Raw genomic sequence first — 279,028 nt, forward strand, 5'->3', positions numbered from 1 at the left:
GAGTTCACCATCTTGCTGCATTCTCTGGGTCTTGGCTTTCTTGCCTATAACATGACAGGGTTGGGTTACATGGGTGACTTTCAAACTGGATCTCTTAGGGCTCCAGGTTCCTGGGAAATAGCGTAAGACTGTCAGGGTTGGAGACGATATGCCAGGAGTTTATGAGGAAACACTGTCCCTACAGCTTCAGTAGTGTCCTTCAGATTCTAAGGAGGACTTTGGCTTAATAGTGGGGTTTTTTATTTTAATTTTTTCTCTATTATTTTTAATTATTATATATATATACATATATATACACACACACATATATATATTATTGATTTCAGAGAGGAAAGAAGAGGGAGAGAGATAAAAACATCAATGATGAGAGAGAATCATTGATCAGCTGCCTCCTGCACGCCCTCTATTGGGGATTGAGCCTGCAACCCAGGCATGTGCCCTTGACCGGAATTGAACCAGGGATCCTCCTGTCTGCAGGCTGATGCTCTATCCACTGAGCAAACCAGCTAGGGCTAATATTTTATGTTTATTTTGTTAATCCTCATCCGAGGATATTTTTCCATTGAGCTTTTAGAGCGAGTGGTAGAGAGAGGGAAAAACAGAGAGAAAAAAAATCAATGTAAGAGAAACACATAGATTAGTTGCTTCCTGCTCCTGCTGCCCCCACCAGGGCTCCTGGCTCACATGGCCTTGATGAGGGCCATGGGCTCCATCCTGAGGACCCACAAAAAGGTTTTTGGGGTTTTTAAAAATATATTTTTATTGATTTCAGAGAGGAAGGGAGAGAGAGAGAAAGATGGAAATATCAATGATGAGAGAAACATCAACTGGCCGCCTCCTGCATGCCCCCTATTAGGAATCGAGCTCTTGGTTCATAGGTCAACAGCAACCACGGAGCCATACCACTGGCTGGGCACAGAAAAAGGTTTTAAGTTTCCTAACCTCTACAGCTACAGCAGCCCCAGTGTTCTACTCCACTTCCCTTATTTTTGGGTCAATGTGTTTTTTTGTCTGTTCTCTGAGGTGGCCTCAGCATCTGGAACAGTGCCTGGCACATGGTAGATGCTCAATAAATACATGACCAGCCCTAGCTGGTTTGGTTCAGTGGATAGAGCGTCGGCTTGTGGACCGAAGGGTCCCGGGTTCGATTCCGGTCAAGGGCACACACCCAGGTTGTGGGTTTGGTCCCCAGTAGGGGGCATGCAGGAGGCAGCCCATCAATGATTCTCTCTCATCATTGATGTTCTACCCTCTGTCCCTCTCCCTTCCTCTCTGAAATCAATAAAAATCTATATTAAATAAATAAATACATACATGACCAAAACAAGACAGAGGTGGACAGGCTAGATGTGACCTCTGTCCTCATGGAGTTTACAGTCTAAGGGAGGACACAGCGGTTAAACACCAATGTGGCAAAGGGGCGTGGGGAAGTCGGAGCTTGGGCGAGCGCTGTGAGTGAGGGGTGTGGTGCTCATGGGGAGAAGAAGCCCATCAGAGCAGGCTCCTGAGAAACTGAGGTAGGAGAGTGTGTGAGGTCTGCTCAGAGCGGAGATTTCGGGCAGAGGGACCTGCAAAGACCCTGCTGGCTGCCAGCACTGGCCCTCTCCCCTGCCCGCCCCGTCCAGGGCAGGCCCACACTCCTCTGGCATTGACTCTTTTTAAAAAAACATATTTTATTGATTTTTTACAGAGAGAAAGGGAGAGGGATAGAGAGTTAGAAACATGGACGAGAGAGAACCATCTATCAGCTGCCTCCTGCACGCCCTCTACTGGGGATGTGCCTGCAACTAAGGAACATGCCCTTGACCGGAATCGAACCTGGGATCCTTCAGTCTCCAGGCCGATGCTCTATCCACTGAGCCAAACCAGTCAGGGCATGACATTGACTCTTCACAGCTCTGCCGTGGTTCTCCTTTGCCTACGGGGAAACTGGAGCTTGAAGAGGAAGGGCCACTTAGCAGGATCCCAATCAGGCCTGAGCACTCAGGGTCATGGGGAGGCCTGGCACTCCCACCCCTGCCCCTTCCTGGATGACGCTGGATATGGAGGAGGACCCTGCTGCTCTCTGCCTCCGCTTCCTGGGCCCTGCAGCCTGCTCTGGACCATCCATGCCCTCTGGGGTAGGGAATGGCACTGTGTGCCAGCTGTCAGCTCTCTGTCTGGGGCCCCTGGCCTGCTGGGCTGGCCTCTCGCTCTGGCAGCCCTGGCCTAGCTCCTCAGGCATGTGCCTCTGTGGTTGGCCAGCCTGCCAGCTCCTGTACTTTATATGCCTTGTCCCTGTGTCCTTACCTCAGCCAGGGAGGCTGGCACTGTCTTCTGCAGAGAAGGAAACTGCCCAGGGACTTGTGCCCAGGCCTGTGTGACCCAAATCTGGGGTCTGAACTGGTGCCACAGAACTTGGCCCAGGGGCTCTGGCAGCCGGAGTGTAACTGTAATCCCCAATCCCTCGGACAAATGGCTACTCCTTCCCGAGGACCCTGCTGCTGTTGAGAGCATCACAGTTTCCCGGCTACCCAGGGTTGCCAGGACAGACGTAGCTTCCATCTTCTGCCGTATCCACTTCTCTCCCCTCTGGACCAATTCCAATCACCCTCCTTTCTCTGCAGCCTGAAGCACGAGGCCTTGCCTACCTCCCACTATCATCAGTGGCAATATCTATCGTTTGTTCAGTCATTTACTTTATTATCTTAAAAAATATTTTTATTGATTTCAGAGAGGAAGGGAGAGGGAGAGAGAGATAGAAACATCATCGATGAGAGAGAATCATCGATCCTGCACGCCCTGACCAGGAATCGAACCGTGACCTCCTGGTTCCTAGGTTGACGTTCAACCACTGAGCCATGCCGGCCAGGCTGTCCAGTCATTTAGCCGTTGCTATGGGTCAGGGGGACAGTCCTTTATCAACTGTTTGTTGAGTGTCCAACCTGGTCAGGGTGGGGTGGGGCCAGGCATCGAGTTACTTTCTTCATTCTTCAAACACAGAGAACTTCCAATGGGGGTTTGCTGAAGGGAGGAAGGAATGAGGGAGCAAGGAAGATAGGTTAGAACAGAAGGAGGGAGAATGGGAGGGAGAGAGGGAGAGAGGGAGAGAGGGAAGCGGGGAAGGAGAGGGGAGAGTAGGAGGGAAGGAGGGAGCCCGTGGGTCAGTTGAGTCTCCCAGATCTTGGTTTACCACCCCCAGGCCAACTGCAGACTTGGGCTCCAGTCTCTGACCAGCTGGGTGAGTGAGGAAAAGGTGATTGGTCCCTTGAGCTTCAGTTTCTTCCTCTGTAAATGGGACTGATCGCATTCTGAATTCAGAGGGCGGTCGGGGTAGTTGATGCTTATGCGTTTGCACTCAGCCCAGCACACAGCAAGCTGTCAAGTTCCCCCAGTGAGCGCGGTAAGTTGAGTCCTTAAGAACAACTAGCGCTTGACAGATGGGTAAGGGGGTGTTAGGGGGAGGGAATGACAAAGGCATCACAGGCGAGGGAGCAGCATGCTCAGAGGCAGGGGTGCGGTGTGGCTAGAGCACGACTCGTGGGAGGGATGCAGGACATGGCGCTTTGGGCCAGCAGAGGGAGGACAGGACAGAGCCTGACCAATGTGGACCAGATGGGGGTCTACCTCCTGGAACCTCTCTTCCACGCTTGGCGATGCCAGGCAAGCCACTTTCTCAGGGCCTCAGTTTCTCCATCTGGGAAATAGACTATCTTAGCATTGCTCTGTGGGGGGGTGCAAATGTCCAGTGCCCAGTGGCAGGCACACAGTCAAACTTACCGAGGGTGAGTGCCCATGGCCAATTTCCTTTCTTTTTTTCTCTCTTTATATATATTTTTGTTGATTTCAGAGGGGTAGGGAGAGGGAGAGAGAGAGAGAGAGAGAGATATCAATGATGAGAGAGAATCATAGATCATCGATCATCGATCGGCTGCCTCCTGCACGCCCCCCCACTGGCGATCAAGCCCACAACCCGGGCATGTGCCATTGACTGGAATTGAACCTGGGACCCTTCAATCTGCAGGCCAATGCTCTATCCACTGAGCCAAACCAGACAGGGCTCTTTTTTTCTTTTTAAATATATTTTTATTGATTTTTACAGAGAAGAAGGGAGAGGGGTAGAGAGTTAGAAACACGGATCCGTTGCCTCCTGCACGCCTCCTACTAGGGATCGAGCCCACAACCAAGGTCCATGCCCTTGACCAGAATCGAACCCTGGACCCTTCAGTCCACGGGTTGAGGCTCTATCCACTGAGCCAAACCAGTTAGGGCGCCATTTCCTTCTTTACGGAGGCACACTCTCTTTTCCCTGCAGTGTCTCCTGTCCTCTCTTGTGCTGGAAAACTCCTTCATCCCTGGCCCCTCCACCAGCCTGTCAGGCCCCTCCTCTGAGCCTACACAACTCATCAAGCCCTCGAACCTTCTGTCATTTTCTTTGGTGCTGCCAGACCCTTGAGGGAAGGTGCCACCTTGGTATCTCCCTCTCTGAACCTAGCTTGTGAGCACCTAGGACTCTGTGCTGGTTGGAAAAAGGAGCAGCATGTGGTAAGTTTGAGCAGAAGGGCCTGGAATCGCGAAAGAGGAAGAAGAAGCCACTTAAAAATTTTTCTTTTGCCAGGCCAGTGTGGCTCAGTGGCTGAGTGTCGACCTGTAAACCAGGATGTTCCGTTTCAATTTCTGGTCAGGGCACATGCCTGGATTGTGGGCTCAATCCCCAGTGAGGGGTGTGCAGGAGGCAGCCGATCAATTATTCTCTCTCATCATTGATGTTTCTATCTCTCTCTCCCTCTCCCTTCCTCTCTGAAATCAATAAATAAATATATTTTAAAAATGTTTTTTAGTCCTCACCAGAGGCTATGGTTGGGTTTTTTTTTTTTTAAATATATTTTATTGATTTTTTACAGAGAGGAAGGGAGAGAGATAGAGAGTTAGAAACATCGATGGGAGAGAAACATCGATCATCCGCCTCCTGCACATCTCCTACTGAGGATGTGCCTGCAACCGAGGTACATGCCCTTGACCGGAATCGAACCTGGGACCCTTCAGTCTGCAGGCCGATGCTCTATCCACTGAGCCAAACCGGTTAGGGCTCATCGGCTTCTTGGTGCTTCTGTTTCCGACTAATGGGGCTCTGAATGGCAACCAGTGCTAACTATTACTATTTATACTATTGCCTTCCTTCCCAATGAAAAGCAGATCCTCACAGTCACTTTCCTAGCACCCAGTTTTCTTTTCTTCAAAGCGCTTTAGCAGTGCCTGAAATCTCATTACTTAATGGTATTTTGCAACCAGTATTTACTGTGCACCTACTATATGCCAGGCACTGTTTGTAATTGCCATCGGACGGGGCACCCCAGAAAGGCAAGGGCTCTGCCTGCTTCCGCTCATCCAGGCCTCCCCGAGGCCGGCACACAGTAGGCGGTTTGCACATCCGGTGCCCCGCCCCGCCCCGCCCGCCCCTCCCCCGCTCCAGGAAGTGCCCGGGCTCCAGCCGCCCGGCCGGCCGCGATGCACATTGGGAAAGCAGCAGCACCAGATCCAAGATGGCGGCCAGCAGGAGGCTGATGAAGGTAAAAGCCATTCTCCGGCGCCGGCCGGGCGAGGGGCGGCGTCGCGGGCCCGGGGCCCCGGCAGTGGGCCGGGCCTCCTCGGGGCGCCGCCACCGGGCCCCCCACTCTGCGCGGCCTCGCCCCCCCACCCCCGGGCCGTGCGCGGGCTGAAGGAGCTAACGGGGCCGCCTAGGCCTCAGCCTGGGCTCGAGCGCCAGGCCGCGCTCCGAGCCGCCGTCGGCCCCTCAGACCGGCCCGGGGTGTCCGCTCCGCCCGGAGCCCCACCGGGTGCCCCGCCTCGCGGCGGCCGGGGAGCGGCATTGATGTGGGGGATCGGCCGGGAGGCCCCACACCGGGCGCCCGCGGGTCAGGCCCGAGCGCTGGAGCCCGGCCGGGAGCCCGCGCCGCGGAGCCGCCCGCCCCGCCCTTGGTCTCAGCGGTCCGAGCTCGGAGCCCCGCTCCTCTGGGCCGCCGCTCGGGAGGCGGGGGCGCTGGGGCCGGGGAAGGAAGGCGGGAGGATGCCGGGTGCGGAAAGTTAGGTCCGTTCTTGGTGGGGCGTTTGAAACTGCGCCGGGTCCCGGCGAACTGCCGCCCCGGGACTGCAGAGTCACCCGGCGGTTGGTCCCGACCGCGGCGCGGCTCTCCTTCCCCGTCTCCCTCCCTACCCGCCACTTAGTCACCCCGATCTTCTGGGCCCCGAGGAAGCCAAGTGCCATTTTTTGGGGGGGTTGAGGCGGCGGTGGGGGGTTGGCTTCAGTCGTTAGACTCGGAACCAGCCAAAGTTTATAAAAATAACTCGGTACTTTGTATCTCGGACGCAGCGGGGTGCGTCCTTGCTAATTGGCTTCTCGGGCGAGCAGCGCCGGTGCTGCACTGGCTTCGCTCTTGCGCGGGCGTGTTTGCCGGCGCTCGTGAGTCGGCCGCCGGGCGCGTTGTGGAGCTGCACTGGGTCGGAAATAAAATACAAAAAAAAAAAAAAAAAAGAAAGCCCCAGAAGCTGGCTTCCTAGGGAATCGAAAGAGCTGGGGTTCCTCCGGGACAGAGCAGTGCTCGGTGGAGCTGGACATTGAACTTGGAGGCGCAGCCTCTGGGCCCTCCCTCCCTGGGAACGTTTCCTCCCTTTTGTTCCCTGAGGGCTGGAGACGGTATTTAACTTCATAAAACTCGCTTGGAAGTGGCCACAAAAAAGAAGAGCCCTCTTCTCTTCTCTGCCAGTGATCCCACCTTTCACCCCGGCATCCTGCTTCCCTACTCCCCTCCCCAAACGCGGGTCAGCCATGACGCCGTGGGAGCTGGACTGTGTAGGAAGATGTCTTGAGTGCGAGCCTTTCCTGCCTTAGTCTTAATGCAATGGCTTGAATCCATACCCTTATCTGTCCGGTGCTTCCCCCCAGCGCCCTGCTCTGATTCTCCTTCAGGGACACCAGGGTTCTTTTCCTAGAGCAAGGATCGACTCCTTTCGCTCCTACTGAAGACCTCTGTGGTCTCACTGCCTTCAGCAGGCAGTCCTGACTTCTTACTCGGCGTGCAAGGCTCTTAGATTGGCCCCGAAAGTCACCTGTTTAGTCTCCCCTCTAACCCCTTGGCTTCCCACCACCCTCTCACCTTCACAGTAGCTTCTATCTATCTATCGATCGATCGATCTATCTATCTATCATCTATCTGTCTATCTATCTATCTATCTATCTATCTAAACATGTGTTCACTGATTTCAGAAAGGAGGAGGAGAGAGATACAGAAACATCAATGATGAGAGAATCATCGATCAGCTGCCTCCTGCACGTCCCACACTTGGGGATGAGCTGGAAACCAGGGCAAATCAAACCGCGACCACGCCTACCGGGCAGCTACCTTAAAAAAGAAAAAAAGAAAAGCCGAAACCGGTTTGGCTCAGTGGATAAAGCGTCGGCCTGGGGACTCAAGGGTCCCAGGTTCGATTCCGGTCAAGGGCATGTACCTGGGTTGCAGGCACATCCCCAGTGGGGGATGTGCAGGAGGCAACTGATCGATGTTTCTAGCTCTCTATCTCTCCCTTCCTCTCTGTAAAAAATCAATAAAATATATTTAAAAAAATAAAAAAAAGAAAAGAAAAAGCAAGCTTTTACTCTGTGCAGCCCTGTACTTCACATTCATGATCATGTTTAATCCCTCGTTAAATAAACACTGTTATTCCCCTTTTTGTAGGTGAGAAAATGGAAGGCAGAGAGATTCGTTGGCTTGCCCACGTTTTTCTATTAGGGAGAGAGAGTGAGCTGTGATCTCAATTCTGGCCGCAGAGCCCCCTGCTCTCCCTCGCTTGTTATGTGGTCTCCCTTTGCACACCTGTTTGCTCTACCTGAGAAAGGCTACCTTCCTTCGCCTCTCCTCCCTTCCAGGTTAGTCCCAGGTTCAACTCCAGCGCCAGCTCTTCTGTGAAGGGTGTGTGGTCCTCCTTCAGATCAAATTGTTTCCTTCTCTGTGTGACTACCGCATTTTCTTTTTTTTTTTTTAATTTAAAGAATTTTTATGAGTTTATTTGAGCCAAAAGTGACAGTTGCCAGGAAGCAAGATCTCAAATGCTACTGCAGCACTTTATGTTTCTTTTGGAGCACTTGTCACAATCTGATTTGTGTTAGACTTGTCTTTCCTACTGGGTCTGACTTCCTCAAGGGCAGGGATCTTGACCTAATTCATTATGGTATCCCTTAATCTAGCCCAGTTGACCCAATTTGGGGTTCTCAGAGGGGAGTTACTATGGTTTTTGAAAATTTTTTGTGTTTAAACAAATTGGAGCTTAGAAAAAATATGTAACATTGACTGAGTACCTATTAAGTGCCATTTTGTAGGTGAGAAAATGAACTACCGGGAGATTCGTTGGCTTTCTTTTTAGTAACACTTAAAGTTAGTGCATTGTCATCTTTATTCTAGAAATGAGAAAATCGTGAGGCTTAGATATAGGTTGAGTGTTGCTCAAGGTGGAGTAGCAAACCTGAGGGGGGAGAGATGAGATGCTAATCTCCTTGGCTCCAAATTCCATGCTTCTTGTCATACTTTCTTATTCCAAGGATGCATGGAGGGGTATGCAGTTTCTTGAGTTATGGATGGAAATTCTTTCAATTCAGTGGGGGAATGATGGTTTCATAGTGTTGATCATTGGCTCTGAGAGTCAGTATTTAAGCTTGGTTAGTTTAAAAAAAAAAGACGGATTGATGCAGTTTGGTCAATATATGGGTGGAAATAAAAGGGATTTTCCTGGTAAAAGGTAAACATGTTGCATAATCAAGTGGATCACATCCTTAAAAACTTTAGCTTTCCTCAAAAACTATTTTCCAGGACACTCAGATTCAGAGATTTCTTTGTAACAATTATTGTCTGCAGAGAGTGTAAAACAAATTATTAAAGGTAGAGCGATTTGCATATATGGGGCTGAGAAATTATTTTAGGCAAAGTGAGTATAATGAAGTATTAATTAAAAAAAATTTGCTAAAAGCAGCGTTTTTCAACAAGAGGCACACTGGTGTGCTGCAGGAATATTTAAAGCATGTACTCTCTGATTATTTAGTCAGAGACACTGACCTCTTTTCCCTTAGATTGTCAAATAAAAAAATTGACAACAGCCAACACCACAGTAGCTGTTGGTGTGAATGAATAAAAAATATACCTATTTTTTTGTCAGATCGGCAAAAAATGTATTTTCTGCCGTGCCGCAGAATTTTAGTAATTAGTTTTATATGTGTCATGAAATGAAAAAGGTTGAAAATCACTGGCAGAAAGAGTTAGCCTTTTTTTTTTTTTTTGCCTTTTTCAGAACCCTTTTTAGGAATTACAATGTTAATAAGACATTAAATACATTTTAATGTGCAGGCAGTGAGTTCAGCATTGATGGCAACAACCAGATTGTAACTATTGCTGCAATCAGGAGGGAAATAGCTGCAAAAGTGAAACCGAAGGTGTGGCTAAGGAAATTGATTGCTGTTCGCTCATTTATATTCAGCCCTCAATTGCACACATCTCCCCTATGGGCCCTCCAGCTGAGCATTTTCCCAGAAGGACTTTCTCGGTGGGAAAATTTGTGAATTTAAGAGAGGAGTGACATTTTATTAGTTGTGTAACGGTTGAGATGAGTATTTGACATTTGTGGCAGTGTTTTGTTTTTAACGTTTTTATTTATTTTAGAGAGAGATGAAGAATAGAAACATTGACTGTCTCCTGCATGCCTCCTACTGGGGATCGAGCCCACAATCTGTGCATGTACCCTGACTGTGAATTGAACCAGTGATCTCTTGGTTCATGAATTGACTCTCAACAACTGAGCCACACCAGCTGGGCTGTAGCAGTCTTCTTTTTTTTTCTTCTATAATATAATTTATTGATTTCAGAGAGGAAAGGAGAGGGAGAGATAGATAGAAACATCAATGATGAGAGATAATCATTGATTGGCTTCTTCTTGCACACACCCCACCGAGGATCCAGCCCACCACCCGGAAATGTGCCCTGACCTGGAACCAAACTATGGCCTCCTGGTTCATAGGTGGATACTCAGCCACTGAGCACACAGGCCAGGCTGTAGCAGTCTTTTAATGCGGTTTAAATGATGTTTACTCAGGACTCCATATTGATATACTTTCAATCCATAATCATTTGTGAATGAGTAGGAGTCACTAAGTAACAGTTAATTCCTTGGAATTAATTGTACTTAGCAATGAACTAGTTTGCTTTTTAAAAAATACATATATATATATATATATATATTTTAATTTCAGAGAAGAAGGGAGAGAGAAAAATCAATGAGAGAATCATTGATCGGCTGCCTCCTGTACACCTCCCACTGGGGATTGAGCCCACAACTTGGGCATGTGCCCTTAACTGGAATCGAACCCGGGACCCTTCAGTCCACAGGCCAACCCTCAATCCACTGAGCCAAATCGGCTAGGGCAGGGGTGGGCAAACTTTTTGACTCGAGGGCCACAATGGGTTCTTAAACTGGACGGGAGGGCCGGAACAAAAGCATGGATGGAGTGTTTGTGTGAACTAATATAAATTCAAAGTAAACATCATTACATAAAAGGGTACGGTCTTTTTTTTTTTTTTTTTTTTTTTAGTTTTATTCATTTCAAACGGGCTGGATCCGGCCCGCGGGCTGTAGTTTGCCCACGGCTGGGCTAGGGCAAGTTGTGTGTGTGTTTTTTTAAGTTTTTATCTTTTTTTTAAATTTCAATTTTATTTTTTTAATTGATTTCAGAGAAGAAGGGGGAGAGAGAGAGAGAGAGAGAGAGAGAGAAAGAAACATCAAAGATGAGAGAGAACCATTGATCGGCTGCCTCCTGCACGCCCCCCACTGGGGATGTGCCCTTGACCAGAATCAAATCCAGGACCCTTCATTCCACAAGCTGACGCTCTATACACTGAGCCAACCTTGTCAGGGTGAACTAGTTTGCTTTTGAGTACAGGTATTTATATTCTATAAGGTTGGGTAACTAACACAATAGAGCAGTGAGTGTGTCTGGTATTGGTGTTTTATATGTCAGCAGGTGAAGGGAGTTTTACAAATGATGCTTTGCCAGTGTAAGTGTCCTGAATCCACTAGGTTTTGGGGAATGGAGAAAAGCATTGTGTTTTTTATCCTGAATTCAAGCTTCCCAGAAAGTTGGGACAATTTCAGCCTCCTTAACCATATACTTTGTAAATGTTTCTCTACTAAAATATAATTGGCCCGGCCAGCGTGGCTCAGTTGTCGACCTATGAGCCAGGAGGTCATGGTTCGATTCCAGGTCAGGGCACATGCCCAGGTTGCGGGGCTCAATCCCCAGTGTAGGGTGTGCAGGAGGCAGCCAATCAATGATTCTCTCTCGTCATTGATTCTATCTCTTTCTCCCTCTCCCTTCCTCTCTGAAATCAATAAAAATATCCTTTAAAAATATATATATGTATATATAACTAGAGGCCCGATGCATGAAGATTCGTGCAAGAATAGGCCTTCCTTCCCCTGGCTGACAGCACCGGTTTCCCTCCAGCACCCAGGACCCAGGCCTTCACTCTGGCTGCTGCTTCCCGCCTTTGCTCCAGGGCTAGGAGCCACCTCCTGCCTTCGGTCCAGGCCAGCCACCGCCATCGCCATCTTTGTCGTGTTAATTTTCATATTCCCTCCTTATTGGCTGTGGGCACTGCCATCTTTGTTGCAAAGTGATGGTTAATTTGCATATTCCATCTTTATTAGATAGGATTGGGACATTTTCATAGGAAAGTATACTCAGTTATTGCAACATTTGGGACCTTTTCTTAAGGTTTTTACTATAACAAAAACATTTGTCTTAGTGCTTGGACCTTTTCTGATCTTGTTACAACTCTAAAGTTGACTTTGAGTTTTATTTTACCAGCACACATGAAAATATTCTCATTCCATTTGAGAAGTATCACTGAATGCTTAAATATTTGTTTTCTTTGCTGCAGTAGTCAAGCTTATAGAACCATGAAGACATCCCTTCTGAGCACAGACTCTTTATCCCACCATCTTGAGAGTTTCCCTTTGGCCGAAACCGGTTTGGCTTATATAAAAAAATTTTTTTAAAAAAAGAGAGTTTCCCTTTGAATGGCACATAGACCTGGAAGCGGTTAAATCTAAGCTCATCCTGTGCCCTGCACTTTGTCTTGCTTTACTTAGGTATTGATCCACTTGTCTGCTCAGTTGCCAGGGAGATACCTGAGGGAGCCAGGCTCGTCTTTTCTCCCACATCTAGCTATTTGCCAGATTCTGCTGGACTATATATGCCTTTATCCCTGTTCACTGCCTGTCTTTTCTCCATCCCCACTGCCACTCTCACTTGTGGTGGGATACCTGCATCAGATTCCTAGTGGTTTCCTTTTACTCCTCACCAGTCAGTCTGTCCTCAGTCCCACATGATCCCTAATCAGTAGTTCATCCAAGAGAAGTGCACATGTCCAGGCCCTACTCTCAGAGATTGGAACCAAATTGAGTAGGTCAGGACTGTATTTAAAAATCCACATTCCTTAACCATATTTCTTCAAGGTCTGGTCTTTCCAGTCTTTTCTTTTCCCACTGGTCCATGGAATCCCGCTCTACACACCCTGGGTCTCTTGAGGGTGTCCCTTTCTCTTCTCTGCACCAGGGTAACTTCTTGTCTTTTAAGACTCAGCTTCAAGGAACACCTCCTCCTTGAGCTCAGTAAGGGAGAAGGGCATGTACCCAGAACAAAGAAATCCTGGTCTGTCCACTATCTGCTGGATGCATGTGCCCGTTGAATAATGGCCTTCGAGGGAGGGAAAGACCCTCTGACATGGCTGAACTTAGTCTGACTTTTTAGAATGAGCAGGGTTTTGGTAATTAAAGAGAAAAGGAGCCTGGCAGTCAGTGAGGTTGAAAATAGCTTTCATTCCTGAGAATGGATGTGGGCCATGGTGATGAGAGATGCCCTGAGGAACCCTAGTCACAATCTACCTCTCCCCCAACATGGCTGCATGCTTCTGACCTTGTGCTGTCCCTCCTTGGGTTTTAGTTAGGCAAGCCTCTGAGGTGCTCTCCAGAAGCATTGAGGAACTGGCCTGGTTTTACTCTAGGCTGGCATATCCAGCACACTTGGCCCTCCAGAACTAGGGGCCGTCCCTCCCTCTGCCTTGGCAGGGCTAAGTTCTTCAGCCAGCCACTGGAAGAGCTGCCTCTACGTGCAGGGGTATCATGAAGGGAGATGTTGATGGGCTTAAGGACAGGTGGCAGAGAAGCCATAGCTTTTCAGTTGAGGGATCCAGTGTATCCCCTCTGCAGTATCTGTGACAAGCGGCAGGCCTCTCACTTGTGAGGGCTTTTGCCTGTGTGTGTCTCCTCTGGCCAGGCTCCTCATGTCTGTTCTTGAGGACATAGATCAGCCGTGGGCAAACTACGGCCCGCGGGCCAGATCCGGCCCGTTTGAAATGAATAAAACTAAAAAAAAAGACCGTACCCTTTTATGTAATGATGTTTACTTTGAATTTATATTAGTTCACACAAACACTCCATCCATGCTTTTGTTCCGACCCTCCGGTCCAGCTTAAGAACCCATTGTGGCCCTCGAGTCAAAAAGTTTGCCCACCCCTGGCATAGATAATCTTAATCCTCTTCCCAATTAAAAAGGGGGTTGGGGGGAAGAGTCTTTTATTAGGGGGAAAGCTATTGAGGGAGAATACAGCTTAGTGGTTAAGAGCTCAGATTCTGGAGTTTGAGTCCTGGGCCTGCAGTGTCTTAGCTGAGTGAACCTGGGCAAGTTACTTAACCTCTCTGCACATTAGTTACTTCATCTGTGTGTGCAGGTTAGAGTTAATATGCATCAGTGTTTAGAAGAATGCTTGACACATACTAAGTGCGAGTTACATGTAGATATTATTATTGGGAGTGAGGAAGACATATTCAAGGGCAGTGAGAAGAGCAGCCTGGCAAGAGAGGAGGTTTGGAGGGATGATAGGAGTGGTGCTGAGGCCAGGTAGGGGCAGGCTGGCCTACATGACCTCGCCATCGAGGCAGAGCCCATTCTCTTAACCTGCAGTGCTCTCCTACCTCTTGAAGAAACCTGTTCTTAGGTGAGAAGTTTACTGAGACAGCTGTGTGAATGTCTGTTTTTAAGACGTTTACTTTTTCCAACAAAATCAAAAGGCTCTGGAATTCAAAATTTGTCTTCCCAGTATCTCGGAAACTCCCTGTGTATTTGTTCTTCCTGTTCTGAATGTACATACAGTGTAGTGACAATTGCTGTGTCCAAAGGTGAGCCCAGGTGCTATGGAAGGCAGCAAAAGGTGCTGACATGGAAGGGGGGTTTGAAGGCAACTCTTTTTTTTAAAAAAAATTATTTTTATTGATTTCAGAGAGGAAGGGAGAGGGAGAGAGAGATAGGAACTTCAATGATGAGAGAGAATCACTGATTGACTGTCTCCCGCATGCCCCCTACTGGAGATCAAGCCCACAACCCAGGCATGTGCCCTTGACTGGAATCGAACCTGGGACCCCTCAGTCTGCAGGCTGACGCTCTATCCAGAGTCAAACCAGCCAGGGCTGAAGGCAACTCTTTTTTTTTTTTTTTTTAATATATTTTTTATTGATTTTCTACAGAGAAGAAGGGAGAGGGATAGAGAGAAACGTCAATGAGAAAGATCTATCAGCCGCCTCCTGCACGCCCCCCACTGGGGATGTGCCCGCAACCAAGGTACATGCCCTTGACCGGAATCGAACCTGGGACCCTTCAGTCCGCAGGCTGACGCTCTATCCACTGAGCCAAACCGGTTTGGCTGAAGGCAATTCTTGAATGAGTAGTTGCAGTTCCAGAAATAATAGTTTTGTCTTTTCTTTAGCCTTGAAGCAGAAAAGGTGGAATGTTGCTTCTGATATTCCATTTCTCCTCTTGCCACTCCATAGTCTTTCTAGAATTCCAGAGCTTCTAGAGGCCCCTACAGACAGGAGGCTGAGGCTTATAGGGTGCCATCCACAGGTGCACTCACTGACTGCCCAGCTCTTCCTGCTCTCAGGGTCTTACTCCTGCTTTTCACATGGCTGCTTTGGTTTTTAAGGAGGGACAGGGTGGAGTGTCGGATTCATTTTGGATAAGGTGGTGGTTTGGGTTTTGTTCTATTTTAACAGTTCCAGGTCTGTGTTGATTATAGTTTTCTGTGCTTCATTATCTTGTCATATTTTAAAAACATATAAATTTTTATTGATTTTAGTGAGAGAGGAAAGGGAGGGGAGAGATAGAAACATCAATGAGAGAGAAACATCAATTGGCTGCCTCCTACATGCCCCCTACTGGGGATTGAGCCCACAGCCTGGGCAAGTGCCCTGACCAGTGACCTCTTGATTCATGAGTCTATGTTCAACTGCTGAGCCAAACAGGCTGGGCTATCTTGTCAGACTTTGCTTGTACTTCTTACTAGCATAGTTCAGCAGAGAAGTGAAATACTGTTTTGACAAGTCCTAGCCCAGGAGGTACATTTGCCATCAAAGTAGTCACTAATGTTAAAGCCAGTGCTCATGGTGCTACTCTCTGTCTTTCTAAGAGGGGATGCTACCTGACTGTCATGGGGTGAGGGAGAGGTTGTATATAACTCAGAAGTTGAACAGCCTCTGAGCCCTTTCTGAGATGGTTTGTAAATGTCTGCTTCATACTAGTGTACCTGTTAAGAAAAATCAGCACAACTAAACTGACAGAAGGATCCATCACATGGTTTACACAAGCAGTCGCCATTCTCACTTGTCCTGTTGGAGGCTCTGTGTCATTGGCTCTAGTGTGGACAGACTTGAAGAGGTTGTGTCCCAGCCCTGGAAGAGCTCTCAGTCTGGTGAGGGGTGCTGGACTCGAGTGTATGATGTAGGTCAAGAATGCCAGGCACACCCATGTTCAGATGGAGACAAATACATTCCAGGAGTGAGGCTGCTGGCTGGAAGCTGACTGTATGGAGCTGGCATGAGAGCTTGCTCAGCTAGGGCTTGAGCCACACTTGTCCAGAGGTGTGTAAGTAGTGCATTCCTTAAAACCTGTGCTGAGTGTCCTTTTCAGTCATGTCTTCTTAGGATTACTTCTTCTTTTTTTCTTTTTTTGTAACCCTCACCCGAGGATATTTTTTCCATTGATTTTTAGGGAGAGTAGAAGAGAGAGAGAGAGGGAAAGACAGAGAGAAACATGGATGTGAGCGAAACACATCAATTGGTTGCCTCCTGCACGAGCCCCAACCAGGATCTGAGCTGGGGAGAAGCCTGCAACCAAAGTACATGCCCTTGACTGAAATTGAACCTGGGACCCTTTGGTCTGCAGGCTGATGCTCTGTCCACTGAGCCAAACTGGTTAGGGCTAGAATGACTTCTTGACAAGTGGCCCACTTCCCTGGAGTAGTGTGCTGTGGCCAGATAACAGGGACCTGAGGTCAGATCTTGATTTATGCCTTGTACTCGTTTGTAACTTTTTTAAAAAATATATTTTTATTGGTTTCAGAGAGGGAGAGATAGAAACATCAGTGATGAGAGAGAATCATCGATTGGCTGCCTTCTGGTCGCACCACACTGGGGATTGAGCCTGCAACCCAGGCATGTGCCCTGACCGGGAATCGAACTCAAGACCTCCTGGTTCATAGGTTGATGCTCAACCTCTGAGCCATGCTGGCTGGGCTCGTTTGTGTCTTCACCTTGAGCCTCAGAGTCCTGATTTCCCAAAAGGGATAATAGAATCTTCATAGAGTTATGAGAATAGCTAAGTGTTTTAGTTGTAATAATAAGTAAGTGTAAGATAGCTAACATCCTGCTGCCCCATGGAAGGGGTAATGTGGTGGTGTGGGCCCCCCTCCCTTTGCTGAGTATTAATTGAAATAAGAGAATTGTGTTTGGGGCTCTGAAGCCTTATGTTTAGATTTACAGTATTTAATTACATTGAAGTAATGATTTATTGTCATTGCCACTGGTTGCTTTGTGCAGTCTTGGAAAGTGCATTTCTGTCAAAATTAGTTACTTTTCTACTGTCTCATAAAAACAAGGAGTAGGTCTTGCATATTACTAAATCTCCTACCAATTGTGTAACTGGTATTTTGAGAGGGATCCTGTACTTAGATTTAAGGCAGATTTGTGTTATTTTCTCTCAGACACCCGGCTCCATCTGCCAGGTTTCATTTTGCCTGGCCAGGAGGAGCCTAGAAATGTTCCTTGCACAACATAAACATTTAATGATTAGTTGTGAAGGGCTGGTGTAAATACTGTATATGTTCATGCTTTTGTCATTATAAATCGTGGAAAGTGCTATTCCAGAGCAAGCTAAGCCCTCCCAGGATCCTACTCCAAAAATAGGACCCTCTACACTGCCTATTGCCAGTGTAAGTGTTCACCACCCTGACTGCTTTGTGTAGCTGATATTATGAAGGGAATGATTTCTGGCTCCGGCTCTAGTCTGGCCCTGCCCTGTACAAGGTCTGTAACTTGGGCCTTGTCTTTATCATCTATAAAATGAAGCCAATATGTCTGATTTGCTATCTTGGATTTTGTGAACTTTCAGTCATTTCCTATGAGCTATAAACATTGCAGGGTGTTGTTATAACCAACCACTTCTTTTTACCCTTTCTCAGTGTCTTGCTGCTGCTTTTCATGTGGCTGCATTTGGTGCATGCTTCTTGCACCAAAGGCATGCACCTTCCCTAGCATCACTCCATTCTTGTTCTTTGTTAGGATTTTGAAGGTGATGACACCCTAAGCTGATGCCCTCCAGAGGCAATTGTGGTGATGTGCTGTTAGCAAGCCCCTGCCTTTTTGTTTGTTTATTTTAAAATTGAGATATAATCGATCAGGGCATTTCTGAAAGCTTTGTGCTAACACCTAAAAATTTATATCTAATTTAAGACCCCATGAGTTCTGGTCATAGACCGATTTTTTGGGTTGTTTTGTTAATCCTCACCCAAGGATATTTTCTTTTCCCATTGATTTAATATATATATATATATATATATATATATATATATATATATATATTTGTTGATTTCATAGATGAAGGGAGAGGGAAAGAGAGAAACATCAATGATGAGAGAGAATCATTGATTGGCTTCCTCCTTCATGCCCCCTACTGGGGCTCGAGCCTGCAACCCTGGCATGTACCCTGAACCCGGGACCCATCAGTCCGCAGGCCAATGCTCTATCCATTGAGCCAAACCAGCTAGGGCTCCCATTGATTAAAAAAAAAAAACTTTAATGTTAAAAGTATTACATTTGTCTTCCCCCCCCCATTGACCTCTTTTAGCACCATTGCCCCGCCCCCACCGACCCACCCACCCCTGCCTTCACCACCCTATTGTCTGTGTCCTTAGTCTTTTCCCATTGATTTTTTAGAGAGGGTGGAAGGAAGGGAAAGAGACAGAGAGAAAGAAACATCAATGTGAGAGACACATCGATTGGTTGCCTTCCCCAACGTACCCCTACCAGGGCCAGGGATCCAGCCTGTAACTGAGATATGTGCCCTTGACTGGAATCGAATCCGGGACCTTCCAGTTGCAGTCCAATGCTCTATTCACTGAGCCAAACCAGCTAGGGTAAAACTTTATTATTTTAAGAAATACGGTGATACAATTTTGGGAGGGAGTAAAACTACCATTAATTGAGTACTTACAGAGGTGTTGTGTTAGGCACCATATAACATTTTTTGTAATTTTCATTAGGGCCCTGTGAAGTAGGTTTCTTACATTTTTTTCAGGTAAGATGGTAGACTTTTTGGAGCTTCAGGTTGGTGTGGAGGGTGGGGCTGGTAGGGTTGAGGCCAGCCCTGCCTAACCCAGAAGCTTCTGCTCTTTCTAGTCCACTGATTATTTGGCAGCTGTTGAAGCAACTGTCTGCCAGATCAAATAGTATTTCTATGTATAATATGTAAAATAAATGTTGAAGAGCATGCTTGGAGATTGGGATATTCTGATCCTATTACCTATAGGAATCTTCAGAATAGAGAACAGTAAAATAAGCCCTGTAAGCTGCAATCAGCATTCACTCCTTAAAGTTGTTTTTATTGATTTTTTTTTAGAGAGAGAAAGAAACATTAATGTGAGAAGGAGACATTGATTGGCTGCCTCCTGCACACCTCCCACCTGGGATTGAGCCCACAACTCGGGCCTGTGCCCTGACCAGTAATCAAACCAGCAGCCTTTTGGTACACGGGACAACACTCAACCAACTGAGCCACACAATGGCCAGGGCAGCATTCACTTTAAAAAATAAAACAACTGCCGGAACCGGTCTGGCTCAGTGGATAGAGCGTCGGCCTGCGGACTGAAGGGTCCCAGGTTCGATTCCGGTCAAGGGCATGTACCTGGGTTGCGGGCACATCCCCAGTAGGAGATGTGCAGGAGGCAGCTGATCGATGTTCCTCTCTCATCGATGTTTCTAACTCTCTATCTCTCTCCCTTCCTCTCTGTAAAAAAATCAATAAAATATATTTAAAAAAAATAAAAATAAAAAAATAAAACAACTTCAGAACTTTCATAGTTTCCATGCACCTGGCCCTGATAGATGTTAATTCTTGTACGTATGTACGCATTTAAGTATATTTTTATTGATTTCAGAGAGGAAGAGAGATGGGGAGAGAGATAGAAACATCAATGATGAGAGAGAACCATTGATCGGCTACTTCCTGCATGCCCCCTACTGGGGATGAAGCCCACAACTCCGACATGTGCCCTTGGCCAGAATCAAACCTGGGATCCTTCAGTCCATAGGCCAACATTCTATCCACTGAGAAAAACCAGCTGGGGCGATGTTAGCTCTTTTAGAAGCTTATTTCTAACTGGAAATGGCACTAAATCAGGGCCTCGGTGTCTTCCTTGCTAGAAGGCTCCAGGTGGATGAGTGCGGTGGTTCTTAAGCAGGGCGCATATCATTGTCACCTGAGGATCCCCAGGCACAAGTGCTCAGCTGAACTCAGGAGGTTCTGATTCTACAGATCTATAGGGGGCCTGGGCACGAGTCCATCTTTCTTTTCCCTCCTTCTCTACCCCCTCTGCCCCTGACCCACCCCCACCTCTCCATGGGTGTTGAATAACTTCCCAAGGGGCTTGGGCACATACCCTGGAGAAGTCCCCAAAGTTAATACTCTAGCCAAACTCTAAAACTTCCCTAAAACTTCCCCCTGTGATTTCTAATGTTTTTGAGTACATTTCCCACACACAAATGCCTGTTCTCTTCTCTCTAGAAGTTTGGCTTCTCCCATCATTCAAGGCCCATCTCAGAGCTTCTCTTCTATGAAGCTGTTACCCTCTGCTGTTGCCTGCTGTGCCACCCAGGCTCTTACCTGCAGGCTTCTACAGAGCAGCGCTTCTCTCTCAGTCCAGCCTCAACAGCCAAGAAGATGGCATTCAGCTTTACTTCCTGTAGTTCTCTTGGGGCACAGAGCACCTTTTCCTACTTTGCAAATGAAAATTACAGGATGATAAGGAATATGCTTTTGAAAACTACAATCACCCCCTACCTTGAGACCTGCTGGTCCAGAGTAGTGATAAGACATCTGAAGCAGCCCTGACTTGCACAGCTGATTTTTCCTCTGTCTGGATTTCTTAAAGAGGACCGCAGCCACAAACTATACTTTGCCCAAACTTGGTTGCACACATTTGAGTTGTGTGACAGAGTGCTTACTGTGTACAACTGTACCCTGTCTCTCACTGTTTGAGCTGAGCCTTTTGTGCACTTGGAGCAGTGCACTCCTGCTGGGGCCAAGGCCACCTCCCTGTTGGTTCCTGCAGAGCTGTTAGGCAGTGGCTCTTCTCTGCTGCATGCCACACTTTGACCTGGAGTGAGCATCAAGCTCTCTGAGCTGCAGTTTGTGGGGAATGAGCTTTTCCCCTTTGAAGAGCTGATAAGCACACCCAGGCTCTTTTTCACGTCCTGCAATACACACATGTGGGCTCAGAGATGGACCTCATTGTGAGAAGCATTGCTCTTCCTCCCTCATCACTTAACCTGGCTGGGCAGCCTGCTTACCCCCACGGGGAGAAGGAAGGTGTGAGTTGCCTGGTTCTGCTTTCCTTTGAGCTCTTGGTTTGTCAGCCCCGAGCAGCTGACGGGACTGCCTCTTGCTCTGAGCAGAACTGAAACAAACCTTTGTGGGGCATATTTTGTAAAGTTTCTGTCATTCTTGGCTATAGCTTTCCTGACTTTGTTCTTCTGGAGTGCCCTCTCTCACACTTTTTCTTTGTTGGGTCCTTTCATCTATCATTTGAAATTTGAACTCTGAGTTTGCATTGGTTTCATTATATTCCTTCCCCAGTTCTTCATTCTCAGGCTCATTCTCAGTACAGGGGTGCAGCTTTGCTTGAGGCTCTGTCAGTACTCTTGAGTCATCTTGCCTTTTCGAGTTTCATACCTTCAGATGAATCTATCTTTTCTCTGAATGACTTGAATCCATCTTCTCTAAGTTGTTCTCCTCAGTGGAGGTGTTATTGGCATTTTGGGTTGAATAGTTCTTGTCTGCACGATCATCTTGTGCAATGCAGGACTTTTAGCAACCTGGCCCCTGGTAGTGCCAATGGTTCTCAGCAACTGGACTCTTCAGGACATTGGGAAATCAGGGTGGGGTGGTATCACAATGTCTGGCATCTAATGGGCGGGGCTGGGATGCTCAAGTGCTGAGTTCTGCTGGATGCTGGCACCACCCTGGTGAGAAACACTGTCCTAGGGGGCTGCCCAGTGTCCCCTGGAGATTAGGGACGGACTTGCTTGTTTGTTTGTCTTGGTTTCTTTCACTTCTGTCTTATAATTAGTACTTCCTTGTTGGTTAGAATTATGCAAAGGATGTTGCCTCTTCCGTCTTGGTGAGGTTAACTTGAGAGCAAGGTAAGTTGAATGTATTTCTGGTACGTGCACTTTGGATTCCCTGAGCCTCCCAGCCCTGCCACCATTGGGGCTGCCTTTTCGTTGGCCAGGAGGTGTGTGGCCTCCTCCTGCCACAGTATGACTTTAGTCTTTGTTCATGTATCTCTTGCTATCAAAGCACCAATGGGTGCTTTTCCTCACCCCTATGCACAGTGCTCTCTTGTTCCTCCCTTTCTCTTGAACAAGATGCAATTTTTCTTTTGTTGTTGTTTTCCTTTTTTTTATATAAGATTCAGTTTTTCACTGCTATATTGCAGTTGACCCCCATCTTGGCATATTTTTGTAATTCTTTTGAAATTTACATTCTTATATTTATCATCCATACTTCATGTTGTTAGTATATGGATTTCTGAAGTCATAAAATATAGTTTCATATTTTAAAATGTATTTTGTCCCATGGATATTGAATATATTCTCCTGTTGTTTCTTCGGTTTTGATTGTCTAATTTTGAAGTTCTATCTGAAATTTTTTCCTGTCTACATTTTTGATAGCTGGGTAGGACTTGGCCCTTAAGGACATGATATCTTTTGTCTCTAGCCATGCATCTTAACTCTAATATCTTGAGCCAAGTACCAGAAAATCAAAATACATAGAGATCCCTTCCCATTCCAGAGCCCCCTTTTCTTCCCCAAGCCCCAGCTTCCCACCTATTCACTATCCTGAAGTGTTGGGGCTTCTGAGGTTTCCTGATTCCTGTCCTCACACCTGTCCTCACAGAGCTTACGTTCTGTTTAGAGACGAGTGGGCCAAGGTGGTCGTGTGGGTGTGCAATCTTTTCCCCTTCCTTAATCTGCCCAGACTGCATAATTCCCAGGTGAGCATTTCTGATGAGTCCCAGGCATTAGTAGGAGGACTAGTTAGCAAGTGGTCTGTCAGGTTCCATGCTTTCCCTCCTTCAGGCTCAAGAAAAGGGTCCAGGCCACCCCTTCCTCTACTGCAGGGGTCACAGCCATTGCCGCTAGCATCTTCCCTCACTGAAGCTGCACATTGCTTAGACATGGAATTCAGTCTCTCAGTGGCAGTGGCTCTCGTCCACTATAGCTTATTTAAAATCCGTTTCAAACTTCACCACCCTACACTTGCTGGACCAGAATTTTCCAGGCTGGGGCCCAGACCTAGACAGTTGTAGTGGGTAGCTAAGGTTGAACAAGCAGCAGGACCCTGTGGGAAGAAATTTGGGCTTGTCATCTGCCCTGAGGTGCCACTGTGGCCCCCTGTCTCTTGCATGTTCATTCGACATGCTGTCTTTCTCAGCCCACTCCATGCCAGGCATCGCACATCCTCCAACCTAGAACCTGTAGCACTGGCTCAGTTGCCCTTCTTTGGGAATTGTGTCCTTAGGGTGCCTTGTAAACTGTCAGCTGTGTGATCGGAATAGGGGGTATAGGTACCTTTTGGATTTGATGTGGGGACTCATTCAGAGCCTCCATGCCATTGTGAGCCAGAGCACCAAAACAAGGAGGTTCCTTCCAGGTCTGGTGGGGTTCACAGGTTGGACCACCAAGGAGGAAGCCAGACCAGTGAGTAGGCTGTCCTTCCAGTGCAGCAGAGGAGGCGGGCTCAGCTGGGTGGTGCTCCGGGATTGTAGAAGGGAAGGCACTCAAAAGATGTAGAGGAGGCTGTTGTGCCATGGATGAGTGGCCAGATTGGGGAGTTGGGGGGCAGCACATCACTCCAGGTATCTGAGAATGGAGGACGCTGGGCTATAACACCTACTGGATGTTCACTTGAGTTATTGGGAAAACAGCGGGAAATGTCTGGTTGGTGCACAGTTGATAGACAATTCTAGACCAAACACATGTCAGGCAGGGCCTTGAAGTAGTCAGGGTGGTCATTCTTTCCGGATGAGATGGTGTTGGCTGCGATGACTGTATAATAATAATCCCTGATATTTGCAAGGGGTTCTGTTGCTTACAACGTGGTTTCCCCTTCACTGTCTACAGCTCTGGGTCTTGCTATCCCTGTTTTGCAGCTGAGGAAACCGAGGCTCAGTGAAGGTTTTCTGTCCCCCTCCCATCCCAGACTGGATAGTTGTTCTCTTCGCTGTGTGCCCATGCTGAGGTGGAGCCCTGAAATCGCACTTACAGCGTTGGGTAGAAAACTTTGTGGGTATGTGTGTTCTCCTGGTCCCACTTTATTCACCTTTATATCCTCGCCGTCTGACACATAGTCAGTGCTTAATAAATCTCGTTTAGAAATCAGGTCTGTAGTACCTTTCTTGTGCCCCTGTTGTGTGGTGACAGCCCAGAGAGGAGGCAGTGCTTTCGTAGGAGCACAGTCACTTACCCTGTTGAGTACTGTGGGTTTACCAAGGTGGGACTTGTCTTGGTCTGGGGCATGGGTTGAGGGGACCACCATGGCTCTGGGCCTCTTAACCAGACCAGGCATGATCTAGTCCACAGTGAAATGTTATCATTGGTGGTGCTGGCACTCAGTTTTTAATTTGAGGGAGTCATAATATGTGGTGCTTTCCTCTGTTTGACACCCATTTATGCTTTGTCAATCAACAGGAGCTTGAAGAAATCCGCAAATGTGGAATGAAAAACTTCCGTAACATCCAGGTTGATGAAGCTAATTTATTGACTTGGCAAGGGCTTATTGTTCCTGTGAGTATTGAACACTTCACTTCTTATCAGATTCTTCTCCAGGTGATGTGTGTGCTGTTGGGCTTGTCTCTCTAACTCCTAAGGAGACTTAGTATAGGCAACCAACAGATGCACAGCGGCGGGTACTAAGGTAGGGACTATAGCCTTGGGTTCCTGAGTAGAATCCCAACTTTGCGCTGGTTTTGTAACATTCTGGGTGTCCCGAGCTTTCCAGGTCTGTTGTTACCAACCCGGGAAAGAAGTAGAGTGTGCGTGTCTGTGCTCCTATCTTCCCTGGCTTCTCTGGGCCTGACCTCATGTGGCTAGACAGCCACCTTCTCTGACCTCTTTTGGGAGATGGCGGGTGTTCCCATCTAGATCTTCTCTGTGCTTTCCTGCCTGAGCCCTAACCCTCATCTGTGTCTCTAACCCTCTGTACACTTGTGTTCCAGGCTTTATTCCTGGTACCCTCCAGTGTGTGCCTCCCATTTGTCTCAAATCCCTTTGCTTCGAGGCTCACCTGTTCCCCTCACCAGTATCTCTTAGGACAACTAGAAGTGAGGAACCGGGATTGGTGTGAGGAGAGTTTCAAGGACGCAGTTGGCAACTCATTCCCCAGTGTCTGCCCCCATTGATTCCAGCTCCCTGTTTGACTGACTTCTGCCTTCAGATAGGCTCCGACCTCCTCCTAAGAGCAGCTTTCCTGTGACCTTACTACCTTCTTGGTTTAGTGTCTGCTCTTTCTCCATCCTTTCAGCTCCTTACCCGTCAAAGAGACTTGTTCTGTACTAACTCCAGTCTGTGATCCCAGTTTCTTCCACCCTCCTGAAGCTGCTTCACACCAAGCACACAGGCTCCCCTCAGTCCTCACACCTCTGGCTCTGCAGCCCTGGAGCCGTGTACCCCACTTGCCTCCTGAGTGTGCTGTTTGCTTCTGTCCTGCTGCTTCCTCTTCACTCTTAGACATAAACCTAATTTAGTCTCTCGCCTTTCTCTCATTCTGTTTTGTTTCTGGGGATCCGTTTCTTCCAGCATCGTTGGTTACTAGGTTATTTGTAGTGAAGGAGCCCATCTCTGCCTCCATTCCTGCCTTCTCCCCAGAGCCTCACCCTCTGTCCAGGAAGCAGCCTAACTTGACATTGTCAACCTTCTAGTCTCCCTGTTCACAACTGAGACCTTTCAGTGTGCTCCCTTTCCTTCCTGTTCTTCTGCATCCACCCTCCTTCTCTTTTCTTCTCCACTTTCACCATTTAAGCCTCAGGCCCTTTCCTTGTGCCTAGCTCTACCCTGCATTGTTGTATAAAATCTTTCTTTCTGGGCAGATTGGCTACTTTGTTAAAGCGGAACATAAAGCATGCTTACTATAGATGCCTTCTTCTTGATGCTGGTGCAGATCATGACTTCTTTTAAAGTCCCTGGAACTTGAATGGCAAATATTGGATTTGTAATTTATTTTCATAATCATTTGGATAAGTAGGGAAATATATACTTTGTAGTCTTCTAGTACACATTCAGAAATTTTTAATCTGGGAGGTTGCACTCTGATTGGAAAGATGGAGTCTTTTAAATTTCTCCAGGGTTGGAGGTGATGGTGCTCAGGGTACAGGTTATGGTGCTGATGGTATAGGGTACAGGTACAGTGGAGAAGCTCCTGACTGGGGAGGGTCAGCTGGTAACCCCAGCCCTGCCCTGCCATGGGGACCTGGCATGTGCTGAGTGGAAGGATAGCCAGGACCATCTGACCACCTACTAATTTAAGGAGTAAACATGTCGTCTGCATCATTTGAAAACTGATCAGAATGAATGGGATGCCGTTGAGCAGTCAGGCTTAGACTATCTACCCTGTGAGCTCCATGGCCTGAGAGACTGAAGGCTAGCTCCAAGAGTAGGTGGTTGTCAGGCCGACTCTGACCCAGTGTACACCAAAGCCTTCCTCTGGTGTCATGTTAGCAGAGCCTGTGGAATGGGCTATAGTCTCATTAAGCCCAAGGTGGTGACTGGCTGGTAGAATCCCAGTGTGCTTGAGCCAAGGCTCTGGTGAGTGTCCAGGCCAAGCCTCACTTTCCATTTAGGGAAGCTGTGCCCAGAGATAGTAGACCATGACCAGGGCTGCCTTCACCCTTGCTCATGCTACCTCTTCCCATTCCTCCCTCACGTCTTCCTGTAATCATTGCCCAGGGCCCCTGGATTGGTGTGAGGAGAGTTTCAAGGACACAATTTGCAACTCATTACTCCAGGGTCCCCGTTAGTACTTCATACCTGGGCCTCAGATCTTCCTATGGTGAGGTAGGAGCTGGGTCAGTAGGGGGACTCTTCTACTAAACTCACCTGGAGTCTAACCAGCTGGGATGAAAGCAGGCCAGGCTGATAAAGGCATGGTACCCTAGAAATGTTCCAGGCATGTGCCCTTGACTGGAATCAAACCCGGGACCCTTCAGTCTGCAGATTGATGCTTTATCCACTGAGCCAAACAAGCTAGGGCCTTCCAGCTTTTTTATGTACATTCTTTAATGGGCCATTAGATAACTTCATAATTATTTCATACTTTTAAAATAACTGTATCATATCCCATAATATTTATATGATCATTTATTTAATCATTCTTTTCATATTGGCCATTTAGATTATTAATGTTTTTCCATTTTAAAAATAATGTGGGAAACTCAGTGTATCTTTTTTAGATTCTGATCTTAAGAATTATATAATATCCTATATTATATATTTCATTAGGGTCAGGTTTATATATAAGGAAGGGGCCATCTGTAGGGCTGTACAGACAGTCTCTGATTTAAGATTACCACTGAGCCACCCCAGTCCGGATAAGTTTACAATTTTTTCAACTTTACAATGGTGCAAAAGTAACATGCATGCAGCAGAAATGTAGGCAAAGCTGGGATGTTCTGTAGGTTAAACACATTTTCAATTTACAATATTTTCAAATTGTGATGGTTTATTACTAGTAAAAGGTAGCACATGCCCTGGCCGGTTTGGCTCAGTGGATAGCACGTTGGCCTGCGGACCGAAAGGTCCTGGGTTCGGTTCCAGTCAAGGGCACATGTTCGGGTTGCAGGTTCAACCCCCAGTAGGGGGCATGCAAGAAGCAGCCGATCAATGATTCTCTCTCATCATTGGTGTTTCTCTCTCTCCCTCTTCATTCCTCTCTGAAATAAAAAAGAAAAATATATTTTTTAAAAAAAGGTAACACATTATATATAGCCCAGTCAGTTTGGAAAAAAGAAGGTAACCCACTATAAGTTGAGGAGCATTTGTATATATGATCAACTTATTTTCCAGAAAGACTGTGCCAATTTATGTTCCTATGGGCACTGTCTGCACAAGTTCCTATATGTATCCTTGGCTGTCATGGAAGTTGCTAGGCATTTTTTTAAAAATATGTTTTTATTGCCCTAGCCAGTTTGGCTCAGTGGATAGAGTATCGGCCTGAAGGGATCCTGGGTTCGATCCCAGTCAAGGGCACATGCCCAGGTTTCGGGCTTTATCTCCAGTGAGGGGCGTGCAGGAGGTGGCCAATCAAGGATTCTCTTTCATCATTGATGTTTTTCTCTCCCTTCCTCTCTGAAATCAGTAAAAATATATTAAAAAATATATGTGTGCGTGTGTGTGCGCGCGCGCGTGTGTTATTTCAGAGAGAAGGTGGTAAGAGACAGAGACAGAGACAGAGAGAGAGAGACATTGATGAGAGAGAAGCCTGCAGCCTAGGCATATGCCTTGACCAGGATTTGAACCCGTGACCACCTGGTTCATGGGTCGATGCTCAACCACTGAACTACACTGGCTGGGCATAATTGCTGGGTATTTTTTAAGGGGGTTCTGAGTGGCACTGACTTCACCTTCTAGGGGTCCAGTTGACCTAGGTGAGAATCCAGCCCTGCCCCTGGCTGGGTTGATCTTGGACAAGTTAAGCAGTTTGTCCTACTATCCTTACCTCTAGTTGTTAGCCCTGACCGGTTTGGCTCAGTGGATAGAGCGTCAGCCTGCAGAAAGGTTCCAGGTTCGATTCCGGTCAAGGGCATGTACCTTGGCTTCGGCCACATCCCCAGTAGGAGGTGTGCAGGAAGCAACTGATCGATGTTTCTCTCTATCCCTCTCTGTAAAAAAATCAATAAAATATATTTTAAGCCCTGACCGGTTTGGCTCAGTGGATAGAGCATTGGCCTGCAGACTCAAGGGTTCCAGTTCCATTCCAGTCAAGGGCATGTACCTTGTTTGCGGGCACATACCCAGTAGGGAGTTGGCAGGAGGCAGCTGATTGATATTTCTCTCTCATTGATGTTTCTAACTCTCTATCCCTCTCCTTTCCTCTCTGTAAAAAAAATCAATAAAAAACATATTTAAAATATATTTTTAAAAAATAATAAAACAAAAAAATAAAAGTTCGCCCTAACTGGCTTGGCTCAGTGGATAGAGTGTCAGCCTGTGTACTGAAGGGTCCCAGGTTCAATTCTGGTCAAGGGCATGTACCTTGGTTGTGGGCACATTCCAGTGGGGAGTGTGCAGGAGGCAGCTTAATCAATGTTTATAACTCTCTATTTCTTTCCCTTCCTCTCTACAAAAAAAAAATAATAATAAAAGTTCAATAAGTGCATGTGTGAAGTGCCTAGTCTCACTCTTTTTTTTTTTTTTTTAAATATATTTTATTGATTTTTTACAGAGAGGAAGGGAGAGAGATAGAGATTTAGAAACATCGATGAGAGAGAAACATCGATCAGCTGCCTCCTGCACATCTCCTACTGGGGATGTGCCCGCAACCCAGGTACATGCCCTTGACCGGAATCGAACCTGGGACCTTTCAGTCCGCAGGCCGACGCTCTATCCACTGAGCCAAACCGGTTTCGGCCTAGTCTCACTCTTATTAAAACCTGTCCTGTTCTCTGGAAAACTGTCAATATGTAACAGAGAGCCTATGAAACAGACATATAGAAAGAAATTGTTGCCATTTTGATGCAAAAGTTCTCCATTTGATTTGTGTCTTAGTCTCATTCAGGCTGCTATATTACAAAATACTAGACTGGTTACCAAACAACAGACATGTATTTCTCACATTTCTGGAGCCCGGAAGTCTGAGTCAGGGCACAGTCATATGAGGGCCCTCTTTTGGTCACAGACTTCTTCTATCCTAGCTCTCTGTGGCACTAATCTCATTCATGAGGCTCTGTTTTAATGACCTAATCACTACCCAAAGGCCCCCACCTCCTAATGCCATCACCTCGGGCATTAGGTTTCAACATATAATTTTGCGGGAGGTGGCACACAGACATTCAGACCATAGTAATTTCCATTTTTAAAATTTTGCTATTACAATTGAAGTTTCTTTTCACTATTGATTGACTTTATATTTCTGCAGCCTGTTATCTATTAGGTTTTTAGAATGTTTTTGTTGAGTTGTAGGAATTCTGGGTTAATCCCTTGTGTCGGGGACAAATATTTTTCAGCTTACTGTATATTTTTTTAAATTTTTGTTTATTCAAAAATTTCTAATTTAAAGATTTATCTTAAAATTTTTGTTTAGTTTTTTGTTAATCTTCACAAGATATTTTTTCATTGCTTTTTAGAGAGGGTGGAAGGGAAGGGGACAGAGAGAGAAAAACATCGATGTGAGAAAGACGCATCAATTGGTTGCCTCCCGAATGCACCCCAGTGGGTGCCGGGAATCGAACCTGCAACCCAGGTATGTGCCCCTGACGGGAATCTAACCCATGACCCTTCTGTCTATGGAAGGCCAATACTCTAACCACTGAACCAAGCTGGCCAGGGCTTTTTCTTTTTTCTTTTTTTCTCTTAAAATTTTTGATGCCCTGGCCTTTTTATTTTTTTAAATATATTTTTTATTGATTTCAGAGAGAAAGGGAGAGGGAGAGAAAGATAGAAACATCAATGATGAGAGAGAATATTTGATCAGCTGCCTCCTATGCACCCCCCACTGGGGATTGAGCCAGCATCCTGGGCATGTGCTGTGACCAGGAATTGAACCATAACCTCCTGGTTCATAGGTCAACACTCAACCACTGAGCCACACCTGCTGGGCCTGTATGTGGCTTCTTAACATAATATTTTCAAGGTTCATCCATGTCGTAGCACGTATCAATACTCGATTCCTTTTTATTACCAAGTAATATTCTGTTGTAATGGATATAATCATAGTTTTCTTACTCACTCGCCAGTTGATGGATATTTGGATTGTTCCCACTTTTTGGATATTATGAATAATGTTGCTATTAACTTTCATGTACACGTTTTTTAAAAATATTTTTATTGATTTGAGAGAGAGAGAAACATCAATGATGAAATAGAATCATTGATTGGCTGCCTCCTGTATGCCCCCTTCTGGGGATCGAGCCCACAACCCAGGCATGTGCCCTTGACCGGAATCGAACCTGGGACCCTTCAGTCCGCAGGCCGACACTCTTTTCACTGAGCCAAACCGGTGAGGGCAATGTACACATTTCTATGTGGACATGTTTTCATTTCTTTTGGGTAATTTACTGGGTCATATGGTGGGGTTGCTGGGTCATATAGTGACCTTATGTTTATTCATTTGAGGAATTGCTAGACTATGTCCACAGTGGCTATACCATTGACATTCTTACTAGCAGTGTAAGAGGAGTCCACTTTCTACACATACTTGCTGACAGTTGATGTTGTCAGTCTTTTTGATTGCAGCCATCCTAGTAGGTGCAGAGTGGTTTCTCATTGTGGTTTTGATTTCCCTGATGGCTAAGGTGATGAACATCTTTTCTTGTGCTTATTGGCCATTTGTCTCTTTTTTGGAGAAATGTGTATTCAAGTACTTTGCCCATTTTTAAATTGGGTTATTTTTAAAACTATTCAGTTGTAATTAGCTCCTTTTTTTTTTTAATTGATTTCAGAAAGAGGAAGGTGGGGAGTGAGAGAGACAGAAACATGGATGTGAGAGAGAAACATTGATTGGTTGCCTCCTGCACCGGGAATGGAACCCACAAACTGCGTATGTGCCCTAACCAGGAATCGAATCCACTACCTTTTGATGTATGGAATGATGTTCCAACCAACTGAGCCACACCGGCCAGGGCGTATTTATATATATATTTATTTAAGCTTTGATTTTTAAAAGCAGTAAAATCAATTTTTCTTTCCTAACAAGAAATTGTTTTATGTGAATGTCCTGGAACTGAATCCCTATCTCCTAGATTGGTGATGAGGCTCTCAGACCTCCTATTTTATTAGCGGCTGTAAGCTTGTGACTGGTGACTGGGATACAGAGATGTAGAGATAATGTTTTCTATATAACACTGTTCTAGGTGGTAGGATCATTGTGTTTCAGGTATATTAGGCCATTCTGAGAGCCGACATTCTTGGACATGTTCAAAAGAATAACATAAACACTTGTGTTGATGACTTTATCATCATGCAGAGAATCTGATCGGTTAGCAATAAAGTTAGCAAATGTTTGGTTGGTGCTGAGGACACCTCAGGCCCCTACTCTCGGGCATCTCCTGGATTAATGGAGAAGACGGGTAATCAAAATGCAGCCAGGATCCCACCAACTTGGCCACCATCTCATAATATATGTAAATCAAACCATCATGCTGTATTCCTTAAACTTATATAGCAATGTATATTAATTATGTTAGTTATTATATGTTTGTGAATTTCACCTCAATTAAAAAACTTTCCCCCCACTTGTAACAAAACCTAAAAACTTGCTGAAGCTAGTCAGATATTTGGATATCTATGAGGCAGTTTCGGTCATGTCCCCCACCCTTTTTCTGTTGGCTCTGGTAATTGGTGTGGTGGTCTTGACAAAAAGCACTTGGTACAGTCTCGGGCACAATATTAAAGCTCCTTCATTGTTAGAGGTTCTTTTTTGGTCAAGGAAGAAGGAAGATTTCCCTCAACGTTAGCCCTGCCTCCAGCAGTGCATTTGAGGTTTGGTTTCCTTCCTTCACCTTTTGTAGCTACACTTGTAATTCAGTCTCTCACCTTCCTTTCTGTGTTCTTTCGCATTTGTGTAGCCCATTGCACCGGAAATTCTCACCCACCAGATTTCTTCCTTCTTCCTTCTGTATTGCCTCCTGGCCTTAAGGTGGAGCAATGTCTCTCCTCCCTTGGGCCCAACACTGGCCCATGTTTCCTGCTCTTCTCTGCTGATTCTTCTGTAGCTTCTTCTCTCTTTATGTAGCTGTAATGGTTGAGGCAAAACAAGACACAGGGCCACACATAAAAGTAATTTTGCTGCCAACCTTAGGGTACTGGGATTATGCCTTCATGTTGGTGGAAGCTACTGAGCTTAAACAAGCCAGGCACAGGCTTTGTGAACAAATGCCACAAGGCAGTATGACCTAAGAAGCGGAGGACATCTGCCTTGTAGACTGAAAGACAATGGATAGCATCATGAGCAAAGTTATGAAAGAATATAGACAGTATAGGTCGAGTTTTATAACTACACTAGAGGCCCAGCGCATGAACTTCGTGCACGGGTACAGTCCCTAGGCCTGTCCTGCAATCAGGGCCATCTTCCCCGGTAGCCGGCAGCCCGCCCCGCTCCCCGCCACCACCCACCCCCGGTTCCCCATTCGCCATCGGGTGATTGGAGCCTGCTGCCCGGGGGGAGGGACTGGGAGGTTGGCCTTTCCTGCCCACTCACTGGTCTGTCCCTTGATGCTGGTCACCCTCTGTGTGTGGTACAACTGGCGGGGCGGGGGCCTTAGTCTGGTGCCGCCTGCATCTGCCACCACCCACCCCCAGTTCCCCATTCCCCATCAGGCAGTCAGGGGCTATGGGCTGTGGGCAGCTCCTTCGTTGAGCGTCTGCCCCCCTGGTGGTCAGTGCACGTCACAGTGACCAGTTGTTCTGCCATTCGGTCGATTTGCATATTACCCTTTTATTATATAGGACTAGAGGCCTGGTGCATGAAAATTCATGCACTGGAGGGGGGATCCCTTGGCCCAGCCTGCCCCCTTTCACAGTCCGGGAGCCCTCAGGGGATGTCCTATTGATGGCTTAGGCCTGCTCCTGGGCCTTGCAGCCATCGGGCCTCATAGCTACTGTGAGCCCCAGGCCTTGCAGCCGCTGTGGCATTGTCCGGATGGACATCTGGAAGATGTCTGCCCTAATTAGCATATTACTCTTTTATTAGTATAGATATGAGTAATATATATAGATATCTAGAATGAAAAGCCTTTGTGTGCACTGTATGTGCATAGAGAACATACCATGGCCATGTAGCAGGGGGCTAACAGTCATTATCCTGGGCAGTGGAAGGTTTAATACTACTTTTTTGGCGTAGATGGTATATTTTTATGAAAAATAACAATAAGGTTACTTCTGTTCTTGAGGGGAAAGTGAATTAAGCTGTGAGAGGTAAAGTTCCTTGTTGAATTCAATTCATGGAGATTGTAATTTTAAATTTAGATATAATTCAGAGAGTAGTCATAAAAGATTGGTAAACCAGTTCTAGAAATACTTATTTCCACCAATATTTCTTTTCAAAGGGAATATGATGGAATTCATTCATGTTAGAATATTTGTTGACTGTGCTATGAAAAGTCCTACAATGCAAATTGTTGAAAACAGTAGAGAGAGCCCAGCCGATGTGCTCAGTGGTTAGCATCGACATATGAACCAGGAAGGAGGTTGCGGTTCGATCCCCAGTGGGCGGTGTGTAAGAGGCAGCCGATCAACGATTCTCTCTCTTCATTGATGTTTCTGTCTCTCTCCCTCTCCTTCCCTCGCTGAAATCAATAAAAATATATTTTAAAAAATAAAATATGGAGTCTAGGTGATAATGATATGTCACTGTGGGTTGACCAGTGGTAACAAATATACCATATTATTGCAAGATGTTGATTGTGGGGGAAGCTGTGTATGTGCAGACCAAGGCAGTTTTGCTTGCTGCAAAGCTAAAATGACTCTTACATAAAGTCTGTTTAAAGAAAATGAGCCAGAATGTCAATCTCAGACCTTTTCACAGCTTAGCAAACATCTTGCTCTAGAAATACTGATTGATTAATGGTTTCCCTAACGGTGATAAAGCTTCAGTTGATATGCCACTTGAAATAAATTAATTTTCAAGTTAATGGAACATTCCTGTCCCAGCGGCAGATTCGTTTACCATGGTGTGTTCATTTTGATCTCTTTCTCCGCAGGACAACCCTCCATATGATAAGGGGGCCTTCAGAATCGAAATCAACTTTCCAGCAGAATACCCATTCAAACCACCGAAGATTACATTTAAAACAAAGATCTATCACCCCAACATCGATGAAAAGGGACAGGTCTGTCTGCCAGTAATTAGTGCTGAAAACTGGAAGCCAGCAACGAAAACCGACCAAGGTAAAGCATGCTCCTATGTCTTCTGATGGTGCTCTTCTGGGGCTGCTGCTGGGACGGGCTCCGCGGTGCCTTCTAATGCCATGTCACACACATTCCAGAGAAAGCTCACTTACAAAATCCCATGCACACAAGTGCAACTGAGGTCCCACCAGTCCTGTGGGCATGTTGACCTACAGTTGGTGGCAGGTTTTTGAGGAGGCCCTTCCTGTGCTTGCATCCCAGTGAGGGCACATGTAGACAGACCAGCCCAGTACTTGGTGCCAGTGCAGGGAGGGATGTAGGCACTGTTCCTGGGAGGTTCATGAAGGATTGTGGGGCTGCCTCGGGGGAAGGTGGAGTGGTGTTTAAAGTGGCTTCACACAGCAGTTAGCAAGCGTACTCAGACATGAAGGAAGATGGGAGGTTATAGAGGGCCTTCTAGACTAAAAGAAGGGTACAAGCCAAAGCCACCGGGTGGGCAGCAGCAGCAGAAAGCCAGTGGCTCAGAGTGGGTGGGGTGGGGGTGGCGGATATAGTTAGACCTGAGGGCTGTGTGCCCAGATGAAAGCACATAGTTGGCTTTAGCAGGCCTGGAACTCCCTGGAATTGGATGTGGCCGTTTGTGTCCGTGTTCTGGGTGTCTCTGTAAGCATACATACCCCTGGGGGTGGGAGAGTACTTAATTCAGTATTACTGTTGGCCTCCCTCTTGTCCCCTGAAAGTTACTAGATTTTGTTGTGGCCATGTCTGGTTTTTATTTCCTAGCGCCAGAACTTTCTTTTGAAGTCCTTCCTAATTTTATATTTTCTTATAAGTAACCAGCCAATCACTATAAGGTCTTTTTAGATTAAAGAGAGTAGATAAGACTGGCATTTTCTAGACTGCAGGTAGTTTTTCAGTGAATGATATAGTCATTTTTCAGTAGAACCCCTGAAAAATGGAGTTGAAAGCCTTTTACGTGGAAAGTTCAGCCTCAGGCTCAACACAGCTGAGTAGTAGAAAGAAGTGGGTACTAAATGCTGAGTCAGAATAGAAAGATCTCCAGTGGATTTGGCATTTGGTCATTTTGATGTTTTTAAAAGCTTGACAGTTATTTTTTTAAAACAATATATTTGAGAGAGAGAGAGAAACATCAATTTGTTGTTCCACTTATTCATGCATTCATTGGTTGATTTTGTGCCCTGACCAGAGATTGAATCCACAACCGTAGTGTATCAGTATGATGCTCTAACTAACTGAGCTACCCAGCCAGGGCCGACAAAGTTATTCTTTTTTAAAATATATTTTTATTGATTTCAGAGAGGAGTGGAGAGGGAGAGAGAGAGAAACATCAGTGATGAGAGAGAATCACCGATTGGCTGCCTCCTTCACTCCCCCCACTAGGGATCAAGCCCACAATGTGGGCATGTGCTAGGGCCAACAAAGTTATTCTTAAGTGCAGATGCCTGGTATATATATATATAAATATTAGACAAATTCCTAGCTCTGTGTTGGAAGGCTATAGCTGCACTTGTTTAGGAATGCCTTGTCAGCCACTCATGCAACTCCCAGAGCCCTTGCCAAGTTGTGTGTGTTAAACAACATGTCTGAGAAGGGCAAGTCCTTCCAGGCCAGGCTACCCAGGCAGACCCTGCACCTCAGATTGCTAGGTCACAGAGAATTACACATCTCTTCCTTATTGAGAACTGGGGTGGTGAGGGGGTCTACAGGTGGACTGTATAGGACAGGACATGTTGTGACACAGCCAGGGGTAGGGAGAACTGCAGGAGATGAACATAAGTAAAGTGCTTTGCACCTCATATAGTTGCTGGCTGCCCAAGAGGGCTGTGTCAGTATTATCCCTATTTTGGGGTAATGAAAATATTCTGGAGTTGAATGGTAGTGTCCAGATAATTTTTTTAATATACTAAAAACAACTGAATTGTATACTTTTAATCTTACCCAAGGATATAGTTATTGATTTTTGAGAGAAACATCAATCGGTTGTCTCCCATACACACCCCAACTGAGGATCAAACCCGCAGCCTTGTTGGTGTATGGGACAACGCTCCAACCGACTGAGCCACCTGTCTTGTATACTTTCAAAAGAAGTTTTTTTTTTAATATGTGAATTATATCTCAAATTTTTAAAAGAAAGTAAGGAAGCATTAAAAATTGAGCACAAATAGCATGAGAAACGTCAAGAAACAAGGCAAAATTATATCAAACAGGAAGCTGGTAGGAGTTGGCAATAATACCAGGAAATGTGAAAATAAAGTTTTGTTCAGCCACCTGCCTGATTCTGGTAGATATCTTAGTGGCAGAGCAGGAGCTTAGTTGAGTACTTTAATGAGATTTACTATATAAAATACAGCCAGTAACAAAGCCAGCATAATACTGAATCTGTATGTATCAAACAACATAATAAAATTATAGGGAGCCCTGGCTGGTGCACGCAGTGGTTAGAGCATCGGCCTGTCCACTGGAGGGTCTGGATTCCTGGACTGGGGTACGAACCTCGGTTGCAGGTTTGATTTTGGTCCCGGTCAGGGGGCGGGGTATGTGGGAAGCAGCCCGTCAATGTGTCTCTCTCACATCACTCTCTTTCTCTTTCCCTTTCTCTCTCTCCCTCCCTCCCCCCCCTTCCCGCCCTTCCCCCTTCATTCCACTCTCTCTAACAATCAATGGAAAAAATATCCTTGGATGAGAATTAACCAAAACAAAATTTGTATGGAGAAAATTAAAACAATTTAAAATGAAAGTTTCAACCCCCCCATACACTATTATAACAAATCAAGTAGATAAAGTTATAAAAAGGACTCAAGAAATATAACAAAGAGGATATTAGTTAACATTTTTATAAAGCATTCTATGGAAGGTACCATTCACATTTTACTCTGTGAGAATGAAGCACCCTAGATCTCCATAAAAAGGAAGAAATTACAGTGTTAACATCCTCTAATACAAGAAAACTGCCAATAAGAACAAAAATGAGATTTCATAGGCTTTACCCTCTGATCATATATAGGATGGGGCAAAAGTAGGTTTACAGTTCATATGGAAAATAATACAGTAATTAATACATAATAATACAAGAATAAACTTTTGTGTACTCAGCTGTAAACTTACTCTTGCCCTACCTTCTACAGTGAGAGAATAGGAGGTAAATTTTGATTGTTTTTAAAGTCTTTCTTTTGGAAGAAAAAAGTGCTTCTGGGGAGCACCTGGCTCAAGAAAGAGATCAAGAAACCAGAGCCAGACATTTATAAAATAAAATGAGCCTGCTGTTCGATATATAAAAAAAATAATGGGATGGGGCCATAGTTGTAGTTTGACAAGCAGTCATAGATATCAGTGTTCTCACTATCAAAACAAGCTAAGCGCTAAATTGGGTTTATTATAGTTTAGCTGAGGAGCCAGAAATGCACCCAAAGGAAACAGAGAAAGAATGAAATACTCATCAGAACTACTAAATAAATTTGAAAATATTTAGACTAGGTCAAAAAGTAAAAGCAAGTTCTTGGGAAAATAGCAAACTGCAGAGTGAGTATCTTTTGAAAATCATGTCTTAATAATTACCAAATGATTTTATACTAATGCATTGGATATTAAGGTATAATCATAGTAAGAAACCAAGAGCCTGAGTATCCATAACAGAGAGTGGGCAGGGAAACTCATCAATGCTCCCCCACATCCGCCCCAAAGCATTTACTCCTGTGGGGTTCCCGAAATGCTAATGAAGCAGCCATTCTGCTAGGAAACAATTTCTAATTATGAACAAAAGACTAGAAGCCACCTATTTATGCTATCGAACTTAAAAGGAATGAAGAGGCTTTGCGTAGAAGATTCAAGCTTCTTAGAGTTTGTAAACTGGAAAACAGCTGGGCAAAACGTAGAAGTGCTGCAAAGGAGAAAGAAAAGCTGAACCCATACCTTCGCCTGCCCCTGCCCCAGGCATGCTACCATTATCTTCCTCGATCCTAAGTTCCAAGGGCCCAGGACTCGCTTTCCAGCACATCTAGGATTTACTGCTTTTGGGGGGAGCATTGTAGAACCCACCCAAGCCCATCCATGTGACTTCTGCTTCTGAAATAGACAGTATAATGCTACTGGGGGTTAACCTCCCAGTGGTTTTAACCCCTAGTGCAGTGATGGTGAACCTATGACACGCGTGTCAGAGGTGACACACGAACTCATTTTTTTGGTTGATTTTTCTTTGTTAAATGGCATTTAAATATATAAAATAAATATCAAAAATATAAGTCTCTGTTTTACTATGGTTGCAAATATCAAAAAATTTCTATATGTGACTTGGCACCAGAGTTGAGTTAGGGTTTTTCAAAATGCTAAGACGCCGAGCTCAAAAGGTTCGCCATCACTGCCATAGTGGTTAGACAGGGTGGTCCAGTGACCCTTTCTCAGCTGGTTTAAAAGCTCTTCGGGGTCTTCCAGGGTGGACTCATTATGCACTTACATGCTGCATGCCCGTCTTGCACCCTTCATTCTCATACTCACTCATTGAAACTACCCTGAACTGAGTGCAGTTCTGGAACACATCACCCAGTCTCTGCCCTGGAGAAGCTTCAAGCATGCACACATGAGAGAGAGAGAGAGGGGGGGGAGGGGGGGGCGCGAGCGAGCGCGCCAGGCCTGATGTCTCCAGACTGCGGGGAAAGGATGAGAGTAACTAGGGGCTGGGACATTCAGAGGAAGAGGAGGAGGAGGCGGCAGCGGCATCACTCTGAACAGTTATCCACTGTTGACTGTCGTCCATCACTTTATCCTCATTACAGAGGAAAGTTAAGTGCTTGTGGTTAGAATTTTGGATAAATCAGAGGCCGCTTTGTCTTAGAAGCACATAGATATAAATCAGTATTAGAGTCAGAGTTGCATATCTTTCCTGGGCCCTTTCTGAGACTATTGTAACCAGTAATGCCTTCTCCTTTTCTTGGCAGTAATCCAGTCTCTCATAGCACTGGTGAATGACCCCCAGCCTGAGCACCCCCTTCGGGCTGACCTAGCTGAAGAATACTCTAAGGACCGTAAAAAATTCTGTAAGAATGCTGAAGAGTTTACAAAGAAATATGGGGAAAAGCGACCTGTGGACTAAAATCTGCCACGATTGATTCCAGCAAGTGTGAGCAGAGACCCCAAGCAGTGCATTCAGACATCCCGCAAAGCAGGACTCTGTGGAAAATTGACACAGGCCACCACCTGGCGTTTGCTTGTGGCAGTTACTAACTTTCTACAGTTTTCTTAATCAAAAGTGGTCTTAGGTAACCTGTAAAGAAAGGATTAAAAATTTAAGATGTTCTAGTTCTGCTTTCTTTGTTTTAAAAATCACTGCTTCAGTCTACTCTAAAAGAATGGTGTTTCTTTTCTTGTCCAAATTTATCCAAAATCTTCCATTTACATTTAGACCTTAAGGTTTAAAATAAAAGGTTGTGGTTCCCTTTCTTCCCATGCCCTTCCAACGCCACTCTCTTGCATTCAGTTTCTTTTTCATTCATTCACTTTGCCAGACCCAGGCCCCACCTCTGCAAGGAGAAGAGACAGCTCTGTCTGGTCTGGTGACTTCTCTTCTCCCATGTTGCAGTGCGTGTGGGAGTTCATTCAAGTTCTCCTGATTCCAATTTATAACATACTTTAAAAACAATTTTTTTAAAGCAAGCAAACCACCATCCCCCCCAAAAAATAACTATGAAAAGGAGGCCCACTTCTTATGTAAAAATCTTGCCAATGTTATCATCATAACACTGATTAAATGGCAACCCTGATGTCTGTGTGTGTGACTGAACACTAGCTTGGCCTGGCCTGCCTGGGAAGACCCTGCAGTATCAGGTCTGTGGCCACCCAGGGAGGGCCTGCCAGCCAGAGGACTCTGCACTTGTGTGAGGAATTTCTCATCAGAGAGGCTCCTGAGGTCAAAGGTTCACGCTCCTCCCTGCAGCCATTTTAGAAGATGTGCTGGCCTTTACAGACAACGCTAAAGCCAGAATGTCCATTTGAAATTCCACGCTCACCAGTCAGCAAGCTCCATCCGAATGTGCCACGGAGCCCGATCTCCACCTCCTCAGTGCAGCAGCCCCGCCTCAGCCCTCCTTCAGCAGTTTGACCCTTTGCAGGGTTGGAATTGGCAGGACTCAGCTAGAGCCAGAACCAGTCCGGGGTCACCGATGCCCTGCTGGCCTCTCCCTTTGAAGCAGCTGGCCAGGCCAGCCCAGGAACAAGACGGCCTTCCTTCCCTCTGGACTCACAGCCTTTGCAGAGTCAAGCTCCACTTGAAGCCCACTGAGTAATATCCTCTACATGTGTTTTATATTGTTTTGACTGCCTTTTTTTTGTAGAAATAAAATTGACCTTAGAATTTATCCTCAGATGAACTTGTAAGGATTTGAATGTTAATGTCTTTTTCAAAGCAAGTGGGACTGTCCCTGAAATAGTAGAGAAAACATGTCACACCCAGAGGAAGCTGCTGGTCCAAATGCCATGTGTCACCAACTCTGCTTCGGCCACTGGCAGCTTCCCTTCCTGACTCTCCAGGGTATTAGATTCTGTGGAGAAATGACTTAAAGAAACTTTGCTCATTTTAGTTTTAAAACGAGATCCTTCCAGGGCTATAACCTCTAAGACAGCTTGGTCTTACTGCACAGAACTGGGATGATGTGCTGGTTAATGTCGTTTAGTTGTCCGGGCACGTGGTCCCTGCAGTGTGTCACTGATTCAGCTGCTTTAGTCCAAGATACTCAAGGGGCAGGCTCTGGAGACTCCTGCCTGCTCAGGGGAGCTGGGCCAGCATTTCCACATCTGTCTCTTCATTGGCAGAAAGGTGATGATGGACGTTATTTCACTTACATACAGATTTGTAATAAAATGCCAAATTCTGTCGGAAGCTGTCCAAGTAAGCCACCATCGTTGCTTCTCTGAATCCAAAATTATTGCCATTCTTGGAAACCATCCCATTGCTTCGTGTTTCTACCAGCATAGTTCTGCCTGCCTGTTGTCCTTCACTTCTCTGTTCACCACAGGAGGTACCTTTTGTCAATGCCGGCAGCACCTCAGGGGACTCTTAGCCCTGGCATTGCACCCCATGGTTTGTCCAGTCAGGAGAGGCCTGGCCCTGGGAAAACGAGGCCATGAGGGGTCCTTCCCTCATACCTGGGTGGCTTGCTCCATCCAGCCTGCAGCAGTTCCGGGTGGTAGCTGAGCCTTCAGAGCAGGCTTTGAGCACGCTGGTGCCCTGGCAGCTCTGAAATCAAATAAGCTGGGTCCTCTGGGGGAGGGGAGAGCTGTCACCCACTGTCCCGAGCCCACTCAGGAATTCACACCCGCCTGAACTGAACCAAAGTGGGCCAGGTCCTCCCCCTCCTCCCTGCCCCTGCCCACCATGGCAGAGAATAGGCTTTCTAAAGATGCTGCGATCCCATTCTGCTGCCCTTAATAAAAATGCTCTCCAACACTGGTTTGGTTGTATGGGTTTCTTCCTTACTGGCGGTGGGCCTGCACTCAGTGGTGTGGGAGGGGTGGCTGGTGCCCAGGTCGTAGGGCCTCTGGTCTCCTGAAGCTTTTGCCTGCTCCTGTCTTCCCATGACCCAGTCTCCAAAAGAGGCACAGAAAAAGCTGAAGAGTCCAGATTATTGGGTCTCCCTTGGCTGTCTGGGGAGCAGACAGCACCTCTGTGTTTCACTTCAGTCAGATCAGCCCCTAAAGAGTGATACCCACATTCAACAGAAGAGCAAACTGGCTATCTTTTTATTTTTTTTTATTGATTTCAGAGAGGAAGGGAGCAGGAGAGAGAGAGAGAAACATCAATGATCGTCTGCCTCCTGCATGCCCCACACTGGGGATCAAGCCTGCAACCCAAGCATGTGCCCTTAACTGGAATCAAACCTGGGACCCGTCTGTCCGCAGGCCAACACTCCATCCACTGAGCCAAACCAGCCAGGGCCAAACTGGCTATCTTTTGTTGTTAATCCTCACCCGAGGATCTTTTCCCCTCACTGATTTTTAGAGTAGAAGGGAGGGGGAGAGACAGAGAAACGTTGATTGCCTCCTCCCTGACCAGGGCCAGGATCGAGCCTGCAACTGAGGTACGTGTCCTTGACCAGCATCAAACCCAGGACCCCTCACTCCGAGGGCCCATGCTCTAGATGCTGAGCCAAGCCCGCTAGAGCGAGCAAACTGGCTATCTTGATTGAGGTCATGGAATTAGTGAGGATGTACCTGAGGGAGTCCTTAGATCATTTCCTTGAGGGGTTCCCCCCAGAAACCTCCTCCTGAGTCTCCAGGACAGTGGGCAGCTGAGGCATTGACTCAGCCCAGGGCCCTGACCATTTATTTATGCTAATCCTCGCCTGGGGATATTTTTTCCATTGATTTTGTTAAAAATTTGTTTTTATTGCTTTCAGAGAGAGAGAGAGAAACATCAATGATTAGGAAATCGTTGATCGGCTGCCTCCTACACGCCCCACACTGGAGATCAAACCAACAACCCGGGCATGTGCCCTGACTCAGAATCAAACTGAGTCAAACTGACCTCATGGTTCATAGGTCGATGCTCAACCACTGAGCCATGCCAGCCAGGCTCCATTGATTTTTAGAGAGTGGGAGGAGAGACAGAGAAGTATCGATGTGAGAGAGACCATCAATTGGTTGCCTCCCACATGCACCCTGACCAGGGGCCAGGAATCCAGTAAGTGACTTGACCAGAATGGAACTCACAAGCCTTCAGTCTGAGGGCCAGTGCTCTAACCACTGAACAAGCCGGCTAGGGCTTTTTTTTTTTTTTAAATATATTTCTTTATTGATTTCAGAGAGGAAGGGAGAAAGAGAGATAGAAACATCAATGATGAGAGAGGATCATCGATTGGCCGCCTCCTGCACACCCCCCACTGGGGATGGAGCCTGGAACCCAGGCATGTGCCCTTGGCCGGAACCAAACCCGGGACCCCTCAGTCCGCAGGCCAATGCTCTATCCACTGAGCCAAGCCGGCTAGGGCTAGGGCTTATTTTTTTAACTTGATGTTTTTAGAGAAGAAGGGAGAGAGAAGGAGAAACCTTGATTTGTTATTTCACTTATTTGTGGACATATTGGTTGTTTCTTGTATGTGCCCTGGCTGGGGATCAAACCCACAACCTTGGCACATTGGGGCGATGCTCTACTGAGCCAGGACATCTGACACTGTTTTCTATCAGCCTAGCTCCTTGCCTGTAATGACACCAGCTGAGAGCAGGCCTGCATGTTTCTGGGAGCGAACATTTTACCTGGCATTTATTTTACCAGGAAGCAGGAAGCAGTCCTTTCCTTTGATCATTGGCTGGGGTTCTCTGCCATGTCCCAGCACTTTATTCCCTTCCAACCTCAGGACAACCCCATGGGCACCATTATTCCAATTTTTACAGAGGAAGAGACTAGGCGTCTGACAGCCAAGGGCACATGGCCTGTGTTCTTACCCAGTCTAGCTAGCTCCACTACTGGTCTCTGAGCCCAGACGCAGCCACAGTTCCCCCTTCCCCAAAGCCAGAGGCCTGCAAGACCCTCTCTACTTCCTGAACTCTGGAGTTAACATTTTCTTGCCTTCCTTCATTGTTGTTGGGTTGTTGTTTTAATTGATTTTAGAGAGGAGGGGAGAGGGTAAGAGAGAAAAACATTGGTGTGAAAGAGAAACATGGATCAGTTGCCTCCTGAATGCATCCAGACCTGGGATCGAACCTGAAACCTGGGTATGTGCCCTGACCAGGAATCAAACCCAAGACCTTTCGGTGCACAGGATGACACTCCAACCAACTGAGTCACACTAGCCAGGCCCTTCCTTTGGTCTAATTCAGTGATGGCGAACCTATGACATGCGTGTCAGAGGTGACACGCGAACTCATTTTTTTGGTTGATTTTTCTTTGTTAAATGGCATTTAAATATATAAAATAAATGTCAAAAATATAAATCTTTGTTTTACTATGGTTGCAAATATCAAAAAATTTCTATATGTGACACGGCACCAGAGTTAAGTTAGGGTTTTTCAAAATGCTGACACGCCGAGCTCAAAAGGTTTGCCATCATGGTCTAATTGTTCAGTTCAAAATATGGGCCTTACTCACTCCTGTGCCCACAGCAGCCTGACTTCTGCCACCCTCTAGCTCCAAGGTTCCTCTGGCAAGGGCCTCAGGACTTCCTCAAGGCCAAGTCCATAGACTGGTGGCCTCACCCTGCTCTTGTTACTTGGCAGCACCTCAGTGCCCGCCCTGCAGGGCAGCCACCTGACGCAGAAGGCAAAGCCTGAGTTGGTCTGAGTTCTTCCAGCCCCAGCACCAAATTGGCTTCCCTCTTGCAACGTGGAGGAATGTCACCAACCTGAGGACTGGAGCTGAAGTTGGGACTTCAGCATAGTGCCTGGGCCGGGCAGTACTTGTTAATGGCTAATCTGGGTGCTTAGAAATGTTTTTTGGAAAACTTTTTTTTTAAGTAATCTCTAGTCTTCTTTTTAATTGATTTCAGAGAGGAAGGGACACAGAGAGAGAAACATCAATGAGAGAATCATTAATCAGCTGCCTGCTGAATGCCCCCACTGGGGATTGAGCCCACACCGGGGCATGTGCCCTGACCTGGAATAGAATTGTGACTCCTGGTTCATAGTTTGATGCTCAACCACTGAGCTACACTGGCAGGTGACTTCTTTCTCAATAAAAATTGAGATTATAATATACCTCCTAAAAGGTATCCAGGTGGGACATTCTTCTCCTCTCACACCTCCCAAAAGAAAACAAAAGCTAAGCATGAACAAAATGAGAGTGAAACTTGTTTTATGTGTCTTTTCTGGAATAGTGACCGGGTCTGGGCCCTGGGAGTTGCTTTTGCCTGCCCCTGTGTCTGTAACAGTTTTCTGGGCACAGTTTATAAACCATTCAAATTTTACAAGACACATTATTTTATTAATATAGTGATCTCTCCCCACTACACCTAAACAAAGACCATGCTTACATAGAAATGTGAAGAGCAGAAAATGTTTGGCAGGCCCCATGCTGAGATATCACAGGCTGACCCACCTGCAGCCAAGGGCTTGCCAAAGGTCTGGCTATCACACTGAGGCATGAGGATCTGGGCAAAGAGGTGGCATCATTCTGCCCAGGGAAGTCACAGAACCCCCTCTGGGTTTGGTTGTGGGCTGTGCCAAAGCTCAACCCTTGCCTCGTCCCTGAGCACTAAGGCGTTAGTCCTTGGCTGCCAGGGTCATGGTTGGGAGGACTCCAGGAAGGTTGCTAGAGTGGCTTCACCAGGTCTCTTGGACTCTAGGTCATGGAGGGCACAGAGCTGCACGCCATCCTGGGCCAGCCGGGCCTGCAGCGTCGGCTCTGTGAGGACCCGCAGCTCATGCAGCCGTTCCCAAGAGCAGGAAAAGGCGTCGGGGCCCTCACCGCAGCCTCCAGCGGGAGGCACACTGGGGTAGCCTGGGTGGGCCATCAGCTCCGCTGTCAGGGCGTGACCTGTGGGTGTACCTTCCAGGGCCCGAGCCAGTGCTCCTGACACACGATGAGCAGACATGTGCCGGCCACAGGTGCTCAGACCCACGAAGGCATCGGTCCACCTGTGGATACCCAGGCATCAGAGCACAGACGAGCAGGACAGTGATGGGCAGGGCTAGGCCAAGGGCAGATGAGAAAGGTACTCAGCTAGCCAGCTGGACCCACTGGGACCTGAGCCAGGTAGGGAACAGGGCACAGCAGTTTGGGGGTCCTCACCTTAGGCCACTGCGGGAGAAGGGGCCCACAGCAGCCCGGGCATCGCGCTCCACTGCACACGCGAAGGCGCGAGCAGGGGCCTCCAGCCAAGTACAGTCGCCCAATCCTCGCTCCAGCGGCAGACGTGTGAAGCGCACCCCATGGGCCTGCAGCGCCTCTGCGAACACCTGGCACACGCCTGCGGGCGGGCGGGGCGCTGTCAGGGAGGAGCACCTCTCCCCACCTGCGAGCACCCCTCACCGCACCTGGGCACACCGTCCCCTGCCTGGCACCACCAACCTGGGAGCACGTGCACATGCTGGTGCCCGTCCACGTGGGTGGGTTTCCTGCCCAGTAATTCCTGGAAGCGACTCAGCTGGGCCTCCAGCTCTTCCCGCACCTGGAAGGAGAGGACTATGGCACCTTAAACGGCCGGGAGCAGCTACCGATGAGGACCAGCTACCCACCCCCCAACCCCCACCCCCGTGCCTCCGTGTGACTGCTCCAGAGTTGGAACCAGGCAAGCATCCAGAGCCCGCTCCCGTTCCCGCCCCTGATGGCGTCATGGTACCCTCTGGGAGGAGCCTTGGGGGATGTCCTCCTCCTGCAGCCGCACTTCCGCACCTGGGACAAAACTACATCTTTGGCTGCCACCGCCTCCCGGAATCCCATCTTGCCCAGGAAGAAGCCTTCGGGGCTGAGCAGCGACGAGGCGCCGTGGCGGGCCGGGCCCACCGGGCGGCCCTCGGACAGGTTGGCGTGGAGTCCCGTGGGGATTCGGTGCCTGAGGGTGGAACGCGAGCCGGAGCACAGGCGGCCACCGATCGGCGCCGCCCAAACCCCATTCTGACTGGGGCGGGGGGGGGGGGGGTGTCACTCCTCACCTGCGGGCCAGTTCCGCCGCGCTCTCCGCCGTCGCGCCGTTGACCAGCAGGGACACGCTGGTCACAGCTCCGGCCAGGAAGGCCTCCACGATGCCCTCATCCCGCCGCGGGCAGTACCCAAAGTCGTCCGCAGTCACCACCAGCCGCACGCGCGGCCAAGCCATCCCCCAGCCAGAGCGCGCGGCTGGGGACCTGATGGGAGTGAAGCGGCCAGTCCAGGCTCCGCCCTGAAACGCAGCCCCAGGCCCCTCCCCGACGCCCACACCCGGGCGCGTCCCCACTTCGCCTTTGTTCTTGCCACCTAGTGGCCCCGCCGTGGCCCTGCAACGACCTCCCGCCTCCCGGTGGGCTCCAAACCAAGCCGACCACGGCCAGGGCTAGATTTATTGCAACGCGACACTTTCAGCGACTGCAAAAATAACATTTAATATGAAACATGCAGAAGAGAAAGCCTGAAGAAAGAAATCTCTTACCCTTCCCGGAGATTACCACTGTCAATTTTCTGGGGACAGTGTCCTTCCAGTATTTTCCCTAAGCAAATAGACACACCTAATTCCTCTTCTCTCCTTCCCCAACTTTTGAGAAATAATGATCATATCAATGTTATCTCATTTTTGTAATGTTTCATTTTTTTAAAAAAATGTTTTTTATTGATTTCAGAGAGAGGAAAGAGAGATGGAAACATCAATGATGAGAATCATCGACCAGTCAGCCTCCTGCTTGTCTCCTGCTTGGGGCTCGAGCCCGCAACCCAGGCATGCGCCCTGACCAGAAATGGAACAGGACCTCCAGGTTCATAGGTCGAGGCTCAACCACTGAGCCACACCCGTCAGGTTGTATGTTTCATTTTTCATAGTGACTATGAACTTTTCCATGTTTTTATTAGCTCTTTATGTGTCTTCTTTTTCAAACTGCCTGTCTTTTACTGATTTTTTTTTTTAAGGAGTGGCTCGTGTGTGTGTGTGTGTGTGTGATTTGTAAAAGCTCAAACAATAAAATGAAAGAAAACATGTAATACCAATGGCTTCATTTGAGGAAGCATTAGCCCCTACTTCCATCTCTCCAGCTCTGTGCCAGACTACTTTTTACATTCACAGCCTCCTTTTTTTTCTTTTTTTTAAAAAATATATTTTATTGATTTTTCACAGAGGGGAAGGGAGAGGGATAGAGAGTCAGAAATATCAATGAGAGAGAAACATCAATCAGCCGCCTCCTGCACACACACACACCCCCCACTGGGGATGTGCCCACAACCAAGGTACATGCCCTTGACCGGAATCGAACCCGGGACCCTTCAGTCTGCAGGCCGACGCTCTAGCCACCGAGCCAAACTGGCTACGGCTCCTTTTTTTCTTTGTGGTTCAGAGACGTTTTCCTTACCCATGACTGTACAAATAATCACATAGTTGATAACCAGGGTTTTCATTATGATGTCTTGCTTTTCCCAATGGAAGTGCAGTATTTGTGTACCGCCTATGACATTGATGATGTCATTTCCATTTACCAATCTGTTTTATGGATGAAGAAGCTGAGGTTCAGAGAAGGTTAGTTTCTTCCCAAAGTGATCCTGCCAGGAGTAGTGGAGCTGGGACTGCCTCCGGAGCTCGGAGCCTGCATCTGCATCTGCTCTGGTCCCTTAGGCCCTGGCTGCCCCTATTTCAGGGGCCGCGAGGAAAGAGCTGAGCTAGAGAATAACAAATGATACCGATTTCTGTGAGGGCACAGTACGAAGTGGAGGCCTCAAAGAGCTCACTGAGCTCTTGGCGTAAGGACTGACTGTTGTGTTCAAACATGATTATTAAATCATCAGACCGCACCCTAGCCGGTGTTGCTCAGTTGGTTGAGCATTTTCCCGAGCACGGAGAGGTCCCAGTTTGGTTCCAGTCTCGGCACATGCCCGATTTGTGGGTTCAATCCTCAGTAGGGGGCATTCAGAAGGCAGCCAATTGATGTTTCTCTCTCCACCTCCCTGTAAAGTCAATAAAAACATACTTTATTTTTTATTTTTTAAAAATATATTTTATTGATTTTTTTACAGAGAGGAAGGGAGAGGGATAGAGAGTTAGAAACATTGATGAGAGAGAAACATCGATCAGCTGCCTTCTGCACAGCCCCCACTGGGGATGTGCCCGCAACCAAGGCACATGCCCTTGACCGGAATCGAACCTGGGACCCCTCAGTCCACAGGCCGACGCTCTATCCACTGAGCCAAACCGGTTTGGCCATACTTTATTTTTTTTTAAAAATCATCAGACCTCAATCAACCAGCATTCTCCACTAGGAAACTGATCCTGGAAAGGCCAAAGGTCTTTGAGTGTCTAAAGACTGGAAGAAGGAAATTAAAATTCACTGAGCATCTATTCTAATACTATGAGTGGTACTAGAAATATTAGAGATTAGGGGTGAGCACCTCAATCCCTAACTCCAAGGAGTGCCGCCTGGTAAAGTGTGGCAGAATCTGGAATGGGGTTTGCCATCATTCTGTTGGAGAAGGAAGGGTGAGCCTTTTGGGAAGGCTTCTCTGAGAGGTGACACCTGGGAAGGGGGCTGCATGAGGAGGAGTTTATCAGGCAGAGGGGGAGAGGAGGTAAAGATATATGGGGATCTTATGGGTTGTCGGGTGTGTTGTATGAAAATGTAATCTCCAGCCCTAACTAGTTTGGCTCAGTAGATAGAGCGTCGGCCTGCAGACTGAAAGGTCCCAGGTTCGATTCCGGACAAGGGTATGTACCTTGGTGTGCAGGAGGCAGCTGATTGATGTTTCTAACTCTCTATCTCTTTTCATCTCTGTAAAAAATCAATAAAATATATATTTTTAAAAAAGAAACTGTAATCTCCATATTCCCTGGGGAAGGACATTCAATTCCCTTTATAAAGGAGCAGAGATCATAGCGGTTGAGTCCACAGGCAGGAAACGACAGAGCTGGGAATGGAAGCTAAACCTGTGACTTAGAGCAGGAACTCTTTCCTCTGCGCTCAGGGAGACTGCAGAAGGGAGCGGGCTCAAGAGGGACCTTGGGGTTGTCCACAATGGGTGAGGGGAGGACACTGGAAAGAAGAGCCGGAGGCCCAGGGCTACGCAGGGACCCGATTGGAGCCGAAGAATGTGCTTGTGTCACTAGAGACTTTGACTTTGCCCCTTAGGCTCGCCTCCCTCGGGGCAGATAAAGGAGTGGGGGGATCAGAGTGGGGATCAGAGTGGGGATCAGAGCCGCTCACTCCTGGCTCCCTGGCTCCCTGGCTCCCTGGCTCTGAATGTGGGAGTGACAGAACTGGATGAATTAGGGGAGGGGCCATCGCGGGCCCCGCCCACAACCTTTGTGTCGGGGGAGCTGGAGAAAGGGCGCCGGTTGAGAGCCAATCAAGATGCCGCATGTAAATGACCCCGAGGGGCGTTCTCTGAGCGACTCCAGAACAGTGTCGCTGCCCCCCAGCGGGCAGAGATCGCACTGCCTGGCGCCATGCGAGGCGCTAACTTTGGTGAGTCGTGGGGTTCGGCCACGGACAGACGCCCGGGCGCCCGGGGTCTGGGAGGGGCGAGGATTGGAGATGGTCAAAGTCAGGATGAGGACGTCCTTGGGGACCCCAACCCCAACGGTTCCGGACACGGATGTGTATGCCGCAGCCCAGGGGTCTCCAGGAGCAACGGCAGGGCCAGACCCCGGAGGGACTTGGGGTGGCGGGAGCGAGGGACCTGTGGACCCGGGGCCTCTGACGCAGTGTCCTACAGAGGGACGGAGACTCGAACCTATGGAAGCCTGGGGAGAAACTCACGCCTTCTCCCCGCCCGATGCGGAGAGGCAGCCGCGGCCGCACGGCAAAACGGAAGAGAGAGGACGGCTGGCAGCCGACCGGTGCACCCACATCATGAACACCTGCCGCCACCACTCCGGATACCTGGCGGACGATGAGGCCGGCCACATCACGTACCGGGCCCGGGTAGGTGTGCCCGGGAGGGCCTGACTCTGAGGCCCGGCCCCATAGCTCCCTCGCCAGCCCCAGTGCCCCAGATCACAACACCCCTTCCTCATTTCCACTGCGCTGACCCCCTGCTGGGCCCTACTCGCCCTCAATTGCTTTTTCTTTTTAAAGATATATCAGCACATAGGTATTTTGAAACACATTTGTATTGATTTCAGAGAAGAAGGGAGAGGGAGAGAGAGAGATGGAAACATCAATGATGAGAGAGAATCATTGATCGGCTGCCTCCTGCACGCCCCCTACTGGGGATGAGCCCACAAGCAGGCATGTACCCTGGCGGGTAATCAAACCCTGACCTCCTGGTTCATAGGTCGACACTTAATCACTGAGCCATGCTGGCCAGGCACCCTCACTTTCATCCTACCTCCCCCTGACTTCCAGTGGCCTGGGAGGAGCTCAGTAGACTGGGGCCCAGAGTGGGATCATGGGGTTTATTCAAGGCTTAGGACTCAACCTGCAGAAGTAGCCGTGGGGTGTGCAGGGCTCAAGACCACAGGTGGTCTGTACAGCCCAGCAGTGGAGCAGGACAGACAGATGAGGAGCCCAAGTGAGGAGTCAGAGGGGTTTTGTGATCACCCACTCACTCCCTGTGGGAGGGCCAGAGGTGGGCTTTCAGATCCCCTTGTGCCCACAGTCATACAGCCTGAAGGTGGCAGAACCAGGGCCTAAACCCAGGGCTCTAAGCACAGTTCCTTCCGCTGCCCACCCAGCGCCTGGTGCTTTAGAAGGACCCCCAGGGGCCCTCCTGCTCTGGGGCCTTCCTGATCCCTGTGACATGCCTCTCTGCTCAGGTGCAGCCGCCTAAGAAGCCACCGTTCCTGAAAGTGGAGCAGCCCTCCAATCTGGGCCACGTGCCACACCCACCGTCGATGTATGGCCCCTCCGGCAGCTCAGGGCTTCGCAGCCACCGTGGGAGCACGAGGGACCCTCGGCCCTTTGGCAGTTTCCTGGATTTCCTGGTGGAGGGCCAGGTGCTAGAGAGCCTGCAGAGGGTGGTGGAGGAAGCAACTGAGCGCATGGCTACCATGAAGACAGAGGCTGGGGCGCCGCTGGTGGATGTGCAGGACCCAGTGGAGATGCCGAGGGGTGGGCGACGTGTGCGTGCCCGGCCCAGCCTCAGTACTGTGCACCGGCACCAGGTCCAGCCCAGCCTCTGCATCGGGCACCCCAACAACTACCCATCCTGCTCCAGCTCCATGTCTGACTCACATAGCAACGCCACAGGCGGCTACCCGGGTTCCTATGGCCGGGACAGCGACCTGGGCTACCGCGGCCTAGGCCCACTGCCACCCATAAGGGACAAACTGCTGCAGGAGAAGAGCCTTAAACGGCTGCTGCGGCTGGAGAACAGAGGGGTAAGATGTGGGGCCACGGCCTGGGGTGGGGAGGATGGAGCCCAGCCCAGAGCTCAGGGTCAAGCCTGGCTTGGCTGTTCCTGGACACCTCTGAGAATCCCCCTCTCTCTTCAGAAACGCCTGCCCTGCTCCCAGGGGGATTCTCTGCTGTGGGACTCACTGGGCTCAAGCTTGGGTACACCGGAAGCATCAGAGCTGGGGATTGGCGAGAGAGAGCTGAAATTCCTCAAGAGAGAGTTCAACAGGGAGATCAAGTCCTTGCTGAGCCAGTCGGAGGCCTTCAACCTGCCCGGCTACTCTTCGTTCCGTGAGCCCCATCGGACCCTAGACCTCCTGGCCAAGCACCATCTCTTCCCTGCCCTGCAGAGTGTGGTCAACCAGGCTGTGGACAAGCTCAGTGGCGCCCTCCGGCAGAACGGCTGCCCTCTCTTCCCATCAGAATGGGAGCCCATCACAAAGCCCAATTTAGAAATCACACCAGGCTCCAAACTGGCCACACCCAACCCAGAGGAGACCACTGACGATCTCCCCTCCACCGCAGCCTCCAGCTCCAAGATGACTGGAAGAAAAAACAAGCCCAGAACACGGGACAAGCCCAAGGAAGGTGGTTCCACCATGTCTAATGCCCAAGGAGCCACCAGATTTAGGCTCCAGGTGATACCCACTGAAGAGCCCAAGGTCCCCTCACCCCACACCAGGCAGGAAGCACCTGCCCAGTACCCCAAAGAACAGAGATCACCCCTCTTTTCTTCTGGGCCTCTGAGCTCCAGCCAAAGGGCCCAGCCCTGGCGGAGCCTACACATCACCCTGCCTGCCCCCGGGATCAAGGTAGAAGTGCCCAAGCAGACCCACCTGACCCAGGTCACAATTCCGCATACCTTCCACCACCTCCCTGCATTCGTACCACTCTCCTCCTTAGTAAGAAAGCTCACCCCAACACTCGCTTCACTGTATTCTGATGTGACTACCTCTAGGGCAAAGCTGGAAAGTTTAGGGGCAAACTTGGAGGGCAAAGGCCCTGTCAGCCACCATTCCTAAAAGCCGCTGTCACTGGCAGGTACCCATGGTTCAGGTCTCTCGCCCTGTACAGTGGAAACCACCTGAACAGCGGACAAGCTGATGGGGACTAGGAACCCTGGCCTAAATACTGCCAGGTGTTATGAAAGATGAATAAAGGCTATTTTTAATTCTGGGTATTCTTTTAACATTTGCATGTGAAATTGGAGACCGTCCCATGTGGAGAGGGTCCTGTCCCTTGTGGACAGCAGCCTGAGCTTAGAGTGGGGCTCTGCATCCTAGGTCTAATACCCTCTGGTCCTGCTGCCTGGGCCAGGGCTGCCGTGTATCTGCCCGGATAACAGGGATTTGACCAGGAAGGGTGTGGAGAAGATGTAGGTGGCTTCATCCTGGTGGGTCTCCAGCCCAAACCCAGACCCTCTCTCACCCATCAAGGCCCGGGCACACCTCCCTCCTCTGAACCCTGGCCTGGGCAAGAATCTGCTGGAACCTGGGTTGTCCAGGCTCCAGTTTGGCTGACAATGTGACTACGGTCACCTGCCTTGTCCTGTAGCCTGACTGGTGTGGCCAGTGTGATGAGAGTGTGACCAGTGTGACAAGTGGCCGACATGCAGGACCCGTGCTGAGCTGTTGAGCGGGAAGCAGAGCAGATGTGTTGAGGCCATACCCTTAGTGTGACAGGCCTGGTGTCCATGTGGGTGACATGTCGGGTGCTGTGGTGTGAGGGACATCCCAGGACAGCAAGAGTGGCATGACATGTCTCCCTTTCCCTCCCTGGCTGCTGCACAGAGCCCCCATTACAACAGGAAGAAGACGACACTGCCCTCCATCTCCTCCAAGTCCATATCCTACATCTCCAACCCCTGGTCTGAGGAGCTTATCAACGACATGACGGAGCAGGCTGTCTCCTTGCTTGTCTGCAAGTACAAGTTTGAGAGGAACCTCACCAAGCAGCTGGGCCTCATCTCCTTCCCCATCACGGAGACCCTCGTGGACCTCTTGCTGGGCTTCAAGAAAGTGAAAGGCTCCAACATCTGCCTGTCCTCGGAGGTCAACTGGAACGACCTGCTGCGCATGCTGGAGGAGGCCCAGTGGGCCCGGCATGTGTCCCTGGAGGCCTCCCAGCATGACGCCTCCCAGCACACTGCCTCCCTCCCAGGCAGCATAGACACCCCCTCCATATTGTCTATGCCGGCCACTGTCCTGGATCAGGTGGCCGAGGAGCCAGGCCCCCAGTTACCTACCCTTCAGGAGAAAGGTACAGCGGAGGAGCACAAGCCCACGAACCAGTTGGAGCCCAAGCCCTCCGCATCCCAGACCACTGGCACGGGCTTCAAGCAGCCTGAGCAAGTAGTGGACATGGGGGAGAAACAGAATAGGGAGGGGGAGGGGGAGGAGGAGGAAGAGGAGGAGGAGGACGAGGAGGAGGAGGAAGAAGAGGGGGAGGAGGAGGAGGAGGAAGAGGAAGAAGAGGGGGAGGGGAGGAAGAAGAGGGGAGGAGGAGGAGGAGGAGAGGAAGAAGAGGGGGAGGGGGAGGAGGAGGAGGAAGAGGAGGGGGAGGAGAACTATAACATTTTGGGGAGATGAGAATGAGACCCAGAGCACCCCTGAGTGTAGGCAGAGATCAGCCATTTCTCAGACGGCCCTGGAGATTGCCCGAGGCTCCCTAAGCTGAATCCAGTTCTGGATTCCCTACTCTCTCTCCTGCTCTAGGGAAATGTCCACCCAGCTGGCCCCTGATCTGAGCAGAGATCAGAACAGGCTAAATGCCCACAAGACGCTCTGCTCAGCCTCTCAAGAGATCGAACAGGGAGAATAAAGTTTCTGTTGATGGAGCAGTGTTCTCGTCTGGAGATTTCAGCCTCCCTTTCACACACTTGCTCACCTGCCCCTGGATAGCACATCCCAGCGGGCCAGGCCTGGCCGCCGCTGGCTTTCAGGACAGTTGGCAGTGCTCTGACCCCTGTGACCTCACATGCTCTGTTGAACACAAATCGCTGTTCATGGCTTTTCTGTCCTCCAGTCAGCATCGTCCCGGCTCTTCAGGCTTCTAGGGTTCATGGTCCCCTTCCATCACAGCCTCTTGTGCATCATGGCTTCTGCTTCCAGAGGCGGCTCCTCTGCCAAGGCACTTCCCCCCTCCCTTTGGCATGCCACACCCTCATATTCCTACCGAGGAGCCACCCTTTCCTGCTGCTGCTCTCAGGGCCACCTGTTTTCCTAATTTGGACTTCGTACCTCCACCTTCTGAATCTGGAGGTTCTATGCCAAGCCACATGGTGCTGCGGCTTGGTCAAGCTGTGGATTGGCTGCCCCAGGTTGGCCACTTGACTCTCCTTATTTCAGTGGTGCCGGACAGGCTGACTGTCTCCAGAAGGGTCTGTGGGCACGGCAGGTCTCATCTCCAAGGCTCTCTGGGGGCTTCTGGCCTTCCTGTGCCACCAGTGCTGCGCCCTCCTTCCCTCTGCCTTCTCAGGGCAGTCCGTCTGCTCCCCTGTTCAGGCATCTTTGCCCAGGGACCAGCTCCACCTCTCCCCTCACCACCCTTTCCCCATGGCTGAGAGACCACGCGAAGATGCTTCACATTGCCTCAGCACCCAGGGGCAGAGGCCAGGCCTGCGCAACGCAGCCTGGACATGCTCAGTGGCCCCCGGGGAAGGGCCGCTGGAGCCAGGCAGGGAGGACCTTCCGCACAACATCCACACCCTGCGCCTCAGGAGGAAGACTTACTACACTGCGAGTCAGGGGGATCAGAGCGCTAAGGTGGAGGCGGGGGTGGGGGGTGTGTCAGGGACCCACTTTACCACAGAGCTCTTTTGGAAGGATCTTTCAGGGAACATGCTCAGCCCATAAGACCCATTCCCTGAGGCCACCCACTGCCACCACCACCATAGTGTGGAGCCACGATAGCCGTTTTCCTGCACGTGGCCACAGTGCTGGGACCTATTGGCACAACTCTAGCCAAGCTAGGCCACTCCGGTTCTTTCCTAGAGATTCTGGTGCAGTTTGCCCTGACGGCTGAAGGCAAGCGTGGATGGTGAAGAGCAGCCATCTTCCACCCCTCTCCAGAGAGGGCAAGAAACGCTGATGGCAGGAGGGAGCCAAGAAGGGGAGCCCCAGGATTTGAGAGCGAGCAGCTGTTGATACCCGTCAACTTCGCAGGCCCCACTGCCGAGTCCTTAAGGAAGAACTGAACATATCCCCTCCCCAGCCTCCGAAGTACGTGCCCAGGGACTGTCCTGGGAGGGGAGCAGGCCCTTCCCCTTGGAAACTACTGGCACATGGTACTAGAGACACCTGACCTTAGCTCCTGTTCCAGGTGTCTTGCTGTGTGAGAAACCACTCTGAGACTTAAGTGGCTCCAAACCGTTTGTCATGATCCTGGATTTTATTTTATATATATATATTTTTATATATTTTATTGATTTTTTACAGAGAGGAAGGAGAGGAATAGAGAGTTAGAAACATCAATGAGAGAGAAACATTGATCAGCTGCCCTCTGCACACCCCCTACTGGGGTTGTGCCCGCAACCAAGTACATGCCCTTGACCGGAATCGAACCTGGGACCCTTAAGTCCGCAGGCCGACACTCTATCCACTGAGCCAAACCGGTTAGGGCTTATTTTATATTTTTTATCCTTATTCAAGGATATGTGGTGGTGGTGGTGGTGGTGTGTATGTGTGTCTTATTTATTCTTTTTTTAAAAAATATATTTTATTGATTTTTTACAGAGAGGAAGGGAGAGGGATAGAGAGTTAAAAGCATCAATGAGAGAGAAACATTGATCAGCTGCCTCCTGCACACCCCCTACTGGGGATGTGCCCGCAACCAAGGTATGTGCCCTTGACTGGAATCGAACCTGGGACCCTTAAGTCCGCAGGCTGACGCTCTATCCACTGAGCCAAACCAGTCAGGGCATATTCTTAATATTTTTATTGATTTCAGAGAGGAAAGGAGAGGGAGAGATGGAAACATCAATGATGAGAGAGAATCATTGATTGGCTGCCTCCTGCACACTGGGTATCCAGCCTGCAACCCAGGCATGTGCCCTGACCTGGAATGGAACTATGACCAGCTGGGTCATAGGTCAATGCTCAGCCATTGAGCCACCATGGTGAGGCTGTGTGTGTGTTTTTTAAAAAATTTATTAGGGGGGGGGGGATGGAAAGAGAGAGAAACATCTATGTGAGAAAGAAACATCAATTGGTTGTCTCCCATACTCACTTTGGCTGGGGATTGAGCTCACAACCTAGGCATATGCCCTAACCAGGAATGGAACCCGCAACCTTTGGTGTACAGGATGATGCTCCAACCAACTGAGCCACCTGGCCAGCGCTATTTTTTTTATAATCCACTTCTAGAGTAGGGTATTTATTATAAACTTGCTCAGTAGAAGAATAAGAGTCCATTTTGTTTATGAGATTGCAAAACACTCAAGAAGCTTGACTATTCAGACATGTATTGAACCTGGAGCCCACACAACACCAAAGAAATAGTGTTTTGAAACAAGAAGCAATTTTAAAAATAAAACTGACCATATAATAGGTTGATCATTTAGAGTCTAATTGAATTACAAAATATCTCCCCTAAAATGCTTTTTAATCTAACTAGGGGTTTGATTCACTAATAAGTCTAGAAATACAGTCTATTGTAGCCACAGACACCCACAAATATGCCATCGGGGAATGAAAAATTGTGTATTTTGAGGGTTGTGTTATTGGGACCATGACCTTCATTCCAGGGACCCCAAAGTTGCTTGTACTAACTCAGGAGAGGTCACCCGATTCCCAGAGAGAAACAGGAAGAGAACAAAAAGAATGAACACTTCCCTTTCTGACAACGGTCCCTTTCTGCAGGTGCCTGGCATGATCTGATATATAAGGCACAGTCACTTTCCTGTGTAGGGAATGTCTTGGAGGGGCCAGGGTATCAGAAGCAGGGACATCAGTTAGGATGGGGTGGTAGATATCTAGAGGGAAGATGGGGTGACTTGGATCAGGGTGGTGATGAGGGATGCAGGAGAGTTGCCTCCCTATCTTTTTTGGAGTCAGTGTTGGATTAGATGTGAGTGCAGCAAAGAGAGGAATCAGAGATGAATCCCAAGTTTTGGCCTTGAGCAACCGGTGACTGTTGTAAGTTTCCCACCCTTGAAGACCCATGCATGTCAGGAACCTGGATCACACAGTCGCCTACAGTCACTTTCTAACGGGGCTCTGGTTCCCTAAGAGCTTTAGGGCTTTCCGGTGAGAACATGCCATCACACCAAACACCACAGCTCCCTGCTGCCCTCTGCTGCCTGGTGGCAATAGTGTCAGGGAAGGAGTCGGTGAGAGGCATGTGGGTTCAGAAACCCCAGGGTCCAGGGACTGAGGTGACCCAACGTCAGAGAGGGGAGATGACCGAGTGACTGGGGGAGTATTGAATACGGGAGTCCGGGAGCTGAAGGGCCAGGCGATTCATTATCTGACATCTGTCGACTTTGTGACCACAACATTCAGTGGTCGAGCAACCTCAAGACCCTGCAGCTTCGGACCCAGGGGCTGAGGACAGAGGCCACGATTGCGGGCTCGGGGATCCAGGATGAAGAAGCTTCATGACCGGGTTCAGAGGCTGCTGTTGGACCCTTCCCTACAGCCTCCGCCGGCAGCTCTCCCACCGCTGGGAGCCGCACCAGCCTCCCTTGGCTGCTCATTGGTGAGGCGTCGGAAGCGTGGACCAATCAGAACCCTCCTCGTGTCTCCAGCTCCCTCCTCTGGAAAGCTGGCCGCGACGAGCCAATGGTAGGGCCGGCGGAGCGCGGTGCGGATCCGCGATTGGCTGCCGCGGGGGCTCGGTCCCAGCCGGATTGGCCGGCTGCGGAGACGGAAGCGGCTCGGGCCGGAGCTGGCGGAGCCCGGCCGGGGCGATGTGGAGCGCGGGACGCGGCCGCGCTGCGGGTGCGGCGCTGCTGGGGCTGCTGCTGGCGCTCTCGGTGCCGGGCAACGGCGCCGCCAAGACCGGCGCGGGGGTCGTGACCTGCGGGTCGGTGCTGAAGCTGTTCAACACGCAGCACAGGGTGCGGCTGCACTCGCACGACGTCAAATACGGATCCGGTGCGCGGGGCCTAGGACTGGGCATCGCTCGGGGGCGGGGCGGGAGCTGGGAGTTGAAGGCCGAGTGATGGTGGGGGGTCTGCGGCCAAGGGTCTGGGGGTGTCCTGGCTGGAGTTATCGGAGGACCGAGGAGGACAAGGGCCGGCGGTTGGAGGGGGTCGTCGCTGGGTTGGGGGCGAAGAGGGTGGTCTGAGAGTTCATCCGGGGACCAGGGGGGGAGCCGTTAGGGTATCGGGGTGGAGGCCGTCCTGGAAAGTTTATGGCGTTCGGGCTGAGGGTCGCGGGTTCCGGGACTGACGGCGACCCCGTGGGTGGGGTGGGGTGTCGCCCTCAGGCAGCGGCCAACAGTCGGTGACCGGCGTGGAAGCGTCTGACGACGCCAATAGCTACTGGCGGATCCGCAGCGGCTCGGAGGGCGGATGCCCGCGCGGATCCCCGGTGCGTTGCGGACAGGCGGTGAGGCTGACACACGTGCTCACCGGCAAGAACCTGCACACGCACCACTTCCCGTCGCCGCTGTCCAATAACCAGGTGAGCCCCTCCCCCGGCCCCAGACTCCTGGCTGGGGGCGGGTGGGTGAGGGGCCGGGGACAGAGCCTACGCTTCGTCTCACCTTCTCTGAGCCTCAGCTTCCCCTGGGAAATAGGAATTTACATTCAGAAATGTTTACCGAGCGCCCCCTCTCGGGGACACTCGGGACTCCTCCGAGGTCCCGCTCAGCCCAGCGGAAAGATGGACAAGGAAGCGTGTGATCTGAACCTGCTGGTAGCTCCGCTTCTGGGGGGCGAGTTGGACCCTGGAGGGGATCCACGTGGCCTTTGGGGTGGGGAACCCGAAAGGGAGGAGGAGCTCTCAGGCTTGGTCTGGAAGGATGAGCAGGAGTCCTCCAGGCCACGGAGAGGAGCAGAGCATCTTTCCAGGTCCCCGGAAGAGCTTGTGCATGGAGTTCACTGGAACTGGGTAGGGGGGAGGCAGGGAGGAAGTGGGGGTGGAACAGAGCGTTCTTGGGGCGGGGGGCTTGTTAGAAGAAAAAATACGAGCTAAGTAAAGACCTTGACTGTCAGCCTGAGGGATGGGACTTTATGTTGAGTTAGAGGGGTTAGGATGGAGGTAGGGGGACATAGAGGAGGAGAGAGGAGGCCTTGGCTCTGTGGGAGACAGTGGTCACCACCCAGACAGCTGGGGTGGGGTTAGCATGTGTTTGAAGAACCTGTGTTGTGAAGGCCCTACTGGGTATTGGGGCTGGGGTTGTGTTGTCCCATTTTGCAGCTGTGGAAACTGAGGCTCAGAGAGACAGGGAAGAACCTGAGGCCCAGTGGCCTAGGTGTGAGTGCTGCTGCCAGGCGAGTGACCACAGGGGACTGACTCAGTGTGCCCTCTGTGGTGACTACTGTCCTCCCCGCCCCCGAACCCATAGGAGGTGAGCGCCTTTGGGGAAGACGGTGAGGGTGACGACCTTGACCTGTGGATTGTGCGCTGCTCGGGGAAGCACTGGGAGCGGGAGGCCGCCGTGCGCTTCCAGCACGTGGGCACCTCTGTGTTCCTGTCCGTCACTGGCGAGCAGTACGGGAGCCCCATCCGTGGACAGCATGAGGTGCACGGCATGCCCAGCGCCAACACACACAATACGTGGAAGGCCATGGAAGGCATCTTCATCAAGCCCAGCGTGGATCCCTCTGCAGGTCATGATGAACTCTGAGTGCCGTGGATGGGTGGATGGAGGGTGGCAGGATTGAGGCGTCTGTAGGGCCACTCTTGGTGAAGACTTTGGGTTTGTAGGGGTTCTTAAGTGCCTTTGTTAATTAAAGAATGTTGGTCTGTGATTGTTTTGGAGTGAGCCTGGATGTGACCAGGAGGTCCCAGCTCTTTCCGGCCCAGTTCACCATCTCTTCCTCAGCACAAAACTGCACTCTCCCACACAGCTGAACAATTGAACCTGTCCAAACCCTTCTGGTGCCTTTCCATGCATTCCAGCACTGCTCTGCCACCCTTAGACTGTCTGATGGCAAGTGACCCTTCAACCCCGGAGCTTCACGAACCTTCCTGTTAAGAGCTGTGGCCAGGGCCTCAGCAGGATAAGTGGAAGCCCCACTCTTTTCAGCAGGGGTGAGATACAAGCTCTCCAGACCCCTCCTCATTCCTTGAGGTGAGGACCCCCACTCTCCTGACACCCCTCCCCTGGCAATTGTGAAAGTCTTTGACATTTGTTTTAATTTACTTTATATATATATATATATATATATATATATATATATATATATATGATTTCAAAGAGGAAGGGAGAGGGAGAGAGGGATGGATAGAAACATCATGATAAGAGAGAATCATTGATCAGCTGCCTCCTGCAGGCCCCATACTGGGGATCGAGCCCGCAACCCGGGCATGTGCCCTTGACCGGAATCAAACCCAGGACCCTTCAGTTCGAAGGCTGGTGCTCTATCCACTGAACCAAATCAGCCAGGGCTTTGACATTTGTTTTTAAGCAAGCACCAGGCCAGGATTCTGCCTGTCTGCTGGATATTAGCATCACAGGTTCTCTCACCCCATGCACTTCAGCCTGTCCAGGCATGTGAAATCTCAGGTTCCCACTACAACCTTCCAAGGTCCTAAGGAGATAACAAAACGTCAAAAGATATCGCATGGAAAGAGAACCTCAAAGAACTGCTACCTGCATAGATCTGAGAAAACTTCCTGGAAGAAGAGGCACAATTTAGTCAGGCAAAGCGTTACAACTTGAAAGCAGGAACAGTAAATAGGAGGGCACTAATAAAGGAAGGTAACAGTTAGCTCTGCTGGTGTGTGGGTGACCTCTAGAGGTTGTGGTGGAGATTACAGGCTCACTGGACTTGCTAAACACTCAGATGGGGTTGTGTGGGGAGGGTAGGGGCTTAGGGTTGCTGCTGGGGGAAGAGGGAGCCATATTCCTGAATGAATGTAAAAGAGTCCCAGGAGAGGCTGGGGGTAGAAACTGGCTGGAAGGGGGCTTGGAGGAGCGTGGGCATAACACCTTACATTTGAGAAATCAATTAACCTTATAGGGGTGGGAGAAGCTGTAGCTAATTTTGAGGCCTGAGGGGAGGGGCGTCCTGGGTAGGCCCGTCACCCCCACCCTCTCCCCTATGAGCTCCGGCTTCGCTCAAACACAGACCCCTTCCTGGCTGACCTCTCCACTGCCAAACCTCTCCAGCACTGTCTACAAGTCTACATTCCTCTCCCATCTCTCAACTGACGGGATTGGAGTCCAAGCAAATTCCAGTGGGCTGTGAGAGGAGAAGGAAAGGCAGCTGGAGAAGGTTGCATTGTTGAGCAAGTTACCCTTGTGGGCAACTGGAGCTTAATTCCATGGGGAGTTCTGGGACTCTGTGTGGGAAAAGCATCAACGTTATCCAATCCAAGTATCTGCCCTCACTGGCTGAGGCTGCTGGTGGGTGGGGGGATTATTCTGCAGTGCTTCCCACTTGCCCCGGACATTGGGAAGTTTACCTGAGGGCTCTATTACAGCCAGAATAAAGAATCTGGCAGGGAGCATCCTTTCTGTGGTGTTAATTGCCAAGGGGCTGTTTGCCAGGCACCAATAGTGTGGAACACACTTTGCCCATCCAAGGGGGCACTCTGGTCCATCCCTGTCCCCTCCTGGTCCTAAGAGTCCCCTTCTGCTTCTGCTTATTGCCTCCTTACCACCACAGAGACATAAGTGCAGAGAATTTTTTAAAAATATATATTTTATCGATTTTTTTACAGAGAGGAAGGGAGAAGGAGAAGGATAGAGAGTTAGAAACATCAATGAGAGAGAAACAGCTGCTTCCTGCACACTCCCTACTGGGGATGTGCCCGCAACTAAGGTACATGCCCCTGACCAGAATTGAACCTGGGACCCTTCAGTCCGCAGGCTGACGCTCTATCCACTGAGCCAACCTGGTCAGGGCATTTGCAGAATATTAAGAGCAGAATCAAACAGTGCACACAACATATAGTAATCCTTGGAAAACCAAGGTGGGAGCAGGTAAGATGGCTCCGGGCAGAATTCAGGACAAGACCCAAAATTAACACCGCAGCGGCAGCAGCAGCAGAGTTCTCACTTATTGAACACTAAATGCCAGACCCAGGGCCAACGATTATTAATTTTGCAGAGGAGGCAACCGAGGTTTGCAAAAATTCACACCTAGCTCTGCCTGCCTCTAAAACATTTGCTCTCAGCCACTGGGTTGGGAAAATAAAACGGGGGGTGGGGGGGGGGGAATCTGAGCACCCTGCCTCCTACCTGCTGCCCCCTTCCCTCCCTCTGCAGCTATGCGAGGCGGTTGGTGTAGTATGTCTTTCCAGGCCATCAGCCCAGGGCGGCACTTAATGGATGTTTATTCACGAAGCGGATCGCAATCACGCAGGGATCCCAGCCGACACCCCCTTCCCGGACCTCCCACAGACCCGCAAGGCCCCACGGGCTCCAGGACCCGGTCTCCGCAGCCTAGGCCTACCCGGGTGGCTTGGGGCAAATTCCACCTGGGTCAAACCGGGCGGTGGGAGGGGGCTGTCCCAGGAGAAGGGCCTCGGCAGCCGAGTATCCCGCCTGCGAGGTACAGAGAGCAACGTCGGCGCGCAGGACCGAGCAGACCCGCAGGCATTTTCCGAGGGTCGCAGCCCCCTCCCCCGTGGGCTCAGCCGCGCGGCCGGCGCCCCCCACCGACTTCCAAGCGCTCCTGTCCTCGCAGCTGGAAATCTCGCCGACGCCGGAGCCGAGAAAAGGCGGGCAGAGCGCCTTTCGGTAAGTTATGAATGGGTCGGAAGTGTTGGCGGAACTCATTGTTAAAACCCCGGAGCCCTCGGCTGGCCGCCGCACCGCCAATCCGGGCCCGGAGGCTATTTTGAAATCGCTCCCGCATCAGCCAATAGGTGTGCGGGAGGCGAGGCGCCGGCGCCGGCCAATGGGCGCGGCGTGACGCTCAGGAGCCGGGGGCTCGGCCGCGACGACTGTCAGCGGGTTAAAGATGGAGCTGGTGGGCGAGAGGGCGCCACGAGGTGCGGGGTCGGCCTGGTGCAGACGACGGGGACGGACGACCACCGGGACGTCTCTCCCGCTCACCCTCCGCGTCCTGCCCCGGGCCAGGGGCGGAAGGGGGTCCGGTCGCGTGAGTAGCAGGGTCCCCCTACCCGGCGAAACGACGCGGAGGGGCGCAGCCCCGACTGCAGGCGCTCTCTCCGGGCAGGGACTCCAGAGGGCGGGAACCCCCCCACCTACCCCCGTTCCTCTGCGCGCTCGGGCCTCGGGGCAGCGAATCTTTTAGGACAGAACGCGGAGCCCAAAGTTGGGGACCAGGGGCCAGGGATGGGGGCCTGAGCTGGCAGGGGCGTGTCGGCCCTAAGTGGGGCCACCCTTATCCCGGGGCCGCGGGCCGGGGAGGGCGCAGGGTCGTCGGGCTGAACCACCCTCGCTTCGGGCGCCAGTGGGCTTCGGACTGTGGTGGAGCACGGGCCCCTCTTCTTTGTGTGTGAGCCCCCCCGCCCCCCCCTCCCCCCGTGCGCTCCCGCTCCGGATTTGGAGCTACCCCATAGTTTGGGGGTCTCTCGTCCACCGCTATCTGGAGCGGGCTGAGTAAGGTCCGGGTGCCCTGCGATCCTGAGGACCCCGAGGACTGCAGTCCCGCTGAAATACCCCCTCCCGGCCCTGAGGTCCAGGACAGGCCTCTGACCCCACCCTCCTAGGATTGAGCTTCCACCCTACTCATATTGGGGGAGGGGGTCCCCCCTGCTGGCCACAGGTGCTCTGACGAGGTTGCACTACTGTGCTCTGAGAAGCAGTGCAATGATATTGTCAAAGCATCTGGGACCAACCATGGGGGCCCCCATCCCCCACACCTCCACCTCCTCCTCCCAGGCGGGGCCCCTTGGGCCTGCAGGTTCTCCCCTCCCCCCTGCCCTGCTGGCTCCCTTCTCCATGGAAACTTGAGATCCTGGCCAGGCCTGGGCCTCTGGGGTCAGAGGGCACCCTTCCCCCAGGCAGAGGCCCCGCCCCAGTGGGCCTGCATTCCTGGTCTGAGATCCCCACCGACAGACCACCGGGAGCGGCTAGGCAGGCGCTGGCAGGCCTGCCTGACACTCTTTCCCTGTTGCACTACTGTGGGCTGCTGGGAAGCAGTGCAATGATGAAAGGGCATCAGTCAGGTCTAGTCCACCACACGCAGCACCTGGGGGGAGGGAGTTTTGCTGCCTCAGTCCACTTCCCAGTATTAGGTAGTGGTTCGGGGCTGGGCCGGCCCCTCCATCAGAGGATTAGGTGAGTGCAGAGCTGGGGAATTGCTCCATAAACTCTCCCTCTGTTATGGCTGGACAGGTGCAGAGTCAGAGGCCCTGGATTAAGAAAAGCTCTGGTTTGAAAAAGATCTTTCAGACTAGCACCCTGGGTAAGACTCGGAACTCCAGGTTTGCTCAGGGTCTTGTAGGAGAATAGAGGCCACTGCTTTGCATGGAAGGTCTTTCTGGGCCTGGCTCAGACCCAGCTCACCCTTGACCACGTGGAGGTGAACTGGAACAAGCCCTCCTTGAAGGCTTGGGGAGGACCAGACTCTGGAGAGAATGCTCTCCTGGGTTCTAGGCAGGAAAAGCGCTATTTGGGGTGGGTGGGTATCCTTGGGATATGAAGCCCACAGGTGATGCCACCAACTGCACCATCTTGTTCTCTTACAGGGAAATATGCTGCCTGGAGCCTGCAGGAGGGACTTATGAGGTGCCTGGCATGCCCACCCTCACAGCTGGAATTGGGGGGATTGGAGCTGAACTGCCAAGGAGCCTGGCCCAGGCATGCTGGCAGGGCCATCTCCACCATCAGGACCTGACACAATGCACAATGACAGTTATGTGCCCTATGACAGTTATTTGAGCCCATCTCCTTAAGAGGAAGCCCAGGTTCCAGATGGGTGTTTGGGAGTTCCTCTCAACCCTAGCTGAGCACATTGGGGAGCCGGTTTCATCCTCATCCTGTGGGTAGAAGCCCTTGCATCCATGGGGAGGTTGAGGGGCAATAACACATGGAAGAAACAAGTCGTGGAAGAAGTGAGCCAGCTGGGCTGCATGGACTCAGGAAACAGGTTGCAGAGACAAAAGAAGGACCCTTGGAGCTTGGGAGAAAGAGAGGCAAAGAAAATGCCCCTGGGGGGAGGGAGGGGGAAAAGCAAGGTGTGCTCTAGAGAGAAAGCTTGAGCTGGGTCCTTCATCATATATATATATTTCAGAGAGGAAGGGAGAGAGAGAAATATCAATGATGTGCCCTGGCTTGGAATTGGTTCATAGGTCAATGTTCAACCACTGAGCCACACTAGCTTGGTGGGTCCTTCTTCTTAAGGGCTTTTATTTGGAGGTTTCAGGGAAGGATCTCAATAGAATATCAGGAGTGTCCTTACTGTCCTGGTCTCCACTGATTGGTTGACCCCCACCAGTCCTCAGCCATGGTGTTTGGTTTGGCTGCTTTTCTGGGCCTGGAACTGAAACACAACTGAGGCCTAGATTTTTCTCTCCAGTTTGATGGCAACTCTGTCTCTGGTCAACAGACCCCAGGCTTTGTTCCTAAGATTATTTGATTCAGGTCTTCTCATTGTCTTGAGGGATTAATGCTTCAGGAAGTGGTCATGCAAGGTCTTGTATGGGAGTCTACTCTCCACCCCCTTTTCCTCCTCGAAGGGAGTCTACCACATGACTAGCCACATGCCAGGGGAGCTGCGTGACCAACGATATGCTAGGAGAAGAAAGGTCACCTGGGGGTGAGGTTCCACCCTACAACTGCCTTTTCCAGGCACCTGGGACTTTCCACCCTGGTGACCTTGTGTACCTGGCCTATCCTTCCTACTCTGCTCATGTCTAACTGCCTACCATATGGGGGACAGGACAAGCGGGAGAAGGGTGGATTTCATGCTGGAGAGGAAGAGGAAGCGGTGAAAAGTGTGGGGCTGGAGTCGGGGCAGAGTGAAGTCCCCCGGAAGTTGTCTGCGGAAGAAGTAAGGCTCTGGCTGGAGGCCTGGGAGGCTACACACTATGAGGAGGGGGCGCAGCTGAGATGGGTCGGGGCTGGAAGCTGGCGTGGGGGGGGGGGTGGACGGGGAGGGGGGACGTGGGCCTTGAAGAAGCTGGAGGGTTCCTGCGCCTACCATGTTCTTGCTGTGGCCCTCGGCCAGCCCTGACCAAAGTCCTGCCGCCCGCGTCGGAATTAGGGTCTAGTCCTGCCCTGTGGTGTTCGCCCCCTCGAAAGTGCAAGAGCGCACGCCCAGAGCTGCGGGCATTGTCACGTGCGGCCCTCTCGCGCGAGTTGGCCCGTCAGCGATCTCGGAGGGGATTGGCTGGAGCCAGGGTGGGCGCGGCGCTGAGGCTGTCGGGAAGAGAGCGGGTGTGTGCCGAGGCCCCCACCGCCCACCGAGACCTGAGCCAGACCTGAGCCGGGGCGTAGGGAGCGGCCCTTCTCGCCCAGCCTGCAGCGGGTGGGGTCGGCGTGCCTGGACCCTCGGTGATCCCGCCCCGACGGCCGCCGCCAGCCCGCAGCCCCACCGAATGGAGATCCTGGACGAGTTCGACAGCGAGTTCCCCCAGAGTGTGACCTTCTGCCGGCGCATATCCGAGGAGGCCTTCGAGAGGCAGGCGGCCACTTACACGGAGCGCGCACTGCGCCGCCTCTTCCGCAGCCTCGACCGCAACCCGGCGCTGGCCGAGAGGGTGGTGCGGAAGGACAAGCAGGCCGAGTGCGAGCGGCGCGGGCTCCTCTCCTTCCTCTGGGTGCGGGGTGCAGGGGGAGCTGCGGGAGGCTGGGGGCGGGGGGAAGTCCTGCTGCCCACCAGGGCGGAACTCTGGGCATGGGGGGCAGGGAAGGAGGGAGGGCTTGGGCCCAGCTGGGTTTGCAGAGTTGGGGCTTTGAGAAGCCTGAGGGAACCCAGCTTGGGGAGTGCGGCAGGCAGGCAGGCAGGCGGCTCACGGGTCCAGCTTCCTTCCTCTTGCCCCACCTCTCCCGCTGCCGTCGCAGGCGAAGTTCTTCTGTGCAGTCCAGGGGGACCTGAACTTCTGCAACAGCATGGGCGCCGTGGAGATGCACCAGCGCCTGGAGCACCTGAAGAGGAGCATGCACCGAGTGCACCTCTACTCCCAGAGTGAGGCTCAACCTCTGTCTGCCCCGAGTAACCCAGCAAATCTGACCCAGGACCCGTTGTCCCTGAAGTCTTCATTATGAAAGTGAACATAACGCAGAACTAGAGACCACAGTGAACACAAGTACCCGTCACCTAGCTTCAGCAGCTACCCCCGTCTTGCCATGCTTGTTTCACTCTCTCTACCCCCCTTTAAGGGAAATCTCAGACATCACTGTATTCCTGAATACCTTTTAACGTCTCTTAATTAAAAAAAAAGTCAGCTTCTGACATAATCACAACGTCAAACCTGATACAATTAACAACAGTTCCCTAATATTCACTGATACTTAGTCCATATACGATCTCCCAGAAGGTCCATAACAGTCTTTCTACACTCGCTCTGTCATTTCAGGACCCAAGAAGACCCACCCATTGGTTTGGTTGGTAGCCCTCCTAGGTTCCTTTTCACTAGGGTGACCATAGAATTTGTGTCCACATTGGGGCACTTGTGAGGGTAAAATGAAAGGGTACTAGTACCATATTACTGACCGCACAGGGATGGCAAACGAGGGTCCGAGGCCACTGCTGCTGAAGTCCCCTTTGAGGTGGAAGGGAAGCCCGACTTCCTCCCCTCCCGGCTATGGACTTGAAGAACAGTGTTGTCTTTCAAGGACCACAGGGTTATCCCACATCATGGATTTGTCTCTGTTGTCTTGGTCATCAGTGATGTTTGTCCCCCTCTGCCTGTGTTTCTTGGACAGGCACTCTCCTGCCTTGATTAGATTTGGGTTCAGTTCTTTTGGTGTGTTTGTGTTCAGCAATAGATTATGCTGGTGGTGGGGCTACCTTCTTCCGCATCACACCGGGAGGCCCAGCTCACCCGGGTGTTTCACTCTCCGTGATGCCGAATGTGAGTGCCCCACGACACCATTTCATCTGACGGCAGGATGTCCAGCATGTGTACCTTTTACCACCGCCTCCTGAGGTAGCGTTGATGTTATTTTATCCTTGTTTTATGGAAGAGGAAACAGTCCAGGGAGGCTAGGTCACATAGTAAGTCATGGAGTCTGGACTTGAACTCAGGTCTGGATTGTTCCGGGTTGCAATGTCTTAACCTCCAGGACAGTGCTCCCTGGTATTAGTTATCCTCATTCTGGATGAGCTGATCTGATGGGCGGTATGAGGAGCCTGTTAACACCCACTTTGTTGGTAGTCTTCAACTTTGAACAGTAAATATAGCGAGACTTGTTGAAGTAGGAAGACCTAACATGGAGAGAGGAGAGGAATCAGACCCCAGTGTCCTTCCCCTCAAAGATTCCCTCCCTGAGCCCCTTCTGCTAGACCTCCTCCCTGAGGGTTTGCTTTCTCATAGAAGGGCCTTTTGCACACCCCAGGACAGCCCTGGGGCTGGGCATAGTGGTGGGCTCATTGTCCAGGGCCTGGATCCCCAAGAGTACTGGCGGATTCAAGAACTTTCCTCTTGCCCTACCTGTTGGGGGTGGGGGAAGCAGCAGACCAACCTGCCCAGGTCAAACCCAGCCCTCCTTGGCACTTCCTATGAAAATCTGCCCTTGAAGTCAGGCAGCCTGGTCGTGGATCCTGCCTGTGCCGTGTACAGTTGGAGTTTCTGGTTCCACTTGAAGATAGGGACAAAAGTACCTTTTCCACGTGAGGCAGTTGTGGTGTCAGTGAGATGGTGCATTGCTATGTGGTGCCCTTTGGGGGGCCCACCTCCCCTCTTTGTTGGAGAAGCTGAAAACACCATCGTGTTTGGCCCCACTCCACCCTGTTCTGGCTGAGGGATAGGCACCCACTGGCACCTTTTTGTCACAGAAGCCAGGAAGAAGAGAAGGAAGCCAAAAGTAAAGAAACTAGAACCCGTCCTCTTGCGGAACCGGTCAACCTCCCCATGCCTGCCGCCAACACTGCTGCCACCTCCACCACTGCCACCACCTGCCACCACCATGTCCTCTGTGGTGGTCCGGTCGTCACCCTCTGTCTACACTATGCCCAGGGTCTTTGGCCCCTTTCCTCCGCTGCCTAGCAAGTCGGTCAGTGGGTGTTTTGCGCCCCCCCCCCCCCCCCGCCCTTACAATCCTGGGAGGGGCAGCCACTCCCACAGCTCTCTTGGGCCCACAGCAGTGATTCTCAGAATGTTGTTTTTAAGCAGCAGAGACCTTTTTAAGACTATAGGCAAAGTCTTGGGTGGAACAGCAGTGGATAAAGCAATAAAAGGGGGGCTACTCTGATTGAATAATTGGGGTAGGGGTCGAAGGCTATCTGCTTGGCCTCAGCTGAGCAAGGCAACCCCAAATGGCACTGGGCAGAATCCTAGGGCTGCCAGAGGACAAGTGGAGGACCACAGCACCCCCCCTCCCCCCACCCCAGCCATCATGACTCTCTCTGACGCTGTCATTCTCCTGTAGTGCCCTTCCTCACCTCCTACCCCTCCTGACTCCCGCTTATCTTACACACTCCCTCCAGCCAGCCCCTCCTCCCCAGGCTGGATTAGGACCTTCTCAGTTGAGCACAGAGGAGGAGCCTGACGTATTTACTGATTAAAATGAAAGCCACATAGTTCTCATATAGGTAATTCCCCCCCTCCCCCCCACGGTGAGGCCCTCAAACTTGTCCTGACATTACCTTTGTTTCCAGCAGACAGAGAAATTGGAAGTTTCAAGTTCTGAAGTGAAATTAAACTGGCCTGGCCTGTCATTGAACCCAAAGAGGTAAAAGGAATTTACTTTGGGCTCGAGGTAAGTGAAAGGGAGCATGCTTTGTGCCAGGCTCAGCTATTATTTCCTCCCCACCTCCTAGTTAACCCTCGCCACAGTCCTGAGTGGTTATTCTCATTGTTCAAGGAAGGAGTCTGGGCTCAGCAATCTCTGTCCCCATGTCAGAGTGGTGCCCACCAAGACTGGAGACGCCCGCCTAGGAGGATCCCAGAGCTGACAGTGCCTCTCTGCCCTGTCTTGCAGCCACATGATTAATCTGACCCCCTTGGTCCTCAGACCTGGAGGCTTCCATTTCTCGTACCTGCCCAGAAACGGTGTGCACAAGCTCCACTACCCTGGCTTCCCCTGGTAAGTGTGCTTCTGAGCATCCCTGGGGCCAGGTACCATTCTGGCTCAGCCTCTGCTTTGCTTCTGACCAGCGTTGTGGTGGCGTGGACAAGGGCTAGGCAGATGGTCTTTATGATGATGCCTTCCACTTCCAGGAAGGACCCTTATGTAATCAGGAGTGAAAAGCTCCCTACTGTTTGTCACGGTGAGAAATTAGAAACAGCCCAGACGCCAACAGAAAGGGAATGATTCCATCAACGTGGGCAGCCCTATCTGGGATTTATATACATGCTTGTTTTGCAAAGCAGGGATTTACTGAATATGGGGTTTTAAAAATCACCCGTGTGTTTTCACTTACGGATATTAAGTATTTACTGTATCATTGAGTGTTATTCTAAAATATGATTTAGACTGGCTGTTTCATTGCATCAGCTAACTTTAAAAAATATTTCTTCGTTGATTTTAGAGCAGAAGGAAGAGGGAGAGAGAGAGATAGAAACATCAATGATGAGAGTGAACCATTGATTGGCTGCCTCCTGCACGCCCCCCACTGGGGATCAAGCCTGCAACCTAGGCATGTGCCCTTGGCCAGAATCGAACCTGGGACCCTTCAGTCCGCAGGCCGACACTCCATCCACTGAGCAAAACCGGCTAGGGCCAGATAACTTTTTGAATAGCCTTATTGATATATTATTACTTACATATTACATAATTAACTTACATTAAAGTATACAATTCAGCTCTACCCGGTTTGGCTCAGTGGATAGAACATCGGCCCTTGGACTGAAGGGTCCCAGGTTTGTTTCTGATCAAGAACACGTACCTGGGTGGCAGGATTCATCCCGACCCTGGTTGGGGCACATGCGGGAGGCAACCGATTGATGTGTCTCTCTCACATCCTTGTTTCTCTCTCTCTGTCTTTCCCCCTCCCTTCCACACTCTCCCTAAAGATCAGTGGAAAAAATACACTTTGGCAAGGATGAAAAAAAAAACAAAAACACCCACCTTTAATTTCACCAATAATAATAGATGCAAATACTCCATTGTATGGATGGAACATCATTTACTGAACCATTCTTTAAAAAAAAAAGATTTTTAGCCGAAACCGGTTTGGCTCAGTGGATAGAGCGTCGGCCTGCGGACTGAAAGGTCCCAGGTTCGATTCCGGTCAAGGGCATGTACCTTGGTTGCGGGCACATCCCCAGTAGGAGATGTGCAGAAGGCGGCTGATCGATGTTTCTCTCTCATCGATGTTTCTAACTCTCTATCTCTCTCCCTTCCTCTCTGTAAAAAATCAATAAAATATATTAAAAAAAAAAGATTTTTATTGATTTTTAGAGAGAGAAGGAGGAAGAGGGAGAGAGAAATATCTATCTGCTACCTCCTCCACACACCTACTGGGCATAGAGTCTGAAACCCAGGCATGTGCCCTGAGAGGGGAATCCAACCAGCAACCTTCCAGTACATGGGGCAGTGCCCAACCAGCTGAGCCACACTGGCCAGGGCTCAACCATTCTTGCCTGTTGAAGTATTTCACTAATGGGGACAATTTTTAGGTTCTTGTTACATTGATTTCTGAGAGCTGTGCTCTCATGATGCCACCTGCAAAAATAGGTTATTTTTAATTGGTTTAAAAAATTTTACAAAAGCAGAACACATTCCATGGGGAAAAGTTCACAATACAGAAATGCATACATAAAATATGAGTCCCCTTGTTGCTAAAAGTCCTGCTGCTAAGAGTTTCATGTGTACTCCTCCAACACACACATACACTCACAGGTTAATTTTTCAACCAAAGCAGGATCACATTGTATGTATTTCTCAGCAACTTGCTTTTTCCCATTACTGTAGCATTGGGGTGTCTTTACTTGTTGGGATATACAGACCTACCTCATTCCTTTAACGGCCCCAGAATAGTCCACTGCATGGCTGTACCTGGTTCCCTAATGGATGTTTAGATTGTTTCCAGGTTTTCACAGTCACATTGCTGCAGAGAGCAGCCTTGAACACACATTGTTGGGAGAGATTTTTGGAAGTATAAATGTGTCTAGAGTCATCCCACCGCCTGGGAAGGGGGTTGTCATGTGTACTCCAGGTGGTGTTGATGTCCCATCTCATGGACATATCTTGGCTGTCTCCTGCGCAGGACCTCAGCCTGTAATGACTCCCCCAGCACCGAGGAGACACCAGCCCCTCCTGTGGAGACCCCCGTTTTCACTCCACCTGTCCTGCTCAAGTTCCAGCCTGTGCCCAGACCTAGAGATGACTCAGAGACTGACCATGGCAGTACACAGTCTGTGCCCCACAAGCGGGGCCCATAACCTCTTCCCTGCAGACTGTGGCGGAGGAATGAATAAAGTTCTCATGGAGGTGCCTTTGCATGCTGGGCTTCTTAGGGGCTGTGCAATCTCCATGGGCTCCCTGAACCCTGAAGAGCTTGTCAGGGTAGTGCTGTCCTGAGGTCTTGAGGCCTGAGCTTACATACATTAGGTGGTCAGGTCAGTGCTACTGTGAACTCCCCTCGCTTGCCATCTAACATGGGAATTCAGCCACGTGCATCTTGAAAGAGAAATGAGTGAGGAGAGAGCGATGCCTTTCCCTGCAGTGACTCTGTGGCCTCTCACTTGACCCCACTGACTTGCAAGTCTACCTTTTTTCTTCCTACACCTGGCCCCTGAACACAAGCCTCATCTGGGTACAAGTTTAGAAACAGCGATCTGTTCCCTCCCTAGAGTAAAATGAGCTGGTGTGTCAGTTTCCGACTTGGCACCTTCCTAGGGAATTTCAAAGATAGTGACTCTAATGGTTGCTTCACACCCTGACCTTAGAAACAAACCTGCATGTGAGATGTGAGCCTTCACAAAACAATACTGATGGACATTAGCAGATATTCACTGAGCCTCTGTGTATGTCCCACAACTTGCTTGGGACTGGAGATAATAAACCAAGCAGTTGGGGCCCCTTCCCTTAAGGAACTTACATCCATCCCATCCTCGTGTGTGTGTGTGTGTGTGTGTGTGTGTGTGTGAGAAACCAGTATATAGATCAAATTAATACTGATTATAAGTTGTGATAAGCCCTATGGGAGCTGAGACGGAGATGTATGGGGTGTGTGGGTGGGCGAGGAAGGTCTCTTTGAGGAGGTGACACATGTTGAAACCTATAAATGAGAAGGGGCCAGCCATGAGGTGAGATGAGAAGGGCAGGACAACTGGGTTTGTGTAAGTAGGCGGAGAGTGGTATGGTGGGGGAGGGTGGAGACAGGGGAGGGGGGGGGATTCCGCGCTCTCAGGAGACATTACATTGGGAATCAGTGGGTGCCCGAGTAGAGGTCAGGAGTCTGGAGCACTGGCAATTTAGTGTTGGGGTCAGGGGTTACCAGTGGACTTAAACCCAACCGCGAGACTGGGCAAGGTCACCAGTACTTGAGTGCAGACAGACGTCTGGGGCTCTGGCCAAGGGAAGGGTGGGTCAGAAGATACTCAAGGGATCAGTGAGGGCTTTGGACCTTCTGGCTTGGGCCACTCAGGAGAAGGCCCTGGAGGCTGCGGAAACCCAGTGGGTGGGGAGAATGGAAGGTGAGCGGGTACATAGTGATTGTGGACGTCGCTTGGAGACATCTGTCATTGAGGGGAGCAAAAATGGAGCGGAGGCTGGTGGGACTTCAGGCTCCAGGCGGGCTGCTTAAAAGACCTGAGGCCTGGCTGGGTGGTTCAGTGGTTGAGTGTCCACCTACGAACCAGGTGGTCACAGTTCCATTCCCTGCAGGGGCACATGCCTGGATTGCTGGCTCGATCCCCAGTGGGCGGCGTGTGCGGCCAATTGGTGGTTAGCTCTCACGGTTGATGTTTCTGTCTCTCCTCCCTTTCTGAAATCAATAAAAATACATAAAAAAAAAAAAAAGACCTGAGGGCCCAGGTCAAACCAAGACGGGTTTGAGTGGGGAGGGCACTGAGTAGGGCTGGGAGGGAAGGCGAGGCGCTTGGCAGAAGACGGGCTTCGAGTCAGAGGCAGTTCAGCTCTGACCGAACAAAAGCCCAATTGGGAAACTCGGCTCAGGGACCGGCTGCGACAGCGACTGGCGCGCTGGCCTCCAGGGACCACAATTCCCAGCATGCTCAGCGCCCACTTCCGGGAGGGACCCGGAAGTACTTAAGGATCTCGGCTGGAAGGCGGCGGGACGCGGCTGGCTGGGTTGTATGTTGACCATTTTCCGCGTTCGCTGGTCCTGCTGCCGCCGACGCCGCCGCCGCCGCCAACATGGGGAAGCGACAGCACCAGAAAGACAAGATGTAAGTTGAGCCGCAGCCAGGCGCTCCTGGCTCTGCCTTAGTCTCGCTCGGCCTCCGTCTCTCCCGTTCTGCGCTCTCCGGTGTCTTCGGCTCCCGCTTTCAGAGTGGACCCCAGGACCCCCTCAGGTGTCGCTTCCTCCCGAAGCTTCCGTCACCTCAGGTGGAGCAATACCTTCCCCTCCCCCCCAGCCGCCCAAATCTCCCGCTTGGAGGCGTCTGCTCTCCTTCTAGATTCAGAATTTAGACCGTAAGTGCTCTCACCTGGGCGCGGCCTTCCCACCTGGGCGCTCCTCGGACACGGCCCCCGACTTCGCTTTTGGCCTGTCCGCTCGCGCCTGAGCCAGCCCCTCCCGGGGCGCTGGTCCCTGCGCAGCAGCTCACACACACGTGCAGAGCCTTCGGGTGTCAAACACCCGCCTCTCCCACAGTCCCCTCCAGCTGCCACCTGCTTCCAGCGTGCAGGCTTGTCCACTGGCTCTTTTCTGCTGTCTCTAGAAACGACTTCGGTCAGGCTCTCGTGCCCAGCACTACTCTTTTTACTTTTTCTTTTAATTTTTTTGTTGGTTAAGTTATTACATCTGTGTCCTTATCCCACGTTACCCCCTATCCGCCCCCCCCCCCCATGCCCTCACCCCCCTGTTGTCTGTGTCCATTGGTTAGGCCTATATGCTGTATACAAGTCCTTATCCCCACCCTCCCCCACCTTCCCTCTGAGGTTTGACGGTCTGATCGATGCTTCTCTGTCTCTGGATCTGTGTTTGTTCATCAGTTTATATTGTTCATTACATTCCACAAATGAGTGAGATCATGTGGTATTTACCTTTCCCTGACCGGCTTATTTCACTTATCATAATGCTCTCCAGTTCCATCCATGCTGTTGCAAATGGTAAGAACTCCTTTTTCACTGCAGCGTAGTATTCCATTGTGTACATGTACCACAGTTTTCTAATCCACTCTTTTTATTTTTATTTATTTTTTTAATATATTTTTATTGATTTCAGAGAGGGAGAGAGAGAGGTAGAAACATCAGTGATGAGAGAGAATCATGGATCGGCTGCCTCCTGCACATCCCCTACTGGGGATGGAGCCCCCAACCCTGGGCGTGTGCCCTAGGCTGGAATCGAATCCGGGACCCTTCAGTTCGCAGGCCGACACTGTATCCACTGAGCCAAACCAGCGAGGGCCCCAGCACTGCCTGGGTCAGGATCCCAGTGACGTCCATGTTGCTCCGTCTGGTGGTCAGTTCTCAGTCCTCATTTGGTCGTGCTCCTCAGCAGCATGTGACACGACTGGCCACCTCTCTCCTTCCGAGCCCTTCTTGGGGGTCCTCCTCCCCATCCCCCAGTGGGTGATCGGTCTGGTCTTGCAGTAGTCAGCTGCTTACTCACATCTTCACCTGAAAGTCTAATGGAAATCGCAAATGTAACATGCCTCAAAGGGAACCTTGTTTTTCAGAGCCCGAGCCTCTCCTCCCTCATTTTCCCCGCCGCAGTTGGCTCGGGTCAGAAGTCTGGGAGCTCGCCTTGGCACCTCTTTCCCTCAGCAGTCTTTTTCTCCAGCCCATTGGCAAGTCCTGCTGGCAGTTTCAGGAACTGACCACTCTCTCACCCACCAGCTCCCACAAAGGGGAGTTGATGTCAACTCCTTGGACCTTGGTAGTTATCTCCCGATTGGGTTTCTGCTGCCTCTCTTGCTTGTCCCTCCATAGGAAGCAACCAGAGGGATGCTTTGAGGACGAACGTTAGATCGTGTCAGAGCTCAAACCCGCCAACAGCTTTCCGTTCTGTCTACAGCAAACCCAGGGCCCTCACATGGCCTGCAGGCCCCTTGTGATCGGGTCACTGTCGGTGTCTCCTGCACCTGCTGCCACGTGGCCCCACACGCAGTCAGTGGCTTCACCCCTTTATGGGGACACAACAACTTTTCCTGCTTCGCGGCTCTTATAGGTGATACACCTGCTTGGTCCTTCTGCCTGGAAAGCTCTTTCCCCAGATCTTCACGTGGCTGGCTCCTTCTCACCATCCAGCCTCTGTTAAGTTCAGTTCATTTTCTTCAGAGCAAAGCAGGACTGTTTGCATTTGTTCCTCGTTTGTGTATCCCCATGTCTATTGTGATTATCAGTATCTGACTTTTGCATCGTAGGTGTTTAGGAAACATTTGCTGACTCAGTAAAATGATTCAGTCATCCATTACTTCGGGAGACTGTCCTCTTTACAAAGGGGGTGGAAGTAAGATTTCTCTTTCTCTCCTTCAGGTACATTACCTGTGCTGAATACACTAACTTCTATGGTGGCAAGAAACCAGGTAAGGCACGAAATCCTTCTCTTCCCCTTGGTATGTGTGGGGGTGTAATTAAGGAATCATGTCTTCACAACAGTGAGCCTGTCAAAAATAACAATGGCCCTGGCTGGTTTGGTTCAGCGGATAGAGAGTCGGCCTGCAGACAAAAGCGTCCCAGGTTGGATTCAGGTCAAGGGCACATGCCAGTTTGCAGGCTTGATTCCCAGTAGGGGGCGTGCAGGAGGCAGCCGATCAGTGATTCTCATCGATGTTTTTCTCTCTCTCTCCCTCTCCCTTCCTCTCTAAAATCAATAAAAATATATTTAAAAAATAATACTAACAATGAACAAGAACATGGAAACTATAGTAGACAAATGGGCTGAGGACACAGACAAGTCAGAAAAGAGGAAGATATATGAGAAAATGTCTAATCTTGGTGTGATTTTTAAATATGTTTTTATTGCCTGACTGGTATAGCTCAGTGGATTGAGCATCATCCCATGGAACAAGAGGTCCTGGGTTGGATTCCCGATCAGGGCACACTTCTCAAAGAGGACATACAGATGGCCAAGAGACATATGAAAAAATAAAATATATTTTATTAATTAATTTATTTTTAACTCTTTATTGTTGACAGTATTACATATGTCACCCTTTTTCCCCCATTGACCCCCCTCCAGCCCACCCTTGCCCCAGGCCCTCTCACCCCACTATCTGCATCCATGGGTTATGCGTATATACATAGGGCGATTTTAGTTGATTACCTTCCACCCACCCACCCTACCCCGCCTTCCCTCTGAGATTCCGCACTCTGTTCCATGCTTCCATGTCTCTGGATCCACTCTGTTCATCAGTTTATTCTGTTAATTAGATTCCACATATGAGTGAGATCATGTGATTCTTGTCTTTCTCTGACTGACTTATTTCACTTAGCATGATGCTCTCTATGGGAGAACATATTTGGCAATGATATATCTGATAAAAGGTTAATATCCAAATAAATAAGGAACTCATACAACTTAACAAAAGGAAGACAAACAATCCAATTAAAAAATGGGCAAAGAACCTTATAGACACTTCTCAAAGAGGACATACAGATGGCCACGAGACATATGAAAAAATGCTCAAAGTCACTGATCATCAGAGAGATACAAATTAAAACAACAATGAGGTATCATCTCACACCTGTCAAAATGGCTGCCATCAACAAATCCACAAATGACAAGTGCTGGCCAGCATGTGGAGAAAAGGGAATTCCTAGTACACTGCTGGTGGGAATGCAGACTGATGCAGCCATTATGGAAAACAGCTGACAGTCGTATGGGTACTCCCTTGTAGATAACTGATTTTCTTTCTCTTGCTGCTTTTAGGATTCTCTCTTTGTCTTTTGCTCTTGGCATTTTAATTATGATGTGTCTTGGTGTGGTCCTCTTTGGATTCCTTTTGTTTGGGGTTCTCTGCGCTTCCTGGACTTGTAAGTCTATTTCTTTCACCAGGTAGGGGAAGTTTTCTGTCATTATTTCTTCAAATAGGTTTTCAATATCTTGCTCTCTCTCATCTTCTGGCACCCCTATAATTCTGATGTTGGTACGCTTGAAGCTGTCCCAGAGGCTCCTTACACTATCTTCGTATTTTTGGATTCTTTTCATTTTGCTTTTCCGGTTGGGTGTTTTTTGCTTCTTCGTATTTCAAATCTTTGACTTGATTCTTGCAACCCTCTAGTCTGCTGTTCGGAGTCTGTATAATATTCTTTATTTCAGTCAGTGTATGCTTAATTTCTAGTTGATTCTTTATCACAATATCGAGGGTCTCATTAGATTTCTTGAGGGTCTCACTACATTTATCGGCGGTCTCACCAGTCTTCTTGAAGATCTCACTACATTTATCGGCGGTCTCACCAGTCTTTTCGAGGGCCTTATTAAATTTATCGGCAGCTTCTAGACAGTTCTTTAAAGACCTTAAAAGTGTGGTTTTGAACTCTATATCCAACAGTTTGCTTTCCTCCAATTCTGTCATTTGTGTCCTGTTTCTTTGTCTCGGCATTTTTTATGCTTCGCTGTGTCGATAGAGTGCCTTTCTGTGCTAAGTGTCCCAATTACCTGAGGTAGACACTCTTTGGTGCACCCCCTTGTGGGCTTTGTGGACAGTCTTGTTGTAGTTAAGCCTTGATTGTTGTAGTTATCACTGTGAGGAATTGACCTCCAGGCCAATTGGCTGTGAGAATCAGCTGTGTCTGCAGTGGGAGAACTTCTGTGCTGGAGACACCCCTCTGGGGCTAGACTTGCTTCGATGGGGCTTTGGTGGTCACTGAGTCTGCCCCCTGAGTGTGTCTTTTATGGTTCCAGGGAGCTGCAAACTGGATGGTCCCACTCCGACCTCTGGGCTTCCTGGCTCCTGGATCTCTAGGGAGGTGCTAATCTAGCCTTTGCCTGAGGCTATCCAGCAAAAGTCTCCCTGCAGGGCTTGGGCGGGGCAGGGCAGGTCCCACGGGATCAACAGGGCGGGGTTAGCAATTATGGCTGCTCTCAGTCTTGCCCTCAGAGGCTCTGCTTCTCAGTGTCCCAGTAATCGCTGCAAGCCCCACGGAGAGAAAGCTGCCCTAGGGTTCTGAGCGATGCCAGACATTCCTCTTCTCCCGTATGAGTCTGGGTCCCTAGAGATTGGCCGGGAACTGGAGCTCAGAGCCTGAGACTCCCTCCTGATTGAAAACGACAACAGTGCCCTCAGCTGCCAGCCCGCTCCGCATGCACTCCGCACCTTAGTATTTTACTTCAGCACTGCGCCTCCTCTGAGTCTCGGTATGCTTTTGTTTTTCCTCCTAGTTGTAGAACTTCCACTCAGCCAGCCTTCCTGTGGTTCTGGATGATGTCCGTTCTGTCTTTTAGTTGTATTTAAAAAAAAAAAAAAAATATATATATTTTAAATATATTTTATTGATTTTTTACAGAGAGGAAGGGAGAGAGATAGAGAGTTAGAAACATTGATGAGAGAGAAACATCCATCAGCTGCCTCCTGCACATCCCCCACTGGGGAAGTGCCTGCAACCCAGGTACATGCCCTTGACCGGAATCGAACCCGGGACCCTTCAGTCTACAGGCCGACACTCTATCCGCTGAGCCAAATCGGCTTTGGCTTTAGTTGTATTTTTGAAGTGGTTGTTTGAGGCAGCAAACTCCAGTGTTTACCTATGCCGCCATCTTGGTTTCTTCAGATAAAGTATTTTTTAAAAAATATGTTTTTATCGATTTTTAGAGAGAAAGGAAGGGAGAAGGATAGAGAGATAGAGACATCATTGATTGGTTGTCTCCTGCATGCCCCCTACTGGGAATTGAACCAGCAACGTTTTGGTTGTTAGGTTGACACTAAATCACACTGGCTGGGCAATCGTGGTGTGTTTTTATTAATGTAGGTTAAAATAACATTTTTTCTCTATCAAGATAATAAGGTCAGGCATATCTCATTTTATTGCTCTTCACTTTATTGCACTTTGCAGACATTATTTTTGAGCAAGTCTGGGGGTGAGTTTTCCAACAGCATTTGTTCACTTTGTATCTCTGTGTCACATTTTGGTAATTCTTGCAATATTTCAGACTTTTTTTATTATATTTGTTATGGTGACTTGGGCTTTTGTTTGTTTGCCCCCCCCCCCCCCCATAGATTGTTTTAATACATTAGCCCATGTTTCCTTTGAGAAAAATCGTTGTCTTGGTTTCTATAATTGAAAATAACAATAATATCATCTGTTGGGTCAGTAATGTCTTTTGAAGGCTAAGTGTACTAAGGTCTCTGAAACTTTAATGTGAGTATGAATCATCTGTAAATCTTGTTAAAATGATGCAGACTATAATTCAGAAGGTCTGGGACTGCATGTCCAACCAGCTTTCAGGTGATGGCAGTGCTACTACTTGACTTACATTGGAAAAAAATGCCATCTAGAACTTTAATAGGCAGAGACGAAAAGTCAATGTCTGACTTCAAAGCTTCAAAGGACAGGCTGATTCTGTTTCTAGGGACTAATGCAGCTGTTGACTTGAAATTGAAGCTAATGTTCATTTACCATTCTGAAAGTCCAAGGGTCCTTAAGAATTATTCCACATCTACTCTGCTTGTGCTCTGTGAATGGAATGACAAAGCCTGGATGACAGCACATCTGCTTACAACATGGCATACTAAATATTTAAAGTCTACTGTTGAGTCCTTCTGCTCAGAAAATAAGGTCCCTTTCAAAATATCACTACTTATTGATAATGCACCTTGTTACCCAAGAGGTCTGATGGAGATGTACAATGGAATTAATGTTTTAATGCCTGCAAACAGAACATTCATTCTGCAGCCCATGGATCAAAGGAGTAATTTTGACTTGCAAGTCATTATTTAAGAAATTCATTTCATAAGGTTATAGTTGCAGTAAATAGTGATTCCTCTGATGGATTTGGGCAAAGTAAACTGAAAACCTTCTGGGAAAAATTCACCATTCCAGATGCTATTACACACATTCATGATTCATGGGAAGAAGTCAAAATATCAACATTAACAGGCGTTTGGAAGAGTTGATTCCAGCCCTCCTGGATGACTTTGAGGGCTTGAGGTCTTCAGTGGAGGAAGTACCTGCACATGTGGTAGAGATAGCAAGAGAACTAGAACTAGAAGTGGAGCCTGAAAATGTGACTGAATTGCTGCAATCTCATAATAATACTTTATGGGGGAAGAATTGCTTCTTATGGATGAGTAAAGAAAGTGGTTTTTGAAGTGACAACACAGGACTTAGAATATTAACATACCTTTAAAAATATATTTTATTGATTTTTTACAGAGAGGAAGGGAGAGGGACAGAGAGTTAGAAACAACGATGAGAGAGAAACATCAACCAGCTGCCTCCTGCACATCTCCCACTGGGGATGTGCCCACAACCAAGGTACATGCCCTTGACGGGAATCGAACCTGGGACCTTTCAGTCCACAGGCCGATGCTCTATCCACTGAGCCAAACCGGTTTGGCAACATACCTTTAGTTGATAAAATGGTGGCAGGGTTTACGAGGATTAATTTCAATTTTGAGAGAAATTCTGTGGGTAAACGCTGTCAAATAGCATTGCAAGTTACAGAAATCGTCATGAAAGGAAGAGTCAGTCCATGCGGCACACTTCACTGTTGTTTTATTTTAAGAAATTGTTACTGCCACCTCAACCTTCAGCTACCACCACCCTTATCAGTCAGCAGCCATCAACGTCAAGGCAAGACCCTCCACCCAGTAAAAGATTATGACACACTGAAGGCTCAGATGATCGTTAATAATTTTAGCAATAAAGCATGTTTTATTAAGGTATATATCTACAGTACATTTTGCTATTACACACTTGACTATAGTGTAGTAAAAACATAACTCTTATAAGCACTGGGAAACCAAAAACTTTGAATCCCTTTATTACAATATTCGCTTTATTGTGGTGGTCTGGAATCGAACTCGCTGTATCTCTCGGGTATGTGGTGTGTACTTTTTTTTCTTAAGTTCTTTCCTTATGTATCCCATGTGCTTTGGTTCTATCGAAAGTTTTTAATCCAAAGCAATTGCTGCACTAAGTTATTAACATGAGCTTTTTTTTTTCTCTTTTTAAAAAAATATATTTTTATTGATTTCAGAGAGGAAGGGAGGAGAGATAGAAACATCAATGATGAGAAAGAATCATTGATCGGCTGCCTCCTGCACCACCCCCAACTGGGATTGAGTCCGCAACCCGGGCATGTGCCCTGACTGGGACTTGAACCGTGACCACCTGATTCATAGGTCGACACCCAACCACTGAGCCACACAGGCTGGGCTCCATGAACTTTTTCTTAAAATGTAATTGAATTGTTGATAGGGATATATAGGTGAAATTTTTTACAGAATAAATTTTCTGTCTCTTATTTTTGTTTTAAACAGATATCCCACAAACAAATTTTCGTCGTTTACCTTTTGACCACTGCAGGTAAGGGTTTTGAGAGTTTAATCTTTCCCTTGTAATAGTTCTCTGATACTCAGTTATTTGACAGTGAATCTGATCCTTGGAGATGCAGCTGTGGGTTTTGTCTGTGTCCCCCCCACCTCTCCCTCCAGACCTTCCCTGAACTGGGAGAAGGTGACTCAACAATGATAAGAAGTAATGATTCTTTTCTGCTTATTCTGTGTCTGTGTTTACAAGTACATTGTCTTTTTAACCTCAGTCTTACCTTCTAAGGTAGGTAGGCTCTGTTGTTAAGCCTGTTTTACAGTTGAGATAATCAGTGCTTAGAAGAGTGAAGTCCCTTGCCCAGTGGCAGTGGTGCCACTGAAGCGTGAACCCACCGGTCTCCTGTGGGCCTGTGCCTTTCACACTTTACCTTTGTCCAGAGTCCAAGTGGTAACAACTGCTGCAATAGTCATGATACTATGAGCTCCTTTTCCCTTCCCTGGGGAATGCAGGTCACTGGTGGGAGTGGGGAGGGGTCCAGCTTTAGAGTCACTCAAATGCTTCTTCCCACACCAGTTGGTATGTGTACTAGTATGAACAGAAGCTGGGTGTGCTGAAAAAATGGGACTAGGATTGTTGAACCCCAGCACATTGGGGGCTGTGGGGTGGGCAGATCTGGCGGTCCCCTTGGGCCTACATTTCCTAAATTTGAGCCATGGTCATCTCCGCTCTGTACACATGCATGTCTGCACAGCATTCCTCCTCATCCCCCGAGTTCTGATTCCATAGGACAGAGTGATCCTTGAGAGCTGATAAAGCTCTCCTGGTGATCCCAGTGCCCAGTTGAGGCAGGTCAGCCAGACACCACAGGGTGCTGAGGGTGCCAGGAAGGTCCGGAGATGCAGCCGCTGGGTGTGCCCAGGGCCCCCCGGGAGGCTCCCATGCAGTGGTGAGTGAGGGCTTTTCCCGCTCATAGCACTTACTCAGGAGGGTGAACGAATGAGACTCAGATGCCTTTGGCTGCATTTCTCTCCCAACCCACCAGATTTTGTCATCAGCCCTATGAGAATGTCTTATTCAGATTGGATATGAATTGGTTTTATGGAAATGCTTTTATCCTTGGTTCCCAATTCCTGCAAGGGGTCTCTGATCTGTGTCTCGCTCATTTTTTTAACTACATTGGGTTCTGGGTAAAAAATGTGCTTTGAGAATGTGCCTTTAGGTTGTGTCTGGGAGAAGATGTATGTACATTTCTTGCTGCTTGGAGCATGATTCTGTGTCAGGTCCTGCTCTGGTCAGCCCCCAGCAGCACTAGCAGCACCAGGGCTCAAATTTAGAAAACTCAGGCCCCAGGGGACCGACCACCAGACCTGCCCACCCCACAGACCCCCGTGTGCTGGGGTTCAACAATCCTAGTCCCACAAGGTTAGAGTAGACTTTTGAGCCAGAGAGAAAGGGGTGAGATTACCCCATGAGGGTTTCTGGGGCAATATCCAGGGAGGTAGCCTAGCCCCAAGCTGCCAGGCTGTCTAGGTCCTGGGGACTGACCTGTGCTGACCAAACTTACAGGTGACTGATGTATAAACAGGCCAGGGCTTTTGATGGCTAGTGACAGAAATCCCATGCAGGAAAAAGGGTATTGGGCCAAGGAAGTCCACCAGGTATGGTCTCCCCTCATCTGTGGGCTCTGCTTTTCTTAAGGAGACCCTTCAGGAGGTGGCGGATGCCCTGTGGTAGTCTGGGCCTCTGCAGGCCCCTCTACCCCACACCCACATATCAGAACTTACCCTGGGCTCCTGGGGCCTCCGGTCTTGCCTGAGTCATGTGAACGCCCCTAGGAAATATGGGGAGAACTGTCTGCACAGTCTGTAGTCAGGAGCAGGCAGGGCACCCCCAAATCATGAGAGCCCACCAGAGCCTCTTGGGATGGGAGAGGCAGTTCTCAGTAGAAAAGTGTGGCCTGCCTATGCCTGTTATGTGAGGTTTTGGAGAGCGAATTCCAGTCCTGCCTCTCCCAGGCCACCTCCAGTGCGCTCCTTTGGGCTTGAACATGATCACATGTGTGTTACATATTACAGCACAGGGTGTGGAGAGGACTAGGCTGCAGTTGTCCCTAAAGCCTCTCCTCAACTCCTGAAATCCTTGTTTTGTACTTACTGGTTTGTGCTGGGAGCTTCTGAGGGGCAGAGATGTGGGGGTCCCGTCGGTGCTGGCACCTATCGCAGGCTGTGCAGAGGAGCACCCGAGTTGTTGGAGGAATGACCGAAGGAGGGAGGCAAAGGGAGAAGTCGTAGGAGCCATGTGGGAGTGGCCCGGCCAGTCCATTGCATGACCAGGAGTGACCATGTCCTTTCTCAGTCTCTCTCTGCAGCCCTTCAGCTACCCGGTCTGCACCCCTGAAGGCGTCGTCTTTGACTTGCTGTGAGTTCTCCCTTGACTTTTGAGCTAACAAACGGGGTGAGGTTGTTGATATCTGCTCAGGTAGGGGGTGTGGGGCCAACTGGAGGGTTAATGGTTCCAGGCGGTACAAGCCAGGCCACGCTGAGGTCCTGGGGCTTCGGGGGTCCTGGGCAGATCTCTTGGGGACCCAGGAGGAACTGCCAGGGCCTCAGAGATGAAGCAGCAATGCTGCTGTGACCCCTGGCAGGCAGCTTTGTTGGCAGGTGCTACTGTCTTCCTGGAGTGGCATTGACACCCCTCCCACCCCCCAAGTGAGGTCCCAGTGTTCTAGTTGCCACTCATGTACTTGTTTTGGAATGTTAACGAACTAAACTTTTTCACTTTATGAAAGTCATAATTAGGGTGCATACTTTTCAGTGCTGTGTTTTGAAGCATTATGCTCAGTCTTATGTTCCAACATAAGCCAGCTTATATACTTTTCTCACATTTCAGACTTATTTTAGAAAAATTGTAAAACATTTCAAAGGAAAAATTTACCATAATCACACTATCTGGGGTAACCACTGTCAGTATTTATACTCATCTTATTTAAAAAAAAAAAAAAATTATATATATATATGTATATATATACATTTTTTTTTTAATTGATTTTTTACAGAGGGGAAGGGAGAGGGATAGAGAGTTAGAAACATCCATCAGCTGCCTCCTGAACACCCCCCCACTGGGGATGTGCCTGCAACCAAGGCACATGACCCTGACCAGAATCGAACCCGGGACCCTTCAGTCCACAGGCCGACGCTCTAGCCACTGAGCCAAACTGGTCAGGGCTATACTCATCTTTTTCTGTACGTTTATTTGTGGTAACATGGTTGAGATAATTCCATGAAGGTAGTTCTAGATCCATTCTTTACTCAGTCATTTTCCCCCATGTCATTAAGAATTCTCTGGAAATTATAATTTTGATGATGGTCCAGTATCTCATTTTATGGATGTATCAGCATTTGTGTACATCTTTGTTTGCTAGTTTGTGTTGTTTATATATAACTGCAGTAAAAACCCTGAATATACTCTGAACCACGTTTCCAGAAATAGCCCCTGCGTCCTTTGGTGAGGCAAGGCGCCCCTCTCCTTGGCTTCTGCCCCAGAAGTGAACGGAGCAAAGCCCCTTCGCAGCGGTCCCAGAAGCAGCCTCCTGGCTGTGCCGTACCTGCCCATCACGCTGATGCTCTCTGTTCTCTTCCCTTCAGGAACATCCTTCCTTGGCTTAAGAAGTACGGGACCAACCCCAGCAACGGCGAGGTAAGGGTCGTGCAGGAGTTTAAGTGATGCCCGTGAACACTGTCCTATCGCCTGTCCTTTGATTCTGTGGTTTTCATATACACGCAGGCGCAGTAGAGGACGACTGGTGGGGCACAGGGAGGGACCGTGCTTCTCTCTGTACACACGTTCCTTTCCAGAAATGTTTCCTACATGCACACACGTGTGTACAGGGCCATGGGTGCGCTCTCAGGCGTGAACTCCTCTGTACCTTGCTTTCGCATCCCGCAGTGTGTTGGGGATCCGAGTTTGCCAGTGCATAAAGCCCTGCCGTGTTCTGTGGTGGCTGTGTGTGCCCTTGTGCGGGGTACTGCAGGGATTTGAAGTCACCTGCTGTTGCAAACAGTGGTCAGGGCCGCCCTGGGGCATGCTTCTTTGGGCATACACATGACTGTCGTCCTGGGACTGCTGGGTCATGGGGTGGAAGCATTTTCTGTTTTGGTAGCTACTGGCAAATTTCTTTCCAGAATTTTACCATTTTATTTTTTGTGTTTTAATGTTTTTAAAAATATATTTTTATTAATTTCAGAGAAGAAGTGAGAGGGGAGAGAGAGAGAGAGAAACATCAATGATGAGAGAGAATCATTGATTGGCTGCCTGCTGCATGCCCTCTACTGGAAATCGAGCCTGTAACCCTGGCATGTGCCCTTGACCAGAATCGAACCTGGGACCCTTCAGTGCGCAGGCTGACACTATCCACTGAGCCAAAGCAGCTAGGGCTGTTTTTATTGATTTTTATAGAGAGAGGAAGGGGGAGCGATAGACAGGTAGAAACATCGATGAGAGAGGAACATCATCGCATGGCTGCCTCCAGCATGCCCCCTACTGGGGGATAGAGCCCACAACCCAGGCATGTGCCCTGACCAGGAATTGAACCAGCAACTTCTTGATTCCTGGGTCGGCACTCAACCACTGAGCCATGCTGGCCAAGTGAGAAGGGCTATCTTATCTGGTGGGAGCAGCCTTGCAGCAAGCACCCCATCATCTGTCCTGGAGTCTAATACTCACCTGCACAGGTGTGTAGGAGTAGTTGAATAGAAGAGGAAAGCATGAAGCCAGGTGTGTGGCTGGTGGACTGGCCACTGTAGGAGAGGGAGGACACAGGGTTGGAGGTTGGCTCAGAGGCCCAGTCCTGGAACACCCACCAGTGTCTTCTTCGGGCCCTGGGTAGCAGGGCTGGGCCCACCCCACCTGGGTGGCAGTGGCTACAGGGACATGAGCCCTGAGTCAGGTGCTCCCAAGGGGCAGCTTTACCTGTCTGTTCCAAGGTCTGTCCGCAGCCCCCTTCAGTACCCCAGCTGAGGCCCACCCCCCCAGGGCTGCTGCTTTCCTCTGGCTGCCTGGACTTTGTTTTATTGTGACGTTTCCTGTAGAAGGGGCAAACTGTAGACACACAGAGATGCTAAAAGTGGAGCGTCCCACCGGGCCTGGGTGGTTGAGTTGGTTGGAGTGCCGTCCCACACACCAGGAAGGTTTGGGGTTTGGTCCCTGATCAGGGCATGTGTGGGAGGCAACTGGTGGATGTTTCTCTCTCTCTGTAGAATCAATAGACATATCCTGGGTGAGGATTAAACAAAAATAGAGGATCCCATCACAACTGCTCTTAGCATTTGAGTATATTTATTCCTTTTCCCCTACTTTTAAAAATATTTTATCTTTCTTAGATAGTTACACAACAGAAGAATAAGGTGAACACCATCCAGCTGGAAAAAAAATACATTTGTGTTTTTTTAATCCTCACCCAAGGCTATTTTTTTCTCCATTGATTATTAGAGAGACTGGCAGGGAAGAAGAGAGGAAGGGGGAGACAGAAAGAAACATCGATGTGAGAGAGACACATAGATTGGTTGCCTCCTGCCCACGCCCCAATCAGGGCCGGGGATCACACCTGCAACCCAGGTACGTGCTCTTGACTGGGACCGAACCCGTGACCCTTTGGTGCAGGGGCCAACGCTCTAACCACTGAGAACACTGGCCAAGACAAAATAATTCAATTTCAGAAATAACCTGTGCTTGCCATGAAACTGGGTAAACATCACAGAGTATAAACAAACCTGTCCCTCAGGCCCGGCCTCCAGGCTGGATGTCAGCTCCTTTGCTGGGGCCGGTTTGCTGGCTCAGAGGCTGGGCTTCCACTATGCAGCCCCTTATCTAAGTTAATCCCTTTGTCCTGGGGCCCTAGGTCAGCACCTGTGCCTTTTCCTTGTCTGAAGGCTCGGATGGTCAGATGCTTACAGTCTGTCTGTGTCCTCTAGCCTCAGCAGTTCTTCACATCAGCCACTTATTAATTATGAATTCTACTTCTTCCAGAAACTGGACGGGCGGTCCCTGATTAAACTGAACTTTGCAAAGAACAGTGAAGGTAAGAGGGTCTCTTACAGCCAACTCAGGGACTGGCCTGCAGAACCTGGCCGCAGCCTCACGCCAAGGTCTCTGCACAACCAGTCATTCCCTTCTGATCAGGCTGGACACTTGCTTTTAATTTCTCAAAGAGGCAACATAATTTTTTCCTTTTTATCATTTTTTTTTTTATCCTCACCTGAGGATATTTTTCTGTTGATTTTTAGAGAGTGAGGAGAGGAGGGGAGGGGGGCAAGAGAGAGAGGGAGAGAGCAACATAGATGTGAGAGAGACACATAGATTGGTTGCCTCCTGCACATACCCCAACCGGGGCCAGAGATTGAACCTGCAACCAAGGTACATGCCCTTGACTGGGAATCGAACCCTCAACCCTTCAGTGCACAGGCCAATGCTCTAACCACTGAGAAAAACCAGCCGGGGCTAACATTTTTTTTTTCTTTTCTTTTTTTTTAAAAATATATTTTTATTGATTTCAGAGAGGAAGAGGGAGGGAAAGAGAGATAAAAACATCAATAATGAGAGAGCATCATTGATTGGCTGCCTCCTGCACACACCACAATGGGGATTGAGCCCACAACCTGGGCATGTGCCCTGACTGGGAATCGAAGCTCAACCACTGAGCTTCGCCAGCTGGGCTAACACAATTTTTTCTTAAAGGTCCAGGTAGTTTTTAAAGCTGAGGGTGGAGGAGTGAAACCTTGGGTTTTGGGTATTTCTTTCCACGAAGGCAGTTGGGCCATGGGGGCCTCTGGAGGCCTTGTGGGCACAGATGGGCCCCGTGTCTCTGGTCTGCTCATGGCTGGAGGCAGAAGCTGCGCAGGCTGAGAGGCCCGGGCAGGCAGCTGGGCAGGGGTGTGTGGATCTGACAGATTTGTTGGGTGGCTCTTAGGCTGAGTTCCTCGCCACTGGTCATAAAGCCCAGCCCAGCCAGGACCCTCCTGCTTTATATTGCTACACTCCCTCTCACTGGCCAGATGCCCTCGCTGAGGCAACCCCTGAGGGCACTGATCTTGCTCTGGGTTCTCGGTTGGCCTGGCATGGTTCTCTTGGCCTGTGCAGATGCCATGGTCAAGGCTGGTGTCCATGCTCACTGGGTGTATACATTCTAGGGAGACGCTGAAGTAGCTGAGGCCCGTCTGACACTCTCTCTGACCCCAGAGCCTGGCCCATAGTAGTTGCTGGTTCATAGTGATGAGTGAACAGGCCTTGGGAAAACAGAAGCTTAGCGATTCAGGAACAGTCCCTGGGGTTAGGGAGCTCCGCCCTGAGTGTTGTGGGCCTCCTTGCTCAGAAATCAGCTGATGTGGGGAGGTCTACAGTGTATCTCATTCAGCAACTATTTACTGAGTGCCTGCTTAGGTGATATTTATTTATTTATTTAAATTATATGTATATGTATATTCTTAATCACCCAAGGATATTTCTCCTTTGATATTTATTATTATTTAAAAATATATTTTTATTGATTTCAGAGAGGAAGGGAGAGGGAGATAGAAACATCAATGATGAGAGAGAATCATCGATAGCTGCCTCCTGCACACCCCCTACTGGGGATCAAGCCTGCAACCTGGGCCCTGATTAGTAATCAAATCAGTGACCTTTTGGTTCCTGGGTTGATGCTCAACTGCTGAGCCACACCCGCTGGGCTCCATTGAGTTTTAGAAAGATTGGAAGAGAGAGGGAAAGACAGAAATTATAAATGTGAGAGAAACACATTGGTTGCCTCCTGCATGAGCCCCAACCAGAGCCTGGGCCAGGGAGGAGCCTGCAACCGAGGTATGTGTCCTTGACCGGAATCGAACCTGGGACCCTTCAGTCCGCAGGCCAACATCCACTGAGCCAAACCACCTAGGGCTAAAATATACTTTTGTTGATTTCAGAGAAGAAGGGAGAGGGGGAGAGAGAGAGAAATACAGTGATGAGAGAGAATCATTGATTGGCTGCCTCCTGCACACCCCACACTGAGGATCTGGCCTGCAACCCAGGCAAGCACCTCTACAGGGAATCAAACCATGACTTTCTAGTTCATAGGACAATGCTCAACCACTGAGCCATGCTGGCCAGGCTGCTTAGGTGATTTTAAAACAAATTTGAGACATTGTATCATTTCATGCTTAAATACTTAAGTTTGAAAAATAAGGGCTTAAAAAATAGTTATCACAGTACTATTCTAACTACTCTAACATCTAAAAAATTAACAAGAATTCCTTAATATTATTGACTGTCCAGCCAGTGATCAAATTTCCAGAACGCTGTCATAATTATTTTTGTATAGTTTTCAAATCAAGATTTTTAAAAAGTCCACACAAATAGGTAGTTGATAATCTAACTCTTTTAATCTAGAAGTCATCCTCCTCGCCTTTTTGCAGTTTATTTGTTGTGACTTATTTGGACAGGCTCCTGGCTACCTGTAGGGAGTTGGTGGGATAGGGGAGTAGCAGGAGTTTGTTGCAATATCCCAGGCGACAGTGTCAGGGACGTGGCAGTGTCTGCAGTGGAGGAGGAGGCCAGGGCAATGTTGCCAGTGGTGGCCTGGGGCTGATGAGGCAGATACCTCTGAGGAAGGCCATGTGGGGATTGGAGGAGGGGGGTTAAGCAGCTGGCCGGCTCACTGGGCCCCACTCTGGGCATACTGAGGCAGGCTTCTGCCTTCTCCCGTTCTCTGACCTTGGGCCTTTCTCTGGTCTCTCTGCATGCCTCCTCCCTAGAGAAGTACCACTGTCCAGTGCTGTACACCGTGTTCACCAACAACACCCACATCGTGGCCATCAGGACCACCGGCAACGTCTATGCCTACGAGGTAGGTTCTCGGGAACTGTGTCCCCTGCCGGCTCTTTAGGGGTCTGCTCCTGGGAACCCTGGCCTTTCCCTGTGGGGCTGACACTCTGAGAGCCATCAGCACAGCCTAGAAAAGGCAGGCCTTCCTGTGGCCACTGGACCTGACCTCTGGGAAGTTCTTTTGTACCCAGGGGTCTTCCCCACAGTCGTCTTCAGCAGACTCCTACTGGTCAGGCCCTGGGAGGGACCCTGTGCTCTGAGGGCTCTCCGGGGCTTCGAGGGGGTCTTGAGCCCCCCAGTTCCTGGCGGAGTCCCCAAGAGGAGCAGATGTGGCTGGTGGGCAGGTGTGGGGAGAAGGAGGCCCTGGTTTTCCCACCTGTCCTCCAGGTGTGCCAGCAGAGTACAGACGGCAGGGCTGTGGGCTCCACGTAGCAGGGAGGCCTCTCAGCTGTTTTCATGCCTGTCCCTGGCCGCTGGCAGGGTTCAGGTGGCCAGCGTGGCTCTAGAGGCTCTGGGGTGACACCTTGCCCGAGTGCATGGATTTGAGGGGCTTGATACAGATGGGCAGCCTCGCTGAACCTGTTTGCTGATGTGTAAGACGTGTCACGAGAGAGTCCTGTGAGGAACCTTGCTCAGAGGGTAGTCTTCAAGTTTCTGGGGCTCAACAAGCTTCCCCCTCAGGGGCAGGGCCATGGCTCTGAGCCCGTGGGGGGTGCCTGGTAGTTCTGTCCTTTTCCTCACGCTGGATGGTGCCGTCGTCTGGGCGGGCTGGGACAGGCACGGTAACAGCCGCTTCCTCCTGGCCACAGGCAGTGGAGCAGCTCAATATCAAGGCCAAGAACTTCCGAGATCTGCTGACGGACGAGCCCTTCTCCCGGCAGGACATCATCACCCTCCAGGTGCGGTCCCTTCCCCTGTGCTCTCGGGAGGGGCCACGAGAACCTTGGCACAGCTGCCTCTGCCAGCCCCACCTCTCCACCCGGGGTCAGTGGCTTCCTCCTTGCTCCCTGTCTGGCTGAGGTTCCCCAGCTGCCACTGACAGTGCCCCCACCTCCTGCCCTCCTTACACTCGGTCACATGGGCCTTCGCACACACCGCTTCCTCAGTCTGGTTCCCACATCTCCTCTGATGCCTCTCCCTGCTGTCAGGGCCCCCCGAGCCATCTCGGTACAGAGTGGCCTCTTTGCAGGCCTGGCTCTCCACCCGCCCTCTTGAGAGTGGGGGCAGGTGTGTGCTCAGCATTGGGCACAGGGCACCCCTGTGGTGTCAGAGAATCCTGGGTGAGTTCATGAAAAACACGGACTTAGAAAGTGTTTTAGGAGTGACTTAGAGGGGGGCGATCTCTTCTGTGGCTTGTCCCATTCTAATTGGAGGTCAGTACACATTCCTTCCAAGGGAGTGGTCTCACTGTCCCCAGGGCCCGAGCTCTGTGGAGTCTGTGTTTGGCAGCCAAGCTGAAGGGATTACGGGGCAGCATGTGGGAGGCCTGGAGGTGGGCTCGGCATATCTGCCCACCTTCCTTCGAGAAGACCCATCCGTCTTGTGGCTGCCTCACAGCAAGGGATGCTTGTCGGCCTTGTGCCAGAGAGATGCAGATGCAGTTTGGGGAGCAGCCAGCCATTTGTTCCAGTTTCCACCCCACCTCTGCTCATGGCCCTGCCCGGGGCAGAGCCCTCTCCCTGGCTCCCTGTTCTCTGTTCGACCCCCAGGCTTCTGTGCAGCCACAGGCCTCTCCCCTCCTGGCCCCAGGACCCTCATGCCACTCACCTATCCTTTGCTGCCTGTGGCAGCCACATGGCCACAGTCCGGGACCCGGCTGGACTCATTTCACGTGTTCTTTTTGCCCTAGGACCCTACAAATTTGGACAAATTCAACGTCTCCAACTTCTTTCATGTTAAGAATAACATGAAAATAACTGACCCAGGTATGAACATCCAGGGGTGGTCTGGGTGCCAGGGGTTGGGGGAAATAGGTCCATGCTCCCTGGCCAAAGCCTCCGCCCTCCTGGGATCAGAGTCTTGATTGAGCTGAGGCAAGTTTGGAATTTCTCAAGCTGGCGTTCAGCTTCTCCTGCGCTGAGATTGGCAGAACCACCCTGGCCCGGGCCTGCCCACAGGACCTGATGTGGTGGGTGTCAGCTAGGCCTTAGGCCTGAGAGCCCACAGCCTTCTTGAGGAGAGGCCCATACACCTGGTCCTCCCCTCTCAAGACTCAGCTCCAGGGCCTTCGGACTGCTTTCTCGGCCAGGCGCTCAGGTGCCTGGATGGGGCCGTCTTTGCTCCTTAGAAGTTGTCTCTGTTCTCACTACAGGGACAGGAGGTTAGGCAGGTAGGTGGGTACTGCTCAGCTAGCTGGTCAGCACCACTGTGGTGCTGTGGTTTGGGCTGTGTCTGAACTCTGTTGGGACCAAGGCTGGGCCAGGGACAGACCATAGCCGACTCCAGCAGAAGCCGTGGCGGGTGGCGCTGCCCTTCTGGGCTGTTCCTTCACTCTCTCCCTACACGCCCTCCCTGGGTTTGCAGCGACTACTAGGATGTCACTGTGATGGAGGCTTGGCCTGTGTTCTGGTCCGGGACCTGCTGGGGTAGCCAGCTCTGGCCTTTTTCCCATCACGCACATCTGGGGACATTCCTGGGGCCCAGCTGCTCAGGCCACCATGCTGTTTTGTAGATGAAGAAAAGGCGAAACAGGACCCATCTTATTATTTGAAAAATACCAATGCCGAGACCCGAGAAACACTGCAGGAGCTCTATAAGGAGTTCAAGGGGGACGAGGTCCTGGCGGCCACCATGAAAGTCCCAGAGAAGAAGAAGGTGGACAAGCTGAATGCGGTGAGTAGGTGGCGGGGCGCGCAGCTGCCAGCTCAAGCCACCCGTCCATCGGAGCGCCTAGGAGTGGTCCTGGGATACAGTCGGAGGGGAAGCAGCTGGGACCCCAGGGCCAAGGCGCCCCTGGGGGCCTAGAGGACAGCGGCACTGAGGAGCTGGGGCTGACAGATGTGTTGGGAGCCGTGCAGGGAAGGTGGCCCCCAGCCATGTAGGGTCTATTTCTTTTTTTATATATATTTTTATTGATTTCAGCAAGGAAGGGAGAGAGAGAGAAACATCAGTGATGAGAATCATTGGTCAGCTGCCTCCTGCATGCCCCCTCCTGGGGACAGACCCCACAACCTGGGCACGTGCCCTTGACCGGAATCGAACCCAGGACCCTTCAGTCTGCAGGCTGACACTCCATCCACTGAGCCAAACCAGCTAGGGCAGCCGTGGGCAAACTACGGCCCGCGGGCCGGATCCGGCCCGTTTGAAATGAATAAAACTAAAAAAAAAAACACAAAACCCGTACCCTTTTATGTAATGATGTTTACTTTGAATTTATATTAGTTCACACAAACACTCCATCCATGCTTTTGTTCCGGCCCTCCGGTCCAGTTTAAGAACCCATTGTGGCCCTCGAGTCAAAAAGTTTGCCCACCCCTGAGCTAGGGCCATGTAGGATCTATTTCATGCTCTGGCCCAAGCTGGGAAGCCTGGGACAGACATGCTCGGTGGACAGTGCCTGGGGGCTTTGTTGCTACCACGTGACACAGTAGCCTCAGGCATGCAGGTCTGTGGGAGCGGATGTCCCGTGGGGTGCCCAGAGCAAACCCAGGGAGAGAAGGCGGGGTGCTTCAGGGGTCCCGTAGTGCTGAGGTAGGGACAAGTGGTGCGGTGCCCGTCCCTCCTGGGCAGTCAGGTTTCCTTCTTACAATACCCAGGGGTTGGCACTGAGGCCCTCTCTTGGCAGTGATGGCACCAGGATTTGTGCCCTGGTCTGTCAGGCCCCAAAGCTGCCCCTTCCCCTCTTCATTTTGGAGAGCTGGGGCTGTGGCGGTGGGGAGCTGGGGCTCTGAGGCTCTCTCCTTAAAGAAGTATTCAGGAAAATTTGCAAAAGAAAAGTTTGTTGTTCATAATTCCCCCTCTCACACAAGCTCTTAGCATTTGGTGTGCTTCCTTCTGATGGGGAGAAGTCCCTCTTTGTTTTCCCTTCTACCTAGGATGAAAAATATTTATTGGGGCTTATGTTTTCCTGATTAAAAATGTGTTTATTGTAGACACTGAAAACTTTTAAAACATTTTTTAATTGATTTTAGATAAGAAGGGAGAGGGAGAGAAACATCAGTGATGAGAGAGAATCATCGATCAGCTGCCTCCTGCACGCCCCCTACTGGGGATCAAGCCACACAACCCGGGCATGTGCCCTTGATCAGAATTGAACCTGGGACCCTTCAGTCCGCAGGCTGACGCTCTATCCACTGAGCCAAACCGGCTTGGGCGACACTGAAAACTTTTAAAAGGAAAATAGAGTCCCTCGTTCCTTGAGGCCTTAGGGAAAGGCCAATTCGGGCTGGGCCACCCTGTCCCCAGGAGGTTCCTGGTGTATCTTTGGGTGGTGGCCACGGACGCCTTCCTGGAGGAGAGGCACGAGCAGGGGCCTAAGCTGCTCCCATGTCCTCAGCCTCCGGGCCTCCCAGGCGCTGCTGACGCGCCCACATGGTTTTCTCCGCAGGCCCACTATTCCACTGGGAAGGTTAGCGCCTCCTTCACCTCCACCGCCATGGTTCCAGAGACCACCCACGAAGCAGGTAGCTGCCTCCCCTCCTCTGTCACCAGTGTTGCCACATGATGGCTGAGGCGGGTGCCCTGCCTCCCTGTCCTCAGCATCGCTCTGTGGCGTCTGGGTTTTGTGGGCTCTTAGCTCAGGAATGGTCAGGGGATGGCCCTTTTGAAGGTGTGTTTGCGTCTGCAATGGGGGTGCTGTAGTCAGGGCTAGGCCTGCAGCAGGAACCCTCCCCATGCCGTGTCCTGCCTGTGAGGGAGCCCCCCACCTTTTCCTCTTCCCAGGCTGCCCGTGGGCATCTTAGCCCTCCAACCAAGCTCTCTTCCTCTTATATGTTCAGCGGGTCAGGTCCCCAGCCCTCTCATCTCCACCCCCCTCCTGCCCTGGGTCCAGGCCTTCCCAGCGTCCCCGCCGTAACTGCTGAGCCTCCCCGTGCTCAGCCAGGGCACAACCTTGAGCTTTCCTTGGAACTTGGAATTTTCCAGGCCTCGTGCCTGGTGTGGGGTGCGGGTCTTCAGGGCGAGGGAAGGCACAGAGCTTGGGCCTCTGCTTGATTGCAGCTGCCATTGACGAGGACGTGCTGCGCTACCAGTTTGTGAAGAAGAAGGGCTACGTGCGGCTGCACACCAACAGGGGCGACCTCAACCTGGAGCTGCACTGCGACATGGTGGGTGTGGCAGCCGTCCCCCCTGCCCAGGGTCGTCCCAGGTCTGAAGCATGGAGCTGCACTCTGGGTGTGCTTGTAGTGGAAAATTCTGTCCTCTAGGGCTGTGCCCACTGCCCTCCCCAGAAGGGACCCTGTCAGCGTGTGCTGCGTTTCCTCGGCCCACCTGGGCGGTGGACACACACCTGACACACACACACACATATACACACACACAACCACGCACAGCACACACACAGACCACCCCCTCACCCCCACCCCTGCTGCTCTGCTGGCATCTCCCTGTGGCCCTCGCGCTCAGGCTGGGCGGCTTGGACCTTACTGTGTTCACGCTGGGCGCTAACCCTCTTCCACTGCGTGGTCAGGGCTTGGGTAGCATTGGTGACCCCCCCATTGGCTGCTTCATGCCTCACGGAAGTACCTGGCTTATTTTGCAGACACCAAAAACCTGCGAAAACTTCATCAAGCTCTGCAAGAAGCAGTATTACGATGGCACCATCTTCCACAGGTCCATCCGGAATTTCGTGGTGAGTGACCTGGGTCAATGCTGGCCTCCGGGGCCAGATGCCTCCTAGAGGTGACTTCTGCCATATGTGGGAGCCCCCTTCTCAGGGGCAGGGAAACAGCAGACTCACCCCTTGAGCACCCAGCCTGGCCACACTGGGCTTGCGCAGAGACGGGCCCTGGGAGGGCCTCTGTCCTCACCAAGAGCTCAGACCCCTCTATGTCCATCTGGCCAGTGGGGAGTTGCTTCTGAGTGGGGGCTGTGGAAGGGCCGGCAGGGCCGCAGGCATGGCTTGCTCACTGGCTTTTGTTCTTGCAGATCCAGGGAGGTGACCCCACTGGCACAGGCACGGGTAGGTACTGGTGCTGGGGTTCCCTGGGCAGCTTTGGCCGCCCCATCGGCCGTGAGGGGGTAGGTGGGTGGGACATGCTGAGTTCCAGATGTGGCGTTAGGTGATCTTGGGCACGTCCCTATTTTCTCATTTTGAGATGGAGGGGAACATGTTGCCTCCTCCACAGGCCTCTGAGCACCCATCTTTTTTTAAAAAAAATATTTTTTACAGAGAAGAAGGGAGAGGGATAGAGAGTTAGAAACATCGATTCAGCTGCCTCCTACAAATCCCCCTACTGGGGATGTGCCCGCAACCAAGGTACATGCCCTTAACTGGAATCGAACCCAGGACCCTTTGGTCCGAAGGCCAACACTCTATCCACCGAGCCAAACCGGTCAGGGCTGGGCACCCATCTTTGTCAGTGGACAAGGGGTGCTCAGGGCCCACAGCATAGAGAGGTTATCCCCCCAGTCCCAGATGTCTGGCTGCCCTCCCAAAGCTCCCACCCCCCAGCTTGTCAGCTGCCGGGGCCCAGGCCCACTCCCTCGCCCGCGTGGATAAGCAGTAACAGCATGTGGCCTTCACCCTTTACTTCATTCTCAGGGCCGGACCCCACGTAGGGGCTTCAAGGGCCCTAGGGGCTGGTGATGAGGGGCCCTCAGGGCCAGGGCTGCCCTCCAAGGTGCCCTGCCCCAGACCAGTCCCAGCAGTGCCCAGTGCCCCTGAGACTCAGCATAGGTTTCTGGAGCTGGGCTGCGTCCTGCTGGCTGCATCAGCTAGGCCCCCGCCGTTCTTGCTGCCAGCCGTGCTCCTCTCTCTTCCAGGTGGGGAGTCTTACTGGGGAAAACCCTTCAAAGATGAGTTCCGGCCCAACCTCTCGCACACCGGCCGGGGCATCCTCAGCATGGCCAACTCGGGGCCCAACACCAACAAGTCTCAGTTGTGAGTTGCTGGGTGGCTAGCGGAGGGGCCGGGGAAGGGCTCGGCTCCCCGCAGGTTCCCCCTCAGCCCTGCCCTGAATCCAACCAGGAAGGTGTGCAGCACCCCCACTGGGGAGATGGTGGCCTGCTCACGGGCACCTTAGCCTCCCACCAAGTCTGCCGTTAGCGTCCACAAGCCTCTGAGTGGCTCCGTGCACTGTAACCAGCCTTGGAACACTTTTTGCCTTCATGTCTTGTCTGATCTCTTCTTCCATCTTTTAACCTTTCAGCTTGTTGAAGTTTTAGGGCTTTTTAAGGCACATACCTAGATACTGGTTTAATTCAGCCTGAGAATCTTCAGTACGTACTTTACTTTCCAGTTCTGATGAACCTTTTAAAATATTTTTATTTCTTCCTCTCCCCTTTCTCCTGGTTTGGAAGTTAGATGTTTTACTTCTAGCCTTAAATCAGGTATATCTAAAGTTACTAGTTCATATCTACCTCAATCCCAGACAAGACCCTTCCAGCCACCCCCCCTCCCCCACCATCCAGTTAGTGTAGTTGGGAATTTAATTCCACCCATTAAAAACATTTTTTTAACCCATTTGTTGATTTTAGAGAGAGGAAGGGAGGGGGGAAGAGAGAAACATAGATTTGTTCCATTTGTCTATGCATTCATTGGTTGATTCTTGTAAGTATCCTGAAATTGAACTGGCAACCCTGATTATATCAGGATGATGCTCTAACCAACTAGCAACCCAGCCAGGGCCTAATTCTGCCCATTTTTAAAAAATTATCTTTATTATTAACAGTGTTACAGATGTCCCCTTTTTAATTCCACCCATTTTTATGCCACATTGGAAGTGAGCTGATCTAGGTCAGTGTTGCTGTACATGCCCCTGCGTCTCTGTCTTGACTTCCTGTCCTGCTCGTTGCCCCTTCCTGCTGGTTCAGAGTCCTTGGTCCTTTAGTCTCTCAGTGGATGGGCTCTGGTCTTCTACTTGCGCTGTCTCCAGGGCAGCCTCTGCCTCTGGGCTCTGGACATAGTGTCCGGTGGGAGGTTGGCAGTGGCCGGGCCTGAACCTCCACTGCCCCTTCCTGGCGGCTGTGCACCGGGATTCCTCCCGAGTGGCCAGAGGCCCCAGTCACCTGGTGGCACCTTGGTTGACAGCCTGCCCTAGGCAGGCAGGCAAGGGACCGTACTGTGCATACAGTGAGCAGGCGCGGGGCAGGGTGTGTGTGGCCTGGTTTGTGCCCAGCGGCCGTGGGGAAGCTCACTCCTCCTGACCTCCCTGTTCTCCTTCCCAGCTTCATCACCTTCCGCTCCTGCGCTTACCTCGACAAGAAGCACACCATCTTCGGGCGGTAAGAGAAGTTGCTGCGTGAGGTCGGGGCTGTTGGGAGGGCGGGCTCCTTCCCCAGCTGGAGCCTCTTGCTGCCTTTCCCGCGGCCTGGCCCTGCCGAGGTCACAGCCGTGCAGGACGGGGACTTGGGGCTTCTGTGTTGGGCAGGGGACCTTGGCTAGGAAGAGCGCAGCTGCAGCCCTGCCTGGTGGCTGTCCTGCCCGGTCAGCCCCTCGGGTTCTCCTTTGGAGACCCCAAATCACAGGTCTGGGCACCCCCTTTCTCTCCATCCTGGGAAGGCCCAGGTGGAATTTCCAGCTTTGTGGCCTTACGGTCTCTGTCTCACTCCTCAGCTTTGTGGTGGTAGCAGAGCAGCCACAGACAGTGTGGAAGCAGCGGGCCTGTGTCCTAATAAAGCCTCACCTCTCAGGCCCCTCCTGTCCTGGCCCACAGTCCTGTGCTGGCCCGCGGGTCTTCCTCAATCTGTCTGCGCCCTCGCCTGTGAGGCCAGCATGGGCCTGCAGCCCCTCTTCCTGGCATGCTGTGGGGACTTGGCCTTTGGGGGTGCCCTGAGCAGGCCATATTCAGAGGCACCCTTCCCTCTGCTCTAGGGTTGTCGGGGGCTTTGACACACTAACAGCCATGGAGAATGTGGAGAGTGATCCCAAAACTGACCGCCCTAAGGTATGTGCCCCGGGAGAACAGAGGGGCTGCTCCTCAGGCTCAGCGGGCAGTTGTGGGGTCCTGTCTCCTGCCAGCCCTGCTCACGGGCTCCCTCTGCTATAGGAGGAGATCCGCATCGACTCCACCACGGTGTTTGTGGACCCCTACGAGGAGGCTGATGTTCAGGTGAGGAGTGTCTGGCCACAGGGGGAGGGCTTCGGGGAGTCCTATCCAGCCCGAGGGGCTCCGGGTCAGCCACATCCCTGCTCCACCACAGATCGCTGAGGAGCGGAAGAAGACACAGCTCGCGGAGGCAGCCCCCGAGAGCACAGTGAAGAAAAGCCAGTCCAAGTCAGGGAACCAGGGCCCCCCAACCTACCGCCAGGGGGTGGGCAAGTACATCAACCCTGCAGCCACGTGAGTGGGGTGGGAGCTGGTGTCCATTCCCAGGGTGCGTCCATGAGCTTACCGATCTGGGATTGAGCCATGAGCGGGAGCTGGGAGGCTTGGTGTAGCTGAAGCGATCAGATGCGGGTGGGGGTGATGTGGAACGCCTGGCCCCCACAGCAGCTGGCGCCCGGCTCTTCTCTCCCCAGGAAACGTGTGGCTGATGAGGAACCATCCACCAGCGCAGCTGTCCCCGTGGCCAAGAAGAAGCCCAGTGGAGGTTTCAAGGACTTCAGCGCATGGTAGCAGCAGGCCTGCTGCTCGGACCCAGGTAGGGATGCGGTGCTGGTTTCCACACCCCGAGGTTTCTGCCCGCCTAGGCCAGCCCTTGCCTGTTGCTTGGGTTCCCTTTCCTGTCCCAGGAGCCCAGTGTCCTGGCCCCAGCCAGAGCCCACGTCTGGGACCTCTGGGTCTGGGTTTGGGAAGAAGGGCTGTTGTCTCCTGTCCCAGTTTTCTTACCATCACCTCCCACTTCCGTCATCTTCTTGGGACTATTTTTACTCCATGTGGCCTCCCGACCAGCGGCCTCACCCCGAACCTTGTTAGAGTCTGACCTGGAGGCGGGGCTCTGAGGTCTGTGTCCACGGGGGCTTCTGATGCCAGTGATTTGAGGACCCTGGACTAGAACCTAGATGTTACTTCCAAAAACCTTTCTGCCCCCTCTTGCTTGGGTTTGCTGGGTCCAGCTCAGCAAGGACCACGGGCAGTCACAGCCATGCCCAAGGCACGCCTGTTCTGGGTTCTACCCCAGGTCTGCCCACCTTCTGTCTCAGGCTGGTGACAAGACCATACCTGGGTGAGGGCAGCTGGCTCCTGTTGGACGTGCAGAAGGCCCCATCCAGCTAGTGTGCGCATGCCCCCACCTCCTTCCACCCTCAGGGCCCATCCTTGTACTCAAACCTGGCCGCCAGTCCCAGCTCTTAGGATTCTCGGGCAGCCACACCAGCATTTCCTAACTTAAGAGTCCCTTCCCTGACCCTGTTTTTCCAAAAAGCTTCCTCTTGCCCACCCACCCTTGTTTTCTGTTCCTTCTGCAGCCTGTGCCCACCCGGCTTCCCTTCTCCTGACCTTGACACTACCTCAGCTCTCCTGAAGTGCCTGCTTCAGAAGCCAGGGACAGCTGCCTCCTCCCGGGAGCCGTCTCCTCTACCCTGGGGCTCTAAAAGATCCCTGTTCCCCTCACACCTCTTCTCAATGCTAAGGTCCTTGGGTCGGCACAGCCCACCACCTCCTCCCGCTCAGCACGCTGAAGTTCTAACTCCGTTTCATCCTTGGTTTCTCACCCCAAACCTCAATTCCGTCAGTAAGTCTTGACAGTTCTTCCAGAATGCACCTGGCTCTTCTCCCAGCTCTGATGCTAAAGACCAGGCGCAAACCCGGTGTCTCACCTGCCTCCTCCTCTGGCCCTCGTGCACGGCCACACCGACGCTGAGTCACCTTCCCACAGCTGCTGACCTGACAGTGGTTCTCCGCTGTGCCCGTCCCTCTGTGGTCTCCCTGCCCGTCAGCTGTCTAGCTCCTCTGCACCTTCAGTCACAGTGGTCCCTCGCTTCTTCACGACCCCTTCACACCACCCTCCAAGCTACAGATGCCTGCGCACTCACTCGGGAAAGGCTGTTTGCACCCGCCCGGTCTCCGAGAGCCTGGCAGACCCAGGAGGCGGCAGGCAGGTGGGTGTGTGACAGCACAGGGCCCGTCCCTCAGCAGCAGAGCCAAGCACCTGCTACTGCAAAGGAGACGCTGGACATGGAAGCTTTATTTCTGAACCTCACACTGACACACAGGCGGGGGAGGCTGTGTGCTCGCGCTGGCAGTCCAGCTCCGAGGGGGGCCTCCGGGCTAGGCCAGGCTGCAGCCCCACGGAGCGGCCCCCAGGTCGGCCCAGAGCCTTTGACAAATGAGGTTTACATTCTGTAGGTTACTTTGGAGCTTACATTGTAGTTTTCCAGAAATTAAAAGCACTTGGATTTTTTAAGTACCTGGTGAGGTCATCAGGTAAATTAAAGGACTTTTGAAAAATTCCCATTTCTGATCCTTGCTAATATCTGACAGATGCCATCAAGAATAAGTGTTAAGGTATAAAAATACTATATATGTATATACAAAACGGCAACAAGACTAAACCACATTTCTAAAGCAAATGTACTGAGCCAGAGGACACAGCACAGTTTTAAGTTAAATGCATTTGTAATCCTGGCATCACCTCCCACTCAGGGAAAAAATAGTTTAAATAACTTAAAAGTCGGGATGACATTTGCTGTTTCGGAATTTGAGAGGGTGGAACATACCAGCACAGAGTTGTGGCTCGTGCATGTCCTTCCCTGAAGCCAGCTCAGTTCATTTGGTTTCAAAAGGAGCTTGGGTTTTGCAGACCAACAAAAAAGTGGTGAGAATATTTGTATCAATTATATAAAAAACAAAAAAAAGGCATAAGACCAAGAAAAAGGTTTTGATGCCATCAAATATACGATACAAAACCAAAGTGCTCAAATTGAAGGAGCAGTAAAATTGCCCAGAACATATAAAAGCTTTAAATATAAGTTTAGTATGTACAAAACCAGTCGGGAGAATTTTAGATTCAGTTGCAGCAAAGACCTGGAGACACGCAGGAGCCGCTGCCCTGGCCCAGCGGTAGGGGCACAGCGCCGCCCACGTTCCTGGTCCGCAGAGCCTCAGGTGCAGCGGAGGCTTGTAGAGGAACGAGAAGGGCGTGTCCATCTCGGCCAGGTTTGCACCACGAGGACTCACTCAGGGAAGGCTCCCTCAGTCCCTCAGTCCCTCCACATTTCCCCTAAGGACCGAGCTGCAGGTGTTTGCGGTTTCACGTGCCAGCGTGAGCACGAAGCGTCTTCAGGTTTCCCACTGCTCGCTGCACAGCGAACCCTACCTTGGCTACGCGGCCGGGCCGGTCAGCCTAGATCTTTGGACGCCAGCTGGAGCACTGCGAGTGCAGAGGCTGCCACAGCGGCACCAGGACCTTCCTTCAACCCAAGATGCGCGACAGAGGCTCCTCGGCCCTAACCCGCCCTGCTCTCCGGCTGCCACGCTCCCCGCGTCCCAAGGCTTCGAGACTCGGGCAGAGATGGTGCCAAAAGGGAAGCTCCAGGTGAGCAGCCGAACCAGAACCGGGCAGGGAGCCCAGTGCTTGCACGGCCACGGCTCTGGGCTCAGGGGAGGCTGGGGTCAGGGCAGGGGCTCATGCTCGCTGCCACTGGACTAACCTCGCCTACAGGCTGAGAAGCACCTGGGCACATGGCTCTCTCCCTGCTCCCCTGGGCCCTTTTCCTGCCCTTGGCACCGGGATCCAGTGAGCCTCACGCCACGGCGACCACACAGGCCTCCCCGCACACCTGGAGCAGCAGGCTGGCCCACAGGCTGGAGTCGGGTTAGAACATTGAAACAAAACTTATTTGGGAACATTTTTGATCTAAATTCTTTACAAATTGGCCAAAACCCGTGCAGTGCCCACTCCCTGCAGAAGCAGGGCTGGGTCAAAACTTAAAACATGTGGCGGCTACTCAGGACCTAGGACACTGCGCAGGCCCTTCTGTGACAGCCCGTGGGACAGCCCAGCAAGGCAGCCAAACATCTCATTTACAAAGTTTAAACCTGTCTTGCAACTTTAACCTTTTCTGAAAACATTAAAAACAATCTACCAAATCTCAAGTTTGAAAGTTTATCCTGTTAGTTCCGGCCTCTTTCATATGCAAAAATAATTATTTTTCTTCAAGTACATCAGAGTAGAAAAGGAAGTTGGATTTACTCAGTCCAGTGTGTTAAACTAGTGCTCCATGGCCCAGCCGCTCAATGCCTGCCTCACGTCAGCCCCACCTCCGGAGCCTGGTCCGGGCCCTGGCCCTGGCACAGCTGCGCCCGCAGGCCCTGGGTCAGTCTTTGCTAACAACTGGTTCACTTGATTCCTAGATAAGGAGGCTATTGGCTTAAATAAACAGGATGTTCCATTGAACACATTTCTCTATTTCTAGCTCACCTAAAATGTGATCAATGGTATCTTCTGGTTTTGAACAAGGCTAAGAAAAACACCCTTCGTGTACAGATTTGACTGCTTCTGGAATATTCTGAAATGAGCACTGTGACTTAACAGCTCATTTGCAAGAGAAATAACCAATTTGTAATTTTGCAAATTAGGAAAAAGTGGGCTATAACACTGTCCTAAACGACAGGGGTGAACCTGCTCTAAAGACCCTGTCCCCATGGTCTGTAGATTCGGCTCGTTTCTGTCAGCTATGAAAGCAGCCAAACTTGATCTTAAAGTCACAGGTTCTAGAAGGTATCAACTAGACAGGTAAGCCACCAGCTGGTTAATTCTTCCTCTAGAGTTGGAGACACTAGAAAAGGGTCACTGGAACGTTTCTGAAACGACCACATACCGGAAGAGGACATAGACCACATGGAGCCTTACCCATGGGAACGGCCGGCAGGGGCAGGCTTGCAAGGTTCAAGTTCAAGAAACAGTCATCCAGGGCGCTCCTGTGTTTCCATTCCAATAAAGTCTCTCGCCAAACAGGATTCGGAAGAGAACAGGAAGCCTTCGCTTTACTCCCAGCCATTGTCTTTGATCATGTGGGCAAGCTCAATGATGAATTTCCCTTCCTTATATTTCTGACTGCTTTCAAAGGCGTGTTCCTTGGGGAGAAAGTAGAAACAGAAGGTTTCAGGAAAGACTGTTTCATTCTCAACTTCGCTGCACTCTGAGCAGAGAAAGTGAGTGAGTGTACGGTAGCACGTCTCCCCAGACGTCCCCTGCACGGGCTCATGGCGGGGGTCTGTCTCAGGTGACAAGCCCATTGAGGGCAGCGCACGGCTGCTGTGCCTGTGGCATCAGGTTACAGTTAAACTTGTAGGGAAACAGGAATTCCGATTTGTTAACTGAGCACCTGCCATGTGCAGGGCAATTTGGGAGGAGGAAGAGGAGCGAGATGCTCCTTCCAGGGACTCCAGGCGAGAGGAGGGTGCAGGTGACTGCACTGGGAGCCCGGGCATAGTTCAGAGATGCTGTAGGGAGTGAAGGCCCTTTGTTGGGGGCCGGGGTGGTCAGGGATGGAATGGGCCAAGCAGGGGGACGGACGGGGGAATGTGCAGGCCTCACTAAGCTCGCCTCTGTGCTGGGCACTGTGTCTCATATCTGATGGGGACGTGGGACACAGCAACGATCGAGAATTCCAGGAGGGAGGGCCGTGCCCTGACGAAGAAAACCAGGATGGCATGCAGGAGGCAGCCGATCAAGCATTCTCATCATTGATGCTTCTACCTCTCTCTTCCTCTCCCCTTCTCTCTGAAAGCAATAAAAACATTCTAAAAAATCAACTCTTGCCGAAACCGGTTTGGCTCAGTGGATAGAGCGTCGGCCTGCGGACTGAAAAGTCCCAGGTTCGATTCCGGTCAAGGGCATGTACCTGGGTTGCGGGCACATCCCCAGTAGGGAGTGTGCAGGAGGCAGCTGATTGATGTTTCTTCTCCCATCGATGTTTCTAACTCTCTCTCTCTCCCTTCCTCTCTGTAAAAAATCAATAAAATATATTAAAAAAAAAAAAAAATCAACTCTTGCCCGGCCAGCATGGCTCAGTGGTTGAGCATCGACCTATGAACCAGGAGGTCATGGTTCGATTCCGGGTCAGGGCACATGCCTGGGTTGCGGGCTTGATCCCCAATCCAGGGGGCATATGCAGGAGGCAGCCGATCAATGATTCTCATCATTGATGTTTCTCTCTCCCCCTCTCTTTCTCTCTGAAATCAATAAAAATATATATTTAAAAGAAAAATGAACTCTGATAGGATTACACTTCCGGGGGAGATATACGTATTCGCAGATTTTGTTCCCATCTGTAAATGTTTTATTTATCGTAGAACATCCGTGTGTTCTCTGGACGTCAGAACAAGGTGGTCACTCACGTATTTCCACCCGAGCGTGGTTTTGCAGTTCTCACAGTAGATGTCTGCGACGGCGTGCAGGCCGGTGAGAAGGACCCTCTCCTCGGCGGGGCCGCAGCCCACGTTCACCCTGCAGGAGGGAGCAGCCGGTGCTGGAGACCTGCCCCCTGAGGCCTCCCCGACCCCCCAAAGAGGGGCCACCCCCTTGGTGGTGATTTCTTGAGGCAGTTGGTTACCAGACAGGCAGCAGTGTTTGTAACTGCCCGCCTCCCCCAGCCCTGCCCACCACCACCTCTCAGGAGAAGGCACCACCTTTTATCTCCCCAGGACGGGCCAGGCTCTGGGAGGTAGCACAGTGCTGCTGTAGCAAAACTCAACCCCCCCACCCCCAAACGGGAAGGAAACCACAGCATGTGTGCAGACTAATCCCTCAGAACCGCATGCCTTCCTGAAACTCTCAAGACGAGAGAGAATTCTTTAAGATCATGTAAGAGACACCGGTCATTCTAGACCAGGGGTGGGCAAACGTTTTGACTCAAGGGCCACAATGGGTTCTTAAACTGGACCGGAGGGCCGGAACAAAAGCATGGATGGAGTGTTTGTGTGAACTAATATAAATTCAAAGTAAACATCATTATATAAAAGGGTACGGTCTTTTTTTTTTTTTTTTAGTTTTGTTCATTTCAAACGGGCCGGATCTGGCCCACGGGCCGTAGTTTGCCCACGGCTGTTCTAGATACTGGGGAGCACTGAACTCCAGCACCGAGTGCTTCAATGGGCACAGACACGACCTCTGGGATCTGACACCGAGCACAGCAGTGCTGGTGTCACTCCCCCGGGCCGAGTGACCGTGATACTCACACAGAATTGAAGAGGTAGGCGCGCCCCTGGCTTCCCTGAAAGGACTGAAAGAAGAGCGAAGTGTTAAAGGTGATTGTGACGAGGCAAAGGTGACAGGAGTCTCGAGTTTTGGAATGAAAGTGGAGGAGCTGTGTTTCAGGTCACGGATCGGCACACGAGCTGAAGGGCTGCCTGGCAGAGCATGAGGGGCTGAGCTCAGGGCCTGGAGCAGGACAAGATCTTCCCAAAAGCAGGGGGTTGGGGGGGAGTCATGGCTTCCCAGAGCCCCACAGGGGCTGCCAGGGGTCCTCACTCACTCAGATGCACCACATCTGTCAGATATTAGGGGCAAGGGGGCGTTTTCATGCTTTCCCACTGAAATGAACAGTCACAAGGTGGCCCCTCCTGGGAGGAAAGGACAGCTCACCCGGGACTATTACAAGCTAAGAAGCAGCTCATAGCATATTGATCATCCCAAGATGACTTAGGAGGCGGGATGGGGTGTTAGTGCCTCCTGGATAGATCAGGTCAGTCCCAGACTCAGCTTGAGGTTCGTCTGTCTGGTGCCAGGCTCAAATGACCCACCAGAACAGATGGACCACAAAAATAATCAGCGAAATGCAAACCCCTGCAAGAACACTGTCTTGGTTTCTTTGCCTGTCACTTGGCACTAATTCAAAAGACCGTGAGGAAGGTTGACTGGAGCACAAGGTGACCATACCAAGATGTGGAAGGCACAGACCGAATGGCCAGCAACCCACTCTCAGAACTGACTGTAAAGAACCGATCAGCTTGAGTGCGCAAGGATATGTGACAAGAACGGTCACCGTCAGAGTGTAATCGGAAAAAAAAAAAAGAAGAAAAACCCACCAATAAGCGAGCAAACAAATGAATTCCCTTCCCACCCGGGCTCAGGCACTTCCAAAGGGACAGGAACAGATCGGTGCGAGTGGGCTGGGAAGGGCATAAAACACTGCTAAGCGAAGGGAGAGCTGTGAGATGACGTGTCGTGAGCTCTATTTTAAAGTGAAAATGTGTTGTCATGGACACACACAACAAACAGAACCCCCCCCCCAAACACACACACACACACAAAACAGACACACATACACACACACACACACACACACACACACACACACACAAAACAGACACACATACACACACACACACACAAAACAGACACACATACACACACACACACACACACACACAAAACAGACAACACACACAAAACAGACACACACACACACACACACACAAAACAGACACACACACACACACACACACACACAAAACAGACACACACACACACACAAAACAGACACACACACACACACACACACACACAAAACAGACACACACACACACACACACACAAAACAGACACACATACACACACACACACACACAAAACAGACAACACACACACACACACACAAAACAGACACACACACACACACACAACAGACAACACACACCAAATTACTAAGTGATTACTCTAAGGAATGGAGTTGGGATAGGAACTCCCTTATACATACGCATCACTTTAATGTGTAATTACAGAGCCCTGGCCGCCTCATGGTGAACACCTTACCTGAGCAAGAAACAAACCCTCCTTTAGCCCTGGCTGGGTGGCTCAGCTGGTTGGAGCGTCCCATTCACCAAAAGATGGTGGGTTCAATTCCCATACCCAGGTTGTGGGTTCGATCTCCGTGTGCATAGGGGAGGCAACCGATCAATGTTTCTCCCTCTCTCCCTTCCTCTCTAAAATCAACAGAAAACATATCCTCAGGTGAGGATTAAAAAATAAATAAATAAATAAATAAACCTCCATTTTAAGCCACAGATTTGGGGTTGTTACTGAAGCAAAACCCAGCCTGAGACTAGCAGTGTTTTGATTTAAATATACAGCTTTCAGACTTAAAAAGGGGTCTTCCCTTAAGTAGCTTCTTAGAATGAGGAATATTATTTATGTCCAATTAAAGATTCATCATAAAAACTTTTCACACAGCCCTATCGTTTCTAGACTGATTTTCCAAATTTTCACATATTTTGTGAATTCTTGGTTTGTTTTTTTTAAATACTATCCTCTTGGGTTTTCAAAAAAATTGTGTAAATATAAATATATATATATATATATATATATATATATATATATATACATACATATATATATATATATATATATATATATATATATATTGACTTCAGAGAGGAAGGGAAAAGGGGAGAGATAAAACATCAATGATGAGTGAGAATCATCGATCAGCTACCTCCCACACACACACACACACCCCCCCCCACACTGGGGATTGAGCCCCCAACCCAGGCATGTGCCCTTGACCGGAATCAAACCTGGGACCCTTCCGTCCGCAGGCGATGCTCTATCCACTGAGCCAAACCAGCTGGGGCTGGATCCTCATTTTTGACACAGGATTTGGATCAAAGGTGTGATCAGATCTGTGGTTCAAATTAAAGCCACAGTCTGACCACAGCTGTGCTCTGCAAACTGCTGTAAGTTAGAGCCAGATGAATGTTTTAGGCTGTGGGGCCATTTACACTCGGTGGTGGCACCAAAGTAGCCGCAGATGATACATAAAACTTGACGAAAACAGCGCTCTGCCCGATGTGGCTGCAGACGGGGTTGCCTCTGACAACGAGACCTGCCTCACCGGTGGGCTTCCTGGGCCGGGGTTGCTTGTCAGCGCACAGATGGACCCAGATGCCCTGACCGGTTTGGCTCAGTGGATAGAGCGTTGGCCTGCGGAATGAAGGGTCCCAGGTTCAATCCCGGTCAAGGGCATGTACCTTGGTTGCGGGCACATCCCCAGTGGGGGGTGTGCAGGAGGCAGCTGATGGATGTTTCTCTCTCATCAATGCTTCTAGCTCTCTATCCCTCTCCCTTCCTCTCTGTAAAAAATCAATAAAATATAAAAAACAAAACAAAACAGATGGACCCAGAGACTGTGAGCCTGTCAGGACGGCCTCCGCCTCGCGTGGATTCGGTTCTGCTCTCCGCGACGGGCGCTGCGGAACAACGGGAGACGGTGCCGCGAGGGTTCTGAAGGCACGCGTGCCTGGCTGCTCCGCCGGGGGCACTGGCCTCTGCTCCTCAGACCATCACGTTAGGCAATGACAACCGCCAACACCACGGCGGTCCAGTGTGAATGCATCAAAATTATTTCTATTTTTGTCAGATCGGCAAAACCATTCTTGGCGTGCCGCCGCCGCGCTTTGGTCATGAGCTGACGTGTGCCAGGAGACGGAAAAGGCTGAAAATCGCGGAGGTGAGGGGAGAACGCGGCATTCGCTTTCCCGTCAGCGGGGACACGAGTCTGACACCTCTGGGCAGCCTGCAAGCTGGGGGAGTTCAGCTTCTCCGCAGCCCTTCCTCCTAAAAGGCTCCTTCAGTGTCCTGACTGCTCCCCGCCCCCCAGGCCTCTGCCCTGGCCACCTCACAACCCGCCCGATGCTTCAGGGCGGACGCCATCGTGGGCCACGGAGGACGCCTGCTCGGGGCCAGGCGCTCGGCAGGGACACGGCCCGACCGGGAGGCCCCGAGCGGCTCTGCGACCGGACACCTCTGCCTGGGCGAAGGGGCCGCAGAAGCAGAGAAACTGCCCTGTGTAACCGTCACCTCCGATCATGGACGGAAAGGAGACCTCCTCTCATCATTACCTAAAGCACAGGACACATGCTCTTCTAACCGAGCGAGACAAGAAGCCTAGGAGGGGATTCCTGAAAGGACAACGTCCTGACGGACTGTTTTCAGGAGAGCGTGAGGTTCCTGTGGCCCAGGAAGCAGATCTGTGAGGGTGGGCGGGGTCATGACCTATGAGGGTGGGAGGGGTCATGACCTGGGAGGGTGGGAGGGGTCATGACCTGTGAGGGTGGGAGGAGGGGTCATGACCTGTGAGGGTGGATGGAGGGGTCATGACCTGTGAGGGTGGATGGAGGGGTCATGACCTGTGAGGGTGGATGGAGGGGTCATGACCTGTGCGGGTGGGAGGGGTCATGGCCTGTGAGGGTGGGAGGAGTCATGACCTGTGAGGGTGGATGGAGGGGTCATGACCTGTGAGGGTGGATGGAGGGGTCATGACCTGTGAGGGTGGGAGGGGTCATGGCCTGTGAGGGTGGATGGAGGGGTCATGACCTGTGAGGGTGGATGGAGGGGTCATGACCTGTGAGGGTGGGCGGGGTCATGACCTGTGAGGGTGGATGGAGGGGTCATGACCTGTGTAGGTGGATGGAGGGGTCATGACCTGTGAGGGTGGGAGGGGTCATGACCTGTGAGGGTGGGAGGGGTCATGACCCGGGCGGGGGGGGGGGGGGCCTCACTGCTTCTGGAGGGAACACGCCCTCCCCCTCCGTGCGGACAGCTCTGCCTGTGCCCAGGGGTTGACTGCAGCTCAAGCTGCTCAGAGTGACCCAGTGAGAGCGACGGCCGACCCGTCACGGCACCGGCGCCGGCCTCTCGGGTCCTGTGAGGCCCAGAGCCTCCCTCCCCGCTCCGGGCCTCCCTCCCTCCGGGCCTCCCTCCCCGCTCCGGGCCTCCCTCCCCGCTCCGGGCCTCCCTCCCTCCGGGCCTCCCTCCCCGCTCCGGGCCTCCCTCCCTCCCGGGCCTCCCTCCCCGCTCCGGGCCTCCCTCCCTCCCGGGCCTCCCTCCCTCCCTCCCGGGCCTCCCTCCCCGCTCCGGGCCTCCCTCCCTCCCGGGCCTCCCTCCCTCCCAGGCCTCCCTCCCTCCTCCCGGGCCTCCCTCCCTCCCCGGCCTCCCTCCCCGCTCTGGGCCTCCTCCCTCCCGGGCCTCCCTCCCCCCTCCGGGCCTCCCTCCCCGCTCCGGGCCTCCCTCCCTCCCGGGCCTCCCTCCCTCCCTCCCGGGCCTCCCTCCCTCCCAGGCCTCCCTCCCTCCTCCCGGGCCTCCCTCCCTCCCAGGCCTCCCTCCCCGCTCTGGGCCTCCTCCCTCCCGGGCCTCCCCCGCCCGGAGCCTCCCTCTTCCCAGCCGCCCAGTTTAAAGGGCCCCACGCATTCAGCCGTTTCCCCAGGTTCCTGGGCTCCCTGGTGCCCTCGCCGTGTCCGGTTTCACACTCATCTTACTGCTCTGGCCAGTGACCCCTCTGGTCGTGGTGACCCCGGAGTCCCCGCCGCCGCCTGCCCCGCCCGCCCACGGTGTGGAGATCGCGAGCCCGTGGCGGCCACACAATCTCGCACAGGCCTCAGCCACGCCGCCCGGAGGCTCGGACGGAGGGCCCAGCGCAGCCAGGAGGCAGGAGCCCCGCCCGGCGCCGGACAGCACTTGCCTTGGAGATGAGCTCGTCGTGATTGGCCAGGTGGGCTCTGCAGTGGACACAGCTGTACGTGCGGTGGCAGTTTGGCAGATAAGCTTGGAAGGTTTTGGACTTGGTCATCTTCACCATGTCTGCGGGGCAGTCCTCGCTCGGCGCGGGCCTCTCACAGAAGCAGCACTGGAATATGCACGCAAGCGCCGTGGTGGGTCAGGGGGCGTGTGGCCCTGTCCACACAGCTGGGGCCAGAGGAAAACGTCTCGACCTGGCAGTAAGTCAGGACAAACAGTGCGTTACGGAGAATGAAATTCAGCAGCAAGGTGTGTGTAGGATGCGTGCATTCTGAAGAAAGGGGAGTGGGCCCTAGCCAGTTTTCTCAGTGGTTAGAGCATCGGCCTATAGACTGAAGGGTCCCAGGTTCAATTCCGGACAAGGGCACATGCCCGGGTCGCGGGCTAGATTCCCAGTAGCGGGTGTGCAGGAGGCAGCCAATCAATGATTCTCTCTTATCATTGATCTTTCTCTTTCTCTCTCTCTCTCTCTCTCCCCCTTCCTCTCTGTAATCAATAAAAATATATTTTAAAAAAAGAACGGGGGATGGGCGGACTGGAAGTTGAGGATCCAGTCCTGCCGTATTGATTGTACATGAAAAGAATACTAAGCCCGCCGGCCGGGCTCAGTGGGTGAGTGCTGATCTATGAACCAAGTGGTCACGGTTCAATTCCTGGTCGGGCCACGTTTCCGGGTTGCGGGCTCAATCACCCGTGTGGGGCATTCAGGAGGCAGCTGATCCATGCTTCTCTCTCATCACTGATGTTTCTGTCTCTCTCTCCCTCTCCCTTCCCCTCTGAAATCATCGGCCTGCGGACTGAAGGGTCCCGGGTTCGATTCTGGTCAAGGGCATGTACCTTGGTTGCGGGCACATCCCCAGTAGGGAGTGTGCAGGAGGCAGCTGATCGATGTTTCTAGCTCTCTATCCCTTCTCCCTTCCTCTCTGTAAAAAATCAATAAAATATATATATATTTAAAAAAAAAAGTTTGAGAAACATTTGATCAGCCACATGTCTACTGTGTGTGGCTTCAGGAAAAGTGAAAGAAAACAGCAGCCACCTGGGTTCCCGTCCGAGTGAGGGGACAGCAGCACGGGAAACATCCTGCCCCAAATCACGGGATGAATGACTCCAAGCACCACGACATATATGAATACATGACCCACTATTTTTTTAAATATCTTGAAAATTAATTTTTAGAGAGAGAGGAAAGGAGAGAGGGAGGGAGAGAGAAACATCAATGTGAGAGTGAGACACCGACCGGCTGCCTCCGGCACCACCCCTGCCGGGGATCGAACCTGCAACCAAGATACCTGCCCTGACTGGGAATCAAACCAGCACCTTGCAGCGCACGGGAGGACGCCCAACCAACTGAGCCACGCTGGCCAGGGCGGAGCCACAGTCATTAGTCGGTATCAGTCCAGAAGGAAACCCTTGTATGTGGTAAATGATTCGACAAGGACACCAAGGCCATTCAGTGGGGAAGGACAGTCTTTTCAACAAATGGCGCTGGGAAAACTGGACACCACATACAACAGGATGACGTTAAACCCTTGCCTTACACCGTATACAAAAATGAACTCAAAGCCCACCAAAGACATAAATGCAAGAAATAAAACTGTGAAACTCTTAGAATAACATATAGCAAGAATTTTTATGACACTGGATTTGGCACTGACTTCCTGGATGACACCAAAAGCACAGACACGCCTGTAGATTTGCAGAAAGTAAAGTGAGGAGAACATGGGACAGAGGCGTCATCTGTGAAGAAAGGAAGACTGAGGATTTTTCAGAATTGAAGAAAGACACCAAACCACAGACAAGAAGTCCAATAGTTCCAAGTGGAATAAATAAAGTCACACCTGGCCACATAATAAAACTGCAGAAACCAAAGAAAAAGGGGGGGGGGCCTTATTCGTATCCAGGAGAGGGAAAATTACTTTTCAACACACACCTTCCCAAGGAAACCTATGGAGCCAGAAGGCAGTAGGGAAAGGGGCCTTTCAGGGTCTGAAAGATAACTGCAATCCCGGAATTCCAGACTCAGCGAAAACATCTTGACCTCAGCAAAACATCACTAAAAAAGTTCAAGGATGTGCTTCATACAGAAGAAAAACAACTCTGAAAGAAGGAATGCCAAACTTCAGAGGGAAGGTGGGGAGGTGGGGGAGTGGAGGGGGGTAAGAGATCAACCAAAGGACTTGTGTGCATGCATATATGCGTAACCAATGGACACAGGCAGTAGGGGGTGAGGGCATGTGCTGGGGGCCAGGAGCCATGGGGAGAGGTCAATGGGGGAAAAAGGAGACATATGTAATACTTTCAACAATAAAGAATTTAAATAAAAAAAAAACTAAAAAAAAAAATTCTGTTGTTTAAGCCACTCCCCCCCCGCCCCCCCCCCCCCCCCCCCCCCGCCAAAAAAAAAAGAAAGAAAAAGAAAATGGTCCTGAAACCGGTTTGGCTCAGTGGATAGAGCGTCGGCCTGCGGACTGAGAGGTCCCCGGTTCGATTCCGGTCAAGGGCATGTACCAGGGTTGCGGGCACATCCCCAGTGGGAGATGTGCAGGAGGCAGCTGATTGATGTTTCTCTCTCATCGATGTTTCTAACTATCTCTCTCCCTTCCTCTCTGTAAAAAATCAATAAAATGTATTTGGAAAAAAAAAAAGAAAGAAAAAGAAAATGGTAAATCTGTGGGTAAACAGAACAATGACTTGTGAAGCTTTAAAAAGATAGGATTATGATACATGACAACAGTCAGGGTGAAAAGTCAAAGGAAAATGTCCGAGCCCTTGTATTGCCCCCAAAATACTTTAGATTCTAGTAAATTAAGGAGAAATGTAATTTCTGATGAAACGTCTCTAAGAACAAAAGTGTATAAACTTCCAAACCTGTGAAGGAAATACCCGGGAACGATAACAGGTGATCCTCAAGGGAGGCAGGAACGGAGAGGAAAAGACACGGCAGAAGGAGCAGGAAGCACCGGGGAGGGAGCAAGAGTCCAGCGAGTCCCTCAGTGCCCGCAGGGAACGCACGCGCACCCGGGTCAGGTGGTCCGGTTCCAGGCTGAGCAGAACACAAGACTCATCTCGAGCTCCTCATCGTGCAAGAGACACACCTTAGACATAAGGACACGGGAAGGGCGCTGGCGACACAGATGCATGGTTTGTAGTTCTTTGCCAACTGTATACACTGTTCTATGTATTTCTCGTATCGATGCGATTCACAATAAAGAAGTTATAGAGTAGTCGCTCCGGCCAGGCAGCTCAGCTGGTCAGAGCGGCGTACCGATTGCCAAGGTTGCAGGTACGATCCCCGGTCAGGGCACATACAAGATGTAACCAATGAACGGCTGAGTGGAACAAATCCATGTTTCTCTCTCTCTCATCAGCCAGGAAAAAAAAGTTAAAGTAGTAAAAGCAGAGAAAAAGATACACAGGGTGGGGCAAAAGTAGGTTTACAGTTGTGAGTACACAAAAGTTTATTTAAAAAAATATATATATTATTGATTTTTTACAGAAAGGAAGGGAGAGGGATAGACAGTTAGAAACATCGATGAGAGAGAAACATCGATCAGCTGCCTCCTGCACACCCCCCACTGGGGATGTGCCCACATCCAAGGTACATGCCCTTGACCGGAATCGAACCTGGGGCCCTTCAGTCTGCAGGCCGACGCTCTAGCCACTGAGCCAAACCGGCCAGGGCTCAGTTTATTCTTATGCCATTTATTGATTATTATATTATTTGTCCTGCAACCCGTCACATCAAAAGGCCCAAACTGGTGAAGAGCAAGATGGATGGGAGCATGTTCTCTACCAGAGTCGGCCAGAGAGCCAAGCCTGTCATTGTCTCCCAGAGTCAGCAAGAGTGTGGTCCCAGCCCTGGCCGGGCGGCTCAGGCAGTTGCAATGTCTCGTCTTGTCCACCAAAAGGTGTGGATTCAGTTCCTGGTCAGGGCACATACCTAGGTTACAGGTTTGATCCCAGTCAATTCCCAGTGGAGACGTGTACAGGGGGCAACTGATCAATGTTTGCTTTTCCCTCTCTCTTCCCTTCTCTCTCTCTAAAAATCAATAAAGAACATATCCTCGGGTGAGTGTTAAAAAAAAGAACAGTGTGATACTGGCTTGGGTTAAAGCATTGTCCCAATACGCCAAGGTTGTGGGTTCAATCCCTAGTCAGGGCACATACAAGAAGCACCCAGTGAATGCACAAAAAAGTGGAGCAAATCCATGTTTCTCTCTTTGCCTCTCCCGTTCCCTCTTCCGCTCTAAAATTAAAAAAAAAAAATTTTTTTAAATAAAGTATGTGATACTAGAGGCCTGGTGCACGACATTCGTGAACTGGGGGGGCGGGGACCCTCAGTCCGGCCTGCGCCCTCTCACAGTCCGGGACCCCCGAGGGGTCCTTAGTGCTGCTGAGGAGGTGGGAGAGGCTCCCACCACCTCCACTGCGCTCACCAGCCACCAGCCCGGCTTCTGACTGAGCGGTGCTCCCCCTGTGGGAGCGCACTGACCACCAGGGGGCAGCTCCTGCGTTGAGCGTCTGCCCCCTGGTGGCCAGTGTGTGTCACAGCGACTGGTCGCTCTTCTGTTTGGTCGATTTGCATATTAGGGTTTTATTATATAGGACTGGCTCGGGACAAAACCAGGTCATGTGACATAAAAGAAAGCTCAGGAGACCTATGTAGATCCTCGAAGGACACCAGCTGTAGCAGAAGGGACACTGTGGCTCACTGGGAAAGAACAGACATAAAAAATGGTGGGCAACTGTGTATCCAGGAAAAGAAAAAGGCAGATCCCACTTCATGCCATGATAGAAAGTTAACAGCTTATCGCACTTCCCAACAGAGAAAGCCAGCCGACAAGACGGCAGCGGAGGAAATTTCCACACAAGGGCCACGCGCCCACACCCACACCCACACCTACCCTCTAAAATGAAGCCTGTTACACCGGGCCGGTGTGGCCAGTGTGGCTCAATGTCATCACCTGGGAGCCAGCAGGCTACCACTCGATTCCTGGTCAGGGCACATGCCCGGGTTGTGGGCTCGATACCATGCAGAAGGCAGCCGATCAATGATGCTTCTCTCTCTCTCTCCCCCTCTCTCTTCCTCTCTGAAATCAATAAAAATATATTAAAATATAAAATAAAATGAAGCCTGTTTCCTTCTCCAATAAATGGGCTTCACAACCAAGTGTTAAGGTATTTCTGAACAAGCCTAATTGTATTAGATATTCCCAATTAGTAATTCCAGAAAAAACCCACTCCCCATCCTCCCACCCCCACTAGCTGCCATTGAATCATGTGCCCATCCTGAATTTTTCCCCTTGGGTTTCTTAAGAATCAAGGACTTCACCAATCAAGTGTTACCAAACTCAAGGGGTTCACCACTTGGGGTGTCCTATTGAAGAAGAAAACCTGGCCCGGCTGGTGTGCTCAGTGGTTGAGCATCAACCTATGAACCAGGAGATCACGGTTCTAATCCTGGTCAGGGCACATGCCTGGGTTGCTGTCTTGATCCTCCTGAGGCGTGCAGGAGGCAGCCAATCAATGGTTCTCTCTCATCATTGATGTTTCTCTCTCTCCTTCTCCCTTTCTCTCTGAAATCAATAAAAAAATATTTTTAAAAGAGGTGATCTGGTTGTCACCAGGTAGTTTTATTACTGTCCTTGCAGCAAATGAAGGTCGAAGGACTCATATCCAAACCTGTCCCACTGAGGGAGGCTGAGCTATCGCTTATTCGTACTATTTGGTTAATTACACACTGATTTCTTCTTTGCCGTTGGCTACATTAATCTGTTGGGTTCCTGTCAAGCTCATCCTGTTTATAGCTGCTCTGCAAAATACTGTGCTACGTTAAAATACTGTTACATTTTAACATTTCGCAAGAATAACATTGAGTAATAACATTTAGAACTGCCCAGACCTTGAGATCTTGTTCTCACAAAAACATCACATAGGCCCCAATACCTCTCATCAGATTTTACCTGCTGCTCCAGCCTCCTGGGCCAGTTAGGAATTCTCTGACCAGCTCCCCGAGTGCCCCAGGGAGGGCGCAAAGGTAAGCCTCACCTCGGACACCACCTGCACCAGCCCCGCTGGCAAAGCCCCGGCTGCTCCCCTCCCACCCCGTGCCCACTGTCCACGCGGACACATCAGCCCACCCCCGCTCCCGCGCCAGGGCTGCCCAGCGAGGAAGGAGCAGACTTGTTCTGACTTCCCTTCTTTTTTAAAAATACATTTTTATTGATTTCAGAGAGGAAGGGAGAGGGAGAGATAGAAACATCAACGATGAGAGAGAATCACTGATCATCTGCCTCCTGCACGCCCCCCACTGGGGATCGAGCCCGCAACCTGGGCACATGCCCTCAACTGGAATCGAACCCGGGACCCTTCAGTCTGCAGGCCGACGCTCTATCCACTGAGCCAAACCAGCCAGGGCTGACCACTTTTTTAAAAAATATATATTTTATTGATTTTTTTTACAGAGAGGAAGGGAGAGGGATAGAGAGTTAGAAATATTGATGAGAGAGAAACATCGATCAGCTGCCTCCCGCACACCCCCTATTGGGGATGTGCCCACAACCGAGGTACATGCCCCTGACCAGGAGCCTTAAATTAACAAACTTCTGTTTTATCCCCTCTCCTTCCTCGACCTCCTTCGACAGCATAACGTGAAGGGGCGAGAGGCAGGAATCTTGGATCAGCCAGAGGCTTGTCACTCAGGTCTAGGACCCTTTAGTGGCAAAACACTGCTCATGGCTTTTGAACCAGTGGCTCCCTCCTGGGCTCGGGAACCACCTGTGAGTAACCGACGGCAATGCATCGAGTGCCGCGTCCAGCCCAGGGCATCACGCCCCCCCCCCAACCCCCGTGCAGGGAGGGCAGCCACCCTCCCCCCAAAGATATTGGTGTGGGGTCAGTTTTTAGAGCCAAAACAATATTCTGATTCCAGAAGTTTCTCTCCTACAACAAGCACGTGTAAGTATTTTAAGAGAACGTGAATCAGGCCTGTGTCCATACGGTGCCATCACCACAATTCTAAAGACAAAACATTGAGAAATGAACCCCCAAGCCAAAGAGCTCTGACAATTACAGGACAGAATGGAAGCTGCCCAAGGGCCGAGGGCTCCCTTCCCTCTCTCCACCTGCTGGTCCTCACGCCATAGGACACAGGCCCCGAGACCCCCTAGCTCTCTATTCCCCCCCATTTACTCTTCCTCCCAGCACAGCGTCACCGTGCCGGCGGGTGAGCTCGTCCCAGGCCTCCACCTCCCCGTGAGCAGGAAGGAGGCGGCCGGCAAGGAAGCGGGCTGTCGGTATCAGAGGGAACCGGCCCCCGTCACGTGCTGTGCACAGAGCTCCGGGGAGCTGAGACACGGTGCTGTCCGCCCGGCTGCTGTGTCCGGCAGAGTCCGGGAAGCACAGAACGCCAGGCAGGTGCATGCGTGGAGGTCACACCCTTCACAGAAAAGGAAACGCAGACGCCCCCAAAGCGCCTCAGAGCCCAGGCCGGCCCATCCGAAGCGGATGACTTCACGAAAATCAAATGAATTACCAGCAGCCCTGAGAGATGAGTGTTCTCGGTCCCACTCTGCAGACAGGGAAACTGAGGCCCAGAAAGGTCAATCAATCCGCCAACATTGCACAGTAAGTAAGCTGGGGGGCTGGATTCAACGCCAGTCCATCCCCTGGACCAGGGGTCCTCAAACTACGGCCCTCGGGCCACATGCAAATACAAATATTGTATTTGTTCCCGTTTTGTTTTTTTACTTCAAAATAAGATATGTGCAGTGTGCATAGGAATTTGTTCATAGTTTTTTTTTAAAAACTATAGTTCGGCCCTCCAACGGTCTGAGGGACAGTGAACTGGCCCCCCGTTTAAAAAGTTTGAGGACCCCCGCCCTGGACCATGGTGCCTGCAGACAGGTGTGAGCGATACTCATCGTTGCAAATCAAAGGCACCTGACATCTGCCTTCAACCTGCGAGAACAGGCTGCGTGCAGCCGGCTGGGTGCTCCCGGGCACACCCCCTGGACCCAGTGGCCACCCAGGCATTCACCTCCGGGCTTGCACGCGTGCAATGTAACTGGTAACGGTGGTTACAATGTTGCCTGTAGTAACAAGATTAGAAACCACCTCAAGTCTAACCCAGAGACTGGCCAAAGGTGCTGATAAACGTGAACCAGAAATAGATGCAAAGTGGGACTCCGGCTGGGACGGGGGACAGGGAAGGCACTTCCTTTTCACTGTCTTCCTTTGTTAACTAATGATTTTAAAAATATATATTTTTATTGATTTCAGAGAGGAAGGGAGACAGAGAGACATAGAAACATCAATGATGAGAATCATTGGCTGCCTCCTGCACACCCCACACTGGGGATGGAGCCCGCAACCCGGGCACGTGCCCTGACCGGGAATCGAACTGTGACCTCCTGGTTCACAGGTCGACGCTCAACCACTGAGCCACGCCGGCCGGGCTGGTTAACTTCTGATTTTGATACCAAGTGTATATACTGAACATTCAAACTCACTCGTGGCACCTGCACACACAGGCAGGGGAAGGCCTGGAAGGATTTACATCAACAGGTGCGACAGCACAGGTACCGTTTGCCTGCGGCGCACACGGCCTTCCCTCCTCCTCGTTAGGGGATAAAAAGCTTTTCTCCACATTTCAGGAGCCGCAGCCTTGGACCCTGGGTCCCGGGAGGGAGAGGAGACTCCCCCTTCAGTCCTCCCACCTCCGCGCTGTCCTCGGATACAGCCCCTCGGCCCCTGTGCACCGCGCTGCCCCTGCCTCCCCCGGGGCCGAGGGGCTGGGTTCCTGCACCGCCCACGAGACTATGATTCCTGAGTTTGCACTGAGCCTTTCCTTTCCAAGAACCTTCAATACATTCCCTTCAATCCTCCCACTAGTAACAAAGTTTCCCGTCGTGGCCTCGGGACATTCCAGCAAAGGTCGCTTGCTTCCTGGCTAAGAAGGGGAGATGCAGGACCAGGGACTCGGCCCCGAAGACTGGATTGAAGCAAGAGGAAAGAGGCTGGTAACCTTGAACTATTAGTCACCAAAATGCTAACTAAAACAGTCAAAGCCCTGTGTTGTGCAAGGGACGGGAAAAACCCCAAATGCAGAGAGGGATGGGAAGGGGCTGGTGCCTGGGGGGAGAGAGTGTTGGCGCTGGGAAGCCGGTGGCACCTGGGAGCCAGCAGGTGAGCTTTGGCACCCCGGCATGGGGGGGGGGGGCAAGGCTGAAAGGAGGCCCCAGCACACCGTGGCGCGAGTGTGGTGGCCGCGCCGCCTCCCCTGTAAAATGGGGTTACTCCGCAATTCACTAGGTGGTCCAGGGACTCACAAGCTTGGCTCAGTCGGCAAGCTCGGCCCAACACCTCCGCCCCCCGCGACAGGGAAGCCTGGCTCCGGGGTCCCTTCCCCGGGGCAGCGGGTGGGTTGGCCCAGGATCCCTATTTTATTCTCAGCCGTGGCCAGGTTTTCCCGCAGGGCTCCCCCCTCTTCACCCCCCGCACCCCCCTCCGTCTTTGTCACCATGTCTCCCAGCCGCCCCCGAGTCCATGTCATCCTCTTGACTCCTTTCCAGAAAGGAGCTCAGGCTGCCTCCCCAGAAGCCGTGGCCCCCCAGTGACTTGGCTGTTCAGAACGTGCTCCAACCTCGGCTGGCATCTCTTGTCAAAATCCCCCCTCTAGAGGTTTTGCCGATTCACAGACCTAACCACTTTCTTAAAATTCAAAACCCAATGAACCTGGGCTGGAGATCCGGTTTGAAAGCAGGCAGACGCCTCCTGTCCGTCTCCCAGGGAGGGGGAGACATGAAAGCCAGTGGCGGCCCCTCGCCCCCTGCACTCCTGCCCCTTGACCCACGGTCCCCAGGGAACCGCGCGAAGACAGACATCACCGGAGCAGGGCTCTCAAGGTAAAGAGCCCAGCAAACCTTCGTGCTTCAGAAACAGAAAGACTTAACGTCTGGACTTGACTTAATGTACCCGCGTCAGCTGCTAATTCTGGCAAATGTACCACGCATTGGAGGATGGTAGCACGGGGTGTGGGGCGCCTTGGGACGGCCTGTACTATTTTTGCAACTTTTATGTAAATCTAACATTATTCCAAAATAAGAAGTTCATTTAAAAAGCAGAAAGACCTTTGCTCAGATTCCTAATGAAGATCATTCAGTTATTATTATTATTTTTTTAAAGTGCCCAACACAGGCCAGACCCTGGGCTACACGGTCGTTTGAAGACACGAGTTTGCCCGGGTCCTCGCTCCGAGGGTTCCCACAAGTGGAGCCCCCTTACCCTGTGACGCCAGGGGACCGCGCGTGAAGGTCCAGGATGCGGCGGTAAGAGCATCCTTCCCAGGTGCGCTGCTGTCGCCCCAGAGGCCACAGCCAGGCGAGGGGAGCCCGGCGCGGGGTAAGGAAGCCCATCCCCCTGGGAGCGTGCACAGCACCTGCTCCGCGAACACCCACTGGCGCAGAGGCGGGAGGGCGCACAGGTGAGGGCGGAGAGGCAGCCGGGGCAGGTGAAGCTCGGGGAAGGTTCCCCCGGGGAGGCAAGCCTTGTTTGCAGGCTTTGGGGACTGTAGGCGCGGGGCCTGGTTGGTGGAAAAAATAACATTCTTGGCAAAGGCATCGCAGGGTAAGGGGTGTGTGTGTGTTTTGGATACAAAGAAATGCAACGGAACGGAAAAGGCTTGGGGGGTGGCGAAATGGATGTCTCCTGGGGCCACCGTCCATCTAAAACGGAGTTTCGCCTTCTTCCCACCCTAAAACTTGGCACGTATGTGGACACCAGAAGATGCCCCTCTCAGGGGGGCGGGGGAAGGGGGCCCCGCAGAGCGGGTTTCCAACGCAAAGGCGTCTGCGGCCGCTTTCACCGAGCCTCGTGCCACAAGTGGTGAACCAACGCGGAGGGCTTCCTGCGAGTCACGAGCTCTGCGTGGGCAACTTGAAAACGCCCCCTTTTCGGAGCCAACCTCGGAGACCTCTTTGTCCTCCCTCTCCTCCCCAATGGCGACTTATTTATTTTAAAGAGGGAAAAGCCTATTATTATGTGGTCCATTCCCTCTGTACATATTTTCATGGCTGGGGTGGGGGTGGGGGAGAAAGCGGGGGCCAAACCAAAGATGAGGCTTTGGGGTCTGCCCCCAAACGGAGCGAACCCAACGCCAACAAACCGAACCATCAAATCAGAAGGAAAACACCGACAGGTGCGGCCGTCCGCGCCCCGCCTGCCCGCCTGGACGCCCAACAGGTGCTCCGGCCCTGCCCGCAGCCGCCGGCGCCTCGGGTCGCCACGAAGTAGCCGCCCGCGCCACAGAGTCCAGGCCCGCCCGTACTCACGGCCGCTCGGCGGTCCGCGCCCCAGCCCGCAGTGCCATCCGGCCCGGGCCTCGGTCAGCGCGGGCTCGGTTCTCACGCGGCCCCGGCGCGGCCCGGGGCGCGCTGCGGCCGTTGGCACCTCCGCCGGGCGCGAGGCATCCTCCCGCCGCCGCCCCGCGGGCCGCCAGCCCTTTGTTTTGGAGCCCCGGCCCCGCCGCGCCGCCGTTAACGGCCTCGGAACGCGGTGCGGGCCAATCAGCACGTAGCGCCGCCCGCGCCCCGCCCGCACACCGCCCGCGCCCCGCCCCGCCAGCGCGCCCCCGCCCTGCGCGCTCCGCACCCGGGAGCTCGGCGGCTCGCGCTCGGCCCCAGCTGGGCAGGGGCGCACGTGCTGCGGGGCGCGCCGCGCTTCCATTGGCCGGTCCTGCGAGCGCGGCCTCGGAGCCCGTCCGTGAAGGCGGGGGCGCAGGGGCGGGCCGTGCGGGGCGGGGCGGGACTCGGGGCGAGCTCAGCGGAGAGCGCCGCGCGCAGGCGCCTGCGGGCCCGGGCTGGGCGCCTACCCGCAGGGTCCTGTGGCCGCGTGGAGCTGCGCCCCAGGAAGCCTACCTTCTCCGCGCGCGTGGACCGGCCGTGGACGTGATGGGCTCACAGCTCCCGGGTCGACGTGGGGCGTGCGGGCCGGTGCGTGGCGCCGGGTTTTCCTGGCCAGACCTTCCTGAGCCCTGTCCGCAGGGGACGGCGTCTTGCGCGCTCCCCCATCCTCCTAGGACTCTCCAAGCCATTCTACCTCTGGATCTGCACCTGGCCCCTAACGCTGCTCTGGAACCCCCAAATCGGACCCGATAGCGCTCTCGGCCCCCCAGGCAGCCCGCCCTCTCTCGCTGTGCACACTTTGTTCCCCAACTCCTGTCATGTCATTAGTTTATTGGTCCCATAACCTTTCTCTATAGATTGGTTTGTAAATTACATAATACCTTTAAGAAACCCACGCTGTTGCGGTCACAATGTGTATAACATTTTCATATATGTTAGCACCTTTAGATCTTGTTTCTTTTGTGCAATGCACTGTACAGATCTGTGTCTTTGGGCGTCACGGGTTGATTGCGTAGAAGGCAGTGGATATTGCCTCTTAAACATTTGTGGGAGCGTAGCCATTCTTCCAGCGAGGTCCTCCGCAAACCTGGCCGCAAAGTGGGAACTCATGACCTGTTAAGATGCGTTTTCCAGAGATGTGTTAGCATCTCCATTAACAAGTCCTTCAGGTCTTCAATTTCCAACTAGGTTTCCTTTTTCTTGGGAATTGTCAGGATTACTTTGTCTTAAATATTAAGCTTTCCTTGTTTTTGCTATTGCAAACACCTTTTCTCAGCTTGTTCTTTGTGTGTGTGTGTTTTAATTTTAATTTTTATTGATTTCAGAGAGAGGAAGGGGAGAGGGATAGAAACATCAATGAGAGAATGATCGGTCAGCTGCCTCCTGCACGCCCCCTACTGGGGATGAGCCTGCAACCCTGCCTTGTGCCCGGACCGGGAATCCAACTGTGACCTCCTGGTTCATAGGTCTGCACTCAACCACTGGACCACATGGGCTGGGCTCAGCTAGTTCTTTGTTAAAAGCAAATTATAATTCTGATATGAGCCAAAAATTTACATACTTTTGTAGTCTGCTTTTTGAAGGGGAATTTTTCTGTTATTGCAGTTTTTTATAAACATTTTTAGTGGCTGCACAATATTAAACTTACCATATGCCTACCTACAGATCTGTGTGCGGTGGTTGGGCACTTCAATTATTTCTGCAGACCCCTTCATTCTCTGAAAATGTTAGCACCATGTTCTTTGCATATGGTTCCTAGCTTCATTCTTGGAGACTTGGCTTTCCTTTACAATGTCAGTGATTGCAATATGTATGTAAATTGTAGGTGACCTTCCAGCATCCTGGCCTGTCAGCTCCCTGGCCCCTGTCCTGCCAGGGTCTTGTCCCCTGCATGGCCACCGATACGAACCCCCTCCTGACCACTGACCAGCGCCTTTCAAATGTTTTTAACTGTGACGACAGTAAAAGAATCATTTTGTGGGTATGAAATTTCTGTGTGGGATAATGGTAATTTTGGGACTAGATAGTGGTGATGGCTGCACAGCAATGTGAATGCAGTTAATGCTGCTTTGTTATTCGCTTAAAAATGGATAAAAGGGCCCCGAGGGGCAGAGCTCGGTTGCTTGGAGTCATCCCGTGCCCTGAAGGGTTGCCTGTTCAGTTCCCCCGGTTAGGGCACATACCTAGGTTGCTGGTTAGATCCCCGGTCCTTTGGGGAGCTTATGGAAGGCAGCTAATCAATGTTCCTCTTTCCCTCTCTCTCCCTCTCCCCCTCTCTAAAATCAATAAAATATATTTGTTAAATGGCTTAAATGACAAATTTTATGTTGCCGAAACCGGTTTGGCTCAGTGGATAGAGCGTCGGCCTGCGGACTGAAAGGTCCCAGGTTCGATTCCGGTCAAGGGCATGTACCTGGGTTGCGGGCACATCCCCAGTAGGAGATGTGCAGGAGGCAGCTGATCGATGTTTCTCTCTCATCGATGTTTCTGACTCTCTATCTCTCTCCCTTCTTCTCTGTAAAAAATCAATAAAATATATTTTAAAAAAATAAAAAAAAATGACAAATTTTATGTTGTGTTTTACCACAATAAAAAACAGTAAAAAAATAAAGGCCCTAGCCAGTTTGGCTCAGTGGATAGAGCATCGGCCTGTGGACCGAAGGGCCCCCAGTTCAATTCCAGTCAGGGCACATGCCCGGTTGCAGGCTCGATCCCCAGTAGGGGGCGTGCAGGAGGCGGCCGATCAATGATTCTCATCATTGATGCTTTAATCTCTCTCTCCCTTTCCCTTTCTCTCTGAAATCAATAAAAATATATTTTATAAAAGCCCTGGACCGTGTCACTCAGTTGGTTGAGCGTCATCCCATGCACCAACAGGTTGCTGGTTTGATTGCCAGTCAGGGCACATGCCCGGTTGCAGGCTCGATCCCCTGTGGGGGGTGTGCAGGAGGCAGCTGATGTTTCTCCCTATCCCTCTCCCTTCCTCTCTCTAAAATCAATAAAGATGTTATTTTTAAAAAAACTAAAAAATATTTTTTTCATTATGATCTAGTATAGTTTCATTATTTAAAACATACTTATTTTATGTAATGCCCTAGTGTTTTCTATACATGTTTTATTTTTTTTTAAATATATTTTATTGATTTTTTTACAGAGAGGAAGGGAGAGGGATAGAGAGTTAGAAACATCGATGAGAGATATACATCGATCAGCTGCCTCCCGCACCCCCCCCCCCCCCCCGGGGATGTGCCTGCAACCAAGGCACATGCCCCTGACCGGAATCGAACCCGGGACCCTTCAGTCCTCAAGCCAATGCTCCATCCACTGAGCCAAACTGGCTAGGGCTATACATGTTTTATTTTTATTAACTACTCTTTGTGGTTTCACCAGGCACCCAGCCGCCACAGCCTGTAGTCTGCCAGCCTCCCTGTCCTCACCTCAAAGCCTCAGGGCTGGGCAGCCCCTTTCTCCCACCGCGTCCTTGCCCGGCAGCCCCCCCCTCCCCCCAGTCCTGGGTGAGCAGTCTGCGTGGCTAGAGAAGTGCTTCACTCCTGGAGGCTAGTTTCTAGGGCAGCGCAGTCCCCGTGGCAACCCTGCACCTGCTCCACCTCCTGTGCATTCAGTTTCCCACTTTCCTGGAAGACGATCCTACGCCTCCTCCCCCGCTGGCTCTGTGTCCTACTTTACTGCAAACTTCCACACCAACAGGAAGTCTGATGGCTCCTCTCCCACCACCGACCTCCCTCCTGCCCCCCGCCACCCCCCCACCCACATGATTACGTCACTCTGTCCTCTCCAAGGCCAGAGAGCCACTAGTCCTGTGCACGCTGAAGGGCCACCTCAGTCACGACATCCTCGTTCTTCTGCATCCGCAGGCCCCTGGTACTGGCTGTTCCATCGGACGAGGCCGCTGTCATCTCAGGACGCCCTGTGCACTGGACGCAGCACTGAGGTGTCGGCTGGGGACTCAAGCCAACATGGGTGAATGCAACAGGTCACACATTTCAAAAGTGGATCAGAATATGGAACCCATGGCCTTGCAGGCGGTGCTGTGGGGCCGAGACTCCAGCCCATGCAGCGCCATGGTGCGTGCTGGCTCACCACACAGGTGGATGCTGAGGGCTCGGCCAGTCATTTCCCCAAGGACTAGCCGGGTGGGTGGTACAGGCTGAACTGTGTCCCCCCCATATGTGTCTACATTTGGAGATGGGGGTCTTTGAAGAGATGATTACATTAAAGTGAGGCTGTTAGGGTGGGCCCTGATCCGGTCTGACCTGTGTCCTTGTGAGAAAGGACACAGAGAGAGGACACAGGGAGGTGGCTGCTGCAAGCCTGGGAGAGAGGCCGCAGGAGAAGCCAGCCCTGCTGACACCTTGCTCCCGAACTCCCACCCAGCCTGCAGAGCTGTCAAGAAAAAATTCTGCCGAGCTCCCCAGCCTGTGGGACTTTGTTTTTTGATTTCAGAAAAGAAGAGAGGGAGAGAGAGACACACACACATATCAATGATGAGAGAGAATGATTGATCGGCTGCCTCCTGCACATCCCCAACTGGGGATCAAGCCTGAAACTCAGACATGCCCTGACCGGGCATCGAACCCTGGTTCATAGGTCAATGCTCAACCACTGAGCCACGCCGGCTGGGTGCCTGTGTTATGGCAGGCCCAGCAAGCGAATACACTGGGGTTTAGTGTAGGTGTCACCTAAAGCCGGTCTCCTAAAGGGTCTGCCAGTCTGCCTCTGTCCACATGTTCTCCCTAAAGCCCTCTAGGGGGGAGACCAAGCAGCCTGCGTCGGTGTGACTCAGTGCAGGCTGCCAGGCTGCCACGCAGCTGCAGGACTCTCGCCTGGGCTGGGGGCTCTGCTTGGCCAAGTCAGGGGTGAAGGCTCTTGGTGGCCCCTGGAGGTCTGAGTTTCTGTGAGTTGCTGACAGTTTCCTTTATGACAGTCAGGCCCATTAGGAAGTGTGCCGTTACTGTAGGCATAGCAACCACAAGCTATTTTATGTTTTTTCCAAATTAAAGCATTTCCAGCTTCAGGATTAAGGAGAGAAAAATGGAAAAGCAGAGATGAAATTAAGTTACTGATGGAAGCGGTTGCCATGGCATCATGCTCTCCTTGGAGTCTGCCAGCTGCCACTGTGATTTCTCCCTTCATCCCACAAATGAAAGATTCCGGGAAAGGAAATAGAAAAATAAAATACGTCTTAATTAGAATTAGTAACTAAAGACGGGAATGCCTATTTTAATAGTAACTATATACCAACATATGGGGTTTCTCAAAATTTAAACAAGTCACCTGGCATCTTATTAAAATGTTGATGTTGAAATGCATGTACGAGGTGGGGCCCGAGATTCTGCACTTTAATTTTTAATTGTAACAAAATGTACATAACATTTGCCATCTTAAACCCCAGTCGCTGCATTTCCAAGGGGCTCCGGGTGATGCTGACACAGGGGCCCGTGGCCCACATTCTGTGGTCAGGCTGTAGCATAACCTTTCTTTGTGCTGGAGCCGAGGTAGGTGGTGGGCACGTCACACGGCGTGCTTTCCGGGAAGTTCCTGGCAGGGGGACCAGAGAAGGGGCAACGTCGCTTCAGAGGAGTGAACAGGACTTGGCCTGGCTCGGAAGTGTGGCTGGGATCTGCGCGTGGGGATCAAAGCTGGAGGAGGTAACAGTAAAACACTTAAAACTCTGCCACTGCTGTACTGACCACTCCCCAGTGCTGGGCCCGGAGCCTGCTCTCCCTCGTTCTTGCCATTACAAAGGATGCTGGTGCAAACGCTTTTGTACACGTGGCTGTTTTCCCTACAATTCTTGTCTAGGGGGGAAAAAACCCCAGTAACGGAATTACTGAGTCAAAACACATCTTCTGATGGGCTCCAGTCCCTCTAGATTCCACTGTATTAATTTACAGCACTACTGGCAATGCCTAAGGCTACATACTTCCTTGTAATTTCACATTGGGCTTTTATAATTTTGCTTTTGCAGAAAAAAACAGAAAGTAGGGTATGCACAAAATGGCATCTTTTTAATCTTCATCTTCTACACACACATATATCTGTGTGTGTGTGTGTGTATGTGTGTGTGTGTATAAATTTTAGAGAGGAAGAGAGAGAGAAACATCAATCGGTTGCCTCCCACATATGCACCCTGAAGGGGATCAAGCCTGCAACCTAGGTATGTGACAAATGGAACCTGTCACCTTGGGTGTCTGGGACAACGCTCCAACCCACTGAGCCACACTGCTCAGGGCACATCTTCATTTTAATCTGCATTTCCTTCTTTACTAATGGCCCTGAAGGTTTTCTCTCATGTAAGCAGACAGTATTTATTTGATTGGCTATCAGTTGGGAATGAGGCAAAGTGTTTGTGCTTTTGTGATTCATTTTTTTAAAAATAGACTTAAAAATGTATTTTTGATTTCAGAGAGGAAGGGAGAGGGAGAGAGAGAGAGAAACATCAATGATGAATCATTGATAGGCTGCCTCCAGCACACCCCACACTGGGGATCGAGCCCACAACCCGGGCATGTGCCCTGACCGGGAATTGAACGGTGACCTCCTTGTTCATAGGTGGACGGTCAACCATTGAGCTGTACAGACTGGGCCAAAATAGGCTTTTATTATTGGTCACCCATGGCAGAGTGCCCCCACCCCCCTGTTGTTCGTATTGGCCTGTGCTGAAAGTAGATGAGAAGATATTTCTCTCCAGTCCTCCAGTTTGTCCAAGTCACTGGATTTAACTAGTTCTCTCCAACCACAACTGCCCTTCTAGATGCATTTGTTAGAAACGGCATAGGTAGGCAGCAAGCATAAAAACAGGGGAGACTCATTTCATCCTCAAGATGAAAAGAGCTTGAAGTTATCACTCAAGAAAAGAGATGACTAAACTAGAAATCAATGACTTCCTGGATCCATCAGAGAACTGAGGTCACAGGACACCCCACACCTACAATTTCATGGGTTTTATCTCCAGCGAGCCCCAGTAGCTTCTCACAGTGAAGATGGGAGCAAAATTCCCTTGGTTTACCAGGGGTGGGCAAACTTTTTGACTCGAGGGCCACAATGGGTTCTTAAACTGGACCGGAGGGCCGGAACAAAAGCATGGATGGAGTGTTTGTGTGAACTAATATAAATTCAAAGTAAACATCATTACATAAAAGTGTACGGTCTTTTTTTTTTTTAGTTTTATTCATTTCAAACGGGCCGGATCCGGCCCACGGGCCATAGTTTGCCCACGGCTGGTTTAGACTATGGGGAGAGCAAAAGCAAGCATCTGAAATATGCCCAGATTGTTCATTCCCCATAACGAAGGCCGGCCAGCAAGGGAGATGACCTCCTCAGAGCTCAGCCAACAGGGGAAAGAGATCACCGAACTCCAGCTCCTCTAGCCTGTCTGTCTTACCTAAGAGGGCAGAGTCCCTGAGGAGCACTTATGGAGGCCACAGCCCAGCGCCATAGGCCCACTAGGATGCTGAGACCTATTCGTCAGTAAACAGAGGCATCAATGGGAACAGGTAAAATGAAGACTTTTGTGGACACAAGGTCCTGGAATTCTCAGGCCTGTATGCAGCCTCCCCACTTTGTGATATGGCATCTTCCACAAAATGCTTGTTGGTTCTAATGATTCCTTTACCATAGTAATACCAAATTTTAAACCTCTTGACATCCCCTTCTGTCAACTGCATTCATAGAAGCTCCCGTGTACCAGGATGTACCTGACTCTGGGGACTCTGGGACCGTCTCCCCCAGATCCCCCCTCCATCCTCGTTTGTCCCGCCCCGGAGCCTGAACACCAGTGGCAAACCCACCCCCAGGATGGGTGCGAAGGGCCGAGCCCAGACAGACATGGGGTGAGTGGACTGTAGCCGCGGGTGGGGAGCGAGGCAGGGCCACCCACAGGGAGATCACTGTGACCTGACCTGGCGATTTGATTCTGTGACTGCTGTCCGGGAGGGGCACAGGTGGGGACGGGGCGCAAGGACCAGAGAGTGGTGGTGGAGTGGGGGCTCCCTTAGGGGCCTGACATGACCTCCAGAACCAGAAATGTCCATCTGTTACCTCCAAGGAAAAACAAAATGCAAAGCCAAACAACAAAAAGCAAATGGACTATTTGCACACCGCAGGCAAGTAGCTACTTATCTCTCCAGGGAATGAACTTTGCCAGCCCAGCCCCTCCTGCAACTCATCCTTGCCCTGTGCGCCCCTGGCCACAGGCCACCGTTCTGGCCGTCCAGGGTCGGAACCTGCAAACACTGTCCCTGTGGTTTTATTCCCGTGTCTCCTTGTCAGGGGAGACCATCACTGAGGTCCACCCTCCTTTCTGAAACCTGGGGTGGCCCTGGCCTCGCTAGCAGGGACAGTACCTTTTCCTTTTTTAAGAAAATATATTTTTTATTGATTTCAGAGAGGAAGGAAGAGGGAGAGAAATATCAATGATGAGAATCATTGATTGGCTGCCTCCTGTACGCCCCCGACTGGGGATCGAGCCCGCAACCTGGGCATGTGCCCCAGACTGGAATCGAACCTGGGACCCTTCAGTCCGCAGGCCAACGCTCTATCCACTGAGCCAAACCGGCTAGGGCTAGGGACAGTGCCTTTTCTAACGCTGCAGCAGTGGTGCCTGCGTTTTCTCCTTTAAGCACTTGGCACATCGCACGTCTGTATAACGAATCACTGAACGCACCACCCCTTCCAGGTCACCAGCACCCTGCGGGCAGTCCTGTTTGGTTTAGGGCGACGCTCACAGCATGCAGGGGAGCCTGATGCTCGCCCCGCACTTCGCTCTCTATTGCCTTGAAATTCATCTTTGTTGTTGTTAATCCTCACCGGAGAGTATTTTTCCATTGAGTTTTAGAGAAAGTGGAAGGGAGGGGGGAGACAGAGAAACATCCACGTGAGAGAAACACATTGACTGATTGCCTCCCACACGTCCCCGGACCAGGGCTGGGATCAAGCCTGCAACTGAGGTGCGTGCCCTTGACCAGAATCAAACCCAGGACCCTTCAGTCCGCAGGCCGACGGGCATAGTTCATCTTCCTTAATGACCATCTATCGCCCACCCCGACCTCTACTTGCACGACGTCTCCATTGGGTTTTTCCTGGACTTTACTGGTAAAACCAGGAGGACCACCCTACCTAATGCACCCTCAGGCCCTCTGGCTGACCCATGCTGCTGGCCCCCTCCCTGGGCCACCCCGAGGTGTTAGCAGTCACCTGTTCTTTGTGGCAGGCATCTGCTCTGCTGTGGTTGCTACGCCCACTTTTGGGATCTTCTGGGGCAGAAGCTTTGTGTTCTGTGGGAGGCGGCGGGCGGGGTGCTGGGCTGCCCCACCCTTGCTTACTCAGAGCAGGAGAACTTTCACTGATTTCATTTCTGAAAAGGGCACTGGTGATAAATATTTGAGAAATTGGAAACTACTGCTGTGTGGGATGTGTACAAGTGGTAAAGACTTCCCAAGGCGATCTTTAGAAACCGTAATTCTTTAAAGAAACCGGCGAGGCTCTTGGGTGCTGCACGGCCCCGTCGCGGGTCCCTTCCTGTGGCCTTGCACCAGTGCCCTCCCCCCCCCCCCCCCCCCCGCACTGGGTAGCTGGTCAACCCTCAGGAAACCCTCATTCCCTCGCCCAGAGAGCCAGCCCGTGGCTCCTGCTCAGATGGGAGTAGGTGATGTGGAAGCCGTGGCGGCTCCATGGGGCTTCAGAGCAAACACGAAGGGGGAATGGCCCTGTGGCCACTGGTCCTAGCCTGACTCTCCACACGGGCCTCAGCCGTCAGCTGCGGTGGCCCCTGCGAGGGGACACCCATCTCGCATCTGCAGCAGAGCCCCCTCCGGTGCTGGGGCCTGGAAGCTCTGGCCCTGCTGCCCCAGGTCACTGCACACCGTCTTCCCACCACACACGTGCCTCCCTGGCCTCCCCAGCTAAGAGTGGCTTCTGGTACCTGTTGGTCTTACTAAAAAAGGGGGCATCGGCTCCCCTGCTCCTCTGGCCAAGAAATTCAAGAATAATCCTCTCCAACTCCCACCCAATTAGGTACTTCCCTTCCCGGACACTCTAACCCCGGTCCTTTCCCAAGCCAGTGGCCACAGCGTGGCTGTCCGGGTTATGGAGCGTAACCAGCCGGGCTTTCTGCCCTGGGACGCACCCAGCACATCACAGGCGGCCGCTCTGAACCAGCCGGTGTCAGTCCCCTGGTCCAGCCGGTGAGTGGAAAGCATCTCGACACCAGTGTGAGCACAGGACGTTACTATAGAGACTTCTTCACTCTCAAGCTTAGGAATCAGGACACGGAAGATGAAGGGGCAGAAGGGAACAGGAAGTAACTCTTCCAGGCGTGAGCCAAATGCCTTTCTTTCACAGTAAGGAGGCCCAGCTGTCCCCTCCGAGGCTCTCCAGCCCAGGGGAGGGAGTGGCGAGGTCCCACAGGCTCTTCCTGATCCCCTCATGAGACAGAACTTTGCTCCTGGATCTGAACAGCTTTCCTGTTCCTGCTGTGATCATTCAGCCTTTGAATCCACACGCTTGTGGACCCACGGAAATGCTATGGCCAAGCCCCTGCACATCGTTCCCTCCCTTCCTTCACAGATCGCAGCAGGAGGGGTTGCCTTCAGGAGCCCAGGGCTGGCTTGGCAGCAGGTACTCAGTCTGCAGATCTGACCGGAGGGCGATTGGTACATCAGCATCAGTGGAGCAAAAAGAAACGCACACAACTGGTTTCCTCCACTGGGTGGTTTGCAACTGAAAGGGGACAGGGTTTCTTCCTCCCGTGCTGGCTGCTGGCGACTGACTTCAAAACCCCCAGCAGGACAATGCCCACTGTGGGCCGTCTGATGACACTCTGCTCCCCACAGGCACACCCCAGGCTCTAGTGCTGGGAGAGTGCCTGTGAGCGAGCCTCTGCCCCGAATTCCCGACACAGGGCTCTTAAAACCCATGCAATTTCCTGGGTGATCAGAAGGCTAGGAGCATCTTCAGCTCTAACATTTGGTCTCTGACCCCGGTTCCTGGCACAGGGCTTCTGCCAACCTTGCCAGTTTCTGGGTGCTGGGCGTGCCTTTGGTTCTGAGGAGGCCACTCCGGCTGGGCTCCTGGATGAGGGCTGGTCCCTGGGAACACCGGGCCATGACTAGAAGCTTGGAATCGTCAGTGCCATTCCCATTCTTTGAGGAAGGAGAAGAGCTGGAAGTGGAGTTAATGATGGATCATGCCTATGTGAATCCTCCATAAACCCCAAAGGATGGGGTTCGAGGAACTTCCACACATTGGGAGCTGACACCCCCACCTCTATAAAGCTCCTGCGCTTGGGACCCTCCCAAACCTCGCCCTACAGATCTCATCTGGCTGTTCTGGGCATCATGTCCTTTAATAATCTGGTAGTTAAACGTCTGCCTGAGTTCTGTGACTCTAGCAAATTAACTGGACCCGAGAAGGGGTGTGGGAACCCCTGATCTATATACATAACCTGTTGGTCAGAAGTCCAGTGACAACCTGGGCTTGTGACTGGCATCTTAAGTGGGGGAGCGGAAGGCAGTCCCATGGGACTGAGCCCCGAACCTGTGGGATCTGACACCATCCCGGTGTAGACAGCATCATAATGAAGTTGAATTCTTGGACATCCAGTTGTTGTCCCAAGAATTGCTTGGTGCTTGTTGTATGGAAAACTACCCAACATTGGAAACTTGGGTACCGGAACCCATACATTTTCAAAGAGCATGACGGGTTCTGACCTCTGCCTCCTGCTTTTCAACATCTCCCACCACATGCTCTGCATCCTAGGGCTCCCCTCCACACTGCACGCCAGCCCTGGTGGTCCGCCACCTTGCCCTCTCTCCCCAGCCACGCCACTCTCCGCCGCCCCACCCCCCGCCTGTTTGATCCAGCCAATGACATCATTCAAGAGGAAACACTGCAGCTCCCCAGATCTGCTCCATCACACACAGGCCCCACAGTGCCGGGCATTCCCACTTCTGCTTCTCTTGGTGGCTCTCCCTCATTCTCCGCAGACTCAGTTTCCCACCTAACCTGAAAAAGACATGCCATGGGGTACCTCACTCCACTGTTTCCTCTCCACCTAGAAAATGACCTGTCTTCAGCCCCCCTTGGCCCTAGATTCAGAAAGAGCCTTCACATCCCAAGTCCACCTAGACCCCCCCTTACCTGCTCTCAGCCGTGCAAGGCCCAGTTCCATCATCCCCTTCCACTGCCCCTCCCTCCTTACTTAGATTCAAACAGTCACGCCTGTCCCCCAAGAAAACCCATTTCTTTATTGTTCCTCAGTGGACCACCCACTCTCCTCCCTCCACACTGGGCCCAGCGGGTCTGTGTCTCGCCTCCGCCTGCTCTGGGTTTGGTTTCTGCTCTTCTCAGAGGACCGGTCTGTAGTCACTAGTCAGCCCCGAACACTCCTGTTCTGATGAAATGCAGCAAACTGCGCCACCCAGGGGGCCGGTGTGTAGCACCAGCTGGAATGGCCGCATTACGGCTAAGGCAAGGAACTCACCGGAATTAAAGGGGAAAAGAATGATTCCTAGAGTCCTTGCTGAATAAGGAAGATGATTTTAATTGCTTTCTATAGGATTTGGACAACAAAGAGTGTTACCCTCAAAGGTAAGGCGAATGCTTTCTCCTGTGAGCGTTCCCAATCTCGCCATAAACTCTGGGTTCGGTGGATGAGTCCACTTCCCTGGAGCGGCTGTGGACGGGTTTTCCTCTCAGATGAACAGGAAGCATTTAGGAACATTTGCTACTTACTGAGCACCTTTCTTTTGAAGCCCTTTACTGGACAGTTGAGAAATACTTTCATAATCCTTACCGCACGCAAGAGAGGGATATGGTTCCACTTTACAGAGAGGGACAGAAGCACAGAGCAGCGGTGACCCGCCGAAAGCCAGCGCAGCTACAAGCACAGGCCCAGTTATGGGCCTAAAACCTGTGGTCTTTCCACACGAAACCAGAGACATTTCCAATACTTTGTCTTGCAAGTATCCTCCTGCATGATGCCCGGTGTCGGCAAGAACCGCAGGTCCCAGAGTCCCTGAAGGAGTCAGGTTTCTTGGTCTGAAAACAGGCCGCCCATGACACCTGCCCGGGGCCCAGGTGGGAAGAGACACGTGGGCACTGTGCCAGGACGCCCCGCACGGCCTTCTTCCCCCACAGTCTGAAGACCAATCGCAGAACCCGATGGAGCACTGAAATACCACTGACCCAGGGCTCCAGCCTGTGCTTCTATCACCAATTACTACCAGCAAAGTCGATTAGGAAGATACACTTATCTGGGAAACGTTCTAATAAAGGACCAGACGAATTCATATTTTCACACATAAAATTCCAATTAAACTATACATGCACAGTACTATGTTATTTTGGTAACACAGGGAAACAATTTAATGATTCTAATTTTTTTGTAGTTTTTTTTTTTTACAAGTCAGGTGCCATAACATTCAAATAATCCATCTTTTAAAAAGTACGTTTACAACATCAAAAGAATTAAGATGAAATATAAACCTTTCTACTTACAATTTTTATACAGATTAACCAAATCACAGATACCACAAATAAATGTTAAATTGTAACAATATAATGAATAAACATTCAGATTCTTAATAAAATCTTCCTTTAACTTTTTTTTAAAACTTACCATTATACTAAATAATCTATGCAGAGTTTTGGGGTACAATACCAAGAAGGCACCAACAGTACAAAGCAGATACAAAGCAGTTTCAGAACTTTCTTGAGTGCTCTAAACGGATAAACAGCACAAAAAAGGCAACGAGCTTTAGGGTAAACCTGGTGCAACCCTAGAGAATTCGCTCTGGATTCCCAGTCGTTTCTGATCCACCTGCCGCGCTGGGTTACGGCGAGAGAAACCACAGATTCACTCTACTGCTCCATGCTTCTCATCTGCACTATGGGAATATCATATTTCAAACACCAGCATCACAATTTTAAAGCACAAATGCTTTAAAAATGTATAAGCAAAAGAATTGCTCTGATTTTCAAAACCACTACATTTACAAAAATATTTCCCTTAAACTTGGGATTGCTCCAAAACATTGATTTACAAATATAAAAGTATTATGGAAGGACCCAAAGCATGTGTGCATATGTATGTTGTTACCATACTATATAAAAGTTACCAATTTAAAAACTGTATTAACATCTAAGCAAATAAAGGTAAAACAGTCTCCTCTGAATGGTCTGAATGTTACGTGGCACGCGGCGTGGGCAGTATCCCTGTGACTCCTTAGAGACAACCACTGATGAGCCGTGTGTGGGTCCTGAAAGCTAGCAGCTGCCTCCACACCCATCACCTATGCCTGCAGCAGATGGAATCGCTGTGAACACACCAAGCACTGTGTACTGCACACAAACGCAAAGATGTTCTTCACCCCATGCATCAAAATGGTCTGCGTGTCTCTACCAGCTCTGAAGACCTGAGTCAGCAGAGTCGTCATAAGTTCTCTCAAATCCACCCCACTGGCCTATTAGGTATTTTATTTCACACTAAATGAAAGAATTGGAATGTTTCAATAGGAATTTTTTGCTTACATTTTAGACACCAAAAAAGCCATTAGTTTGAAAGCTTATGTGAGCATACCAATAATGAAAGTGTTCATTCTCACCAATATAAATTTATGACCTAATCTGTACATTTTTAGAGATGCAAGAAGATCCAAATGTTGAGTCTATCGCACATAACAGCTAGTACTTTTCACAGGTACCTTGGTTATGATAATTCTCTGAACTATTAAACCAAGTTGGCATGACTGATTAAAAGCACACCACATATGGCTACAGTGATTCTAGAATGCAGTTAGTGGTTTCATGCCAATCTGACTCCAGGTACCAGCAAAGATGGGAAGAGCCCAGTTCCCAGGCATTAGTAACCAAGACTATGGCTTTCCATTTAGAGGACTGAAGATTAACCTCATAATACTACTAACATTCCACTTAAAGAGTCCACAGAAACAAGAGTAATAAAACTGTCAATGCTCCTTTTAAAATGAAAACTGACTTATCAATGTATCAAGTAACAGTCCGATCTATATCCTGTCAATGTTGTGTGGACCTTGACATGCAGCTCTGAGCGTGGAGCTGAGGATCATGTATTTTAGGGCAAGAATCGAGATGCAGCTTCAATGACTGAGGATGAGTCAGCCATCCTTCTTTAGCCCGTGAGGTCTGAGCCTCAGGACTCTGGGCCGGGTGGGGGGGGCAAGGGATGCTGGGCAGCCCTTCCCAGCGCTCAGCTGTGCCTAGCAGCAGCTCTGGGCACACAGGCAGGCCCTCTTTAGAAAGAACCAGAGAATCCAGCCTGAGACGTTTGGGCTTCTTCGTCAGAGTTTTGAGATATTTTGGACCTATGATTTGAATAAAGAAACAGGTCAGAATTTATTTCTCTGCTGTGCAAGTAGGAAAAATAGGAAACAAATGCTTTCTAAGTCATTTCATGTAAACCAAAGTGTTGGGCAGTGCCCAGTGGGAAGGTGAGGCTGGAAGCATTTCTGTTCTAAGCACAAACTGAACCTGACTGTCCCTTCGGACATGCTGATCCAGAGGAAATCAACACTGAATCTTAACATGAATATGAAGATAGAAGATGTACATTTATTTCCATGAATTACAAGTGCATTTCTTTTCATATTAGCAGGCAATCTTCATAAAACCCATTTTCCATTGCTGTCAAAAATCAAACAAGAAATAAAGGACAGCTGAGAAACGAAAAGCTAAAAATAGAATTATTCCTAAGTGATCTGCTGAATAGCATTTTCCGTGGAACACAACTCAGAGGTAACAATAGATTTTTCATTTCAATCATAGGCATGTGGCACTTGGACAGTCATCTCTGCACAGAAAGCTGTAACAGTCATGCGAGGGTACAGTAATTATTGAACAAGGCAAATATCTCACCACAGAGAGCAGTGGGGGAGTCAAGAGGAGGCACCGCACGGGGATAGAACACCGGGTCAATGCCACAGTGTACAGTGGCAGGAACAATACTTAGAGAGATCAGGAAAACATGGGATTGCGCTCCAAACGTGACTTAGTGCTAGCTTTTTCTGATGGTCTTAGCTCGGCATTATCAGAAACAGTTGAGAGTACTTGGTACTTGAGACAGAACAGTGCTTCATGTCATGAGCTCATGAAGGCTCTATTACAAACTGTTATATTGTAGGCTGAAAATGAACTTGAAATGCTGACATGCTGTAGGAGGAAAAAACTGTACACTTTCTCATTTAAAGACGCAGTGTTTACCCTCTGCTAAACCCTCAGGCATCGAATGTGGCACACCATGTGAAGTAGCTTGGGGTATGCGTACCTGGGGCGGCCCCAGGGACATCGGGCAGCCTACTGGCTACTTCTCCAGGTACTTTCCTCAGCACCCTGCTGTGACCTTTGTACATCTCTCACTAAATCCAGAGTGAAGCTGCCACTTTAAAGGTTTTTGCATAAGTCTTGCCAACACTCTGTTCTGCATATAACACATTTTGGCAAGTGTTATACCTCTATAAATTGTACAAGTAACCACAGTAAATCTACAGAGTGAAATTGCTGAGTGCAGTACATTATTCTTTTATTTAGAAAAATGTACTGAGTTTTCTAAAAGCTGGGCAAATAGCACATACCTTAAATGTTAGTGACTAACATGATATGAGAAAAGATGCTGACAAGGGCCCCCAAAGATTCCCGGGATAGGAGCACTTGCTGCAGGCGGCAACGTCATCCCAGGTGTTTCCACGAGTTCCTGCTCTGGGGAAACAATTACGGTGAAAAGGTGAAGTGCAAATAAGGGGCTGTCACTGACTTAAAGTGCCCTAGGTCGTAGCCTTCCCTATCATAAAGTGAGACGCCAGTGACGAGAGCCAACCTGGAAAAAACTGTCTCTGGTGTGACTGCATGGGTCAGCAGGGCGTCGTGTAAGAAAGGATTCAGGAGAGGGAAGAAAGGATTCAGGAGAGGGAGGAACCACTGCATCTTTCAAACCAGAAAGTGATTAGTGACTAAAGCAACGGTAAGCAGTAGGTGCACTGAAAGTACATACTGCCACAGGTCACCGGTGGGTGACACACACAGGGGTGCCAGGAACAGTTCTCTGGACTGAAGGAATTCTTTGAAAGCATAAAAGCCACAACTACCAGAAACCGCTCCTCCGAATGGCTCAAAGGAGTCAAGGTGGGTAAGCCGAGACGGGCTGAAGACAGGACCAGGGCCAGGAACTGGGAAGAACACCGATGTCTGGGCACATCCAGTCCTCTGATCCCTTGTCCTATCGGAAACAAACAAACAGACCCGAGTTAAAAATGCCCTGGCTGGTGAGGCTCAGTAGTGAGAGCACCAGCCCAGACACAGAAGGGTTCAGGTTCAATTCCCGGTCAAGAGCATGTGCCTTGGTGGCAGTCTGATCTCCGGCCCCGGTCTGGGCACATTTGGGAGGCAACCAATTGATGTGTCTCTCTCACATTGATGTTTCTCTCTCCCACTTCCTCCACCCCTTCATCCCTCCCACTCTCTCTAAAAATCAATGAAAAAAATACCTCTTCAGGTAAGGATTAAAAAAAATAAAAAAGAATCACATTAAAACATCAGCAGTAGCATTAGAAAAGTGTTAAAATGAAAAGAATGAACCATAATAAAACATTACCAACAGCAACATCATGAAAAGCAAAAAGTGAAAAAGGGAAAAGAACCTGCAAAAAGGTCATTTCACTTGGAACACTTGGGCATGTGAAACAGGGCAGCTTTGAAGGGCGGGGCTGTCTTCGAAGGCACCTCTCTTCAGATGTCTCCATACACTTGTGGGGGACACACGGACACACACACACTTGCTCACAGGCTAGCTGGCTGGCTTCAGTAGACTCAAGATTAACCCACCACGATAATGATCAAAACCAGAGTCTGAGGGTCTTTATAAAGTAATACGAAGTAAAAATCTCTTCCCCCTCCCCCTCTTCTCAGTAAGTCTCTTTTTCTCTGGATGATCAGGTAGGACAAAATCAACTACACAGGCAGCAGGACGTGTGCTGTTACTAATGCTCTGGCTGTGGTGCAGAAGAACAGCAAAACAAAGTGCTGGTTGGAAGAGGATGGCGGCCCGATTCTGGAGATAGGGAACTGTGGCCTAGTTCCCACAGGCAGGGGTGGGTCTCATCATCCAGGTCGAGGGGAGCTGGCCTCTGAGAGCACCCTGAAAGGCAGCTGGTGGCAACTTGCTGACAGCTTTCACTCATTTTCCGTACGTGACAGGGTTCACTTGGCTCTCCAGATGTTTGCAAATGGGTCTCCTCCAAAAGTACAAGGAGCACATTTCCCCTCCATTATCCCCATTCTCTATTCCACTTGGAGAAATTATATTTCTCAAAGTGCATTTCCTATGAGCACTTAATAAACAAACAAGGAGCAACTGAATTCATTACGAGTATGCATCTGAACTTAACCAGAATAATTTTCAAATGTTTTAAGGCACTGAAAGTTAAGAATCACAAATGGTCAACTTTACTCTAACCACTTACAGGCTAGTGTTTCTCAACTGAGTGTCAGAATCCTCTGAAGGACATGTTAAAACACAGGTTGCTGAGTGGGGGAGGGACGGGGAGGACGGACATAGACCACACTTCTGAGAAACACTGCTTAAAGCAGCCCCTGTATGTAATGAATTAATTTTACCTCTAGGTTTCTCTTAGTTTTGTACCTTCCTTGGGAGAAGTGAAAACACTGCCACTGAAATCCTCGGCCTGAGCCATTGTCCTCAGACCTCAACATCTATAATAATCTATAATAATAAAAGCATAATATGCTAATTAGACCAGACATCCTTCCGGACAAAGCCAGGGTGGCGAGGGAAGCCCAGGTCCCAGGTGCCACAGAGGGAAGCCAATGCAGGCAGCCGGGGGAAGGAAGGCCTACTTTTGCTCAAACTTCGAGCATCGGGCCTCTAGTATGAAAATAAAAAGGCATGAGAGAATGAAATACAGACCCAGGTAAGAAACCCCCAAATGTCTACCACTTGCAGAATCTGCTCTTCCATAATGCCACCAGGTGGCTTCCTATTCTAATACAAGCATAGCACCCCTTGGGCCACTTGTGTGCACACTGTACATGATACTGCTGCTTGCCAAAGGACACCTCCAGCCCCTCCATGCCAGTCTGTCCGAAGCATTTCCACAGCAAATGCTTTAACCCTTGGTTGCAATTCTTTATTTCACCATTCACTTCTATAGGGTTCTAATACAAGCCCTATTCTCCCTCTTCCATACATTCTCTAAAATCATGATTTGCATTTCCTTTTTTTGAGCACGTGCTTTTTAAAAATCTACCAATATCACTGTATTGTCCACCATATCTTATAATCTAAATTCATGAAGCTTCCATGCAGGTCTACAGAGATCCCACTTTCTTTCAGGTAACTTAATTTATATTCTCTTTCCCTCTCTAGGTCTTATTGTATGGTCAAAGCTCCAGGTACCTGACAAATTTAAGATCTATATCCAGGCTGGAATCTAGCGGTCTCTTCAAAAATGAGTTCTTTGAGCTTCTCCTTAGGCAAGTCATCCAATTCCATGTCAAACTTGAATGGTGCTTCAGCAATGGGCTTTAAGAGAAAACAAAATATTTAGTAGACAATTGTTATGGTTAGGAGTCTCTGAAACGTATACAAGACTGACATCTACTAAAGACCAAGAGCTATGGTAGCTATGGTAAGTATCTATGTACTTGTGCCCCACATGCCTCAAAGTGTAATTCCTGTGAGCACTTAACAAACCGGGAGCAATTGAATTCATTACGAGTATCCATCTGAACTTATCCCAGAATAATTTTCAAATGTTTTAAGGCACTGAAAGTTAAGAATCACAGAAACTTGTAGGGGTGATGGTGATGGTATGTTTATACAATCAAAATCCAAAATACTCAAATAGATGCATTTGATTAAATACATTATAATATCTTTATATGAAGAAATATTTTGGAGTGTTAAAAATGAAGCTACAGCCCTAGCCAGTTTGGCTCAGTGGATAGAGCATCGGCCTGCGGACTGAAAGGTCCCAGGTTCGATTCTGGTCAAGGGCACATGCCCAGGTTGTGGGCTCGATCCTCAGTAGGGGGCTTGCAAGAGGCAGCCGATCAATGATTCTCAAACATCATTGATGTTTCTATCTCTCTCTCCCTCTCCCATCCTCTCTGAAATCAATTAAAATATATATAAAATGAAGCTGCAAGAAAGATTAGTACAGCAAACCCTCGATTTTTCAGACCTCGATATAATGAACTTTGGATTTACCGGGAAAAGTTTCTGGTCTGTATGTCATATGTGAAAATTAATGCCCTGTTAATTTTAAAATGCTTTTAACCAATATTTGCTCATAATTAAATTAATAGGCTATTTTTTAATTAACTCAGTTATTTTTAACAAATTTTAGCAAATGGGCCATATGTTGGAAAAAAAACACTGCAATAATATCACCCACGTAAATAAACATTACATATCTAAATCGGAGAGTCATCGGTCATAAACAATGCTCAGCGAATGACTAGCATGTGATCACACTGCATCTCACAGGGTAATTGGTTCTGCTGTCGAGTGGGGTGACTTTGCAGCAGTTTCAACGCCTGTCTGCCAATGTCCCACAGTGTGCTCAGCCAGGCTCCAGCTGTGGGCCTCTGTTTACTCTCAGTGACTGGTGAATGCACGCATTTACTAGACCGAGTCAGTATAAATTTAAAATTACTGTAATAGACATAGAAAACTTTTCTGTGAAATGAAACTTTTCATACATACTTAATTTTAATTACACAAATGTGTCTATATAAGTAAAAACAGGTAAACTATTTTGTCAATTTTTAACATATGCATTCGGAAAACCTACTTTATTACATAACGGACTATCGGTTTTAACTGACATACCCTCTCCCAAATTAATCCTTTATATCGAGGTTTTACTGTATCATGGGAAAATACCCACGTTTATGTTAAACAGAATGAACCCTACTTTATTTTTAAAATTTAGATACAGAAATGTAAGCTGGGCAGGAAATACTCCAAAGCTTTAATAATAATACTGCAAAAAGACTACAAAGTGATCTTTCTTGTATTTTTCCTGCAAATTTTCTTTTATCACTCTCTTTAACTAGACAGCTATTTCAGTATAGATGAAAACTATCTATGTAAAAAAACAACTCCATACATTATCAATGACAAAAACAAAACAAAATTAGTCAATTAATATTATTTATATTTTGATTTTTAAGTACCCCCAACTCACTATGTTATAGAACTAATCTAACGATGATACCAGTTGTCAATCATTGGATGCCTAGTCACATATTCCTCCCACCAGACCTCACAGAAAGCAAGTATGGGCCCCAAAGTCTACACTAAAGCGTTGGCCTCTTGAAAGAGGGGAATGAATGCGTGTCCATGAGAGAAGTCAACAAGCAGCTAGCCTGCCCTGAAGGACGGCTCTGTGTGAGACAGACCACACTGGGTGTCCTACCTACGCCGTCCGAATCCTCCCAACCCCCTGCTGGGTATGGGTGGCAACCAGTTTGAGATGAGGACACAGGGGCACTGAGGGCTCCATAAGGTACGCTCCCTCACCTAGTTCCTTGTTGTTTACTCTACTGGAGGTATCTTTGCAAGATGTCTTGTTTCTGGAGGAGGGGATAAAGGTAGAAGGGGAAGCTGCTTAATAAATGATTTCTTTCATTTATCAGCTTTTAGCTGTTGTAGCTTTTCCTCTCCTCTTCTATTTTCCCCTTTAATTTTAATACACCCTCCTTGGCTCTCCCTCTTTCAAAAATAGGAGTGTGAAGGCTTACTTTCTATACATATGAACCTCAACTAGAAAGGTCCCAACGTGGTTCATATTGCATTTTTCTCTGCTATCTTTAGTTGGATCTCCAGAATGCTTGGAGACCTGCCAACACTGACCTGTGGACTCATCATCTCTTACCACAATAGGCTCTTGTGTTCCCATCTTCAGGGAGGTACACCATACTTGAAGTCACCAAGCTATAGGGGAACTGTCCAGGCTGACCTGCCTGCCTCCTTAGTCTACATGACACCCATCCCCAAACAGGCAACCTCCTCTCTATCCTCAGGACAGGCACTTTGGTTCAGGCGTCTCTACCTGCCATAGACCATGACAATGGTCTCCACTCCTGGAACCCTTCCTTATCTGTGCTCCCCTTTATCCAACTATTTCCCAGCCTCACCCCTGCTAGAAGTTTTCTAAGGTAAAAGGGTCTGAAGAAGGGTTTCAAGCTGTGCTGACAGAATTAGGCCTCCAGGCGGAGGAGGTAGGCATAGTGGGAGGACCAGGTACAGCACCAAGTATCTCTCAGAACAATCTCCAAAGGCCATCTGGGCCCCTCCTGGCTGGGCCTGCTGCTGGCTCACATATATCCCTGCAGAAGCAGCAAGGAGCACAGACTCTTACCTCATCACTTGGGTCATAATACTGCTCCAGATACGGGTGGGCTAGCGCCTGTTCTACCTCAATCCTCTTGTGAGGGTTGAAGGTCAACATTTTGTCCAGTAAATCCAGAGCTACAAAGAGAAAGTTTTGCAGTGGTGAGAAATAAAGGAATAATCACTGAAATACTTTCCATTTCCTGTTTAAGTAAAGGGACTCAAAAACAAACAGCTAAGCATCGCCTTGGGGAGAAGAGTCAGCACACGGGTGGCTATGATGTCTCCGAGCTTCTTGAGACTGTGACCATCTGACACTTGCTGACCCAGGCTTACAGGTGACGCTCAGCCAAAGGCTGAAAGTGGAAGACGACAATTCAAACCCAACTCTGCCTGCCACACCTGGACTTTTCCTAAATCACTACTCTGCTTTGTAGATGTCAAAAGCAAGTTTTATGTATGTACTTCTCTTAAGTCAACTCCAAAGTGATTTCTGCAATGGTCAATTTATCTTTCAACACACAGGATAGACCTCTAAGGTAATAGAAGAAAATGGTCATTTGCCCTCCTATGTGGTTTTAGTCCCCTTCTTCCAGGTCCTGGCCAAGGTTCATGTGTGAAGCAAAGGTGCCCGGTCTATTCTGCAGCCTGGCATCTTTCTCCAAGGCCCCAAACTAAAAGTATCCTCTCAATCTGACCATAGTTAGCAGCTGAACATTTCTTTCACGTTAACAGTAGGAAGCAAGTGTGGAATCAATAGGAATGAGATGGGGGAGAGGGGGTTGATGGACAGTTTATCCTGATGGACTTCCTCCATACCTAGTATCCAGGGAACAGCTCAAATCACGAGAATAGCCAAAGGGCATGGCTAACTCCAGCTGGGACAAGGGTTAAGGGAAGTGTGACAGAACACTTCCTGGATTTAGTATCAGAAGTAGATGTCAATGAGAAACAATAAATGTCAGAAAATACATTATTGTTCTAATAAAGAGGTAGCAAGGGGGGCTTCTTTTCTGAAAGATCTAAAATTTTAAAAAAATTTTTGAGAGAGAGGAAGGGAGAGACAGACAGACATAGATATGAGATGTGAGAGATATACACTGATCAGTTGCCTCCCATACACATCCCCAACTGGGGATAGAACAAAAACCTTGGGTATGTGCCCTTACTGGGAATCAAACCCATCACCCCTTGGTGTACTGGACAGTGCTTCTACCAACTGAGCAACACCAGCTGGGCAGTAGAGGCTTCTTTTAAAACTGTCTCTTTAATGACACTCAAACCAGCGGTTTTCAATTTATTTTTATTTTTTTAAATATTATTTTATTAATTTTTTTACAGAGAGGAAGGGAGAGGGATAGAGAGTTAGAAACACCAATGAGAGAGAAACATCGATCAGCTGCCTCCTGCACACTCCCTACTGGGGATGTGCCTGCAACCAAGGTACATGCCCTTGACCGGAATTGAACCTGGGACCCTTCAGTCCGCAGGCCGATGCTCTATCCACTAAGCCAAACCGGTTAGGGCTCGGTTTTCAATTTAAGTGGCAGGTCCTTTCTTTAAATCCTAAGGGGAGCCGAAAAGCTATTCAAGCCTCTGCTAAGTCCTAGAGAATATAGTGACACTTAAACAAAAACCCCACAGTGGCATCTACTTAATGAAGCAGTGATAACTGATCAGGCATCAACCTCAGCCACATGCCATTAAGCTCTACGTGTAGAATGGTAGAGGAAACTAATTTTACTCATTCATTTAATCCTTGAGAGCAACAGGCCAATGCAGCTTCTGAAGTGACTGCTTATGTGCTAGGAAGTCAAACTCCAGAGAGCAGGTGGAGGGCTGAAGAGGCACCTAACTGCCTGAGGTCACTATAAGGGCGTGCGCTTGTCAGTGTGTGCACATGCTCTTTGCATGCTCATCTAATGCCAACTAGTGACTCCCTAGTTGCATGTCACCCATCTTGATCTTCAAGACAATTAAGAGAAAATAAGTGTGGTAAACCACAAGTTGGGCATAATGAGAAATTCCACATAGCACAGAATTTTCCTCATGTCCATAAGGGTGGCTGTAAAAGGTTTTTAAAACACATGTAATGGCCGAAGCCGGTTTGGCTCAGTGGATAGAGCGTCGGCCTGTGGACTGAGGGGTCCCAGGTTCGATTCTGGTCAGGGGCGTGTGCCTGGGTTGCGGGCGCATCCCCAGTGGGAGATGTGCAGGAGGCAGCTGATCGATGTTTCTCTCTCATCGATGTTTCTGACTCTCTGTCCCTCTCCCTTCCTCTCTGTGAAAAATCAATAAAATGTATTTAAAAAACAAACAAACAAACAAAAAAACACATGTAATGACTGTGTGCCTCTATCAGTCGTTCTAACACAACGCGTTTACCTGAGGATATCAGGGAACAGTGACATTTTGCTCTACAGGTTAGGAGACTTTTCAGAGCAGAGGAGGCTCTTGGGAATCTAGACATGTTAGGCTTTGACTGAAGCAGTCTGGGCAGCAGAAGAGCTGTCATTTCTGCAGCTGTGACATGGGGTCTCACGGGGCCTACATCTGGCTTGGTTTCAGAGGAGGCTCACTCTAAGGTCAGGACAGTGCAGCATGATGGTCAAGAACTGAGGCACCTCCTGCTCACATCTGAGTCCCATGGAATACCAGACAGATGTATGTGCACATGACACAACCCTTGTCGAGTAAGTTTTAGAGTCTTACCTATAACACAGGTAATAAAATCTATCTTTCCTACTCCCAACCACCCCTCCCTCAGAAGAGCTCACAGACATTTCCCGAAGAACTTGGCTGAGATTAGAAGTCATTTGTCCTTTTGCCCAGTTAGACACCATTGGTGTCAGAAAATATCCAGGTCAGCCTAGCAACAGTCTCATTCTAAAGCAGTATTTCTAAATAGTTGAGGGGTGGGGTACGTTCCCACTTCAAGGCACCTGGTAGTTTAAGCATTTCTAAAACAGATCTCTTAGTTCCTTCAAGTTAAAAAAATTCTAGGCCCTTAATCTTCCAGGTAACAATTTCAAAGGAAGGTAACTTCTTATTTTGCTACTTGAAAAATAACTGGATCTCTAGCCTCCTTTTACTGCAAGTGATATTTGTTGCGTTAATCACAACTACAGAAGGGGAAAAGGAGAGAAATGGGGAGCAGCTGGCAGGTGCTGATCTCACAGTTAGAGTGCCCAGCCTCCCCCTCCCACACCACACAGCAATCCGCTGGCACCACTCAGATGGCATGAATCACGCTACCTGTGCGTATGTTTCCTTGGATTCAGGTCTTATTTCTCCTAAGAGACTGAAGTCCCTCCGGGGCTGACCGTGATCTCTGACTCTCCCTGGTGCCCTCTCAGAACCCACACCTTCTCTTTAGTTTCAGTGGGTGCTTAGCAATATAACCCCACCCTTCTGGCCCCCACCCCAGGCCTAGACCCCATGGAGGGTCATCAGACTGGCTCTCCATCGCATGGCTTTGGGTCCATCTCACCTACCCAGCAAAACTGATCCTGGATCAAGGCTGCAACCTGTCACTTCCATCCTCAACCTGAGTTTCTTAACGGGGACCAAGAAAATGACCTAGCTGTGCAAACTGTGCTACCATAACTTTCTGACCACAGAATCCTGCCCTTAAAAACTATTGAGGATCACCCTGGCCAGTGTCTAAGTGGTTAGAGCGTTGGCCCATGCACCAAAGGGTCATAGGTTTTATTACCTATCAAGGGCACATACCTGGGTTGCAGGTTGGATCTCCAGCCCTGGTCGGGGCGTGTGCAGGAGGCAACCAATAGATGTGTCTTTCTCACATGGATGTTTCTCTCTCTCTCTCCCCCTCTCTCCCTTCTACTCTCTCTCTAAAAAAATAAACAAATAAATGAAGTGAAAAAATATCCTCAGGTAAGAATTAAGAAAAACAAACAAACAAAACCCCCCAAAACTTTTGAGGATCAATTTCAAAAAGCAGCTAAGTCAGCTCATAATTCAAACAAGTGCTTTTCCTTGAGAAAACCAGGGCAATCATATGTGGCAGACATGTTCTATGTGTACTTCCCATTTTGCCACATAAAACATTAAAAAGACATATGAAGGGTGCGTTTTAATAAAGAGTATTGCCGAAACCGGTTTGGGTCAGTGGATAGAGCGTCGGCCTATGGACTGAAGGGCCCGGGTTTGATTCCGGTCAAGGGCATGTACCTGGGTTGCAGGCACGTCCCCAGTGGGGGATGTGCAGGAGGCAGCTGATCGATGTTTCTCTCTCATCGATGTTTCTGGCTCTCTATCTCTCTCCCTTTCTCTCTGTAAAAAATCAATAAAATATATTAAAAAAAACAAAAAAACATTCTGACTGCAGTTGGCATTGGTTTTTAGCTGTGAGGGCATGGCATTGTCTTGTGTTGAGGTGCTGGCAGTCTTGCTCACCACTGCTTAAGAACCAAGAGTGCAGATGGCAACAGAGAAAAGGGTAAACAATGCCTTATAATATAAAAATAGTTTTATCCTCACAGATACCCTGGAAGGACTTTGGGACCTCAGAGGTGTAAGGACTATGCTATTGAGAACTCCTACGATACAAAATTGCAAGCTTTTTTTAAAATCTCATGAAGGCCCCCCAACTGCTCTGGAAAATCCCTGGTCTGCCCCTTCTCTATTCTAAGAGTTTTCTCAACTCCTACCACTTGAAGCATAACCTTCCTATCAACTGGACCTCATTATTCTCAGCAGATCTCACTGAGGGTGCTACTGAGATGCCCAGGAGTGACATTCCTGGATGTCCCTCCACCCAAATGCACACATATCCTCATTGTGGAAAGAGGAGAGCCTCTCCCTAATTAAAGCCAAATCTCTGCGACATGTGGCCTGATCACAACCAGCTCTCCCTCATCTGAACCACTAAATTGTCTCCACTTTCCATTTCAAACTTCTCACACAAATGCTTTAACTGCTCTTATGAGGTCACCAATGACCCCTTCATTAGAAGCTTCTCTGCTGCAAGGAGATTGCTGAACATGTCTTCTTTCTTATAATGCCATCGTCTGCTTCTGTAAAATACTGAGCTAGTTATTTTCTTTGTCCATTCTTTCTAGTTTTCAAGCGTTCCTATTTCATTTATTCCATTGCCCACTGAAGGTTCATGTTATCCAGCTTCTTATACATCTCATTCTTCTATCCTCTGAACCTCTTGCATGATTTCAAATGCCATGTGTAAAATAAGTCCCAGACCTATCTTTAGCCTAGAACTCTCACCCAAGCTTCAGATGAATAAATATAACTCTCTGTCGGTAATAAAAAAGGATACAGCTTATGGTCACATTTACAACATATATATATATATATATATATATATATATATATATATATATATATATATATATAGACAATAACAAAGTCTAGAAGCTTTTCAAACAGTACGTTATCTGAGAAATGGAGAGACTCATTACATAAACTACATTTTTTAAATTAAAAAAATAAAAGTGGGGAAGAACAGAATTCCTCAACTTTTTTAAAAAAAATATATTTTATTGATTTTTTTACAGAGAGGAAGGAGAGGGATAGAGAACTAGAAACATCGATGAGAGAGAAACATCAATCAGCTGTCTCCTGCACACCCCCTACTGGGGATGTGCCCGCAACCAAGGTACATGCCCTTGACTGGAATCGACCTGGGACCCTTCAGTTCACAGGCCGACGCTCTATCCACTGAGCCAAACTTGGTTAGGGCTCCTCTACTTTTTTTTCATGCAGAATTCCTCATCTTTTTTTGTCTGTTGGTTTTGCTTACCAGTGTTGACTCCCTCTAACCACATGAGCTGCTCTTGCCATGGGGGAGCGCCCAGGCTTGCCCACCCACCCTGGCTGTGCTGTGACCTGGGTGGGTTCCCTTGGCCACAATGACTAGTCTGGGGTGGGTCCAAAGAGACAATGAGTACCAGCCCTAAGCTGAAACTATCAGGAGACCTGTCAGTGTGTGCCTGGAGCTGCTAGTGGCTATCCTGTCACCAAAACAAAGAGACTAAAAATAAAGATAGCACAAGAGGAAGGCCATGCTGGAAGAAATAAAGCCCAGGTTCCAGTCAAAGTGACTGTCTGGGAATCTCAACACTACTGGGCTTATCTTTTGTGAGAACCAGTGAAGTCCTTCTTCAGGCTGAAGTCAGTTGACAGGTTCTGTGGAAGTGAGAAGGCCTCCAATAGCTGACCCTCTAATCTGTGTGAATGACTTACCCAAGATCTTTCAACTCTGGCACCCACAGCCCCATCATTCAAAGGTAACCACTGCTAATGTTTTTTTCTTTTTAAGATATAGGGAACACGATAGGTAACTGGGGCAGATGATATAGGACCCTGGGCCTTAGGTTTAGTATTGTGTGATGGAAAGCCACTTAATGGTTTCTATAAGTAATATAATTCCACCTGGACTCTAAATATACATAAATCATATGGAGACAAGAGTAGAAGCCATAGGACCAGTTAGGAAGCTATCCTAGTAATCCAAGCAAGAAATGAAAGATGCTTGATAAGGCAGAGGTAGGTCTGATGAGACATGATTAGATGCTGGTTATAATTTGAAGATGGAGCTAACAGCATTTGCTGATGGACTAAAAAAGAACTCAAATTTTGTTTCTTTTTAAAAATATATATATATATTTATTGATTTCAGAGAGGAAGGGAAGGAAGAGAGAGAAGCATCAATGATGAGAGAGAATCAATGATTGGCTGCCTCCTGCACACCCACGCTGGGGATTGAGCCCGAAACCCGGGCATGTGCCCTTGACTGGAATCAAACCTGGGACCCTTCAGTCCGCAGGCAGACACTCTATCCACTGAGCCAAACCGGCTAGGGCAAGTTTTGTTTCTTTATGTGTTTGTTTTACAGAGTAATTGCAGACCCCTGGTTTCATTTACTAGTACTATGGCACAAAACACCACAGAAAGAGCAGATTTAGGGGAAAAATAAAGAGTATCATTTGCCATATTAAGTTTGTGATGCCTATTAAACATGCTACTTGAGGTATATAAGTCTGGAGTTCAGAGGAGAGGTAGGGCAGGAGATGCGAATATGGGAGTCACTAATTTATAGTTATTTAAAGTCAAGTGATTGCAATTGACCACCTAGGAAGCAGGAGACAGAAGCAAACAGAAGAGGCTGAAGAACAGTCTGGCTTACTCCAGCAGTTACAGAATGGGAAGAGAAGTGCCTATATATGGAAATTGAGACGATGTATCCAATGATTCCTGAAAGCCAAATAAAGAAAATGTCTCAGCCCAGCCGGAGTGGGTAAATTGGTTGAGCATTGAGCATTGTCTTGTGCACCGAAAGGTTGCCGGTTGCATTCCCTGGTCAGGGCACATACCTGGGCTGTGGGTTCGATCCCCAGTAGGGGTGCATATGGAAGGCAACTGATCTCACATTGATGTTTCTCTCTCCCTTCCTTTCTCTCACCACTGCTAATGTTTTGATATATTTTGTAGAATTTTTGTATGCATTTCCTTGCACATAAATGAGATCATACTATATGTAATAAATGCTATATTATTTCCCTAGTATATATTGCTAAGTATATTTTCCCATGCTGTAAACGTTTTACAAAAAAGACCCCCACAAAAACTTTTAATGACTTTCAATATTCCTTTAAGCAGATGTATCATAAGTTACTCAACCATTCAATAAACATTTGGCATTTAGTTTGTTTCTACTGCCTAACAGGTGTCTTAAATTCAACATGGCACAAACTAGATTCTCACATGCTAACCGCCAAACAGTTGCTCCTAATCTCAAAATTTCTTAATTATGATTCTGTAAATTTCTTAATTGTGTAATCTTTATAGATTATGTTCTTTTTCTTTGCTCATTTATTTATCTACTGATTTCTCTCTGCATTTTACACACTAATATTAATGATGAGCCTAACATTAAAAACTAATAATTTACTTAACCTTCCTAAATTACCCTGTGAGGGGGGAAATGCAATTTTCCCTAATTTGAGATGAAGAAATTGTGAAATAGAGGTTAAATAACTTGCCCAAAGTGAAAGACCTGAGGTGGTGGAGCTTGTTTGAACTCAGGAGCCTGACTCCAGAGCACACAGTTTAACTACTATGCTGTGCTGCCTTCAAAATGACAGAACAGGGCTCCTTTAAAGCTTATTCAGTTTAGAACATTTTATTCCTATTGTCCACACCTGTTCCATCTAATCTATTTTAAGTTTTAAAACTTTCATGTGATCAAATCTACTATTTTTCCTTTATGTTTGCTTTTTTTTAGGAAGATAGTCATTCTCCATGCAGAGATCAGAAAAAAATATTGACTACTCTAAATACTTGTTAGTTTCAAATGGTATGACTTTTAGAAAAAAGTATTTAATCATTAATTTTTTGGATTTATTTTGATGTGTGAGTAATAATTTAAACTGATTTTCTTCCAAGTAGCTATTCAGCTAGCCCAGTACCATCTGCTGAATAATAATTATTTCTTCCCCCTCAAGACTTGAGAGAATCTGAAGCTCAATCCCTTTGAAGAAAAATCTGTATTACTGCTGGTTCAAGGGATTCAGCCATCAGAAATTTCTAACAAACGTGAAAAAATATTCATTCTCACTCTTAATTAAAGAAAAAACAAATGAAAATGCCACTTCTCCCCCATTTGGTTGGCAGACCCAAAAGTTCAATACCCAGCCAGAATTGCTGGAACAAGAGACATGTGACAGAATTGCCAAATTGTCCTCCGGGAGAATCAACCAATTTACACCCCACCAGCTGTCTCTGAGAACACGTTTCCCCACAGCCATGACCACACAGTGGGCTAGCAAACTTATTGATGCTTATTACTGTGATGAGTGGGGGGGAAATGGAATTAATGACTTTTCTTTCTTTTAATTTTGCCAGACTCGATTTTTTTTTAAATCCAAGTAAACGTTGTTTATAAGAACACAAACACTGAAAGTAAAATCATGAGAATAAAATATGCCAAGCAAATACAAACTAGAAGAAAGATGGTGTGTCCATACTAATTCAAACTAAATAGTGAAGAAAACATTAACTAGACAGAAAAAGGGTTAATTACTACACAGTGATAGTTTCAAATCATGGGAAAGACACAAGACTTCTAAATGTGTATACATGTACAGCTTTAACATCTAAATACCATCTAGGGCAGTGGTTCTCAATCTTCTGGCCCTTTAAATACAGTTCCTCATTTTGTGACCCAACCATAAAATTATTTTCGTCACTACTTCATAACTGTAATGTTGCTACTGTTATGAATCGTAATGTAAATATCTGATATGCAGGATGGTCTTAGGCGATCCCTGTGAAAGGGTCGTTCGACTGCCAAAGGGGTTGTGACCCACAGGTTGAGAACCGCTGATCTAGGGCAACCACTAAAAGAATAAACACATAAGACAATTTTCAAACAAGTAAAGGGAAAAATGAAAGAATGTATAAAAAAAGTACTTCTATCTAATGATGGATACATGTCATTATACATTTGACCAAATCCATGGAATGTACAACACTGAGAGTAGTAAAACATAATGTAAACCATGGACTTTGTATGCTTAAGATGTGCCAGTGTAGGTTCACCAATTGTAATAAATGTACTGTCCTGGTAGGGGATGTGGATAATAGGGACTTGGGGGAAAGGTATGTGGAAAATCTCTCTCTCTCCCTCAATTTTGCTGTGAACTTTAAACAGCTCTAAAAAAAGATAAACGTTTAATCTAAAACAATAAACCAGAGATAAAAGACAAAAAAATAGCAAATATACCTAAATAATGAGTGTAAAAAAACAAAACCCACAAGAATAGCAGGGGAAAAATAGCACTAAAATCAATCCAAAAGATGGCAAGAAAGGAGACATGAATGAGAAATAGAAAAATAGAAAGTACAAAATACAATTTATTTAGAAATAAATCTAAATACTTAGTAAACACAGTAAATACAAAGCCTGAAGGAACTGCTAGAAGATACTGATAAATCCATCATCAGGTAGGAGATTTTGACATACTTGTCTAAGCTATTGATATATCCAGCAGACAAAATTATTAGAAAGGCTTGAAAAACACAATTAAAGGTTGATTTAGCCCTAGCTGGTTTGGCTCAGTGGATAGAGCATTGGCACTTGTATGTAAGGGTTCCAGGTTCAATTCCGGTCAAGGGCACATACCTTGGTTGCAGGTTCCCCCAGTCCTGTCGGGGTGCATGCAGGAGGCAACCAACTGATGTGTGTCTCACATTGATGTCTCTGTCTCTCACTCTCCCTTCCAAGCTCTAAAACAATGAAAAAATATCCTTGAGTAAGGATTAACAACAAAACAAAAAATAAAGAAAAAGACTGAGCTAATGGACACACATAGAATAGTGCATCCCCTGAATGGAGAATATACTCTTTTCAGACACCCATGGAATATTTACAAAAAACTGATTAGCTGCTAGGCTGTAAAGCAAGTCTCAAGAAACAGTAGTTTTGTATGATCACTTTTTCTGACAATTATGCAAAAGGAAATTAGTAACAAAAATGGAACCGGTAAAAAAGCACATGTTTGGAAAATGAAAACACATTTCTAAACAATTCATGGATCAAATAAAAATAACAATGAAAATAAAAATTTAGAAATGATGGATAACAAAAAAATACTACATATCCACACTTGTGGGATGCAGCTAACATAGTTAGAATGAAAGTTCTGGTTTTGAATTAGCTATGTCTCCAACTTAAGAAGTGAGAAAATAGCCGAAACCGGTTTGGCTCAGTGGATAGAGCGTCGACCTGCAGACTGAAAGGTCCCAGGTTCGATTCCGGTCAAGGGCATGTACCTGGGTTGCGGGCACATCCCCAGTAGGAGATGTGCAGGAGGCAGCTGATCGATGTTTCTCTCTCATCGATGTTTCTAACTCTCTATCCCTCTCCCTTCCCCTCTGTAAAAAATCAATAAAATATATTAAAAAAAAAAAGAAATGAGAAAATAATAGAAAACACACACACACACTAGAAGGAAAAGCATGATTTCCAGGGTGACTCTGTACTAGGGAATTGACATCTGATGGGTATCTTAAAGTCACCTATTTCCTCTCCTAGAGTAGGTCTTGGGAGTCCCACACCAAGGCACTAAGGGTTGTATGGCTCTTGCAGGTTGCAGAGTGGACATCAGAAGTATTGACCCTGCAGTGGGTGGATTTAAGGGCTTAAAAAGCAAGGTGCCTGGTGCACTCCCAGGTCTTTCTGACCCTGGCAGGTAAAGCAGTTACAGGTGTGACAGCTGCATAAGCTGGCTGATCCTCTGGCCCAGGAATATCTAATGTACCCTCTGCAAATTGGGCCAAAGCAAGAAAAGAACAGCATTTCTTGAGTCTCTTTACCTTCTGCTTTTTTCTTTTCCTTTCTGCTTTTCCTTTTCTTTAAGTTCCGTCTCAAGACAGGCAAGAAGAATAAGGAGAAAGTCACCAACCAAAGTGGGTGAGTGTGCACATGAAGCAGAGCACCTCTTTGGGGGCCCAGGGTCAATGATGACCCATCTGAACTCTGTGGAGACCATTTGTCAGGGAAAGGGAATTCCCCGCAAAACAAAAAGAACATGGGAACTCAGGTCCCCAGGCCAAGAGCTCTGCAGTTTCTATGGACCAGAGAGAAGACAATTATTCTTGCAGAGGCAGACCCAGCAGGAACCAAAGGTACCCGTCTCCTCCATCTGCAGGGGAGTAGTACCCACTCTTGCGCTCATTCTCTAACAAGCCTCTGCAGAATTCATTGAAGTATTTTAAAACCAGTGGAGAAAAATCAGTCCATATGTTTAGACTAACCATGCATGCAAACCAAGAAATAAATATAAAGGAGGAAGAGGTAGAGAACAAAACAACGAAATTAAGCTTTGAGTGTCTAATAAACTTGACATTTTAAATAGGCACCTTGAAATTTCCATGTGCTGGTGACAATGATAATAATTGAATGCATAAGAGATAAGTCTATTAAAAATAGTAACTAAAGCTGTTGAGAGCTTTAAAATTCAGATTTTTGTTTTAAATTCAAGGTTTGTGGCCCCTCCTCACTGCAGCCCTGCATCTGGTGAGGCTATGGAGGGACCTAGCTGGGAAGCCCACCAAACCCCCCGCTGGGGCCTGGGCCACAGGTATCAGGATCCCTAGGGGCAGGCCCTTTTGGTTTTAGGGAGCTCTTCTGTAAGAGAGTCCCCCTGTTTGTGAGGCCCAGAAGCAGTCACATAGAGCTCCCTTTTCCAGTCCAGGGCCAGAAGGAAATATAAAGTCCTTTTCTTTTGTTAGAGGTTTCATTTACATAACATAAAATTTGCCATTTTAAAGCATACATTTCATTGGCATTCAGTGCAATCACAATGTTGTGCAATTACCTGATATATCAAGTTCCAAACTGTGTTGTTGTTTTTTTAAAAATTATTTTATTATTTATCAATTTGTTTTTCAACGTTTTTTTTTAATCCTTACCCGAGGCTATTTTCCATTGATTTTTAGAGAGAGTGGAAGAGAGAGGGAAAGACAGAGAGAAATATCGGTATGAGAGAAACATCGATTGGTTGCACTTGCCCTGGAGCCTGCAACTGAGGTAAGTGGCCTTAACCGGAATTGAACCCGGGACCCTTCAGTCTGCAGCTGACGCTCTATCCACTGAGCCGAACTGGCTAGGGCCCAAACTGTGTTTTATCATCCCCAAAAGAACACCCTGTGCCCAGTCAACAGCCACTCCCACTCTCCCCGCCCCCCAGTCCCTGGCAACCACCATTCTGCATCCTATTTCTATGGATTGACTTATTTTGGATATTTCGTATAAACTGAATCATGTAATATGTGATCTTTCATGCTTGGCTTCTTTCACATAACATGTTTTCAAGGTTAATCCACGCTATCACATGTATCAGTACTTCATTCTTTTTTTATGCCTGAGTAGTATTATACTGTAGGTGTATACTACATTTTGTTTATCCATTCATCCTTTGATGGGTCAAAGGTGCTTTGGGGAGGTGCCCTGTGCTCATATTCTTTAAGTGGCTAGGAGATTATGAACATAATTCTGTGCCAGCTATATAATAACAACCATCCAATCAGAAATCCTGGTTCAGAATGCTTTAGAACTCTAGCTTTTTAAAAAAAATTATTTATTGTTGAAAGGATTACATATGTCTGTCTCCTTTTTACCCCATTGATCTCTCTCAGCCCGCTCCCGCCCCCCAGCACAGAATTCTAGCTTTTTTTTTTTTTTAATTAATATATTTTATTGATTTTTTACAGAGAAGAAGGGAGAGAAATAGAGAGTTAAAAACATCGATGAGAGAGAAACATCGATCAGCTGCCTCCTGCACATCTCCCACTGGGGATATGCCCGCAACCCAGGTACATGCCCTTGACCGGAATCGAACCTGGGACCTTTCAGTCCTCAAGCCGATGCTCTATCCACTGAGCCAAACCGGTTTCGGCAGAATTCTAGCTTTTTAAGTTTAGAAAAGGACTGTTGAATGGATGGATGGAAAGATGGGTGGGTAAATGGCTCAGAAGATAAAAAAGTTGAGAGGTTACATTTATTAAAGGGAAGAGCACTAAACTTAAAAGACTCCAGCTCCATGTTTGCCACAGAATAGCTCCCTTGCATATAATTACTTCACCTCTGTGTGCCTTCATTTTCTCACATGGAAAGCTAGGCTCTTAGACCAGATGGTTTTTTGTGATCCCAGGAGACCCCCCCCTCTGCAATAACCTCCTGGGATAGAGGGAATCCTGGCTGGCTGGGCTGAAGTATAGGTAGGTTACACAGAGGCAGAAAAATAGACCAGCTCATTTCGAGACAGATTCGTCTGACCTGGGTATTCTATCATTGCTTCCCAATTTGAGTTGGGTTCATCAAAGGCTTTCTTTTTGACCTCATAGAGCCCCTTATCTTCCCATACCTAATTCCTACTACACCCCAGTCCTGCCTCATTGTCATACAATGTCCTTTAGATATTCTGCTCCAGTTGTGCCTATTAAAAGCTTTATTTTCACAAATTTATGACTTTCTTTCTCTGGTAAAGCAATTGGACTCCCAAGGCCAGACTCTGGAGCTGGGAAGCTGAGAGGCTGACTTGCTTCACCGCCCAAGTTCTCCACAGGCCAGCACAGGTGCCTGAGCTGACTGTTAGTGGAGGCCATTTCCCCACCCAATTACCACCAACTTGTGGGTTATTTTCTCCACAAACATGTGTGCAGCAAGTTGCCACAGAAATTAAAGCGATTTGTTGGCACTGGGATCCAGAAAATAAAGCATGAGCCAAGCTTAAAAATACTAGAGCAGCCGTGGGCAAACTAGGGCCCGCAGGATGGATCCGGCCCGTTAAATGAATAAAACAACAACAAAAAAGACCGTACCCTTTTATGTAATGATGTTTACTTTGAATTTATTATTAGTTCACACAAACACTCCATCCATGCTTTTGTTCCGGCCCTCCGGTCCAGTTTAAGAACCCATTGTGGCCCTCGAGTCAAAAAGTTTGCCCACCCCTGTATTAGAGGTAAGGGAGGGATAGGGCAATCAAGAGACATATAAAAGATTTTTTTCATGAAAGGTTGAGGAGGAAGCTTCTTGCATTATGGAGAAGCATCTCCATGATGGAGATGGTGCTGGAGAGAGAGGACAAGGCCTCTAGATACTGGACTTGACCCCACCGAGGCTGGCATTCATTGTCTGGTACGGGCACAAGAAACTCTTGAGGTTCTCTGTCCACTATTTCCTCCCCACTAATGAAGACTAACAAAAATTTAGTTAGGCCATGTAATCTGACCCATTAGTATGCATCTTCCCTACATCAGAGGGCGGTTATGTTGGGCCATGAGTTGGCCTCATAGAACACCGTAATAGTAACAAGCTAGGGGTGGCAATTGCTTTGACTGCAAATAATTTTTTTTCCTTTTTGTGCCTAAGCTAGTCCTGAAGGACTGATCCTATTTCTGGAGAGCCTAGCCTAGTCCCAAAGGGCCCAGCCCAGGCTGCAGGGTGGAGCCTAGCCCCAAAGAGCCCAGCCTAGCTCCAAAGAGAAGAGCCGAACCTAGTCCTGAATAGCCAAACTCAGTCTCGAAGGGCAGAGCCTAGCCCTCAACAGCTGAAGCCAGTTCAGAAGGGCAGAGTGTAGCCCAAAAGAGCAGAGCCCAGACCCGAAGGGCAGAGCCTAGCCTGGAAAGGTGGAGTTTAGCCCATAAGAGCCCAGCCAAGGCCTAAGAGCCGAATCTAGTCCCAAAGGGCGGAGCCTAGCACTCCCCTCAACCCCCCGAATTAATGACTTTTAATGTTCATATCTCATATAATAAAAATGAGTACCTTCCATTTCCCTATATTTATGAGACAATTACATTTCCTTTTGGTGAACTATCATTAACTAGACTTAAAAGTGCTTATGTTTCAGCTGGAAAAGTTTTAATTTCTTGAGTTCCTGGAGAGCTTCCATTCATTTCTTTATGTCATTTTCATATAAATCTAGGCTCTTAATCTGTCTTACTGCTGTTTTATGTCCAAGGTCTTAGAACCCTTGATGGCACAGATAGACACTTAGATCTATTTATTAGATAAACAAGTGTATGTATGTTACAGTAAAAAACTAGAAACAATCTGTAGGCAGATTAAATATGGCCACAAATTATTTATAGCTCCTCCCATGTACAGGTAGATTAATTTCCCCACCCCTTGAATCTGTGGTAACCTTGTGATTTGCTCTGACCATTACACTGTGCAGAAGTGTCTGCTGTTCTGAGACCTGACCTTGAGAGACATTGCAGCTTCTGCTCTGGCTCCTTTAGAATATTTCCACCATCATGAAGAGCCCAGCCTGGTCTACTATAGGATGAGAGGCAAACCAAATGCAAGAAGTTATAAGGCCACCTTAGACTATGCAAGTTGAGGTGAATAGAGCAGACCCATCCACCTGTGTACACCCAGCCTAATGGTCTCATAAACATATATGTGGTGGTTGTCTTAAGGCCCCAAGTTGTGGTGTGGTGTTTGTTATGCAGCAATAGATACTGATGTAAACTTCAATGTTCAATATGTGACTAGCTAAAGACATTATGGGTCATCCCTACCAGGGAACATTCTGTAGTTACAACTTCAGATCTGGAAAGATGTTCAAGATACATAAATTAAAAAGTTTCAGTCTTGAGATCTCAAAATTTAGACCTACAAATGCCAGTGGTATAGACATTCGCACAACCCTATTACTACTATAATACAGGTACTATTACTAACCCTATTTTATAAATGGGAAAACTGAGTCCCAGAGAGGTTAAGTAGTTGTGCAAAGTTCAGATAGCTAGTTAAGTTGCTGAGCTATGGACTGAACCTAAAGGCTGCAAAGCCTGTGCTCTTAACACATGATGCTGTACTGTTGACTCTAGCACTGCCAACTCCATATCTCCACTTTATTCTATTTATAGTCTTTCCCTGCTTCATTGTATTAATCCAAAACCTGCATTTCAACAATTAATTTTCTGAATTTTAGTGGTGTCAATTATTATCTGAGTAGACCAATCTCAGAAGTTTATAACCTTAACATAAGGAAAATCAGCTAAAAAAAAAAAAAAGGCCTTACACATATTCTTATATAAAACATGTCTATAGGAAAGAGTAAGAAAACAAACAGGAGTAAAGCCTGAGAGCAATAAACAGGCATTATCCAATAGGCTAACTTTACAGGCTAGTGACCTAATGATTTAACAAATAAAACAAACACAAAAACAAGAAGCTAACCCTAAGAAAAATAATCAACAAAATAATATTTACCTTTGGAATCAGCATTTGGGAACAGCCTGTTCCATGGCACCTTATTTTTGTGTGGGAGAGAAAGCAAATAGTTTCTAGCTTTTAGGTTGATTATGCAGTTCAGGTCTTCCTGTGATGGGGATCCAAGAATACCTATTAGATAAAATAAATACCTGTTAATTATCAAGACCAAAGTAAACTGACCACACACCATCAGCTGTAGGGCAGAATGGACTTTGATAATTAAGGTCTTCTCACACCACCTTGCCAATACTTACCTTTCTTATTAACAAGTTTTTTTTTTACAAGGGTCTTATCATTTTGAATCAAGGACCATTAAAAACTCATGTCTGTCGTAGGTGAGAGAGCTGTTAAAACTCTTAATTTAATGACTCTATAAACTGATGAAATAAATAAATCTAGTCCCCAATGAGCTCTTACCCAGAATGTGGTTCAGCTGGTCAAGGTAATGCTTCCCTGGGAAGATGGGCCTGTTGGAGAGCATCTCTGCCAGAATGCAGCCTACAGACCAAATATCAATGGACTTGGTATAGCCCTGCAATAGGAAGGGAGAAAAGATGGAAAATGATATCTGGTGTTACAAGACAAAATGAGATCTTCCTACATGACAGGCACATGATTGTCAGGAGTTTTAGCCTCTCCTTTGGCTCTATAATTCAAAAATAAATGAAAAAGATAGAGAAACCAATAATAATTTTGTTTTCTTAAAGGATGTTGAACAACCAAGACTACTTAATCTTATTGATCTTCAAAGTTGATCATGTTATTATGAAATAAGAATTTCCAAAGTATACTTCATTCTTTTCAAATAATTTGAGAGAAAAAAATCAGCATCCTTAGAAATTGAAGCTAGAAACAAGAAAAAGCAATCACACCTATTAGTTTAGAACATTCGTAGCCTATTAACTCATTTTGGAAACTTAGAAACTAACTCAAAAGGGGCACTGTTACACTTATAGAATATTTTTATCCATTTTGCAAATCATTTTTTAAAAAGTCAAGCTGAGGCCCGGCCAGTGCGGCTCAGTGGTTGAGCATTACCATGAACCAGGCGTTCAACGGTTCAATTACTAGTCAGGGCACATGCCCAGGTTGTGGGCTCAATCCCCAATAGGGGGCATGCAGGAGACAGCCAATCAATGATTCTCTCATCATTGGTGTTTCTATCCCTCTCTCCCTCTCCCTTCCTTTCTCTGAAATCAATAAAAAAAACAAACAAACCCCAAAACACCCCCCATGAATCTCAATCTCCACAGAAGCTCTCAATGCTTTCCAACTGTTTCCTAAGCCTAACAAAGATATCATACTTTGCTTTTTCTTGCTTTTATATATTTATTCAATCAATTATTTTTTCTGACCAAGATTCAGACTTGTAAGAAGAGTTTGCCTGTTTACTGGATGCACTCTTCCACAGCCACTTGGAGATCAGAGGAACACATGTCATTTGGAAACAGGATTATATCATTTTAAAGAATCCACAGCAGTTCTTATCCTTTCCACACCTATGTTTTCTCCAAATTATATTGTAATTTTGCTGAAGAGTCATTCTTTTTTATCAGCTAAATCTGATAACCTCTAACACCAACCCAGCCTACACTCAGCAGTGGCAGCAGCAGGTGTAAAAGCTGTCACAGCCCTAGCCCATTTGGTACAGTGGATAGAGCATCGGCCTGTGGACTGAAGGGCCCTGAGTTCGATTCCAGTCAAGGGGACATACCTTGATTGCAGGCTCCTCCCGGCCTGGGCCCTGGTCGGGGCTCAGGCAGGAGGCAACCAATCAATGTGTTTCTCTCACATCGATGTTTCTGTCTTTCCCTCTCTCTTCCACTCTCCCTAAAAGTCAATGAAAAAAATCCTCAGGTGAGGATTAACAACAACAACAAAAAAGCTGCCACGGGTGGAACATCCGTAGAGCTGACCAAAGACAAAGACCAATTATTGTAACAGTGACCAGAGAGGCACACTCTCCAACTCTTACACGTCAGCACTACTCCAGCTGAGGCCAAAATCCAGGGCCCAGAGTTCAATGCTAAACAGAAGATTATGACAGCACCTTGGTTCTGCCCAAACAGGCCAAGACTGAACCCAAGTGGAAACAGGTTTACTGAGAGGGAGGCTTATTCTCTTTATATGCAAACTTGCTCCTTACCTTGGAATTCAACATAATTTCTGGAGCCCTGTACCAACGTGTGGCTACATACTCTGTCAGGAACCCTGTGTGATCATGGTCTGGATCTGCAACGCGGGCCAAGCCAAAATCACAGATCTAAGAGAGAAAAAAATGGACACCTTAGAGATTCTAACCAATTTAATATTAAAATATCATAAAATAAAAAAGATAATAGCAATAATATCAGTAATAAGTAGTTACTACTATTACTATGTGGCAGGTACTTTGCTGGGAATTCTACATACTCATTCTTATTTTATTCTCACAACCTGAAGGCAGTGATGACAACCCACGTTAGAGACAAGGAACAGGCTGAAGGAGTCTGTAATAGGACACATTTTAAGAAGCATCCCACCTTTCATTATCTGCTTACCCCACAACAATCTCATTTAGGTTGTTTGAAAAAAACTGTCCTGAGGAAAAATAAAGTCACCAAAAACCACCCAGGATCCTTTCTAGGTCCCCCACCTGCTGGCACTCCCAGGATCATCATTGCTAAATTCAGCTCCTCAACCTGCACTTCTACTTCTCAGACTTCACTTCCTGCTATTCTTCCACCTATTCCGTAAATGTAGGCATTTCCAAAGATTCTTTCCACTTTCCTCGCAGACAGATTCACTCCCAAAGCTTTAAAGAGGCTTCATATACTGAAGTCAAACCATTTTCCCCTTAATATCCAGCTTCTCATTTCTCCTGACTCACAAAAAGTACTGCTGATCCTCCATCACCTGGCCATTTCATATCTGATGCTATTCCAGACTCCAATGTACATAAAATATAACTGTAATATACTTAGTCCAATACAACTGCATGATAAATAACCCAAGAAAGAGAGAAGCGTGTTAACAACGACAGGTCAAAGTATAGAAGGCAGCCTGGAAGACAGAGACTAATTTGGAGGGTTGATGCTTTAATTCAGCTAAGAAGTGATAAGGGCCTGCACTCAGGCCATAAAATGGAGACAAGGGGAAGAGACATTAAAAAAACAAAACAAAAAAAAAAGGAGGAGGAAGGGGCATGCCTAAGAGATATACATAGGGCTTAAATGAACATTAATCTCTGTTTAGATATTACATGTAGAGTGCCTCAATAATTCAGAAAAATACAGAAAGCTCCCATCCACCTCACAAATGTCTTCCCATAGCCTTGGACAATAGCATTGTCTTGTAGCACCCCTGATCCCACAGGCCCTGCTGCTTGCTTCAACTGTAGCATTCAAGGAGAGTTAGCTATCTGTGTTTCATAATTTCCATCTTTTGACATATTGTCACTGTATCTTCAAAAAGAGCAAATAGCACATCTGCTCCAGTTACTCTTCCCAAGGCCACTTTCTTTCTTTTTAAAAAAAATATATTTTATTGATTTTTTTACAGAGAGGAAGGGAGAGGGATATAGAGTTAGAAACACTAATGAGAGAGAAACATGGATCAGCTGCCTCCAGCACACCCCCTACTGGGCATGTGCCCGCAACCAAGGTACATGCCCTCGACCGGAATCGAACCTGGGACCCTTGAGTCTGCAGGCCGACGCTGTATCCACTGAGCCAAACCGGTTAGGGCAAGGCTACTTTCTATGTGTGCTCTCACAGAGTTGCATGGTGATGAAGTCCTGGGTCCTGCTCCAAAGCTCTGACAGCTAACTCCAGTCACTGTACTCACCGTTCTCACCTTTCAAAATTGAGTTGCTTGCCAATGCCAATACACCCCTGACACCCATGGGCCTGTTAGAGGATCTAGTTGATAAATGGCCATAAGTGTTTTAGGGGGATCATAAGTTTTAACTTTGGCTTGACTTGAGACTTTCATGTACCTGCACCCTAATTGTAGAGCCTTTGCTACCAATACCTGTGAAACAAACTGCAGGAAGCCACCTTAGTATTTGTACCCACAAGGTTCACTAGCAACATGATCCCATTTGGCACGATTTCCAACTTAGAGTAGCAATGAATGATGGATGTCTTCTTACATATGAAGGAGAATCCTCTATGCTATTCAGAGCCTCACCTACCATGCTGGACTACCACCGACCCATTTCAATTGTGTGTGGCTCGAACTTTTTTTTTTTTATTAGTTAAGGTATTACAAATGTGTCCTCATCCCCCCCATTAACCCCAACCTCCCCCCCCACACACACACAAACTCATGCTCCCATCCCCCTGTTGTCCATGTCCATTGGTTTGGCTTATATACATGTATACAAGTCCTTCGGTTGAATACATCTGTGACTCATCGTTTCTCTCTTTTTTAGAGCTAACACTCTATCTTCTAACTCAGCCTGCTTTCTGTAGTGTAAATGGATACCTGAAGCCACATTCTGAATTGTGCAGAGAAGAAATACTGCATCCTGTCAACAGCAAAAAACTAGCATAAGTCTGAGATCATGACCACAAATACTACACTAGCATCACACAGACTGGATGGACCTAGACTTGATACACAGCTTTCCGTGGGTCTGTTGAATCACAAAACAAATCCCAGATAGATTTTTTTAAAACCAGAAAAGAAATTCACAGACCAATGAGGTTATAAGTGTCACCACACTCCTCTGGACTTAGCAAAAGCTAGTCTCCCTGCCTGCAATCTAATTCATTCTCTAAATCTTACCTAAGTGTCATTTCTAAAATGTAAGTCACCTCTCTGGCTCAAAAACCTTTTAACCTTTACATACTGAAGCCCATATTCTTTAAGCATGACTTTCAAGGCCATTCACTGTCCGTATCTCGTCTCTCCCATTGCCATCTTTGTCTCAGACCTGCTCCTATTTACTCCAGACCATATTGACCATGCAATGCCCTTTCAACTGTGTGCCCTACCTATGCCATTCCAACTTAAATACCCAGCTTGAAAGTTACTCTTCTGAGAAGTTTCCCAGGAGTCAGCACCACTTCCAAGAACTGCTCACTTTTCTGAACTCTTTTATTATCTTGTTAGAAGTTTATTATATGTAAGTACACAACCATAATCCATGATAGTTGTGCATATCCTTGTCTCCCAAGCAAGAATGTAAGTTGCGCCCTAACCGGTTTGGTTCAGTGGATAGAGCGTCAGCCTGTGGACTGGAGGGTCCCAGGTTCGATTCTGGTCAAGGGCATGTACCTTGGTTGCGGGCACATCCCCAGTAGGAGGTGTGCAGGAAGCAGCTGATCAATGTTTCTCTCATCGATGTTTCTAATTCTCTATCCCTCTCCCTTTCTCTCTGTAAAAAAATCAACAAAATATATTTAAAAAAAAAAAAAAAAAAGAATGTAAGTTGCCAGAAAAAGGCAATACTTGACTTACTTTTTTTTAATTTTATTGATTTTTTTACAGAGAGGGAGAAGAATAGAGACTTAGAAACATCAATGAGAGAGAAACATTGATCAACTGCCTCCTGCACACCCCTTACTGGGGATGTGCCCGCAACCAAGGTACATGTCCTTGACCGGAATCGAACCTGGGACCTTTCAGTCCACAGGCTGACGCTCTATCCACTGAGCCACACCGGTTAGGGCTTGACTTACTTTTTTTTTTTTTTTTTAAATGGTAGAGGCCAGATAATTTTTTTTTTTAATATATTTTATTGATTTTTTACAGAGAGGAAGGGAGAGAGATAGAGAGTCAGAAACATCGATGAGAGAGGAACATCGATCAGCTGCCTCCTGCACATCTCCTACTGGGGATGTGCCCGCAACCCAGGTACATGCCCTTGACCGGAATCGAACCTGGGACCTTTCAGTCCGCAGGCCGACGCTCTATCCACTGAGCCAAACCGGTTTTGGCAAGCTTGACTTACTTTTTATTCCCAAGTGTCCTATACATAGTGAGCTCTCAACATTTGATGAACAAATTCCTTACTTTAAATGTCGTAAGAAGCATAACAACTGGGGTGAATTAACTGGCAGACATTCTAGATCAGCAGGTCCTTGAATAACATCATTTTGTTATAATGTTGATAAAAAATTTAACTTTTGCTTATATCAATTAGACTATGGTAAAACCGGTTTCATTACATGTCATTTTGCATAAATTTGAAGAAACCATCAATGACATTAAGCGAGGATTTACTGTATTTTCACAATAATGAATTAACAAGCTCTTAAAAATCAGTGTAAAGGTTACCAGGCTAAAATATTAAATAATCTTGTTAATAAAATTACAGTGTTCAAAGTGGCAATATTAAGGAAGAAAAATTAAAAATTGGAATGAGCAGCACTCCTTCACTAGGAAAGACAACTGAACATATCACTATGCTGCAATACATGTTTCTTAAAGTTCAAACAAGGGTACAGGTGCTCCTCCTTGTCCTTTCCTTCCAGGAACTCCAGTCCAAAAGCTATTAGGTGGGATCAGGTGACCTAATGCTCTCTGTGGGGTGGGGAGAACTACAGCAGCCCAGGGGGATATGTAGCATCCAAGTGGAGTTAAGAGTGGGCTCCAGACTGAGACATGGTCTAGGTGTGAGATGAAGAGGGAATCCATGTGGGTAGGTAGTGGTAGCCCAGGGGATTAGTCTGAGGAGGGTTAACAATGGATCCATGGATTATAGTGCACAAATCAACATTAGAGGTTGCAAAACGTAATTTTTCTAATTTTATTATTCCTTCTGCATTTATTGACTGGCATTCTTTTTAAAAAATGTATATATATTTATTAATTTCAGAAAGAAAGGGAGAAGGAGCGATAGAAACATCAATGATGAGAGAGAATCCTTAATGAGCTGCCTCCTGCACGCCCCCTACTGGGGATCGAACCTGCAACCTGGGTATATGCCCTGACCAGGAATCACATGGGTGACCTCCTGGTTCCTGGGTCGAGACTCTCAACTGTTGAGCAACACCCAGCTGGGCCAATTTTAGAACATTTTTATAACTGCAAAAAGAAAGCTTGAACCCATTAGCAGTCTCTTCCCTATCCCACTGGTCCTCGGCAACCACTAATCTGTCTAGATTTTTCTGTTCTAGATATTTCATATAAATGGAACTATACAATATGTGGCCTTTTATGATTGGCTTTCACTTACAAAATAATGTTCATCCATGTTGTAGCATGTATCTGTGCTTCACTCCCTTGTATTCCATGTATGAATCTACCTCATTTTATTTTATCCATCATTTGGACATTTGAACTGTTTCTATATTTAGGCTATTTTGCTATGAATCTTCGTGTACATTTTGTGTCGTCATGTTTCATTTCACTTAGGCATATACACAGGAGTGAAATCCTCACACTTACCTGACTTATTATTTATTTATTTTAAAAATATACTTTATTGATTTTTTTTTAAGAGAGAGGAACGGAGAGGATAGAGTTAGAAACATCTATGAGAGAGAAACATCGATCAGCTGCCTTCTGCACACCCCTTACTGTAAATATGCCCGAAACCGAGGTACAGGCCCTTGACCGGAATCGACCCTGGGACCCTTCAGTCCGCCACTCTATCCACTGAGCCAAACTGGTTAGGGCTTAACTGACTTTAATTACAGCTATCCTACTTTGTATGAAGTGATATCTTATTGTGGTTCTGATTTGCATTTCCCTACTGACTAATGTATTTATTGGACATTTGTGTATTTTCTTTAGAGAAATGTCTATTCAGATCCTTTGCCCGTTTTTAAACTTGGTTATTTATCTTTTGGGCTTTTTTTTTTTTTTTTTGGTTATCTTTTAATTTTTGAATTGTAAGAGTTTATCATGTAGTCCAGGTATATCTTATTGAAATACATGATTTACAAACATTTTTTCTCATTTTGTGTGTTGTCTTTTCACTTTTTTGATGGCTTACTTTGTAGCACACGTTCCTAATCTTTTTTTTTTTTTTATGGCTTTATTAATTTTAGAAAGAGAAGGAAAGAGAGAGAAACATCGATTGGTTGCCTCCTGTACGCATCCCAACCGGGGACTGAACCCACAACAGGGGCATGTGCCCTAACTGGGAATGGAACCGGCACCCTTACTGTGCATGGGACAACACTTAGTCAACTGAGACACACCAGCCAGGGCACAAATTCCTAATCTTGATGAAACCCATTGTTTTTCTTTTGTTGCTTGTGCTTTTGGTGCCAATGTCTAAGAGGCTCTGCCTAATGCAAAATTGCAAAGATTTACTTCTATGTTTTCTAAATGGATTCTAGTTGTAGCTCTTAAATTTAGGTCTTTCATCCATTTTGAATTAATTTTTGCACATGATGTGAGGCGTGGCCCAATCTAATTCTTTTGCATATGGCTATCCAATTGCTCCAGGACCATTTGTTGAATAGAGTATTCTTTCCCCAATGAATGATCTTAGCATCCTTATCGAAAATCAGTTGATCATAAACCTATAGGTTTATTTATTGACTCTCAATTCTATTCCACTGATGAATATGACTACTCTTACGCCAACATCACACTTTTTTTTTATTATTACTCTATATTTTTAGTAAAGCTTGAAATTAGGAAGTGTCTTTCAACTTTATTCTTTTGTAAGGTTGTTTTCGTTATTCTGGGTCTCTTGAATTTCCACATGCATTTCAGGAACAACCTGTTCATTTCTGCAAAAAAGCCAACTGGGGCTTTGATAGGCACTGCATTAAATCTATAGATCACTTTGGGGAATATTAATACCTTAAAAGTATTAAGTCTTCCAATCTATGAATATGGTATATCTTTCCATTTATCGTCTTTTAATTTTTTTTGCAGGTAGGAAACACCTTTATTAGTAGCCTTAATTCATTCATCATGTAGTGTACAACATGGATCCCATGTCCAGAGGAGCTGTATCAATCTTTCCTGGCTGTGGCTTGCCCCTCCAGTCCAGATGCGAGGCTTCTGTCCATCATACCAGGGAAGCAAACCCTACCTTCCCAGGAGTTCCTGGAGTGCTGAGGGTCAAGACTGTCCCAGGATTGTGTAAGACTGTCCTAGGATTAGAACTTCAGTCTCTCCCATCTTGGCTAGGGTTCTGAATAAGACAAGGCAGGAGCCTGAATGATCAGTCATTGGTTTTATGATCATTCAAAAAAAAAAAAAGGAGTCTGAGAAGAGAAGCTGGGGTCCTTGGTCTGGGGAATCTCCTTGAGGTCCAAGCAGCTGTGTTTCCTTGAATTCTGCAGACCAGGCCATGGTGCCCCAGTGTCCTGTCCAGTCACTGGCTGGAGCTATAGGGTCAACTGAAGGTACATTCTTCCAAACAGCAGCGTGTTTCAGATCAGAGTTTTACCCACCAGATGTATGAAGGACAGAGGAAGTTGAGGGAGACGGTGACAGTGCAAGGTGGGAAGTCAGAGCAACAGGTGCCGATAGTACTGTGGCTGGGACAGGTACTGGGCCTGATGTACTCGGTAAGGGCCACCTGAGCCTTCTCCTTAAGATTTTCCATGTGCACTGGGTCTGAGAGGCCCAAGGCACTGGGTGTGAACAGCGTGATGGCCTTGAGGCAGAGGTACTCGACTGAATCGACCAGCAGGTAGTACAGCTTGTTTACCTTTCCTGGAAGGTGCATATCCAGTCCATGAAGGCTACAGGGCAATGGGCATGGCATGCAGACCAGTGATGGCCAGCAGTGGCGCTGTGTGCAAGGGCAGTACAGCCTGTGATGCATCCACTGTAGCTCAGGTGCAGCAGTGCCACCTGGTGGGCCACCAGCAGGTCAGGGAAGAAGGCCTATGGCACACCCAACTCCACCTTGCTGAAAGCAGCTCTGTTGCCTGCTCACACACTTGTCCATGTCCAGTACCACATCCACCCCTGCTGCTGCCAGCACAGAGCCCAGAGCCCAGGAGTCTACCTGAGGATATCTAGGTCTTCTTCTTCTTTTTAAAATATATTTTTATTGATTTCAGAGAGGAAGGGAGAGAGAGAAACAGAAACATCAACAATGACAGAGAACCACCGAAGGCTGCCTCCTGCACAGGATTGAGTCCGCAATCTTGGCATCTGTCCTGACCGGGAATCAAACTATGACCTCCTGGTTCATAGGTTGACACTCAACCACTGAGCCACGCCAACCAGGCTCTAGGTTTTCTTGAATGCACATTAATTCTTGTCAGACTGAATCCACATTCCTTTTTCTTACCTAAAACATCTGTAGATTTCCCTACTTATTTAGCTTTGCTACCTATTAAAATAGAAGTATATATATAGACTAGAGGCCTGGTGAACGAAATTCGTGCACTGGGGTGGGAGGGTTCCCTCAGCCCTGCCTGTGCCCTCTCACAGTCCAGGATCCCTCTCACAGTCCAGGAGCCCTTGGGAGGATGTCTATCCACCTACTCACTGCTCTTTACCACTCAGCTCACTACTCCTTAGCATTGCTGTGGAGGCAGGAGAGGCTCCCCGCACCGCCGCTGCGCTCACCAGCCGTGAGCCCAGCTTCTGGCTAAGCAGCACTCTCCCTGTGGGAACGCACTGACCACCAGGGGGCAGCCTGTGTTGAGCATCTGCCCCCTGGTAGTCAGTGCACGTCATAGCAACTGGTCGTTCTGCTGTTTGGTCATTTTGCATATTAGCCTTTTATTATATAGGATACGCTGCTCATATTCAAGGGAATTCTCAGGACTGTAAAGGATCTAGAGTTTTCCTGCTTACTGAAAATGCCTTATTTGGGTATTAAAGTCATTGAGGTTTCCTGACTATTCTTCTTATAAAATTTATTTAAGAAAACAGTCACCAATGAAACAGATGATTATGTTAACTTACACATAATGCACATGATCCTACTTTTATATCCTTCCTATATAATAAAAGTCTAATATGCAAATTAACCAAATGGTGGAACAACCGGGAACAACTGGTTGCTATGACACACACTGACCACTAGGGGGCAGATGCTCAACGCAGGAGCTGCCCCCAGTGGTCAGTGCACTCCCACAGGGGGAGCACCGCTCAACCAGAAGCCGGGCTCACAGCTGGCGAGCACAGTGGCGGTAGCCTCTTCTGCTTCCATGGCAGTCGGACATCCCCTGAGGGCTCCTGGACTGTGCAGGCTGGGCTGAGAGACGACCCCCCCCCCCCCGTGCACGAATTTCGTGCACCAGGCCTCTAGTATAAGCATAAAAGTACACATTATGGTCCAGCCCTTGTGGCTCAGTGGTTCAACGTCAACCTAGAAACCAAGGGGTCACGGTTTGATTCCCTGTCAGGGCACATGCCCAGGCTGCGGGCTGGATCCTCAGTAGGGGGCGTGCAGGAGGCAGCTAATTATGTTTTTCTCTCATTGATGTTTCTATCTCTCTATCTCCCTTCCTCTCTCTCTAAAAACCAAGAAACGTATATATTTTTAAAAGTATACATTATGTAAGAGCATAGAAAAAACACTGTAAGAAAATACACTAATCTGTTATAGTGGTTACCTCTGGAGAGGAAAGAACAATGGGATGGAAAAGAGAACTAGCACTCTTGAATTTTTTCTTTTTTGCCATAAAAATATTTTCACATATTTCTGGTATAATTTTAAATATGAGTAAGAATAAATAAAAACATGCCCAGTAAAAGTTTTTTCAATATGTATCATCCTAAAAGTAAAGAAACCTGGCTGACCTTGAGATCACAGGTGGTGTTGAGCAGCAGGTTAGAAGGTTTGAGGTCACGGTGCAGTACATTAGCTGAATGGATATATTTTAACCCTCTGAGGATCTGGTAAAGAAAATAGCAGATATGGTCGTTGCTGAGGTGTTGTGTCTTCAAGAGCTTGTAGAGATCTGTTTCCATGAGGTCCTGTACTATATATCTGTTTGGACAGGTTAAGGTAACACACCAAACAGCTGGTCACACTTAGCAAAGCACTGAAAACAAATGAACCCTTTCCTCAAGCAGTTCATTATTACATCATGAGGACCATAAGGGAAATGAGAAACTGATGAAAACTTAGTATTTTTTTATGTAAGGAATCTGAAGTAGTTAACTCTTTTTTAGATCTCGTGAGACAAACGGCATTATATTTGCTTGATAACGACCTATTATTTGCCTACATTAAGACCTGAAACAGGCTGTTATGGAAATATTCACCAATCTTGAAATCCTAACCTTGGTCTCCGAGTTGTCCAACATCAAAAAGCCCCTCCAACGCTTGTTGGAAAGAGCTGGGTGAAGGTGGTGACCAGCAAGCATCATACACTCCTTTCTTTGGCCCAGCAACAACTTGTAATGTCCCTGTTCTTCTACCTCCCTTCTTGTTCCCTTCTCCTCAAAAATCAACCATAAAACTTTTGGAAATACAGGCCTAAAACACACTGCTATTAAATTCAACCCTCAATCTATCTACTTGACTTTTTAATTAATGTTAAGATCCTAAATAAGACTATGAGAAAGGTGCTCGTGCTAGTTTTGCTTCTCTTGCTTTCTTTTCATGTATCTAAGCATCTATAACTTTAGTTATGGCTAAATTATTTACAGAAATTAAGTTATAAGCCTTTAGCTTTTTGTTGTTGTTGTTTGTTAATCCTCACCTGAGGATATTTTTCCCATTGCTTTTAGAGTAGAAAGGAGAGGTGGATGGGGAGGGAGAGAAAGAGAGAAAAAAAGAGAAACATCGATGTGAGAGATACATCCGTTGGTTACCTCTTGCACATGCCCCAACTAGGGCAGGGGATCGAACCCAAGATCCTTCATTGCACAGGCTGACACCCTAACCAGTGAGAAACACTGACCAAGGCAAGCCTTTAGCTTTTAACTTCACCATAATAGCATTTCATTAGTAATTATTTTGCATTTCTTTTATTTTTTATTAATCCTCACACAAGACTATTTTTCCATTGATTTTTAGGGAGAGTCAAAGAGAAAGGGAAAGACAGAGAAACGCCGATGTGAGAGAAACACATTGACTAGTTGCCTTCTGCATGAGCCCTTGACCAGGGCCTATGTTGGAAGTATGTGCCCTTGACCGAATCGAACCCGGGACCCTTTGGTCTGCAGGCTGACGCTCTATCCACTGAGCCAAATCGGCTAGGGCTATTTTGCCTTTCCTTTATTCATTTCTGTGTTCATATTAATGTATGTCTCCTACAGATTCATGCTAGATGAGACATGACATGGGATTCAAATGAAACCTTATTTGCAAACTTGTTATCAGAAAGAGATTTGATTTTTATGGCAAAAGGTAAAACAAGACAACAGCTGGTAGGAGCAGAAGGTATTTCACTTAAAATATGTTACAACTTAGTAACAGAGCTATTTAAAAATGGAAAGGGCTGCCTAGAGATAGTGAGCTACCTCTCCCTGGAGGCGCAGAATGCAAATTAGGCAAGCTGGTAGGAATCCTGCACTAGCTGAAACTGTAACTTTTCTGGCAGATCCTCTTCAGTATATTTAATGCCTTTATCTTCCAAATATAGTCTTTGCCCAGGTAGCATCCCCTGGACCTCCTTAGTCCAGATTTCTAAATGTTGGTCCTAGTTAATTACATAATTTCAGAGGAGAGTCACCTTAAAGATCATGAGGGGCTAGTACAGCCGTGGGCAAACTACGGCCCACGGGCCGTATCCGGCCTGTTTGAAATGAATAAAACTAAAAAAAAAAAAAGACCGTACCCTTTTATGTAATGATGTTTACTTTGAATTTATATTAGTTCACACAAACACTCCATCCATGCTTTTGTTCCGGCCCTCCGGGTCCAGTTTAAGAACCCATTGTGGCCCTCGAGTCAAAAAGTTTGCCCACCCCTGGGCTAGTACCTTAATTTTAAAGATGAGAAAACGGAGACCTAAAGGTAAAATGACTTTGTCTAAGATTAGGACTGTCTGGATTTGACCAGGTGATATCCAGAGTACCCTCTCTCTCTTTGTCTACAACTTATTCTTTTCTGTTTCATCGTCATAACAACTATATCTTGAATGAAGAAAGCATGACTAGAAATGGTATTATCCAAGACTTCCCATAACTACACGTAAAGGAAATCTTTACTGAAATTGACAAGAGAAAACTGAATTTGTCCAAAGACACTAAAAACAGAACTGATAAAAAGCATCAGAGCCGAAACCGGTTTGGTTCAGTGGATAGAGCGTCGGCTTGCGGACTGAAAGGTCCCAGGTTCGATTCCGGTCAAGGGCATGTACCTGGGTTGCGGGCACATCCCCAGTAGGAGGTGTGCAGGAGGCAGCTGATCGATGTTTCTCTCTCATCGATGTTTCTAACTCTCTATCCCTCTCCCTTCCTCTCTGTAAAAAATCAATAAAATATATTTTTTAAAAAAAAAGCATCAGAGAAAAATTTTATATAATGCAAGTGTTATAGTAAATGGCAAACATATTACAATTTCCCTTTAAATGTGCTCTATATACTTTTTCTTTAATCTGGTAAGTCCAAGACATTTCAAATTACATTTACTCAACAAGGTACCAAGTACTAGAGCCCGATGTCCGCAAAGGATACACATCTTTCATTTGCTCGATGGTTGGCGCTCGAATAATATCATTGATTCCAATGATGTTCTCGTGTCTGAAGCGCAGTAGGATTTTTATCTCCCTCAGGGTTCTCTGGCAGTAGGTCTGGTGCTCAAAAGGACTGATTTTCTTGATAGCTACTCGAACTTTGTTGACATTATCATAAGCAGAGCTAAAAAAAAGGAAAAGGAAGGGGTAAGAGATAGCATTAAAACAACTCAGAATATCCTGGTAGAAAGAATGCAAACTGGTAAAGTATTAAATGTTTAACACTCTGGTTAAATATTTGTTTAAAACATGTGAAGGCAGCATGTATTTATCCACAAAAAGGCCCCAAACTATGGGAGATGCAGCTGAAAAAAGGGAGCAGAGGGCCTGGCCCTGGTAATTGTGGATGCCCATTTTTATAAACCTGGCAACATGGGTTTATGACACACACACAAACATTTCCCACTGTTTTTTTGTTTTGTTAATCCTCACCTGAAGATATTTTTCCATTGATTTTTAGATCCTGGGAGGGAGGGAGGGAGGGAGGGAGGAGGGAGGGAGGGAGGGAGGGAAGAAGGGATGAGGAGGAAGAAGAGGTGGAGGAGGAGGAAGAGGAGAAAAGAGATTGATTGTGGCTGCCTATCACACCTGCAACCCTTCAATGCGCAGGTATGTGCCCTTGAAGAGGAATCAAACCTGTGACCCTTCAATGCGCAGGCCAAATGTTCTAACCACTGAAATACCAGCCAGGGTTTTCTCACTGATTTTAACAGCAATTGCATTCTGGTGAGAGTAATCATTTCTGCCTCCAAAACAATTTCCTACTGCTGTTTCAAATTCCTCTGACTCAGCCAAAACATTCACATGACCATCAACTACATCTTCATCCATAACAAAATGGACCCAAGGGGACACACTTTGAATGTTTATCAAAATGACATGACTTTCTCTCCCCCTGGAAGAAATTTAACCAAGACATTTGGGTAGTCTTATAACAAAACCTATAAAGTATTTTTCAAAAAATACTTTCATAGCCCAGTTCAAAAAGGCCCAATTCTTTCCAAGTTGTCATTAAGGTCTGACCTAATAGAAATCCAAGCAGAAGCAATTACAACTATATCTTTAATTTTATGGTAAATTTGAATCTGTACAATCAGTATTCTTTTTTGCAAGAACGTTTCATATTAATAAATATCAACATCTGGCCCATCAAATGAAGCAATGAAATAACACTGACAGGCAATAAGACATTACTTCTTGTTTACTCAGGGTAAGTGCTAGAAATATAAAACAGTAAAATAAGTTTATTTCAAGTCTGTGCTTTAATAATGATATTTATCAGTCTACTTATTCAGAGAATTATTTGATGCATTTGTCTGACTCTATCACAAAACTATGCTATAGGGCAGTGATGGTGAACCTATGACACGCCTGTCAGAGGTGACACACGAACTCATTTTTTTGGTTGATTTTTCTTTGTTAAATGGCATTTAAATATATAAAATAAATATCAAAAATATAAGTCTTTGTTTTACTATGGTTGCAATTATCAAAAAATTTCTATATGTGACACGGCACCAAAGTTAAGTTAGGGTTTTTCAAAATGCTGACACGTCGAGCTCAAAAGGTTCGCCATCACTGCTATAGGGGGACTTTATCTTATCCAGCTTCAATTCTCCCACAATACCATTAATATAGTGCGCACAGGTGCCCCCAATACTTTGAAATCTATTTCCTTAAATACAAGAATCATTGCTTAAATCTTATTTTGCCTTGGTTTGCTGAATGAAGACCCAAACCACTGATTTGAAGGTAGGCAGGCAAAAGGATATATTAAGCAAACTTAATCAATATTGAGAATAAATTTTATTTTACTATTTTTTTATTTTATTTTCTAATCCTTAAGAAAGAGGGGAAGGCAGAGAGATAATATCGATGTAAGAGAAACACATCAACTGATTGCCTCCTGTATGAGCCCCGACCAGGGCCCTGGCCGGGGAAGGTACATGCAACCAAGGTACATGACATTGACCAGAATTGAATCCAGGACCTTTCAGTCTGCAGGCTGATGCTCTATCCACTGAGCCAAACTGGCTAGGGCAAGGGAATAAATATTTTTTTAAAATATATTTTTATTGATTTCAGAGAGAAAGGGAGAGAGAGAAAGATAGAAACATCAATGATTCATCACTGATCAGCTGCCTCCTGCACATCCCCCACCGGAGACCAAGCCTGTGACCCAGGCAAGTGCCCTTGACTGGAACCCTTCAGTCCACAGTCTGACACTCTATCCACTGAGCCAAACCAGCTAGGCAAGGGAATAAATATTTTTAGAAATTAAAACTCTTTTAGGGAAATTCAAATCATAGAGCTTAAGTTCAACAAAAGGGAATACAGGTTAAAATAGTTGCAAATTATTGGTTTAAACTCAACATGTAAAATTCTAGTTTTCCTGAAACATGGTAGTCAAAGATGACCATGGCCATAAACTTGCTTTCAAGAACAAGACTGTTAGGGGGAGGGGTTTATGGTTAGTGTGCCCCTCCAATTACATCAACACTTTCTGTTTTAAGCGAGAAGCATGAGATCATTCTCATTTAGTTCCCACTTGAAAAGAAGGTGTGACCTTATCTATGGAATTGGGTCTGTTCTTGTCTGCTCTACTCCATTCTGCTGTCTTTTTGGATTACACAATCTGTTGTAGAACCAATCACAAACAGTTTACACTCTTCCCCAATACTCTGTATTTGCTCATTTCTCCTTGGATTTCTCAGTTTTGTTTTTTATATTTATTGTTCTGATACTTGACAAATATATTTTATCAGTATACCTTTTACCATGGATTATTTGGTGTCTCTTAATATGTGTTAATTTTTTGTTGTTAATCCTCACCCAAGAACATTTTCCATTGATTTTTGGAGAGAGTGGGAGGGAGGGGAAGAGAGAGAGAGAGAGAGAGAAAGAAACACTGATGTGAGAGAGACACATTAATTAGTTGCTTCCAGAATGCACCCTGACTGGGGCCAGGGATTGAGCCTACAACCGAGGTATGTGCCCTTGACTGGAATCAAATCTGAGACCCTTTAGTCCTTGGGGTGACGCCCTATCCATTGAGCCAAACTGATGAGGGCAATAGTGTTAGTTTTAAAATAACGTTGGTATTATCAACCCCATTTTCTTTTTTTCCCCTCTAAGAACTTAATCCTTGCTCCTTCTCCCAACTATTGCTATATATGCTACAGCTTTTGCTTTAAACAGTTAACTGCCACAAGTCCAAAACGGAAACCATCCCCACACGCCACAATATTTTGAATTTAATTTAAAAAATCAACTTGCAATGAATATTATAAAAATAAATATATTACTCACAATTCGGGTGTTCTTGAATATTTTCAGCTGAAAATTCTCACGAAAAATGATTTTAAAGTTGGTCAGGGCCACTTAGGGAAAACAGTTTAATAGATGCACGTGTGGGAGGGTCCACAGTTTGCGTCTACAGATGCTTATGGCGTACAATGGGTTAAATGTGAGTTCTGTAAACAATTTAATTGGGATCTTAATCCAATCTGTGACTACACAGTCTTTGGGTAGATTAATTTTAGATATTCATATTTCTCTTTTAGCTGATAAATTTGCTATTTTCAAAAATAAAAATTCAAGGTTAAATTGCTCAAGATTAGGAGAATAAAGAGTTCCTAACTCATCCCTCTAAGGTGAATGGGAAGGGGTCAAGGTGAATATACTAACACTAGAGGCCCCGTGCGGTGGGGGTGGGGGTATCCGTCAGCCCGCCTATACCATCTGCAATCCGGGACCCCTCAGGGTATGTCCGACTGCTGGTCCCTCTCGCAATCCAGGACCACTGGCTCCTAACCACTCACCTGCCTGCCCGCCTAATGCCCCCAACTGCCCTCCCCTGCCGGCCTGATCTCGACCCTAACTGCTCTCCCCTACAGGCCTGATCGCCCCTAACTGCCTCTGCCTCAGCCTCCACCACCATGGCTTTGTCTGGAAGGATGTCAGATGTCCGGAAGATGGCCAGTCGAACCAGTCCAATTAGTAATTACCCTTTTATTAGTATAAACAATATAGATGAATCTTAAAATAATTATACTGAAGGGAAGCCAGACCAAAAGAAAATTTCTTGCATTTATATAAAATGCAAAATAATCTATGGGGATAGAAAATAGATCAACAGAGTTGCCTGGGGCTGGTGGGAGGAACACATGAATTGAAACTAGATAACTTTTGGAGGTGATGAGTATGTTTATTATTTTTATCGTGTTGATAATTTCATGGGAATGTCAAACTTATCAAACTGTACACTTTATGTGCAGTATATACAGTATTCTATATCAATTACTTCATCACGGAGCACTCATAAAAGGAACCACGGTTCTTTGGATGTGTGGTTTATTCCCAGGCCTGTGTGGGTGGGAACAGACAGATTCCAGAAATGTATTTGACCAGTAAATGTGAAAGTAGAAGCCCACAAAATTCTGGAGATTATTTAACATGTTTTGTGATCACTTAGGGAAGAAAGGGGAACCAGAATGAGTCAATTATGAACAAATCATCCTAAACTAACTTCATTTCCTGTTTTGATAGGGTTACCACAACAACACGAGAGTGATGCCAGAGTTGTGGTAGATTCAAACCTCACTTGTTAAGCACTTCCTATTTGTGAGACTTCGTGTTAGGACTGGTGGCAAAAACAAATAATGATCCCAACTCTTAAGAAGCTTGCAATTTAATGAGGGAAGGAGGCAGGAACAGACAACATACATACATACTGCCTTTATCATAGTAAAACACATCTGAAACACCGGAAAAGCTGGGTAGATTAAGTCCAAATAAGGGTTTTAAGGAGAGGATTACAAGATGAAAGGCGAGCAGGCTTTCAAAAGAGGAGCAAGGTTATAAATATAAAGAAAGGCAAGGGCCACCACATGGAGAGGAAAATGAGCAGAACATACATGGGAATGACTGGCCCTCACCCAGCCATGCCCCTCCTCATGAGGTAGTTTATGGGATCCAGGGAACATGCCCATCAGTAGCTCAAGAATCCACCTGTCTCCCAAATTGGCTTCCAAGGCTGTGTGTATCTCCTGCACAATGGCTCTGTTGAGCAGAATGATCCTCCAGTGTGTGCACAAGGGGTAACCAAGGGGCAGCATTTGCAGGGTGTGCACTACACCTGGGATATCGTGTCATGTGCCCACGCACACAAGCTCAAGCTCACGATGGAGACTGCTAGGGCTGAGAATAGAAGAGGGCTATGCTGGAGATCTGCTTGGTTTGAACCGTTGGCACCAAACTCTAAATAGGCCCCCAAATATCAATTAAAATTTGACCTTCCAGGTCTTTAAGGTTTATTGGTGATGGTAAGGAGGGAGAATATATTCAATGTTTCTTAGTTTGATTTATATGGTATGTAGGGCTCCATTGTAGTCTTGATCCAGGCTAGCTTATATTGCAAACTTTTAATACTCTCTACTCTTGATCACATCTCCACCTTTCAAGATCTTATTTACTACCTTGTAAAAAGCAACAACAGTTAACATAGTTGATGTCATACTTTAAGTTTTGTTTCCCTCATGTCAAGACTTCTGTTTTTGGTATATATTATATATGAGGCAGATGAGTACTCAGCAGCAAAGTACATTAAAATACTTAAAAAACTTAGAATTCTTAGGAGCTTGAGGGTTTTGTTTTGTAATAAATGATTGACAGCACTCTAAATCTATCATATCTATAAGGATTATTGGTGTTTTTTGTGATGACTAAGTTAGGATCAGAAATATCCAGGTTTATTAAATAACTTTCTCATTGTGCAGATGTAAATTGAATAAGCATTCAAACTGAGATCACACAATCCTAAATAGTATTTATTTATGTATTCACTGTATATTATTGATACATTGCTTTGCCTTGTTTCCTGTATGTGCATCACTCAAAATGTTTATAATTATTATTTGGAACTAAATGGTGGTAATAATGAAAAGAAGTTTTGTTAGCAATTCTCATTTTAAAATAGCTGCAATTTATTGAACATAAGCACTGCTCTATGTTAACATCTGTGGACATCTTTCAGAGGGTGGTATTTTAATGGTCACTTCAAAAGCAGGTAAGGTTTAAATATAGGCCGTCAATGAGAAAGACCTGTAGAAAGGAGAGCTGCAGGTGCTAAAGCATGGAAGGTAGAGTACAAGTGCTAGGTCATTCAATATGGCTGGAGTTTAGAACCCGCCCAGGGGAAAAGCAAAAAAGGTGATGCCAGACTGAGAAAGCCGAGAAATCTATACTTTTATTTAAAAAAATTATTTTTATTGATTTCAGAGAGGAAGAGGGGAGAGAGGGAAGGAGGGAGAGAAACATCAATGATGAGAGCGAATCACTGATTGGCTGCCTCCTGCATGCCCCCCATAACACGGGCATATGCCCTTGACCAGAATCGAACCCAGGACCCTTCAGTCTGCAGGCCAATGCTCTATCCACTGAGTCAAACCAGCCAGGGCAAGAAATCTATACTTTATTCTGATAATAGAAAGAATCCTTGGACCATGAGAATGACACTATCAGAACACAGGTATTTCTATAGACTGAAGGAGGCTAAAACTAGAAATAGTTAAGACTAGTGAGAAGACTACAGTTGTAATTCTCAAAATATTTATACTCCTTACTACTCTGAAATTACAACAGTTCTTAGATCTGCTGCTTGAGCTTGCTATTGAAGGCATTAATAAAGAAGCACATACATTAAAGATGTATTTTATCAATATTTAAAAGGCAGTATTTGAAGAAAACTGATTTCCTTGGTAGTCATAAATAATTTATCTTATTCATTTAAAAACAATCTGAAGAGCCACAGGTTTCAATGACTGCCTAAAGCAGCGGTCACCAACCTTTCAGGCCTCACGGACCACAAGTTGGCGACCGCTGGTAAAAAGGATCCATGGCAGAATAAAGATTAAGAACTCTCATTAGTCAGTTTACAGACTCAGTGGAAATGTCAGACAGAAAACTAGTAAAGAAGTTTGTATTCAAGAGGAAGAAATGTCAGTCTGGGACCTTGAAGGAAGCATATTGAATAACTTAAAAAATTTTAAATATTAAAGTCAATTATATTTATCAATCATCTACATTGTATTGAGTGCTATGAATATAGCAGTGTAAAAATAGAAAGCTTCCTGTTGTCATGAACTTTATATAATATGGCAGGGGATAAAAAACATTTGTATTATAAATATATAAATTAGAATGGAAGCCAACAAACAATATATAAATTATATAATTAATGTCATCATGGATAACTAGAGAGCTTATTTTAATTAGGGGCTTAAGGAAGGCTCTTCCTCTCTAAGGAAGTGGCATTTAAAACAGAGACCTGAAGAATGAGCAGGAATTAGCCAGGTTGAGGGGTGGCAGAGAAGGTTAAGTATTCTATCGAGCAGGGAGGGGTTAGGCCTGAGTCTTTGTGGATCCAAAAGAAGGCCATGTGGCTGAAGTGTACCAAGCAGAGAGGGAATGGCTCAGGATAAGGGCAAAGAAATAGGCAGTAACCTGGCAGTTGTGCTAAGGATTTAAGATTTATCTTACATGCACTTCCACTTAAAGCTGGGGACTAAGAATACCCAATTTATTGATATATATGTATTTTTTTATGTATTTTTATTGATTTCAGAGAGGAAGAGGGAGATAGAAACATCAGTGATGAGAGAATCGATGAGGGACTCTTCGATCCAGCTGCCTCCTGCACTGGGGATAGAGCCAGCGACCCCGACATGTGCCCTGACTTGGAATTGAATTGTGACCTCCTGGTTCAACACTCAACCACTGAACCAAGCCAGCTGGCGCCCAATTTATATTTTTAAATGATCTTTCCAGCTGTGATATTAAGAATGAATCGTATAAAAGGAAAACAAAACACAACAAGGAAACCATTTGAAGCATTGCAATAGTGAGAAATGATAGCAGCTTGCACTAAACAAAGCAGGTTCATTGTGTTAAACCATACCACCCATTGCAAAGACATTTAACATCTCAGGCCCAAGGGCACTATAAACCAGTAGCACTCTTAAGTCAGTAAAATAATTGAACAAAGAAGAACAACCACACCTTTGAGGGGAGTAGTAAAACCCCTGAAGTCTACAAGAATGATGACAGTGGAGAAAGGAGGAATTAGGAAGACTGGAAAAGAAAGGTGCTGAGTGGGATCTTGTGAATGAAATGGGAGAACAAGTCCAGTAATACCATTAAGGCTGAAAATGAGCTGTGCAGACAGGAGAAAAAAATTTGCAATATGTATTTAGAATATAAAGAATTCTTACAAACTTCAAGATAAGATGACAACACAATATTTATTTATTTATTTATTTTTAATATATTTTATTGATTTTTTACAGAGAGGAAGGGAGAGAGATAGTTAGAAACATCGATGAAGGAGAAACACCAATCAGCTGCCTTCTGCACATCTCCTACTGAGGATGTGCCCACAACCCAGGCACATGCCCTTGACCGGAATCGAACCCGGGACCCTTCAGTCCGCAGGCCAACGCTCTATCCACTGAGCCAAACCAGTTTCGGCTACAACACTATATTTAAAAATAGGCAAAAGATTATAGACACTGAAGTGAGATAATAAACACATGACAAGATGACTGGTGAGTCATAGGGAAATGCAAACTAAAACCATATACTCATTAAAGAACAGCTAAATAAAGAGAACTGACCACATCAAATGCTGATGAGGATGTAGAAAAGCTTGAACTCTCCTAGAGTCTGCAGGTGGAACTGCAAAATAGTACAACCACTATGGAAAAGTTTGGCAGTTTCTGAAAAGGTATACATACAGTTACCATATAACCCAGCAATTCCATTCCCAAGTATTTATTCAAGAAATGAAAATAGCCGAAACCGGTTTGGCTCAGTGGATAGAGCGTCGGCCTGCGGACTGAAGGGTCCCAGGTTCGATTCCGGTCGAGGGCATGTACCTGGGTTGCGGGCACATCCCCAGTGGGAGATGTGCAGGAGGCAGCTGATCCATGTTTCTCTCTCATCGATGTTTCTAACTTTCTATCTCTCTCCCTTCCTCTCTGTGAAAAATCAATAAAATATATTAAAAAAAAAAAAAAGAAAGAAATGAAAATAGAGAGAACCAAAATGGCGGCATAGGTAAACACCGGAGAATGCTGCCTCGCACAACCACTTCAAAAATACAACTAAAAGACGGAATGGACATCACCCAGAACCACGGGAAAGCTGGCTGAGGGGAAATTCTTCAACTAGAAGGAAAGAGAACAGCATACGAGACTCAGAGGCGGCGCAGTGCGGAAAATACAAAGGTGTAGAGGTGCACGCGGAGCGGGCTGGTGGCTGAGGGCACGGTTGTCATTTTCAATCGGGAGGGAGGCTCAGGCCCTGAGCTCCAGTTCTGGGCAAGTCTCTAGGGACCCAGACTCAAACGGGAGAAGCAGGACTGTCGGGCATTGGTCGGAACGCGAGGGCAGCTTTCTCTCCGAGGTTTGCAGCGGTCGCTGGGACTCTGAGAGGCAGAGCCTCTGGGGATGGGACCGAGAGCAGCCATAACTGCTCCCTCCACCCGCCCTGTAGATCCCCTGGGACCTGCCCCGCCCAAGCCCTGCACAGAGCCATTTGCTGGATAGCCTCAGGCAAACGCTAGATTAACACCTCCCCAGAGGACAGAAGTTTTCCCACTGCAGACACAGCTGACTCTCACAGCCAGTTGGCCTGGAGGTCAAATCCCCCCAGTATTACCTACAACAATCAAGGCTTAACTACAACAAGACTGCGCACAAAGACCACTAGGGGGTGCACCAAGGAAGCATAAAAAAAATGCGGAGACAAAGAAACAGGACAAAATTGTCAATGGAAGATATAGAGTTCAGAACCACACTTTTAAGGTCTCTCAAGAACTGTCTAGAAGCCGCCGATAAACTTAATGAGATCCTCAAGAAATCTAATGAGACCCTCGATGTTATGATAAAGAACCAACTAGAAATTAAGCATACACTGACTGAAATAAAGAATACTATACAGACTCCCAACAGCAGACCAGAGGAGCGCAAGAATCAAGTCAAAGATTTGAAATGCGAAGAAGCAAAAAACACCCAACCGGAAAAGCAAAATGAAAAAAGAATCCGAAAATACGAAGATAGTGTAAGGGCCTCTGGGACAGCTTCAAGCGTACCAACATCAGAATTATAGGGGTGCCAGAAGAAGAGCGAGAGCAAGATATTGAAAACCTGTTTGAAGTCGAAACCGATTTTGCTCAGTGGATAGAGCGTCGGCCTGCGGACTGAAGGGTCCCGGGTTCGATTCCGGTCAAGGGCATGTGCCTGGGTTGCGGGCATATCCCCAGTGGGAGGTGTGCAGGAGGCAGCTGATTGATGTTTCTCTCTCGTCGATGTTTCTAACTATCTATCTCTCTCCCTTCCTCTCTGTAAAAAATCAATAAAATATATTAAAAAAAAAAAAAAGAAAACCTCTTTGAAGAAATAATGACAGAAAACTTCCCCTACCTGGTGAAAGAAATAGACTTACAACTCCAGGAAGCGCAGAGAACCCCAAACAAAAGGAATCCAAAGAGGACCACACCAAGACACATCATAATTAAAATGCCAAGAGCAAAACACAAAGAGAGAATCTTAAAAGCAGCAAGAGAAAGAAACTCAGTTACCTACAAGGGAATACCCATACGACTGTCAGCTGATTTCTCAACAGAAACTTTGCAGGCCAGAAGGGAGTGGCAAGAAATATTCAAAGTGATGAATGCCAAGAACCTACAACCAAGATTACTTTATCCAGCAAAGCTATCATTCAGAATTGAAGGTCAGATAAAGAGCTTCACAGATAAGGAAAAGCTAAAGGAGTTCATCACCACCAAACCAGTATTATATGAAATGCTGAAAGGTATCCTTTAAGAACAGGAAAAAGAAGAAAAAGGTAAAGATACTAATTATGAACAACAAATATGCATCTATCAACAAGTGAATCTAAGAATCAAGTGAATAAATAATCTGATGAACAGAATGAACTGGTGATCATAATAGAATCAAGGACATAGAAAGGGAATGGACTCACTATTCTTGGTGGGGAAAGGGGTGTGGGAGATGCGGGAAGAGACTGGACAAAAATCGTGCACCTATGGATGAGGACAGTGGGTGGGGAGTGAGGGCGGAGGGTGGGGTGGGAACTGGGAGGAGGGGAGTTATGGGGGGGAAAAAAGAGGAACAAATGTAATAATCTGAACAATAAATATTTAATAAAAAATAAATTAAAAAAAGAAAAAGAAAAGAAACCCCTAACCTTTTGAATAGAATGGATAGGATTAAGACCAAATAGTATAAATACAGATGTTAGATGACAATAAAGGGAGGAACCTGGCTAGGGGGAACCTGGCTATGATGATCACCTGAAAAAAAAAAAAAAGAAATGAAATGAAAATATATGTCCACAGAGACTTGTATATAAATATTTGTAGGGGATTTATAACTAGAGGCCCAGTGCACAAAATTCATGCACAGGTAGGGTCCCTAGGCCTGACCAGGGATCAGGGCCGATCAGGTTCCCCGCCTCCCACTTCCCTTGCTTCCTCAGCACCCTGCCGCCGCCACCAGTCCCCTACCATGTTCTGTGCCGCTCCCTGGTGTTCAGCACACGTCATAGCGAGCGACTGAACTCCCAGTCTCCCGGCTGAACTCCCAAGGGGACACTTTGAATATTAGCTTTTTATACATATAGAAGATAGCCACAAACTTGGAACAACACAAATATTCATCCACAATGGCAGGATAAACAAACTGTGCCATCAATACAATGGAAAAGTACTCAGCAATGAAAAGGAGACAACTACTGATATATGTAATAAGGATGAATCTGAAAAACTAAGTAAAAGAAGCCAGACACACAAAGAATACAGACTTTTAAAATTCCATTTATATAGAATTCTAGAAAGGTTGAAGCTGATCTACAGTGTCAGCTGATCTCTGGTTTTCTGAGGTGAAGACTGACTGAAAAGGGGCACAAGGGAGCTTTCTGTTATGTAATGTTCGTATCTTCATTGTGATAGTGGTTACACAAGTACATATACATTTGCCAAGATTCATATAACTCTGAACATAGAAAAGTTGTTAGTTTATTGTACATAAATTATATCTCAAAAGGTGATTTTAAAAAACGGAGCTGTTCTATAAAATTATGGGTTGATTTTCTTTCATTATTACAGTATTATTTATTAATTATTGTATTTTCCATTCAACTGCAACTGTAAACCTACTTTTACCCCACCCTGTATACTCACATTAAAGGCAACTGCAAGGGAAATATTCTAAACCAGTTCTGAACAATGGCAGTATCATTAAAATAAGTGCCCAGCCGAAGCCGGTTTGGCTCAGTGGATATAGAGCGTCAGCCTGCGGACTGAGGGGTCCCGGGTTCGATTCCGGTCGGGGGCATGTACCTGGGTTGCGGGCACTTCCCCGGTGGGGGATGTGCAGGAGGCAGCTGATCGATGTTTCTCTCTCATCGATGTTTCTAACTCTCTATCTCTCTCCCTTCCTCTCTGTAAAAAATCAATAAATTAATAAAATAAAATAAGTGTCCAGCCTTCCATAGTCATTTTCTAAAGCTTTGATATAAATATAAAATTTCTGGTATGTTCAGATTTTCTCCCTATCCTCCCCAGCCCCCCTGTCATTATAGTCATTTCACAGCAGAGACTCAATATTTATGGAAAATAGCTTGTTTAAATAAAATAGATGTCTTTTCTTTTTTTTTTAGTTAGCTGTAGAGTCACAGCTTTCATGCACAGACTTGAATTATATTGCATTACTTATCACTAAGTAACAAAAAGTGCTCTCATACAGCACACAATGGTAATCCATTTCCCCACTGAAAGATAGCAGCACTCTTGAACACACTAGAAATTTGGGCTATAACTGTGGAATTGCTATAAACTCTAAAATAATTGGGAATTATTAACTAAAATTTCCTAGTTTAATATTAAATGTAAAATTAATTTAAGAGTGGTAGATAACTTACTTTTAAAACTTTTGCGGAAAATCATAAAATAATTGACAAGAAATCAAGTAATTATTTTAAAATCCTTAATGTTTTATAATGTATTATAAAAATAAAAGATGATATCCATATACTTCATAAAAATTCTAAGTTTTAGAAGTTCAAACCGGTTAGGTTCCCAAATGCATTTTTCTTTGATGAAAATTAGATCTTTTAATAAATTATAAATGCTCCCATTATTCCATAATCAAGGTTATGTGAGTGTACAAAGCACTAATTTTCCCAATTGGGCTTAATAACTTAGAGAATCTGACTTGTCAAGTCATTCTATGTGGAGTTCATGACTACTCCGCCTTATGATTTGGGAGAAAGTTTAAGGTCGTATTTCTCTAGGGTTCATTTCCTTCACATACTAGGACTTTATACATTAAAATAGATATCTTATCATGCACAAGCACCACATATTATACCCAGTGTTAAGCAAGTAAAATGCTACCTATCAGCCGTGAATGGGTTATTTTTAAAGAAAGCTATTAAGCTGTTCTCTAAGCTATCCATTTTGGTGAACTTTAATTATCTGAACACAAAACTACAGTATTTCGTTTCACAGATAAAAATTAACTTGTCTTCAGAGGTAAGTAAGTTAGACTGATCTAAATTAATGTTCTAAAAATAAGTAGGTAGATAATAATATATTTCTTACTTTAAGCTTGATTCTCTCATAATTTACTAACCAAGAAAGCCAGTGCAAAGTTTTCTTTAAGAGGGTGCAAATGATTAAGTGAGCAAATAAAAGCTAGTCAAAAGTCATTTTAGCTATAAAATCATCATAATTTTACATTATTTTAAAAATCAATGCTTCAACATAGTATAGATCAGTGGTTCTCAACCTTCTGGCCCTTTAAATACAGTTCCTCATGTTGTGACCCAACCATAAAATTATTTTTGTTGCTACTTCATAACTGTAATGTTGCTCCTGTTATGAATCGTCATGTAAATATCTGATATGCAGGATGGTCTTAGGCGACCCCTGTGAAAGGGTCGTTCGACCGCCAAAGGGTCGGGACCCACAGGTTGAGAACTGCTGGTACAGATAATCACAGCTTAAAACTGATGTCATTAACATGTATGCAACCTGACTAGAAAAGGTGCACAGCCCAGAGCTTGAACAAATTTGTCTATAAATGTGTTTTTTAATCTCTTCAAGTAATAAAACAGGGCCAAATAGTCAGATACTAGTAAATTGCAACTCTGGCCCTTATCCCTTACTAGTTGAGACATATCTTAGCAACCATTTGCTTGGCTCAAAAATTAGGAAAGCTAAAAAAAGAGGATAAGCTCAAGGATTGTGAAGAGTGTAGAATAGCAGATGCAAAACTAAAAGAATATTAGTTAGGCCTTCTCCCCCAACGTGGTATAGTCATTTTTATTACTTTATTTATTATTACTATTAATTATATTTATCACATGAGACCCTAAAAAGAAAGAAATATCAGACCTCAAATCAGGAGGTCTGAGTTTTAGACCCAACTTGGCTCTACCCTATATGTCTGCTCTGATAGCACTGGTCAAGTTACAAAAAGGAGAAGGTTCCATTACTCTGTCAGGCTTCTTCCAGACATTGGGAAATATAAAACAAACGAACAAAACATAATATATACAAGAGAATGGGGGGGGGGGGGACCCTTTCCCCCTCCCCACGTGGGAGTCTATAATGTGGGACTCTTTCCCTCTCCCCATGTGGGAGTCTGTACTTGTTCTTCAATAAATTTTCACCTTTGCTATACTAAAAAAAAAGAGAGAGAGAGAGAGAGAGAGAGAGAGAGAGAGAGAGAGAGAGAGAGAGAATGGGGAAAATACCCTCATACCCAGTTATGTGGTTGAATGTATATACATATGCATGCCTAGATATAAACATAGAAAGATGAAGACTTGTAGTGACTCAAAGTTCCACAAATTTTAGGTGGACTGAAGTACACAAATTATTGTTTTTTTAAGTGTAAAAAACTTAATATCTTTCTCCACACGAATAGGAAAAATTAGTCTATGTTACTAGACCTAAGATTGCTTATCAGAATTTAGCACTGTGACTATCAACATCCTAAAACCCACAACCAAGAAATTTTGTTTTGCCCTAGCTGGTTTGGCTCAGTGGATGGAGCGTCGGCCTGTGGACTCAAGGGTCCCAGGTTTGGTTCCGGTCAAGGGCATGTACCTTGGTTGGGGGCACATCCCCAGTAGGGAGTGTGCAGGAGGCAGCTGATCGATGTTTCTCTCTCATCGGTGTTTCTAACTCTCTATCCTTATCCCTTCCTCTCTGTAAAAAAATCAATAAAATATATTTTTAAAAAAAAGAAATTTTGTTTTATTTGAAGCATACTAGGGTAGCACAAAGTCAGTTATTATTCTTTGCAACATATAAACTCATCCAAAGCAGTGCTACTTAGAAGTGACCTTTGTAATTTGTGCTCTGAACTTGTCAGGAGAGAGAGACTCTGATGAAGGAGATGGGTTACTCACTTTTTTATCATTCCCCTACATTTCTTTCCTCTTCAGTTATTCCCTCCCACGCTCACTGGGCAAGAATTTTGGAATGGTCCGGGTCAGGCTGGCTACAGTTAGCTATGATAACAGCTAGAGGTAATCAACAAAGACTAAGAGCATCAAGTCTCCCCCAATGCCAAGCATTCAAGGGTAGCAGCACAGGCAGTTCCATGTGCCTCTGGACCTGAAGTAGATAGAGTAAGAAATGAGAAGGGACCTCATTAATCATAATGATCATAGTTTATTGAGCACTTAGCAGTGTTAAGAGCTTTAGAAAAATCCTTGCCCTAACCGGTTTGGCTCAGTGGATAGAGCGTCAGCCTGAGGACTGAAGGGTCCCAGGTTCGATTCCGGTCAAGGGCATGTACCTTGGTTGCGGGCACATCCCCAGTGGGGGGCGTGCAGGAGGCGGCTGATAGATCTTTCTCATCGACGTTTCTCTCTATCCCTCTCCCTTCCTCTCTGTAAAAAATCAATAAAAATATATATATAAAAAAAAATCAATAAAATATATTTTAAAAAAAGAGAAATCCTCATATACTGTCTTTACCAGAATGCTTTGAAGCATAAAACTTCTATTTTATAGATGAACAAACCTAGGTAAAAGGGAGGAATCAATTAACCTGTCTGTGATTGCATAACTAATAGCTAACAGAACTAGGACTCAAGACTAAGTGTGCTGATCTCTAAAACCCTCGTTCTTAGCCACTACACCATACAAAGGCCAATAGTACTTCCTGGCCATGCTCATCTCTGGGTGGTGATGAGCCACCATTAGGTTCATAATTGAGCTGGCTGACAGGTCAACTGAAAAGATGTTGAAGAAGGCAGACAGTGATGACAAAAATAAAAATAATCATAATGATCATGCTACAGAATATGTTCTGCTTCCCAAAGTAGCCTACGCATTTCAAAGGCTCTAGCTATTTAGACCTTCTTTCTCAGGATGAGCCAAAAGCTGTCGTCTCTGAAACAAGAGGCAAATATATGCTGTGAGTTGTCCAAGAGCAGATTTTAAGGCAGAAAATGTAAAGGCAAACAAGACATAAGGGCATGAGAAAGGGGCCTGAATGAGAACAAGTAAAAATATCATGTTGAGCTTGGCCGGCATGGCTCAGCGGTTGAGCATCGACCTATGAACCAGGAGGTCACGGTTTGATTCCCAGTCAGGGCACATGCCCAAGGTTGTGGGCTCGATCCCCAGTGTGGGGAGTGTGGGAATTCTCTCTCATCATTGACGTTTCTCTCTCTTTCTCCCCCTTCCTCTCTGAAATCAATAAAAAGATATTTTAAAAAAAAATCATGTTGAACACCAGTGGAAATCAGTATTCAGAGATTATTTAGTGATGTCAATCATGACAATAAAGTTATTTCCTCTAGTATATATAATCAGGCTGTAAGCAAGATCAGACAAAATAAGGTTTGGTTCTTGTAGAATGGGAGGAAAGAGATCAAGAGAGAGTGAGATTCTGTCAGTCAGCAGACAGAATCCATATCAAGGCCAGACAAGAGCAGTAGACTAGGAAAACCATTAAGGTGAAGGTCTCAAGTCAGGGGGTTCAGGGGAGAGAGGACATGAGGGTAGGGAGTTACAGTCTGAAAAGAGAATGATCTACTTCATATAAGGCTGGACCCTTGCACACCTTTGTAAGCTGTACCCAAACAGGTCAAGGGGAAGAGGCTCAGATGACTGTCCACATTACTAAAACGTAGAGGAATCAAGAAATGCAAGTCTCTTATGAACTGCCTCATTGTCAGAAATATTAAACACCTGCCTCTGACATGTGGAAAATGACTAAGATGAGGAAAATGGTTAAACTCGCCTGCACAATTAAGCAGGCAGTGAGGTATTATGCAACAGATGATAAACTAGGTGAGGTAGAAAAATGTGACATAATTATATAATTCTAAATGCCAGAAAGAAAATCTCTAGGCAGCTCTGAAAAACTATTTTTTACTTCTTTCCATTAAAAACGTTTCTGCAGTTAAAAAAAAAATTTTTTTTTGCAAACCATCATCATAGAAGAAAGGAAACAAGGAAAGAAAGACCCTGAACAAAATTTGATAATCATTCACATGTATGTGAAGTTACAAAATATATGCAATAACTCTCACATATTGCTGGTGGGAATACAAATTATACAATCCTTCTCAAGGGTAATTTGGCAATACCTAACAAAATTATATATCTGTGCATCTATCTTTTGATCCAGCAATCCCAACTCTAGGAATCTACTTTGAAGAAAAACTCCACTAACATGAAAATACATATGCACAAGGCATTATCTATAATTGCAAAACAAAACACTGTAAACAACCTAAATGGCCATACATTAGAGGGAGGTTGAATAAGCTATGGTACACATCTATATGATGGAGTACTATGCAGCTGTAAAAATGAATGAGAAAAATCCCTAAGAACTGCTATGGAGTGGTTTCCAAGATATACTGTTAAGTGAGGGGAAAAAGGGAAAAGTATAAAAGATTTATGTTATTCTTTAAAAAATAATAATATATATATTTATTGATTTCAGAGAAGAAGGGAGAGGGAGAAAGGGACTGAAACATTAATGATGACAGAGAATCATTGATTGGCTGCCTCCTGCACACCCGCTACTGGGGATCCGAGGCCCTTGACCGGAATCAAACCTGGTACCCTTCAGTCCGCTGGCCAACGCTCTATCCACTGAGCCAAACCAGCTATGGCTATGTTATTCTTCATATCCTATATAATAAAATGCTAATATACAAATAGACGAAACGGCAGAATAACCGGAACCACCAACCAACCAGTCGCTATGTGTGCTGACCACCAGGGGGCGTTCATGGAACATGGCGGGTGTTGGCTACAGCAGGATGGTGGAGGTCAGCTTGGGGGCGGGGGGGGGGTGGCGCCCGACCAAGGTGGGGCGCCGGTCACTGTCATCAGGGCGAGCCTCGGGTGATTACCGAAAATTCTTTGCTCCTGTGCACCGTGGTCCCCACTGCCGGCTCTGGAGCCACCGCTCGCACCCACTGCCAGGGCCGGCCCCACTCACACTCACAGCCAGTGCCGGAGCCACTGCTCGCACCCACTGCCAGTGTCCGGCACCGATCCCAATCGTCCCTCAGGGCTTCTCCACCTCCCCCTGCTCCTGAGGGGCAATTGGGGCAGCAGCTGCCCCACTTGCACCGGCTGCTGGCCCTGGCCCCAATTGCTCTGTGCCGTCAGTGGGTGTGAGCAGGGCTGGCACTGTCAGTGCATGGGACCGGCGCGAGTGGGGCTGCCGGCAGAGAGGGGACTGGGGGCCGCAGCAGGAGGAGCCAGGTGGGGGCGTGGAGGATGGGCCAAGACCCATCCCTGTGCCCACCACAGCCTCGTGGCCCACAGTTCCTTTCAAGGTACTTGAATTCATGCACTGGGCCCCTAGTAAGAAAATATACATGTATATGCTTATATACATGTATATACAACAAAAGTATAGAAAGGATAAGCTGGAAACTAAAGAGACTGACTACCTACAAGGGGGTGGGGTAGTGAAGGGTAGAATGGGAACAGCTGGTAGGGATGAACAGGAATGATATTTCTGAGTATCGCCTGTGTGTAGCTCTTACCCTTAGAATCATAGTAATGTATCACATACTCAAAAAATTAAATGAAGACTTAAAACCAACCTAATGTGGAAAGAATACAAAATGCAACACAAACAGTAACAAATGAACTTAACTACAAGAATAACAGAACCACACACTGGAGGGCATGAGGAAGAAACCAGCCTAAGGAACTTTAGAAAACAGTATTTTAACTGGACACTATATAAAGCTAACATCACAAAGAACTATAGATAAATCCTACAATGCAGTTCGTAAATTTGTTTCTCAGAAGGATATTAGTTAGCAATTCTGAAACTACTTTATGTATAGAATGGGATTGAACAAATATGTACACAAATGGAAGATGAGAGCCAGGCTGGTGAAAGAATTACAAACAAGAAGGAAGGCTAAAATAAACCACATGCTGTTGGATTAGAATCAGAGATTATCAGTATGAACTCATATATAGTACATAAATAGATACAGAAATAAATATAGATGTGTGAATAAGCGTGGGCAGATATACATACAACTATTTTCCTAGAGTTATTTGGTGAGAAGACCTAGAAGCAACAATATCCCAGTAGCAATGAGCACACTTTGCACCTCAAAAGATACTAAAAAAAAGGGTGGGATTTGTTGAAAGGACCTAAGAGTCTATCTGGAGGAGAAAGGTCAAAGCTGCAACACTTTGAATAAGATAAACAATGGCAACACTGGATTGTAACCTACAGAATAAAACAAATAGCCATGAGTTCATACTGATATAAATGAGTAAATAAATGGAGAAAAAACAGTTCTTTCTTTTTTTAATCCTCACCTGAGGGTATGTTTTTATTGATTTTAGAGAGAAAGGGGGGGCGGGGGAGGGGAGGGTGGAGACAGACAGAGAAACATCGATCCATTGCCTCTGCACACACCCTGACCAGAAATCAAACTCTCAACCTTTTGGGGACGATGCTCCAACCTAGTCACCCAGCCAGGGTGGGACAGTTCTTTCTTACAGAAGCACTCCAATTAATAATTATGGAAGGAATGAGGGAAATAAAAAATTATCATTAAGCAAATACCACAATAATCATTTTTTCAAACAAGATCCATAGATGGCTGCTTATATTAGTAAGTGAAAAATCTAAGAAGAAACAGGATATCTGCAGTCTTAAAGTACATTCCCAAATATAGTTATTATCTATAATAATAAAAGCGTAATATGCAAATGAACCAAACGGGAGAACAGCAGAACAACCATCCGGATGACCATATTATGACACCCACAGGCGCAAGGCCAGCCATGGTGGGTGTGATGCGATTGGTCGGGGGCCCAGCCATTGCCCCATGATCGCCCTGCAGAGGGAGGCCCAGGCCACCAACTGGTGGGCTGTGGTGGGTGGGCGGGGCCTCCCTCTATGGGGGGCAATTGATCACAGGGCTCTGGACTGTGAGTGGGCACTGGCTGGGTTGAGGGACCCCTCCCCCCCAGCGCAAGAATTTCATGCACCAGGCCTCTAGTGAAGGAATAAATAGGCAGACACCATCTTAACCAAGTGACTGAAGTTAACATCTCCAGGAATAAGACATACTGACATCATGAATTTTGATATAAAAATTGAGAAGGGTACAAACATCAATGATGAGAGAGAATCACTGCTCGGCTGCCTCTTGCATGCCCCCCACTGGGGATCAAGACTGCAACCCGGTCATGTGCCCTTGACCAGAATTGAACCTGGGACCCTTAAGTCTGCAGGCCTACCCTGTATCCACTGAGCCAAACCAGCTAGGGCCAATATCACTTCAAATATATATATATTTTTATTGATTTAAGAGAGAAAGGGAGAGGGAGAGATAGGTAGAAACACTCAATGATGAGCCTTAGCTGGTTTGGCTCAGTGGATAGAGCATTGGCCTGCAGACTGAAGAGTCCCGGGTAAGATTCTGGTCAAGGACACATACCTCAGCTGCAGGCTCCTCCCTGGCCTGGACCCTGGTCGGGGCTTGTGCCAGAGGCAATCAATCGACATGTTTGTCTCACATCGATATTTCTGTCTTTCCCTCTCTAAAAATAAATGGAAAAATATCCCCAGGTGAGGATTAAAAAAAGACAAACATAAAAACCATCTATGATGAGAGAGAATCATTGATCAACTGCCTCCTGCACGCCCCCTTCTGGGGACTGACCCGGCAACCTGGGGATGTGCCCTTACCAGGAATCAATCAGTGACCTCCTGATTCATATGTCAATGTTCAACCACTGGCCAGGCTACAATATCACTTTTATAGCTTCTGTGTAAAAAATTCATCATCTCACTCTGGCTGGTTTGGCTAAGTGGATAGAGCGTCGGCCTGTGGTTCCATTTGGTCAAGGGCACATGCCCCGGTTGTGGGCTTGATCCTCAGTTGGGGGCATGCAGGAGGCAGCCAATCAATGATTCTCTCTCATCCTTGATGTTTCTATCTCTCTCTCCCTCTCCCTTCTTCTCTGAAATCAATAAAAATATATTTTTTAAAAAATCCATCATCTCATTCCACTCATGAGAAAACATCAGACAAATGCAAGTTGAGAGACAGTCTACAAAATCAATCCAATGCTCTTCAAAAGTGTCACAGTTATGCCGAAACCGGTTTGGCTCAGTGGATAGAGCGTCGGCCTTTGGACTGAAGGGTCCCAGGTTCGATTCCGGTCAAGGGCATGTACCTGGGTTGCGGGCACATCCCCAGTAGGAGATGTGCAGGAGGCAGCTGATCGATGTTTTTCTCTCATCGATGTTTCTAACTCTCTATCCCTCTACCTTCATCTCTGTAAAAAATCAATAAAATATATATTTTTTTTAAAAAAGTGTCACAGTTATGAAAGACAGGAAAAAACTGAAAAAATGTCACATTTGGGGGAAACGAAGGAGATACAACAATTCAATGCAACATGGGATCCTAGAAGAAAAAAAATGACATTAGTGGGAAAATAGGGAAGTCCAAATAAGGTCTGCATCTACTTAATAGTACTGTACCAGTTTTAATTTCCTAGTTTTGATAATTTTATATATATAAAATGTTAACATTAGGAAAAGGTGGATATATGGGACTCTGAAGACTATTTTCACAACTTTTTGTAAGTCTAAAATGATCTCAAAATAAAAACTTTAAAAATTATATGCTTGTTAAAAATGATGTGTGTGTGTACAAGTGTATAACAAAAATTTTAAAAAGAAAAGAGCCGAAACCGGTTTGGCTCAGTGGATAGAGCGTCAGCCTGCGGACTGAAAGGTCCCGGGTTCGGTTCCGGTCAAGGGCATGTACCTGGGTTGCGGGCACATCCCCAGTGGGAGATGTGCAGGAGGCAGCTGGTCGATGTTTCTCTCTCATCGATGTTTCTAACTCTCTATCTCTCTCTCTTCCTCTCTGTGAAAAATCAATAAAATATATTTAAAAAAAAAAAAAGAAAAGAAAAGAATGAGAAGGACGAGAAAAGAGGAAAAATAGATTAGACTTAAAAGGAACAAAGTTAACTAGTGATAAAAGGAAGTAACAATGAGACAAAATGTGAAGGAATAAAATAAATGGCAAGATATTCAATAGTATATGGCACAAAGTAAATGTTCAATACATATTTTATTCATACATGAAAAATTTAAAAGAAATAAAAAAGGAAAACAAGGCCATGATGTTGTCTTTTGTTGCTCTAGCCCAGTGGCTCTCAATCTTGGCTACCACACACTGGAATGATACGTGGAGCTATTTAAAAATGCATGGTTTCACACCCAGAAATTGATTGAATTGGTCTAGGGTGCAGTCTGAGCATTGGGGTCTATTTTTTTTAAAAGGACCTCAGGCATATAAAAATAAATAAACAAACAAACAAATGAATAAATAGAGCCCCAGGTGATTCTAATGTATAACCAATGAGAATTATTGTTCCAATCCTTCTCAGCCCACTTTGTCTTAGGCCTCTATCTCATGGTTTTAGGTCTGTGGAAGAACTCTCCCTACAGAACAGAGCTAGGCAACAGAACGCAAATTTTTCACTTTCCCTTTGTAGTTTATCCCCTTCTCCTGCCGGCAAGCATTGACTTCTATAGATTTATGCTGATGAGGGAAAATTAATTACATTCAAACAATACCAGAAATACCAGAAACAGGGTGACACCTCGGTATCCTCAATTTTTTAAAATGAGGGCTTTGGCCCCGGTGGAGTGGCTCAATTGTTTGGAGCGTTGTCCTGTACACTAAAAAGATTGTGGGTTCAATCCCCAGTTGGGGTGAGTACTGGAGGCAACCGATCCATGTTTTTCTCTCTCCCCTTCCTCTCCCTAAAATATATGCTCAGGTGAGGATTAAAAAAATAATAATAATGAGGGTTTTGCTTTCTAATTGTTAGGCTGAAGATTTCTTTAAAATTTTAAATAAAATTTTTTGAAAGAGAGATATCTTGCTCCCATCCTTGTCTTCATCCATCCCTACCCCATAAGCATTTTATTAGTTTCTTATTTATCCTTCTATTAATTCTTTATGTGAGTACATATTGATTTATGTGCATTGGAGTAAAGTGATTTCCAAATCTGAGTAGGTATCAGAATCATTGTGGGAGCTTTTTAAAAGTGTGGACACCCAGTTGAAGCTGGTTTGGCTCAGTGAATAGAGTGTTGGCCTGCGGACTAAAAAGTCCCAGGTTCAATTTCAGTCAAGGGCACATGCCCAGGTTGTGGGCTCAATCCCCAGTGGGGGGCGTGCAGGGGGCAGCCAATCAATGATTCTCTCTCATCCTTGATGTTTCTATCTCTCTCTCCCTCTCACTTCCTTTCTGAAATTAATAAAAATATATTAAAGTGGGCACCCAGTTTCTATTCCATACCTATTGACTGAATAAAACTTCTGAGGAACAATGACTGGAACTCTTTTTACAAAGTTCCCCAGGAGACTTTCTGTGACAAACACTCACCCTTACTCACAGAGATTTGCTCCATCACCTTGTCTGTGTCCCTTGAGAGTACTGCTTCTGACCATGGCTCATGAGTTATCACCCAGCACAGGGAGCACCCATACAAAGGCTAAGCTGGGCCAACTAGCTTCTCTTCCCAGAGAACACAGAGCAGAGACACAGAGAATCTAAGACACCTGCAGGGCCAACCTGGTACAGGAATGTTTGGGGGACTGAGAATGCTGGAATGGGCCACATATCCAGTTAATTCTGCACGAGAATATGAAACAGAGAATGAAAGAGGCACTACCTTCATTCTTGATGACTTCCCAACTCCTCCATACCTCAGGTTATAGCCTGAGTTCCTGTGTTTCAATAATCCAACAGTGTACATAAAGAATACCCAAAGGACTTCAGAGACCTACAAGAATTCCGTAGAATACTGGTCAGCAGAATTATGATTTTTTGTAAAGTTACTCAAAATTTTCTTGGCACAAGTTACTTTGGGAATTTTAGCTCTGAAATCAATTTCTTTTCTTTTCCCCCTCACTTCCATCCTTGAGCAATAAATACATCTGTTTTCAAATACAATCAAACACCTAGACTGAGAAGTACTGCCAGAAATGGTGGCTGCCCCACATAACCCACAACACTGGCTAGTGAATGGCACATTCAGAATAACTGATGATTTCCAGGGAAACTGCTGAAACTCATGCCTTTTATTCACTCCAGAAAACCTACTGAAGTGATAGAGTGTCATATACTGAAGAAATAACCTTAAAACGACTCAACCTTTATTTTGGGTCATGCTACAAAGTCCTAATCTTGAAGTCCCTGAAATCTGAATTCAAGTTTTTGCATTGTCACAACTCTGTGTTTATAACCTTGGGCAATTCTCAACCTTGCTAAACCTCAATATCTTTCCCTGTAAAATGGAAAGATTACTTATCTCTCACATAAAGGGTTATTTGGAAAAATAAGTATGTGCAAATTCATATCTTATATACAATACAAATGCAAACAATATTATTGCCACATAGAAGAAAACAATTTTACCAGGGTCTCAGCCCCAACGTCATTTTTTATCTTATCACTTAAAAGTAATCATAAAATCATTTAAAATAATAATTACATAAATTTTCTATTGGTCATTGTAAATGCTGCATTATTTTAATGTTCCTTATATTTTCATTACATATAGAAATTATGCTAATTTTAAAGAACATCATCTAATTTAATAAAAGACAAACATGCAAATTGACCACACCTACACTGCACCTTAAGCCATGCCCACCAGCCAATCAGAGCGGCTATATGCAAATTAACCCAACCAAGATGGCGGCCGGCAGCCAGGGAGCTGGAGCAAGCAGGAGGCCTGGTTGCTCCAGTGATGGAGGAAGCTAAGCTTCCCGCCTGCCACGGCCAGCTCTGAGTTCCACTGAAGGCAACCAAGTTTCAATTATAGAAGATAATAAATCCCAGAATAAAAAAAAGAAAAAAGAAAAAAAGGAGAGGCTGGGAGCTTCGGTCGCCAGGGGGCTTGGCCAGCCTGAAAATGGCCCTCAGCCCCTCACCCAGACTGGCCAGGCACCCCAGTGGGGACCCCCCACCCTAAAGGGGGTATGGCCAGCCTGAAAACAGCCATCAGCCCCTCAGCCAGGCTGGCCAAACCTCCATGGGGTGAGGGTACCCACTAGGGGGGCTTGACCAGCCTACAAACAGCCATCAGCTCCTCACCCAGGCTGGCCAGGCACCCCAGTGGGGACCCCCACCCTGAAGGGGGTGTGACCAGCCTGCAAACAGCCATCAGCCCCTCACCCAGGCTGGCCAGGCACCCCAGTGGGGACCCCCACCCTGAAGGGGGTGTGACCAGCCTGCAAACATCCATCAGCCCCTCACCCAGGCTGGCCAGGGACCCCAGCGGGACCCCCACCCTGATCCGGCACACCGTTCAGGGCAAACCAGCCAGCCCCCACCCATGCACCAGGCCTCTATCCTATATAATAAAAGGGTAATATGCAAACTGACCCTAACAGCAGAACAACTGGGAATGACTGGTCACTATGACACACACTGACCACCAGGGGGCAGACGCTCAATGCAGGAGCTGCCCCCTGGTGGTCAGTGCGCTCCCACAGGAGGAGCTCTGCTCAGCCACAAGCCAGGCTGATGGCTGCCAGTACAGCGGTGGTGGTGGGAGCCTCTCCCGCCTCCTCAGCAGCACTAAGGATATTAGACTGCAGCTTAAACCTGCTCCCCACTGGCGAGTGGACATCCCCCGAGGGCTCCCGGGCTGCCAGAGGGATGTCTGATTGCCAGGTTAGGCCCAATCTCCCGGGGAGCGGGCCTAAGCCAGCAGGTGGTCATCCCCTAAGGGGTCCCAGACTGTGAGAGGGCACAGGCCAGGCTGAGGGACCCTCCTCCCTGAATGCACAAATTTTTGTGCACCAGGCCTCTAGTAACTATATAAAACTTTAAAAGAGTTGAAGTCCTGCCATAGAGTCTAAGTGCCTTAGCCAGCCAAAGGGGTCCAATGAGAGGGCTAGAATCAACTCTTGGTCTTTCTTCTGAAATCTGTGTTCTTTCCATTATACAAGAATGTGTTCAGAAAGTCTTACACAAAAGAATTTTGAGAAACTTTAAGTGAGAAATGACACAGAATGCCTCTTCCTTTAAAACCAAACAAAATAAAGAAACATTTATAAACAAAGAACAAAGATAAACTCAACTGAAGGAACACAGCAAGCAAATTTTAAAGGGCAACCCAGGAGCTGGGAGTGGTTAACTAGAGCCCACGAGGAAAAAAAAGCAGGCTTGGCAAAAAGAGTCAAGTCTATTAACAATGGAGATAAAGACAGCATGGAGCTCATTAACAACATTTACAGTGTTATATATAAAAAGAATGCTAAATAAGTACAGACCAGAATATATACTGCAAAACCATGACATATTACAAAATAATTTAAAACAAAAAAGATGTCTCTGAACAGCAAAAACAGGATTTTTAAAAAAATGAGCCAAACAAAATGTAAATTGTAAGATGATAATTTATAATACTGACAGAAATCAGGCAGTTAAATAGAAGACAATGCAGGTGAAACCATCAGAGCTGGAAAACAGATTTAAAAAGAAAGAATTAATCTACAATAATAGAGGCTCGCAGAAAGAGTTAAGATTAACTATTTAGAAATTCCTAAGAATCAAATAATATTTTGTGAATTTGAAATAAAACAGAAAAAAAGGGCATCATTGGCAAGAATGAAAAAAACAAAGTATGCCCACTAATCAGTTAAACCTAATAGACTCAGAAAAGGGAAGAATAACAAAGCTAAATAGTGGGGAGGATAAAAAAGATCTGAGAATACAGAAATAGAACAAGAAGATGACACACATTTGGGCCCAACTGAGAAAATTAAAAATAAGTAAAGATGATTATTCTCTAAATTGATTTTATGAGTCAATGCCAAATAAAAAACAATGTCTCTGAGAAGTAAATCCTGACAGTTTAAAACAGTAAAATGCATGTGGAAAGATAAAGAAGAAAGAATGCAAAAGGATACAATGTGGAGCTCAGACAAAGAGCTCCACACTGGCAGGGGTTAAGGAGACAGGGGTTGGTTACTAGGGGAGAAAATAGGAGTGACCTGTAATGGGTGCAGGGTTTCTTTTTAGGGTGAAGATGTCGTGGAATTAGATATCTTAAAAAAATTTTTTTAAAAAGCAAGCAAGCATGGTCTCATTTTTTTTTTTTTTTTTAATCTTTCTTTTTACAGATCACTGTATCTGAAGAGCTAATAAAACCAATACAAGGCACAGGAAACAAGAGCCTGGAGCAAGAAGACAAACTGGCTCTGAGTTTTTGGGGTAGGGAAGAGGGAGAAAAAGGCATCTTGATATTTTTTTATCTTAGCCAACCCACTTCACCAGAGTATGGGATTTAACAAGGACTCAAGGTAGATGCCCTGCTAAGAAATTAAAAAGTAAATTTCTGGGGAAAATGAACAAGTAAAAAGCTTATAATGCCAGGTATAGTTAAAAATAATAGCTAAATCAATGAACAACTAGGTTCCAGAAGGACCTAAGTAAATATCTATATGTTTAATATGAAAACTCATGTGAAATTAGACGAAGTGGAAAGCAATTTATAAATACTGATAAAACCTAAACTATTGATATGGAATAAGATAAATAAAATTAAGCGTTTAAATGTAGCACTCTCTGCCCTAGCTGGTTTGGCTCAGTGGCTAGAGCGTCGGCCAGCGGACTGAAGGGTGCCAGGTTCAATTCCACTCAAGGGCACATGCCCGGGTTGTGGGCTCCACCCCCAGTAGGGGGCATGCAGGAGGCAGCCAATCAATGATTCTCTCTCATCACTGATGTTTGTATCTCTCTCTCCCTCTCCCTTCTTCTTTGAAATCAATAAACATATAGTAAATGTAGTACTCTTCTTCCACAATAATTTCCACACAGGTTAAAGGCTAAATTTAAAGGTTAAAAGTCTTAGTGTATTTTACCAATCCTGATGCAATAAAATAACATAGCAAAGAATTAGTTAATGAATTTGATCGCATATGTTTAAAGCTTTCAGAAAGTACACATTAATACCCAGGTTCTAGTACATAAATGGCCCAATAATTTAAATACAGCTCAAACATTAGATAAATAGGTAAAACTTAGAAAAAAGTTAGCCTTACATATTAAAACAAAAACAAGGCACCTATAAAGTTCTACATTACTTCTACTCAATTATAAATAAAAGAATAATGCCATATTGTCACAGAAAAAGGGAACAGGTGGAACAAAGAGGGACTTTTAAAGATTAATAGTAAGAAAAGAAAAAAAAATTAACAGTAGCAGCAGAAATTCAAATGCTGTTTCTGAAGAACAATCTGGCTACACGCTACATTTGTCCTAGTCATCTCATTTTTGAGAAATAGATTCCAAGAAAATTACTCACAGGGGGTGGGGAGCCTGTTTGTACTAAAACTGTTTATAGCTATATCACTTTAAAAGTTAAAAACTGAAGCAATTCAAATGCCCAACAAATGGGGAACTGCTATATAAACTACCTGTTTTGAATAAAACTTAATATTATGTTGACATTCCATGTTGGAGTCACAGGTACATGGAAAAGGGGGAAATAAGACTCAATAGTTTATAGTATAAGTCAGGGGTCCTCAAACTTTTTAAACAGGGGGCCAGTTCACTGTCCCTCAGACCGTTGGAGGGCCGGACCATAGTTTAAAAAAAAACTATGAACAAATTCCGATGCACACAGTGGCGGCAAAAACACCGGGCGGGCCAGATAAATGTTTTCAGCGGGCCGCATGTGGCCCGTGGGCTGTAGTTTGAGGACCCCTGGTATAAGTATTTAGATTTAAGGGGGGGAGGGGGGAGAAGCTTGCTGAGAACAAGTCCAACAGAGCAGATGAAGCTGAAGGGCAGAGCAGTGGGTAGGAACTGGCGGAGACAACTATGTCAGCACCTGGGTGGGCTGGCCTTTTTGTTTGTTTAGGAGAGAAGTTTTCAGGAGGTAAGAATTCAGATGAGGTCACCCAGAGAAACTGCACTGAACCTGAGAGCCCAAGAACTAAGAACAAAGCGTCAAAGACTTGGAAAACCAGGTGTGTTTCAGCAAAGTGGATGAAACGTTTAAAAAAGAAAATGGTATATAACATCAAATCTCCGAAACGATCAAAATCATTTCTTTCTTTTTTTTGGGGGGGGGGGTGGGGGGGGTGGGGGGTGGGGGGTGATAGGGGAGGATGTGAGGTCCTCTTCAGAAAAAAGCCACCAGTCCAGAAGGACCAAAATTGAGAAAGACACAAAAAATGATGAGAGCATCAGTTCTGAGTGAAGTGCTGGGTCTGCAGTCTGGCTGCAGAGTACAGAAGGCAAGCTCAGGAGTAAAGGGAGCAGATCAAATCATTCCTGAGAGAATATGCCTGTAGGGAGAGAAGTGAAAGGTTCTCTTTCTCCCTCTTTCACATTCAGGAGCAAAGCACAGGAAAGTTCAGGACTAAATTAAATACTGAAAAAATATTGGCTAGAATTACAAAAACTGGTATTTTCAACAAGAGTTTTACAGCAAAAGGCTTGTTTTGTTGATTAAAAAAAATTTTCACTATAGACCTACGTGGGTGGCTCAGTTGGTTGGAGCGTTGACACATCAGTGATGAGAGAGAATCATTGATCGGCTGCCTCCTGCACACCCGCAACTGGGGATCGAGCCCAGAACCCAGGCATGTGCCCTGACCAGGAATCGAACTGTGACCTCCTAGTTCATAGGTTGATGCTCAACCACAGGACCACACTGGCCAGGCTGACCTTATCATTTTTGAAGAGCACAGGCTAGTTCTTTTGTAGAATATCCCTAAACTCAGGTTTGTCTGGTGCTGTCTCATGATTAGATTTAAATTATGCTTCAAATTCTTGGCTATCCTTATTCTAAAGAAAAACCTGGAGAATGCTAAACTATATATATCAAAATTGAATCAGTTTTAAATGGACAGAGAATATGAATAGACACATCACCAAACAAAATATACAATTGGTTAACAAGCTCATAAAGAGATGCTCGTCATCATTAGTCAAGAAGGAAATGCAAAGTGAAACTCACTAGATGGGATATAATTAAAAAGACTGACTAAACCAAGTGTTGGTAAGAATGTGAAATACTGGAATGCCCAATACATTGATGATGGAAATGTAAAATTGTACAGCTACTTTTGAAAATAGTTTGCTGGTTTCTGAAACAGTTAAAACAGACCAATTTTCAAGTGTCGAAGCATTTAATGCACAAGAAAATCTGAGGAACTGCTCCAGCATGAAGGAGACCAAAGAGAAAGGACAACTAAATGCAACATGTGATTACTGAACAGGTTCTAAAGAGTAGGAATTAGGAAAGTGTCAGTGTTAACTTCCTGATGGTGACAACTGCAATATTATGTAGGAGACAGTCCTTGTTTGGTGAAATAACATTTCACCAATGTGTTGTGTTGAGGTGGTGCATTTTTATCAGCAAGTTACTCTCAAAAGATTCGTGGTAAAAATTTGCACTTGTCCTTGTAATAGTTCCTTATGTTTAAAAAATGTTAAATGTGTAGCATTAAAAATGTTACAAAATTACAGGAAAAAGCCCTCCCCTTTCCACTCTCTACCTTTACCCCATTTTAATTTTCTTCATAGCACTTATCAGCAAGCAAAATGTTAAGTACCTGTGGTAGTTTATCTTCACTGAAAATTAAGCTTCTCTAGGGCTGGTACTATATTCACCTCTCTATTCTCAGTGCCTAAAACAGTGGCCAGTACATAGGGTATTTCTATTTGTTCAATAATCTAGTTTTACTACAGTTTAAAATAAAATCACTTTACCATCTCCTCCCCTGCCAAACACACATAAATCATTTATGACCCAGCAACTCCAACTCCTAAGTACCCAAAAGAAATGAAAACATATGTCCACACAACAACTTACAAATGAATGTCCCCAGCACCACTATTTATAACAGACAAAAACTGGAAACATTTCAAATGTCCATGATGTGATAACACCATCCAAATGAATCACTATTTGATGACAAAAAGATACAAGCTACTGATCCTGGCAACAACATGGATGAATCTCAAAACACTATAAGTGAAGAAAACACCAGAGACAAAAAACTATTACCTTGCATGATTGCATTTACATGAAAGTTCTAGAGCAGGCAAATCAGAGAGCAGATCAGAGTTGCCTGGGATGGAAACTGACTATAAATGACAAGAGAAAACTTTTTGGAATGATGGAAATGTCCTAAAACTGGAATTGTGGTGATGGTTGCACAATGTTGTAAATTTGCCCTGACCAGTTTGGCTCAGTGAACAGAGCATCGGCCTGTGGACTAAAGGGTCTGGGTTCGATTCCAGTCAAAGGCACATATCTTAGTTGCAGGCTCGACCCCCAGCCCTGGTCCGGGCACGTGTTGGAAGGCAACTGATTGATTTCTCTCTCTCACATCGATGTATCACTCTCTATCTTTCCCACTCCCTTCCACTCTCTCTAAAAATCAATAGAAAATATCCTCAGGTGAAGATTAACAAAACAAACAATAATTTTATGGCATGCCCATAGAGCTATTTTAAAATAGGTAGAAAATAGAGACAGCTTGCCACTTGGTTAATTTTTTGAAAAATTACTATAGTATAAAGGGGTGAATGAGACTTCAACGCCGTAAGGAGAATGAGCATTTGAAAATAGCTTGTTGTCCGGGTCTGTGTGCTCAATGGTTAGAGCATCGGCCCAAGCACCAAAGGGTCAAGGGTTCACTTCCCAGACAAGGGCATATACCTGGAATGCAGGTTTTATCCCCGGCCCAGTCAGAGCGTGTATGGGAGGCAACCAATCGATCTCTCTCTCTCTCTCTCTCTCATATCGATGAGAGATGTTTCTCTCTCTTTTCCCCTCCCTCCGTCCTTCCCTTTCACTCTCTAAAAATCAATGGGGAGCCGAAACCGTTTTGGCTCAGTGGATAGAGCGTCGGCCTGCGGACTGAAAGGTCCCAGGTTCGATTCCGGTCAAGGGCATGTGCCTGGGTTGTGGGCACATCCCCAGTAGGAGATGTGCAGGAGGCAGCTGATCGATGTTTCTCTCTCATCGATGTTTCTGACTCTCTATCTCTCTCCCTTCCTCTCTGTAAAAAAATCAATAAAATATATTTTAAAAAAATAAAATAAAATAAAAATAAAAATAAAAATAAAAATCAATGGGGAAAAATTAACAACAACAACAACAAAAAGCTTGTTAACCCAAATTATGGTTCAATCTGCAAAATGTGGGACCCTGATAATTGGTAGGAGCTGCTGTCTTCATATTCTCTCCATTTGGCCTTAAAGGGAATTCTCAGAATCTGCATTAGACTCATACATCAGTTATGCCTCTAACACTTAGGCCAAAGGCTGAGGGTACCTGAGCTAGGAAACACAAGCCCATCAATGCTAGTTATTAAAACAGTATTGCAAATTAGAGCAACGATGTTTGAATTTGTGTAGAGGATCGTGACTGGCTGAGAAAGAAACTACTAATTTCCTTGGTTAGGCTGTCCCACTAACTTTTTATTTGTAAAACATAGTTTTATTTCTTACAATAAAATATGAATCTTGAGTTGGGGCAATTATGACATGGTTTGAAATTCTCAACATTTTAGGAGACATATATAAGAAAAAGGAAAACAAATATCATCTGCTTACTATAGAAACTGCTCAGAAGTGCTTTATGTTCATTTAGTAAATATAGAAATAACCCACTTAAAAACACTTTTGTTCACCCTTTGCCTATGGCTCAGTTGGTAGGAGCTTCTTCCTGTATACCAAAAGGTCTTGGGATCCATTCCTGGTCAGGGCACAAATCTACTAGTAGATTTCGGGTTTGATTCCAGGCCTAGTCACACATTGATATTTCTCTCTTTCCCCTCCCCGCCCTCTAAAAATCAATGAAAATGTCCTCGAGTTAGGATTTAAAGAGAAAAAAAGAAAAAGAGTTTTGTGCATAAGCCACCTTTTTCAGTTTTCCAAATGCAGAAACAAGGAGGGACATTTAAAATTAAATGACATATCAACAGACTTTGAAAAAAAGTATTTAAGACCCATGTTTGTGATAAGTGCTATAAAGAGAAATAAAAGGAAACACATTAGAAGGAACTTAAAGGCAGGGCCCTGATCAAGCCTTTCTAACCCTCTCTTCAAGCCTCTCCCATTGGCCAAGCATCTGACAGTAAGCTCTCTGAGATGGTTTGTTCACTGATTATCTGCACAACTATAATGTGTCCAGTACATACACAATTTGTTGAATTAATTTATAACTAGAAAGCCCAGGTGGAGTTAGTTGCTCTGTCCAGAATGATCTCATAAGTGTTTTTACCATGTTACACAGTGATTTATTTCCTTATCAGCCTGTCCCTAACACTACACTACAACATTCTTGAGGGAGGACAGGAACATGGCCCAGGGCCTGGCACAGAAGATTCTCTAACTGTTAAACAGAGAGTGAGATCACAAGATCACATAATTGGAACTCAACACACAGCCTGTGTGACCCCAAGTCTAATATTTTTATTTCTGCGCTTTCCCCTTTACACTCCAAGATAGTATTCTGAGAAACTGAGGTAAGGGAGGTAAGGGAGGTAAGGGAGGATGGGGTCTTGCCAAACCCATTTACTTTGAGGAAATAACAACAATTAGAGCATTAACCAGAGATTGTGTACCCAGCACTTCACCTACATATCTCACTTAATCCTCACAACCCTTGAGCCTACATTAACAAGGCTCAAGTCCCATATACATAGTCGAAGCTCACACTCATACCCACTCCAGAAAGTAGATAAAACGCTGGGGTGTGGACTGTGGCCAGGTTTCAGAATGATGGCCTCAGTCAATCTGATTAAGAAGTCACCCAGTGGGGGTGAGGTCTTAGGTGTTTATTGTTAGGTTGCATAACTCACATGTATGTCACATGTTTTATATATAATACTAGAGTCCCGGTGCACAAATTCATGCACGGGTGGGGTCCGGCCAGCCTGCCCCAATCGGGCTGACGGGGGCGAGGCGGGCCCTGCAGGTGGTTGGCTGGCCAGACCTGGCCCCTGGTTGAATTCCCAGTTGAGGGGACAATTTGCATATTAGCCTTTTATTATATAGGATATGTATATATTATATATAAAAGATGCCACCCCCACACTGCCAGAGACAGGAAGACAGAAGAGCAGTCCAAAGCCCTTCTCCTGCCTCAATTACTCCCTCTCCTCTCCTCCCCTTCCTTAGGCTCCAACAGCAAGGACCAATTCCAGCCTAGAGAAGAGCAGGGGAAACAGCACCAGAACTTTTACCTGTCAAGCCAGTAATCAATGGGAAACATCTTTTGACTACCCCCAACCCCACCGCTCATACTTTAGAGATATCCAACCTTATCAAATGACCCCACCTTGAGCCTCAGCTGACTGGACCAGAGGTGGACACTATTCCGAGCTGGATCAGGTCCCCCCCATCCCACCCCCCCCAGAAATCAGAGAATTAAAAACACATACCTTGAGGAAGTGTGGGTCAGCTCTCTTATGCTAAGTGCATCGGGAAGTGGTAAAAAAGGAAAAGAGAAACAAAAACAGTGGTGCAGGGATGCAGGGTGCAAGATTTTGTAAATGTAAAGGAGAAGGGAGGTAGATGCCTTCATCTATTTTCTAGTTCCTAGTTGCAACCGTACCTGAAGCTTTAACTGTACTTCCTTTCCTGTTGGTAGCATGAGAAAGACCCTGGATCTCAATCATAAACTCATATCTACAAGGTAGTGCCTGAAACACTCCAGCACTCTACCTTTCACTTAGCTAGCTCCTAGTCATTCTCCAGGTCCCAGCTTAACATCACTTCCTCCAGGAAATCCTCCCAGGCTTCTCATTAAACTTAGTCCATCTTTTATACCCTCCAGTAGCACTATGCACCTCATAATCCTCAGTAAATGTTATTACTTTCCTGTTGGACTGTAAATACCAGTGTAAAAACCACTTTTGTTCACTTTGATCCTACCACCTAAATCAGATAATACTTAATATTAGTAAATAAAAATCAAGAAACTAGTAGAGATGAGTAGGAGGAGTGAGAAGAAATCAACACTACCTTCCTGATAAAAACTAAGTTGCTTTGACCCTATCGCCCTCATTCCTTCCAGGTATCCAGTTTCTCCCTCTTCACCCTCCTCAACAGGCTCAAGTCAACTATGACAACCATCATTTTATACTTCAGTGCCAATAAAGGAACACAGGTTATATACAAGGAGCATGTTTCCAGGTAGCTTGGAATAACAGAGGAAAACCTACAGTAGTTAAAAAAAAACAACACAAATCAGTGGGAGTGGCTGGGGAGAGGTCAATGGGGAAAAAAGGAGACATATGTAATACTTTAAACAATAAAGATTTAAATTTAAAGAAAAAAATCACAGGGTTGGAGATCTAGACAAATCTCAGTTCTGCTATGTATTCACTGGCTGTGAACCTTGCTCCTACAGGCCATAGGTTTAGAATCCAGAGCCTCCCCTAAGACTGAGAATCTGAGAGGGACCTTGGAAGACTTCTATACTGTTGGTTTTCTAATGTGTAGGAGCCCCAAGAAGTAACTGAGAAAAGAGAAGCAAAAAGGGATAAACAGCACCTCAGGTTTAGGCACGTAGGTGGGTGAAGTAGACTTGATGTAAGGTAGAGTAGCTCTGGATATTTATTGGCAAATCAGTTGTTGTTTTTTTAACTTAGTAGGTGCATTAATGTAAGTAAGGTGAGGAATAAGTTTTATATATGGTTCCCGGGAAAACCCAACTTGGTTACTTCTCATAAAAATATTTTTATAAATACTTGAGAACTGAGAACATTTACAAATTAAATTTATGGGAATGGTGTATCAGTTATAGCTAACCACTAGGAGCACATTAGGGATGTTATAAATATCAAATTTAATTTTGTTCTGAGTTTTATTTGCACTCAAAACTCTGCTAGAAACACTGAATTTTCTGTTGCTCATGTAAGTTGGTCTCCTCACATCTTTGAGCTCCAAAAAGCATACAAGAGACTACTTTATTTATATTTAAATTTAAGAGTTAACAAGCAAAACTAAGAATCTGAATCCAGATCTATTTCCAAGTCTTGAGCTTTTATAGATACTACTACTACTACTACTGCTGGCCCTGCCTTTCAAACAGGTGATGTAAATACCCAGTTCCAGGGAGGGAGGAAGGGAGTGGTATAGCAGGGAGTAATATAGGCAAGTTTACAGAACAGATGAGCCTTAAAGGACGATTCTCTAGCGGAGGGACTGTACCATGCATTGCAAGTTGTTTAGTATGCCCACCTCCACCACCAAAGGCCAATAACAATCCCCCAACCAATGTAACAACAACAACAAAAAGTCCACAATGCCCACATGTTTCAAAATACTCCCAGACAGGGGGGGTAAAGACACACCCAGAATACTCTTAGATAAGCAGAAAGAAAAGAGTAGCACAATGGACAGAGAGACAAAGGGGAACACAATTCACAAAATTTGACGAGATAAAGAGCCATGCTTTAATGACTCTCACCCATAAAATCAAGTCCAAACTCAGCAAGTACACAATATCCTTCAGGATTTGGCCCTGCCCATCCCAGCTGTCTCAACTCCAGCTTTCTGCCTAAGGCACCCTATACTCCTGCCCTCCCAACTTGTGGTTTTCTTGACCTGATGTGCTGTTTTCAAATTTCTGTGCCTTTGCACGTACATTTTCCTCCACCTAGAATGCACTTCTCAAAGCAAACTCCTAGTCATACATTAATATCCAGCTCAGAAGTATGTGAAGCCATACAAAGACAGCCCCATGCCATGCAGGCCTTCTAAGGAAAGGGATCATGTAAATCCTGGCACATAAAAAGGTGCTCAATAAATATTTTCTGAGTGAATGGCCTTGCATTAGTTTTTAGAAAGACTAAAACGTGATACAAGCAAAAGCAAACAACAGCTATTTTCTATTACTGAAAGCATGTATTTTTCAACTCTGATCTTTGGTTGAGTGTCACTTAGGAACCAGACAGATTGGGATGCTCTATTTCTTCCTAATTGTGTGTCCTTGGGCAAGTTAACTAATCTTTGTCTCATTTCCTCACTTACAAAGTAACTATCTTTGCAGTGTGGATATGAGGATTAATTAATATTATGTTAAAAAAAAGTGGTGACTACATGGTAGGTCTACTAGTTTGTCATAATCACAAAAAGCTTAATAGATCAGGATACTGTACCATTGGGAATGTGATCACAATGAAATTTTGGTTGGAAACATCTGTTTCCGGGGGAAGGGAGAGTTGAAAGTCAACAAATCCTATTCCTATTCTGATCCAATATTAATCCCTTAATGACCACTATCTCCCTTGGCTCCTCTGATAATGCCCACTCAGGGTTCTCTGGTCTCTCAGATCACACTTTCTCTGTCCTCTTCTGTAACTTGCCCTCTATTGACACCTAAAGTCAGGCATTCATTCCTTTAGCTAAGTTCTTACATTTTTCCTCATCTTGTCCACTCCCAAGGCTTCAATTAGTATCTCTATGGAGATAACCCTATAATCTTTCTATCATATTCAGAAAGTGTTTCAAATTTAACTTATTCAAAATAGATTTCTTAATTAGATGATCAAACATACAGCTTCAATTTCTCCTCTCATACCCTTTCTTTTTTTCATGACTCTTATGCATCTCACCAGCATTACCTTTTTAATCTTTCTATTCTACCTCAGTGGCTCTTAATCTTTCTGGGATAATGGACCCTTTGGAAATCTATTGAATGCTATGGATTGCTCACTAAACAGATGAACATACCCAACATCTATTTGCAATTTTACCTAACCAATGACCTCAAATGAGAATCTGTGCCCATCCACGCAATACTAAAACTTTCACAAGTTTTCACCTCCAGGTTCTACCTTCCCTGTTACAAATTTCAAGATGCCCCTGGATATAGCCTAAATGGCCAACAGGCACCACAAACTTAATCTGAACCAGACCTCACTATTTCTCCCTAACAAACCTGCTCTACCTCTGGTATTTCTCCTTAAATAATGGCACCACCATCCTCCAAGGGTTCCATGCTAGAAGCAGTGGAATTACAACTATGCCCATACTTAGTTAATCACCAAGCCTTGTCTCAGAAATCGCTCTCCAATCCAAATCCTACCTCTCTCAGCCTCTTACTTTTAAGATCTCATCATTTGCTTCTTCCCACACTTGCCATGATTAAGTCTTTCTATCACTCTTCTGACAAGAGCCGGATACTAATTCTATCTTTATAAGGTCTTATAAAGTCTCTCACCTCCATCTGCTATCTTCCACTGCCACTAGAGTTACAATTAGCCCTAATAGATTCCCCCACCTCAGTTTTTTTTTCTTATTTCCACCTGTGTTGACCTACCTTCCCCTAAAATTTTAAATTGATCACATGACTGCTTCTTTACAAAAACACTGATGCTTCTTCATTGCACAAATATACAAATTCAGTTTTGCCTTTACAGTCCTCTACAATGTGGCATCTAATCCAGGATCAGATTCCACTGTTTACACTATCTCTTATGCCTACTATCTACCAAAATCACACCCACTCTTCAAGGCCCAATTCAAACTCCACTCTTCATCTTTATATCCTCCACACAATGATTAGCAAAGAGCTCTGCACAGAAAAGGCAAATTCCTAATGAACTGATTCAGGAAATGAAAAAAGCAAAACAAAACACAAAAAGCTTGAAAATCCTCAAAGCCTTCTGGAAGCATGATGTTTTTAAAAATATTACTATTCAAATATTAACATTTCAAGTAAGAAGCCTTCCACACAACCATCACTGCTAATCAACATTTATTAAATGCTAATAATATGCAACATAATTAAAGTCTTGCTAGGGTCTATCATCAACCTGAAGATAAAAAGCTATAATATAGATCCAGAGTTTTAATTCCAATTATATTTGTATTTTATTTAAGAAAGAAAAATTAAAGTAAGAGGATTTGGCATTTCACCTAATACTTAGGTCAAATAAGTCTACAGCAGTGATAGAAAGTTACCAGATCTAAATTATTTTCAGACTAGTAAAAATCCTATCAAATAGGAAAAAGAAAAAAACTTTCTCTTTTTTTTTTTTAATATATTTTATTGACTTTTTACAGAGAGGAAGGGAGAGAGATAGAGAGTTAGAAACATCGATGAGAGAGAAACATCGATCAGCTGCCTCCTGCACATCTCCCACTGGGGATGTGCCCGCAACCCAGGTACATGCCCTTCACCGGAATCGAACCTGGAACCTTTCAGTCCGCAGGCCGACGCTCTATCCACTGAGCCAAACCGGTTTCGGCAAAAAACTTTCAATCAAAATATCCTAAACCTAGCCCTGGCGCATGGAGGTTAGTGGTTAGTGTGTCAGCCCACGCACCGGTGGGTCACCGGTTTAATTTCCAGTCAAGGGCACATACAATGGTTGCAGGTTTGAACCCTGGTCTAGTCCACGCGTGTTTGGGAGGCAATCGGTGGTTGTCTCTCTCACATCGATTTTTCTCTCTCCCCCCACCCTTCCACTCTCTCTAAAAATCAATGGAAAAAATATCCTCAGGTAAGGATAAACAACAATAACAACAAAAACTGTCTTAAACCTAAAGATTATTTCAGTACCTATTTTAGATGCTAATTTCTTTTAAAGGGGATGAAGGGCTTGATGAGCAAATCTGAGCCTCTCGTAGTGGAACACTTACTGGCATACTTACCAGCAGGTACAACAGCATCAGATATGACAGAGAAGTGGCGCTGCAGGCAGTACTTTCTCTTCATTACTTTCTAGTGCAGCGGTTCTCAACCTTGGCTGCACATTAGAATCACCTGGGAATCTTTTTAAAATCCTGGTTTCTGGACCTCATCCTCCGGAAATCCTGTTTCTTTGTGATGGGGTGGAGCCACAACATTAGTAACAAAGAAACAGAATTTCTGGAGGATGAGGCCCAGAAATCAGGATTTTAAAAAGATTCCCAGGTAATTCTAATGTGCAGCCAAGGTTGAGAACCACTGTTCCAGTGCCTTATTTCTTTTAGGCCTGACCTAATTTAATTTCTCTTTTGGCTCCTAAGCCTCTGAGTTCATGTTAATTTCCATAGTTGAATACTGTGAACCATTGTGAACCATTTTGCTCCCGACGAGGATGAGAATACTCAATGTTGAATTAAAGTGGGTTTTTAAAAAATAGAATTTAAACTTGTCTTTCTATCTAGCTAACATACTTGGCAAAATAGGACCTCTATGACATTTCTAAAATTACGATCACTCAAATTTGAATGTTCCTGAAATACATTTGCTTTACAACAGTAAAATATGCTAAAACTGTAAAATTATTAGTAACACTATTTAAGGGTGATGGCAGGGTGTCATGGAAAGAACTGCAGCATTTGAAACAGGATCTTAGTCTACAATCTCATGTCTGACTCCTTAGTTGTGACCTTCGGAATTGGCTTCACACTGAAATACCTTCTCACCTGAAAGAGATGGTATCACCACCTTCCCCTCCCTCGAGGTGGAAGTTCAGATAAAATGAGGGAATAATGTACCTAAGCACAGTACTTGCCACGAAGTGTTCAATGAATATTAGTTTGTTCTTTCGTTCAACAAAAAAGACACAGTCACAGGAGTTAGACGTAAAGGAGCCTAGGCTTCCACAAGTCTTCATCAGCATAAGACACCACAGATAGTTGGTGCTAATAAAAACAAGGCTGTCGCCAAACCTTCCTGAGGAATCTGGGTTAAGATGAGGCAGCCCGCATGCGTCTGCAAGAACTCCATTAAGGCGGCATAGCTATACACTGGCCATTAAAACACGAACACTAAAAGTCCACGGTAATTGTGCTATGACGTCTGGATGCCTTTTTGCTGGTAAGAGAGTTCACTCGGGGTAAAGAAAAAAAGAAGAAAGGCAAATTAGGACCAACTCCAAACGACTTTTTTAATAAATGGAAAGAGCGATGCTGACTTAATCCTTCCTGAAACGTCGACGGTACGATATGAAAATCCATTTAAGAACTTCAGGATTGAAATATTCCACAACTAATGCTTTTTAGAAAGCCTGCGCAGGAGAGCACTCAGCACCAGGGAAGGTATTTAATGAAAGCCGTCCGCGGAAGACACAGGCGAGGGGAGGAAAAGAGAGGATCGTTTCTGCACACAAACCGGGGCGAACCGCTTTCAGGACCCAGGCCCCCGCAGCCCCGACAAGCATCTGGAGGAATTCCGGGCTTTCTACCCGGACGTCAAAAAGACCACCTCACTCGCAAACTGGGGGTGGGGTTCCGTTCCCCTCCTGGGGGTGCTGGGTCGCCCGGGTCCTGGCCTCCGCCCCGCCCCCCCCACCCCCCCGCGCGCCACCCCTCTACGCCGCGCGGGCCGGCCAGCCAAGTGCCGCGACCAACACCCCGAACCTCGATGGGCCCAGGGCATGCCCCGGTGCGCGGACCGCGGCGAAGCCCGGGGTCGGGGGCGCGGAAGGCCCGAGGCGCGGACGAGGCCGCGGCTGCGTCCCCGAGAGGTGGGCGGGCGCGGCCAGGCCTGCGGGCGGACGTGGACACTCACCACACCATGCCGTAGGCGCCCTCGCCAATGTATGAGAGGTTGGTGTAGCGCGGCCCCACGTCGAACACCTGCCCGCGGACCATCTCCGGGCCCGCGCCCGCCGCCGCCGCCGCCATGTTGGTTGCCGGGCCGCCGCCGCCTCCGCCGCGCTGGGCTTGACGCTCTGTGGCCGTGTCTCGGCCCACGCCGCACCTCCCGTAGGGACCGCGCCGCTGCCGGTGCAGCCGCCGCCGTTGAGCGGGAAGGAGCAAGGAGGGCGCCGCTCAGGAAAGCGTGAGAGCCCAGAGCAACTAGGACCGACTGCCTGTCCGACTGACTGACTGACTGACGGGCGGGCCGGCGGGCGGGGCTTACGCTGAGGAGGGCGCAGGGGCGGGGCCAAGAAGCGTGCGCGTGGATTGGCTCTCCGAGGCCTGGGGGCGGGGTTATTCGGTCCGGCGGAAGTAGCGAACTCGGGGCGGAACTCGGCGGCGGCACCGCCCTACGCGGTCACGTGCGCTAGCCCGGGGGTGGCTCTTGAGACGTAGGAGGTCTCCACGGCGTCGGGGAAGAACCCGTTGGACTGATCCTGACAGAGAGTCAGGGACAGGGAAAGCTGTGGAGTGTGGTCCTGACTCAGCCATAGAGTGACCCCGGTCTGCGTGTGAGGGACAACGACGCGCCGCACAGGGGCTTCGGGCCTGGGCCAGGCCTATGAGAGTCCGTGGTCGCCACACCAACTTAGAAACATTGAGACCAGGGCAGAAACCGAAAAGGCATGACCGAGACCGAGACAGGTATTTGCATACTGAGAAAGTGTGAAACACAAAAGGTGGGAGGATCCTCTAATCCGACCAGAGGTTCCTTCAACAAGTGCGTGTTGAGCACCTACCAAGTTCCTGGACATCTTCCGTGACAGAAACTGGAGGAGATGGACAAATCAATATATGCTAGAGGCCCGGTGCATGAAATTCGTGCAGGGGAGAGGTCCCTCCGCCCTGCCCCTGTCCAATCTGGAACATCCCTCTCGAAATCTGGGACAGCTGGTTCCTAACTGCTCGTCTGCCTGCCTGATCGCCCCTAACCACCTCTGCCTGCCAGCCTGATGCCCCTAACTGCTCCCCTGACGGCCTGATTGCCCTTAACTGCCTCTGCCTTGGCTTCCGCCACAGTCGGACAAAGATATGCTAATCTGGTCTAATTAGCATATTACCCTTTTATTAGTATAGATAATGCTCAAGTTGTGATAAGTACTGTGAACTTATCACAGTACTTAAAAGGATTAGAGAGTACAGTAGTAAGTCTTCACTTAACAATGTAGAAAGATTCTGAGCCCTCAAGTGAAAGAAGGTATAAGGAAACCAATTTTACCACAGGCTAAGTTGATAGAAACAAGAATTATGTTCCTACAGCATCTCATCAATCCCTATAACCAATCCACCATATTTGAAGACCTACTGAAGTAGGTTCAGACATTAGAGAAAGACATTAAGATTAAGAGACTTATGCCTGTGGACCAAAGCATCCCGGGTTTGATTCTGGTGAAGGGCATGTACTTGGCTTCCCCCTGCCCTGGCCCTGGTCAGGGGGCATGCAGGAGGCAACCAATTGATGTGTTTCTCTCACATCAATGTGTCTCCCTGTCTTTCCCTCTCTCTTCCACTCTCCCTACAAATCAGTGGAAAAATATCCTCGGGTGAGGATTAACAAAAAAAAGAAAAATTCAGAGACTGAGACCTAGATGGATATAAAGGGATAGAAACTTAGAGGACATACTGATATGTAACACCAAAATGGAAATGCTAAATAAAAGCATCAAGATCTAGAGAATATGTGACATACACACGCTGAGGCTAAAAATAGTCATCAACAACAAAGGTTGAAAAAGAAAAACTGGAATCCTGAAGCAGGTGAATGCCAAGAATAGCTAAGACAAGAGAAATGATTCAGCCACTGCTTCTGAACCATTTCACAGGCCATGTTTAAAGGAGAGTAAGAGTGGAAAACCCTGCATCCTGATTGTCCAGCGCTGTGATCTTGAAAGCAGTCAACTCTGGATTTGCAGACAACCAAAATGATCAACTAGTTAATCTCAACTAGTTAATCTATTAAAGAGCCCTGAAGGAAAAACATATGTGGCACATGAGAAAAGAAGTGCTACAGCCAAAAATTACTCCTTGGAAATATATTTAGTCCATGAAGCAGAATCCAGTTTTAGAAAACACCTAATTCTTATTCTTGGCTATAAGAGGACATTGCACCTTTTAAAAACAGGCCAAGATAAATGGAGAGTACTGTGAAATTAACACCACAATAATCAAAGTAAAATTCATTGGTCGAAGCAGTAAAAAACAGATTTGACAATGTGGAAGAGCAAATCAGCAATATGGAAGATAAACAATTAAGTGATGGAATTCTTTAAGAGAGAAGAAAATGGATAGAACATCATGGAGATTTAAACTATAGGCATCTCCCAAAAGGAGACAACAAATCAATTAGAGGCAATAATTAAAATTATAATAAAAGAAAACTATAATAATAGGTCTAAAAATATCTGAGGTAGAGGTGGAAAATGGAGTGAGTTAATTGGGATCCAGAAACATTAATAAGCACAAACCAACTTCAAGATGTAAGCGGGGAAAATTCTTAAAGTTCAGGGATAAAGAACTAACAATATCCAATCAGAAAAAAAATGATTTACAAAAAAAGCTAAAATTTTTTTTCCAGATTCCTCCTCTGTAATAATTAAATGCCCAAAGGAATATGGAACAAGATAGACAGAACTCTGAGGGGTCAAGCTGTAATCCATAGATGGCTTCATTCCCTCCAGTGCCTTAATTTCTCCCTCATCTGAGAGCATGCTTAGAGAGATGGAGAGAGAGAGAGAGAGAGAGGGAGAGAGAGAGAGAGAGAGAGAGAGAGAGAGAGAGAGAGAGAGAAACATCGATGTGAGAAACATCAATCCATTGCCTTCTGTATGTGCCCAGCTTGACATTTCCAGACTGCACATATTCTACAGTCACACTGCCAGAGGGTTTGAATCTTGACTGCTCCTGTATGACCTTGTTCCTCAGTTTCTTCCTCTTCAAATCGTAAGTTTGTTGTACAGAAAAATAAGAGAACTTATGTAAAGAGCCTGGCGCACAGTAAGTACCCAATACATGTTATCTGTTGTTGTTATCTACCCCACCCAAACCTGTTCTTCATCTTGTATCTGTGGATAGCATCACCTTCACTCAGATACTCAAAATGGAAGTTTGGGTATGATCCTCAACAACTTATTTTACCTCCCTACCAACCACTTCCCTGCCCAACCCATCACAAACTCTTGTAAATTCTATTTCTTTACTTTCCGAAATCATTGCTATTGAAAACATGGTCTCCAGACCAGCAGCAGCAGCATCATGTGGGAGTTTGTTAGGAATACAGCACCTCAGGCCCCACCTCAGACCTACCGAATCAAGATCTGCATTGTAACAAGATCTAAATGGTCCTTAGTAAACTTTGAAAGCACTATTTTAAGTTTATTCACTTCATTTCCACTGCCATTCTGTTGCTTAAAGTCTGCTGCATCAATTTTTACCTAGACTGTCACAGTAGCCTTAACTGTTCTATCTTCATGTTACCCATCTCCAATGGCTTCTCTTTATTTATACCCAATCTTTCCGTAATAAAATTTACCACGTCATTCCACTTCTTAAAGCAAGTCAGTGGCTCCCAATGCTCTCAGAGTGAGGCCATGACTGACCATCCCTCCACTCCAATTCCTTTTACTCTGCCCTTCCATGGTCCAGCCAGACTAACCTACTCTCAGTTTCCTCTTGTCTTTCAGTCGTAGTGCATACCAGTATTTGTGGACATTTTAGAGCTACCACACTATCATGGCATGATGCACCTGACAGCTGATTGTCTCCAGAGAACTTCTCTTGCCTTGTTCCATGGGCAGTCAGCAACCTTATACTTAGAGATTGGCTTCACTTTGGTGTCCTGACAGAGAAAGTACACTTACCAGAAGACAGTCTTCTTCAGGTCCTGTGGCAATTATAGTTCATTCAAAGATGGGTTTTAGTTATATATCAGTCTCTACTGAGTCAGGTTAGCATGATCCAGTCCAGAGGGGAAAATTATCTAGCCACAGTGACAACAACAAATTTCTGGAAGCACAAAGGTGAGAACTAGGCTCTGGACCACTGAAACCAAACCACTGAAACCAAGCACCATCAAAGCATAAGACCCTACTTGGATGACTAGCTGGCCACCTGAATATCTTCCTTATTGTCTTTCTAGGGTGGTGACAATTCACAGATCTGTAGAAACTTGGAAAACAATGGACATCTGTGATTTTTACCTGCACAGCATCGATTCTTGCTCTCCCTGGTAGCACAACCCAATTTTCCATTGGTGAATGGTTTCTTCTGCACTCTCAAGAATAAGCATATGATCAGGGCTCCCCAATCAGAGTCAGAGACATTCCTTCAAAGGATGGGCATGTGACCTGTTCCAGGACAATGACACTCAGCCCAGACTTTGAAAGAAACAATTGGGGCCGAAGCCGGTTTGGCTCAGTGGATAGAGCGTCGGCCTGCGGACTGAAGGGTCCCAGGTTCGATTCCGGTCAAGGGCATGTGCCTTGGTTGCGGGCACATCCCCAGTGGGAGGTGTGCAGGAGGCAGCTGATCGATGTTTCTTTCTCATCGATGTTTCTAACTCTCTCTCTCTCTCCCTTCCTCTCTGTAAAAAATCAATAAAATATATTTAAAAAAAAAAAAAAAAAAGAAACAATTGGGGGAGGAAGTGTTCTCTTTCTGCTGGGGTGCTAAGGCAGTGAGTATGAGTCTGGGGCCAAATATGCCATGTTGTGAGAAATGCTCTCTTAGAATGACGGTGATACAGGAAAAACAGAGTCCATTTTCTGATGACATAGTTTGATACTATATTCAGCTGAGCCTGGACTTTACAGGCTCAGCTGAATAGATTCTCTTTTTTTACTGAAGTCACCTTGACTTAGGTTTCTGACCAATTAACTCCCTTTTCTGCAAAAAACTGTTCAGAATTGTACAATAAATCACCAAGACATGAATCAGAACCTCATGAATGATGAAATGAGAGAAAAGAACTGGCTATGAGCCATGAAACGAGCTAAAGATAGGGAGATAATTGAATAAAAACACCCCTCGGTATACACTGTTTGATGCTGATAGGTTGAAATAATTGTTGCTATGGTAACAAACAAAACACAAAAGAAAAAAAAGAGGATTTTTTTAAATAGCAGGGTTTTAACCTCAGATTAATGCAATGAAAACCAGAGAGGGAGAAAGGTGGTAGGAAAAGCAAGGCACACTAGGTCTTGTTTTACATAAAATAAAGATAAAATTTATTTTAAAAGTACAATTTTATATGTTTTTTTTTCAGTGTAAAAAGCTTTTTTTGTGGCATAGTTTTATGTCTACCTTATAAATTATGACAAAAGATAAAAGGGGAAATGTAATTCATATAGCAAATCAAGATATGTACTGGTCACTTTCCTCACATTATAAGTGGAAAAGAAATGGTGCCCTGGCCAGTTGCTCAGTGGTTAGAGTGTCAGACCTTGGACTGAAGGGTTGCAGGTGTGATTCCGGTCAGGGGCAAGTACCTCGGTTGCAGGCTCGATCCCTGGCCCCAACTGGGGCACACGCGAACGGCAACCAATCAATGTGTCTCTCTCACATTGATGTTTCTCTCTTTCTGTCTCTCCCCCTCCTTTCCACTCTCTCTGAAAATCAATGGGGAAAAAAAATAACGTTGGGTGAGGATTAACAAAGAAAAAAGAAAAGGAAAAAAGGAAATGACAAAGAATCATTAAAACGGTATCAAAACACCAGAAAATTAGATGGTGGAAAGTTAGACTAGGTGTAACAAACAAGTGTAAATAACTAAAATTCCTATATGAAAATCTCAGATCAGACCAACGGGCAAACTCTGAAGATATACTGTTGTTAAAAAAAAAAAAAAAAAAGGGTGAGCCCAAAACACATATAATAAAAAGGCATTGTGAAATCAAATGCATCAAATGACATAACAACAAAAAACAAAAATCTTTAGAAATAAAATAAAACTAATAAAAACACAGTTATAGTAAAATATTTTACCACTATCAGACTGTGATATATAAAGTAAGCAAAAATATAAGTTAAGCAACAGGATTAATAAGACAAAAATACATGCTGAGTTTTACACCTATACAAAATACAAAAAGTCTCCTATACTGAACCACAAGTTTTAACAAAATAAGCAAGTATTACTCAAGTCAAATCCTCTAATCACAGCTCAATTTAGCAAATAATCACACAAACTTAAATTTTAAAATCCCCAGCCACTGGGAAATTAACAAACATTCTAACTAATGCTTTAGACAGGGAGGAAATAGGAATGCAGTAACACCCTAGAAAATCAAGAAAGCTTAGAAGGCAGTTTCTTTAGTATTCGGTTGAAGGCTGGGCTGGTTGCTGGCACCAGCTGTTTTTCATCTCCTTTTCTAGATTCCTTTTATCTGTCCATTCCTTGAATTTCCGTGTCTTCTACTCGCCAGTTAGAAGTTTTCAAACAGGGCCAGGACTATGATAAGGCAAGTAAGGGAGGCGCCTAGGGTGCAACATCTAAGGAAACATTCACCCTCAGGGTTATGTAAGCACAGCCTTAACATCCGAGAGCAAGTGCCTCCTGAGATATTGCATTCTAGGCTCCTCAGTTGCCTCACCCTAATCCTGACCTTGCCAAACCAAGCCTCATGCATTAGCTCCAAGCTCAAGTGCACAACGCTTCATTACAAATCTCCACTGAACTCCTCAGCTGACCACTGTTTATCTTACCCAGGAGCCCCTCCATCTTCCCTGCTCCCCAAGCCAAAAAGTAAACGTATTCCTCAACCTCATTCTTTACTGACCCCAAAATCTAATTCATGCCTAAATCCTGCTCACTGAACTGCATAAATATTTTTTATTTATTTTAAATATATTTTTATTGATTTCAGTTAGAGAGAGGGAGAGAGTGATAGGAACATCAATGATGAGAGAGGACCATGGATCGGATTGGCTGCCTCCTGCACGCCCCCTACAGGGGATTGAGCCCACAACCCAAGCATGTGTCCTTGGTTGGAATCAAACCTGGGGCCCTTTAGTCCACAGGCCGAAGCTCTATTCACCTAGCCAAACTTGCTAGGGCTGCATAAATATTTTTTAGATTTACAGAAAAAATTGCAAAGATAGTACAGAGTCCGAAATACCCCACATTAGGTTTCTCCTATTATTCATATCTCACATTAGTATAGTACATTTGTGTGTTTTTTAATTTTTTAAAAAATATATTTTATTGATTTTTTACAGAGAGGAAGAGAGAGGGATAGAGAGTTAGAAACATCGATGAGAGAGAAACATCAATCAGCTGCTTCCTGCACACCTCCTACTGGGGATGTGCCCGCAACCCAGGTACATGCCCTTGACCGGAATCGAACCTGGGACCTTTCAGTCCGCAGGCCGACGCTCTATCCACTGAGCCAAACCAGTTAGGGCACATTTGTATTTTTAATTAACCAGTATTGATACATTATAATTAACTCAAGTTCATATTTTAATCAAATTTCCTTAGTATTTTTTAATTCATATTTATTGAAGAGAGGGGGGGGGGGGGAGAAAGATCAATCCATTGCTCCACTTACTTCTGCATCCATTGGTTGCTTCTTGTATTTGCCCGGGCCGGGGATGGCATTTCAGGACAATGTGCCATCTGAGCTACCTGGCCAGGGCCAGGTTTCCTTAGTCCTCACCTCGGGTCCTTTTTCTGTCCCAGGGTTCCGCATTACATTTAGTCATCCCTAGGCTCCTCTTAGTTTTGCCGGTTTCTCAGACGTTCCGTTTTTGGTGACCTTGACAGTTTCGGGGGAAACTGGACAAATATTTTGTAGAATGCCCCTCGTTTGATTTTCTCATAATACATCTGGGTATGTGGATTTGGGGGAGGAAGACCATAAAGTACTATTTTTATCACAATATGTCAAGGCTACTATTTTTTTTAAATATATTTTTATTGATTTCAGAGAGGAAGAGAGAAAGATAGAAACTTCGATGAAAATCATTGATAGGCTGCCTCCTGCACGCCCCCTACTGGGGATTGAGCCCACAACCCCGGCATGTGCCCTTGACTGGTATTGAACCCAGGCCCCTTCAGACCGCAGGCCGACGCTCTATCCACTGAGCCAAACTGGCTAGGACAAGGCTACTTACTATTAATGTGACATCACTGTTGATGTTGATCTTGATCATCTGGCTGAGGTAGTGTCTGTCAGATTTCTCCCCTGTAGGGTTACTCTTTTCCCCCCCTTTCCATACTGTACTCATTGGGAGGAAGTCACTATGCAATACTCATTCTTTTTTTTTTTTTTAACATATCTTATTGATTTTTTACAGACAGGAAGGGAGAGAGATAGAGAGTTAGAAACATCAATGAGAGAGAAACATCGATCAGCTGCCTCCTGCACACCTCCCCACTGAGGATGTGCCCGCAACCAAGGCACATGCCCTTGACCGGAATCGAACCTGGGACCCTTCAGTCCGCAGGCCGACGCCCTATCCACTGAGCCAAACCGGTTTTGGCAATACTCATTCTTAAGGAGTGGGGAGTTATGCTTCACCTCCTTGAGAGTATTTCTACAGAAATTATTGGGAATTTTTCTGCATGGGAGATTTAGGTCTAATATATTTTTTAAAAAAATATGTTTTTATTGGTTGCAGAGAGAGGAAGGAAGAGGGAGAGAGGGTAGAAACATCAATGATGAAAGAATCATTGATCGGCTGCCTCCTGCACGCCCCCTACTAGAGGTTGAGCCTGCAACCTGGGCATGTGCCCTGACTGGGAATTGAACCGTGACCTCCTGGTTTCATAGGTCGATGCTCAACCACTGAGCCCCGGTGGCCGGGCAAGGGGCCCGTGTTTTGATTTGCACTTGGCCTTGTAAATTTCATGGCCAGTCTGTCCCAGCAGTTTCACTCCTTGGTATGCCCAAGAAATTCTTGTATTATGGGTGTTGGGAGACCTGTTGAAAATGTTCATAGCAGCTGTTTCTGCAAAAAGCCAGAAACCCACTCAGCACAGATGAATCTGAGAAACAGAATACTGAGTAATGAAAAACATGATATAGCACACATACAGCAAAATTTTTTTTAAGTCTTTTCATGTTTTTTATTTTCATTATTTTCCTACTTTTCATAAAAAGATAAGCAAAATGAGCATTATTTACAATAGCCAAGATACAGAAGCAACCCAGTGCCTATCAATAGACGAGTGGATTAAAAAAAGTGGTGGTACATATATACAATGAAATATTACTTGGCCATAAAAAAGAATGAAACCTTACCATTTGTAACAGCATGATGGACCTAGTCCTAGAGGGTATTATGCTAAGTGAAATAAGTCAGTCAGAGAAAGAAAAATACCATATGATCTCACTTATATTGTGGAATGTAAACAACAAAAAGAACAAAATTGCAATAGATTCATAGAGAGCAAACTGGTGGTTGCCAGAGGAGAGGAGGGTTTGGAGGACTGGGTGAAAGCGTGAAGGGATTAAGAAGTAAAAATTGGTAGTTACAGAACAGTCATGGGGATTAGGTAAAGCACAGAGAATATAGTCAATAATATTGCAATAACTATGTATGGCATCAGTTCGGATCCTGGGAATACCAAGATATATGAATGTCTAACCACTATGCATACACCTGAAACCAATACAAAATAAAATTTTAAAAAAGACAAGCAAAATGTATAGGGAGATATACGTATGTGGCAAATCTATAGAGAAGTCATCTCTCAAGATGATGCAGATGGCGGGCTCTCAAAGGCGAACGCTATTGGCAAGACGATGTTTTGAGTTGGCTGGTGGGTCTGTAATTATTATGCTTCATATCTGATCTCTGACATTGATGCTCAATGTATTTATGTCAAATACTATACTTCATATTTTAAAAATGGAAGACCCCGCCCAGGTGTGCTATATTGTGGGGATCAGAAATGGATGGCATGAGGCAGGAGTGGGCAGCCTGCGCCTGTCAGCTTGGCTGAGCCTGAAGGCCAGGAGAGGCCACTGAGAACCAGCTTCGTGAAGTGAGGCTTCGATTCTCAAACATGATGCCACAGACATTGAATGTACCAAACTGCAGCCAGTGAAACACATCCATACAGTTCTGACTCTAAAACACATAGCTCTTATATTTACTCTGTCTCCTCTCCACTGACTGACTATACATTGTTTTAGTTGCTCTGGGCAAAAGGTGCCTTTCATTTCAAGAAGTTTTATTTTTAAATGATATTGCTAAACACTTACCTTGCTTATTTTGTTATTTTGCTCCATACTCAAAACCAAATCTTCATTTTCTCTCTTTTCCAAATTTTGTCATGTTGTCGTATTGCTTTTATAATTTAAGGAAGGAGGTAGGGGGCAGGGAGGAGAAGAGGAAGGAGGTAAAACAGGAGGAGGAGGTCTCCCCGGCCAGGATGACTAAGACAGTGGCCTAAGGAGGGGCCTGCCTGTGGTGGGCAGTGGCACCCCTAGGGGCCCCTGTGCTGTGCCTGGCAGACCCCAGTCCAGGGTCTTGACCTCTGGTGCAGACTTGCCTCCTTGCTGGCAGAGAACCCAGCTGATGTCCTGGCCCCCCAGGGGCCACTCAGTCCCTGCTTGCACAGTGTGCCCAGTCCTTCAGGCTTCCCCCTGCCCCCATCCAGTGGCTTCAGAGAGAATGCTCTTCTGGGCTCCTAGCTCTGTGGCAGTGGTGGGGGGTGGGGGGTGCGGAACCACCATCTGGCTCTAGTGATGAGGTTCAGACACATGAGGCGACTCATTAGCGAACAATCAAGACAGCATATACTTAAGACCAAGGATCTGCCCGGCAGATTCTGCGGGAGCTTTGAAGGAGGCAGAGGGGGCGAGGGAGGCAGAAGGCAGATGGGTGAGTAGGTGGGTTGGGGGAGGGGCATGTCTAGTTGGAAGCCCCAGCCCCCCCACCCCCCCAAATGATAGGATGGAGAGATCATGCCGCCTCCCTGGCAGTGTGGCCTGGAGGGTGGGAGACTGATGCCCAGGCTGCCTGGAGCAGGAGGGGGTGCTAAAAGCCCTCAGGGGTGATTTGGGAAGGACTATGAGAAATGAGGCTAACCAGCCTGAAAGTGGGCAAGAGGGTCCCACGGGCAAGGAGAGGGAGGGAGCGACACAGCAACACCCGGCTAGCTGGCCCCAACCAACCTGAAAGCCCAGGCCACCCCACCCTATGTTTTGGGGAGAAGTTCAGGTAGCATCCGGGGCCCTGGCTCGGCAGCTTCTGTGTGGAGTATTTTGGATGCTGTCCAAGTTCCCTCGGGGTCTGTATTCAGCCAGGAGCTCAAGGAAGAACTTCCCATTGGGCCACGGACCTGCTCTCTCCCGGGTGAGGGTTGTGCAGGCAGGGTCTCCATCCTCAGTGCCCAGGGACACCAAGGACTCCTGCGGGCTCCCCAGAGGCCTGGCCTCTCTCCTGCCACCCCTGCCCATGCCCACAGTGAATGTGACTTCCTGCTGCTGGGGGGTGGGGGGGTGGGCTGGGAGCCCCGGGATGCGAACCAGGCTGGGCAGGATAGCTAGCTGGGGAGGCAGGGCTCCCTCCAGAATTCAACTGCTCCCCTTCCAAGGAGATTTGTCGATGGTCCCCATTCACCCCAGGAGCTTCCAAACACCCTGGACACCCAGGGGAACCAGGAATCCGGAGGTGAGAGAAGGCAGAATTCAGGACTCGACACAGGTTTCAGACTCATGGTTTATTGACACTTGAGCACAACAGCCCTGGGAGGGGACTGCCTTTCTGGCCTCCCACCTGGCACTTGTCCCTATAGTCAGGTCAGGGCAAACAGACATCCTGTCTTGGAACCGCCCCCACTCCCCATCCGCCCCCCCCTCCCTCCACAGAACCTCACTGAAATGTGCACAGATAAATCCTTGGCAAGGCTGGCACAGCACGTGAATGGCAAAGCTCAGCGAATTTGGCAAAGTTGTGGAGCCTTGGAAAAGGCCCCCAGGCAGCTGCCCCTTTGGGCTACAGGCAGAATCAAACCAAATGGCTCATTTTGCACAAACCCACCTAGTTTCCGGTTAGCTGGCACGGGAGCCAGGCCTAGGAGCTGTCAGAACTGTGCCCCTGGCCCTGGGAATACTGCTGAGGTAGCTGGGGAAGGGGCAAGGCCAGGGACTACGTGTGGGCCAGGGAGGACAGGACGGGAGACAGGGCTATGGCCAAAGGCAGGGGGCAGCCAAAAGCTGACCCAGGACCTCAGTGAGCGCCCTGTTGTTCTCTCCCTAAAACACGCCCACTTCCTGGCCCTGGATGCTGAGCATAGGCTGGGCCAGGGAGGCTATGCAATCACCTTAGGGTTGGGAGTTTGACCAGCCGCCCTGGGAGCCCAGCTGTGCTGCCTCTCTCCCAGGCCCTCCCACTCAGCTGCCTGCCTCTCCCACCCCTGCTGGCTCTGGATCAGCTCTACCTGTAAAAGCAAGGCTGCAATTCTCCAGCTTTTGTATTCCTTATAAGGCGCTGGCATCAGTAGTTCAATTCTTTTCCAACCCACTTAATTTTAAGAATAGACACTAGTAAAACTTATTCACCCCCTCCCTGCTGGCGGTGGGGGAAGGGCCCTCAGCCCTGGCAGCATCTCCCGGGGATGTGCTGGGTTCCCCCAAGTGCCCCCTGCACCTCCAGAATTCCTGGAGCTGCTGCAGACTCAGTGCAACCCTGTGCCCTACAAAGGGGAAACTGAGTCCCAGGGAAATGCAACGACTTACTCAGCTTGCACAGTAAGCTAGTGGCAAAGCTGGGACTTGAGAAGGGGACCAAGGTTTTCAGACCAGGGTCTCAGCCAGGGGCCCTCTTGGGACTGTGTCCTGAAGAGGAAGTGGGCCAGGATGCCCGGTGCTTGAAGATGCCCAGTGGCTCTCAGTGCAGCCCAGTCCAGATGGAAAAGACCTGCTCTGTGCCCAGGCGCTTGCATAGGCCAGTCCCCGAGCAGCGGGATAACGAGGACTCCCTGGGCTGACAGCCACACCAGACAGCAATGCCTTGCTCAGGGCCTGCTGGGGGTGAAGGGCTGACTCCAGCAGCCCGGCTCGGGGCTGGAGAGGTGTCAGGACGAGCCTGGAGAAATGTCCTGGTGGAGCCTCAGATCAGGGCACAGATCAGGCCACCAAGTGGTGGAATCCAGACTCCACGCTCTCAAGCTCCTCTCCTGGCAGCAATCAACGGAGTACGATGAGAAAGGAGAGAAAAACAAGCCCATTGCTCCCTCCCTCCCTCCCTCCCTCCCTCCCTCCCTCCATTAAGGTCATGCCCTCAGGATGCCAGGCTGGTAGTGGAGGGTGGGGCCACATCCAGCCTGCTGCCAGCCTTGTGCTGGGAGGGGCTGACGAGGAGGCTTCTGGCCCCCAGAAGACAGCGGGCCTTCAAGTTAAATGGGGTAACACATGGTCATGCTGGCTGCCAAACATTCTCCGGATTGCAGTGACCATGTTTAAGATGCTTTTTACCATGAGGCCCTGAGAGAGGCATTGGCTGCATGGCCTTAGCGTCTTCATCCTGCTGCGGGGGTGGGATAAGCTCAGAACCTGCGGGTGGCCCCATGGCTCCTTCCCTAAAACATCCTCTCATCCCCGCCACTTCCCCGGGACTCCCCTCAATGCCCCTGGGGTCAGGGGGCTCCCCAGGCAGATCTTCCTGGGGCTCTGCAGCTGTGGGTGGACTCAGAAGGCCTCTACAGGACTCCTGGCCTTGGGGACCCGGCACCAAGCTTCCTCCCACTGCCCCAGCCCCCAGGCAACCTTCTGTTGAAGCCTCAGTTAAGCGACTCACTGCCCCTCCCAGACTTGCCAGCCTCTGCCTGCAGCAGCCCTGCCCACCCCTGCAAGCCCAGGTCCTCCCACCGGACACCCATCTCCCCCTTGCCTGACCTCTGCCTGGAGCCCTCACCCAGCCCTGCCACCTTCAATCCACACAGCAGTTGTAGCGCCCACTTGATGTGGGCAAACGAAGTCCCCTGAGCTTCACCTTCCCAGGGCAGTCGGGGACCCGGGCGAGCTCTCTCACAGGCAGTCAAGGCAGCAGAGGCTGCCAGCTATTGGCAGGAAGAGGGGCATCAGTTGGGCGGGTGGGACAGACTCCCAGCCACATCCCTGCTGCCTCCAAACAGACCCACAGACTTGCCAGAGCCTCCAAGAATGTGTTACCGAATGAAACCCATCCAACTACCAACACACAAGACATTCTGGAACATTCCAAACAGCAGCAAGGGCGTGCCTGCTCACGGAGCTCGGGCCCCCAGCTTAGGGTCCAGCCAGATACCAAGTGGCAGGGCCAAGGAAGGTGGGGATCAGGGCCCCACGGAACAGCCCATGCTCTTAGGAACCACCTTGCTGACTGTCGGCGGCACATCTCAGAGAGGCAGAAAGAAGTCTGCAGGGAGGATTCTAGCCTAAACCACCCTGTGTAACAAAATAAATCCTGCTCTTGTGGAAACTTAACCATGCCTATTGGAACTCATCATAGGCCCGGCAGATCTAGCCTTCCCTAAAACCGTTTAAGGCACTTGAATGGCTTATTAACACTACCTGGAATGGTTTTTATTTCAATCTTGATTTAAGAAAAAAATTCAGTAATACTGCAAAAGAAGGTTCCCCTAAAAAACCAACAACAACCAATACGTAAGTTTCTAAGGATTAAAATAAATGCTAAGCTCTGCTTAAGTTATTTGACACAACAGGTCACTTTGGCACTGACAGAACAAAGACAAAACCGCAAATACTGCTTCAGAATTAGACTTTTCCCTGGAAAACAACAACAACACAAAAGACGAGTGCAGCATCTCTGAGCTTCCCCTGCCCCTTTGGGGGACGAGAGGGACCAGTGAGGCCAGGGCCACACATGTCCCGGCTGCCTTGGCGCAGGCGGGCGACCACTGCAGATGCAATCCTAGATCCTCTCCCGTCTGGGAAGCGAGCTTGGCCAGCTGAGCCCAGCCAGGTGCGTCTGCCGACGCGAGCCCTCCCAGCTGTGGCCTATGAGGAATGGAGAAAAAAACCTGCGCTGGGCGCCCAGGACGTGTTTGCAAAGACCCACGGCTCTGGGTCTGCCCAAGAGCCCCCCGCAGCGCGCCACTGCCCCGCACACACGCCGGTGTCTTTGGTCGGGCTGCAGCCAGTGACTGCGGCCTCTGGTTCCACCCCCACCTCCTGGGGATCAAGAGCCAGTCCAGTTCCCAGGTCATCTTCTCTCTGGCAAGGCTTCCTCTGTCCCACTGCCTGTCACGAGCAAGGTGTGAGACCCACGCCCCATGCGGTGCCACAGCCACCAGGAGGGACTGATGCAAGCAGCACAGGGGCTCAGGGATCCCAGGGAAAAGCACTGCTTGGGTGGTGCCGCCTGCCCACCCCTGCCTATTGGGTCCTTAGGCACCTGAGGGGAAGGGTCATAGGGTCATAGGGTGGGGACCCCGGGGCCCTGGGCCTCCTAGCTTCTCCATGGCGTGTTGTTCTCTGGCTCTGAGAGGGCAGAGGGCAAGTCCTGGCTTCTCCTGTCGGCCTGGGATTCCCCGGCCCCCTGGGCCCACCCCTCCAGCAGGTCTCGGGGGTCCCTGAGGAAGACCACCATGACCGTGATGTTGTCACGGGAGCCCCGCTCCCTGGCTGCGGCCACCAGCTCCTCGGCGACGTGCAGCCCGCTGCCCCGCTGCCTGGCCAGGTGGCTTTGCACAAGGCCGGCCACCTCCTGGTGGGAGACGACATCAAAGAAGCCATCACAGGCCAGCAGCAGGTAGTCCTCCGAGCCGGTAAGCTCCCGGGAGGCCACGTCTGCCTCTCCAGACACGTAGGGCTTCTGGAAGACATCCCCTGGGCATGGGAGAGAAGTGCCTGGAGTCAGAGGGCTGGCTGTCCATCTTGCCAGGCCTGGCCGCTATAGCTACCCCACGCTCACAGGCAAGGACACGGGGTGAAAAGACCACGTCCCATGGTGGGGATGTACCAGGTTTATTCTGGTGTTCCTCGGGGAAGAACCAGAACCCAGCAGGGCCAGAGTTCAGCTCCAACACACAGCTTTCTCACTCTCACTCCCCGGGCAGCGGGGCCCAGAGCGGGTGGCCCAGGACATCGCCTGGGCTACGGCCCTGGCCCTCCTGAGCTCCCGACAGCTCCCCTCAGACACCGGACAGGCACTCAACTGAGCTCGCTCCTCCTCCCCCACACCTGCTCCTCCAGTCTCCTCAGCTTGGAAGACAGCACCAGAACCTGAGGGTTCCCTCTGATTCTCACACCCCACATCTAAGCTGTTAGCAGGTCCTACTGGCTTTACCTTCAAAATGCAGCTCCACACCCCTCCTCTCCCCTCCCCTCTCTTCCCCTCCCCTCCCCTCCCCTCCCTTCTCTTCCCCTCCCCTCCCCTCTCTTCCCCTCCCCTCCCCTCCCTTCTCTTCCCCTCCCCTCCTCTCCCCTCCCCTCCCTTCCCCTTCTCTGGCCTCCTGGTTTGGACAGATCACACCTCACCCAGCCCCCTCAGAGCTTCCTGCCGCCCCCTTCTTCTGCTCTTGGCCTGACAGTCACTTGCCCAAGGAGCGTGAACTAAACCCCATCGTCCCTTATGCCCAGCTTCCCAGAGGTCCCCTCTCCTTGCAAGGGAGGCCTGCCCCACCTCCCTGCCCTGGTATGTCCAGAGACGCAAGGGCAGAAGCCACAAGGAGAAGGACTATAAAGAAGGCAACACATTTGGCAAGAGGGGGACGTTTCAGGAGGCTGGAGGGACAGAGGTCCCATCACAGGGCTTAGCAGGAAGGAGGTGACTCCTAAGTATCTGAAGAAGAGACATGGCTGTCGAGCCCCAGAGTGAGGCCTGGCAGCGACAGGCTGCTGAGAAAATAGAATGAGGTGGGTGGGGGAAGCTTATACTTCTGATTTTAAAAGACAGAAAAAAGAATCATCAGCATGAATAGGTGGGGGGGGGGGGGTAAATCTCACTTATGGACTATTTAAAACTTATCTCCCAGCTAACCAAGGGGAGCAGGGCCTAGATTTTTCTGAGGAAGTGTTTTAACGAAGAGATAATGACACATAACTCGAACCGCAGTTCTCTGTGCAACATGTCTGACAGTGACTTTCCCATCTCCCTTCAATCTGATTGACAGCACAGCCTTATCAATGGCAGGCACCTCTCCAGCACATGACACTGCCGCCCCAACAGCTGGGCCCAGAGGCCTAGCCCTGGGCGGCCTTTCTCTCGCCCCTCGCCTCCTTACCGATGGCTCTGGAGACGGCCAGGGTCCCGTTGACTCTCCAGCAGTCCATGTAAGACACGAAGCCGCCCAGCGCTTCGATGCGCTCCTTCTCGTCCTGCGGAAGACAGCCAGAGTGGGGGCCTCGGCGCTCCACGGGCCGGGCACCCGGCACTGCCAGCCGGGAGGAGGGGAGCTGGTTTCTAAGACAGCACTGGGAGCCACAGCTCTTGAAAGATGCCCAAATGAGGCATTAGTAACACAGTGAGAAATTATAAATAACCTCATCGTCCTCCAGATGCAGGAGCAGGAATGGCTAACCAGGTTATGGTGCGAATACCCACAGGCCACTCACAGCCACCGACCAACAGCCTGTCCCTGAGCAGCGTTTCGGGGCCCGGGAGATGCTCACGAGGCAACAGAAAGAGCGCGAGCCCAGGGTCAGACGGCGGGCCCCACGGCTGTCTCACTTTTCAGGCAGGACACTGTCCCTTCTCTGTAAGCTGCTGGGAGGACACCAAGCGTGTGTGACATGCGGCCACTTGGCAGGGCTGGATGAAACCTGAACCAGGCCCTGGAAAGCCCTGTGGCCCTGGGTCCTCATCCTTCTCCTCCACCCACAGACCCTGTCCGGCTCCCCAAAAGGCCGTGGTGCTCCAGGCCAAAGAGGACAGACAGGACAGAGGCCCAGTCCAGCTGTGAGTCCTGAAACTTCTTTGGTTCCATGAATTCCCCTGGAAGGAGGTTTTCAGACCTGAGCCTATTGCCCGGAGGTGGTAACAATAGTGTCTGCTGTTGGATGAGCCTGAGGCTTGGAAGGGGTGGAGCCAGGCCCAAGCATGGACATCTGTCCTTGCTCTTCGCCATGCTCCACTCTGCTGAGCTCAGGCAGTGTTTGGGAAATGCTGCCTGCAGAAAGCGCCCAGCGGGCCTCAGAGGAGGTGCTCAACTCCGAGCTTACGTGGGTGCAGCCGGTGGGTGCAGAACCGAGACCTCAAGCATAGGTTTGTATGTAGACCTAACCTGGGCCACATGTCATCGGGCTGCTTGTCTTGGGGTGGGAGGGTCCACCGGAGAGCAGACACTGGAGGACCTGGAGTGACAGAGAATACCTGCCCTTTCCTGGCTGTGTGCTTTGGACCAGTTACTTAACCTCTCTGGGCTTCAGTTCCCTCCTCTATACAATGGGGAGAGCATATGCAGGATGCTGAGCACAGGCTGTGAGGCTAAGGAACGCTGTCATTCCTGGCTGTTACGCAGTGCTCTCTACAAGCCACAAAAGAAAAGACAGTTCCACACAATTACATAAAATCAACACTTCACACGGAAAAGCCCATAAAGAAAGACAAAAGCATTTGCCAATTGCTGCACAGATAGGGAGCCAACCTCCCTAAAGTATATAAGATGCCTACCGATCAATAAGAAAAGAGCAACAGTTCAGGACAAAAATGGGCAAAAGTCAGGAAAGGTGACGGAAATGATCTCCAGCCTTGAAAAGATGCTATAGCTGGTTCCGTAACAGAAATGCAAAGTAAAGGAAGGCCTCTCACCTCTCAGACCGCAGGGCCCCGCACAGCCTGAGGGGGCAGCTTGCATATCTGTACACTCTGACCCAGCTATTGCACTTCTGGGGACGTGCCCTCTAGACGTCCCTGACCCTCAACAAGGAAATGCTGTCCTAAGCTATCTATGGCTGCCTTGCTTCTAGAACCAAAAGACTGAAAAAAACCCATGTCCATCGAGGAGGGATGGAAATGAATGGGACTCCACCAGCCCTGGGAGAGGGTGGGAGCACTTCATGTGTATGTACTGACGTGGAACACCCTCCAGGCGCATGAGTAGGTGAAAAAGCCAGAGCAGAGCAGCATGTGGGGCCTAGAGGCACCCCGAGATGTGCAAACTCTCGCTCTCCCGCCTCAGGAGACAGAACGGACACTTCGGTGAGACATGGTCTGAGTAGGAATAGTCATCCTTGCTTCCAGGGTGAGTGACCTCAGGGTCTCAGCGTAGCTTCTGCCTAAGGAAGCCCAGCATCACCTCCTCCTGCCCTCATTCCCAGAGCCCAGGTGGGCCACTCCTTGTCTGCAGGCATGACAAGACCCTGCACATGGACCCCACTTCTGGCTGCCTGCTGGGCACATAGCCCAGCTCTCCCCTGCAGCCCTGGGCTCCGTGTCGCTGTGACACTGGCTGTCCATGTGCCGAGCTTTAGGGGACCCCTGGCCACCAGAGTCAGACAGGGGAGCTCTCCCTGTGGAGGGGTGCCAAGGGTTTCCTGGGAAGACGGCCCAAGGTCCCGTTTACTTCCTCCTCTGTCCCAGCAACGCCTGGCCAGGGCTCCCTGACCATCTGCTTCCCGGGGTGTGGGTGGAAGGAGCCCCTCACCTGTCGCTCGGGTTTATGCGGCTCCATCATCTTCACCACCTGTCCCTGCTGCACCAGGACGACCTGGGAGTCCCCCAGCCAGGCGATGTGCAGGGTCTTTCCCGCGATGAGTGCACACACGCCTGTGGTTCCACTTTGCAGCCGCTGTGGGAGGAGAAGGCCGAGTGGGTGAGGGCGGGCCAGGCACCTGCCCCGCGGGCACACGCAGTCCGACGAAGAACTGTTGGAGGCGCGCTCAGAGAGAGGGAAGGGCTGCCGATGCACGGCGGCACCGTGATCACTTCCGTTCTGTGCGCAGAGCGTCTGATGATGGTGCAGCCCCCACCCCAAATCTCCTCACCAGCTGTGTCAACCGGGCCCCAGCTTCCCCACGTCTAAAGTGGACAGATCTCTGTACCGACCCCACAGGCTGCGGGAGAACCCACTGAAGAGAACACAGGTGAGGCGCGGCGTCGGGTTGAGGGGAGGACGGGCTCTTCCTTCGTTCACAAACAGATGCCTCGTCCCTGTGTGGCTCTAACTCCCGAGGAAGGAGCACTCCCAGCGGACACCAGCTCCTGCTGGGACCCTGCCCAGGAGAGCAAGGGCAAGTGTGGCTGCATATGAATCATGAGTTTTGTTTTCTTTTTTTTTTTTTCTTCTTTTTTTTAAAAAGTATATCTTATTGATTTTTTACAGAGAGGAAGGGAGAGGGATAGAGTTAGAAACATCGATGAGAGAGAAACATCGATCAGCTGCCTCCTGCACACCCCCTACTGGGTATGTGTCCGCAACCAAGGTACATGCCCTTGACCGGAATCGAACCTGGGACCCTTGAGTTCGCAGGCCGATGCTCTATCCACTGAGCCAAACCGGTTAGGGCTTGTTTTCTGTATTTTACTTTTCTTAAATATATTTTTATTGATTTCAGAGAGGAAGGGAGAGGGAGAGAGAGAAGCATCAATGATGAGAACCACTGATTGGCTGCCTCCTGCACGCCCCGCACTGGGGATCAAGCCCACAACCCAGGCATGTGCCCTGACTGGGCATCGAACCCTGACCTCCTGGTTCAGAGGTCAACACTCAACCCCTGAGCCACGCTGGCCGGGTTGTTTTCTGTATTTTATGATGATTTATACTTTATGATGATTGTGTTTTCTGTATTTTATGATCATTTGTATTGGCCTTGCTAAACCTGGAGAGAATGCCCCACTCCCCACCCCCTGGACCAGCTAATTCCCAAAGATATCAAACGTCTCCCCCAAGAGACCCTTTCATGCACAAGCCAGTGGGTCAGGAGCCCACGTCTTCAACCACTTGCTCTGCCTCTCACGCTGGGCCAGTGTTTCGCTGGCTCCGCTAGCTGGGGGCTGCCCCTGCGGCCCAGGGCCTGTAGAGGTGATTCCAACTATCCAATCCTGGGCTTGCTGTGACTTGCTGGCCCTGCCTCACCCATGCTTCCTGCAGAGGCCACAGTGGAGACCCTGGCCAGGCTCTCCTCTCTCCCTCTGCTTCCTGACCCACGTGGTGCTTCCCTTGTGGCACTGTGTGGCACAGTGCATCCTCGTGGGAACTGTAAGTAACGAACTCCTCTAAGTAATAAACTCTTCTTTCAGGACATGGTCTGTCATTCCACCATGCTTGAGTAAAACAAAATCCTGGGCCCGAGCCGGTTTGGTTCAGTGATTAGAGCATTGGCCCATGGACTGAAGGATCCCAGGTTAGATTCCGATCAAGGGCACAGTCAAGGTCAAGTACCTCAGTTGAAGGTTCAATCCCTGGTCCCGGTTGCTTGGGGCGTGTGTGGGAGGCAACCAATCAAAGTGTCTCTCTCACATCGATGTTTCTCTTTCCCCCTTTCTTTCACTCTCTGTAAAAAAATCTTTGGCCCTAACCAGTTTGGCTCAGCGGATAGAGCGTCGGCCTGCGGACTGAAGGGTCCCAGGTTCGATCCCGGTCAAGGGCATGTACCTTGGCTGCGGGCACATCCCCAGTAGTGGGTGAGCAGAAGGCAGCTGATGGATGTTTCTAACTCTCTATCCCTCTCCCTTCCTCTCTGTAAAAAAATCAATAAAATATATATTTAAAATCTATATTTTTTAAATCTTTGGAAAAAATATCCTCAGGTGAGGATTATAAAATAATAATAATAATAAGTAAATTAAACAAAACAAACCCCGAGCACAGCTTAACACTGCCGGCCTGTCTTCCCCACGAGGCTGCACGCCCTCCGCAGCGGGGCAGGTCCGCACGGCAGCAGGGCCAGGCTGCACCAGCGGCAAGCTTCATGTTGCTTCTATTCAAATTAAAAACAAGCCCCGTTGGCTGTAAGAACAAAGTGAGGTGACTGCCAGCAGCGTTTAGTGAGGACTCTCCAGCACCACTGAGCTTCTATCCCTCCGCAGGGCCGGGCCTCTCCGCAGCCAATGGCTCCTAGCCCCCCACCGCACAGGACCGGCCACCTGTCCTCACCTCCCGCTTGGCTTTCCAGAGGAACATCTCATCGGTGCGCCGGAAAGCTTCTCTGAGGGCTCCCTCGGGGCGTGTGGGCAGCTCCGGCTGGCGAGCAGCATTGGCGTGTACGTGCACAGCGGCATACCTCGCGGCATCCACTCCTCCGTGGCCGTCAAACACTGCAAAGTAGGCGCGATCCACGGGGTCCTGGTTGGGAAAGCAGCGGGAGTTACCGCCCTGCTGGCCTCATGCCTGGCCGAGGCTGTGACCCAGCCAAAGGCTCTCATCAGAGCTGGCTGGAGGGGTCAGGCGCTGTCTGGAGGGGTCAGGCGCTGGCTGGAGGGGTCAGGCGCTGGCTGGAGGGGTCAGGCGCTGGCTGGAGGGGTCAGGCGCTGGCTGGAGGGGTCAGGCGCTGGCTGGAGGGGTCAGGCGCTGACTGGAGGGGTCAGGCGCTGTCTGGAGGGGTCAGGCGCTGTCTGGAGGGGTCAGGCGCTGTCTGGAGGGGTCAGGCGCTGGCTGGAGGGGTCAGGCGCTAACTGGAGGGGTCAGGCGCTGTCTGGAGGGGTCAGGCGCTGTCTGGAGGGGTCAGGCGCTGTCTGGAGGGGTCAGGCGCTGGCTGGAGGGGTCAGGCGCTGGCTGGAGGGGTCAGGCGCTGGCTGGAGGGGTCAGGCGCTGGCTGGAGGGGTCAGGCGCTGACTGGAGGGGTCAGGCGCTGTCTGGAGGGGTCAGGCGCTGTCTGGAGGGGTCAGGCGCTGTCTGGAGGGGTCAGGCGCTGGCTGGAGGGGTCAGGCGCTAACTGGAGGGGTCAGGCGCTGTCTGGAGGGGTCAGGCGCTGTCTGGAGGGGTCAGGCGCTGACTACAAGGGTCAGGCGCTGGCTGGAAGGGCTTTGAGAGATGTCCAGCACCTCGGCCTGCAGACGGAAGCTGTAGGCATCACTCCTGCCTTGGTTCTGGTGGGAAGCTCTGCACGGCACCCAGAGTGGTTTCCCACCCCCACGCCCCTGTGCGAGCCCTCCTAGGCTGTCCTGGTTGGGGACGCTGGCCTCCCGAGCTGCCCTGGGGCCCGGGAGGTGGAGCCCTGGCGGTGGAGCACTCACGGACAGGCCAAAGAGCTGGTTGAAGGCAGGAAGGCACACATGCCGGTCCTCCATCCTGCGGCGAGTGTTCCGGATGGCGTGAATGGAGACCAGCCACTGCCGCTGTGGAGCCCGGGCAGTCGAGGGCACCTGCTTCTGCCACTGGCTGCAGACGTCCCAGAACCGGTTGAAGAAGCTCAGCGCCAGGCCCTTGGCATCCAGCACTGATGGGTAAGGTGGAGGGCTGTTAGGAAGCACCGGCGCAGGCCAGCCGACACTCTGCTCGCTCTCCCTGCCCCCCCTCCTGTGGCCTCTGCAGCTCTCCAGACAGCCCCGTCACAGGCCTGCACAGGCCTGTCCAGCCCAGCACCTCCGGGCACACAGGTGTGACAACCTGTGTCATCGGCAGCGAGAAGTGTCTGGGTCGGCCCCGTGGTGGAACACTTCCACTCATGGAGCCCCCCACCCAAGCAAATAGCCAGAAATGCAGGTGATTTAAGGGCAAAGGACAGAGTCACTTATAATTGCGCACTAATTAGAAACAATATATATTCACGGCGGAGTAAATTATGGTCTGTTCTCTTGGTGAGTTAAGCTGCTATTAAAAATGATTTTTGCAAATTAACATGTAATTGCCATTGACCCAGCGACTGCACCCCTGGGCATTGATCCCAGAGACATTAAGACGATGTTCACACACAACTTGTGCCTGACCGCTCACTGCTCATAGCCGCTTTACACGTGACAGGTGAAAACCGATTCGGCCCCGGTGTCCTTCCATGTGTGACCAGCTGAACAAACGTGGGTACCTCATGCCATGGAACACCGCCTGGCAGGAGGAAGGAAGGAGCTACCGACACGCACACAGAAGCCTGGGTGAATCGCCAGGGAGTTAAGCTGAATGAGAAGAGCCAATCCTCAAAAGGTACATACTGTGTGATTCCATTTATGTGCATTCTTGAGATGATAAAATTACAGAAATAGAGAAGATGAGTGGTTGTCAGGGGTTGTGCGGGGGGAGGGGTGTCAGGTCGGCATACATGGGAACAGGGATACAGGGAGTCTGGAGGGATGACATTTCAGTCGTTTGGTAAAGACGTTACCATTGGGAGGAACTGGGTAAAGGATGCCTGGGACCCTGATGTGTTATTTTTTATAACTGCATGTGAGGCTATGGTTCTCGCAAATAAAATTTAATTAAAAAAAACAAACACACACACACCAAAAAACTAAAGGGTAAAACAAAAATGGACTTTTACAGAGTTTGTAAAGCATGTAAAATGCTTATGTCATGATACTCAGAAAAAAAACACTGACATTAAGGAAAATGTTGTGAAAAAAGGAGGATAGAAAATTCCATATCGTGAGTACGTGAAAAAGTCTTCGACCACCTGAACCCAGAAATAAAAGGCAGGGAAGGCACACAGCCAACGCCAGCAGAGGCCGACTATGGGGGGTGGTTTATGGGTGATGCGTTTTCTTAAGTACATCTTTTTAGTGCTTTCCCAATTATCATTGCAAGTGTTAGTCCCAGGTGATGGCTTTCAAATACATCTATAAATGCTTCGAAACTACTCCCTGCAAGAGTGGGCAGAGCTCAGTTCCCCCCCTGAGTGTGTAACTCAGTGACCTGCTTCTGACGAAGATGATAAAACCCAAGTGACCATGAGTGGCTTCAGACCCTAGGTCCTGAGGGGCACTGCAGCTTCCACCCTGTGTGCCCTGTCTCCTCACTGTCACTCTCTCGGCCTCTCTCTGTTTCCCTTGTGAAGCACTGGCTCGGAGGGAAGCCAGCTGCCAGGGCACGAGGATGCTCAAGCAGCCCGGTGGCGAGTCCACATGGCGTGGAACTGAGACCTCCTGCCAACAGCCGTGAGACTGAACCACCCTGGAAGCACAGCCTCTGCCCGCACTGGCCTCCGTCTGACCTCGTGAGAGACCCTGGGCAGGAACCACCAGCTCAGTTACTCCCAAATGCCAGGCCCACAGAGACGATGGGATAATAAATGCCTATTGCTGGAAGTCACTCATTTTGGAGCAATGTTATGCAGCAACAGGTAACAGCACCTCCAACATAGATTTTAAAACAAAAATTCTAATCCTACCTGAGCCTGGCTCCAAAGAAAAAATGAACAAGGAGCAGGTCCCAAAGAGAACCTGAGGTGCTTCACCTCCGAGACTCAGTTCCTTCTGCTACACAAATCCCTCCTGAGACCCCTGCTGGCCCAGGGGCCGGGGGCAGGCACAGCTAAGAGGGTGGCCCCAGGGCCAGTAACGGGAAACAGGGCAGACTCAGGAGTGTCACAGGCCACACTCGAAGGATGTGGGGAGCTGGGGTAGAAACAGCTCGTGCCTCAAGGCAGTGGCTACTGAAGAAAAGAAGGGCTGAGGCCAGGGGACGATATGGCCGAGGAAATCCACACACTGGGGGTGCCTAGAACTGGCCACTGCCACCCCCTCCAGAACGTGGTGGCCACTCAGGCGTTTGTCAAGAACTGGGCTGTATCAGGTCTGAAACACCCAGGGAGACACAGAGCACCGTTTACCCTCTGGCCTTAGGTCACGCTAGTGTTTTCATCAACGTGTTTAAACTTGGATCTTGGCTCCAACAAAGGGCAGTTACCAGTAAGACTGATAAGCTGTGGGGAGGTCGCCTGGCCCCCACACTCGGGCTGCTCACGGGGCTGCCTGCTGTCCTGGCACCCACGGGGGCTGCTCACGGGGGGGCGCAGCTCACTGGGGTGCTCCGCCTGACCCTGTCGCACAGAGGTCTTGGTCACATCTCTGCCCTTGGGAGATGATTCTCATAACACCCACAGAGAGACCCTAACCCACAGGGACACCAGGCCTGCATGGGGGCAGGAGCCCCCAAGTGGAGGTCTCTGGAGCTGCCAGCCACTGTACTGCTCCTTCCCCGCCAACAGGTGGCGCTGACTTCCCGCCAGGACTCGGGCAAGGCGGGGCCTGCAGGCTTTGCAGAGGACAATGGCCGCCTGTCTCCCGTCCCTGGTGGGGACCAGCGGCGTTTGTGCTGGGATGGCTGAGGGCAGGGAACCTGGGAGAAGAGCAGGGGACCAGGACAGAAGGGCCCGGCGCCTACTGCAGGGACAGGCTGTCTGCTTTCCTCTCTTTTCCTGGCCCGTTCCTGGCTCTGCCCTCAGTGCTCCCACTGACGCTGAGACGGCCGGACACTACAGGCGTACCTGGTTTTATTATGCTTCGCTTTACTGTGTGCTTGACAAATGTTGCATTTTTTATAAACCGAAGGCAAGATCGCTCCCCAACCCCAGAAAAAGATTATGACTTGCTTTACAGCGGTGGCCTGGAACCGAATCCCCAGTATCTCGGAGGTATGCCTGTAATTAAGTGATGTGAGGGAGGTGCTAGTGAAAACACTAAATAAATGAACCAAATCAACACACTGTGCACCTTGAACTTACACCGTGTGACATGTCAATTATATCTCAATTAAAAATTAATAAAATAACACAGTCAGATAGGAAATGGCAAAGGAGGAAGAATCTGCTGGGGCTCCTGCTACGCCGACGGCCAGGCCCGGCCCCAGAACCCACTCCGTCTTCTGCATCCCGACCGGCCTTCAGCTCTGCCTGGGGCCGGAGCCGCACCTTTCACCAGAAAGCGTGGAGCCACCGAGAGCTGGCACCCAGCCTGGCCCCACCGCACAGCCGGCCACAGGCCACGGCCGAGCCACCCCTGCTTGCTGTAGTCCTGGTCTGACGCGAACGGATACTTTGGTGAAATGTGATAGGAAGGAATGATGGGAAAATGAAAGGAAGACATGCAAAACTGGAGCCCGCCTCTCCAGGAGAAGGCTCACTCTGTTTCTGGGTGGCTCTCACCGCATGGCTTGGGCCGCCCCGCTGACCGCCGTCCAGGAGCAGGCTGCCTCCCAAGCTCTCACCGGAACCCACTGCGTCTCCACTTGACAGGGTCGAGTCAGCCCAGGCCAGGGCCAAGCTCTGGCATTTTCTCTCTGCCGGACATCAAGGCTGCCTCTGGGAACCACTCCCACGTCACCACAGGGCGACTGACGTTGGTGAGGCAGAACAGAAGCGGGACCGAGAAGGGGGACCTTGGTGTCCTCCCCTGTAACACGGCCACACATCGTCCACCCTGGCTGTTTCGAAGCCCGGCGATGGCCGCTGTGCTCCCGGTGCTGCCGTCAGGCTGCGAGTGCTTTCTCTGCATCCTGATGCCCCTGCCCCGTCCGCGCACACCCACACGGCTGCCCCTTCGAGGCTCTCAGCCACGCGCTGCCACACTGCCTTCCCGCGAGCAAACGGGAAGTGCCGGAGGCCAGGTGAGCCCTGCCTTCTCCCACTCTGGTGCTCGCCGGCAGCCTGTCTCTCGTCTGGCTGGCAAGCCAGTTGCCTGCTAAGCCTGGGGTCCCCATAAGGAAGAGAACTCACAGGTCACGGGGGCCTTCTCCTCCTCCACTTCCTCGCTGTCCTCCTCCTCCTGCCTGGGCAGCTTCCTGAATTCGGAAAGGTCTGTCTGCAGCAGCTGGGAAACGGCTTCGTGGGCCAGAGATGCAGCAAGTGGCGGCGGAGCGTTCCTGGGACGGGAAAGAAGTGAACTGGGCTGGCTCCTCGGCGGAAGCCAACATCAGAAGGAGCCCTCGGGCCCCTTCCACGCAGGGAAACCCCTCTGGAGGTAGCAATGACTACTTGCACCCCAACCCGGGGCCACACAAGCAGGTCAAGCTCTTGTCCTTGGGGAGCCGACATCCACATGATGCCGCCAGTTCCTGGGGCCTGTGCTGCTCCAGACGTGGGCTGGGCCTGGGGGGGCGGGGGTGTCACAGACTTGTGGGCAGGGTCCACTGGCCTCCATGGCCAGGCCAGACAAACTGTTCAACATCCAGCCTGATGACAGGTGTCTGGTCACCAATACCAGCTGGGGACCTCTGGGAGTTGGGGAGCTTATGGGTTGAATTGTGGCCTTCAAAATTCACATATCGAGTTCTTATCACCAGTGCCTCAGAATGTGATCTTGTTTGGAAATAAGCTGGTTGCAGGTATAATTAGTTAAGATGAGGTCACCCTGGTGTAGGATAGGCCCCTAATCCAATAACATTGGTGTCCTTATCGAAAGGGGAAATTCGGACATAGACACACACGCACGCACGCACACACACAGAATGCTGTGAGGATGAAAGCAGGGACTGGAGTGATGAACCTACAAGCCAAGGGCGGCCAACAACCACCAGAAGGAACCAGCCTTGCTGGCACCTTGATCTTGGACTTCCAGCCTCCAGAACTGAGACAATACATTTCTGTTGGTGAAGGTGCCACGCCTGTGGTCCTTCATCACGGCCACCCGAGAACACAAATCTAGGGAGCGTGGGACCCTTGGGCTGTGCTTGGAAGGCTGGGCTTTGCATGGCCCAAGGGGTCCCTGGACCATCAGAGGAGCTGGTACAAGGGGAGTCTGGGGTAGGGAGGCAGGTGTCAGAAAATGGGGAGCTATGACCAGTGGGCTTTGAAGAGGGACGTGACATGATGGGACAGGCTTCTTTCTGGCCTCCCCCTTCAGGGTGGACTGAAGGGTAAATGCTGCAAGGAGGCCAAGGCCCTCGCTGAACAGCACCTGGCGGTGGACGGGAGGGGACAGAGCAGGCACTGAACAGGGGACTGGACAGGTTCCTTGTCCACAGTGAGTCTCCAGTTTGGCTGGGGTCAAGAGGCCTGGGGCCGGTGGGCATGAGGTCTGAACTGGAGATGGGGCCTCTAACTGAATGGGGGGAGGGCTCGAGCCTGAAGGAGCGCGCCTGGGCAGACAGCCGCTGGAGGGCCGGGATAGCTGGAGAGGTGGCTGCCAGGGCCGTGGAGGAAAAATTCTGGGAAGCAAGACTTGTTGAGTGCTCCGAAGATCCCAGCCAGGCCACCCAGAACAGAACTGCGGGGTCGGCGTGGGCAGGAGTGGGAAAGCAAGTGGAGGGAGGAGACGGGAGGTCGAGCTCAGGAGAAGAGGGACAGTAAGTGGCAGCTCCTAGGAAGCCGTGGGGATGAAGAGACGAGGCCACAAGTACACTCTCCCATGCCTCGCTCGCCTGCCCGCCCAGCCTCCAGCCTTGGGGCCAGCTTCCACACCATGTTCCTGGGAAGCCCTTCCTGGCTCCCCCAGGCACAGGGGTCACTACCCCTCGTACCCCACAGCCTTAAGAATACATCTTGTCCTAGCCAGTGCTCAGTGGTTAGAGCATCAGCCCAGGGACTGAAGGGTCCTGGGTTTGATTCCAGTCAAGGGCATGTACCTTGGTTGCAGGTTCGATCCCCTGGCCCCATTTGGGGCACATGCGGGAGGCAACCAATCGATGTTTCTCTCTCATATCAGTGTCTCTTTCTCTCTCTTCCCCCCAGCCTTCCACTGTCTCTAAAAATCAATGGGAAAAACAATCCTCGGGTGAGGATTAACGAAACAAAGTAAAGAATATATGCTGACCCCAGAATCTGCCTCCTCACCAGTGGGAGCCCCTTGCAGGCTGGAGGACGTGTGTTCACCGCCCCCCCACCCCACCCCACCCTGTGCCTTTCCCTGAGGACTGGGGACCCCGGTCCAGGGTGGACGGCCTGTGGTTCTCTGCTGGGCTGACAACACTGGGCTTCACCAGAGGGCAAGGACCTCCCACAGCCTGGGGACAGGTCATGTCCCTTTGGGGCTAGGCATCTGTGGTGTCTACAGATGACCTTAGGAATCTACTGGGATGAATGAGAGGGTGGCTCAGGGGGAGAAGCCTCTGGCACTGCCTTTGAAAAACAACCAGTCAAGACATGAGAAATGAGTTCCTCTGCTATTTGGGGATTTCCTGCCCACCACTGGGTTTTCCTTTTTCACAGCAGGGAGAGGGGCGGCTGTTCTCCTGTAGGTCGAGCTGTGTCTTCCTGCAGGCCCTCTGAAGTCCCAGTGCTGAGGCCACCGTGCTTCCGGCCATGGGGACCCAGACAATGCCTGGCTTCGGGCCACAGGCCTGCTTCCTGGATGCCTCTCCCGCCTCATCCAGGGGTCCCCGCCCACCACACTCTCAAGGCACTCAGGCCCCACGTCAGTCAGTTGGGGCTGCTGAAGGGGCCACAAGATGCAGTGAAGGGACCGGTGTGTGTGCAAGGCCCAGGGACCCGGCAAACGCTCTAGTCCCGCCCACCTCGGGATTTTCAGGGAGTTTCTAGTTTAGCAACAGAGACGAAAAGGCACATAAATAACACAGTGTAAGGTACACGCTGCTTGCGGACCTGAGATGCAACATGGAACTGCTAACAACGGGGGAAAGACAGGATATAAATGGTCACACCCTTGAACTCGGTCATCTGACTTCCAGTCAGTGTCGTGAAAGATACCACTTACAATCTGAACAAACTCCATGGACCAATATGCTCCGGCCCCGTTCTCCCAAGAGCCCGCCCGCTTGAGCTCCAGGAACGGGAGCCCCGGTGGGATGCTCCTGACAGTCACACGCAGTGTAGACAACGTGTAAACATCTGCATCTACACGGGAAAGAACAACTAGAAAAAGACAGAGACAACTAAAATAAACCCATTAAGATGGCTGGGAAATATAAGCTCTGTGGGACCGTGGGGGATGCTGGGATGGACATGGCCCAGAAGCCGGCCCACAACAGGGGCCTTTGTGCTCAGCGACCCAGGCTCCCACACAGCAGAGCGGGTTATTCTGCTGGGGGGCCGGGCGGGCGGGCGGAAATGGAGCCGACCTGTCACAGAGGAAGCACACAGAGGCCAGGGCCGGGTCCTGATTCTAGGAGTGATGCAGTGACTAGGGATGCTAGGTGTGGTCCCTCAAGGAAGGATGAGGGGTCACAGGCCATGAGCCTCCCCCTCTCCCCGCTGAGATCTGCTAACCTGGCTGTGCTCCCTTTCTGTGGCTCAGCTTCCTCGTCTGTGAAACGGGGGGAAGCGCCACCACACTGCTCTGTGGGGCAGCGTGGCCTGCATGCTGGGCACATGGCCAGGCCCTGCCTCAACATGGAGGCCCTGGCCAGTCTCCTAGCCCATCCGGCCTCTGTCTCCCCCTCTGTAAAACAGGACAGAAATAGGGCCTACTGCCTGGCACCGTCATGAGTTGAGTTGTGCCCTCCAAAGTGATATGCTGAAGTCCCAACCTGCAGTGGTTCACAGTGTGACCTTACTTGGAATCAGGGTCTTTGCAGGTCAGACCGGAGCAGGGTGGGCCCCACATCCAGTAGGACTGGCATCCTTACAAGAAGAGGATGTCCAGAAAGACAGGGAGAGGCGCCACGTGAAGACAGACATGTGGGAAGACGCCATGTGACAACGAAAGCCAGATTGGAGTGGTGTGTCTCCAGGCCAAGGCACACGAAGGAATGGATGACACCAGGAGCCAAGAGGAGGGTCTGGAGCAGATTCTTCCAGACGGCCTTTGCCTGAGAACATTCCCTCCTGACACACTCATCTCTGACTTCCAGCCTCCAGAGCCGAGACAATGCATTTGTGCTGCTCTAAGCCGCGCAGCCCGTGGTGCTTTGTCATGGCTGCCCTCGGAGACAACACCGCGTTGTCGCCGGGATTCGCACAGGGAACATGATCTGCACAGGGAAGGATGTGTGGGGTAAATGCCAGGCTCCAGGCTGGCCTGTGGCACACGCCGTGCCCCTTCCTCCTGTCCCATGCTGTCCCCTCCCGGTGGGTGCACGGCCTACCTGCTGCTCAGGAAGCCCACTGCCAACTCGGCCAGCTCGCCCTCCACCTCCTCCTGGCTCAGCACCGTCCCTGGGATCTTCCATGGCAAAGGGCTCTCTGCGCTCAGTGGGGCTGGGAAGTTGCGGAGAAACTCGTCCAGGAAGCTGGGGGTCTCCTCTGCCATCTGGCTGCTCTGCTCTGGGGCTCCAGAGGCCATGCCCAGATCATCCCGGGGGGCCTGCCGCCAGGGTTCCAGGCAGGCTGCACTCTAGGGAGAGACATAAGGGTCAGCAAAGACAGGAAGCATTTGGTGCCCTGCTGTGGGGTCTTCGGGCCCTGCAGTGCTGACTGCCAGGTCTCGGGCACCTCCGAGCATCATACAGCAGGTGCCACACCAAGCCCGGGGCTCACGGCAGAAGGGCAAGGCCACCCAGTTTCACACACAGCTCAGGGGGCCCAAGTAAGTGGAAGGCACAACCCTGGCTGGTCTGACCTCAGAGGGATGCGGGAAGCGGCTTCAGGAGACGGAGCCAGGAGCAGCAGCTGCATGGATGTCGGGGAGGAGGCTGCGTTACTGGCAGAGATGGCCAGCACGGCCAGTGGTGGGCAGGAGAGGGCACTAGGGCCAGGCCACTGAGGCAGGTGAATGTGGCAGGTGAGGGAGTTCAACTTGACCCAGGACCTGGGCACCCAGGAGGTGAGGAAGTGATGGCAGCAGGTCTGTGAGCCTAAAAGTGGTACCCAGAGGGGTGGGTGAAGGGTCACCTGTTGGGGAAGGAAGAAAAGGGCCTGGATAGGATGGTGGCAGAGCCCACATGCAGGGGAGAGCTGGCCCTGGGCTATTTCAGAAGGCACCAGGCTGTGGGGTGCCCGAGGGTGTGGGCAGGGGGGGAAGCAGAGGGTTAACCCAGGACCATCAGGGGAGTTTGGGATGCGGTCAAGCCATCAGGAGGAGTCCAGGCGTCCTGAGGCCCAGCTGGAAGACGGGCACAGGCCACGGACCCGACTGTCCCGGGCACAGCTCCAGCCTCAAGGGCTCTTCCTCCCGGCAACTTAGGAAGGCAGAGGGCTTACTAGCTGCCAGCCCCTGTGCGTTACCTGAACCACTCCTGGGAGCCAGGATGAGCCCCCATTTGAGCCCCCACTGAAGCTTGGGGAGGGGCAGCCCCCACTGAAGCTTGGGGAGGGGCAGACCTTTGCCCGAGAATAGATGATGGGGTCATGGGGGGATTCTGGAGCCCAAGCTCATCATCCCTCCCGTCCCTCACCCCACTTCTCTCACATCTGGAAGGTGTCACACACACCCATCTTTTATCCCAATGAGGGACTCCAGCCCCTCTCCCCCAGCTGAGAACCACCCTCTCCACCTCAAACCCAGCCCCTCTCTCCCCAGCCTGTCTGGCTCAGTTTGTATGCCAGCAAAGGCCCTGTCTGTCAGACAACCCAGGGCCCCAAGGGTCCACTGGACTCCCGCCTCCTACTCACAGCCCTCCAGGACCAAACAACCCCATAGTCTTCCATCCATTGCCCCTCGGGGTTAGCCTCTGCCCCCTCCCTTCATCATACACACACCTGGGTCGTCACCTCCCATGGCCACCTGCTCCCAACAGGCTCCTCACTCTTGCCCCTTCCTCTCCTCCTCTCCACAGCATCCAGGCTGGGAAACTTTCTTTGGGAGTGAATTCCACAAATTTATCCCCCAGAAAAATAGTATTTCTTTTTTCTTAATGTATTAATTTTGAGAGAGAGAGAGAGAGAGACATTGATGTGAGAAAGAAACACCGATTGGTTGCCTCCTGCACACGCCCAACCGGGGATTGAACCCACACCTGGTATGTGCCCTGGCCGGTATTTGAACCTGCTATCTTTCAGTGCACGGGGCGACACTCACACCAGCTGAGTCACACCAGCCTGGGCAAAAGTGAATTTTTAAAAGTAGACACACAGAAATTACGTAGGAATGGGGCCACGTGCGACAGGACACGGGGATGGACTCAAGTTCATTGTTATCCTTCCATTTGCTCATAAGTAGACGTGAATACAACGCAACCCCAGATTACAAAGGCAAAGGGTTAAAAGCTCAAGAATGTGAAATAGAGAAGGGAGACCACTGCATTACAGCCACCAGGGTAAGAAAGTTGGGGAGCCCTGTGGGCTGGCGAGGGTCAGCTTGGGAGGACAGCCAGCCAGGCCCCACCATGGCCACAGACACAAGAATCAAGCTGATGACAAGAGGACAGCAAGAATTTCCCAGCAGGCTTGGACACCCCTGGGCCGAAAAAGAGGCCTCCTCTGCATTCGAAGTTCTTGGCTCCTGCCTCTTAGAGAAGAGAACTGTAATGCAAAGCTGCCCCAAGCAACCCTGAGTGCCCCAGGTCGGGCTGGGAAAGGCTGAGCCCAGAAACAAATACTCCACAGGCGCTGAAATCTCAGGGTCCAAACAAAAAGGCAGCGTCCTCACTGACCTCCCCAGAAGGCACGGAGGGCCCCAGCTTGAGAACCCTGGCCCACGGGGTTCAAGGACAGAGTTCAAGGCCCTTCGCCTTCGACCTCACTGGCTGGTGGTGGTGCCGCTGGACATGTTGTAACGCGGGAGCCTCCTGGCCTTGGGGTGCTGTTTGCTATGCCAGGAACCCCCTCCTCTCCCAAGAGAGCCAGTTTCCCTTGGGGTTCGGGGGCCCTCCTCTCTGCACTGCAGCCCTGGTCTCTGCCATGGCCCTGCTCACCACGCAGGGGGCTGTGGTCGTGTGCCCTGTGCCCAGTGCCCCACTTCCAGGGTCCAGTGTGGGCCTGGGCAGCAGCCTGAGTGGGACAAGCGTGCCTTGGGGGGTCCGGAGGGCGAGGCAGCACAGGTATGACGGGGTTGGCCTGCAGCCTGGGGTGCGGGCTGGCTCACTCTCAAGGCTTCTTCGCTACACAGGTGGGTGGCGCAGAGCCACCCTGCCTGCTGCTTCTGCATCACCTAGAGGAGGTGAGATGCAAGGAGAGGAACCAGGACATGGCTTCCGTTCTCTGGGGCCCAGCTGGTTTATGACATACGAGTAACTTCCTTCCCTGCCCTTCCTTTTTTCAACAGACTCCCGACTCTGTGATGGAGTCACATGGATATGAGCAAAACAATCCCAGCCCTTGGGAGCCTGGGGCCTAGAGATAAAGGATGAAGAGGGGAGGGCAGAGGGAGGGGCTGGGTGTCAAGGAATTCCTAACCCAAAGGGGGACCCAGAGGTGGCCCTGGGAATGCCAGGAGGACAATGCTGTGGCCCTGAGCTCTCCCGGGACCAACTGGGGAGACAGTCTCAGGAACCATGCAGATGCAGGCCCAGGCCCAGGCCCAGGCCCAGGCCCAGGCCCAGGCCCTGGCCGCACAGGATGAGGTGGCGCTGAGCCCGGTGCAGGGATGTGCCAACGGGGCATGCTCAGGAGGGACCTGGGCATGGGTTTGTGCACGTCACTAAAGACCTGGGGTGAGTATGGGAGGATACTGAGCCTCCAGCCCCCAAAGCCACCTGCCTGCAACAGTCTGCCTGGCTCCTGGAATGATGCCCCCTCTGCACAGTTCACCAGTGGGCAGCCAGAGTGGCCGGAATGACAGTGCTGCCAGCTAACATCTGCCAGGGGCCCACAGGTGCCATCACTTCTTTGAGTACTCTTCCTGGATCACCTCTTTTCACCTCCCAACACCCTGTTGTCCCTGCTTTATACAGGTGGGGGCTGCAGCACAAGGGCCAACTAACTTGGCCAATGTCCCTCGACGGGGCTCATGACTACTGGCCCCTAAGTGCAACGGAAACCCCACCCATCCTGCATCTGCCAGCGGCCCGATTCAGCCTCTCTCGTGGCCCTGTTTATTTCTGTGCCCCCTGCGCTGGCACAGCCCTCACCTCCGTGCTCCTGGGCCTTGCTGGAGGGTGGCATTCCATTTTGCCCCGAGACCTCTCTAATCCAAGCCCCACAACACCATTGAGGTCTAGCCCTCTGTCTTTTGTGGTTCTAGAACACTTTTGCTGGCACCTGGCTTGTAAAAAGTCCATCCCCCCCCCCCCCCCCCATTTAAAATACTGACTTTCCTCTAGTTTACTAGTTTTAACTCATAAACTCAACTAACGCTTATTTATACGATTGCATTTTTCTAGGTCTGGACAAAATACTTGTTGAGTCCTGCTTGACTTCAGAAACCTCGTGGGAAAAAAAAAAGACAGCAAATCGCATCACTATTACAAAACTAAAGTGCATCACTGTTACAGAACTATTGTATTCATTGTTTAAAAATTTTCTACAAAGGAGAATCTGCTTTCTTTACTTCTGAAAAACTACTGGAATTTGTAAATGCATCCAGATCTTTTCATATAGATTACACACACACACACACACACACACACACTCACACACATGTATATATACACAAATATATATAATTTGTGTATATATACATATACAGTGGGGCCTTGACTTACGAGTTTGATTCGTTCCGTGACGGAGCTCGTAACTCAAATTACTCGTATGTCAAATCATAAAGTGAACGAGTGAGACACGTGATGCTGGGCTGATGTTGTGGCGTTCACTGTGACGTTCGCTGCGCCAACTAGCCGTGGGGTATCTGAAGCTGGCTCGTAACCCGAATTTTAGCTCCCAACTCAAAGCAAAAAAAATGGGCCGAGAGACGGCTCGTACTCGAAAAACTCGTTAGTCGGGACACTCGTAAGTCAAGGCCCCACTGTATAAATTTTATGGTAAAATGTACACAACATACAATTGACCATTCTACCCATGTTTAAGGGCACAGTTTTGTGGCATTGTTGAGCAACCACCACTTTCACAGGCTTGACTTTCTCACCAGATTGCAAGCTCCCTGAGGTCAGGAAGCCCACCCCTGCCCTCTCCGGTGTTGACACTGCCTCTGTGCACTGCCCAGCGGGCGGGCCGGCAAGTGTGATGGCAGAGGGAGGGGCTGGCTTCCTTCCGCCACCAGTGGGTGGTGCGGGCTGGGATGTGCGGCCTGAGGTCGGGAACCTTGGAAGAGGAAGCTAAAACACTCGGTGGAACACAGTGGGCAGCAGAGAAAGGCTGTAAAGGCAGGGGTGGCATCAGGCAATATCTCAAAGGAATTCTCAAAAGAGCTTGTGTGGAGGTTGATTGCTTTCAAAGTGGCATCTCTGTCTGTTTACCTCTTACAACTAAGCAGAAAGCACACGCTGTTGGGCCGTGTGGCCGAGGAAGAAACAGGCTCAGGGCCAGTGAGCAGCCCACCGCGGGTCACTAAGGACCAGACAGGGTCTGCCAATGCCCTTGTTATTCCAGTTCCATCTCGGGCGCAGGAAAAAGAGTGAGATCTGACAACAGGCCGGACATAAGCCTAAGGGCCAGGAGTGAGCTGGTGATGACCTCAGAGTGCCGGCTGGCCCTCGGGGCCTCCCCCGCCAAGTGGGAGCACAGCTCCACCCAAAGACCTGGCCCCAGGGAATGCCGTGAGGACTCGTGTCACTCAGGACGTGTGCCCGGCTGGGGCGGGGGGTGGGGGGGCTCTGGGGGGAGGAGTCCATCGCCATCCCTGGGCCCCACCCCGCCAGGCCCTGTACTAAAGCCTCTCCCTACTGCACAGAGAGGCTGAGGGCTCGCCTGAGGTCGCACAGCTGCAGGGGTGGGTCCCCTGTCCCGCACGTGTCCCGCCAAAGCTGCTGCGGCCCCGGCACTGCTTTCAGCAAAACCCCCGAAATGCACCTGGGGGAGGGCCGAGGGCGGCAGCAGGCATGGGTGTGGGCACTCGGGCAGAGACGCAGTCCTGCAAAGGTGCAGGGGCGGGGGTGGGGCGGGGATGGGGGGGTGTTAGGGGTCTGGGCAGGGGCCCGGCCCCAATGCTCTCCAGAGGGGAGCGGTGAGGTGGGGAGGGGCGCACTCCGGGCAAACGGGGGCGGCTCACCCCTCGGCACCCCAGTCCGCTTTGGCCCTCAGTCCCCACCTGGCCCTGGCTCGGCCACACCCCCGCCAGGCCGTCCTGCACCCTTGGCTCCCCAGCGCCCCCAGATCCCCCGCCTCAGGTTCCCCCGCAGCTCCTCCCGCTCTCCAGCCCCCCACTCGGCCCCCCGACCCTTCGAGTCTCTCTCTCTCGGCCTCCCCGCCTCCGCAGCACCCCGTCCCGCCCCTCCTGGTCCTCGGCGCCCCATTTCACCCCTGCGCCACGAGAGCCCCCACCCGAGCCTCGCCCCAGCGCCGCCAGCCCCGCGGCCCCGCGCCCCCGGCTCCCGCTCCCCCAGGGTCCCCGCGGGCCTCACCTGCCACTCAGCCGCTCGGCGTCCCGCGAGCCGCTCCGGCCGGCCCCGCCCACTTCCCGTCCCCCGGCGCCGCGGGCGTCGCGCAGGCGCAGTCGGGCCGGGGCGGGCGGGCGGGGGCGCGCTCTACTGCCCCCTGGCGGCCTCCAGACTCGTGACCGCGGCCCTTTCATTTCAGGGGAAGAGCGGCCCCTCCTGGGTTCTGGCCGCACTTCTCTGGCCTCCGATGGGGACAAGCAGCCCCTAGTTCACGCGCCCGGAGATTAAGCGGGTTGTGCGGTCAACAGCCGTTCAGTGGCAGAGCAGGGACGCGCGCCCAGACGGTCCAGGGCCCGCCATCCATCAGGGGAGGAGGCCCAGGCCACCATGCTTTTGGGGGCGATGTAAGTCTCTGCTGCTACGGCCATCACCACACACTTGCACAACTCTAGTAACAGTTCTGGAGGTCAGAAGTCCGCAAGGTCTCAACGGGCCGAGTTCCAGGTGTCAGCAGGTGCGTTCCTCCCTGGGGGCTCTAGTGGGCCTCGGTTTGCTCACCTTTCCAGCTTCTAAAGACTGCCCCTTACCGGCACCGGGCACCGGGCCAAGGACATGCCTGTGAGATGACTTGTGCCCCGTGGCTTCTGTCAACCGCTCCCTGTCTGCATTCCATCGCACCTCATCCCCTGGCTCCCGACTTTCATGCCGCCAAAGGAACCTCTCCGTGACGCCCACCCCACCCCACCCAGCCAGAGCCTCTTTGTTCTCACAAAGCTGTGCCCCTGGCCAGGTGGAGCAGCCCTGGGGGCCCCCACAGAGCTCAGCCTGGGTTTTCCTCCTGTCTCTGCCCCGACACCCTGACTGAACTCTCTCCTGGTCTCCAAATGTCTCCTGTTCTGGAACCCCCACCTTGAGCCTTCTGCTCCCCCCTCCTCCATCCGCAGGTGGTTATAACACCTCCTTCCCCCGGCTCTTCCACTCCCTGTGCCCACACGCATTGCCAGACTCACTGTAGGGATGGGATCATATTGGTCCTGGGCTTTCAAACCAGCACTGAGCTGTGACCTTGGGAAGGAAGTGCAAACCCTCGCCCCTATACTCCAGGCCACTTGCAATGGGGTGTCCACCTGATGTCCTGTCTACCTGGCCTACACCCCCATGTAAAATGTACTGCCCCACGGATCCCCTTTACCAACCAGATGAACCAGAATGCCCTAATGTAGCTGCATGTGTTTGTGTTACCAAAGGCCACACTTACCAGAAAGAGTGTTTCTTTTGTATTGCTCGGTGGGGCCTTGGTCCTCATGTTAAATGTGATAAATGTTGTGAACATGATTAATGGGTAACAGAGTATTACATTTGCTTATTCCTTTTTTTTTTTTTAAAAGAGTCATTTTTTAAAAATATATATTTTTATTGATTTCAAGAGAGGACGTGAGAGGGAGAGATAGAAACATTGATGATGAATCATTGATATGGGGATCGAGCGCTCAACCCGGGCATGTGCCCTTGCCTGGAATCGAACCTGAGACCCTTCAGTCCGCAGGCCGATGCTCTATCCGCTGAGCCAAACCAGCTAGGGCCATTTGCTTATTCTTTTCATTACTTAATTCTGAAAATCATTTCTCTTGGCATTTGAAGATGTATAATAAATAACATGCCTGTCTACGCTGCACCCAAATTTGTAATGAAATTGGGGGGAAAAAACTAATGGAGAATCAAATATTGCATTTATTAGAAATAAACATAATAATCATCATAGTAAGTTTCTGTCCTTTGAGTAAGCTTAAGACTGGACGCAGCTTTCTTCCCTGGCACCCCAGATATAAAAAGCTCCTGTGATCCATGAGCCCAACTGAGCTTTTTTTTTTTTTTTTTTTATTTTATTGATTTTTTACAGAGAGGAAAGGAGAGAGACAGAGAGTTAGAAACATCGATGAGAGAGAAACATCGATCAGCTGCCTCCTGCACATCTCCCACTGGGGATGTGCCCGCAACCCAGGCACATGCCCTTGACCGGAATCGAACCCGGGACCCCCCAGTCCGCAGGCCGACGCTCTATCCACTGAGCCAAACCGGTTTCGGCTGAGCTTTTTTTTTATAATATATTTTTGTTGATTTCAGAGAGGAGGGGAGCGGTAGAGAGAGACAGAAACAACAATGACGAGAGAATCACTGATCGGCTGCCTCCTGCATGCCCCTCATAGGGATCGAGCCTGCAACCCGGGCATGTGCCTTTGACGGGAACCAAAGCCGGGACCCTTCAGTCCGCAGCCCGACGCTCTATCCACTGATCCAAACCAGCCAGGGCCCGGCTGAGCTTTGTCTTGCCTAGACATATGATCAGTTCTGATGATGTTCAGGGACGGGTCTCCCCAGTTTGCCTACCTTTAAACAGGAGCGTGTTCAAGCTCTGTGGGCTTCAGGGTGCCTGTGGAGAACAGGCTGGTGGGAGGTAACACGAGTTCAGCATTTCCGAGGGAGATCAGGAGGAAACCAATGAATCTGAACCAGTTCCAAGAGCAGATTCCAAGAAGGAAACCCTAGAATTTCAAGGAGGAAGGACCTTGAACTACTGACACTCACCTCTCCGCTCCATTCTGGATGTCATTTCCTTTTCTATCCCAGCCTAGACCCCGTGGCCAAGCCAACCAGCCACTCACGGGTCAAGGTCTCCATCGTTCTTACCCATTTGTTTGCACAGCCTATTCAGTCTTGGACCATCCAGGGCCCTTTTTGTTGCGAGTGACAGGGACCAGATTCAATCTAGTTTAACCCAAAACAAGGAGGACATGATGACCCACAAGGGTCCGTGGGTGCTAACATCAGGCACAGCTGGCTCTAGCGGTCCCCACGATGCCCGCAGCTGTGTCGGCGTACCACCCCTCAAGCACCCCTCTGCTTGCTCCTGGTTCTGGGAACTGGCTGAGCAGTGTTTCTGGTCTGGACTGGCTCACCTGAAACTGAAGCTCTGCAAACATTTTCACTCGCATGCCTGGCAATTGGCTCAGCATCAGCTGGAAAATCAAATGCCTTAGCCATGTCTTTCTCCTGCTCCCACAGGCTAGTCTGAGCTGGTGCACCTGGTTACTGGGTTCTAAAAGCAGCAAGACAAAGGGCACGTCCCAGGAGGCACACCGTCTTTACCTTTGCTCACATCACGCTTGCCAATGTCTCCTTGGTCAAAGCAAGGCGTGCGCCTGCTTCGAGGGATGGAAAAATAGGACCCTCCTCTCAATGGAAGGAACTGTGAAGTCAGCCTTGCAGGGGGGAGTGGGGTGTCCGCGTACCAGGATGGGAAAAACTCCAGAGTACTGTTTCAGGTTTTATTGGGTGATCTCTGCACCCGGCAGGGAAAACAGCCCTGCTCTCCACCAGGGTCCTCCCTGCTGCCCCCTGGGAAACGTCTGCGGGCCCCACTTAGCCTTTACATACATATGTGGGCAAACAGGGATGTCCCACAGCCCACAGGCCTAGAGTTACCACCCCCTGGAGCAACCCCTGACCAGTGGAAAGACAGGAGCTAGTGAACGTGTTCCCCTCTCTCCCACCTCCCAACAGAGGCGCACCGCACACTGCTCCCCACGGGGTCCCCCGTGGGATCAGACCCAGGCGACACACAGCAGCGATCAACTCAGTATGCCTCGGGATGGTGTTTCCTCCTCGTCAATCGCAGCTGTCCCCTGCGATCATTGGCCGAAGCATGCAAGCCCTTGTCTCACGCTCCGCTTTTAGGAAAACTCCAGCTAAGGCAACACCGGACTTTATGACGCGAGAGGGAAGCTGGGAACCGTAGGAACAAAGGAAGAGCAAGAGATAAATGGTAGGGATCTGGATCAATGTGATGGCTTCTTTCTCCGTCACTTGGAGACTTGAAGGAAAAAAGAGCATACTGCAGCCCTAACCGGTTTGGCTCAGTGGCTACAGCGTCCGCCTGCGGACTCAAGGGTCCCAGGTTCAATTCCGGTTGGGGGCATGTACCTTGGTTGTGGGCACATCCCCAGTGTCGGGTGTGCAGATGTTTCTAACTCTCTGTCCCTTTCCCTTGCTCTCTGTAAAACAATCAATAAAATGTATTTTTTTTAAAAAAAAGAGCATACCGCAGTCTCAAGTCCTGTGAAGGTAGCACACGACAACCACAGCAGGGGAAGGGAAGAGGGTCTGTATGGCGGTGAGGCTTCTACCTTTTACTTAACCGGTAAAATATTAACTCTGATTAGAGTGTGAAACGAGGCGCATACTTTGCGCTCTTCCCAGAACAACTGAAAAATAGTTACACGTTCACTCAAGACGAGCCGGACAACTTCAACTGTCCTCTATCCAGTAGTTGTGGATAAAATAGCTAAAAGACTCACACACAGGTTTTTGTGAGAACATTAACTTTTATTTCTCTTGGCTAATTGCCTAGAATTGGAATTTTAGGGTCACATGTTAAGTATACCCCTCCCCGCCCGCCATCTTCAGGTGTCACCCAAGCGTGATCTGAGTGGCCTGGGCACTTATTATCTTAGCGGCTCTCCCCCTCCCTCCTCTCCAGTGCCCCCAGGGGCAAGGGCAGGAGGAATCACAGGTGGGCGGCTGGGCCAGGACCCCTGCCCCCTAGGACTCCCCCCAGAGCTCCCCCTCAGCCTGACACAGCACCTCGCCCTTTGGTGCTGCAGGGTTCCCCCCTCTAGGGCTGAAGAGGGCACTGGGACAGGGGCCTCTGTCAATAGGCTCCTGGCCCTCAAGCCAGTGCCTCCGGCCCTCAGCAGACCAGGCACCCGAGGTCGGGTGGATCCACACCTTTGCTGACCCTGGTTCTCCCGTGTCCTCTGCCCTCACCTCTCGCCCCAGTACCCCCATGCCTGGCACCTCTGCCACTGGCGCCCATTGTTCGCCCGGTGCATCCCCGCAACAGGCCCAGCAGGGAGCTCTTGGCTTTCGGCAGTGTTGGCTTTCAGCAGCTCGCTGGGAGCCCGCTCTCTGTCCAAGGACAGACCTCACCCCCATGCCCAGTGGGCTGTGGCCGGGCAGGCTCTGACCCTGCCTTCAGCCCTGCGGGGGTGGGGGGCCAGCATCACGTTGACTGGGCCCCCCCCCCGCCCCCCCTTTTCCCGTGGTCCGTCCTGTAAGTATCTGCCGAGTTGATTTCCAAGCTGTGTCACAGTGTCTCTCAGGCGGTGTCACAGGATTCCGCAGGCCCTGTGCTCTTTGCTGGGGATCCTCACTGCCTCCATCTGCAGGAGTGGCCACCACAGGACAGAGATGCTGTCTGCTCCCAGCTCAAAGAAGCCCTGCAGCTCAGTGTCTGCGGGGGGCAAAGTCACTCTCCGTGCCGCTCACAACACCCGGGTGTGTCCAAGATGCCTGCACAGAGCAGGTCGTCCTGAGAGCCCTCAGAGTGAGAGGGAAAGAGATGGCCAAGCAGGAGGAAGACCCCACTGTGAGAACGCTCGGGAGCCAAAAACGAGGATTCCAGGCTTTATTAGGGGAGAGAGACCTGCTGGGCTGTCTCGCCAGGGGAGAACAGCAACCCGTGCAGAGGTGGGCACGCCTTTTGAGGGGCGGAAGGGGAAAGAATGGGGGCTTAGTGTACTCGGCGCGCGCTGACTGGTGGCTTAATGTATGTTCCATATAGGAGCCAGGGCTTAGGGTGTTTGGCAGGTGTGGATTGGTGGTCCAATGTGTAAGTCCATATAAGGTACATGGTTAGTCACTCAGGTTATTTCTGGGCTGCAGGTTACGTCATACTCCGCCCACCAGTTGGGGGAAGGGAGGATCTATCACCCACAGTCCTAGAGAGGCCGCCGCACCGGGAAGAGACCCTGGTTGCTCTGGGAAGCACAATCTGCATTTAGGCTTTTGGGGGCCCGGGAGAGGGGGGGGGCCCTCTTCCTTTGTGCCCGGGCCTGGGCCACTGCAGGGAACCTTCCAATCTTAGAGCCCAGGAGATGCCTGTAACAAGAAGTCAGACCTCACCCAAATGCCCAGTGGGCTGTGGCCGGGCAGGCTCTGACCCTGCCTTCAGCCCTGCGGGGGGGGGGGGGGGGGCAGCATCACGTTCACTGGGCCCCGCTCCCCACCTTTTCCCTTGGTTCATCTTGAAGCATCTGTTGAGCTCCCGTGGTGAGCTCCTGTCCCTAAAGAAACGCCATCACCAGCTCCAGCTCCTTTCGAGGTTTCCCTCCAGTGCAGAGGAGGGGGCGGCGCCAGGCTGGCTCAGAGGTCCTCAAAGACAGTGAGACAGGGGGGCCCTCGGGCTGCCGCCCAAGCTCCCGTGTTTTCCCAGAGGAAGAGCTAGCGCGAAAAGGACGAAGATGCAGTGGGGGGTGGGGTGTGTGTGTGGGGGGGGGGGGGGGGGAGGCTGAACAATCCCCAAAGAACAGCTCCACGGCCTCTGGCAGTTCCAGGCCTCAAAAACGCAAGGTTCCCTGCTGCCGCGCAGGCCAGGCGAGGGGAGCCTCAGAGGCAGCCGCCGCCTCCGAGCCGGCTTCTGAGCCATCGCTGAGGAGCTGGATGCAGAGAAGGAAGCAGCGTCCTGGGCACCAGCGGCACTTTTCAGGGTGAGACCGAGGCCACCTCGGGCTGCAAGGCCTGATCCGGGACCAGCTGCCCCTCCGGCCCCCAGCGTGAGCCCACAGCTGGTGCGAGGCGAGAGGGAGCAGGACTCCCAGGCCCAGCGGCCGTCCTGGAATCTGCTGGAGGGGACACCGCTGTGCACCCTTTGGATCCCGGGAGGCACAGCTCAGCGCCCCCTCTTCTCCCTGTTGGAGCCCCTGCCAGGCCCTCTTCACACTCACTGCCCCAGCCCTGGTGCCCGGGTGCGCCCTGCTTCCTCCCGGGTCTCAGCAGGGCTGGTGTGTGTGTGTGTGTGTGTGTGTGTGTGTGTGTGTGTGTGTTGGGGGGGGGGCAGGAGGTGGGGTGCGCAGGCCTTCCACCCACGCTCCCTCCCCGCACCAGGCATGCGCAGTGCAAACCCAGCTCAACTGCTGCCTGGCCCACTCCTGCAGCTACTGGGCGTCCGCTCCTCACATCATGTTGAAGCCCCCACTGGATGCGGGGGAGGAGGTCTTTTGCAGCCCTAGGCATCAATCTGAGCTGCGGGATACATAGGTTCTACTCCCCCTTCCTTCCCCCTCCCCGCTCCTCACCCCCCCTCCCCGGCTGCTCCCCCACCCCCATGCCTGTAGATACTCCAGTTTCCTCACAAAGCCACGCTCCTCGCTCCCATCACTGTTCCCAGTGCCCCTCCCTCCGCCAGCTGGCGATGCCTTCGTCCTCAGGGCCGCAGGTCAACCAGCACGCCCGCAGGCCTGGCTCCTCTGATGCTGAGTTCCCCACCATGGACACCACCCACCTGCCCAGGCTCTCCTCCCGGGGGCTCCCCCCCCACCCCCGGGTTTCTTCCCGCCTGAAGGGACTTCCAGTGACAGTCCAGCGTGCAGGCCACGGGGCCTCCAGCCTACCTGCACTGTTTCTGCAGCCCCACCTCCGCTCTGAAACGGCCCTTGAACCCTGGAGCCACCGCACAGACCGTGTCGGGGGCCCCTGACGGGCAGCGGTTCAGAGCCAGCACACCTTTGACAGCCCTGTCCAGACTGGAAAGCGGGGAGCTCCAGCCCCAGCCCAGGCCCCAGCCTCTGCCCCTGGCCGGCTCGCCTGGGGCGGCGGCACCCAGGCCACTCTTGCAGCCTCGTTATCCACCACTCTTCCCTTGGCACCCGCGCCAGCATCCGGCCAGTTTTTGCTGCCAACCCAGGTGTAGCCCCCTGTGGCCTAGCCACCGACTCTGGCTTTGCAGCTGCCACCCACAGGCCCAGCGCTGTCCCTGATGCAGGACCCCAGGCAGCGAGCGCACTGCCCAAAGTTGGGCTGCACAAGCCCTGCCCACTTTTGGTTGGGGGTTTGGGCAGCACCTGCGGGCCTGGGGGCACTTGGGCAAGAACTCTCCGGGGCAGCCCCTCTCCAGAGCACCCCCTGGCAGCCATGAGCCCCAGCTCGAAGAACCGCCCTGTGTTTGGAGGCACTACAGCTTCCACCTTGAGTCCCATCCTCGGAGGTGCCCCCAAGAAGAGCCCCCTTCCTTCCAGCCCAGGCCCAGCACCACTGCCAGCAAGGCTGCCTCTGGGGTGGGGGGGGTGTCCGCCTCAGCCTCCACCCCTAGCAGCCCTGCCTCCACGGTGGGCACAGTAAGGAAGATCCTCGCTGTTAGGCAGGGCCCTCGCATCGCCTGTCCAGGGGTTAGTTGGACACAAAACCGTTTTGCCACCAACCAAGTCGTTTTCCTCTGCATCCAAGCAGCAAATGCTGGCCTGAAAAAACAGCTTTCTCCAGAAGCAGCCCTGCCCCCCCGCGCTCCCCCCCCCCCCACCTCCCAGGCCGGGCTGTGTGTAGGCTGGACAGTGCGCGTCTAGCTTTGCCTTCTGCGATCCAGGAGCAAGCCGGGCGCCCAGAGATAAAGCATCCCATTGCCAGCCCTGCCGGCCCTGTACTTTCCCCCAGAGCCCGGGGTGTGAGGCTGGTGTCCCATCACAGTGGTCCCAGCATCAGGACAGTAGATAGAGCTCTTAGCCAGCCGCCTCTGCCGTCCTGGAGCCAGTGAGACACGCCCCCCACTACCACCACCATCATCCTGCCTGCAGCTGACTGTGCCCCTCTCCCCATTTACTGCCCAGAACTCTTTTGTCTTCCCCGTAAGTTGTAATAAAGTCTGTCCTTGTTTCTTGGCATAAATCCGTAGCACCGACTCGCCCACAAGTGGCCGCGTGGGAAAGCCAGGCCTGTCTGCAGGGCCCGGTGGCCCAGCCGGTGGGGAATGGGGAGGAGCAGGACTTGGTGGCTGAGAGTACCAACCCCGGAAGATGAAAAGTGAGTTTTGAGCTTAAACGCTGCAGCCCAGGATCAAAGGGGCCCCGGGGAGGGGAAACCAGGGAGGATCACCCTTGCCTGTTGCTGCTGCTGCTTCTCACCCACATCCCTGACCTGAAATGAGCTGGGCCAGCCTGGCGTACGCCCCGTGCCCACACTCCACACAATTCAGTCTTCTCTAATGTAACAATTTCATTGGCTTTTTTTTTTTTTTTTAAGTCTTAGGTAAATCACCTACATACACATCTCACCTAATTTGTAAATAAATCAAATATCATTTACTTCGTGCCATTTTAAACAGCAGCGTCTTCTGCAATCTTTCCACATTGGAATACATTAAAGTTTAATGATTAAACCCTAAAACTTATTTTTTTCAATTACCAGAGCGTAACGGTTTTTAAATTGAAAGGCACGGGCAAAGGGGGAGGCTTTTTGGGGTGTGTGTGTGTGTGTGTGTGTGTGTGTGTGGTGGCGGGGATCAGTAGGGGGAAAGTCTCTGCTCACTTTTACTGTGAAGGTCTCATGACTGGGTCATACTGCATGTGGGGTGGAGGGGCCGTGTCACCAGACCTGCTCCTGGCAGGGCTCAGGGGAGAGGGGCTCAGCCTTTTTCCCCCTGGAGTCTTAGAGCCCCCCCCCCGCCCCCCCCAGCTTTCTTTGCATCAACTTTACTGCCCAGGACACCAGCCACCGAAGGCTGCCCAGCCAAATGCTCAGGCTCAATCACTCCTGTAGAACATTTATAGACACTCAGCAGACAGACAACACTGGCAGCAGCAGAAAGCAGCAAAAGAAGGCGTCAGGGCCCTGTGGCTCGGACCCCCCCCCCCCCCCCCCCCGGGGACGTCTGGGCCTGAGGTCTCTCCTGGGACCTCAGGAAGGTCCCCACTCTGGGAAGGCCCTTCTTCACCTGTCTCTGTGCCTCCCCGGGGGTTTCTCGCCTGCACTTGTGGTGCCGGTTCTGCTTGATCCCCGGGAATGCTGGGACCTGGGGGAGGCCTCAGCCTGGGCCTCCAGGGCATGGAGCTCACCCATGGTCGGGAAGTTTAAAGGGGGTGGGAGCCCAAGAATCAAGAGCCGCCTCCACGCTGCTCCTCTCCCAAGTCAGGTAACTTGCTGCCAGTTATGCTGTTGCCGGGTTGTGTACTGTTCATGGTTTATGGCCTCTGTAAAAGGTGAGCATCTAGGTAACAGGTCTTGCAAGACCAGATGATGGAGACAGGGGCAGTGACTTAGTTATAGGTTATCAAGGATGTACATTAGGTTCCTGGCACAGATTCAGATTGCTAGCGCCCCCCCCCCCCCCCCCCCCAAACATCAGGGTTACACTGGAATTAGCCTGTCAGCCTTCTCAGTTTCATTGTGTAACTTGTACAGATGTAGGTTCAGGGAGAGGTTTTACATTAAACATTTATGTCCTAGTTTTGTGTTTTAGACATTTTTGATGTAAAATAAAACACAGTTACAGAACGCACCCTTCACAGAGGGGGCTGTCAGGGGACTAACACAGGCACCCCACTTTGTGCAGCTGTAACCGTTTCCCACGGTCAAAGCCCAGATGCTTCTGGAAGCGTGGGGTCTTCCTGGCTCTGCCCCCGCTCCCATAGCCAGTCCCTAAGGGCGTCCTCATCCTCGGGGTTCCCCAGCTCTCTTAGCTTTGAGGGGTGCTGCCACACTAACATGGCGCGAATGAGGGGCAATCACTGCTTGGAATAGACATGGAGTCACCGATTTCATGCTTGTAACCTAAGAAGTCAGGTGTTTTCTCATTTCCTTCCACAGGAAGCTGCCAGGGTCCTGCAGACCTCCTGCAGGCTGAACTGGGCGTTGGCAACAAATGTCGACAACAAATGTGTTTGTATTTATAAGAAACCATAAAGCTTTACACTTAAGATTTGGGTACTTTACAATAAGTCAAGTAAACATCAATTAAAAAAAAAAAAAAAAACCCCACAAGAAATGCAGCCCTGGCCAGTGTTGCTCAGTGTGTTAGAGCGTTGGCCCGAGCGCCCGAAGGGTCGGGTCGCGGTTCTGCAGTGAGAACAACAACAATAAAAACGCCGAAGGAGAATCCCTCCCTCCCAGCCCCCCAAAGTCACCTTCAGGCCCAGGGAGCTTTCTCTGATCTCGACCAAGTATTTCAGGAATAATACCAGTCTCCAACACAGTCTTCCAGAGAACAGCTGCAGGGGGACACCTAGCTGCTTGCCCCACCCCCTGCTGCGAACGTCAAAACCAGAAACCAAACATCACAGTCTAAACCCAGAGATCTTTGGGACTTCACGGCAGGGTTTCTGTGGGTGGACCCGCACAGGATCGCTGGGTGTGGGGGTGCTGCCCGGGAGCGGGGTGAGAAAGGACAGTGCCAGCAGGAAGGCCGGACACACATTTGGTAAGAGGCTGGGTGGTTGTCAGAGGGGTCCTGCGCTGGGGCCACCGGCTGAGGGTGAGGAGGGTCCCTCTATGAGAACACGGGTCTGTGTCCCTGGCCACGGCAGGGTCCAGGGAGGGATGAGCCATTTGTACACAATGGATTGAGCGGGGGAGGTGCCCGCTCTCGGCCAGGTCTCGGCCCAGGCTGCTCGGGCCGCTGCGTGCATCAGAGGTCAGCAGAGCGTGGAGGGTGCCAACTTCACCCGTTAAGCCACCCCAGCACCGGCCCCGCAGCTCCCCTTTTCGTGAATTAACACCAACTGCTCCTCAAGGCTGGTCGCTGACGGCCAAGCTCATTCCTTAGAGAGCTGCCGTGGGGACAGTTGGCCGGGAAAGGCCTGGGCTCGCAGCCCCGGGGAGCTAAGCAAACACCGGTCACCCTCAGGAGGCGTGCCTTCAGGTGCTGATGCGTCAAGACGGTGGGGCTGGAGGGACACAGGCTGGACCCACCCGGTCCTTCAAGGGGCTTCAAGAAAACGTCCGAGCTTATGGGTCTGGAACTGAAACGTACGGGTGGGAGCTGGGCGAGACGCGTGCCCTTCCCTTGGCTCAGGCACCACCTGTCTCCCCCTTGTAAATTGGGGGCAGGGGGATGTGGGGGACGGAGGGAGGGTGGCCCTTTTTTGAGGAGCCCAGAACGTGATGTAGAAGACTTGGGGGATTCAGGGGTCTCTGCCCCCAGGCATCCCACTACATTCCTGTCCTAGATCCACCTGTCACCAGTATTGCGACTCTAGGTAAGTCCCTTAGAACCTCCAAATTTCAGTGCCAGGACCCTTGAGATATGGGTCACGGGCCCTCCTCTCCCCACCGCACAGGGTTAACTGGGAACTCACAGTAAATGACAGGTGCTCTCCGTGCGCTGTGACACAGCGTCACACCCCAGCGTGGACTTCAAAGTAACTGTCCACCCGCCCTGCCCTGGGGCCACCCCGTGCCCTCTCTGGAGGCAGCCACTGCCACGTGTCATGCTTATTTTTCCAGACGCGTCGGGTGGGAAATTCATATGGCACCCATGAAGAGCCAGTCATTTACGCCAGTCATTTTTCCACCTGAATTTTCTTCTATTGAGTCTCATAATAGTAAGTAGGCCCCATGTCACAGAACAGAGAGCTGAGGACAGAGGGGGGGTTAAGTCACTTTCCCAGGCGCATGTGGCTTCCCAGGTCATCAGACACCAGCTCTTATGCTCAGTCACTGTGCTGGGCTGGCTTTCTATATCGTCTCATCCAAATAAAGTCCCGTCCCCCGCGAGATCGGTGAGCTGGTGTTTTACATCCACACCACCCTGCAGCATCCCTCTCCTAAGCCCAGCTCAGAATCCGCTGGCTCCCCTGGGCAGCTGGGGAACAGGGAGAAAGGAGGTGCCATCTGGAAATGAGTTAGCTCTTCAACACGGCCTTCTGCAAGCAACAGGCCAAGAGCCATGCATTCATTTTGAATGAAGTTTCCAGGATTATGACTCAGGTTATAGAAAGAAAAGGATGAACCTAAGGGATGCACACAGGGGATTCGAGAGGAATCATTTGCGGTCAAGAGACTCGACTGGCCTCCCCAGCCGCGGTTCAGCGGCATGAAAGTGGGCATCGGCTTAGAGAGGCACCAATGTCCCCCCACTGCCCACTCCATCGAAGGTGCTGTGGAAATAACAGCAGTAGAGTCCAGGCTCGGGACTGGAGTTTGCACAGCAGAGACTAGGTTTTGATGAAAAAGGACTCTGCACGCTCAGAGCCAGTGTCGCCCCTGCCCACGCGCAGCCAGGCCGCATGGTGCGGTAGCCAGCGAGACCCTGGGGACACGGAGACGTCACCCTCTGAGCCACTAAAGCCCTGGCCCAGCCGAGTCCTTTCCCAGGTATTAAATGTTAGCTGCTCATTGTCCGCGTTTGACCAGTTGGAGATCAAGCTAGTAGTTCTTTGTGCAAGACAGTTCTCTGGGCAGTTGGTTTGGGATGCCCTGGGTTCTGAGCCAGTTGGGAGTCACGCAGATGACTGGGTCGGTCATTCAGGGTAGTCATCTGAGCACCTGGAAGGCTTTGGTAGTGTGAGGATGCTGAGGGAGGAGGGGAACAGACTGGATTTAGATGGCCTTTGATGGGGGAAAGGGCGCAGTTTTGGAGGCAGGGATTTAAATGTAGAGGCAGGAGGTGGGTCAGGCCATGTACCCTTTTCTTGTGTCTGGTACCCCCCTCTTCTGGGCGCTAGCCATTTCCCCAGAGCCATGGGGCAGGAGGATGTGAGAAAGGCAGTGAGCTATTGGATCGTGGTTCAAGGCACAATCTCTCGGTCTTAGGTATTCAGGGATCTCTGTCCCCAAGGAGCCAATGACATTCCTGTCTCAGAGCCATCACTCATCAGTGTTGTGACGATGGTCAAGTCAATAATCCCTCTAAATCCCAGTGCCCTGAACCGTAAAATAGGGGTCACAGCCCCCTCTGCCTACACCGCAGGGCTCGTGCAGAGTCCACAGATTATGAGATACTTCCCATGATTGAAAAGTAACTCCCCACCCTCCCCTGTCCTGTAGCCACCCAGGTGCCCTCTCTGGAGGCAGCTGCCATCGCATGTCATGCTTCTTCTTCAGATATTTAATATCTGAACACTTAGGTAGCAACTGGGAAGCACCAATCATTTTTTTTTCCAGATTCTATCTGAATTTTCTTATAATCGGCCTCTTACTGCTGAAGGAGGCCCCATGTGACAGAACAGGGACCTAAGGGCAAAGCGGGGTTAAGGCGCTTTCCCAGGTTCATGTGGTTTCCAGGGTGATTTGATATAAGTCATCAGACACCAGCTCCTCAGTTCAATAGTGAGCCCCTGGGGGCAGGAACGTGAGGGATTCATACAAAGGATTCGTAGGAGTCATTTTTCATCGCATAAATCTACCGGCGTCCCCAGCACTGATTCAGCAGCATGAAAATTGGCATCGATCCAAACGACGGGCAGGGGCACAAATGTCTTGCCTGCACCCACTCCACTGAAGGTGCCATGGAAATCACAGCGGTAGAATCTAGTCTTTGGACTGTAGTTTGTAGAGCAGAGGCTGGGTTTTGATGAAAAAGGACGCTGCAGCCCAGCCCACATGTCTCAGTGGTTGAGCATCCACCCATGAACCAAGAGGGCACTGGTTCGATTCCCGGTCAGGGCACATGCCCGGGTTATGGGCTCGATCCCCAATAGGGGCTTGCAGGATGCAGCCCCATCGATGATGTTTCTCTCTCATCGATGTTTCTCTCTATTCCTCTCCCTTCCCCTCTTTCTATAAGAAATCAATAAAAACATATTTTTAAAAAAGATTTTTTTTAAAAAGGAAAGAAAGAAAGAAAAAGGACTCTGCACACTCAGAACCACCACCCACGCTCAGCCAGGCCTGTTAACTGCTCATGGTCCAGGTTTGGTCAGTTGAAGAAGCTAATTATGCAACTGTCATGTGGGCAGTTGGTTTGGAATGTCCTGGGTTCTGAGCCAGTTGGGGGTCAAACTGATTACTGGTCATTCAGGGAGGTCACCTGACCACCAGGAAGTCTCACTGCACGGCAGCTGATAGAATCAAGTGCTGGGGGGTGGAGACAAGTGAGGGGACATGGACACATGCTTGGACCCCCCCCACCCCGAGTCCATCGAGGGGGGATGGTCTTCACTTGGAGAAAAGGCATTGTATTTCCAGTCAAGGATTGAAACAGGCAGGAGCTATGCCCAGATTTGAGCCATTCTCTTGGGCAAGGCACCTGCTCCAGGCACCAGCTGTCTCCCTCAGCAACTTGGAAGCAGGAGGATGTAGGGAGTGAGGAGAGCTCTGGGTGTAGGTGCCCCGGGACATGATCTTCTGTCCTGGTGTTCAGGGGTCTCTGTCCCCAGGGGACAGTCGATAGCCCCGGCCTCAGGCCCATCACTCATCACTGTTGTGACCGATAGGGAGCCAGGGCTTCACGCACATCACATACGGAAGCCGATACTCTAGCACTGGCTCTTGAAAAAAGAAGAGGCTTTTATTGCTAAATCGAACAGCAAGGAGACAGGAGGCAGGGCTGACATTTGTCTCCCCGAGGGAGGGTTTTGGGGCTACATTTAAAGAAGGAAGTGGGGGAGGCTGTGCATATGCTATGGAGTTACATTGCTTCAATGAGAGCTTAGTGCACAGAGGCTTGGGGACCAAGGCTTTCCTTAGATGGCATGTTTGAATTTGGGGGGAGGGTGTCAGGATGGAGTCCTGGTGGATTGTGTCTCAGTGAGTTGAAAGGTTCTTCTATAGAGAGTTCCTCTCCAGTGTACATGTCTAACGGTCCCACTTCTTGATTCACTGGCTTCTTCTGCTGGCTTTGAAAAACAATTTAGGATCTCCTTAGAAACAGGACAAGGCCGTTTTAGATCCGTTCTGGAGTTACAACTCTGGGCAAGTCACTGAATCTTAAGTTTCCGGGCCCTGAGCCATGAAATGTGGGTCTCAGCCCCCCACTCTCCCCGCCTCACAGGGCTGACTTGAACAACACAAGAATAACATTCTCTCCGCTAATGAAAATTGAGTCGTAAAGCATCCAGCTATTATTGTCCAGGCGTCTGTTTCTCTTTTCCATCCTGTCAGTTGCTTTGCTTATTTTGGAGGTCTCTTGTTAATTGGAAAGTGTATGTAATTATCTCCTTGAAGGATGGACCCTTTTGTCACTATAAAATGTCCTTATAGGTCTCTAAGGGAAATGGTCAAAATTTGCCTTATATAAAAAATACCAGCCTAGCCCTGACTAGTTTGGCTCAGTGGATAGAGCGTCGGCCTGCGGACTGCAAGGTCCTGGGTTCGATTCCAGTCAAGGGCATGTACCTTGGTTGAGGGCACATCCCCGGTGGGGGGTGTGCAGGAGGCAGCTGATCGATGTTTCTCTCTCATAGATGTTTCTCTCTATCCCTCTCCCTTCCTCTCTGTAAAAAATCAATAAAAAATATATTTTAAAAACAAAATAAAATAAAATGAATCCTCAGCCAAGGATATATATTTTTTTAAATTAAAAAAAATAAAATAAAAATACCAGCCTAGTTCTCTTTGGGTTAATACTTGTGTGGCATATATTTTCCCACCCTGTTACTTTTGGTCTCTTCGTGTCTTGAATTTAAAGGGTGGCTCTTGCCCTGGCAGGTAGCTGAGTTGGTTAGAGCATCATCCTGATAACGCCAAGGTTGTGGGTTTGATCTCCAGTCAGGGCACATATGAGAGGCCATCAATGGGTGTGTGAATAGGTGGAACAAGAAACTGATGTCTCTCTCTCTCTCTAACCCTTCCTCTCTCTCTCAAATCAATTTAAAAAATTAAAATAAAGTGTGACTCTATCTAGTAGATAGAATATAGATCATAGTTGGTTTTTTTTTTTTAATCCATTCTGCCAATATCTGCCTCTTAATTGCAGGGTATAATCCATGTACATTTAATCAGTAATTGGGTAGCACTGACATTTTTGCCCAGCCGATGTGGCTCAGTGGTTGAGTGTCGACCTATGAACTAGGACAGTGATGGTGAACCTATGACACGCGTGTCAGAGGTGACACGCAAACTCATTTTTTGGTTGATTTTTCTTTGTTAAATGGCATTTAAATATATAAAATAAACATCAAAAATATAAGTCTTTGTTTTACTATGGTTGCAAATATCAAAAAATTTTCATATGTGACATGGCACCAGAGTTAAGTTAGGGTTTTTCAAAATGCTGACACGCCGAGCTCAAAAGGTTCGCCATCACTGAACTAGGAGGTCAGGGCACATGCCTGGGCTGTGGGCTCAATCCCCAGTGCGGGGCGTGCAGGAGGCAGCCTATCAATGATTCTCTCTTATCATTGATGTTTTTCTCTTTCTCTCCCTTCCTCTCTCTTACATCAATAAAAACATATTTTAAGAAAGAAGCCTGTCATTTTGTCATTTGTTTTCTATATGTGTTATAGCTTTTATTCTAATACTAGAGGCCCAATGCATGAAATTCGTGCAAGAGTAGGCCTTTCCCCCGGCTGCCAGCACCGGCTTCCCTCTGGCACCTGGGCTTCCCTCCAGCACCCGGGACCTGGACTTCCCTCTGGCCACCAGCAGGCACTCGGGACCCAGGCTTCCCTCAAGCCCTGGCTTCACCCAGAAGAACGGAAGGACATCCGGAAGGATGTCCAGTATAATCAGCATATTATGCTTTTATTATTATAGATTTCTCCATTATGTTTTGCATTCTTAGCTATTTTCTAGTGAACCAACTTAATTCCCATGTTGTTTTTCAGTATATATTCTGGATTATATTCTTACTACTTTCCCTGGAGACTACAATTAATTTATAACATTCTAATTTGGATTAATACCAGATTAATTAATTTCAATTCCATATGGAAACGTTATTTTCAGGTAGATCTCTTCCATGTCCCCTCCCTTTTGTCATTATTATCTTACAAAGTACATTTTTATACATTGTGTGCTCAGCAAAAAAGATTTATATGTCATGGAGAGATCAACCAAAGGACTTGTATGCATGCATATAAGCCTACCAATGGACACAGACACCAGGGGGGTGAGGGCCTGAGTGGGGGAGTGGGGGGGGGGGGAATGAGGGGAACAAGGACACATATGTAATACCTTAATCAATAAAGAAAAAAATATTTATATTTCATGTAGTGTTCTTTTTTTTTTTTTTAAATATATTTTATTGATTTTTCACAGAGAGGAAGGGAGAGAGATAGAGAGTCAGAAACATCGATGAGAGAGAAACATCGATCAGCCGCCTCCTGCACATCCCCCACCGGGGATGTGCCTGCAACCCAGGCACATGCCCTTGACCGGAATCGAACCTGGGACCCTTCAGTCCGCAGGCCGACGCTCTATCCACTGAGCCAAACCGGTTTCGGCCATGTAGTGTTCTTTTAAGTTAGGAGAAAATAGTATATGTTTATACATTTCTATTATACACTTTATGTACTTAAGCATTTATACTTTTACTAGAGGCCCAGTGCACGAAATTCATGCACTCGAGGGGGTCCCTCAGCCCAGCCTGCACCCTCTTGCAGTCTGGGAGCCCTCAGATTCAAGTTATTCGGTGTCTTATTTCAACATGGACTCCACTTAGTATTTCTTCTAAGGCTGGTGAGAGCAGCGGATTTTCTCTGATTTTGTTTATCTGGGGATGTGTTAATGTTTCCATTATTGAGGACATTTTTGCTAGATATAGCACTTTTAATATGTCATCCCACTGCCTTCTGGCTTCCATGGTTTCTGATGAAAATCAGCCATTAATCTTACTGGGTACATGATTATTCACTTCTCTCCTGTTGCTTTCATGATTCTCTCTGTCTTTGGCCTTGAGCCATTTTATTATGATGTCAGTTTATTCTACTGGGTGTTCATTGAACTTCTTGAATATTTCAATTAAGGTTCTTTTCACCAAATTTGGTGAGATTTTGGTTATTATTTCACATATCCTACTGTCTCTTTCCCTCTCGTTTGTCTTTCTGAAACTCTTTATGCATATGTTGGTATGTTAGATAGTATTACTCAGATCTATGAGG

At 48.7% G+C, this 279,028-nt stretch overlaps 9 protein-coding genes across 20 annotated transcripts; 5 read left to right on the forward strand and 4 right to left on the reverse strand.

Annotated features, from left to right (window-relative positions):
- The first annotated feature begins 5,404 nt into the window (after positions 1-5,404).
- UBE2L3 (ubiquitin conjugating enzyme E2 L3) lies at positions 5,405-41,117 on the forward strand. Of its 4 annotated transcripts, none has more exons than XM_036353530.1 (4): positions 5,405-5,549; positions 24,376-24,471; positions 34,596-34,782; positions 39,696-41,117. In XM_036353530.1, exons 1-4 carry the CDS (start codon positions 5,523-5,525, stop codon positions 39,848-39,850), a joined length of 465 nt encoding a protein of 154 aa, XP_036209423.1. In that variant the 5' UTR covers positions 5,405-5,522; the 3' UTR covers positions 39,851-41,117. The 4 variants fall into 4 exon arrangements, with proteins under 4 accessions (XP_036209423.1, XP_036209422.1, XP_036209420.1 ...); XM_036353527.1 differs by lacking the exon at positions 5,405-5,549 and adding an exon at positions 20,210-20,994; XM_036353528.1 differs by lacking the exon at positions 5,405-5,549 and adding an exon at positions 23,850-23,974.
- A 4,404-nt stretch (positions 41,118-45,521) lies between these two features.
- On the reverse strand, positions 45,522-47,576 carry YDJC (YdjC chitooligosaccharide deacetylase homolog). 3 transcript variants are annotated; one of them, XM_036354240.1, is made up of 5 exons: positions 47,338-47,574; positions 47,078-47,237; positions 46,754-46,853; positions 46,475-46,670; positions 45,522-46,320 (listed from the first exon to the last, which is right to left on the reverse strand). In XM_036354240.1, the coding sequence occupies exons 1-5, from the start codon at positions 47,499-47,501 to the stop codon at positions 45,966-45,968; spliced, it is 975 nt and encodes a 324-aa protein (XP_036210133.1). In that variant the 5' UTR covers positions 47,502-47,574; the 3' UTR covers positions 45,522-45,965. The 3 variants fall into 3 exon arrangements, with proteins under 3 accessions (XP_036210133.1, XP_036210134.1, XP_036210135.1); XM_036354241.1 differs by having other exon boundaries at positions 46,475-46,652; positions 47,338-47,573; XM_036354242.1 differs by having other exon boundaries at positions 46,152-46,373; positions 47,338-47,576.
- A 1,893-nt stretch (positions 47,577-49,469) lies between these two features.
- Positions 49,470-55,160, forward strand: CCDC116 (coiled-coil domain containing 116; the record flags this gene model as incomplete). Its single annotated transcript, XM_036354243.1, has 4 exons — positions 49,470-51,276; positions 52,110-52,673; positions 52,788-53,327; positions 54,480-55,160. Coding segments are annotated over exons 1-4 (2,358 nt in total), but the record flags the coding sequence as incomplete, so codon positions are not given.
- Positions 55,161-59,547: 4,387 nt separating this feature from the next.
- On the forward strand, positions 59,548-61,606 carry SDF2L1 (stromal cell derived factor 2 like 1). Its single transcript, XM_036354333.1, has 3 exons — positions 59,548-59,783; positions 60,118-60,314; positions 61,201-61,606. Exons 1-3 carry the CDS (start codon positions 59,597-59,599, stop codon positions 61,480-61,482), a joined length of 666 nt encoding a protein of 221 aa, XP_036210226.1. The 5' UTR covers positions 59,548-59,596; the 3' UTR covers positions 61,483-61,606.
- A 6,361-nt stretch (positions 61,607-67,967) lies between these two features.
- LOC118678453 lies at positions 67,968-74,306 on the forward strand. The gene is made up of 6 exons (XM_036354174.1): positions 67,968-68,537; positions 68,782-68,905; positions 70,718-70,935; positions 71,543-71,613; positions 71,863-71,967; positions 74,093-74,306. The coding sequence occupies exons 1-6, from the start codon at positions 68,316-68,318 to the stop codon at positions 74,265-74,267; spliced, it is 915 nt and encodes a 304-aa protein (XP_036210067.1). The 5' UTR covers positions 67,968-68,315; the 3' UTR covers positions 74,268-74,306.
- Positions 74,307-76,093: 1,787 nt separating this feature from the next.
- Positions 76,094-105,190, forward strand: PPIL2 (peptidylprolyl isomerase like 2). Of its 2 annotated transcripts, XM_036353596.1 has the most exons (21): positions 76,094-76,238; positions 78,493-78,542; positions 84,441-84,486; positions 86,806-86,868; positions 88,095-88,146; positions 90,475-90,526; positions 93,234-93,325; positions 94,113-94,202; positions 95,153-95,228; positions 95,975-96,135; positions 97,850-97,925; positions 98,461-98,567; positions 99,002-99,091; positions 99,388-99,421; positions 100,225-100,342; positions 101,629-101,685; positions 102,275-102,347; positions 102,450-102,512; positions 102,604-102,743; positions 102,923-103,044; positions 103,811-105,190. In XM_036353596.1, exons 1-20 carry the CDS (start codon positions 76,207-76,209, stop codon positions 103,017-103,019), a joined length of 1,569 nt encoding a protein of 522 aa, XP_036209489.1. In that variant the 5' UTR covers positions 76,094-76,206; the 3' UTR covers positions 103,020-103,044; positions 103,811-105,190. The 2 variants fall into 2 exon arrangements, with proteins under 2 accessions (XP_036209489.1, XP_036209491.1); XM_036353598.1 differs by lacking the exon at positions 78,493-78,542 and having other exon boundaries at positions 76,118-76,238.
- Positions 105,191-106,435: 1,245 nt separating this feature from the next.
- On the reverse strand, positions 106,436-126,409 carry YPEL1 (yippee like 1). Its single transcript, XM_036353599.1, has 5 exons — positions 126,195-126,409; positions 114,806-115,055; positions 109,527-109,570; positions 108,687-108,795; positions 106,436-107,420 (listed from the first exon to the last, which is right to left on the reverse strand). The coding sequence occupies exons 2-5, from the start codon at positions 114,920-114,922 to the stop codon at positions 107,331-107,333; spliced, it is 360 nt and encodes a 119-aa protein (XP_036209492.1). The 5' UTR covers positions 114,923-115,055; positions 126,195-126,409; the 3' UTR covers positions 106,436-107,330.
- Positions 126,410-131,617: 5,208 nt separating this feature from the next.
- On the reverse strand, positions 131,618-222,456 carry MAPK1 (mitogen-activated protein kinase 1). Of its 5 annotated transcripts, none has more exons than XM_036354487.1 (9): positions 221,114-221,445; positions 179,933-180,115; positions 177,104-177,293; positions 167,589-167,705; positions 165,860-165,974; positions 165,440-165,571; positions 148,703-148,812; positions 145,732-145,857; positions 131,618-131,926 (listed from the first exon to the last, which is right to left on the reverse strand). In XM_036354487.1, the coding sequence occupies exons 1-8, from the start codon at positions 221,236-221,238 to the stop codon at positions 145,741-145,743; spliced, it is 1,089 nt and encodes a 362-aa protein (XP_036210380.1). In that variant the 5' UTR covers positions 221,239-221,445; the 3' UTR covers positions 131,618-131,926; positions 145,732-145,740. The 5 variants fall into 5 exon arrangements, with proteins under 5 accessions (XP_036210380.1, XP_036210381.1, XP_036210379.1 ...); XM_036354488.1 differs by lacking the exons at positions 131,618-131,926; positions 221,114-221,445 and adding exons at positions 139,577-143,535; positions 222,129-222,456; XM_036354486.1 differs by lacking the exon at positions 131,618-131,926 and adding an exon at positions 139,577-143,535 and having other exon boundaries at positions 221,114-221,441.
- A 13,006-nt stretch (positions 222,457-235,462) lies between these two features.
- Positions 235,463-260,302, reverse strand: PPM1F (protein phosphatase, Mg2+/Mn2+ dependent 1F). 2 transcript variants are annotated; one of them, XM_036353815.1, is made up of 8 exons: positions 260,250-260,302; positions 254,001-254,248; positions 249,736-249,881; positions 245,327-245,529; positions 244,248-244,436; positions 241,797-241,940; positions 239,436-239,529; positions 235,463-238,038 (listed from the first exon to the last, which is right to left on the reverse strand). In XM_036353815.1, exons 2-8 carry the CDS (start codon positions 254,195-254,197, stop codon positions 237,659-237,661), a joined length of 1,353 nt encoding a protein of 450 aa, XP_036209708.1. In that variant the 5' UTR covers positions 254,198-254,248; positions 260,250-260,302; the 3' UTR covers positions 235,463-237,658. The 2 variants fall into 2 exon arrangements, with proteins under 2 accessions (XP_036209708.1, XP_036209707.1); XM_036353814.1 differs by having other exon boundaries at positions 239,436-239,585.
- Positions 260,303-279,028: the final 18,726 nt, after the last annotated feature.

The sequence above is a fragment of the Myotis myotis genome, unplaced genomic scaffold, assembly GCF_014108235.1.
Source record: "Myotis myotis isolate mMyoMyo1 unplaced genomic scaffold, mMyoMyo1.p scaffold_m19_p_20, whole genome shotgun sequence".
NCBI classification, from domain to species: domain Eukaryota; kingdom Metazoa; phylum Chordata; class Mammalia; order Chiroptera; family Vespertilionidae; genus Myotis; species Myotis myotis.

Excerpts from the sequence above, each read along its gene's own strand:
- UBE2L3 (XM_036353527.1), top strand. The coding sequence starts at position 20,905 with ATGGACCTCATTGTGAGAAGCATTGCTCTTCCTCCCTCATCACTTAAC. Across the intron at positions 20,995-24,375 it reads CCCACGGGGAGAAGGAAGGT|GAGCTTGAAGAAATCCGCAA; the intron begins GTGAGTTGCCTG and ends GTCAATCAACAG. Across the intron at positions 34,783-39,695 it reads AGCAACGAAAACCGACCAAG|TAATCCAGTCTCTCATAGCA; the intron begins GTAAAGCATGCT and ends TTTTCTTGGCAG.
- YDJC (XM_036354240.1), bottom strand. The coding sequence starts at position 47,501 with ATGGCTTGGCCGCGCGTGCGGCTGGTGGTGACTGCGGACGACTTTGGG. Across the intron at positions 47,238-47,337 it reads GCGGCGGAACTGGCCCGCAG|GCACCGAATCCCCACGGGAC; the intron begins GTGAGGAGTGAC and ends TTCCACCCTCAG. Across the intron at positions 46,671-46,753 it reads GCATGTGCACGTGCTCCCAG|CGCCCCGCCCGCCCGCAGGC; the intron begins GTTGGTGGTGCC and ends CCTCCCTGACAG.
- SDF2L1 (XM_036354333.1), top strand. The coding sequence starts at position 59,597 with ATGTGGAGCGCGGGACGCGGCCGCGCTGCGGGTGCGGCGCTGCTGGGG. Across the intron at positions 59,784-60,117 it reads CGACGTCAAATACGGATCCG|GCAGCGGCCAACAGTCGGTG; the intron begins GTGCGCGGGGCC and ends TGTCGCCCTCAG. Across the intron at positions 60,315-61,200 it reads CGCCGCTGTCCAATAACCAG|GAGGTGAGCGCCTTTGGGGA; the intron begins GTGAGCCCCTCC and ends CCGAACCCATAG.
- LOC118678453 (XM_036354174.1), top strand. The coding sequence starts at position 68,316 with ATGGAGATCCTGGACGAGTTCGACAGCGAGTTCCCCCAGAGTGTGACC. Across the intron at positions 68,906-70,717 it reads AGTGCACCTCTACTCCCAGA|AAGCCAGGAAGAAGAGAAGG; the intron begins GTGAGGCTCAAC and ends TTTTTGTCACAG. Across the intron at positions 70,936-71,542 it reads CTCCGCTGCCTAGCAAGTCG|ACAGAGAAATTGGAAGTTTC; the intron begins GTCAGTGGGTGT and ends TGTTTCCAGCAG.
- PPIL2 (XM_036353596.1), top strand. The coding sequence starts at position 76,207 with ATGGGGAAGCGACAGCACCAGAAAGACAAGAT. Across the intron at positions 99,422-100,224 it reads CCCCACTGGCACAGGCACGG|GTGGGGAGTCTTACTGGGGA; the intron begins GTAGGTACTGGT and ends TCTCTCTTCCAG. Across the intron at positions 102,348-102,449 it reads CCAAAACTGACCGCCCTAAG|GAGGAGATCCGCATCGACTC; the intron begins GTATGTGCCCCG and ends CCTCTGCTATAG.
- YPEL1 (XM_036353599.1), bottom strand. The coding sequence starts at position 114,922 with ATGGTGAAGATGACCAAGTCCAAAACCTTCCAAGCTTATCTGCCAAAC. Across the intron at positions 109,571-114,805 it reads ACGACGAGCTCATCTCCAAG|TCCTTTCAGGGAAGCCAGGG; the intron begins GCAAGTGCTGTC and ends CTCTTCTTTCAG. Across the intron at positions 107,421-108,686 it reads CCACGCTCGGGTGGAAATAC|GAACACGCCTTTGAAAGCAG; the intron begins GTGAGTGACCAC and ends TTTCTCCCCAAG.
- MAPK1 (XM_036354487.1), bottom strand. The coding sequence starts at position 221,238 with ATGCTGATGAAGACTTGTGGAAGCCTAGGCTCCTTTACGTCTAACTCC. Across the intron at positions 180,116-221,113 it reads GTGGCAAGTACTGTGCTTAG|CTCTGCTTATGATAATGTCA; the intron begins GTACATTATTCC and ends CCTTTTTTTTAG. Across the intron at positions 165,975-167,588 it reads AAATTATGTTGAATTCCAAG|GGCTATACCAAGTCCATTGA; the intron begins GTAAGGAGCAAG and ends TTCCTATTGCAG.
- PPM1F (XM_036353814.1), bottom strand. The coding sequence starts at position 254,197 with ATGGCCTCTGGAGCCCCAGAGCAGAGCAGCCAGATGGCAGAGGAGACC. Across the intron at positions 245,530-249,735 it reads GGAGAAGGCCCCCGTGACCT|TGCTGGATGCCAAGGGCCTG; the intron begins GTGAGTTCTCTT and ends CTTACCCATCAG. Across the intron at positions 241,941-244,247 it reads TCTGGAAAGCCAAGCGGGAG|CGGCTGCAAAGTGGAACCAC; the intron begins GTGAGGACAGGT and ends CTCCTCCCACAG.